The sequence below is a fragment of the Trichosurus vulpecula genome, chromosome 3 (genome assembly GCF_011100635.1).
Source record: "Trichosurus vulpecula isolate mTriVul1 chromosome 3, mTriVul1.pri, whole genome shotgun sequence".
Lineage (NCBI taxonomy): Eukaryota > Metazoa > Chordata > Mammalia > Diprotodontia > Phalangeridae > Trichosurus > Trichosurus vulpecula.
Genome location: NC_050575.1, coordinates 95,509,474 through 95,797,831, shown reverse-complemented (window position 1 = coordinate 95,797,831; position 288,358 = coordinate 95,509,474). Strand labels below are relative to the sequence as shown.

Sequence of the window (288,358 nt, the reverse complement as noted above, 5' to 3'; positions counted from 1 at the left end):
ACCCATACAGCCTTACGCAGAAACATTATGTATTTCAAAGATGTATAGTGGTGTCACAGCTGTGGGGATAGACCACAACATCTCTGCACTTTAGTAAAAGGTTTTTATGAGTTACTGTAGCTGAAAAAATTCCTTGCTGTCTTTTGGGGTTAAGCACCTCTCTGACCTCAACCCTACTGGCTTTTAGATGCTGATAGATAGTCTGTTTCTTGGTCTGTACTTAACAAAGTCTTTTAAGTTTGATAGGTCCTGCCAAGACTTGTGCTGGGCTGGCATCACAGCCTTTAGGGGGACTGCAGGGTCATTTCCAGGCCATGATGAGACAGTGGAATAGGACTTTTGTAGAAAGCCGGGTTTATCAATAACTAATAAACATTTGTTAATCTCCTTCTATGTGTCATGCACTATGCTAAATGCTGGAGATACAAATACAAAAAAAAGGAAGATAGTCTCTGCCCTCAAAGAGCTTACCATCAAATGGGGAAAGACAGCATACCAAAGGAAGCTGAAAAATCAGAGGGAGTGGGGAGGAGGCATCCTACCTAGGGAGTATGGTGAAGTCAATCAAATAAGCCTGAAGGAAGTTCATCCAGGTGGGAGATGAGATGTCTGGCCTGAAGTTTGGAGTTGTCCTACCCTCTAATCAGAGAAGCAAAGGGTAGTGATGAGGTGGATTACTCATGATAAATCAGTGATTAGAATAATGGCTTATAAATCGGTCTTTTGACAGTTTATTTGATTTGAAATTATCCCTAGAGCTTTGAGGAGTTGACACTTTTCCTGAACAGTGTCCTACTCTTTAGAGGAGCTGAAATTCTGGGAATCAATGGTACTAGCCTTCCCAAACTAATCTTGAAATTGTATTCACTCTTCCTAGATCTAGTGCTTTTCTGTCTCTGTGTTTGTAAGAGTTTTTTGAAGTTCCTTCCTTCCAATCTCTGCCTGTTGAAATCCTATCAATAATTCCAGTCAAATGTTTCCTTACCCATAAAGCATTCAATTCAAGAAATGTGTAGGGGATTTCTACTATGTATAAGGCATTGTGCTAGGTCCTGAGAATAAAAAGACAGACACAAGGCAGACTCTACTACAATTCAATAGTGGGGAAATGTCATGTATATAGATAACCATTCCAGCTAAATGATAGGTATTTAATAAATGCTTATTGATTAATGAAGTAAATGCAAAGGAGAGGGAAAAGCAAAGTGCTACAAAAACTTTAATAACGCAGAGATATCATTTTCAAATTGCTTGTGTTGGTTGGGATCAAGGAATACTTTAGGGAAGAAGTAGCTCTTGAATTGGATGTTGAAGAGAAGGACTTCTTTAGACAGATTGGGGAAATTGAGGCAGGGTACAGAGAAACAGCTTTTCTGGAAGGGAATGGAATGGTAAGAGCTAGGTTGGTCTTGGACTTAGGAGAGCAGAGTATAAATTTTATCTCTGTCATTTACTGGCCTTTGGATTCCAGACTAGTTTCCCCATCTGTAAAAAATGATAATAATGCTTTTACTGACTCATAAAGTAGAGAAGTTATTCTTTTGTAAATCTTGAAATGGTATACAAATGCAAGTTCGTTATTCTAATGAAATCGAATGGTAATAGATAGTATGGTGTTAGAGTACACACCATCTGTAAAATTGGGTGAATTGGTTCCATACCCTTGGGTAAAGGACTAATATTATAGTGCATATAGTTTAAAAAGTTGCCCTAATATAGCAAGTATCTTCCTCTTCCTGCACCATGGCCTAGGTTCCTCTAGGCTCAGTCTAGGCTTTAAAATATGTTTTAAGAAGTCATTTGCATGAAACAGTCCATACATTTATCACAAAATTAGTTGGTTATCTTGCTCCCAGCAAGAACTCCGGGGAAATCTCCAAAAATACAGCTATTTTGACCATTTCCCAGTAAGATTCTTATCTCCTCCATTTTGTGTGACCCAAAAGAAAAACACATTCCCATTGTAGTTTAGAATACTTTCACTCTGGGAAATTAAAAAGATTCAACAATGCACTCTAAGGGGCGGGGCACTGCTAAGGAAACATCATCCCTACAAGCCTACCCAGAGTTGCTCCCTGTCCTCCACCTTAGAAGTGTCACAAAATAATTCTGTCTAAGACGTCTGCCCAGTGTGACAATTCCTGACATTCCTTGCATTTTTGGAGTGCTGGTTACTTCCTCTTAACTCTGAGTTTCTGTTTCTCAGAGTATGCAGATTCAGGTGGAAACCAGAGCAATCAGAAGGATAAGGCTCCTGCGCCACCCCCACCCCCCCCACCCCAACCTAGGAACTAAAGTAGGCATAAAGGTTTGGAGATGGGAGAACTGGAAATAGAAAATAGTCCAATTTGGCTGGCAGAGAATCTGAAGGAGAATGTGTAAAATATGATTGTACAGGGACCTTCGTGGAGCCTTGAATGTTAAGATTAAGGGTTTGTATTTTATTAAATTTCACCTGGGCCTTCACCTCTGCATGGTAACCTTTTTTACCCTTCCTTGATTGATTCCCTTTTGCACTCCCCACTGCATCTGTTCTAGACTTTATTTTCTTCTGCCAGATTCACCACTCTTCTCTCTTCCTCTCAGCAGAGGGACTTGCCCCACTATTTGACTGAGAAAATTGAAGCTGAGCTTCTTCTTTTCTCCAAATCTATACCTCAAGCTATCTCAACGTCATCCATCATTCTCTTCCCCTTTTCCCCAGAACGCAAGGAAGAGATGACCATACCAAAACTTCTACTTAATGCTCTTGAATTCTGTCTGCTCTAGGGGCTGTTAAAAGAAGAATCCTTGTTAGGGCCTCATCCTGGTCAATTAACAGCAAGCTCAGGAAATAAGACAAAAGTGTTGGGGTTTGGGGTGCTGGGAACCCCAAAATTCAAGGGTACAGGGGGAGTCTGCCTCAAAAGAATTTGACCACTCAAGCCTTCTTTCAGTCAAGGTGGCAAGGTTTATTGTGACATTAATAGAATCAGGTTAGTTTTTCTAGTAAATCTGCAATATTATAACACCAGTATGGCGGGCAGGATTCCTAGTAAATCTGCTATTGCATTGCCAATAGGAGCAGGCAGCGTACCTAGTGAGTTCAAATTTGATGAAGATGGGACTGATACTTATATACAAAGACAGTGAGAAGATCTGGATGGGGTTAAAGAGTGGTAAATAGCCTGGAGTTGTTGGGGAGGGGGGCATGGCTTATTGGCCTCTTGAGGCATCAAAGCTGTTGGAGTAGGTTTTTTGTTCAGTCATTTTTCAATCCTGTCTGACTCTTTGTGACCCTATTTGGTATTTCCTTGGCAAAGATACTGTAGTGCTTTGCCATTTCCTTCTCTGGCTCGTTTTATAGATGAGGAAAATGAGGCAAATGGGTTCTAAGTAACTTCATTTCTGCCATTCTTTCTGGTACAGTGCTGATTTCCCATTGATGAAACCTAACCCTAACTTAAGGTGATACAGTACATTTCCTAAATCTTCCACTCTGCAAGTTAGGCCATAACTGGACAATAACTATTTGTCTGGTAATCACCAAATAGCACAGGGGTTTAAAGTTCTCCCTCCACCTATAAAAATTCTAAGTCTATTCTGTTGATTCATGCAAATGAGTCGTTGGGGGAAAAAATCTAGAAGCAGTTTACTTCCATTGTTTAAGATGACTGCTTAGTTGCTTTCCTGGCCTTTCCTTAGCTACTAAAAATTTCACATTCTTTGCAGTGTATAAAATGATCCTCACATGTGAATAGGGATCACCCTTTACAAGGTGCACTGCAGTCCGAATAGGATCTACCTTTACTTCTTATAGTCTATAGTTACCCAGGTTCACTACAAGGTATAATATACCTTTTACATGACATTCACTATTTACTGTATTATGTGTCCTACCATTGAAGACCAGATGTATACTATAGCAACAAAGTACATGCACATGTATGACAATAGTATATTTCAAAGACTTGAAAATCAGTAGTATAGGTAAAACATTGCATATAAGCATACATATCAGTACTGCAGTCGTAGTAAGGAAGCAATTCACGTAACAAAATATACTAGTTGCATACAAAACACATATATACTATTATCAGTGAATTTTTTCTGGCCATACAAGTAACCATTTCTCCCATTTTCTTGATATATCATAGTTAAGTCTGGTCACTGATTGAACAGTTCTGACATTTGTGTCTTGACCTCCTTAGCTTGTGGGTGGTTAACTATCATCCACCTGTGGTTCTAATTATCTTTCTCCTGATACTCCCTCACTGACTACTATCTAGTATTAACCCTTTGCAGTATATTTTTATCCTCTGGGAGAAAGGCCTGCTATTCAGTTTCCAAGAACTTTCTGAAGCTTATATATTAGAAGGGATTTTTAGAAGGGTCAAATAACTTAATAAAAATAGGCAAGGTTTTGTCTTTCTCTTCCTATCTCAGTGAATACTTCTCAAAGTATCATTGCATCTTGTAAAATGATCTCAATATCTTTGTGTCTTGAGCCATATGGCATTCCTTCATAAAACTAGGAGTCTTCTATGTTTCTTTTATATTGATTTTTATCCTCTTGTTCTTAACTGATAAATCCAATGACCTTTTGACCTCTCTGTAGGATATGACACATTGACCATGGCATTTCTCCTGGGTATCTTCTCCTCTCTGTGTTTTCATGACATTGCTTCTTCTAGGTCTTCCTCCTTCCTCCTTCTTCTCAGTCTCCATTGCCATACCATCACCCTTATTTATGAGTGTGACCCAGGACTTCATTCTGGGCCTTCTCCTTTTCTTTCTCTATAGTCCCTCTTTTGAGGATCTTATATACTGCCATTGGTTCAGTGAACCCGTTCAATTATTGTTTGTGCGGATGACTTCTGAACTTAGATATCTAGCCTTCATCTCTCTAAGTTCCAGTCATCACCAGTTGCGTGTTGGATAAGTCTACTTTTCAGTAACAATAAATGTTGTTAACTGGATGTCCCATAGCTATCTTAAACTCAAGGTATGATCATGTGGTGTAAAATGGAACTGCTTGTTCTTTCCCTAATTCTCCCCTTCCCCCCCAACTTTGCTAGTTCTGTCTGAGAGTACCATCATGCTTGTGGTCACCAGGTTTACAATCTGTTATCATCTTCAACTCTCCACTCTCCCTCACCCCCACCCCGTTTTCTGTCAGGATGCATCATACCATGTATTAGGATCATGGAATCATAGATGAAGAGCTAGAAGGGACCCTAGAAGTTGTCTGTAGTGCAGCTCTTTCCTTTGATAGTGGAGGAGACTTCTGCTCCCACCACATCTTGTGCATCACTCTCCACTTGCACAGCTACAGCTTTAGTTGAACCCTGGATGGCAGTAGCCTCCTAATTGGTCTCCCTGCCTCTTGTCTCTCACGTCTCTAATTCACTTTCCACAGTGCTGTTAAATTGATATTCCTAAAGTGTAGACCCAGTCTTGTCCATGTCCAGAAACTTCAGTGCTTTCTTATTGTCTGAAGGGTAAAATACAGAGTAAATGTTAGTTATTTAATACCCTTCAAAACCTGGTTACGTTCCAGACCAATTTCTCATTACTTCACCTGTACTTTAATTTCCAGTCAACCTAGCCTGCTTTCTGTTTCCTATACAGGACATCCTCCTTCTCATCTTCTTGCATGTACATGATGTCCTCTGGGCCTGGAATGTTCTCCCTTAAAATCTGTACCTCCCTTCCAGGTTCAGTACAAGAAATGCTTCTCGGACAAGGCCTTCTTTATTTGCCCTGGTTGTTAGGGTGTTGTACAGACTTTGATTCAGAGGCATACAGTAGTGGATAGAAGAGCTGGCCTCAGAACCAGAAAGGCCAAGGTTTACATCTCATGTCTGACTCTTGCTGGTGGTGTGACCCTGGGCAAGTTCCTTCATTTCTCAGTGCATGGGCAACTCTCTCAGATTGTAAATTGCTGAGAAAATGCAGTCCTGCATCAGTAGAGGAATTTTCTTCTATCTGGGTGTTCCCTGGATCAATGAAATCCTAAATCCAGGCCCAATCCCCAGTCTCTCTATTTGTGTATGTGTGGTTTCCCCCCAATAAAATGTAATCTTCCTGAAGGGAAAGATGACAGTCCCTGTTTTGTCATTGTATCTCAAGTACTGTGACTGGCTCATAGGACCATAGATTTAGGGCTGAGAGGGACCTCAGAAGTTACGTAGGCCAACTTCCTACTCTACACACACACACACACACACACACACACACACACGTATATATAAATAGATATGGTTTTCTTGGCTCTGCTTACTTCACTCTGCATCCATTCATAGAGATCTTTCCCTGCTTCTCTGTATTCATCCCTGTCACATATCATTTCTTACAGCATCCGTACATCTCATTCTATTCATGTACATTCGTTTAACCATTCCCCAGTCAATGGGCATTTGCTTTGTTTCTAATCCTTTGCCATCACAAAAAAGTGCTGCTATAAATATTTTTGTATACATGGGGACTTTATTCTTATCAATGGCTTCCTTGGGGTATATCTGTTAACTTCATGGCACTTTGTAACATTTATCCAACAAATGCTAAGTACCCACCGTATGCAGTATGTCCCTGTGCTAGGCTTGTAAACATAGAAAGAATTTGGGTTTTTCTGGCCACCTGGAGTCTAAGTGGGGAGAGGAGATAAGAGAACCGAGAGTAATATCTCTCGTGTACTTTTATTACATTTTGGCTCGTTACGTATAGATTTGCCTAGAAGTTTTAATTCCTCTGAGAGATTGTCGATGTCTGGAAGGCAGACACCTTAACTTGATTAACTCTCGCCCCTGCTGCCTTCCCCTTTCCGCTTTGAGGTGGTGTCTCCCATGGATTCCCCTCCTCCTTTAGAGAGTTGGTTTAGTCCGCCGCTCCTACGCCTGCGCACGGTGTTCCGCCTGGATCCTCCCTCCTGGAGTGTACTGTCTCTAGGATTCAGGCTGTCTGGTGGGTTACTCCCAACCAGTGTAGTGACTGCCTGAGTGTTAGGGCCGCTGGACCCCCATCCGCTTTCAGGTTATCCTGGTGAGGCCGGGGTCACCGGGGGAAGGGCCAGGGTCGCTTCGGGCTTAGGCTGGTAAGTAACAGCCGCCCGGCTTCTCGCATCCGCGAGGGCCGCTTGCTGCTGCCTCCTTTGACGGACTCTGCCCGGGCGCCTTAGCAGCCCAGCCCTCCTGCCCAGCCTCGCCCCCTTTCCCATCTCTCACTTGGATGCCGTAGCCAGGATCTCATTCTCCAGGACCCTTATCTCCTCCCCATAACACCTCCAGCCTCTTACCTTCCCCAGCCCTTCACCACCACTTATTACCCGCGCGGGGGCGGGGAGGGCGTGCTCCTCGCCCCCCATCTCATCCCATTCTTTACCCCCAAGACCCCATTCTTATTTCTCTTTCCCTATTCTTTTACACCCGGTACAGGGTAAGGAATATCTATTTTAAAGTCTGTAGAAGACCTGGGTTTGAATTCTGCCTCTGCTACAGGTTGTGTGACTTTGGGTGAGTCACTTAAGCTCCATAGCCTTGGTTTCCTCAACTGAAAAAGGAGAGAGTGACTTATGAGATCTTTTCCAGCTCTCATCTATGATTTTTTTTTTGACATTTCTTATCTCTAGGACCTTCTTTCCCATTTCTTCATTCTCCCCTCTAAGTTGGTTTGTATATAAGAAGTGATTCTTAGATTCTTCTCCTTTCAGAAAGTGTTCTGAAACTTTATAAGGCATTATTACACCATATCTGTTTTCCCTTTGTTTTCTCTCCTCCAGAGATGGATCATACCTTAACTTCTAGTTCATCTTCTCCCGGTTATATACTCTGTGTCATTCACATTGTTCATATCTTCTCTTCGATTCTACCTGTGCCCTTCTACCATCTTCTCTTTTTTTGGCAGACCTATTGCTTTCTTGCTTCTTAGGTTCACCATGTATATTGGATGCAGATCCTGTTTTATGAGTGACTAAAAATGAAATACAGAATTTTTCCTGGGATTACAGAGGCCTCTGGGTTGGACACCCTAGTATTGTAACTCTTGTTTTCTTTCTGTTAGTATCTCCTTTGGCAGGATGTTAAATCCTCTGTCTTCCCAGGTGAATCCAGCACCTCCTGGATGAGGTAGAGTGAACACCTTAGAAAACAGAGAGGTTTTGCCTTATTACTTAGCACAGTGCCTGGCACATTGGTGCTTAATAAATTATTATTGATTGATTGTAGATTAATTTTTGCTTCCATAGAACGAGAAGATTTAGAACTGGAAGAGACTAACTAAGAGATTAATTTTCTTTTCTTTTTAAAATAGGAAACGGGTTCAGAACGGTCAAGTAACTTGCCCAAACCACTCAGGTAAGTGAGCAGAGCTTGTATTCAAACAAAAGTCCTTTCACTCAAAAGCCAGTGAGTATTCTGGTACTGAGCTAGGCCAGATAAATTGGAAGCTAGTGGAAATTACTTTTGCTGCCTTCAGAGAAATTGATCAAGAAGGGGGTAGGAGGTTGTGGTTGCAAATGGAAGCTTCAGTGGAAATCCAGCCCTAAACTCTCCAAGCTTGAATGGGTGTATGGGGTATGTAAGCTGCCTTCAGAGAGGGAGGTGTGGTGTGTATGTGTCTGTGTGTGTGTTCGAGTGCCATATCTCTGTGTGAGAGCCTCTTGGCATAGCTAGGGAGGCATAGGAACTTCCATTACTCAATTGATATGGGATAATACCCTATCCTAGGCCTCTTTCAGGAACTGGGTTTATAGCCTTCCTTGCCACTTATTGTTATATGTAGAAGCTATGCATCGTCTATGTCACTGAACCATCTGAGAAAATGCTCTTCCATGTCTTACCACTGAATGCTATCATGGGTAGGGTGGAAGAGGAACTTTTTTTGTACCTGCTATCAATCCATAACCATGGAATTTCTAAGTAGGATCGCTGACACATAAGCTCCCTTTTCCCTCCCCTTTCCCCCCAGCATTTACTCCTTTTGGTACCATTAATAGCTTCTAGAGGGTAGAGTTTTAATCCCTCTCTGGAACTAGATTTGCAGGCTTCCCACTACCTTACACTACCTATTCTGCTTTGTTTAACCAAGCCTTCTTAGAAAAGAAATACTTCAACTGTCTGTAACTATCTAATGCTCAGACTATAGACCTTTTGCCTCCAGCACCCAACCAGGACCCGTAATGCTGAATTTCACTTGGAACAAAGTTCACTTTCCATGGGATGAAGGGTATCTGCAAGCTGTCTGAAATGTTGAAATGAGGGGAGGTGCTTTGCTTCATTCACTCTCTGAGAAAACCATGCATTAGGGCTTTGTAAACCTGAATCCCTTTGATCCTGGGAGAAATCTCTCCATTCCACTATCCACTTTCTTGTCAGCTACACCCTTCCCCTTTTCCTTTTTTCTCCCTTTCAATTTTGCCCTTTTGGAGAATCCTTTCTATTGATAACAAAGTTCCTTTCATTTTAGACCTCTTCTCACATCCTTCCTATCTCTTACACTCATGAAAACTCCTGGGCCATGCAGATACCTTCATGCGTTTAGAAAATGTTTAGCAAATAAATTTAATTTGAAAAAAAATTTAATAAAATAGAAATACTATAGAACATAGGTATTGTTAATTTGTGGTTTCCGAGTCAATATGCAAACCGTAAGGGAAGCTACTGAATTGTCCCCCTTCCCTAGGAAGAAGGAAGGATTAAGTATACAGGAGGAAGAAATAAGTATACAGACAGTTCTTGCTTTTTGCAGATTCAACTTTACATAAAGAATTATGAAAGAAATCCGCACTCCAAAAAAAAATTACCTGTTTTAACTTTACATTACTGCGCATTCCCCTGCAAAAAATCCCCAAAGAAAAGAACCCTAAAAAACCCCCTCCGACTGAAAGCAGAATGGAGGTGGAGAAGAGATCCGCTAGATCAGGGACTTGGCTTGAGACCTTGGGACTCTGAGAAAGGAGACCTTTGCCTTGAACCTTACACTCAAACTTGTCTTGTGCCCCATGTTCATGTGTCTAGCCCCAACATCTCTGGTGTACACTGTCGCGTGCTTCTCCCACGCCCCCCTCCCCATTTTCTCTTGTTTTTTTGGTCAGTCCTCTGTGTGACTGGTCCTGGCTCCAGGTGTTCCTTTTCTTGCCCTTCTCTGGTTCTGGTGCCCACATGTCCCTGAACTGTATGCCAGCCCCCTTCCTGCCTCTCTCGCTTCCCCATGTCTGCTGGCAAATTCGAATTTCATAAAAATCACTTTACATAGACGTCTGCACAACTGTCTGCTTATGTAAAGCTAGAACTATCTGTACTTCTTGCTGCCTCTTCCAGAGCCTCATTCTGCCGCTTAGGAACATATCCTTTTTAGGTTCATGAATTTCTGTCACATCAGCTTAGCACAGTGCCCGGAATATAGTAGGTACTTAATAAATGTTTATGACTGACTGACCCTATCTAGATCCTTGTGTATAGTAATCTAGCCATCATGTAGTTTTCCTTTTCTTACAGAGGTCAGTACTTGGTTGACACTCTTTCTCAGTCCTTGTACTCATTTGGGGTCTTAAATATACACTCTGACGTCCCCTCAAAATCCCGTGGGCATTCTTCTCTGCTGTCTCTTGATGATCTTATAAATGCCCATGAGTTAAATTATAACCTCTACAAAGATGGCTCTCAGATAATCTCTTATCTAGCTATGGTTTCTCTCTTAGTTCCAGTCTTAAGACAGAGATCACTGATTTGGCATTTTGAATTAGATGTACAACATGCATCTCAAACTCAACATGTTCAAAACAAAATAATCTTTCACCCCAAATCCATTCTACCTAACTTTCCATTTTTGTTGAAAGTACTATCACCACCATTATCTTCCACAGGCCTTCCACTCACATCTACTGCCCTTGTTCAGGTCCTTATTTACCTCTTTTGTAGACTATTGCAGAAGCCACCTTGAACTGCTTCTTAATCCAATCCATCCTTCATGTAACTGCCGGTGATTTTCATAAAGCTCAGGTCTGACTATATTACTTTTCTGGCGAGACATGCCCCGCCCCCCCAACTCTCAAATTTAAATTCCTCTTTGGCATTTGAATCTATTAATGTCCTTAGTAAATTTTATTCCCACTCTCTATGGTCCAGTCAAGCTGTTCTTTTCATTTTTCCCCTGGAATATTGCACTTCCCATCTCTGTGCCTTAGCAATAACTATCCCTTATGTCTAGAGTGTATTCTATCCTCACCTCTGCCTCTTGGAATCCCTCCTTTCCTTCAAAACCTAGCTCATACTCCACCTTTTACATGAGGCCTTTAAATGACATCACCCTCAGATGCTACTGTCTTTCCCCCCCGAAGTTACCTTTGTAAACCGCTACATGTGTACATGTTTCCCCATTAGGGTGTAAGCTTCTGAAGGTCAAAGGGTATCTTGCTTTTATCTTTTGTGTCTCAGGCACCATGCCCAACCTAGTAGGAGCTTAATAAATGCTCATTGATTGATTGGTCTCCCTGACTCCATTTTCTCCTCTCTCCAAGCTATCTCCTACAATTGCCAAAATGCTATTCATAAAGCACAGAAAATGTCCCTCCTCTACGAATTAAGCTCCACTGGTTCATTCTTGTGTCTAGGATGTATTAGAAACTCTTCCATTGAACATTGAAACTCTACAGTGTGATTACAACTTAACTTTCTACACTTTTTGCATATTTCTTTCTTTCCCACATTCTATAGTCCAGCCAAACTGGCCTAATTGTTGACCCTCACACATGATATTTGAAATCGAAACTTTGAATAGGCTATGCCTCCTGCTTGTAATATGCTCCCTCCTCACCTCAGGTTCTGAGAATCTCTAGCTTCTTTGAAAATTCAGCTTAAGTGCCACCTCCTAAACTAGACCTTTTTTGAGACCTTCCAGCTTATAGTGCTTTTCCCTCCAAATTACCTTTTATTTACTTTGTATGTTGTATCTACTCCTGTATTCTGCTAATAGAATGGAAGCTCCTTGAGAGTAGAGACTGTTTCATCCTTTGTATCTACAGTGCTAAGTACAATACCCAGAACATTGTAGGCACTTAATAAATGCTCATTGATTGATGGAGCTATCCACTGGCACTTTCTTTGATGCCTGTAAAGATAAGACACCTGAATCTTTCCCATTCTTAAAAGTAATTTAATTGACCAACCCTCATGTTGTCATCATCCTATATCTCGCCTCCTTTTTATAGGTAAACTAGAAAAATATGTCTACACAGATTGGTTTGACCTTTTTACCTCACACTTCTTAACCCTTTGCAGTCTGACTTCTCACCCTGCCGCTCACCTTGGTGAAGTTAGCAACATTTGCTTTCTAAAAAAAAAAATAAATTTCCCATTGGCTCACTTTCCCCCTGCCCCCCATTCTCCAGGGCTATCTCTTATAATAATGATTTTTTTAAGTTGGGAAAATCATTCTGCATAACTAACCAACATGATCATGTATTCCCTATGTATGGTCACACTTCTGCAAAGGAAGCTTTTCATATCTCTTTGGGGCCAAACTTTGTCAATATAATTTTGAAGCATTCAGTTTTGATTCTTTTGTTGTTTTTTCCATTGGATGGCGTAGTGTATTTATTGCTGGACTTGTAGTCAGGAAGACTTGAGTTTGAAGGATGACACAGTAAGGTGTGTGAGTTCAGATCCTACCTTTACTAGCTGTGTGACCCCAGACATGTCACTTAGCCTCTGAGCCTGAGTTTCCGGATCTGTAAAATGAAGATGGCAATCGCACCTACTCCAGAGGATGATGAGGATCAAATGCTGAACACTTGGCAAAACTTAAAGTGCTGTCGAAATGTTGGCTGATATTATTGTAGTCATTGTATCTGTTATTTCATAGTTCTGCTTATTTTCATTTGCATGAATTCATGTAAGTCTTTCTATGCCTTTCTGTATTAATCGTGCTCATTGTTTCTTACAGTACAGTAATATTCCACAATATTCATCTTAATTTTATCTCACCTCCCGTAGTTACCCAGTTGATGGGCAGCTACTTTGCTTCCGGTTCTTCACCGCCACAAAAAGTGCTACTAAGTATTTTGGTGTACATGGGCTCTTTCTAGGTGGTGTAATGAATAGAGTGTTGAGCCTGGAGTCATGAAGACCTGATTTCTAATCTAGCATCAGACCACTTACTAGTTGTGTGATCCTGGGCAAATCACTTAACCACTGTTTGCCTCAGTTTCCTCAACTGTAAAATGGGGAAAATAATAGTATATACCTTACAGGGCTGTTGTGAGGATCATATGAGATGATATTTGTAAAAAACTACTTAGTTCAGTGTCTGGCACCTACCTAGTAGATGCCATATAAATGCTTATTTTCTTCCTTTTCCCTCCCTTTTCTTTTTGTCTGATCTTGGGGTATATTCCTAGCAGCGTAATTGCTGGATTAAAGTTTATTTTATTCACTTCATTTGCATAATTCTAGTTTGCTTTCCAGAATGGTAATGCCAGTTCACAGCTCTACCAACAATGTGGCTGTCTTTCTACTATCACTTCAGTACTATTTCTATTTTTTTCTCATCCTTGCCAAGCTGCTGGATGTGAGGTTAAACCTTAAAGTTGTTTTTATTTGTGTTTCTCTTACTAGTGATGCCCACAAATTAATTGCTAGATTTATTGACCTTTCCTCAGTCATTATCCTTTTTATCTCTTGGCATCTTTTGACACTGTTTACCGCTTGTTCTTTCTTGATGCTTTGAATATTCTCTTCCCAGTTCATTTCCTGGTTCTTCTACTGGTTTGACTATGCCTTGTTATTTTCATTTACTGGTTCATCATCTGTATCCCATTCCTTATGCATAGATATGCTCCAGGTCTCTGTGCTGGTCCCTCTTCTCTCCACTTTCTCTTAATGGTCTCATCTCCCATGGGTTCAGTTTACCATCTGTTTTTTTTTGTGAGCTTATCCCTAGTCCTTTGTTGTCATCTGTTGAACATGTCTACCTGCATGTCCCATAAACATCTTAAACTCACAACTTAAAAATAGAACTTATTTTCTTTCCCCTTACCATCTATTGGTACTCCCAACTTAACCTATTTTTATTGAGGGTACCACTGCTAACACTGGAGTTATTTTTGGCTTGTTTCTTCCTCCCCTCCCCCATTTAGTTAGTTTAGCAAGTTTATCAGACTTTACTTCTTTCCTTGTACTTTACGTTCCAGCCAAACTGGCTTTTTACTTCTTCCCCAAATTTGGCATTCCACCTTCTGTCTCAGTGCCTGGACAGTTTGTCCCCATGACCTAGCACAGTACCCTGCTTAGTAGGTATTTAATAAATGCTTAATTCTTCCTTTCATTTTTGCCTCACAGATTTCTAGGCTTAACTCAGTTGCCACTTCCTCAAAGCCTTTCCAGTTCTTTCTCCATCACTGTCCTTTTCTAACACTCTCTCTCAAGTTGATTTTCAATTTCATGTAAGCTCTTTAGGGGCAAGGACTGCTAATTTTTGTTTGTTTTTGCATAACCAGTACCTACCTGATATAGTGCCTTGCACTATCAGGTGCATAATAAGCACTAATTGAATTGAACTCCCACATGTTGCTTCCCATCATCCCTTGCGAATTCCCAGGTGTTTGCATCCTGCTTGGTCTTTGCTCAAATCCTTGAAAAGTACTTAAATAATTATAGCTAATACCAACTAACATTTATATAGAGGCTACTTTGTGCTAGATTGCTCATGTGAGTTTCACACAACCACCTTGGGAGGGAGGTGCTGTTATTATCTCCATTTTACAGATGGGGAAACTGAGGCAAAAGGTGACTAAGTGACTTGCCCAGAGCCATCCAGCTAGTAAGTGTCTGAGGCTGGATCGGAACTTGGGTCTTCTAACTCTAGGCCCTGTGGTCTGTGTATTGTAACCTCCCTCACATTGCAAGCTCCCGGAGCTCCAGTGACTGTTTTAGTTGTCTTTGTGTTTCTCCCACTGTCAAACATATAGTTGGTATTTAATAAATTGTTGTTGATTCATCTGGACTAAAGGTACAGAAGCTGTGGTTAGGAGTAAAATACTGATTGTTTCAGAGTTCGTTCATTTTAAACGAAGAACCTGTAACTATAACTGACTTGCTTAGCGGAGTTTAATTTCTCTAGCTGTTACAGCAGCATTGACAGGTCTAGTACCTAGAATACCAAGATTTTGAATTACCTTGTTAGTGATTGCTCTTTTGATGGATAAATGTAGAGAAAATTATAAATAATATCACAAATTGGGGATTTTCAAGGGCACTATCAAAAATGTTACCTGTAAATAGTGAATCTCTCATCACAGGGTCACCTCTACTATCTGCATTTGTTCAAAGCCATTTTGGTCCTAACTTGTTATGATTAAAAAGTGTCTGCTGGTATCCAGATTTGATATCCCTTTTTCAAATAGTGGTAATTTAGTCTTTAACACCTAGCTCATGTAACTATAAATAAGTTGTCATTTTATCAAGCAGTTCGTATCTATTGTGAAGGATATCGCTTAAAATAAATAATAAATTGCATTTCTGACTTGCTTCCCTGATTAATTTGGATTCTGAATAACCTCTCTGTTTTTCAGATTGGCGATGAAATTGTGGAAACCTTCATGTACTACTAATAATTTAAGAGATTTATATTGGTCTGGTCTCCCCTTAATACTGCTTATATTGATTGCTTATCCTCCTTTGTGCCTGCTGGTGGCTGTGGGTTAAGGAGGAAGGTTTTTATTTATTTATATGCCCTTAAGGTGTGTTTTTAGTCAGTGGTAAATCCATACTGGCCATTAGATTTTTTACTCTTTGGGTTAAGGACCTTGCCAAACAATCGAATTGTATTTATGTTGGAATATACTGCCCTATAATACAAAAAGTGTTATAAAGTGGGAATTTTATTCACATGACAAAAAAGCCAAATTAACATTCAGTAAAAATGGGGGAGTTGGACTAAATAGAAATGTCAAAGACTTGGTGGAGTCCCCAAACACCTCCTAGTGGCTCTGGACTTGATTAAAATGTAATTAGGAGACAGTTAACAAAATAAATAAAAAGATAATTAAAACATAGGTAATATTAATATGTAGTTTTCTAGGTTAATATGCAACCCACAGTGATCTATATATTTTAGTGTCCCCAGTTTCTCTTTTATTTTGATATCCCTGGACTAGACGACATCTTTCAGCTACAAATAAATGATCTATAGCTTTGTTGATCTAGTTGAGCCTGGAAGTTTTTAGGTACACCTAAAATCAAGTAAACTTGCAGAACCTTCAGGGGCCAACTAGTTCATCCTCCTTCCTAAAGCACAAGTAACTGATAAATTGTAATTGAGCTTGTAGTAGAATACATCAAATGAAAGGGACCTTAGTCTCTCCATGTACCCTATTCTACCTTTGGACAATCCTGATTATTAGGAATTTTATTTATTCAAGTCAGCTCTTTGCTGGACAGGCCAAGCAGATAAAATATGGCCCCTTTAAATACTTGAAAATAGCTCTCATGTTCCTCTGTACAGTCTTTTCTAAATTAAACATCTCCATTTCCTTCTATTGTTGCTTATATGGCTTGACCTCCAGCTTTCTCACCATCCTGCTTACCTTCCTCTGGGCATATTCCAGTTTGTCATTGTAAAACAAAAGGCATTACAGGCCTGACCATCCTCATCTTCATCACCTTCAGCCTTCCTTTTCTTTAAGTCGGGCACTGATAGAGGAAAGGGAGGGAGCTTAGAATGAGTTGATAGAACCAAAGGGAACAGTCTTGCCCTTGTGTGATACCCATTTTCAAACCATTTTCTGTTTGGGAGAAAAAAGTCACCATTTCTGGTCCCTTACGGATCCCAAAGTATTTGATTTTGTCATCTTTGTATTGTTGGTTATAGTTTCATCCACTCTGAGGAGCAGTTCTACCTCTTTTTTTGTTTCTCTTTTCCACAATATAGTTTAGCTGAAAAAATTTTTTGTTCTCCTTCATTTTTTCAGTAGTTTCTATATTTTTAAGGGGGAGAAGAATGGGACTTTTGATTTCATTGGTATAAGTAACACCTCAGTAAGGAAACTACCTCTACTAATACTGTGTACAATCTATAGTCTTAGAGATTTACCTAGAGCATCAAGAGATTAAGTGACTTGCTCCGCAGGATCATACAGCAAAAGCTAAAACAGCAAGGTGTCAGACTGTGTTTTCTTATCCTGGTTGCTCACTCAGGTGACTAGAGTTGTAAAGGGAAAAAAATTCTGGCTCTGTGACACCCTCACAAGGAAGCCAATCTAAGCCTTGCCAGAAGGACTGTTATATTTGCATTTGCCTTAATACTTTTAGTTAAAAGAAGATTCTCATTGTTATTTTTTATTTTTACATTATGTAAATTTCTCCATCTTCCTGTGCTTTTCGGTCTTCATATTTTTTTTCCTACAGGACAGTAATATTCCATTATCTTCATGTATCACAACTTGTTTATCCATTCCCAAGTTGATGGTCATCTACATGGTTTCTACTTAACTGCCACTGCAAAAAGTGCTGATAGAAATATTGTGGTGTGTATATAGGGCCTTTTTATAATTGACATTCTTGGAGTATATATCTAACAGTAGGATCTTTTGGTCACAGGGTGTAGACACTTTAGTCACTTTTTTCAGGTAATCCCAGATTGCTTTGCAGAATGCTTGTATCAATTTATAGCTCTACCGGTAGTGTATTAATTAATCTGTCTTTTCCTAATCCTTCCAACAGTAATTATTCCAATCTTGTTTATGATCTTTGGCAGTTTTCTGGGTATAAATTAAGAACCCCAGATTTGTTTTGATTTGAATTTCTCTTATAATTAGTGATTTAGAGCATTCTTTCCTATGTTTATTAGCGGTTTGCAATTCTTTTGAGACATGATCATTTCTTTGAACACTTATCTTTTTGGTATGGTTTTATGTCTTTGATCCATTTCCTGTCTTCCCCATATAGACGCTTCTTTCCTTCCTTACATTTTCAAATTATGGAGGGAAAAGCTTAACAGCTCTTAAGTCAGTGCCCATTGGGAAAAAGAGGATTCAAATTCATCTAGTATTTATCGAGTGTCTGCTATGACGTAGGCATCAGAAATAGAGATAAAAATCAAATAGGCCCTATCTTCATGGAGTTTGCATTCCACTGGAAAAAGAACAGACATGAAGATAAGTATAAAATAAATGCAAAGTAATTTGGGGATGAGGAGAAGAAGAATCAGGAAAGGACTCCTTGTAGAAGGTGTTACTTTAGCTGAGCCTTGAAAGAAGCTAGGGATTTTAAGAACTGATAGAAGGGTGAAAGGTAGAGGCTGTGTGGTGATGGAATGTTGTGTATGGGGAACAGCAAGCCAGATTGGCTGGAATTTAGAGTGGATAAGGGGATTAGAGTGAAATAAGTCTAGAAAGATAGGTTAGAATCAGATCATAAAGGGTTTTAAATGCTTAACAAGAATTTATTTATGGCCCTAGATCCAAGATGGAGCCATTGGAATTTATCGAGCAAGGCAATGATATGGTCAGATATATGTTTTAGAAATAGAAGTTATTTGATAAACTTCAAAGTCTTCCATTAGATTTTGGCCACAGTGATGATTGTAGTTTATTTCTGTAGGAAATAGTGTGGATTTTATTGACTAGTGGTTGATTTTTGATATTCCTGAAAAACTTAATACTGTTTTGAACTTTGGTAGAATAGGACCATCTGCCTTTCATTGACCAAACTGGAAAAACATTTTTGGAATAATCAAATTTTTCCATGCATTTCAGAGTTAAAGATGCCTCGGAGGAAGAAGAAAGTTGCAGAAACTACTGAATCTCAGAGATTGGAGAAGGAGAATCAAATTCTCAAAGTAAAGAAGATGGAAAATTCATTCATTGTCATATCTGATAGTGATGAGGTTAGTATTATGAAAAGTAAAACTCTACTTAAGATCATGTTGTTATAGTGACTGTATTTGGAGTCAGAAAACCTACATTCTGATCCTGTCTCTGTGATTTACCACTTGTATAATACATCACCTAAGGTCTCTGATCCTCATTTTCCTTTATTGATACATAATATAAAGAGGTTGGACTAGATGATGTCTCAAGTTTCTTCCAGATTTTACAGTTATGATTTATAAATTAGCCCTACTTATCCTTGGGTGCAGGTTCTGTTTTTGGGTTTTGATGTCACCTGCTGCCTCTTTATTTTTTTCCTCTAAGTATATTATGGTATGATTGATAGCTTGTGCAGAGCCAAAACAACCAGAGTTCAAGTGTTTCCCTTGGCACATATTGTTTCTACTTCAAGCAACTCTGTATTACTATCTGAGTTGCAGAATAGTTGCCAGTCTTCATGGCTTGAAATTTACGGTCCAAAATATACTTTGTTTTGAGAAACTTTACAAAACCCAACAAAAACCTCTGAAAATATCTTTTCTGAAAACATTTAAGCAAAACCATCTAAAAGTGATTGCTACTGATGGTGCATTCAATTCAACAAGAGTTTGCTACTTTCTACTTTTGTAGTTTATTTTTTAAAAATAAGTTTTTATTGACCTGTTTCTCACATCATTATAATTATTCCCAAGTATCCTTCCCCTTCTTCCTCCCAGATAGTCATCCCAAATGACAAATAGTGTTTGTTAAAGAGAAAAAAAAATCAGCGTAACTAATCAGTACATTAAGAAAATCCAAAAATGTGCAATATGTAACAGCTGTGGACCTCCACCACTGCAAAGAGATGGGTTGGAGGTGTCTTCTTATATATCTTCATTTGAGTCCTCTTTGATCGTAATTTTGTTATATTCACTTTAGAGTTTTTGGTGTGCAGTTCTTCGCATTTACATTGTTGTAATTATTGTGTGTGCTGCTTTCTTAGTTCTGCTTATTTCGCTCGTTTATGTAGGTCTTTGCCATGCTTCTGTGTATTCACCGCGTGTGTCATTTCTTACCACATAGTAGTATTTCGTTACATACATGTACCACAATTTCTTTTAGCTATTCCCAATCGATGGGCATCTACTTTGTTTCCAATTCTTTACTATTACAAAAAGTGCTTCTATAAATATATTGATATATATGGGGAATTTCTTCTTATTAGTGGCTTCCTTGAGATGTAAGCCCCATATTTGAATCTTTGGGTCAAAGATTATAGACCTTTTAGTCACTTTATTTGCATAATTCCAAATTGCTTTACATAATGGTTGTACAAAGCCACAGCTCCACCAACAATCCATCAATTTGCTTATCTTCACACAATCTTTTCAATATTGCCTTTTCCCCCACCTTTTGTCATCTTTGCCAATTTTCAAGATCCCAGGTGAATTTTCAGTGTTTTGATTTGCATTTCTCTTGTTAGTAATGATTTGGAGTGTTCTTTCGTGTAGTTGTGAATACTTTGCCATTCTTTTTTTGAAAATTGTTCAAAACCTCCACTTATAGATAGATTGATTGTTTATCTTGGATACCAAACCCTTATCAAAGGAATTTGATACAAACATTTTTTCCCTTTAGATCACTTCCCTTATCTTACATTAATTTTGTCTGTGCAGAAGCTTTTTAGTTTCACGTAATTAAAGTTATCTATTATTTTTCGTAACTGTCTCTATCCCTAATTTGGCTAAGAATACAGCGCTTATCCATAGCTGTGAGAGGTATATGATCTCTTTCTTTTCTAATTTTTTAAATAAAATGATGTTCAATATTAAGGTCATTTGAAATGTATTGTTCACTATAGTGTAAGGTGGTAGTCTAAGCCTAGTTTCTGCCAAGATGCTTTCTAGCTTTTCCAGCAGTTTTTTTTTTTTTTTCAATCAAATAAGGAGGTTTTTCCTAGGTCATTTGTTTTCCAATTTATCAAACCTTGGTTATTGAATTCTGTTGTTTCTGATTCTTCCTTGTCTAGTCTGTTTCATTGAACTATCTATTTTTAACTAATATCAGATAGTTTTGATGACTGCTGCTTAAGAATATAGTCAGATCTGAAAGTACTATTCCCCCGCCTTGTCCCTAGTTCTTTTAATTATTTCCTTTGATAGTCTAGGTCTTTTGTTTCTTAAAATGAATTTTATTGTTATTTTTTCAAGTTCTGTGATCATTTGGTATAGCATTAGAAGTGTAAGTTAACTCTGGTAGTGTTGTAATTTTTATTATATTGGTATGGCCTAGCTATGAGTATTTAATATTCCTCCAGCTGTTTTAAGTTCTTTATTTCTTTAGGAGTACTTTGTTGTAGGTTACTTTTAGAAAAGATGTGTTGGTATATGGGTCAAAGTTGTTGGACACACTCGTTAGATGTGTACTGCATTTGAATTGAATTTTTTTTTCCTTTTAGTATCGTCTTTGTTGTAATCAATGTGTATCTTTTGCTTCTTCTTTCTTCACTTTTGTATCACTTAATATGTCTTTTCCATTGATAAAACCATGTCTGTTTGTGTTGGATCATTTGACAGTGCCAGGTACTTGGTGGTAAGAGCTTTCTTTAATGGGTCTTTAGTAGCTGTGACTGCTGAGGAGGCAGAGGCGGCATCACCTGCAGAGGTAGTTGATAGATTTCATCTCCATGAGTATTGATCTAATAATTGATGGCTGTGGGCACCGGGCTGGTAACAAAGTTGATGGTCTGAGAAGATATTGCTGTTCTTGGGGGTCTTGGGTTTACCTTCCAGTCTGGAAAATCTTCTCCCCTTCAACACTAAACCCTAAAGATATGTGCCCCTGATTCCCAGAGGACCAAGTAGGAGACTGTGAAAGTATGGACATAATCCATTACCACTGCTGAAAAAACAACTTTGTTAACAGAATATAAAGACATTTCTTAGCTAAAAATGGTTGCTTAATCAGCATGGTAGTCTGAGGGAGGGATAGGAGTTGGCATATGTTAGGCCAAACCATCACATCACCACCTCTCCTCAGTCACTGGTTGAGACAGCCTAGAACCAAGAGCTGGGAATAACAGCACCTCGTCCCTACCCAGGTGATCAGATTTGCTTCCATGCTGCTGTTTGTCACTATTTGTTTCTAAGTGTCTTAATTTAAAATGTAAGATCATAGGATTTAGAAGTGATTGGTACCTTAAGGATCATGTAGTTTAACATTATTTTACAGATGGGGAAAGCAGAGTGGTGAAGTTATCTGCCCAAGGTCGCATAGGTAGTAAATTGCAGAGCTCATTTAAACTGAGATCCTCTGAATCAACATCTTGGGCTCTTTTCACTATCTTATATAAAATATACCTATGCATGTGAATCTTTCTGAAAAGTCTATTCTGTTGTAGAATTACCCCTGTGAAAATTTTGGTAGAGTATCTGTCATACTGCCAGAAGAAATTTGCCCATATGGGTCACTAACCAGTTAGATTCTGTGTGAAAACAGTTCATGTGGCTAGTTGATGAATTGGATTTATCTATCTCTGTCTATTTCAATTTTCACATCCGCTATTTTAAGATTCTCAGCTGTCACTTTGAAGTATTCCTGTTGGATAAAAGCCTTTGCTTTCCTGAGACGTTGAAAAATAGTCTCAGGCTGCCATAGTATTTCTTTTGTCTTTTAGAAAACCGCTTATTGAATGTTGCAGCTTTTGTACATCTTTCTAAAGCATGCACTACAGTTCAGTTATCACTATTTTGTTGAAAATTAAACATTTTTTCCACAGTAGTATTCTTTCTCCTTCTCTCATTTATATTTGTTATCCAAGTTGTAGGTTACTGACAAACTATTGATTTTATGTATATTCTCTTTACTTCTTATCAGTTTCTTTTACAAATTCTTGTTGTTCTTTTCAGTCATGTCTGACTCTTTGTGACTCCGTTTTGAGGTCTTCTTGGCAAAGATCCTGGAGTGGTTTGCCATTTCCTTCTTCATATCATTTTATGGATGAGTAACTGAGCAAACAGGATTAAGTGACTTGCCCAGAGTCACATAGCTAGTTAAGTATGAAGGCCACATTTGAAATCAGGAAGACTCCTCTTCCTGACTCCTCAGGCCTGTAACTTTAGTCACTGCACCAGTTAGCTCCCCTACTCCTGTTCTCTTCTGTATTTAAATAGATATTTTATTGATGCTCTTTTCTTTAATTCTTTTTTTTTTTTGGTATTATTATTATTGCTCCCCTTCAAACCCTCATATATATTTTTTCTTTCACCCTCTCCCAAAAAAAGCCTTTTCTTTTATTAAATTAGTATTATCAAGCAAAACTAATACCCGTTGGGTCTATTTGAGAATGTTATGTTTCATTTTGTACTTTTGGCACATTGCCTCTGACAAGAAAGAGATAGATTGTATGAATCATCTCTAATCGTGATTGACCATTGAATCAATCATATTCTTTTTCATTATAATTGTTCCTTGTCAAAGTTGTACTTGTATAAATTGTTCTAGTTCTGCTCATTTCATTTTATATCAGTTCTTGTAAGTCCCTCCAGATTTCTCTAAATCTGTCCCTTTTGTCATTTATATTTGTCATAGATTGCCCCTTAAGATGCAATAGTATTCCGTTACATAAATTACTTAGGAAAGAACTTCTTATTTGATGATAACTGCTGGAAAAACTGGAAAGTTATCTGGCAGAAATTAGGTATAGGCCAACACCTTATACCATATTCCACAATACATTATAAATGGATATGTGACCTTAATATTAAGAAGAATACTATAAAAAATTAGAAGAGAAGCAGCTTATATGGGTAGGTAGTGTATTCTTAACCAAATGAGGAATTGAGGCAATTACAAAAGATAAGGTAGATAGATAACTGATTCCATGAAATCGAAAAGCTTCTGCAGACAAAATGCACCTAGTATAATATGGGAAGCAATTGAATGGGGAAAGAATCTTTGTATTATATTTCTTGGATATGAGTTTAATAACCAAAATATATAAACAGTTCATTAATAAATTTAAGACCAAAAGCTTTTCCCCAATAGGTACGTGGCCAAAGGATATTAACAAAGTGTTTTCAAAAGAAGAATTGTGAACCAATAACCATATAAAAGAATGGTCTAAATCAGTAATGAGAGAAATGCAAGTCAAAACAACCTTGATGTTTCAGTGCATGCCCTGCAAATCATTGAAGACAATAAAAGATGAGAATAGTAAATGTTGGAAAGGTTGCTGGAAGATAAGTGTGCTGATGCAGCATTGTTGGTAGAGTTGTGAATTTTTACTACCCTTCTGGCAAGCAGTTTGGAATCATGCAGATAAAGTGACAGATCCATACCTTTTGACCTGGAGATGTCATTATGGATCTCATACTCCAAAGAAGCTATTGATAAGAAGAAAGTTCCCACTATACACCAAAATATTTACAGCAGCACTTTTTGTGATAGCAAAGAATTGGAAACAAAATAGATGCCCATTGATTGGAAATGGTTAAAAGAGTTGTGGCATATGAATGTTATAGAATAAGACTGTTACAAGAAAGTGCACAATGAATACATGGGAGTGTGCAGAAATCTACATGAATTGATGCAGAGTGAAGTAGAAAATAGTATACACAGTGCCTACAATGTAAATGGAAAGAGCATCTACAAATTGTGAGTCAGTGTTGCAAAATTATAAAGTGAAAGTTTCAAAATTATAAAGAACAAGCATGACTTGAAAGAAGAAATATGAAAAGACACTCCCATCCTGCTTCTTTGCACAGGTGGGAGCTTTACAAATGTTATACATTGCATGTTTTCAGGCTTTTTCAATTTATTGTTCAGACTGAGTTTTTTCCTTTTTTGTTTTTAAAAAATACTATTTTTAATATGGGATGTTGTTCTCTGTCAGGGAGAGGGGAAGTGAGAATGGGAGAAACTGTGATAATATAAAAAAATCCATCAGTAAAAATTCATTTTAAAAATGTTTCCTCACATTCATATACCTTAATTTTTTAAGCCATTTCCCAGTTGATGTTTTTTCCCCATTTTTTGCTATAATGAAAAGTGCTACTATAAATATTTTTGTGTGTATAATCTTTTCCTTCTTTTTTTGTTCTGTTTGGGTATATGCCTAGTAATGAATGGTATTCAGTGCATCAAACAGTGTTATGCACAATTTAATGACTTTTTTGGGTATATCATCAGATTGCTTGCCAGAATGGTTGAACTGATTCTCAGCTCAATTAGTAGTGCAATATTATACCTGTATATTTTCTCCAACATTTTCTTTTTTTTAGTCATTTTTGCCAACATAATCAATGTGAGGCTGAACTTCAGAATAGTTTTAATTTGTATTTCTGTGGAAACATTTTTTATTTTATTTTAGTTTTTTAATAGTATTTTATTTTTTTCCAATTACATATCCAGACAATTTTTAGCATTCATTGTTATAAGATTTTTATTCCAAATTTTTCTCCCTCCCTCCTTAAAATGGTAGGCAATTTGATATAGGGTATACGTGTGCTATCGTGTAAAACATATTTCCGTATTAGTCATAGTTGTGAAAGAAGAAATAGGTCAAAAGGAAAAAAAAAACCATGAAAAAGAATAAAGTAAGTGAAAAAAGTATGCTTCAATCTGCAGTCCATCAGTTCTTTATCTGGATGTGGATAGCATTTTCCTTTGTGAGTCCTTTGTACTTGTCTTGGATCATTGTGTTGCTCGGAAGAGCCAAGGCATTCATAGTTGATCATCACACAATGCTGCTGAGACTGTGTACAATGTGTTCATGGTTCTGCTCGTTCCACTTTGCATCAGTTCAGTCTTTCCAGGTTTTTCTGACGTCTGCCAGTTCATCATTTCTTATTGCACAAGAGTATTCCATTACATTCATATACCACGGCTTGTTCAGCCATTCCCCGATTGATGGGCATCCCTTCAATTTCCCAATATTTTGTTACCACAAAAAGGGCTGTTATAAATATTTTTGCACATGGTAGGTCCTTTTCTCTTTTTTATGATCTCTTTGAGATACAGATCTGGTAGTGATACTGTTGGATCAAAGGGTATGCACAATTTGGTTGCCCTTTGGGCATAGTTCCAAATTGCTCTCCATAATGGTTGTATCCGTTCACAACTCCACCAGTAGTGCATTAGTGTCCCAATTTTCCCACATCCTCCCCAACATTTATTGTTTTCCTTTTTTGTCATGTTAGTCAATCTGATAGGTGTGAGATGGTACCTGAGAGTTGTTTTAATGTGCATTTTTCTAATCAAAAGTGATTTAGAGCACTTCTTCATATGCCTATGGATAGCTTTGATTTCTTCATCTGAAAACTGCCTGTTCATATCCTTTGACCATTTATCAATTGGGGAATAGCTTATATTCTTTTAAGTCAGACTCAGTTTTCTATATATTTGAGAAATGAGGCCTTCATCAGAGACACTTGCTGTAAAGATTGTTTCCCAGCTTTCTGCTTTCCTTCTAATCTTGGTTTTGTTTGTGCAAAACCTTTTTAATTTAACATAATTAAAATGATCTATTTTATATTTTGTAATGCTCTATTTGTTGTTTGGTCATGAATTCTTCCCTTCTCCATAGATCTGACAGGCCATTTTAATATTGATATTACCTCATTGTCTATAGTACCTTTTAGCAAGATGTATTTTCCTTATCTCTTTTAATTAGCTTTATTTTTGCTTTTTTTGGCCTGAGATCAGGATTGTTACCCCTGCTTTTTTTACTTTAGCTGAAACATAATAGATTCTGCTCCAGTCCCTTGCCTTTACTCCATGTGTGTCTCTCTGCTTCAGGTGTGTTTCTTGTAAACAACATATTGTTAAGATTCTGGTTTTCAATCCACTCTGTTATCCTGGAAACATTTTTATATAGTCGTTGATGGTTTACTGCTCATTCCTATCCTTTGACCATTTATATATGGAGGGATGGCTCTTATTCTTTTCATATATATTCTGTTTATGCAAAAATTTTTCAATTTTACATAATTAAAATTGCCCATTTTGTGTTCTTTGAGTCTATCCTTTCCTTATTTTGTCAGGAATTCTTTACCTATCTAGAGTTGTGAAAAGTATTTTCTTTCCTCCTTCCAGTTAGCTTACAATATGACCTTTTAGATCTAGGTCATGTATCCATTTATATCATTGTGCTATATTTTGTGAGATATTGATTTCTGCAGGATTGCTTTATAGTTTTCAAAGTTATTGTCAAATAGTGATTTCTGGACAATCTAGTATCTTTTTGGGTTTTTGCCTATTGTTCAAAGTCATATCTCACCACTGGAACTGCATGGTCAAGATTTTCTGGGTGTTGCACTCCAGGTCACCATAGTGAATCCCTGAGTCGTAGAACTGGAACCTGTCACAGCTAGCATCGTTACCTACAAAGATGGATCCTACAGTAACCATAATATTCTAGAGGGCTTTCCTGAAGAGACAGTAACAAAATCTGAATCACTGAGAGCAGAGAATATGCCTTGTGCTTGTATTCTTCATCTTCATTGCTACAGAGACAGAAGTCTTTAGAGTCATTGTGTAGGGTACTTGTGCTTTGATCCCAGCCCTAAGACCACATCTCTGACAGTAACCCATGAGCGGGTCCTAGTGAAGGAAACTCTCTCTCCCTGCTACAAGAACAAGCTGACCAATGTAGAATTTCCCTTGCATAAACAGTCTATCTTGTACCAGCAGAACTATTATGTACTGACTCCCTCAGGTACTGTATGCATTCCAGAAGTCAAGATATACGTCTATTCCTGAGGCTATCTTATACAAACAGGACAGCCATGACCATTGATTGACTTACTGATGTAGCAGACCAAAAAACATACCCCTAAGAAGTTCCTTCTCCCTATTTCCAGTATTGAATGACACCTGCGCCCAAGGTACAGAAACTATATTTTCCTGTAAGAGCTGACCACTTCTTGATTCTACCCCTTACCACCTAATTAGCATACTTGGTACACCATTCACTGAACTTTTTCTGTATAAGCTTTAGCATCACCCCCATTAGGTTGCAAGTTCTTTAAGAACTTCACCTGCTTTATTAATGCCACAATATGGGTTGAGTACTCGAATTCTTCCTGGTGGCTCCGCCCTGTATCTTGATAGTTTTGGGGGCCCCTGCATCCCTGAACCACATGAAGCACTCTGTTCTACACATATTGATAACTAAAATAGAGTAAAGCTTCAATTTTTTCCATTGTCCTATGTTTATTTTCAGTCTAGCAGTTTCTGCTCCTTCAGAGATACCAGCTTGCCCACTTGAGGTAGCACTTTAACAGGGGTGACAACCATGTTCTGTACAGTACATTGATTTGGGAACTTCCACAAAGTTTGGTTTCATCATTGTTACACCTCCAGTTTTCTTTCCAGATAAGCTGTAGCCTAGAATCTTTTTTATGAATTTTTCATTGGCTATGTCACTAAAGTGATCCATGGCCAGTCTGTAGGTGTGCTTGCTTGCCCTTGTGCAAGATATCTTGGTGTTTGCAGGCTAGATTTTTAAACCCCAGTCCAAGCCCTACTTGGTCATTGTTTGGACCCTGACTGGCTCAGAGTGAATGTAAATAGCAAACGCTTCTGTTTTGGCCAGAAACCCTGAAGCTCTTCCCCTCCCCAATTTTTTTTTCTGACTAGGTAAAAGAGGCCATTCTCTACCTCATTTCTTATCTAGCCTTAAACACTGATGGAGTGTTGCCTCAGTCAAACTGAGACCTGTTAAAGACCTTAGCTTAAAAAGGCCAAGGGTGTCCCACTGTATCCAGGGCCATCTCCAGTCATCTTGATCTGTATCTTGCCACTGGACCCAGATGGCTCTGGAGGAGAAAGTGAGGCTGGTGATTTTGCACAGTACTCCTTCACTTAAATCCAATTCGCTTGCATGTCATAGCATCACTCCCTGATATCATGGTCTTCTTCAAGAATGATGGACAAACAGCCACAAGTATTCCCTATTGATTTTCCTTTTCTCATAGGGATTTCCTCCAGCTTTTTTCATGCATTACTAGGTGTTCTTATGTCAGGATTTCCATGGATTCCAGTGAGTGTTCAGTATCATGATAATGAGCGACTCCCTCTGGCAGTTAGAGCACAGCCACTAAGAGATAAAACTCTGTTGATATTGTTAAATCATTAATATTGTTTCTTCTTTGCCTATGCTTATTTGCTGAATTTCTTTTTTCTTGTTTTATTGCTATAGCTAGTGTTTTTAGAAAAAAATATCAAAAACTAGTGGTGAGGATAGACATTCTTATTCTATTGCCCTTCCTTTTAGAAAGGCCACAAGAGTTTCTGTGTTACAGATAATCTTAGCTCTTGCTGTTAGTTAGATAATATTTATTATTTTAAGGAAAGATCCATTTATTCCTATACTTTTTAAATGTTTCTTGTGAATGTCATATGAATTGTATTTTTGTTATTAATATGATTTGTTATGTTTATAGTTTTTTTTACTATTTGATTCAACCCTGTTTTCTCTGTAGAAATACAACCTGGTCATAATATATAACCTTTTTGATATGTGATTATATAGCTTCTTTGCTAATACTTTATTGGATGTTTTTGTGTCAATATTCGTTAGATCAGATATTGGTGTAAAACTTTCTTTCTCTGTTTTTATCTCTCTCTAGTTTAGATATTAAGTCTCATCTTGTGTCATAGAGTAAGTTTAATAGGATATTCCCTACCCCACCCCCCAGTTTTGCAAATAATTTATGTAATATTGGAAATAATTGTGCTTTGAATATTTGATAGCATTCATATGTCAGTCTGTCTGGTTCTTGGATTTTTTTCTTTCAGGAACTCCTGTTTTTGCTTATTCAGTTTCTTTTTTCTGGGATTGTGTTATTTAAAATTTCTATTAATTCTGTTAATTAGTTCTGTTAATCCACATCTTTTACATTTTTGTAAATATTTATCCATTTAATCCACATTGTCATTTTTTGGGTATATAATTGGGCAAAATAGTTGTGGATAATTTCCCTTATTTCCTTTTCATTTGTAGTAAGTCCATCTTTTAATTTTTGATATTGGCAGTTTTGTTTGCTCTCTTTTAAATCATCTCAGCTAGTGTTTTTTCTTTCAAACTAGCTCCTAGTTTAAGTGATTAATTCAATGTTATTTTGGTTTTTAATTTTATCTCTTTGATACTCAGAATTTCTATTTTTTTTGTTTAGTTGGTTAAAAACTTTTTTTTTTCTGTCTCCCTTAAAACCCTTGCCTTGGCCCTTTCCCGTTTGTGTTTTCAGTTGGGAGCAGTCTCCTAACCACCTTATTCCCACCCTCCTCTGCAAGTTAGGCTAGTTTTTCCTTAAATGGTTTAAGAAGTGCTTGAATCAAGAAAGTTTTTTTTTTTTTTTTTGAATCAAGAAAGTTTTAAAAGCCCTGGTTTTAGAGGACTAAAGGCGCACACTTTTGATATCACCCTCCATCCCAGTCACCCAAATACAAAGTGGCCACAAGGAAGGAGCTTTATCCTCTCTCGGGTGCTTTGCTGATTGACCATGATATGCAGCCAGGAGTCAGGGAAAGTTTGGTCAGCTGAAGCAACTCAAGAGTGTCCTCAAGCCCACAGCCTTGTTGAATATCCTTCTCCTACTATGATTAAGTAGATCTCCTTTTGTTAACTGTTGAATTATTTGCAGTTGTCTCAGTTTGTTCTAATATGAATATAAACTACCATGGAACTGGCCTAAATCAGGTCCTATCCAGAACACGCTCCCAGTTCTCGGTCTCTTTCCCTTTCTCCTTTTTTTAGATACACATTTGATACTCCGTCCCTCAAGGACTGGTTTGGCTATATCCCAAAAGTTTTTGTTGTGTTGTCTCACTGTTGGCAGATCCTTTGGTGAAGTAATCATTTCTTTCTGTAATTTGTTCTATGACCCACTAATTCTTTAGGATTAAGTTATTTTGGATTGTTTTCATTTATAGTTGAATCTTATTTTCAAGTGTTGTATTAATTATAATTTTTATTGTGTTATGATCAGGAAAGTCTATATTTAATATTCTTGTTATTCTGCATTTAAGAGACTTTTTTTTTTTTTTTTGCTTCATCACAGGTCAGCACAACATATGGCCTACGAAAGGATTTTGGGTGGCTGTCACATGACCACTGTAACCAACCATCCTGGTGACATCATGTGACAGCCACCCAAAATCCTTTGGGCCATATGTTGTGCAGGTCTACTCTAGTACATGATCACTTTTTGTGAAAGTGCTAGATATTTTGCATTGGAATGTTTATATTCCATTTCATTCAATATCTACTTTTTCTAAAAAATTTTCTTGTTTTTTGTTAGATTTGTCTAGTTTTGAAAAGGACATACTGAAAACTCTTGACTAATTTTTTTTCCTATTTTCCCCTATAATTCAGTTAACTTTTTTAAAAGTACTTAGATTATAAAGGAAGGACTTAGATTGCACCATTTGTTGCATATATTTTAAGTATTATTTCATTATCTATGATGCCCTTAAGCATAACATTTTGTAGTTTTCCTTCTTATCTCTCTCTTTTAACCATGTCAGTTTTACAGTTGCCTTGCCTGAGATCATGATTCCTACTCTTGCTTTTTAAAATTCATTTGAAGCAAAATAAATTCTGCTCCAGCCCTCCATTTTAACTGTCTATGAATCTTTGTTTCTAGTGTGTTCCTTACAAATAGAATATTGTCGAATTGGCTTTTTAATCCATTCTGTTACCCATCTTTTTATGAGAATTCATTCTCTTTCATTCATAGTTCTGATAGTTAATTGTATGCTTCTCCCCATCATATTCCTTAATACTTTTCTCTGTATCCTCTCCCTTTGGAAAGTTGGAGGATGTAGAAAAAAGAAATTATTTGCTTAATACTATTGATTTATGATTGAAGTGGTCCCTTCTTTTTCTTTTTCTTCAGTTTTCTTCACCAAGCCCAGACCTTTATCTTTCGAACCAAAGTTAATATTTATTTTGCTTGTAACTGTTCCCTCTCCAGATTTGTCCTCCTTAAATTCTTCACTCTTACCCCATCCCTGCTTGTTTTTCTGTGAGTCTAATGTCTTTCTCATTATATTTCTTGATCATTATTTGTTTTGGTGAGAGTTTCATGGTTTGCTGGAGTAGCAGTGTGAGCGCTGGGGGCTGTACCTTCAGTTCAGGCCAGAAGAACTTGATTATCAGTATTGATATGGTTAAGTTCTTCCATTAGTATAATCTGTATATTTCTTGATCTCACATTTAGTGCAACCACATTCTAAAAACTGTGTAATTCTTATTATTTTTGCCTCATTTTTTATTGCTTTGCCATGTCACTGTAGAAATAGGACATAGGACAAAATAAAGAAAAACATCTGAAGAGCTGTGTGTGAAACTAGCAACAAGGCAGGAAGGAAGGGATCCTATAAGAGGAAGTGTCATTTGAAAAGGAAACAAATCAACTCATAGAACAGTGGTAGGTCATTAACCTGGGCTTTATAAACTTAAAAAAAAATTTTTATTACTATGTTTCAATGTAATTGATTTTCTTTTTAATTTTATGTATTTAATTTTATATATTTTAAAAAACATTGTCCTGAGGGGAGTTAGATAGTTTTCACCTGTGGGTCTAGATGTATTCATAGAAGAAATTAAAGAAAACTGCTGTACATATAAGAGTCTTCAGGAATTCTTCTTTTCCCTACCTCCATAGCTGCTAATCTACTTTCCCCTGACTTCCAGTCCAGGATTCCCACCCCTTGAATTCTCACCGTTTTCCCTACTGGAGTCTTTGTATTCTATGCCTTGAAAGCCACTACTAGTTGTTTGGAACTGGGGTAGTCCTTGTTCTCCCTGGAGATGGGAAAGAAGAGGGAAGAAAGGAAGAGCACCTGAGAAGGAGGGGAGAAAAGAAAGGGATTTGTTTCCTCTTCTTCCAAGTTGGACTCTCAGTTCATTTTTTTCCCCTTTGAGTCTCCTAGTTGGTGCAGTGGTTAGAGTACTGGGCCCAGAATCAAGAAGGCCTGCATTCACACTTTACTAGCTGTGTGATCCTGGGCAAGTCACTTAACCTCTATTTGCCTCATCTCCTCATATGTAAAATAATATCTGTAAAGCATTTAGGAGGTTAGGAGGTGCTATATAAAAGCTCATACCTTTCTCCTGAACTAGTTCTTAGTGACTCATTTTATTTTGACACATTAGTTATTTCCTTATAAAGAAGCCTCCCTGTAGTTTTTTGTTGTTGTTCAGTCATTTCAGTTATGTCCAACTCTTTGTGACCCCATTTGGGGTTTTCTTGGCAAAGATACTGGAGTACTTTGCCATGTCCTTCTCCAGCTCATTTTACAGATGAGGAACTTAGCAAACAGAGTTAAGTGACTTGCTCAGGGTCACACAGCTAGTAAGTATCCAAGGCCACATTTGCACTCATGAAGATGAGTCTTCCTGACTTCAGACCCAGCCCTCTATCTGCTGTGCCACCTAGTTGCACCTCCCTGTGTGAAACTGTACCTTACCACCAAAAAGCAGTTCAGAATAACCATCTAATATAGTGATTACAACTGACAGTACACATTACTTTAAAAAATTTTACTGTTTAAAGAAAAGTTTCATTTTTAAACTTGCATTTAGAAGCAGTACAATCCTATTATATTTGACCTGAGTTTTATCTTTTTGTCTTAATTCATTTTCCAGTAGGATCATTGTTATACATGGTGGTTAGCTTATAGATTGCTGTTTATTTGGCATCGTACTTCAGCTCTCATCATTGTAAGATTGGCCTCCAGATGAAACTTTTTGGCCATAGGAATGCAGCTACCACCTACTAAGGCATGAAGAGGATTATGATCTTTGATTGTTGGACAAAGCTCCCAGACTAGTGAAATCATAGTTTGAAATATCGAAGCAACTCTGTTTCAGGTATATTCTGGGTTAAATAGGCTTTTGTGGGCTAGTGTAGGAATTTATATTCTCTCTGAGAGAAAATGCCTTTCTGACTTTTGATCATCCCAACTAGCAAATGAATTTAAACTATTTTTATTATCTTCTTAGTATCTGTCAATCAACACAAATCTTTAAATAAACTAAGAACAAAGAAACAAATGATTTGAAAATTGTTATAAGTGAAATTATAAACTTCCCTTAGTAAAAAAAGTTTTTTGGAACAAAACCTGTTTATAAATTGGAGACAGCCTGCAGAGTTCTTTTCCTTTTTCCTATTTAAGTAAAACTTGGCTAAATGGGAGTTTAGGGTCACTTAAAAATTCTTAAAGATTGAAGCTGTAGAAAGTGAAATCTGCATGAGGGACCTATAAGGATTAATTTGATTTATATCAGTTACATATAGCATACTTGAGAGAGTGGTTAGGAATAATAGAATAAATAAAAAATCATGGAATATTGGAGGACTCTTTAAAATGTATTTTGAGTAATTCATATTTCTCTTCAACTTATTAAGTAGCTTTGCACTTAAATTTTTTTCCCTCATGAAATTCTTAAATGAAAGATTCCCCCCAATCCTCCTTGCTCCCTGTCCCACCCCACCCCACCCCATGGCATTCCATAAATATCAGTCAACCTAAAAAAGCTTTACTTAAAAAGGTCATACAAGAAGACTTAACTCTAAGATGATCTGTCTGTGAGGCTGTGTTATCATAAAGATAATATTTATATAGCACATTGTGGCTTATGAAATATTGCCTTTTCAGCAGTTCCATGAAGAAATAAGTATTTTTCTTCCATTTTGCTAGTGCATAAAGTCTCAAAAGAGAAGTGATCTGCCCAAGGTCACACAACAAATTGTTGGAGGGAGGACTCGATGTCAGGTGTTTTGATTTCTAAGTCTAGTTCAACTTTGCACTCTCTTATACTTTGCCTATAATTAGCATTGTAATAATAATTTTTCATGGTTAGATTCTGTATGTATTAGAAATTCCAAACCAAGCTCAATTGTTATCAGGCTAAATAGCTTTAAAAACAAACACCAAACATCCTTGTATGGGGATGTCTAGGCCTGCAGACCAGGCAAATTGGTTTACCGTGCTTTTCCAGACCCTTAGGGTGTCCCTTTGAGTGTTGTTTTGGTCCTCTGCTATGAAGATTGCTTCATTCTATCTCCTGCTGTCACTCTTCTTCATAGTTGTAGAGAGTGGAGCAGCCTAACTTGTCCTTGCTCTGCATGTTACTGAGTCCCTTAATTGTTTCTCCAGGTTTTGAATTCTGTGTGCTTTGGAGTGACTAGAATATGAGTAAATGGGCAACTAGTCAAATAAGTGAGCTTTTTTTTTTATGTAATAATTTGACTTCAGGTTTTGATGAAAATTATTTGCCACCAAGGGTTACTGGGATTAAGGTGTATTCTGTAAACTTTGTCATGGTTGGGGGAATAAATCAGAGCTATGAAAGGTAAGCTGAGGGGAAAAAGAAGTAAAGTTCTAGAAAGGCTTCTATGGTCTGGAATGGGAATTACATGATAAAAGACTATTTTTGGCTTCTGAACACTGAGGTTGGAGTACCAGTGAAGGAGTGGACACCCTTCTTTTGTCTCTATAACCATAATTTTTTTATACTTTTATTATTTCTTAGAATCCAGCCTCCTGTAGTACAAACTTAGCTCTCTAGGTTTGAGGGAAGTATGAACTGTTAATTTAAGGGGATAGTCTGTTAGTAAATTAACAAGAACCTGTCTAAGAGCAGGGAGATCTTGACTCAAGAATAAAAACCCATTGAATATTTAAAGAAGAGCAACAAACAAACAGGAAAAAAAACCTAACAGAAAATATGTTTTAATAAACCAATTCTTTAGTCCTTCAAAAGAGCTGTAATTTCACAGCTGTTTGTTGTAGACTGAAACCACTAAATCAGGAGTTTTTGACCTTTTTTTGTGTAGTGTATAATTTTTGTGTAATTGCCCTTTGGCAATATGATGAAAACCTGTGGACCCCTTTTCAGAACAATGTTGTTTTTAAAATTCACAATAGGAGAAAACGCTAAATTTCAGTTATTAGTAGAAATAAAGATGATATGTATATTTTTCCATTCAAGTTTGTGGGTCCCAGATTCAGAACCTTTACTAGAGCAAATCATAAAACTTGTACTCTGTGGGTCCACTTTTGGTAAAAAGAACTTCTTTGAATTTACTTATGCTGGTTATTGGATTATAGAGACATGATCTATGGCCAGGACTGTGTCTAAAACCTTTCCAGCTTACGTTTTACCGGTATAGCCTTTGAACATCTGGAGTCATCGCCACAGTATGACGAGGCTTCAAAGGAGGATGTTATGAGGAAATTTTATTTAAAAATAACACACAGAGAGGGCGGGGCAGAGCCAACATGGCAGTGTGAAAAATAACACACACCCCATGCCCCCCCAATAAAAATCCAGCCTAGCAACTACTGGGGAAAAAAAAAAACAACCTTTTCTGTGTATTTGGGTAAGTTCTGTCTACAAAAGTTCCAGTTTTCTCTGGGTATTATTTTTGTGTTTTTTGATGAGTTGAGATTTAATCTTTTTTTTCCCTATATTAATAGCCATTGTTAGTAATATGTTAGTATAGTTAAAGTGGCATCATGGTATAGTGGATAAAAGAGCTGACCTCAAAGCCGTGAAGATTTGTGCCTCTGACACATACAGATTTTGCAATCCAGGGCAAGTTGGTTATCTTCTCAGTGTTTTAGGCTACTCTAAGTTGCAGAGACAGTGCTTACTTGACACTGATAGACAGTTTTCCTCATTTGAGATCTCCCTATATCATTGAAATTATATGTCCAGTCTCTGTTTCTCTAAGTAATACACTATTGCATGTGTGTCTTTCCATTGCACTTTGGGTTACCTACAGTTGTGATTTTTCAGAGGTAATAATGTTCTATGATTCATAGTCACGTTGTATCACTGGGAAAATTAGTGTTAAACAGGGTGGACTTTGGCAACAGCAGCTTGGGATCATTGAAAATGTACTGCATGGGAAGTGGTTTAAGAGACATCATAAAGGATATATCTGAGGAGGAAAATAAGGTGGGCCAGTTATATAGCAAGAGTCACAATGACATTAATGCAGGCCCTCATCACCCTATACTGAGATTATTTCAGTAACCTGCTGATAGGTCTGTCTGGCTCAAGTCTTTTGCTACTCCAGTCCATTCTCCCCTCAGCCACTAAAGTGATTTTCTTAAAGTGCAGGTCTGATCATGTCTGCTATACACATGTGCCCTGCCTCCCAACTCTAGTGGCTCTTTATTACATAAAGTACAAAATATTCTGCTTAGCAATTAAAGCCCTTCGTAGCGTATTTCTCTCCTACCTTTTTGGTCTTCTTATACTTTACTCCCCTGTCTAGTGCCACTGACCTCCTGGCTCTTCCACAAACAAGACACTCTATTTCTAGGCTCTGGGCATTTCTTGCTATTCTCCCATCCTGGAATGCTTTCCCTTCTCTATTCCAACTATTGAACTTCCCTGGCTTTAAGTCCCAACCCCTTTTAATTCACTCTGTTAATTATATCTATACCTTACAGCTGGGCCCATACGGCTCTGGAGGAGAAAGTGAGGCTAGTGACCTTGCACAGCCCTCCTTCACTTAAATCCAATTCACCTGCATGTCATGGCATCACCTTCTTGATACCATGGTTCTCTTTGAGAATAAAGGACAAGCAACAACATTTATCCGGTACATAGCTTGCTTTGTATATATTTGTTTGCATGTTGTCCTCCCCATTAGATTGTGAGCTCTTTCAAGGCAGGGACTGTCTTTTGCCTCTTATTGTATCCCCAGAGCTTAGCACTGTACCTGGACTGCATTCACTTGGTGGTCAGAAGAAGCGATACAAGGACACTCTCAAGGTCTTTCTCAAGAACTTTGGAATTGATTATGTGACATGGGAGACATTGGTACAGGACTGCTCAGCATGGCGTTCTCACATTAGCAAAGCAGAATTGAAACAGCTCAAAGGAAACGCAGGATGCACAAGTTTGGAGTATCCACCCCAGATGTTCACATGGACTATTTGTGTCTGACCTGTGGTATAGCATTCTGAACTTGTATTGGTCTGATCAGCCACAGTCGGACACATTGAATCTTGACTCTAGCATAGTGATGTTGTTTTGGTTCTCTTCGAGAACGAAGGACAACAACCAACCATCCCCAGAGTTTAGCACTATACCTGGCATAAGAGTTGCTTAGTAAATGTTGATTGATTCCTTAAAGAATGAGATATAACAGATAGATTGCACTAGCATCCGTGAAATAATAAAAGTACCACAGAAATGCTTTCAGTCTGTTGGGTAGATCTTCTGAGACTTTCTAGAATTCAGTGAATATGAATCACAGGATGAAAGAGGGAGTGAATGGGCTGTAGGCTGTACTGAAGGAAGGAGTACTTACACTGATAGACTGATGAGATCATGGAATCTTGAAGTATTACTAGAAGTACAGTGCTGTTAGAATGAAAGGATTTCTGTTATCCTTTCAGGTTTGAAATCACCATTTTCTGAAAAAGGCAACTTCTTCCTCCTAGGTCAGGGACCTGGTACCCTTTATTACAGAGTTTGAGTCCCAGAGAAAGCAAGGGAAAGCACTATTCTTAGGGAGTTTTGTTTTTAAACTGATTGTATTTCTTGCTTTGTAACAGGAACCTGGGGAAGAGAATGGATTGCTGAGGACAAGGACAATGCAGCAGTCGGATAGAGCAAAGTGTGCGGCCAAAAGAAAAATTACACGTATGTTTTCATTTGGGAAGCAGGAGGCCTTTAGTTAAAGTTAGTTTGGATGGTACAGTATTGCTGATTTCTCCTCCAAGAAGAAGAGAAAACTAATTGTGCTGTGGACCATGGTAACCACTTGTATTTCTGTAGTGGTTCAGAGATGACCAAATACTTTGCTTACACCAGTCCTATGATGGAGGAGTTGTAAGAGTTATTACTATCTCCATTTTGCAGAGGAGGAAACTGAGGCTCAGTGAGGTCAAGTAACCTCTTTATAATTAGTAAGAGTTGGAGTTTGAAGTTAAACTCGGGTCTCCTGACTTTGAAGTGTACCACAATAACCTACTATATTTCACAATCGTTGCCTCCACGTAATCATCGAACCATTTTTTCAGTCCAAAAATTGTTTTATAACCTTTCATTGAGTAATTGTCACATGGTATAATTCTATTTGTCATACCACTTGATGGGTAAACAGAGTAGCAATGCATTCACCAGTCACATATGGATACGCATTTATTTCTTGAACCTTGTAAGCCCCAAGCCTAGAATTCTCAGGGTACTTGAGTCGTTGGCATTCAATTTTAACATGTGTTCATGAGTATACCATGCATCCTGATCTTGCACCAAAGACAATTTAGTAATAAATGATTTTTAAGTAGTACCCGCACAAATTTTTTTTAAAAGAGTTTCACATAATGTTCACACCCCACTTTTTTGCAAAAAAATTGGCGTAAAATCTGTGACAGTTATGCAGTGAAATACCGTACGTTCAGGAATAGCTTACATTGGCTATCAGTAGGACTTCTTTTATGTTGTCTCTCTCTTCCAGCCTGTGGAGCCTTAAGGAGTCAGAAGACCTGTGCTTTCATAAAGTATAGTGCTTAAAAATTAACAAAATACTCCAGATATGGACTGACCACAGCAGAACACATTGGGACTATGCTCTCCCTTGGTCAACACCAGGGATTCTTAACAGGGGTCCATAAACTTGTTTTTAAAAATATTTTCATACCTCTATTTCGTTGTAATTTGTTTCCTTTGTAATAGTATGTACTTTATTTTATGCATTTTCAAACACTATTTTTAGAAGGGATGCATAAGCTTTTATCAGATTGTCAAAGGAGTGGAGTCTGTAACAAAAAGTATAAAGACTTTTGTTAATGTAGCCTAAGATTGTTTCAGCTTGTGGCTTCTACTTGACAACATTGATATGTTTTGAGTTTGTACTTCAGTACAACTCTCAGGTCACATGAACTGCTGCTGTTTCATCTAACTTCTCCTTTCCTATACTTGTATAGTTGATTTTTTAATCCAGGCACATAGTTTAATTAATTTATCCTTAATCAGTCTCAACTTGTTAGATTAAACCAATGTTTAATCTGCTGATATTTTGTCACTGCATGAGGGTGTTGAACTACCTTTTTTCGGTTACATTTATAATTTTGTGGCTATTGATTGAGAAATTTTAGTTTTGCTGCAAGGACCTTGCTCATTTTATATAAGTGAACATTTCTTTTTTTCTTTTGGAATTATATTTTTTTTTTTGATAAACAAAAGCCTTCTTTTGTTTCTACCCGGAAGGGAAGCTAGGTGGCCTAATGGATAGAACACTAGGCCTGGACTCAGGAAGACCTGAATTCGAAATTGGCTTCCAACACATAGGAATTTTTTCCTGGACAAATCACTTACCCTTTGTCTCAGCTTTGTCAGCTGTAAAATGGGGTAATAATAGCACCCACCTCACAGGATTGGTGCAAGGATCAAATGCAATAATATTTCTAAAGTGCATAGCACAGAGCTTGGCACATCATAGGTGCTTAATAAATGCTTATTTCCTCCTTCCTACACCTACATTTCCCTACCTATATTAAAAAAAGGAAAACAAAGCCCTTGTAACAAATACGCCTTTAAGCAAAACCCAGATTACCTCTTTGGTCACATCCAAAGAAATCTATGTCTTGATATCTGCTCTGACTCCATCACCTGTCTGTTGGGAGGTGAATGGCATATATCTCTGCAGTTGTGGTTGGTTATTGCTTTGATCAGAGTTCTTAAATCTTTCAAGGTATAGTTTAACATTTCTGTCTAAGTGCTTCTCTCATTTCAACCCTTCGAGGTAGATAGTGCAAGTTTTAAGTTTTCAAATCCAGTGTTTTTTACAAAAGAAAAAACTAAAGCTCAAGGAAGTTAATTAAATGATTTACCTTCACCACTACAATTACCAAGACTTGCACCCAGCTGTTAACCCTAAGTCTAGTGCCCTTTTTAATTTATCTTCCTGCAGACAAATGTATCTTCATTATCAGTTCATGTCTTTTTTATTATGTCTAATACTGACTATATAGAAAACCTGTTCATACTCTCCTGTTTATTGCAGATATTATCTTGACCTCCAAAAGCCCATTTTTCAGTCTTCATAGTAGGGCTGACACTTTGTGTTTCTTGTTTGCCTATGTGAGTTTAATGTTTTCTCATTGACTTTCAGTTGTAGTCAAAGATGTTTCCAAGTCCATGCCATCACTTATTCATTGGAGCTTGTAGGTGAGATGTTTTATTCAGGCAGGATAAAACAGAACACAAAGTCTAAACAAATTTTTCCCTAGTTTTGTTTTAAGTCAATGCTTTAAAATAAAAATATTTATGTAAGTAAAAATGATACAACCTGAATAACTACTGTTAGCATTTTTCTGAAAACAAAGATTCAGAAGTGGCTTATTTTCTTTGAGGGGTTTTAATGTAATCAAAACTAGTTCATTCTTGGATAAGATAGTCATGTTTTTTCATTATGTTAGATCATCATTATGCTGCTGTAATACATCATCACTGAATCTGAGTCTGTTGTATAGGGCATTTATCTTAGCAGAGGACAAAAGACTATTTTTGAAGAAGATGAAGGAAAAAAAGATTTAGGTGGAAGAGAGATTGTCTTGTTTAATTGGATAAATCTATGAAATACAGTAGTAGGAATTAGTATGGCATGGTACAGTGAGTGACAAGAACAATGGATTTTGAGTTAGGAGATCTGGGTTCAAAGATGAATGACCTTGAGCAAGTCATTTAACCTTTTGGGGCCTTATCTATTAAATGGATATACTGATAATTGTACTATTTACCTTTTAGGGCTGTTGTGAGGAAAGCATTATGTAAACTTCAAAGTGTTCTTTAAATTTGAGCTGTCATTATTATTTGATGAAAGGGTATTGTCTCTAGGACGTCCTGATATATGAAGCATCTAGTTTTGTGTTCCAAAGTCTTAGTCTGTTTGCCCACGTGTTAGTGGGAAACTAACAGAACATCTTGAGTCCTTGTTCATCATAAATTATGACTGGTGTCACCAGCCTCTCCTAAGTTATGTACATATACACAGTGCTTTGGAAGGATGAGACAGCCTGCAGAAGTATCAGATACCTTGCAGAGGAGTCAGTTCAGTGGAAGCCTAACCAGTCCTTCTGGTTCCTGAGGGTGAATTCTGTCTGACATTTTCCCTTAGGGTGCATGCTTCCAGGTGGGATTGCTATAACAACTTCTCTGTACTACCTCTTGAGTTCCTGAACACTTGAGAATTAGGGGTAAAATGTGTCTTGATTACTTCCTGTATTGTGATGGCCTAGAGCCTAATCATGCATCACTTTTGATTAAATTGTGTGAAAGATGGGAATGAGTTGCTGAAGGTTTTCTTTTCTTCTCTAGAGGCTACTTATTGTTAGTATGGCCTTGTGAATACCTCATATTTGTATTGCTTTGAAACTGCTTTTCAGGCTGTTAATATGATCCTCCTGTAGCCTGGTGAGGTAGTTAGGATAGATTATTACAGATAAGGAAACTGAGACCCAGAGAGGGTGGGTGAGCATAACTGCTTTCCAAGTACCTCATCTCCTTGCCACATAGTGTTTTGAGAGGGAGCATGGCATAGTAGAAAAGAAACACTGGATTTGAAAACTTAAAACCTGGTTTCAAGTGCACATGCTCTGACTTTGGGCAGCAGTCAATCAACATAATTTATTAAGCATCTACTAAGTTACTTCTCTTCTCAAGGCCTCCATTTCCTTATTTGTAAAATGAGGGATTTGGACTTGATGTCTAATCCCTTCCAGTTTTAACATCCTGTGATTCTAAGTGGCAGAGAGAGTGGAATATGATAAAATTATTAGTATGTAATAGTACCATAAATCTTCATAGAAATAGTCATATTTGTGACTATTTATGAATGAGAGTCAGAGTAGAATAGTGGATAGAGAGCCAGCCTCAGCAGGGAGTTCCAAGATATTTCTGACTTGTATGGATCTGTTTGAAATCACAGGTCCAGTCTCCATCCATTATGAGTAACAAAGGGCTCTGACATTTCTCTGGATTTACTGTATGCATCTCTATATTCTTTTCAGGTTTACAAAGTGTTTTTTTCACAACAGTCCTGTGAGATAAGGTAGTTTTGAGTGTCATCTCCATTTTACAGATAAGGAAACTGAGACTCAGAGGTTTAGTGAGTTGCTGATGGTCACACAGCTAGTGTGTAGCAGAGCTAGGGTTTGAAACCCAGTACTTTTGACTCCAGAGCCACTGCTTTTTCTTCTCTGTTCTTCTGCCTCCATGATTGTTAGTAACGATAAAGAGGGCCCAGATGATGCCTTGGTGCTCTCTAGAACCCTCAGGAAATGATGTTCTGCAGAGCCAAATTGTCTGACAGGTTGAAATTTTGTCCCCTTGACTAGCACAATTTCTTTTTCATTTTAACCATTTTGGACAGAAATCTTTCTTTATTACATACTTTCTTGCTTTTTCAAACTGAGCTGAATGTGTTGAACATCATTTAACCATGTCTTGATCACTTGATCATCGCCGTAAACATTGCTCTGTGCGCTATTAGACATTGACATCCTTCAGTTCCTATCTCCGATGATGGGTTGGAATATGATATTTCCCTTAACTGAGGAATAGAAAGCTGTTAAAAGAAATTCAGCCTCTGCCTGTCCACTGTCTTTAACAGTGAGGATGGATTATATCTTTGCCTAGTACTTAAAAAAAATGAATTTATTGATGGCCTTTGTTTTTATATCATGTTTCATTCCCAAAGAGATCCCTCCCCTGATCCTTCCCAGAGAGCTCTTGTAGGAAAGAATAAAAATGAAGATTAAAAACTGCAGTTTGGTAGAGTTAACCATCATATTATACTAATGACATGGTACATACTGTATTTCACAGTTGTAACACCCCTCCCCCCCCCCCCACTGCAGCAAAGAAAGGGAGAAAAGTATACTTTTTCACATCTTGTTGGGAGAAAACTTGGGTGTCATTCAGTGTTCAGTTTCAGTTCTTGTTGTTGCTCTTCTGAACTCTTGATATTCAGTTTCTTACAGTAAAATTGTAATCCATTACATGAATGTACTACAATTTGTTTGGCCATTTCCCAATTGATGCCTTGATAATTTTCAAAGGAGGTAGTAACTGAAAACTCTGGGATGCCTTGCTACAATACTCTAGTCCAGTGGTGTTAAACTCAAATAGAAACAAGGACCACTAAACTGTCCTATGTGAACTTAGAAAATCATATATTAACATTATATATATCCTGTTATATTTTTATTTTGGTAAATATTTCCCAATTACATTTTAATCTGCTCCTGGCCAATTTGATGCTTACCAGGCATTTGATACCTCTGCTGTAGTTGAAGAACAGGTGGTAGGAAGGAGCAGGATAGCTATGCCAAATATCTGTTGATCCTTTCCAGTGGTTCCCACACAAATTGTCTTCTACTTAGTAATAGTTGAAGAGAAATAAGACTATTTAGTCTGGAGAAGGTTGGAATGAACAGAGCAGCTCTAGGATTTGAAAACTGTCTTGTGAAAGAGGAATTATACTCATTCTCCTTGGCCCCTTAGGGCAGAATGTAGAGCATCATTTAGTCAACAAGCGTTTATAAGTTCTTGTTATATATCAGGCACTGTGCTAAGCTTTCGGTATACCAAGAAAGGCAAAGAATGGGTCCTGCCTTCAAGTTGGTTACATTCTAACATGTGTATGCAAGATAGGTAGAGTAAATAGGAGATTATCTCAGAGGGAAGACACTAGCATTGGGTGGATTAAGAAAGGCTTCTTGCAGAAAATGTGATTTAAGAGTCTAGGCAAGCCAGGAGGCAGAGACAAGGAAGGAGAAAATTCTAGGCATGGTAGACATCTAGCAAAAATGCATGGAATTGTGAGAAAGTATTGCTGGATTGTAGAGTTATTGGAGGGAAAGCAATAAAATTAAGACTTAGAAAGGTAGGGAGAAACCAGGTTGTGAAGGGCTTTAAATGCCAAATGGAGAATGTTATATTTGTTCCTGAAAATAATAGTTTTTCTTTGCCTCCTCGTAGGTTTTCTTTTGTTCTCTGCTGTGCACTTTTTACCTTATTTTTTTTCCTTCCCCTTCCCTCCCCCTCCCCCAAAGAAGGCTACAATTAAGTGTGAATATATACGTGTGTGTGTGTGTGTATACACATATATATATATATATGTATATATGCACACACAGGCACACATGGACAGGCACACACGTATACACTCATACATATCGGTGAAACTGTACTGTGCTTATTTCCACTTGTCATCTGTTTCTGTGAAGGTGGATGGCATCTTCCTTCATAAGTTCAAGTCTTCATGTTTTTTTAAATCAACTACCTCATCATTTCCTATACCACAAAAATATTCCAACCCAATCACATTTTGTCTGAGAGATTGTCGAAGAAAGTTTTTCTCCCAATTTTCTGCATTCCTTCTGTTTTTGACTGCATAGGTGTATTAGCAAGGCAATAATCACAATATAGATGATAATTGTAAATATGCCATATAAGCAAGGCAATAATAACAATGTAGATGATAATTGTCAAAAAACCTATGTGGTTCTGTATTGCAAAATATACGAGACTCTCCACATAGAAGGTAAAAGAAGTAAACCATTTATTCAGACACCAGAGAACCATATTCTGTAAGCCATTTGCCCAATTCATCACAGCAATGAAGAATTTGATACATAATATCATAGTATGGAGTCTCACCATCCCAAAACCTCTCTGCCCGCCTGCTGGGGCCTTCCCCAAAACTCACAGTACAGCTATCACAGGTTGACTCTCTTTCCCTCAACTCTGTCGTAACTGCCGTAACTGTTCTCTCAGCATTTCTTGTGACACAACTTCCTTTTCCTCTCCGCAAGCTCCTCCTACCACATGTGACATAAGCAGGTCACATGGCCTATTAATGGGTGCGAAAGATCTTCGAATCTAAATTGCTGTTACATATGACTATGTAGTTCTGTATCACAAAATATGAGACTCTCCGTGTAGAAGGTAGAAGTAAACCATTTATTCAGACTCCAGAGAACCAGATCCCAAAACCAGTAAGTTCGACCCATCCAAGCACCAAGCAAATTCCAGAACCAGTAAGTCCACTTTATAATAACAGCAAAGAACCTAAAACACAACATCACAGCAGGGAGCCAAGCCATCTCATAACCTTCCCACCCTGTGCTGGGGCCTTGCCACCAATACACACTCAGTACAGCTAGCAGTCTGCTCTGTCCCTCAGCTCTAACTGCTGTGAGCATTTTCTGCCCCACCCTTTCCAGTTCCTCTGATTCAACAAGCTCCTCCCATCACATGTGACTTAGGCTTCCTGTGATGTAAGCAGGTCACATGAGCATATTAATGGGTGAGAAAGATCTCCAAATTTAAATTACCATTATATTCGACCCCAAGATCTTTCTTATCCATTATATAGGTCAATGGGGCAATCAATAGGACTTTTGAGATAACTGGTGTCAACAGAACTTTACAGCAATATAACAGGGATAACACAAAATAAGCATATAAAACAATATCATCATTCCCCCCTTGAACAAATGGGGCTCAAAATCTTGGGGTAAGGTGCAAAGGTCTCGTTCTCCATAGCTTCTTCCTGCTGAAATTGGATGTAGAGCTGTCTCTGCCTCAAGATGTCGAGTCCCATTTGAGAGGTCTTTAGTTGGTATCTGGAGCTTGGTCGATGCCAGGTCCAGGGATGACACATTATGGTCTTCAGGTCCAGGAGTGACATCAGGATGACATCCGGCTTAAGTGATCAGGCACGTGCAGTTGGAGGGTACTAAGCCTGCAGGAAACAAATCTAGCAAACAAATTTAATAGACAAAAAAACAAAAAGAAACAAGGAGATTATAATAGCCTCATTCACGGTAGAATACATGAGTCAAGGGTACAATTTGAAAATCATCTTCTCCCAAATAAACAGCAGTTACAGCATTATCCTCCCCATATGCTGTAATTTTTGCAGCCTTTGGAACATCATCTGGCTTCCATTTTACCCATACTCTAGCTCCCAATTTTGTTCTATCAGTAGAACTAAACCCTTCCATTCCTCTGATAGTTATTTTGGAAGGAGGGTCAGTTTTCACAAGGGGTATTGTTTCACAAAGAATAATCACTTGAACTATTCTATCATTTTTTATAAAACTGTATAGGTTCTTTATCCAAATTCTGAAATGTCACAATAATTTCTCCTTGATAATTCGAATTTATCGTTCCAGCCAATACATGTATTCCTCGAGCTGCTAATCCTGATTTAGGTAATATCCGTCCAAAATGATTCTTAGGGATTCTTATACATATTCCAGTAGAGATCTTTCTTATTTCTTTTCTAAATTTTTTTTAATTTTAATTTTTTGCAGGGGGGAAGGCAGGGCAGTTGGGGTTAAGTGATTTGCCCAAACTCACATAGCTAGTAAGTGTGTTGAGTGTCTGAGGCCAGATTTGAACTCAGGTCTTCCTGACTCCAGGGCCAATGCTATACTCACTGCACCACCTAGCTGCCTCAATTTTTGATTTTTTTTTTAATTTAAATTTTTGGAGGGACTTATTTCTTTTCTATCCAACCAAAAGTCCTCTAAACAATGTAAATTATATCCTGCCCAACCATGTGTTCCTGGACATGGTGGTGGGACATCTTCCCTCGCAGTCCAGTACTCAATATTTGGGATCTGATGTGTTTGTTGTTTTCTAATTGGCAGATTTTGGGTCATCATTCTGGCTAGAGGTGTGCTTTCTCCTATTATTGAAATTACATAAAGCAGTGAACAAATTATCCTTCCAATGTTGATACACATTATTAGAACTTAACTTTCTTAACTGTTCTTTCAATAATCCTTTCAATAATTCTTTCAATTAACCCAGGTGCTTGTGGATAATAAGGAATATGATATATCCACTCTCTATGGTTCAATACATAATATCTCTTCATTTCATTACCTTTGAAACGTGACCCATTGTCACTTTGAACCTGCATTGGGGTTCCATGATATAGACTTAGGATATCTAGAGTTTTACAGGTGTTCTTCTGAGTTGCATTCTTGTAAGGACAAGCCACTAGTACACCTGAATAGGTGTCAACACAAGTACATATAAATTTGCATCCTTTATCTTGGGGTAGTGGTCCAATATAATCTATCTGCCAAATCTGGGATGGAACTTTTCCCCTTGCTATTTCCCCAGTTACTACCCTAGGAACAGTTCGTTCCTTTTCCAGTTGACGTATATAACATTCTCAGCTACTTGTTTTAACAATGAATGAAAGATACTAATACCTTGATCTTGTGCCCACCAGTGTGTGGCCTGGACTCCTAAATGGCCAGCTATTTGGTGGACCCATTTTGCTAGTACTGGATCATTAGCCCTCAGGGTAGGGACAATACGTTCAGTAGCAATCTTTGCTAGTCAGTCAGCATGTTTGTTGTACTCATGTTCTGGCATGGTGAGGGCTACATGACCATCTACATAAAAAACTGACAAATTAGTAACCAAAGACATGTCCCATATATCTTCCCATAATTCTTTGCCCCAAACTTGTTTACCATGAATGTCCCAATTTTGATTTTTCCACATGGGTATCCATGTAGCTAACCCATTAGCTACCACCCTCAAATCAGTGAATATATGACACTGCACTCCTTGTTCTGTTTTGGTAGCTTGATGTACTGCTCTGAGTTCAGCATATTGACTACTTCTACCTATCCCAGTACTTTCCATTCTCATTGAAAAAGAAGTGACTTTTTTTTTTTAGCTCCATTATCTTCCTCTGAATATGAACCCAGATCTTCTTCATCCCTATAGTAGCTATCTATAGTTGGGTTCTTTCTCCTTTGCTTGCTCATTGTTGTTTTTCTGTTTTTTTTATTTTGTTTTTGCAGCTGTTGCTGTGATCAAGTTCTAGTCCCAAGGTGTGGGGAATAACGTCCCAAGGCTCAGGTCCTTCTTACTGTTATTTTCTGAGGTCTGTCTGGAGGCTCAACCACAGCCAGCAGGGTCCCTCCCCCTCTGCTACTGTACTTACCAGGTGTAGAAGCTTCTTCAGTCTTCTCCTACTGAACTGTCAGACCCCCACACTGAGGAATGAAAGTTTCTAAGGCTGAGGCTGCTTCTCTACCCCAGGTATTCCCAGGGCTTGTTGTTTGTTGCTTCCACAGAGTTGACCTGGAGGTGTCTGTACTTCACTCAGGCCAAACCTCTGCCCCTGGAGGTCAGATCTTTTTCCTGGATTCTTCTTAGGTTGTCTTAGGTGAACAACTGCTTTACCCTAACTTTTGTTTATTTCAGCTGTTCTACATTCCCTCTATGGCAGTGTTCTTTTTCTGTGGAGGAAATTTGGAAAGCTGAAAGTTTTCTGACCTACTCTGCCATCTTTCCAAAAACTCCTATCTAATGTATTTTTACTGGCTGTCTCCCATGCTTCCACTGCTTTTCCTTCTTGCCTCTAAATTCTAACTTCTCTGGCTTCCTTCAGTACTTGCTCACATCCTACTTTTGCAGGAGGCTTTTCCTGGCCCCTCCCATCTGCTAGTCCTTTCCTTCTGATATAACTTTCCATTTATACTCTATATATCTTGTATGTAGGTAGGTTTTTTTTAAACATATTATTCCCCATTAGAATGTTAATTCCATGAGAGTAAGAACCATATTTTTGCCTTTCTTTGTGTCCTCCGTAATAGTTAGTGACATAATGCAAATAATACAAACAAGCAAAATAATACCTGTCCCCAAGGAGCTTACATTCTAATGGGAGAAGACAACACATAAAGAGGAACTGGAAAGCGTTGGGGGTGGGGGAGAGATAGAAGTGACAGCATGGTTTGAAAATGGTGGCCAGGAATTGATATGGAGATTCTAGGCAAGATAAGGTTTGCCTGATTACAAGTCTTTCCCCAGTTAATAAAATAAATGGTCAAAGGATATGAACAGGCAGTTTTCAGACAAAGAAATCAAAGCTATCTGTAGTCATATGAAAAAATGCTCTAAATTACTATTGATTAGAGAAATGTAAATTAAAACAACTCTGAGGTAACACTTCATACCTATCAGAGTGACTAATATGACTAAAAAGGAAAATGTAGATTTTGGAGGTGATGTGGGAAAACTGGGACACTAATGCATTGTTGTTGGAGTTGTGAACTGATCCAACCATTCTGGAGAACATTTGGAACTATGCCCAAAGGGCAATCAAACTGTGCATGCCCTTTGATCCAGTGATACCACTACTAGATATGTATCCCAAAGAGATTTTTTTATAAAGGGAAAAGAACCTATTTTTTTGTGTTGTTTATTTTGTAGTTTAGTTTTTATTTCATAATCATAAACTTAATTCTGTTGTCCAGCCAGATTTGTGGAAGGAAAAAGGAAATGAAATCCAAAGAGAATTGCAGCAAGTGAGAGCACAAGGATTACAGGGTATAAGAACAGATAGGGTTTGGGGGTGCTCGCTTCAGCTATAGAGGAATGGTTTGATGGTTAAGACAAAAAACAAAACAAAAAAACTTATGGGAGTTGTCCACAGTCAGCGATAGTGACCTTCTTGCTGGTCTTGCCATCCTGAGAATCGAAACACTCCATGGCTTCCACAGTACTCATGCCTTCTTTAACTTGGCTAAGGACCACATGCTTGCCATCCAACCAATCAGTCTTAGCAGTACAGATGAAAAACTGGGAGCCATTTGTGTTGGGTCCAGCATTTGCCTTGGATAAGATGCCAGGACCAGTATGCTTCAGGATGAAGTTCTCATCAGCAGATGCCATTCTGGCATGTGAAGTCACTACCTTGGCACATGAACCCAGAAATGATTCTGTAGAAGCAAGATCCCTTGTAACTAAATCTCTTCTCTCCAGTGCTCAGACTAAGAGAGTTTTCTGCTGTCTTTGGACCCTTGTCTGCAAAGAGCAATGTTGAAGTACATGTTGGGGTTGGCCATGTCCGCAGAGGCCTTGGCTGGTGTGACAGAGGAAGAGGTGGCAGGGATCAGTGTCTGGCAGACAGAACCAAGCCAAGGACTCCTGTGGTGGTGTCTGCAAAGTGGCCAAAAGAACCTGTTTGTGCAGAAATATTTATAGCAGCTTTTTTTGTGGTGGCTAAGAATTAAAATTAAGAGGATGCCCATCAGTTGGGGAATGGCCAAATGAGTTGTGGTATATGATTATAATGTAATATTACTGTCTATAAGAAATGACGAGTAGGATGTTTTCAGAAAAACCTGGAAAGACTTACATGAACTGATGGTGAGTGCAATGAACAGAACCAGGGGAAAATTGCACATAGTACCAGCAATATCGTATGATGAAGAACTGAGAGTAACTTAGATATTCTTAGCAATACAGTGATCCAAGACAATTCCAAAGGACTCATGATAAAAAATGCTGTCCACTTCCAGAGAAAGAACTGATATCTTCTGAATACAGATGGAGGCATACTGTTTTCCCCCTCCCTCCTTCCCTCCTTTCCCACCTTTCTCCTTTCCTTTCCCACCTTCTCTCCTTTTCTTTCCCACCTTTTCTACCTTTTCTACCTTTTCTCCTTTCCTTTCCCACCTTCTCTCCTTTCCTTTCCTACCTTCTCTCCTTTCCTTTCCTACCTTCTCTCCTTTCCTTTCCTACCTTCTCTCCTTTCCTTTCCTACCTTCTCTCCTTTCCTTTCCTACCTTCTCTCCTTTCCTTTCCTACCTTCTCTCCTTTCCTTTCCTACCTTCTCTCCTTTCCTTTCCCATCTTCTCTCCTTTCCCTTCCTTCTTTTCTTTCTTCCTTCCTTACTTCCTTCCCTCTCTCTCTCTCTTCCTTTTTCAAGTTTTCTTCCACAAAATGACTAATATGGAAATACTTTACATGGCTGCACACGTATAACCTATGTCAGAGTGTTTGTTGTCTCAACGAGGTGGGGGTGGAGGATAGATTTTGAAAACGTCCAACAATAAACCAACGTTAAAATGTCTAGTCTTGATCTTTGTTCCAACAAATGCACAAGTTTGGCCCCAGACCAGAGCTAGGAACATGCATTTCTATCCCTTCTTTAGAGAGGTAGAGAGCTATGGGTATAGAATATTCCACATAAACACAGCTCATCTGTTAGTGGTTTTGCAGAACTGTTCTTTTTCTTTCTTTTTTATTCTGTGTTACAAAGGATATTTTCCTGAATATAGGAGAGGGAGGGATATATTTGGAATTAAAGGTGATGGAAAAGTTAAAAGTTATCAATAAAAATAAAACAAAAGCAGAAAAACTTAAGAAAAAACACAAATCAAGGGTATGATGGTACACAGTCAGCTATTTCAGGAATGAATCCCATATCAGTAACAAGTTGCTAGACTAGACTAGAAATTCTGTTTTTACATGTAATTGGGGGAGAAAGTATCAAAAATGAAAAAAAGATAAGGTTTGCTATCAAAGCTTAGCATCCCAAGGGCAAAGTCCAAGGTTTTTGTGAGGAGGGAATTGAGCACGATGGCCAGAGTGCAGTAAACTTAGTTTAGAAATGGTGGCGATAAGAGCTGATCTTTGTTTTAGGAATTTCATTTTGGTAGTCCTATAGAGGATGGATTAGAGAGGGAAGAAATTGGAAACAGGAAGACCAGTTAGGACTCTATTAAAGTAATGCATATGAGAGCTGATGAGAGCTTGAATTAGACTATAGCCTGTGTGAATAGTGAAAAGGTGTTGTATATGAGAAAAATTGTGGAGGTAGAATTGACAAGGCTTAATATGGGGAGAGGGAGAGAGAGGGAAAAGTTGGTTGGGAACCTGGGTGATATGAAAGGATGATGGTAACCTCAACTGAATTAAGGAGGTTTGGAGGAAGGATGAGTTTTTGGGAAAATATAGTGAGTTGTGTTTTGGAAATATTGACTTTGAGATTCCTGTGGGACATCCAGAGGGGGTTTACCCATTAGGCTGCTGGCAATTTAGAAATGTAGTTCAGGAGAGAGATTAGGGTTGAATACACACACATATGTACATATTTACATGTGTATATTTTCACGTACATATATATGCTATGGTAATAGATAAATGATGTCTGTAAAAATGTCAACTCACTTTAATTATTTTCTTTCTTGTGTAAGTTTATTATCTTGGAATATCATTCTTTTTTCTTCCCAGATTGTCATCTCAGAATATCATTCTTTTTTCTTCCCAAGTTGCCTTTGCCAAACTTAAGTAGTTATCTAAATTCAGCATGTGATTTTATTTTTAAATTGCAACTTAGTGCTTGCTTGTTGTTGTCACCTGCAATTTAGTGTTTATGATAAAATTCTTAAAGGTCCATATCACAAGATAGATGTAGAAAGGGACAGAGTTGATTTTAGATAAATTACTTGAAGGGCCTATGATTTTTTAAGTGTGGGGTCCCCTTTCAATGATGGTGGTCAAAAATCTCTCTGTGCCTTAGTAGATGATTTGCTATGGTTAAAAACTCAACAAGTACATCATTATGGCAAAGAGGTAATCTTGGCTTTCCTTCAGCCATGCCAATGGTGTATAAGCTGGATAAATTCTCTGTGCTCACAAATTTTGACTACAATCCTGGCGAAAAATAGTCTATTTTCTGAGGGCTAGCCCTGTTGATTAATAGGGCTAATAGGTGGGTTACTTCAGAATGAAATCTTTGGCCGTAGTAGCCCATTAAACAAAGATAAATATAAAATAGACCTTAGTCTTATAAGACTTCTGTCTGCCTTTAACAATGTCAGAATATTGGAAGGCTAAGAATCACAATCTTTAAGACTATAAACTAATAACTATTGGAATGTGTGATATTTGTTTAGGTGTGAGAGTGGACTTACTAGAAGGATTGGAACATTCATATTAGTGAGATTATAAGACAAAAAGATGTTGAGTCTATGTGCAGTAATGGCTCCTAGGCTTATTGCTTGCAAAATAGAATAAGATAGAAAAATTCTATGGAGAACTCTCCAAATTAAATCACAGGCTTTTATATTTTGTGACTACAGTCAAAGATGGGTGTAGGTAAATATTGCAAAAAATGTGGTTTGGGGGAAGGAATAAGAGGCCAAAGACTTATAGACTACCCAGAAGTCTTATGACTATCATAAACACCTCTGAGAAAAGAATCATCAGACTCTGGATATGGAAAGAAATACATAAAATTTCCAAAAATGAAATTAATTCTATTTTAATACCTGGGAAGCAACTTGTTACTGATATGGGATTCATTCCTGAAATAGCTGACTGTGTACCATCATACCCTTGATTTGTGTTTTTTTCTTAAGTTTTTCTGCTTTTGTTTTATTTTTATTGATAACTTTTAACTTTTCCATCACCTTTAATTCCAAATATATCCCTCCCTCTCCTATATTCAGGAAAATATCCTTTGTAACACAGAATAAAAAAGAAAGAAAAAGAACAGTTCTGCAAAACCACGAACAGATGAGCTGTGTTTATGTGGAATATTCTATACCCATAGCTCTCTACCTCTCTAAAGAAGGGATAGAAATGCATGTTCCTAGCTCTTGTCTGGGGCCAAACTTGTGGATTTGTTGGAACAAAGATCAAAACTAGATGAAAAGATAAATTTTTGCATAACTTTACACACAAATTGATAGAGCATCTAGGTGGTGCAGTAGATAGAACACTGGGCTTAGAATCAGGAAGACTTATCTTCATGAGTTCAAATCCAGCCTCAGATACTTACTAGCTTGTGACCCTAGGCGAGTCATTTAACCCTGTTTGTCTCAGTTCCTTATCTGTGAAACGAACTGAAGAAGGAAATTGCAATCCATTTTAGTATCTTTGCCAGGAAAACACAAAATGGGATCAGAAGGAGTTGGACGTGACTGAAACGACTGAACAATAACAACATCCAAACTGAAGATGTTCTTGATGAGGGCCCTAGAAAGGAGAGGCGGAGAGTTCCCAAACTATACTCCAAAGTAGATCCCATCTTTACAACAACAAACACAAGATCCTACCCTGCTTTTTCTTCATCGGTTTGATTTGCTTGTTCATTAGTTGGTAGAGTTTAATGCTTCCTTGCTGACAAGATGTCTTCTCGTGCGTATGTCGGAATAATACAAGATACTTTGAAAGTTTAGAACAACAGAGAAAACTACATTCACCAGTGCTCTGAGACAAGGGATAAAAATAGATGTATGCTCACTGGAGGTATTCCTCAGTGTTGTGGTGGATGAGGTAGAATGCCAGTTCAATTCAAATAAAAGCTGTATTCTCTATGAATCATGAATTCTTCCAGGTGTTCCTGTTTGTAGATGACAGTGTGCTGATTTCATGAAGTCCTAGAACATTGCAGAACCTTCTAAATGAAATACATTCATTCAATGAGATAAATAATCATTCAAAAGAGTTTGTCCTAACTAGCCACACGAGAAAAAAAGTGGATGAAAAATAAGTATTTGTGATTATGCAGTTGGAAGATTATGCAACCTATAGAGCTTGTCCAGTACATTTATCTTGGACATTCATTGTAAAGGACAATGATTTGGCTCCAGAATTGAATAGGAGGAGGGTAATAGGTTGGATTGCCTTTAAGAAACTATATAGTTATTTTAATAACCCTAAGCTTTTTCCTAAACAAAATCTTTTTAAAACTGTTTTTCTGGTGATACTGTATGACTTCAAGTCATGAAATACTGTAGTCTGAATTATTAAAGTTGAATATCATTCAAAGGTCATTGTAGAGGGCATGGACAAGCTGCAGTACATTGTAAGTAAGTAATTTTGTAGGACAGGTGGCTGTATAAGATGTCATTAGAGTAGTGTATAACTGGAAAAAAAATGGGCTTATCACACACATAGTGAGAGCAAGAGATAGATAGCCTAAGTGCTTCATTGGTATTCATGAAATATCTAGAGATCTTGAGGAAAGCCTCTAGCACATTGTGCTATAGCAGAAATCCAACACAAAAATTTCCTTTGGCAGATTTTTTTTTAAATCATCAACACAGGATCAGACATTAGTTCACTGTGCACTAGGACCTCCACTAAAATCTTTCTCTGATGCTCCTCCTCCTCCTCATCATCATCATCATAGCTGGCGTATATATGCTGCTTTTAAGATTTTTAAAATGTTTTACTTATGTTGTCTCATTTGATTTTCACAACAACTGTGTGAGGGAGGTACTATTTTTATACGCATTTTGCAGATAAAGAAACTGAGGCTCAAAGGTTTTGTTATTTATACAAGGGTCACATAGCTAGTAATGTCTGAGGCAGGATTTGAACTCCTATCCACCTGTTTCAAGTCTGCAGTACCACCTAGCTATTCATCATCGAATGGAAGTAAGTCTAAGGAAAACCCCTAGGTTTAAAAAATTTTAGGATTATTTTTTTCCTCCACTGCGGTGAATATATAGGATGAATGAAATTCCAGAGTAGGAAAGTATGAATAGGTTGTACTTTACATCATTGGGGGGAAGGAATACACTCATCACTGATGTCTTCCTTTGAAGTATCGTAGTTGAAAAACCTGAAACCTAGTGGCTCAATCCTTTGGTGATGAACCTTTCCAAAATTAGCCAGGCTAGTCTTACAGTGACACACAGGCTCTATCTCCAGAATTTTACTTGAAATGTTTCTGGCTTTGCTTGTGCTTCATGGGCCTAGCTTTTGAGAGCTCAGGGTCAAGTCTGTGCTGTGGTAAGGTAATTATGGAGGACTTAAAAACTAAAGCTATGCAAATGTAGAACATGATGCAGTATAAAGAGCCCAGGCCCGGGAGGGAAGAGCCCAGAATAGAGTTCTAGACTGAGGGAAAATGGCAGTGTTTGCGCCTGGATAGATTAGATGTACCCTGAGGTCTCTTCCAGCTTCTAATAGTCTGTGATTCCATTCTTTGCATTCAAACAAATACATGATTTTTTTTTCCCTTTTAACTTTCAGAGATGACAGAAGATGAACAGTTTGCTTTGGCTCTGAAAATGAGTGAACAGGAAGCACAGCAAGTGAATGACCAGGTGGAAGAAGAAGAGGAGCTCTTAAGGAAGGCCATTGCTGAGAGCCTGAATGTAATTATACCTTTCCTTAAAAAGTTTTAGTGGGGTAGAACAGCTACATTCTTTTATTCCCTCAGTCGCAGACTCGTGACTGGAAAGAGTATAATCTCTACTATTTCCATAAATAACAAGGAGCAGTTTGTAAATCCACATGAGAAAGAACCCATGAGGTACTGGGGGTGAGCATCATTTGAATTGTTAATTTTTGTATGAAAGCATTTATTCTGTAGATTTTTTTAGGCTGTTGTAGAAGAAGAATAATGCTCAATAAAAAATACTTTTCTACTTTGTTATGGTATCATGGAAAAGAAAGATTGAGAAACTTGGAGCTAGACGATCTGGCTTCAAGTGTAAACTCTGGCGCTTATTAGTTGTGAGACTGTAGGCAGGTAATTTAATCTGTCTAAGCCTCATTTTCCTCATCTGTTAAATGGGATAGGAAGTCTGTACTTCAGGGTTGTTATGAGGAAAGTTCTTTGCCAACTATAAAGTTACCAACTCTCAGTACTCTCAGAATGAGGGTATTTGGTATAAAGGACTACAAAGAGCAGGATACAGGGTAGCATCCTTCTGTGGGGAAAGCAGAGAGTAAAAATTGGTTTGGGAGTTAGTGAAGACAGGGAGATGGGATGAAATGTAGAGATTAAAAAATATATTTGGTAGTTTTTCTGAAGATTCAAATTATGTTCATATAAATCTGTACCCACTCTTTAGTAGGTAAACACAAATTAAAAATGAAAAGAGATGGAATGTAGTTGGGGAGATAATAGCATTCCTAAGCTGTCATTTATTGTCTGTCAACGCTGGTTATTGAAAAAAGATTGAGCCTGCAGATGTTGGAGAGGAAGAACTTATTATAGGAGTAGTATTCTCTGCTTTTTTTTATTGCTCCTCATGTGCATCTGGATTAATAATTTTATGGTGGATGGGGTAACTTATTTCAGAGTTGCCAGCCTTTGGATTCTTCTGCCACAAGCTCTGCACCTTTGTCCACTGAAATACCTGCGCAGTACCACCAAGAGAAACCAGTGGTTTCTGAGACTACTGAAAGCTTGTTTCCTTGTCCTGAATCTCCACACTCATCTGTCACATCCCTGTCACAGGGACCTCATTTTGAACTGACAGAAATGCCCAAAAGCCCTCTGGTGATGCTGAAGAGGTTAAGTCAAGAAATTGTTGAAAGCTCATTATTATCAAGCATAATTTTATCTCAAGAAAAGAGCCAGCCTTCGCTTAAATCCAGTGAGGTACCTTCCTCACCCGTGTTAAGTGACTCTAGTGATAATTCATCAAGCCCTCCTGGTAAAAAACAGTTTGTCCTGAGTCCCACCTTTTCTCGAGTACCTGTAGGCACATGGCAACTGGTACCTCGGAAATTGTTTGCAAACTCATGTGTTAGCCAAGAAGAGGAGGTCGAGGGAAGAGAGAAGTGTTTGGATCACAGTGGCAACTTGGAAATGAAGCCAATCACTGGCAGTTCGGGAACTGGGGATAAATCCAGCCAGCCAATGCTTGAAAGTAAGAACTCTAACTTTTTTGACAGTGGAACTAGCCAGTGGGCTGAGGATACAAAGTATAAACAGCCTGAAAAAAAGAGTAGATTGGGGTGTGGTTCCCTTGTGGCTACACAAGGGAAAGAAAAGGCAGCTCAACTCTGCCTCCCTAGCACAATCGATGTCAAGAGCCTGCAGGAGGAAATTGGAGGCACTGTGCACTATTACTGGGGCATCCCATTCTGTCCTGTTGGAGTAGACCCTAACCAGTATACTAAGGTTATTCTGTGTCAGCTTGAGGTTTATCAGAAAAGTCTGAAATTGGCTCAGAGGCAACTTTTTCAGAAAAAAGACTTTGGAGAGCCAATATTACCCAGCTCTTATTCCCTGCTACAAAAGGAGGATCATGATGAAAGAGAGGAACCCCAAGGAGTAAATGAAGCTATCACAAAAGAGATGGGAAATAACACAGAAACAAGGAGAGAATCAAAGTCCTCCACCTTGCGGCAAAAAAGTAAGAATCTCCACAGGAACCCATTGCAGAGTTTGAAAGAAAAGCCTTTGTTGGAGGACGAACCAACAACCAGTCACCATCAGGTAAGGATCAGGAATGTCAGGGACAGGGGTGGTTTACCTGCAGAACGAGCAGGAATATGGGTTAACCATAACCTGTTACTTTGTCCCTTACAAGGAACTAAAAACCTAGCATTGTTAAATTCGCTGGGACTTATCACTGTCTTTACCAGCCTGCTTTATAGAACTCTGAAAAAAGATTCCTGGAAAGGAAGGAAATCTTGTTCTTTCATATCTTGTTCCCAAAGTTCTTTCGATACCATAGAATCAAAGAACTTGAGAGTTGGAAGGGACCTCAGAGGTTGTCTGGTCCAACCTGTACATGAACAAGACTCCCTTTGCATTATGCTCAATAAGTGATCATCCAGCCACTACTAGAAGGTACTTTTTTTTTTTTCCAGAAGGGAAGTTTAGATACAATAAGATGTGTTAGTTGATAGTACTCTGCAACCCAGAGATATCCTTTTAAAGGAATAAATTAACTCCAGAATAGTTAACACTTAATATTTTATTGTCATTCACATCGCTGGCACAAATGCTAGGGGCTTGAGTGCTGAGGAGAGCAGATTAGTTGTAAGTTTTTTAGTCTGAAGGCAAAAATTGGGCAGTAATCTTTGAACAGCTACAAAAGTGTTTGAGGGCCAGTGACTCCTTAGACATCCTCTAGCTGTAAGAGCAGAAAAGTTTCATGGGCTATAGTGTAGTGAAACAGTGTAGAACTTGGAATTGGAAGATCTAGGGTGAAGTCCATTTCCTTCTCTTTGATGAATGACCTTAGTCAAGTCATTTCCCTTTTTGTACTTCAGTTTTCTTATCTTCATAATGTTGGAGTTTGGATTAGATTGATTTCTGAAGCGCCTTCCAGTTTTAACATTCTGTAAAAAGCAGAATTCCATTTTCTCCATTTGTCTTAATTTTTTTTTAACTTGGGGATTGGGATAGAATATTAGAGAAATAGGTAAAATGCATATAACTTTCTATACTTTCTTTGGATCTTTCATTTTTGGACCTGAATGTTCCACAGGGGGAGGAAGGGATTTATGGTGGGCAGCATTGTCAAACACTTAGCATTGAACATGTGGCTTTGATGGGGAGAGGCCACATTTGGTCCTCTTATTGGAAAATTGGTAGAAGAACAAAGCTGTGAAAAGTAAGAAGAGAGTTCTTAGAAAACAAGTGATCTCCAGGTAAATCTGATCTATGCAAATTTTGCAAAGTTTTGGGATGAGAGAAAAATTGGCTGTAAGTGAACATTTTAAGATTTGTTCAGAAATTTAAAAAAATAAGACTTCGAAGTCATGTTTAGCTATTGATTGACATAGACTTTCTGGGAAAGGGCTGGTTGAAATTGAGGGGCAGAATCTGACTTTGGAAAGAAAAAAGTTAATGATGTTGTGGCTCCTGCAGAAGAGTAGCCAGGCTGTTTTACCAGGGTCATCCAGAACTATATTCTTATGGGGGACAGTTGAGTATCCTGACAAACTTCTATGTCATTAGGTTTTTGTATTCTTTCTGCCATAATGCAATGTTAAATAGACACTAGGTGTCAGTGTTGTTTCTCTTTTTCTTTTCCTTTTTGAAGATCTCTGGAGTAGAACATCATTTTGTTATTCCTGAGTTTAAACAAATAGATAGTCGAGTACAGTATTTATTGCTTTCGTATTTTCATCTTTTTCTGTTCTTTTTCAATTCTTACTTTTCCTGATGACTTCATTCCTGGGTCACTGTATAGCTATCTTTCTCAGCGACTGAAGGTTCAACTTTTATTCCTGTTTTTGAGTATATTTAATCATTTACCTGAAGGGTAAAAGGATAAGCTTGTTTGTGTTACTTGTGTTCCTGGTAGGTGATATGGAAAAACCCTAAACTTTCTCTAAACAGCAGAGTTGGAGCAGAGCCCATTGTCAGTAGTGTTCTCTAGTCTTGTTCTTGTGCCTTCTTCCTATCTCCTTGAATTTGCATTCAGTGAATTGATATTAATCCAGTTTTACTTTGATCAAATAAAATGCCATTTTTGCCTTTCTTCTCCTCCATCTTTACTATGTGTCTTAAAAAGTCATGGGAACCCACAGGGTCATCTACTAAAAAGATGAGTTATTTCTATTAATAGTCTAGACAAGTAATCATCTACCTTCTGGTCAAACACTTCAAGTGATGGGGAGCCCGTTAACTCACAATGAGGAAGCTTATTTCATTTTCAGACAGTTAAGAGTTTTAGAAAATTCTTTATTTCGAGAATAAATCTGCCTTTCTCCCCATAACTTCAACCCATTGTTCCTAGTTTTGTCTTCTGGAGCCAACGTCTTCTCATATGATAACCTTTCAGATATTTGAAGGTAGCCGTCATGTTTCATTATTATTTCTCCTTCCCCCAAAATCAAAATCTTTCTCTAGACCAAACATCTCTAGTTCCTTCACCTTTTCATGATGGGCTGGAAACATAGTGGGGAGTGAGAATGCTCAGTTACTGTAGTAAATGGTTATTGTACACATGAATGACCCTCAGACCCTTCACCATCCTGGCAGCTTTCCTTTGGTCAAGCTTTGGTTTTTGTCTCTTTCCCTCTTAAATTGAAGTGCTCAGGACTGAATACAATATTCCAGATGTCTGATTGCATACGCAATCAGACTTCAAAACCATAGTGATAGATTGTGTACTAACTTGCTATATTTTTAGACTCTTATGGATGTTCTTGTGTACAGAATGCTTTAAAAAAATCTAATTTATGAGCAAAATTGTAAGTTAGCTTCTAATTCACTGTTAACTTTGAGTTATACTTTTTTTCCATCTTTGACCACCACATATGGAGAGACAATTGTTTTTCTGGTCATGTATTCGTTTCTGACTTATACAGTAAATATAACTTTCATTTCCTGTTTCCTGGGTGGTAGGGCCAAAAAAATGAAATGAAGGAAAGGAGAAAATCCAGTTTGACTATATATACATATATTTAAGATATTGTCCATTTCATTGCAGAATTCCCAAGTCCTATTTGCTGAGGATACACCTGAAGAGGATGAAGTTATGGGGATTACATCAAGGTGAGATTATTTTCTGACTTGTGTTGTTTTGGGATTGAGTTCTCTACGCTTAGCAGTAGTAGAAAGATATATTGCACAAGTAGGGTAAGGCAAAGAAAATTGCTTTGATGCTTCTGGTATTTTCATTGCAAACTTTATAAGAAATTTAAGTCAGTTCAATGAAACTGACTCAATTGCGTACCATCCACATTTAAGATATTCTACTGGGTTCTTTGGGGCTCGTAAAAATGGGGTTACACACAGTCCCTACCCTCAAGGAATTTATGGTTTAAATGTATGTGTAGGAGTCTGTTTTGAGGAGAGACAGGATCAGTCTAAGACAAATACACAAGTTATAATCAACATACTGACTTTATCAAGCACTTATTATGCACTGGACACTGTGCTAAAGTCCTGGGGATACAAAGAAAAGCAAAAATAGTGCCTACCCTCAAGGTGCTTACATTATAATAGGGGAGCCAGGATGTGAACAACTATATGGAAATAGCCCAGGAATGATTTTTTTGTAGAAGGTAGAATTTTAGCTGAGACTTGAAGAAAGTCACCAGGACACAGAGATGAGGAGAGAGAGAATTTCCTCTGTGAGAAAAAACCAGAGGAAATACATGGAGAGATGGAGGGTCTTGTGACAGGAACAGCAAGAAGGCCAGTGTGATTGGATTATAGATTCTGTGAAGGGGGAATCAAGTGTAAGAAGATGAGACAGGTAGGAAGGACTCAGGTTTTGAAGGATTTTGTAAAACAACTGGGTGGTGCTAATAACTAAACCAGGAAGGGTTAAAACAGAGAAAATTGTAGACTAGTTTCACTAATGAATATTGATGCAAAAATCCTAAATAAATATTACCTAGGAGACTACTGCAATATATCATAAAGATTACATGTTGTGATCAAATGAGATTTAGACCAGTAATTCAGGGTTGGTTCAACATAACAAAAACTACTGACTTAATTGATTACATTAAAATTATATTGATTATAACAAAATCAACAAAAATCATATGATCATTTCAATAGATGCAGAAAAGGCTTTTGACAAAATATGACATTCATTCTAGTTAAAAACACTCGAAAGCATAGCTATAAATTGATTTTTCCTTAAAAATGCATATACCTAAAAGGGGTGGGTGGTTCATTGGGTAGAGCATTGGGCCTGGAGTTAGGAAGACCTGAATTCAAATCCAAACTGTAGACACTTACTAGCTGTGTGACCCTGGCAAATCACTTAACCCTGTTTGTCTCAGTTTCCTCATCTGTAAAAATAAGCTGGAAAAGGAAACAGCAAACCTTTCCGTTATCTTTTCCAAGAAAACCCAAAATGAGGCTATGAAGAGTTGGACACTGAAATGGCTGAACAGCAACAATAACCTATGTAAAATCATCAGCAAGCATCATCTGTAACAGAGATAAGCTAGAAGACTTCCTAATAAGATTAGGAATGAAACAAAAGATACCTATTATCACCAGCAATATTCAGTATTGTACTACAAATGCTAGCAACAGCAGTAAGAGAAGAAAAAGAAATTGAAGGAATCAACATGGGCAATGAGGAAATAAAACTATCTCTTTTTGCAGATGATATGATGCTATACTTGGAAAATCCTAGAGATTCAACTAAAAAATTAGTTGAAACAATAATTTTATCCAAGTAGCAGAATACAAAATAAACCCACATAAGTCATCAGAATCTCTGTATATCTCCAACAAAGCTCTGCAAGAAGAGCTAGAAAGAGATATTTCATTTAAATAACCATAGACAAAATAAAATACCTGGGAGTATGCGTGCCAAGACAAACTCAGGAACTATATGAACGTAATTATAAAACACTTTTTATACAAATCAAGTCAGATTTAAATAATTAGAGAAATATTAATTGTTCATGGGTGGGCGCAGTCAATAATAAATAAAAATGATAGTTCTGCCTAAACTGATCTACTTATTCTGTGCCAATCCCAATCAAACTACCAGAAATTATTTTGAGCTGGAAAAAAAAGTAAAATTCATTTGGAAAAACAAAAAGGTCAAGAATATCAAGGGAATTAGTGAAAAAAAAATGTAAAGAAAGGAGGTCTGGCACTAGAGCTTAAACTGTATTATAAGACATTTTTCAAAACTATCTAGTATTGGCTAAGAAATAGAATGGTGGATCAATGAAATAGAATAGATATACAATATTCAGAAGTAAATGATTATTGTAACGTTGTGTTTGATAAATGTAAAGATCTAAGTTTTTGGGATAAGAACTCACTATTTGGTAAAAATTGCTGGGAAAACTGAAAAGCAGTCTGGCAGAAACTAGGTATAGAATATAGGTTTCCAAAGTAGGTAACACTGCCCCCTGGAGGCACTGAAATGATCCAGAGGAGTGATAGTAGCCTTAAGTGCAATCGAAGGGTTGAATAAAAATAAGGGGGTGGTGGCAGCATACAGAAAGAAGAATAGGTAAGCAAATTTTGAAAAACCATTTGTTAATGTTTCATCTATTGTGTAACAGAGTTAAAGTCGTAGTGATTACATTATTTTCCAAATAAACACAAAAAATGAAAGGTATAACTGATCAGTGCTCAAATCCACTGACAGGTCTTAACAGACAAGTGTTGGCAGGCGAGCATGTGGAGCATTTTTGGGAAATCCAGCATGCATAGGCAGGAATATGTACATGTAATGACTTGTTTACAATAGATACTATACATGACACAATATGGTATTATCAAAATTTCAATGGAGGAAAAACCCCACAAATTTACAATAAATTATTAAGTTTAAGGTTCATAATTTAAAAAAATTTTATATTCTTTTGAAGTGACACAAATTCAAAAAAAAAACCTGCAGGAGTTAAAGTAGATTTCCAGGGAGATGCCGAGTAATTTTTTAAAATTTTTTTTATTAAGATTTTTTAGTTTACAATACTCAGTTCTGCATGATCCTGAATTCCAGATTTTCTTCCCCCCCCACCCCTTCTCCCTCCCCAAGATGGCATGGAATCCATTATATCTTCTACATATAGCTTCACATTGAACTTAGTTACACAATAGTCAAGTTGTAAAGAAGAATTATTACCAATGAAATGAATCATGAGAAAGAAGAAACAAAACCAAATAAAACCAAAAACAAAAGAGAGAAAAAAAAACAAAAGAAAAAAAAAGGAGAGCAAACAGTGCCTCAATCTGTATTCAGTCTCCATAGTTCTTTCTCTGGATGTAGATATCTCTCTCCTTCATGAGTCCTTTGGAGTTGTCTTTGAACCTTGTATTGCTGAGAAGAGCTAGGTCTATCAAGGTTAGTCATCACAGAATCCATATATCTGTGGTTGTGTATAATGTTCTCCTAGTTCTGTTACGCTCACTCAGCATTATGTCATGTAGGGTTTTTCCAGGTTGTTATGAAGTACGTATCTTCCCCATTTCTTATAGCACAATAGTATTCCATTACATTCATATACCACAACTTGTTCAGCCATTCCCCAATTGATGGGCATCCCTTTGATTTCCAGTTCTTTGCTACTGCAAAAAGAGCCGCTATAAATATTTTTGTACATACGGGTCCTTTTCCCACTTGTGATTTTTTTTTTTTTTTTGAAAAGGGGGCAGTAGGCCAAATAACTTTGGGAACCTCTGCTATAGACCAGTATCTTACACCATTTACCAAGTTAAGATCAAAATGGATACGTGACCTAGATATAAAGGGAGCTATTATAAGTAAATTAGAAGAGCACAGAACTTATTACCGTAATATCAGATTTATTGGATAGGAAAAGAATTTGTGAATAAACAAGAGATGGAGAGCATTGGAGGATGTAAAATAAGTAATTTTGATTATATTAAGGTTAAAAAGATTTTGTATAAATAAAACCAATGTAGCCAAGATTAGAAGGAAAGCATAAGATTGAGAAAAAAATTTTATAGACAGTTCCTTGGATAAAGGCTTCCTATCTCAAATATATAGCAAACTGAGTCAAATTTATAATGAGTCATTCCCCAATTGATAGTCAAATAATGTGAACAGGCATTTTTTTTTTGGTAGAAGAAATCAAAGCTGTGTATAGTCATGAAAAAATGCTCTAAATTACCATTGATTGTTATTGTTGAGTCTTTCAATAGTGTCTGACCCTTCTTGACCCATTTAGGGTTTTCTTGGAAAAGATGTTGGAATTGGTTTGCTATTTCTTTCTCCAGCTCATTTTACAAGTGAGGAACTGAGGTAAACAGGATTAAGTGACTTGCCTAGGGTCACACAGCTAGTAAGTGACTGAGGCCGGACTTGAACTCAGGTCTTTCTGACTATTCCAGGCCTGGTACTCTATCCACTATGCCACCTACCTGCCCCCATTGATTAGAGAAATGCAAATTAAAACAACTCTGAGGTATCATCTCACATCTATCAGATTGATTAAAAAGATAGAAGGGGGAAAATGACAAATATTGGAGGGAATGTGGAAAAATTGGGATACTAATGCACTGTTGGTTGAATTGTGAACTGTTAACCATTTTGTAAACAAATTTTGAATTATGCCCAAAGAATTATAAAACTGTGTATATACTCTTGACCTAGCAATTCCACTATTGACGAATGTTTCCCAAGGTGATCAAGGAAAAAGTAAAAGAACTTCTATGTTCTAAAATGTATATATAGCAAATCTCTTTGGTGGAAAGAACTGGAAATTGCCTGTCGATTGGGGAATGGCTGAGTAAGATGTGGTAACATGTAATATGTGATGTAAGAAAGGATGAGCAGGTTGATTTTAGAAGAACATGGGAAGACTTACATGAAATAATGCAGAGTGAAATGAGAACTAAGAGGATGTTGTGTAACAGCAATATTGTTTAAAAAGTAGCTGAATGACTAAGCTATTCTGAGTAATGTGAACATTCAAATCAACTGCAAAGGACTTAGAAAGGAAAATGCTATCTACCTCCAGAGAAAGAATTTTTGTATATATATATATATATATATATATATATATGGAAGTATATATTGTGTAGTTCCACATATATATATATATCTGTATCAAATGTTGGTCTTTTCTAATGTGGGGTTGAGAGGGAGAGACAACTTGGAACTTGATATGCTAACAAATTAAATAAAATTTAAAAAGAAAAACAGGATTTTATATTTGATCTTTGAGGTAATCAAGTACACTGCAGTTGGTTTATGGAATAGGTGAGTAACTCATTGAGACCTATGCTGTAGGAATATGGCTTTGGTAGTAGAGTGGAGAGTGGATTAGGATGGGGTGAAACTTTAGGCAGAGAAACCAACTAGGATATTGGAAGAATGTAGGCAGAAGGTTGTAAGGGCCTTCATATCTAAGAATTTTGATCTGGAAGGAATCTTAGATATCATCTAGCCTAAACTCTTCATTTTACAGATGAAGAAACTGGCTTGGGCAGGGTTGAGGTCACCCTGGTAGTAAGTAGTAGAGTGGGGCTTCTGACCCAGGAATTCCAGTGCCAAATTTTTCTGCTGTTTAAGAATCTTTACTGATTTCTTGCTTACTATGTTATCTAATTTCCTCTGCCAGTTTTCAGCACCCTTCATACTTTGTTCCATCATAACTAGCCAACCTTATTTTCATCTGCTTCTTTATATGTGTCCTTCTACAGTCTGGAATTTTTCTTTTTTTTTTTCCCGCTTCCTCCTGATTTTTATGTTTTCATTTTAAAATCCATTTATTTATTTTACTGCAGTTATATGTAAAAACAGTATTTAACATTTTTTTATAAAACTTTGAGTTCCAAATTTTCTCCCTTTCTCCTTCCCCTGCTTGGAATTTTTCTTCCTGGCCACCGCCCCCCTCCCTGCCCCCCCAATGCATTTCCATAGACAGCAGAGCAAAGAAAAAGGATGCTGTATGAAACTGTGAATGTCATATTTCATGTGACTTGCTTTGAAAAGTATATAATAAATCCTACATGATACTTTCAAAGTTGTCCTGCTTGTCTGGGCTTCTTTCTTAACTTCTGCTGTCTTTTGTGCATAATTAACAATGTTTTATTGGCCTCTCTTTTTTTTCATGACTATATTATTGACCCTGGACCCCTGATATTCTCCCCTAATTAAAAACCTGAAGAAAGAGCAAAAAAACCCCACCCTTTGTATACAAATAAATACAACAAGGAAAATTAATCCACATAGTATCCGAGTCCAGAAATTTATGTCTCTGTACTTGAGTCCTATGCCTTTCTGTCAGGAGGTGGGTAACTTAATCATGTGTTCTCTGGAGAAATGGGAGGTCATTGCATTGATCAGAATTCTTGAATCTTTCAAAATTATTTTTCTTTACGGTGTCATTGTCCTTATATAAATTGGTCCCTGTTGCTGCTCACTTCACTCTGTGTCAGTTGATATTACCCAGGATTCTCTGAGATAATTTCTTTCATCATTTCTTATGATGCAATAATATTAGATCCAGAATACCATGATTTGCTTGGCTATTCCCTAGTTGTCTGAGGATCCCTTTTTGTGGTTGTTTTTTGGCTGTTTCAGACTCTTTGTGACCCCATTTTGGATTTTCTTGGCAAAGATACTGGAGTGGTTTGTTATTTCCTTCTTTAGCTCATTTTACAAATGAGGAGCTGAGGTAAACAGGGTTAAGTTAAGTGACTTACCCAGGGTTACATAGCTAGTAAGTATCCAAGCTCAGATTTGAACTTGGGAAGATAAGTCTTCCTGACTTCAGGCCTGGCACCCTATCCACTGTGCCATTTCTTTACATTTCCTTTTAATTCCATTTTTAGCCCTTTCCTTCCTGGGAAGTTTATTTTGCTTGTAGCTATTCCTTGCCTTCTAATGGCAGAAAGTAAAGAGGAATTGAGAAGCCTCTTGATGACAGTGAAAGAGGAGAGTGTAAAATCTGGCTTGAAGCTTAACATCAAAAAAGCTAAGATCTTGGCAACTGATCCCATCACTTCTTAGAAAATAGGGGGAGAAGAAATGGAAGCTGTGTCAGATTTTATATTCTTGGGCTCAAAGATCACTGCAGATAGTGACTGCAGCTATGAAATTAAAAGATGCTTGTTCTTTGGAAGGAAAACTATGGCAAATCTGGACAGCATACCAAAAAGCAGAGATATCACCTTGCTGATAAAGATCCATAGAGTCAAAGCTATGGTTTTTCCAGTAGCTGTGAGAATTGGACTTTGCAGCTGAGTGCTGCATAATTATGCTTTCAAATTATGGTTCTGGACTTTTGAGAGTCTCTTGAACAGCAAGAAAAACAGATCAGTCAACACTTAAAGGAATTAATTCGGACTATTCACTGGAAGGTTAAATACTGAAGCTGAAGCTTAAATACTTTGGCTACATAATGAGAAGATGCAACTTACTGGAAAAGACCCTGATGTTGGGAAAGATTGAAGGCAAAAAGGAAAGAGGACAGCAGAAGATGAGATGGATAAAAGGTGTTATGGAGAGAATGAACATCAACTTGGACAGACTTTGAGGTGGTTAAGGATCAAAGGATCTGGTGTGCTGTGGTCCATGGGGTAGTGAACAGTTGGACATGAATCTTAGTATTATTAAGGAATTCTTTAAGCTTTTCCCAAATAGTCCCTATCTGTGCTATTGAGGTTTTTTTTGTTTGTTTGATACACCAAAATATGTGTATTTGTTCTTAATCCTCTCTTGTCCATTTCAGATAGGCTTATGTGAGGCTTGCCACCAACTTCTTCTACCATGTTTGTATATTCTTCTTCTCACAAACTCCTAATGGAAATAACAAGTTCTACCTCCTTCTTCATCCTTTCTGCATTAATATATTCTTTTTTTATTTTCCCTTCTCGTTCTCATCTTCAAACCCCCAGGACATAACCTCTAGGGTTTCTGTTTTTATTATTTAATTCATTACTTCACTACTTTTTGAAAAAATTGAGATTTGGAAAGGACATTTGTTTCTCCTCCCTCTTTTAGAATGCTAGCTGTACATCAGCACTACATCTTATTTAGTTCTGGCATTCTCATCAGAAATGCTTGAAAGTCTTCCATTAAAAGTTCATTTCCCCCTCACCCCCCATAAGATGATACTTAGCTTTGTAGGGTAAATTATTTTTGTTCATAAGTCTATGTCCTTTGCCTTTTGGAATATTTTATTCCAAAAATTTCCTCTCATTTATTGCAGAAGCTGCTAGGTTTTGTGTGAGCTCGACTATGGTCCCTTAATAGTTGAAGTACTTCTTTCTGGATTCTTGCAGAACTTTTTCTTTGACATGGAAGATTAGGATTTTGTTTATGATATTTTTGAGACTTCTGGGATTTCTTTCAGGGGATGATTAGTACATTGTTTTCTATTTTTATTTCGCCCTCTGCTTCTCATAGATGTGAGCAGTTTTCATTTATGATTTCGTGACATATAGTGGGTTTTTTTAATCATGGATTTCAGGCAGAACATTGATTCTTAAAATAATTTCTCAACTTGTTTTCTCAATTTTTTAAAATCTCAGTTATCTTCTGTTTTATTTCCCCAGTCTTTTGATTTTGTTTTAATATTTCTTGATATTGCATGTAGTTTGTCATTGGTCTATTCTGGATTTCAGGAGATCCAATTCTTGGGTAAGGGTTACCACTTTCTATTCCAAACAAGCTACATGTCCTCCTTCAAATTCTTTCCATAGGAGCTTTTATTTTATCCCATGTTTTGTGTCTTCTGCTTCATTTCTTCTGTGTATTCATGTAGTCCTAGTGGAAAATCCATTTTTCCTTTGAGTCTGTCCTTGGAGTGACTTATGCCTTTTTGGTGATCTCTAGATTTGCAATAATTTTTTAAACTGGTCAGTGTTGTCTTTGATTTGCTCATCCCTACAACTTTAGTTCCTGAATTGGAACTTTGTGCTTAGGCCTGATTTTACCTGCTGCTAGGCTTTTCAGTGTGGTGGTCCTTTTTTTTCCTCCCAGTTTCATTTTATTTTCAGTTCATAATTGTCTCCCATCCCCTCCCCTCTCTACTGAGAAGGCAGGAAAAACAGAGCCCATCACAAATATATAGCCATACGAAGCCTACCATTTTCTCTGCCTCTGGACACAGTACCTTGGAGACTGTAGGTTCGCCTACTCTGGGTTGGTGCTTGTGTTACTGGCAGGACCCCTTTTTTTTTATAACCTTCAGGCTTCTGGTCCACTTTGTATGTAGTTCTGAGGTGGAATAAATTGCTGTGGCTTCTTATTGTTTTTCTTAATCATTATTTACTCATATGTGAACTCTAGGATTTTAATGATGCACATATGTGGGAGCTGGGTGGTTTGCCTCTTGTTCAGACAACCTTCTCTTGGAAGTCTGTCACCCTTTCTAGCCATTATTTCATATTACTCACCTCCACACATACTGTGCTCTCTGCCTTCCCAAAATGCTGGATTTTCATGTTTCTCTTTGGTTCATACTGTTCCCTATGCTTGAAATTTCCCTCCCCACTGCCCAACCCATGCATTAGGTTGCATTCTTGCCCATCCTTTAAAGCCCAATTCAAGTGTCACTTCCTCTAGGAAGATTGCCCTTATTTTCTCCCCAGCTCATAATGATCTTCTGCTTTGGACTTTGAACAGCAGTTCCCTGTGAATTTTTCTAATGCACTTAGTGATATAGTTTATTATTATCTATCTCGATGTCTTTTCCTTCTTAGACTCGAAGCTTCTTGAGGGCAGGTCTGTCTTGTTCAAATAGCACTTGGCATAGTCTTCAAAGAGGCTTGTTTATTATGTTTACAGGAACATCAGCTCCAGTTTGGTGGTCTTTTCCTGGTTTCTACCCCTCAGTCCTCCATGTGCCCATATGTTAATTTTATATTATGTTAATTCTTCTTTCCTTGTCTCTGTGCTTTCCCCACATGCCTTTCCACTTGGCTAAGTACCAGTCTTCCTCCAAAGCCCAGCTTTAGCTTCATAGCCCCATGAAGCTTTCCTTGATTCTTCCACCTTCTAGTTACAATATTTTGTGGGCTTCTACTGATAATCTCCATTGTACTATTTAACACAGCTATATATAGTCTCGTATTATTTTCCCTGTATTTTTTATTCATGTTTCCCTGATTAAATTGTAAACTCCTTAAAGATAGAGATTATCTTTTCCCCAGGTGTCTCCCATAAATTTTAGTTTGGAATAGTCATTGTGATTCTTTATAACAATGTGATGGAATGTGGTTACTGGCTAGGCGTGATGTCCAGCCATGACTCTGACTGGACACTGCTCTGAGCTGTGGGTATTTTATGAGTTGCTTTTTTGGGTTGAGTGGTTGGTATTCCCTGTTGTGAAGACGGCAAGGCCTAGCTGTTGCACATTCCAGTGGTTAGAACTTATGTGTAGTTTGGGCTTTTAACAAGTTGATAGTGTTATCCCCACCACCTGCCAGATCCATTCTTGCTTTTCTCTTCCGTTGCTCACAGTTTCCTTCTCTTCTCCATCTAGCCAAATCCTACCCAAGGCCCACTTCAAATTATGGTGATGATGAGTCCATATAGGTACTCTGACCAGGGGGAGATCAAAAAGGGTTGGAGGAGTCAGGGAAAGCTCTTTGAAATTTGAGCCAGGACTTCAAAACTAGGTGGGATTGACCAGGTGGAGCAGAGAGGGGTAGCACAGTCTAGAAGAATTTCTTTCAATGCTGGAAAATATGGCTTTGGTTGAATTCTCAGGCTATTCAAACGGTTTTGGAAGTGGTTTTAACTGGAGAGGGCTTTCTGCTTCCTGCGGGCCTCTTTGCTTTGTTGTGGTGAGCTCTGTGCAGAGCAGATGTAGGTTTTAATAAATGATTATACGCTTTGTCACCAGGAGATAGTTGGAGTAGCAGGCAATGCGGTTTGACTTCAAATTGATTAGCCCATTTTATAAATGTCAGCAAATTGTTTTGTGATGGACCCTTTGAATAGAGCCCTGATGTTACACGCAGAGTAAACTGTGCCTGGCTTGGGTTTCTAACAAATGCTTTGAGATGTTTTATTTAGAGAGAGAAATCACTTGTGGTTTCCTATCAGGATTTAGTTATTTATCATGAATCAATGGTGGCTGTTCTCTCTTCTCTGTGGTTCTCGGTTGACATGGGGATTTGTGTTTTTTTTTTTTAAAGTGTTTTCTTGCATACTTGATCAAACTAATCGTAAAGCTCAGTGAAGCGGGAGGGGGCCAGCTCTGAATGCCCACATTGCTAAACCACGTGTTCTTATGTCAGGAAGAGATTGCATTCCGTGAACAGGCAGGGAGAACCAGAAGGTCAGATAGGGAGAAGCCATGCATAGTTAAGCTCCTCACAAAATAGATGCTCAACTTGTGTGGACAGATTTTTGCTGTAGGGCAGCTTGGAGAGTTGTAGCCTATTTTTTGCTGCTTTAGAAAGAAGTCTCTTGAGATAAAAAAGAAAATTAACAGCAAGGTGGGAAGAAGCTAGTGCAATGTCAGGAGGCTCTCCAAGTTCTTTGCTCTGAGTGTACAAATCACTGCAATGTTCGGGCTTACCTGAGATAGGCAATATAAAACAAACCTTTGACATCTTTAGATTGGAGTGGACATTTTTGCCTTCTTTGATGTACACAGGCAGTGCTTACCCTTCAGCCTTCCTTTGTGAGTTCTCTAGAAGGAGTCCTTTTCATGTGATTTCCCTGGGACCGAAGTTGCAAGCATGTTTGTTTTTTCCACATTTTTCTCCTGGTATTTCCACCACCATTTTCCACATTCCCATTGTTTTTTTGTAGGATTGCAGGTGTCTGATATTCTGTTACTCAGTATTATTTTGCTCTTGCTCTCTGATTTATTTTACTTGGAATTTATTTGACTGTTGGTCCTTTTTCAGCCCCACTGCTCTAAGCCTGTTGACCAGTAAGAGAAGCCCGGTCATTGCCAGGGGAAGCTCTGCAGAAGAAATCACTGTCTGCCCAGGTAAGAGCCCTACTAACTTTGCAGATTTTTTAAAATTAATTTATTTTTTTAGTTTACAACACTCAGTTCCCCAAGTTTTTAGAGTTCCCTCTCCTCTCCCCCCCCTCCCCCCGCCCAAAGCGGGATGCAATCTGATATAGGTTCTACACATACCTTCACATTAAACTTATTTTCCCAATAATCAAGTTGTAAAGAAGAATTATAACCAATGAAATGTACCATGAGAAAGATGTAACAAAATCAAAAATAAAAGAAAGAAAAAGAGAGAGCAAATAGTTTCCTTCAATCTGCATTCAGATTCCATAATTCTTTCTCTGGATGTGGATAACCTTTTCCATCATGAGTCTTTTGGAGCTGTCTTAGAACCTTGCATTGTTGAGAAGGGACAAGTCTGTCAAAGTTAGTCATCACAGAAGTAGTGTGTCTGTGGTTGTGTATAATGTTCTCCTGGTTCTGTTCCCTTCACTCATCATCGGATTGTGTAAGACTCTCCAGGTTCTTATGAAGTCCATCTGCTCCTCATTTCTTATAGCACAATAGTATTCCATTACATTCATATACCACAATTTGTTTAGCCATTCCCCAGTTGATGGGCATCCCCTTGATTTCGAATTCTTCGCCACCACAAAAAGAACTACTATAAATATTTTTGTACATATGGGTCCTTTCCGCCCTTGTATGATCTCTTTGGGATATAGCCCTAGAAGTGGTATTGTTGGGTCAAAGGGTATGCACATTTTATAGCCCTTTGGGCATAGTTCCAAATTGCTCTCCAGAATGGTTGGATCAGTTTGCAACTTCACAAACAATGCAATAGTGTTCCAATTTTCCCACATCTTCTCCAGCATTTATCATTTTCCTGTTTTGACATATTAGCCAATCTGACAGGAGAGATGTGGTACCTGAGAGTTGTTTTGATTTGCATTTCTCTAATCAATAGTGATTTAGAGTATTTTTTTTCACATGACTATAGATATCCTTAGTTTCTTCCTCTGAAAATTGCCTTTTCATATCCTTTGACCATTTATCAGTTGGGGAATGACTTGTGTTTTTATAAATTTGACTCAGTTCCCTGTATATTTTAGAGATGAGGCCTTTGTCAGAGATACCGGTTGTAAAAATTCTTTCCCAATTTTCTGCTTCCCTCCTAATCTTGGTTGCATTGGCTTTGTACAAAAACTTATCAATTTAACATAATCAAAATTATCCATTTTGCATTTTGTAATGCTATCTTTTGTTTAGTCATAAATTCTTCCCTTTTCTATAAGTTTGACTGGTAAATTATTCCCTTCTCTCCCAAATTGCTTATAATATCAGCCTTTATATCTAAGTTGTGAACCCATTTTTACTTTATTTTGGTTTATAGAGTAAGATATTGGTATATGCCTAATTTCTGCCGTACTGTTTTCTAGTTTTTCCAGCAATTTTTGTGAAATAGTGAGTTCTTGTCCCAGAAGCTGGACTCTTTGGGTTTATTAAAGAGTAGATTACTATATTCATTGACTACTGTGTCTTGTGTACCTAACCTATTGCAGTGATCCACCACTCTGTTTCTTAGCTAGTACCAAGTAGTTTTGATGATTGCTGCTTTATAATGCAATTTAATATCTGGAATGGCTAGGCCTCCTTCCTTAGCATTTTCATTAATTCCCTTGATATTCTGGATCTTTTGCTCTTCCAGATGAATTTTGTTACTATTTTATCTATATATCTATAAAATATTTTTTGGTAGTTTGATTGGTATGGTACTAAATAAGTAAATTAATTTAGGTAAAATTGTCATTTTTATTATATTAGCTCGACCTAACCACGAGCAACTGATGTTTTCCCATTTATTTAGATCTGACTTTATTTGTGTGAGAAGTGTTTTGTAATTGTGTTCATATAGTTCCTGGGTTTGTCTTGGCAGGTAGACTCCCAAATGTTTTATATTGTCTGTGGTAACTTTAAATGGAATTTCTCTATCTCTTGCTGTTGGGCTTTGTTAGTATTATATAGAAATGCCAAGGATTTATGTGGGTTTGTTTTATATTCTGCAACTTTGCTAAAGTTATTTATTATTTCAAGTAGTTTTTTACTTGATTCGCTAGGATTCTCTAAGTATATCATCATATCATCTGCAAAGAGTGATAACTTAGTTTCTTCTTTGCCTATTCTAATTCCTTCAATTTCTTTTTCTTTTCTCATTGCAAAAGCTAACATTTCTAGTACCAAATTGAATAGTAGGGGTCATAATGGACATCCTTGTTTCACCCCAATCTTTTTGGAAATGCATCTAGCTTATCCCCATTACATATAATACTTGCTGATGGTTTTAGGTAGATGCTACTTATCATTTTCAGGAAGACTCCATTTATTCCTATGCTTTCTAGTGTTTTTAATAGGAATGGGTGTGGTATTTTATCAAAAATTTTTTCTGCATCTATTGAAATAATCATGTGATTTCTGCTAGTTTTGTTGTTGATGTGATCAGTTACGTTAATAGTTTTCCTAATATTGAACCAGCCTTGAATTCTTGGAATAAATCCTATTAACTCTGCAAATTTTTGCATGTTCCTCTGCTTAGTTTTCAAAACCCGCTTCAGTGCACTTTTTAAAAGTTCTTTTGATTTGTTTTAAATCCACAATCCATTTGGTAGACTATCTCTTAACTCTCCAGTTCTTCTCCTGCCCATCTTCTCCTAGGAAATTTTTTGTGTTTTAATTAACATAACTCTTATTTGCTTGTTTGCATACCAACCTCCTCAGAGATGCCAGCCTAGCACCAGGAATAGCACTCGCTTATATAACTGCAGCTTCAAGACACATTGGATCTTGTGTGTTGGTTTTGTGTGTCCTGCAAAGCTGGTATGCTATGTTGTTAAAGAAAAATTATTTACAGTGTTTTTGTTTTTTCTTTTTATGTTGTGGTTCAGTGTAGTATTGTTACATAAGAATTCAGGAGACTGAATTCATGCTACAACTCTCACTGCCTTTTGACTTTTTGTTCATTTCAGATAAGACAGTTAAGTTTGCTGGTTGCTTCCTTGTATCTTTTTCTAAATTATTGAAATAAACTTGTAAGGGAAAACTACATAATAATCAGGATTACCCTAAAGTAGAAGGGGCTTTCTTGGGATATGATGAGTTTCTTATCATTGAGAAAAAGAATAATTATAATAATTATATAATTAATATATAATAAGAAGAATTCCCAGTGATAGAGAAGTCATTACCTCCCAAAGGTAGTCTTTTCTACTTTAGAGTAGTTCTAATTATTATGTATATATTATTATATGTTTATTGTGGTGATGATAATACAGGGTGTTCCAAAGGTATTGGTATAGCTTTAAGCTTTTATAGCTTAACTACATAGAGATTCTTTTGGAAAACTGTGTGTGTGTGTGTTCACGTGCATGCATGAGTGTGTGTGTGCACGCCTGCACATGTGTGTAGTGCTTTAAAGTTTAAGAAGTTCTGTCACCTCATTTGATTCTCACAACAGTTTAGCGAGGTACATGTTATATCCCCATTTTACAGATGAAGAAATTGAGGGTGAGAGAAGTTAAGTTTTCAAGGGTCACACAACAGCAAGTATGTGAGAGAGGATTCAAATGCAGGTTCTTTTCCTAACTCCCCAAGTACATTGCTTTATCTAGTCCACCATCTAACAGGTACTTTCACAATGGAGATTTTCAAGTGGAGTTTGGATGACTACTTTTCTTTTTTGTTTCCCCCCCCCCTTTCTGTACCTAGATGTCATCATTTCTGGCTTTTATAAGGTCCTACTAGGTCTATCAAGGAGACTTTTGTTTTATCTAGTGTTTGTCCTTGGGGACTCAAACATTGACACCATAGCCTGGGATATTATAAAGATCTTAATTTTTAAAATTAAGAAGCTAGGGTTAGAAGTAGGTTTTTCAGGATGTTTTCCCCCCAGTTTGAATAAAACGAGGTTCTCAAAGTCCTGTCTATTAAGGATTGTACTCCCTGCGAGTGTTATCTTTATGAGAAAGAATACTTTAACTCTCTCTGCTGAGTGCCACTGTCTTACTCCAACCCAAGTCACTAACTCCATTATCTAGAATGATAGCATCTGACATCATGGCAAGCTCCAACAGAGAGGAACCTGGAAATAACAATGATCTCAAAAACCACAGTTAATGAGAGGAAAAGGCAAACACTCCAATGACTGAGGTTGGATGGCTTTTATGATCATGACTCACTGTCATTAGCCTGGTAATTAAGTCCAACCGTTAGCTGACATAAACTACTTCTAAGTGAGATTGCAAAGGGTTTCTATACCGTTAATACTCCTTTTGCCTAAAGAGGATAAGGACCCTACCAGAGAAACCAAACTTTTGTTTAATGTGTATGAGATATAGATGAATTGATGATGTATGTTTTGATCCTTTTAGGTGAAATAGATGGAGAGAAGGTTAGTCCATGTTTTCCGCAATCTTGTTGTCTAGGATCTTTGGCACTTCTAATCTTCTAGCACTTCATTAACAGCGTAGTTACTTTGGGGTGTTATTCAGTTAAAACAGCAGTATTATAGCATAAGAGCTATACCATTGTGTATTTTTCTAGCATCATGTATTTATGGGGAGCTACGCCCACTTGAACCATCATTATTATCAAATTTTTCAGTCAGTTTCTTAAAATCAGAAGTGAAGACTTTTTATGATTTCCAGTAGTCCAAGCAGTAATCAGCCCTTGCCTTTGAGGAGACTGTCTTTTCTCATAACACTTCTAAGAAAACCTGACAGAGAAAATGCTGTAGTATATATACAGCAACCTCTATTTTCTGCAGCTTGGTGGGGAAGAGTGCTCAGATATTCTGGCTAATAATGTTTCTGTACAATTACTAATTTCATAATATTAACATAGAGTAAAAGACACTAAATATTAAAACTGTACTGACCACAATTTAATCTTAGTTTGATAGTATAAGTCCTAGGGATACTTTAGGATCTTGCCACATCATCATATTATATATATCAACTATCATTGTACTTGATAAAATTCCATATAACAGAGAGATTATTTACTTTGTGTGTTGACACAGAGCTTTCTGCCATACTTTTTACTCCTTTGCCTAGAGCTGGTAGAATGTAACTTATACATTTGTGTGTATGTATGTCCATGTGTGTGTACACATATATACATATATGTAAATGTTTATATGTGTGTATGTGTGTATTTAAATAAGCATTTATATAGTGCCTATGTACCAGCCATCATGCTAAGTGCTTTACAAATGTTATCTCAATGCTTTTCACATCAACTCTTTGAGGTAAGTGCTATTATTATCCTCATTTTATAGGAGGGAAACTGAGGCAAGTAGAGGTTAAGTGACTTCTCAAGGTCACACAACTAGCTAGTAAGTGTCTGAGGCTGGATTTGAATTCAGATCTTCCTGATTCTAGGCCTAGCATTCTAGCTACTGCACCAACTAGCTCTTACAAGGTAGATGGACAAGTAAGAACCACACAGGGAAGGCACAGTAGCTGTGTTTAGCTTGCCTTTGTTTTGAATTAATGTCTCTATCTCTTTTAAATTTTTTTTAATGAATTTCCACCTTGTTCTTTTAGTAGCTCCCTGCTATACCTTCAACTTCAGTTAAGTAATATGCGTAGCTTCTATTAACTGAATAAATGTATGTGTATAGATAGATACAGTCAAATATCTGTGGTACTATTAATAACTCCTAGAGAATGTATGAATGATTTTTATACATTGTGATAGCACAGCAAAATGAAAACTGAATTATTATCTAATAAAGTTTGTTTGGAGAATAGAAATAATGTGGAAGAATTTGTTCTTGTATTGCAGAGACACAACTAAGTCCATCCGAAGTTCCTGAACTAGAGAGAGAAGAGGAGTGCCTATCTCCTAAAGAAAGCCCTGTTAAGGTAAGAGCAGCGGGGTCAGGTAGGGAGCATGTAGGACTTCTAAAGCTACTCCTCTAAAATTTTCTTTAGTGTTTCCTTTCTCTAAGTCACCCATCTCTGAAGCACCATTACTGTTGACTTCTCAGAGAAGAGATGGTAGGACGTTGTAGCTTTTGGTCCATTCTTGGCATACCACCAAGAAGCAGTGTAGTATAGTGAAAAGAGCTAACTTTTGGACTGTGAATTAGAACTTCACTCTGTTGTTGACTAGCTGTGTGACTTTGGGCAAATGTCATTCACTTCCTGGAGATCATTTTCATTCTCTATAAAATGAGGAGATTGAATTAGATGAATTCTAAGGTCTCTTTCAGCTCTAAGATTCTATATTTGGTAGCTGGGTGGAGAAATTGCCTTTTAGGCAACTCCTCTCACTTGTACATTATTGCTAGTAATGTATTTACTAGGATGAACAATTTCAGAATGAAGTAAGCATCTTTTTTAAAAATTCATTTTATTGCTATCTTTTATTTTTTTAACATCGATACCTTTTTCAATGTATCTCTCCCACATAGGTATTCCTCATATCAAAAAATACAAAAGAGGAAAAAAAAAGTTAAGTAACACTAACCAATGCAATAAAAAAGCCTAACATTTTCTGTCCTATTCTACATCCATGATCTCCCATTTTGCAAGGAAGGGAAATGAAGTGCCTCTAAAGTTACCATGGGATTTTATTTTGAATCTTGGTATCTGGCTGGACAGCCTGAGCTCAATGTAAAGATGAAGACATGGTAAAAATTAGCCTTTTTTTTCATGATTACGTTTCCTGTCTTATGACACTTCTTCAGTAAGAACAATGCAGCTACTGCAATAACGGAATCTAATACAAGTTCCTCCTTCTATTCAAGACTCTCTTTGTATGTTCTTGTGACTCTGACAAAGAAATGTGACCATCAGTAAGTCCTGTCAGTGTGCTTCACACATGTGAGGCTGTGACAAGAGGAAAACATTCGTTTTCATGTGGGTACAGAGATTTGGTTGCATTTGTATGCCTAATTGTTTTGTTCTCTGCTACCTTTGAAGAGTCAAAGAACAGAATTCTCCTTTCCGTTATGCCTTTCCTTAATGTTCCAGATTTCTTAAAGCTATTTTTGCAGCAATGAGTTAGATCTCCTCTCTAGTGTCTGCGTCAGGTAGCCACATGACCACCTCTTTCATTAATCATTCACACAACCTGGTGTGTTGGAACATGATCTATCACTACTGACAGTTGAAAGACTCCTGATTTTGAGGGGTGTTAGATATGAAGATGGCATTTCTTATAACATAGTGCCCATTTACAGATCCTGCTGGGCATTGTAAACATGGCCTCTGGACCTATGTCCCTGTGAGGGACCTGAACTCTGCATTCTGGGATGGGAAGAATAATGTTAAGTCATTCTGTCACATAGAAGTCCTTGTAAGCCTGGAGTTAATCAAAGGTGATTTCCTATGCAACCAGTTGCAAAGGATACTACTTTATATGGGTCAAAGAGCATGAACCCTGTTTAGAATTTACAGTGCATATGTCTGTGACTGTGGTTTGTGTTTACTTCCCTGATTATCTTGGAAGGTTCTAATGAGACAGGCTTAGCTTTTTAATTATTGTGAACCAATTGCTTAATTAATTTTAAGTTATTTACTAGAGCTGTGGAAACTCTTTGAACTTTTCATGTGTCCAGGTAAGGATATTGAAGATCACAAGTGTGTGGTCTCTCATATCTGAGCATGGACCATTTGATCTGAAATGTCTCACTTGATATGTATTCTAGCCATACCACTCTGTAATGCACTGTGACTGTTCAGTGACACCAGATTGCAAATATCAGAAAACTACTTTGACAGCATCTTTGAGGTAGCTAAAAAACTGGCACCCGAATCGAGATCCCTTTCAATTTGTTTTCCCGCAGGAGTCATGTTCATTTCATGAACTTTGAAACTTGTTTTTCAGGTGCTAGATCAATTCCCTCTTCAGTGATTTCAGTGGAAGTTACTCAGTTAGGCTACTAGTTAAGTTGGTAGATGGGGAAAAAGAAAGTTTGTATAGTGACCAGCCTAGATGATAATCCCTTTGCAAGGGGGACTCAAAAACTTACAAAAGGATTTTTAAAATTATTTCTTGTTTTTGAAATTCCCACTGCAGTGAAATTTTGAGGGCCAGAATGTTAAGGGTCACCCCTTTAAGAAGCCTTATCACAGTGACTGATTATCTCTTTTGAGAAGTAGTTCTGTGATATGAAGTAGAGGTATCTCTTGCCAAGGCTGAGTCTTCTGCTACGTGGTCTTAATAAAAGCTGCTTTTGTTGTATTTTTACCTCTTGAGGTTCCTCTGGTTGCAGTTAATATTTAAACAGACCTTTTTAATGGTGCTAGAAAGAAATCTTTTTTTTTAATATAAAAATATTCAGAAATCTTCTGGATTGCCTGTGAACATAGTTGGAAGTGTTCTAGTATTCACAGTAAGGCAATAATAGACAGACTTCTTTCTCTTGAATACATTAATAGTTGAGGGCACATTCTCTGCATTTTACAGAGCTGGTTATGAATGCAAAGAGAATAGTGCTGGGGTGTGTGTTCTAGTGAGATGCATGGCACACAACACAAGTGTGTTTAGTGAACTTTGAATGCTAAGTAACTGTTGGAGATGGCCACCAATTCTGAGGCATTCATAATTACTTGCATATTGTTATGGCATAATTGATTTTGTTACTGAAATAAGGCTTCACATATATGGCACATTTCTGACTGGCATCTCTAAACACAATGAGGAAAAGGACACTCAGTGAGTCAGTGTGGTTGGGAAGAGATTTGAGGTCTTCCCTACTCAGTTAAATTATTCTGTTCTGTTCTTTAAAAATTGGAATATTTCTTAGGGGTTGTAGAAAACAGTTTTATTTAAGAATATTGGACTTGTAGCTAGAAACTACCTTAATTTACCAAGGTTAACCTTCTCAGTTTATAGACAAGGCAGCTGGAATGGGGAGAAAGAGGGTAGGGGGGAGATAAGTATCTTGTGCAGGGTGACACAAGAAGTATTCAGTTGACCTAGGGTTTGAACCCAGGTCTTTTGACTCCAAGTTGGCTAATCTTTTTGAATGTCCTTTTTGCTTCCACCACTGAATTTCAGTTCATAAACAATGCAGCCTGTTTGGAGGTGGCCTGGTTTTACAGCACAAAATTTTACAGCACGATTTGGCTTGTCTGAATTTTCATTCCATCGTAGCTTTGAGCTCAGTTTGTTTCTAGACCAGAGAAAGATTTAATTTTTTTTCCCCTGTGAGGTATTGTAGCAGCGCAGGTGATCCTGGCTCTAAATGGAAACAGTGGCTATCCAGGGCAGCTTCAGTATTGATTGGCTAGGACATGCTGTCCTTGGAAACAAGCGTTAGGTAGTTGTGCTGCAGTGTTCACTCATGCTGCTGAGTTAATAACTGCAGAGCTCCCAGCTCTGACCTGTACAGGTGAGATGTAAGCATTACAAGGGGAATAACAGCTGCATGATGATGATGACAGCAAGAGCTCACATTCTCTAGTGCTGTAAGGTGTAGAAAATGCTTTCTTTGCAAACCCATAAAGTAGGTCGTGTGAGTATTATTATCCCCACTTTATAGAAGGAGAAAGTGAGGCTTAAAGAGGTGAAATGACTTGCACAAAGCCATGAAGCAGAAATTGAACCCAGGTCATCTTATTCCAAGCCCACTCTTTATATCATGCTGTTCTGCGCAGTGAAAAATGTGTCAGAGTGAAAAACAAAGGCAGCTTAATTTTCATACAAATGTCATTCCCTCCCACCGCCCTTCTGGTCCCCCCCATCCCAAAAGGTTGAAAATTCCTTTAGGTAAAGGATCATGTTATTTTTCATTTTTGTGCCCCAAGGACCTAGCACAGTGTGTAGTGTGTAATGACACTCAAATATGTATTGAATTCTCTAAGTGAGCAACACTTAGAATTCCTTGCTTTATAAATTGAAGGTATTGTGATTCCTTTTTGTGATAATTATGTTCTTTGTGTCCTTCAGGCTGCTGTCAATGAAAATATTGAGAAGGAAATGTCTGCCTCCATCTTCTCGGCCCATATCCAGGTGTCCTGCCCAATGTGTGACCAGGGTTTTCCGCCCACAGAAATTGAGCTGCATGCCATGTATTGCAATGGTTTAGTGGGGGAGGAAAGCAGACACTCTCCAGGTTAGCCAAACCCTGATTTCTCCGAGCTTCTACGAGAGAATCTCTTTGTCACCCTTCTCTTCTTGTGCTTAGCTACTGTTATAAACTTCTCTGAGAAACATCAGTAAGTACAGCATTTTATGTGAAAAGAGTGGTTAAAAATGACTTCTGACTGGATTTGTTTTAGCCTTGGTCTGTATGTCACCAGATGTGCAGATGCCAGTACTTAAGCTTTTACTGTAGCATCTTTCTTTCTAGTTGCTTTTGTTGACTAGCTTTGTGCAAGGGCCCTTTTTAGTTATTTGCTCCAAAGTTCAAGTTCTAGGATGTGCGTTCTCCCATCCTTCTTGTGCTTTTATTTCTTAAAGAAGTTTTTTTAGACAGACAAGATCTTCAAAACTGCCTCACAAAATCTCTTGGATCTATTCTAAAATCTCTTTGCTTCAGAATATCTGTATGATTGTTTAGTAATCTAGTGCCATACATATGAAAATCAGTAGGAAGTATAGGCAGAAAATGTTGTTCTATCTGGTAATTTCACCCGTACGTCCCACGTTCTTTTGCACTTTGGCACATGGGAAGCCCCAGCTTAGCTTTTGCCAAAGACAGGCCAATGGCAAATACAGTGGGATGGTTGTGTCTCTTTAGTATCCTTTCAAAGCTTCTTTAGGACCTGAGGGACAGAATTCCAGAGACTCAGACTTTAAAAATTACCCTTTTGGTTGTACTTAATAAGGTTAAAACTAAAGCAGGCTAGCAGGTGAATAAAATTCATGCTCATTACTACTCGTTTCCTCCTTGTATTCTAATCCGAGGAGCCAACGAAGTCACACCTTTTGTATCCTTCCCCTCTCTCTGTTCCCACTAGACCAATTTGTCCAGACTGGGATAAGCCCTCTTGTATCTGCCCATCTGAACTAGCAGAGGAGCCCCTCCCTCCTTCTTTCCAGCCCCACACATCTTGTTTTTGTCTTTCTACCCAAATAGTCCTTCTTCTGTGTACAGATGGCTATGTCACTTGTAGGCTCAAAAATTTCCAGTGGCTACCTGTTTTCTGCCAACAACAAGATGCATCTACTATGTGCCAAGCACTGTGTGGGGCTCTGGGAACACAAAAGTGAAATTTTTCCTGCCTTCAAAAACCCAGTGGCTCCCTATACCTTCATAACCCAACCCCCCAACTTGCCTCTATATCCTTAGTACACATTATTTCCTTTCATTCACACCATGGTTGTCTAGATTAACTGGCTTTCTTATTATTCCTCACACACAGTATTTCCCATCTTGGTACCTCAGCACTGAATGTCCCCCTCACCTGTAATGTACTGTCTCCTCACTTCTTTCCTGAGCCCTTTAGCTCCTGGTGTATCTGCCCTCCCCACCCAAAAAAGGGGTGTGTGTGTGTGTGTGTGTGTGTGTGTGTGTGTGTGTGTGTATACACATACCTTTACCTACATTTACATCTGTCTACCCCAAGGTTTGGCCCAATGACAAAATCTAGCCCTCTACTTTCTTAGCACTAGCTAAGTTTGATTTTCCTATTTTTAAATATAATAAAGCTATTTTAAAAATGTTAAAAACCATATTAACTCCCTGGCAGTGCAAAAGAAGGCTGCAGTTGTAGTTTGTTGACTCCTGTTCTTCCCAGCACTTCCTAAAGCTCCCAGTGCTTTCTGTGCACTCTGCCACTGAACCTTAGAGACCACTGGACCTTGCCATCTGCCCTGAATCTAAAACCTTGATATGTACTGTTTCCCTCATTAGAATGTGAGCTCCTTGAGAGCAGGGACTCTCGAATTTCTAACACTTAGAATAGTGTTGAGAACATAATAAACAATAAATGCTTTTCATTCACATATCTATATCTCAATCTACATATGTATGTGGTCATATGCATACATACATTTCGCATATATATTTTTAATTTGTATTCAATCCTAGAGGTAATAGGGTGCATTGGATTTTATTGACCCTTTGATGTGGTCAGATTTGCTTAAGGAAAATCACATTGACAGCTATGTAGTGGCTAGATTGGAGTAGAGAAAAGCATCTTTTGCTAGTCATTCAAAACCTTCAGTTTGGCACCATCCTACTTTTTAAGTCTTACTTCATTTTATACTTTCAAATGAGTGCCCTAGCCAAACTGCTTTCTTCCTCCAAACACTCCTTATATTCCTCTGCATTAGTGCTTTGAATACTTTTGTTTCTATACCCTTCCCTACTTTGCTTGTTGAATCTCATATACCATTTTGCTTGTACCTCTCAAATGTACTTATATGTTATGGTCCACTGTTTCTTGTTCCTCTGCCACACTCAAGTATCCATGTCGTATCATGAGATAGTATGGTGCAGTGTAAAGAGAACTGGATTGGTATCAACCAACAAACGTTTATTTTAAGTGCCTACTATGTGCTAGGTACTGTGCTAGCCCCTGGAAATACCAAGACAAAAATTAAGCAATTCCTGCCCTTAAGGAACTTACATTCTTTCAGGGGAAAAAGATATATACATATAAGTAGATACAAAATGTATTCAAAATTAGTATAAGTTAATTGGGGGCGGGGAGAGGACATGAGAGAGGGGAAGGTACTGAGATTCTAATCCTAGCTTTACTTCTTATTGTCATTGTGACCTTAGGCAACTTGGTCAAAATGAGAGCATTTACACTAGATGATCTAAAAAAGTTTCTTCCAGCACATCCTGTGATCTAAACTTTGCACCTCACCTCTTCCAGCACCAGTCCAATATTCTGTACGTAATAGGTGTTTAATTGTTTGCTAAGTATTGAATGTTGTGAACTTTGATTATTGACCCTTGAGACACTACTTGCTTTGTTGCTTCCCTTTTGTACTCCCCAAAAGGACATAAGTGCAGCTAGACATGCTGCGTTCTGTCCATACCATAGACTCTTGAGAGTGTTTGCTGCATTTCTCAGTGTACTTGACCACTAATTTACAGGGGCTAACATCTCAAATTGTGTCATTATAAAGCACTTGAAAAGGGTGGGTTAAATTGCCAGGAAGGAAAGGCAGGGTTCTCAGCTTCTGCTGAAGCAATACTGCTTATTCATTAAATAAGGAAGTGCCTTAACATGAGTCTTTTACTCATAATGAAATCTGAGGAACTTAATCAGGACAGACAGGAACTCCTTTGGATAAGACACTTCAGTTTGGACTTAGGTGTAGAACAACCAAAATGAATGGTATTTTGTCTTAATTTTTATATGTTAAAATACAACCTTCATTTAAAGCCCTCCCCAATCTGATGCTGACCTCTCTTTACAAATGTATTTTGCGTTACCCACTCCCTTCACATATATCATGTTCTAACTGGTCTGGACTGGTAGCTGTTAGATGACTTCATTATATCGTATACCATCACCTTGCATTCATGCAGGTTAATCCTCCCCTACCTGGAACACAGTTCCTTTTCATTGCTGCCTCAACTCTTCCTTCAAAACACAGTTCAGGTACCTCCCTCTCCATGAAGCCTTCCCTGATCCACCATGCCTCCCCTTCTCTCCCCCAGCCGCCCCCCCCAGTATCTTCATATTTTCCTAGATCAATTTGTTTGGATCTCCTCTTAGACCTTATTACTTTCTGCCTTGTGTATTATTTTATCTTATTCAAAATATTAGATTACAAATTTTTTTTATATCAGAGACTATCAGTTTCATTTTGGTATCTCCATGTCTTAGTCTAATGCCGTACACATAGTAGGTGATCTATAAATGCTTGTTGCGTTGCAGTGAACAAAAAAGCACTTTTGGGGGGACAACCACAGGAAGATTAGGGTATATACTTTGTGAAGCATGCTCACAAAGGCAAGGTTGTTAATCAGCTTGTTTGGTGATCCTGAGCATACAGGTCCAAGAAATCAATAAATTTCAGGAGTTGCATGGGTTAGTTTTTTCAGATCAGGATTAAGGCTGATTAAGCAAGGGCTAATATTGAAAAACTGCTACCCTTCTACACTGAGCTGCTATCTTGTGGCACAGCATCAAGCTTTATTCTCCATGGCTGTCAGGCACCTTTCACCAGCATGAAATTTGTTCTTAATCTCGTTCTCTCCCACTCAGGATAAAGAAAAACCCAGCAGTTGCATAAACTTGACCTTGAAATTGACTTTGAGCTTGCATCCTTGTTTCAGAATCTTCTTCAACCAAATGTAAATCTTGCTTCCTCTGAACTTTCTGACCTTAGCAGCAGGAATCCAGTGTATTGATAGCATAATACAGAATAGAATCTAAGTGATGTGTTCAGAGTGTCTTCATAATCCATTCAGGGAAAGTGCTTCAGGTTCTCCTTATTCCTCTGGGCCCAGGGTCAGTAACCTAATCTCTGCTTTTTAATTGGATTTACACTCTAGGTCTAAAGGACCATTTAAACCATTATAGACTTAAGTGTTTCCTCTTATAATAGGAATCTTCAGGTCTTTAATTCTGTATCTTCAGTAGCTTTGAACTAAGTCTCTGAGGCTTTCATCTGAAGAAGAAGCCCACTATACCCTATTAACACTAGGAAGTTTGGGTGCATTGGTGGTTTTTTTTTTTAATGATTTCAACTTATGTTTCTTATTTTTTTAATGAACATTTTTGCTGGTAACTTTTGTTGTTTATAACCCCTTCATTTCCTAATACATTTCTCTCTTTCACATCATCTTTTGAGAGAGCCATCCTTTATAACAAACAATAAAAGGGGGGAAAAGTTCAGCAAAACCTACCAATATTCTTTAATCAAGTATAACATTATATGCAGTGTTCCATAACCATAGTCCTCCACCTCTGCAAAGATGATTCATTCTCTTACTTCTTCTCTGGAGAGAGGCTTAGATATTACAGTCTCACAGCATTCAGTTTCAGTTGTTTTGTTATTCTTTCCCTTCGTACATTGTTGTCATCATGCATATTGTCATCTTGGTTCTGTTTACTTCATTTTGTATCAATTCATGTAAGTCTTCCCATGCTTCTCAGCATTCTTTATATTCATTTCTTACAATACAAATTGCATTCATTGTTTGTTTAGGTGTAGTACAAACAAGTTGTTCCCCAGTTGATGGATGTCTACTTTGTTTCTAATTCTTTGGTACAACAAAAAGGGTTATTATGTGTATAGGCTATTTTAATTTTTATCACCAACCTCATAGTATATGCCTAGTAGTGGGATCTGTGGATCAAAGGATATGGGCATTTCAGTCACTTTCTCACATAATTTCAAATAGCTTTCCAGAATGTTGGGTCAGTTCATTTGTATAACAGTGTCCCAATTTTTCCACAACCTCTCCACACTATTCCCATTTTTGTATTCTTTTTTGTCACTTTTGAGGGTTATGACATTTATTTTCGAGTTTTCAGGTTTTCGTTAGTATGTAAAGAATCTTTTTCGAACCTAGGACACCACAGAGTTGCCCATTTCTTTAATACAGCCTTTACAGTTTTCATTAGAATTTGTTTATTTCTTCTACTCATTAAACACACTAGCTTAATTGAATTCAATAAATCACCATTTGCTAAGCCTGAGAACATAAATAACTTGAGGAAGAGCTTCTTGCTTAGAAAGCTAGAAAGCACTTTGACAGAAACTTGGTTTAGACCATCACCTTACACTAATATACCACAATAAGTTCAAATTAGATAGGTGACCTGAATATTTAAAGGTCATATCATTTTTTCTTAAATAAGAGAACCAGATGAGGCATGCATAGCAGGGGAAACATTTTTTTCTTTCATGCTTTTTTTAAAACATTAAACATATTTTCACATTAGTCATGATGTAAGGAAGAATTGGAAACGGGGGAGCCACAATAAAGACGAAATAAAACAACATAAGAAAAAGAGAGCAATTAGTATGCTTCCATCCACATTCAGACTCAGAGTTCTTTCTCTGGATGTGTTTAGCATTTTCCATCATGAGTCTTTTGGAGTCATCTTAGATAATGCATTGCTGAGAAGAGCTAAGTCTATCAAAGTCAGTCATCGCACAATATGACTCTAATCGTGTACAACGTTCTGCTCATTTCACTTAGCATCAGTTCATATAAGTCTTTCCAGGTTTTTCTGCAGTCTGCCTGCTCATTATTTCTTATAGCAAAGTAGTATTCCACTACATTCAAGTACCACAACTTGTTTAACCATTTCTCAATTAATGGACATCCCCTCCATTTCCAATTTTTTGCCACCACAAAAAGAGCTGCTATAAATGTTTTTGTACATGTGGGCACTTTTCACCTTAAGAGGAAGATTTCTTAATTAAATAAGGGACAGAAGCAATCACAAAAGGTACAATAGGTTATTTCTGTTACATGATATGAAAACCCCTGGAACACACAATTAAATGCAGCTGGGATTAGAAGGGAAGCAGTCAATTGGGAAAAAAAGATCTTTGCATCAAGTATTTGTGATAAGGATCTGAAATCCAAGATATATAGGAAATTAGCATAAGTTTTATAAGATCAGGACCATTCTTAAAAGGATAGGTTGTCAAAGGATATCTGCAGATTATTCTCAAAATAATTGTAAACTATTTAGCAACCATTGGAAGCATTGCTTCAAGCCAGTAGTGATAAGAGAAATGCAACTTAATATGATGCTATATGTCACACTCAGCAAATTGCCAGAGATGACAAAGAGAATAACCAATAGGAGTATGCAACGATGGGCACACTAATGCCTTGCTGGGGGAACTGAGAACTGCTCTTACCGTTCTGGAAAACAATTAGAATTGTGCTAAGTAAATGACTAAAATGTCCAAAACAGTAGTTTGCCACTACTAGACATATATGCCCAGAAAATCAGTGATAAAAAGTAAGGTCTTATAGATACCAAAATATTTAAGGGCAGCACTTTTTTTTATACATACAGAGAACTGGTAACAAAGCAGGTCCCCACCATTTAGGGAATGGCTAACCAAATTGTGGTACATAGGATCATGGATTACAGCTGGAAGGGATCTCAATGATTAGTCTCAGCCTCTGATTTTATGGATGAGGAAACCGAGGCCAGAAGACATAAAATGACTTGCCCAGAGCCATAGAGATAATAACTATCACAGCTGGGATTTGAACTCAGATTCTCTTAACTCATTCTCTACTGTATTGAACTTCCTGTAAAGGAATGTTAGTATACTGTAAGAAAAAAATGAATATGATGAATAGAGAAAAGCATGGAAAGATATGTTGAAAATTAAGTAAGTAGAATCAGGAAAACAAAAAATATATCACTACAACAGTGTCGATGGAAAGAACAGTGACAGCAGAGCAGCTGAAAACTGAGTGCTCTTACATTAAAACAACCAGGCTTGGTCCAAAGAAGAGACATGAGAATGCATCTCCTCCCACTTCTTTGCAAAGGAGATAGACTCTAGATATGGAGCACTGCATATAAAACTAAATGTGGTTGGTGGGTTTTGTTGAACTCTTTTTTTTTTTTTTTAGATTGTTCCTTGCTATAAGTGGTTGCTCTCTGGGGGCACAAGGGAGGACTATTTTTATCTTTAATGAGTTGTTGTCTAGATGCTTCATAATGACCTTCACTGAGAGGAAATAATTTCACTGGAGGACATCCCCTTCCACTTTTGAATACCTCTAGTTTTAGCATCCTTTTCCTTGCATTAAACCTAAGTCTACCTCACCGTAGTCTCTACACATTGTAACTACCGATTCCCTCTTGAGCCAAGCCAACCGAGTCTAATCCCTATACTTTCAGATACTTTTTGGTAGCTATCGTGGCCCCTTTAAATCTCATCTCCTTTAAGCTTCAACAAACCTAGTTCTTTCACATCATCCTCAAGTAGAACATTCTCCAATCTTCTTGCCATCCAGGTCACCTTCTATTAAGCATATTCTAGCTCATCTGGGGGGTAGTTTTAGTGCCCACCTCCCAAGATTATTGCGAGGATCACATGAGATTATATTTGTAAAGTGCCTCGGACAGTAACTGACACATAGTAGACCCTGTGTACGTGTTTTTATTGGTTGGTGGGGGTGGTAGTCGTGGTGATATTGGCATTGTTATTGCTGTTACTATTGCCTGTGTCTTTTGTAAACTGGTACTTCTCACTGAATATTCCAGATGTGGCCTGGCCAAGGCAGAATTTAGTGGACGCTACTTCCCTTGTTTTGGACACAACACTTCTTTTTAGTGTAGGATAGTATTGCTTTTATTTTAAATTTTAAGTAAATTTTTAGTGCTATCTGTTGTTTTTACATTATCTACATTTCTAAATTTATTCTCTTTCTCCTCATAGAGAGTAGTCCCTTATAGCAAACAATGAAAAAAGGGGGGAAGCTCAGTTCATCAAAATTAACCAACATATGAAAATAGTTTGGCAATATATGAAGCATTTGACTCTGGGGAAGCGTATGCATGCATTGACATATTTTTAAAATCAACAAAACAATGCATGAAGCCCCAATTTATTGCATTTGTCAGATTCTGAGGTAAAATGCTCACACGGTAAATTTAAAAATCTGTTCTCAAGAGCTGGTTTGAGTTGGCTCTAGCACACCCGTTATAGTTCCTTCTCATTTCTCTCAGGCCAAGTTTTGTCATTATAATTTTACAGAATTAGGTTTTGATTTTTATTTTTTTCATTTTGTTTGCAGTATTGACTTTTGTCCTTGTATTGACACAGCTTTCAGTTTCCCAAAACTCTTGAGATCTTTTGCTTTTTTTTTTTTAGAGACTTTTTTGTTCTTTTTTCCCCCCAATTCCACATTCTCTCCCTCCCCATCACCTATCCATTGAGAGGACAAGAAAAATAAAACCTATTACAAATATGTGTAATTATGCAAAAAAAAAAATTCTGTATGAGCTGCCTCCCCCAGCCCCATGAAAAAGCAAGAAAAAGAAAGAAAGAAAGAAGAAAAATCCTTTGGTCTACACTTTGAGTACTTTGAGTACATCAGCTTTCTATCTAGAATTGGAATAGCATATTTCATCATGAGTCCTTTGGAACTGTGGTGGGTCATTTTATTGAGCAGAGTTACTAAGTCTTTTAGAGGTTACTATATGTATAATGTTGCTGTTATTGTTTAGATTTTTTCTCCAAGTTTTGCTCACTTCATTTTGTATTAGTTCATTTAAGTCTTCTCAGATTTTTCTTGAACTGTCCTCTTCATCATTTATTACAGTACAGTAGTGTTCAGTTACATTGATATACAATAACTTGTTCAGCCATTCCCCAGTTGAGGGACATCCCTTCAGTTTCTAATTCTTTGCTACCATAAAAAGAGCTACTACAAATATTTTTGTACATGTGGGTCCTTTTCCTTTTTCTTGGATCTCTTTGGGGTACTCACTCACTAGCAGTATTGCTGGATCAAAGGGCATGCACAGTTTTATAGACCTTTGGACATAGTTACAGATAGTTCTCCACAGTGGCTAGACTAGTTCAACAGCACATTATTGTACCTATTTTTCCATATCCCCTCCAGCATGCCATTTCTGTCATATTAGCCAAAATGGTGCATGTGAGGTGGTACCTCAGAATTTGTTTTAATTTGTATTTCTCAAATTATTAGTGATTTAGGACATTTTTTATGTGAGTAGTGATAGCTTCAATTTCTTCTGAAAACTGCTTGTTCATTTCCTTTGACAATCAAATGGGAAATTGCTCTTATTTTTATATATTTGCCTCACTTTCCCTGTATATTTGAAAAATGAGACCTTTATCAGAGAAACTCTCTGGAAAAAAATTTCCCCAGTTTCTTGCTTTCCTTCTAATTTTGGTTGTATCAATTTTATTTGTGCAAAAACTCTTAAAATTTCATGTAATCAGAATTCTCTATTTTAACTTCTGTAATCCCTCTGTCACTTGTTTGGTCATGAACTCTTACCTATAGATCTGACAGGTAATTTTTTCCTTGCTGTCCTAGTTTGCTTATATCACTCTTTATGTCTAATACATGTGCCCATTTTGACCTTATCTTGGTATATGGTATGAGATGTTGATCTATGCTTGGTTTCTGCCAGTCTGCTTTCCAGTTTTTTCAGCAGTTTTTGTTGAGTAGTGAATTTTTACCTCAGTAGCATGGGTCTTTGGGTTTATCAAACAGTAGGTTACTGTGGGCATTTACTTCCATATATTGTATACCTAATCTATTTCATTGGTAAAAAAAAAAAATAAAAAAAAAACTATTTCTTATATAGTACTAGGTTGTTTTGATGATTATTGCTTTGTAGTATAATTTGAGATTTGGTACTGCTAAGCTACCCTCCTTTACTTTTTTTTTTTATTGATTCCCTTGTTGTTCTTGACCTTTTATTCCTCCAAATGAATTTTTTTATTATCTTATGTAGAACTATAAAATGATTCTTTGGTGATTGGTATGGCACTGAATTAGTAAATTAACTCGGTTAGTGTTATTTTTATTATATTGGCTCAACCTACCCATGAGCAATTCATATTTCTCCGGTTGTTTAAATCTGTCTTTATTTGTGTGAAAAATATTTTATAATTCTATTTATATAGTTCATGTCCCTGTCTCAGCATGTAGATTTCCAAGCATTTTATGTTGTCTGCGTTTATTTTAAATGGAATTTCTCTTTCTGTATCTTCCTGCTGGGTTGCCTGCTGATGATTTATGTGAGTTTGTTTTGTATTTTCTAACGTTGATAACTTACTCTTTTACCTACCTTGAAGTCCTGTGGCAGGTGATAAAACAGCGGGTATAGTTTTACTGGGAACTCTAGTCACAACCCTGCACACAGGTGGCCCAGTGTATAGGGTCATCTTCTCACTGGACTGAAGAAGCAGTGGGATTCAGCAGCCCCCTGGGTGTCTGATCAGTCTTTTTTAAGGATCTCACTGGTTACCTCTTGGCATGAGGAAGGGGCTAAGAAAAGTACCCTAAAATTGTCTGCTTCACCTAACTTAATCCTGGCCTGCTTACCAGGGCAGCAGGAATTCTAGCCTGTAGTTAAAACACAAAATACAAAAACTTTTGTGAAGATACTTAACGCTCAGCATGGTGTACCTACATTGAAGAAGGTGCTGTGCTCTCTGAGCAAAGCAGTATTGCAGTAGTTCACAAGAAACATGAAATGTGCATATTTAGAACTATCGCCTTTCCAAAGGTTTTGTGGACTATTTGTGTCTGACGGGTGGTGGAGCCTTCTGAACTTGGTCTGATCAGCCATAGTCAGACACACACTGTACATTGACCCCAACATAGTGGTGTCATTTTGGTCCTCTTTGAATACAAAGGACAATAACCAATTTTGTTATGGTGTTGTAATTTCCTTGCTAGTAATTTACTTAAAAGTTTTTCAACAATATTTATTAGGAAAATTAGTCTTTAGTTTTCTTTCTCTGGTTTGTCTCTTTCTGGTTTGGGTATCAACACCATATTTGTGTCATAAAAGGAATTTGGTAGGACCCTATTTTTCAGTTTATGTAGTATTGGAAGCAATTTTTTAAAAAAAAATATTTGGTAGAATTTGCTTGTAAATCTATTTGGTTTTAAAGTATTTTTCTTAAGGAACTCATTTATGGCTTGCTCAGTTTCTTTTTATAAGACAAAATTTTTTACATATTCTATTTCCTGCTCTGTTAATCTAAGCAATTAATTTTTTGTTAATATTCATCCATTTCATTAAGATTTTCAGTTTTATTGGCATTTAGTTGGGTAAAATAACTCCTAACAATTGCTTTTATTTCATTTTGTTGTGAATTCTTTTTTTAAATCATATTAGCCAACAGTTTGTTTAAAAAAAAAACTCCTAATTTTATTAGTGGTTTTTTGCTTTCAGTTTTGTTAATCTCTCCTTTATTTTTCAGAATTTTCAATTTTAGTGTTTAATTGGGAGGGGTTGGTCTTAAGTTTGTTGTTGTTCCTAGTTGCATGTCTGGTTTGTTGATATGTTGTTTCACTCTTTTATTGGTATGTGTTTAATGATATAAAATTTCCCCTAATTACTATTTGGCTACATCACAAATTTTCATATGTTGGCTCATTGTTATCATTACCTTGAATGAAATTATTGTTTCTATGATTTGTTCTTGGCCCCACTTAATTCCTTAGGATTAGGTTATCTAGATTCCAGTTAATTTTTGATCTGTGCTTCAAAAGCCCTTTGTTGAATGTAATTTTTATTACATTATGCTCAGAAAAAGATTTATTTGTTATTTCTGCTTTTCTTTGTGAGGTTTTTATGCCCTCATAACATAGTGAGTTTTTTGAAGATGCCATACACAGCTGAGAAATTGGTATACTTCTTTCTATTCTCGTTCAGTATTCTCCAGAGGCCTATCATATCTAACTTTTCTAAAATTCTATTTATCTCTTTAACTTCTTGTTTTTTTTTTTGTGATTAGATTTATATCGTTTCCCCTCTGTTCTTCGACTCAAAGCCACATAGCTGTTTTTAGTACTTGTTTAGTTAAAGCCTCCTTCACTAGCAACTCCTTTCTGCTCTGGAAGTGGTTAATGACCTGGAAGTGGCTAATGGACAACATTGCTGTCAGCTGGCACCCCTTCCTGTTACTGGTGCTGATTCAAGGGTCCCCTTGAAATCTATCTGCCTCAGTGCTTCCAGCTCTGGTGTTCAATCTTAGCCTCCCCACCATCCCATGACACTTGAATGCTCTCCATCACTGCTTCTGTAGTACTGTATTCCTGGCCAGCTTCCACCTCAGTATTTGCAAACCTCTCTATCTTCCTAAGCTGGCCTGGACAGAATGACTCACTATGACTTTTCCTTAGCTGTCATGATCAGAATTTGGTCTGGTGTATTTTCTGAGTTGTTATGGAGGAGGTTTGTTGGATGAGCTGGTCAAAAATGCTGATTCTTATTCCACCATCTTGACTCTGCCCCGCTCCCAGATCTTTTTCTAAGAAACTTTTTATCTTTGTATCTTAATTAGTATCTAGAACAATACTTTGCAGATATAAAATACTTAAGAAAAATTTGAATTTTTTAGTTTTAATTTTTAATCTAAACACAAATATCTAAAACAAATACCCCAAAAAGCATTTCCATGTACATAGCTGAATAGAAAGAGGAATCTCTAAAATGTAGGTAGTATAAGGAGCAACCAGCTTTACTTGAGTGAAGGATTTATGCCGGAAGCAGTGAGAAAGTTTTGATAAGTAGGATCAAGTTATTGAGAGTCTTGAAAGCCAGATAAATGAGTTTAGTATTCTCTAGTTTCAGGACTCCACAGAACTCTCTAGACATCTCTGTTTGTACCCTTTTTACTTTGGTTGTCATCTCTACTGCCCACCTTCTTCCTCCCCCATCCGCCTTCTCTTTCTGGTTTCCTTATATGTGTTGCATTTCCCCTTTAGAATGTAAGCAATATAAGCTTCTTGAAATTGTTGGGTTTGAGGGAGTTTGCACAATTTTTTCTCAGAGATCTCATGAAGGGATATGCTTTCCAGAAATTCAAAAGGAAGAACATTCTACTATATTCTGCCTTGTCTACCATGTCTAGCATGGTTTTTACCTGTATCCCCAGAATTTAGCACATGGTAAGCACTTAATAAGTGCTATATCTCAAAATTTTGGGCCTCTGGGGCAGTCTGTTTAATAACCTGGTCCAAGAGTCCCCTTTACAACATCCCCAACAAGTGGTCATCTACCTTCTGCTCAGATACTCTGGTGAGGGAGAACTCAATATTCATAAAATAACCATTACTTGTCTTATTATGAATAGTTTAGTGGGGTCCTAAGTCATATTTCCAAATAACTAATACAAATAGGAGTAAGTCTTCACAATGTGGTAAGGGTACAAATGAGAGGGAAATCAAAGAGGGCAATTTCTAGGAATACTGCCTTAATTTTCTTTTTTGATCAAACCAACCAAACCCTTCTCATATAGAATAAAAATTAAATCTCAAAATATTTCCCTAATCCCCACATTCCCTACGATCCCTGCCATTTCTACACTTAAAATTTTCAAACCTCACTTGTCTCATTGATATAAAAAAAGAGTATTATATGCCATGCAGTTGCAGTACAATAGAGAAATGGGTGGTTTCTTGGAAGCTTACATTCTGTTCTCTCAGAGACTTAGTACAGTGCCATGCTTCAGTCAAGGATACTCTCTAGAAATTCAAAATGGAGAGCTAAAAACTTAACTGGATGAATTTCAGTGGTTTCAAACTACCTGTCTCTAATATTCCAGTAACCATTAAATGTCTATGTATGCAAATACTCTGCTTGATGCTGCGGATAAAGAAGTTTATAGTGTAGACCCTTTTTTCAGGCTGAACTCAGCTTTATTGGGGTAGGAGGGAAAGAAAGGCCTGTATCCAGATAACTGTGAGCCAAGGTACATTAGGTAAGAGCAGAGCCGGTGGCCAGTTAAGGTTCTGTGAGAGATGTGAAGGGCTAGAAATCACTTTCTTCTGAAATGGGACTTGAAGGAAAAGCTAGAATTTCAGATAAAGTTTGCTGGGGGAGGCTGGCACTTGATTTAGGCCTTGCAGTGAGGTTGGGGGACCTTACCCTAGAATTGGGGCATGGTGGGGGAGGAGAAGAGTTAATTGTAGGCATGAGGAAGAACATGGATAATCACTGCAACAATAACAATACCTCATGTTTATATGGCACTTTAAGGTTCGCAAAGCACTGTACATATTATCTCATTTGATTCTCATTATAAACTCTTACTTTACAGATGAGGAAATTAAGTCTGAGAGATGTTAAGTGACTTACCCACAATCACACAGTTAGTACTGGAGGCGGGCCTTGACTGCAACTTCAGTACTCTTGACCACTGTACCACGTAGCTCAGAATTAGGAGAGGGCAGGACAAGAATAGGTGATGGAGATTATCATGGGAACATAGGGTAGATGAAGTGTGGTTGAATGAGATATGGTTGGATTTAGGTTTTAGGTTTTAAACTTTACAGGGCTTTAATTGCTAAGATCAATGATTTATTTAGCAAGTAATGGGGATTCATGGAAAAGTTTTAAAAGGAGTGGCACTTTAGAAAGATTCTAAGGTTCCTCTAATAGTCTGCTTCCCAGATTTTGTCTAGAACCCTGGGACAGCAAGCCCCTTATTTTCTCCTAAAGTGGATTAGAGTAGAAACTGACAAAGCCTCCAGTGTTTGAAGCAGAGGTGAAGCTGATGTTGCAAAAAGGCTTAATCACTGTGAATAGTAGTGGCACTGTGTAAGAGAAAGCATATGAAAACTGATGTAGAAAAAAAGAGGGGCAGTGTGTAAGAAGGGCAGTTGCTGTAAGGAGTTGAAAGAAATCTTTGCCAATGATTATGGGAAAGGGCAGCAAAAGATCGGAGAAGACTGTTTCATGGAGAGTGCCAGCAGGAGTCTTTTGCCCCAAGTGGTATGTTAGAGGCATTAGGAAAGAGCTCCAGATTTACAGGGGTTGTTTGTAACAAGGAAAATCAAAGGTCCCAAGCAGCCTATGGGGTGAAATCTCTTAGGGAAAGATTTAGGTTCCAGGGGTGAGGAACCTGCGGCCTTCAGGCCACACGTAGCCCTCTAGGTTCTTGGGTGAGGCCTTTTGACTGAGTCCAAGTTTTACAGAACAAATCCTTTTATTAAGGGGATTTGTTTTGTGAAGTTTGGATTCAGTCAAAGGGCCACACTTGAGGACCTAGAGGGCCACATGTGGCCTCAAGGCCACAGGTTCCCTACCCTTGATCTAGGTGCTCATATCAGTAGGTTTAAGAAGAAATACAGGTTCCACCTCTTCACGTAGGATAGATGATGGCCTTCAGAGGACTTGATGGTGGTTAATAGTAATAATAAGAGCTGACATTTTCATAATATTTAAGATTTACAAAGTGCTTCATAAATATTATCTTCTAGGATAAATCTTTGAGGGGTGGAGCCAAGATGGCAGAGTAAAAGCAAGGACTTGCTTGAGCTCTCCCCAAACCCCTCCAGATACCTGTAAAAAATGACTCTAAACAAATTCTGGAGCAATAGAACCCACAAAATGACAGAGTGAAACAAATTTCCAGCCCAAGACAACCTGGCAGGTTGATAGGAAAGGTCTGTTGCACCAGTCTAAGAGGAGAGCACAGTCCAGTGTGGGCCATGCTGGCACAGATGAGGCTGGAGTAGGCCTCAGGGGACTGAATCACTGGCAGCTGTGGCATTTTCCAGACTCTTCAACCCATAAATGCCAAAGACAATTTAGAAGGTCACTAAGAATAGTCTTTCAGACCTGGGTGAGAGAGGAGCATGGTTCCACCCCAGCCCCAGGGCGGCGGCAGCGGCCAGCAGCTGCTTCCAGAGCTCTTGTCCACAGACAGTGGGGGGATTGAGCATCTGATTTGAGGGGGATTGCAGGGATCTCCTTGCTGGTGCTGGTGCAGGATTCTCTTGCTTTGCACTGCTTGGATCTGGGTTGCAGTCCTGGGTGATGGTCCTGGGTCGAGGAGTGCTGGCCTGGTGGAGCTTGTGGCACCAGTGGAGAGGGAATCCTGCTCACAGTTTGAAGATAGAAAAGAGTGCTTGTAGTCACTCACAAACCAGAGCACAGGCCAGCAGAGGAGTAAACACCTCTCCTTTGATCATACCACCTTGGAAGAACTGAAAATTTACAGGTCCCTAGAAGTATCTTTGAAAACAGCTGCACAAAACCCCTGAAGCTTGGGACAGTACAGCCTCCACACTGGAAGCAAAGTGCTACCTTAATAAAGAGTTCAAAAGTCAAGTAATTAGCTGGGAAAATGAGCAAACAGTGGGGAAAAAATCAGACTATAGAATCTTAGTTTGGTGATAAGGAAGATCAAAACATACAACCAGAAGAAGACAGCAAAGTCAAAGTTCCTACATCCAAAGCCTCCAAGAAAAATATGCATTGGTCTCAGGCCACGGAAGAGCTCAAAAAGGATTTTGCAAATCAAGTAAGAGAAGTAGAGGAAAAATTGGGATGAGAAATGAGAATGATGCAAGAAAATCATGAAAAACAAATCAACAGCTTGCTAAAGGAAACCCCAAAAAGTAGTGAAGAAACCTTAAAAAAATAGACTAACCCAAATGGCAAAAGAGGTCCAAAAAGCCAATGAATAGAAGAATGCCTTCAAAAGCAGAATTGGACAAATGGAAAAGGAGGTTCAGAAGCTCACTGAAGAAAATAATTCCTTAAAAATTAAAATGGAGCAAATGGAAGCTAATGACTTTATGAGAAATCAAGACATTATAAAACAAAATCAAAAGAATGATAAAATAGAAGACAATGTGAAATATCTCATTGAAAAAACAACTGACTTGAAAAATAGATCCAGGAGAAAGAATTTTAAAATTATTGGACTACCTGAAAGCCATGATCAAAAAAAGAACCTAGACATCATCTTTCAAGAAATTATCAAGGAAATCTGCCCTGACATTCTAGAACCAGAGGGGAAAATAGAAATTGAAAGAATCCAGCTATCACCTCCTGAAAGAGATCCCAAAAGGAAAATTCCCAGGAATATTGTAGCAAAATTACAGAGTTCCCAGGTTAAGGAGAAAATATTGCAAGCATCCAGAAAGAAACAATTCGAGTGGAAACACAATCAGGATAACACAGGAGTTAGCAGCTTCTACATTAAGGGATTGGAGGGATTGGAATATGATATTCTGGGGGTCAAAGGAGCTAGGATTAAAACCAAGAATCTCCTACCCAGCAAAACTGAGTATAATCCTTCAGAGAAAAAAATGAATATTCAGTGAAATAGAGGACTTTCAAGCATTCTTGATGAAAAGACCAGAGCTGAATAGAAAAGTTGACTTTCAAATACAAGAATCAAGAGAAACATGAAGAGTTAAATAGGAAGGAGAAATCATAAGAGGTGAGAGAGGATTGTACTGGGAGAAGGAGAAAGAGAGAGGTAGAAAGGGGTAAATTATCTCACGTAAAAGAGGCAAGAAAAAACTTTTACAATGGAGGGTAAGGGTGGGGGAAACGGTGAGAGGGAATGAGTGAACCTTACTCTCATTGGATTTGGCTTAACACATTTGGCTTTACACCCTCAATTGGGTATGAAAATCTATCTTATACCCTACAGGAAAGTAGGGGGAAGGGGATAAGAGATAGAAGGGTAGGCAAAAGGGAGGAGGGGATAATCAGAAGTAAACACTTTTGAGGAGGAGCAGGGTCAAAGGAGAGAATAGAATAAATGGGGGGAGGGATAGGATGAAGGGAAATATAGTTAGTCTTTAATAACAGAACTGTTATGGAAGTGTTTTGCATGACTATGCATGTCATGCCTCTATCGAATTGGTTGCCTTCTCAATGAGGGTGGGTGGGGACGGAGGAAGGGAGACAATGTGGAACTCAGAGTTTTAAAAATGAGTGTTTAAAATTATTTTTACATGCAGCTGGGGTATAGAAATCTATCTACCTGGCCCTACAGGAAAATGAAAGGGGATAAAGGAAGGCGGGGATGGTAGAAGGGAGGGCAGATTGGGGGAAGGGGGTAATCAGAATACATGCCATCTTGGAGTGGAGGGAGGGGAAAGATGGGGACAAAATTTAGAATTCAAAGTCTTGTGGAAATGAATGTTGAAAATTAAAAATAAATTAATTTTAGAATAAACTTTAGAAATTAGTGCCACAGCTAGTATCCCAGAGATGCCTGAGGTTTGAACAGAGGATATTCTTATAGCCACTTTTTTGGTATTTCATGATGAATATCTTTGATAGGTATTGTGGTGCTTAGAAATTCAAAGACCTTTTGCAGCTGGAAGAACTTTCAGAAGTCTTAGAATTAAGGATTAGTACCCTATCCTAGACATGTTATTGCTGAGCTCTGACCTCTTTGCTAATATTTTAGGTGCAATCTTTTTTTCCCTTGTGCTGCTTAGTTTTTTTTCTTACATACTTTACTGTTAGTTACTGAAGCATTTTTTATCATGTAAAATTTACCAAAATGTATTAATAGATTGGTTATATGATATAACTTTTGGAATGGCTTTCTGTTTGACTTATGTCTACTTGAGTCCATCAGAGTCTTAGATTCTGTTGTCTTCTCTTATTATCTTTGACTGTATCATTACTGCTGACACCTCAGCTATGGCCTTTCCATTCTGACTTGCTGCTAAAGATAGCCAATCCTCAAGATTTTTTTTAACAGGTTCCTTCTGCTAGATGTGCTTTGCTCAGCGTTTTCTGGAAAAAATAGATCTGATTAACACTTGAGTTAATACTCAAGCACACTGATATTGGGAGAAATTCTCTCACTGTGCTATCTAATCATCCGTTTTGTTCAGGTGCCTGCAGCATTTTAAGAAATAGGATAGTTCATGGTATTAATTATAGAGCAGTGGTCTCCATCATGATTTTCCTGGAGTTACAACCAGGACTATGAAATAAGCCCATATATAATTGTGTGTATGGTTTGTATATATCAATAATCCATGCACTCTATTCTCAGGCATTTTTTAGTTTTATTATTGTAATCCCTGAGGTCCTTAAAAAAAAAAAAAACAAAGAAACCCAAACTTAGATTATCTCATTCAATCCTCAGGAATAGACCTTTGACTTAGCTACCACCAGCATTATCTAAGGTACCTCATTGTACTGTAGGGGAGTGAACCTTGGAATTCTTAAAGGCTTTGCAAGTCTAGCGAACCTACCAAGCTTAGAGATGCTTAAGTATATAGATCTGGTAACTATCAGTATAGAAGCCACATGATGGAAGGACAATTAGACTAGCAGTCAGGAGATCTAGTTTTGAGTTCTGCCACTAGCTATATAATCTTGGGCAAGTTGAGGCTTAATTTCCTCTGCTATAAACTGAAACAAAGAGGGTGGTTTGGACAAAATGGTTTCCAAGGCCCTTCCCAACTCTTGACAATTTATTAAACTAGAGAGGAAAAAAGGTGTTTATGTGTGTTCAGGTGGCTTTCATATCAGTCTTGGGTCTCTTCTTTTTCCTTATTATAGTGAGTGGGAGGATATTAATTTGTATCTGTATTGAGGCATGATCTAAAATTATGCTGCTTCAGAGCCAACCTAGTTTGTACTAGATTGAAGAAGTGATACTGAAGCTGTGTTTCAGAGCCTCCTTAGAGCTGCCTCCCTCAGTCGTACTGATTGTATTTACACTTGGAAAAGAGGTTCTTAGCACACAGCATTGTACATGTGACAGTAATGGCTTACATGCTGTTTGTCAGCCAAGGACCATCTTAGCTAAATACTCAGAGGCCACTAAGGGATACTTTTTTTTTTTTAACTGAAGCAGCTTATAAAGATCACCTACTGAGGTATGGAGAAATTGTGATCTTTGTTAGTGGAGGGCCTATATCACTGAGTCATGAAGATTGCCACATCAAAAGTAAGGTGATGTAATGGATGAAACATTGACAGAGAAGTCTTCAAGTCTAGCCCCCAACTCCACTCTTAGGTTCTACCATCATCGCATGTTCTGTCCTCCTGTTCTTCAGTTGTTGATGAAAAGGTGGCCATTTTCTCTCTCTCTCTCTCTGTCTCTCCCTCTCTTCCTCTCTCACTCTCTTTCTCTCTCCCCCTCTCCCTCCCTCTTCATTCCTCTCTTTCTGTTCCTTTCTCTTTATCTCTTCCTTCCTTCCTCTCCCTCCCATCTCTCTTTCTTTCTTGGCCTTTCTCTATCTCTCTTACTTCCTTCCTCTCCCTTCCTCCCTCCCTGTTTTTCTCCCTCTCTCCCTTCCTTCCTCCTGAATTTCACAGACCCAAAAAACCCCAACATTCCATATACAAAGTAGAATGGAAGAAGATTATAGGTGAAACCACTGGTTTCTATTACTTACTACTTAATTTTAAAAAAATTATGATAAATTCAGCTTGTTACTTTTGAAGCTGTCCTGCTTGTCTGTGTCTCCTTCTGACCTTCTGTTCTCTTTTGCACTTTAAGAAAATGCTTAAATGACTCTACTTTTTCTTGTGGTCTCCCTCTGTGTGGGGAAAAAATATTAATCAGAATCCTTGTAACAAATAAGCATATAGTCAAAACAAATCTATACACTGGCCATGTCCAGAAATGTGTGTCACTCCCTCTGTCAGGAGGTATAGGTATCATGATTCATCATCAGTTCATTTCTTTTCTCCTGGTTCTGCTCACTTCATTATACATAAGTTCAGACTACTCAGGATTCTCTGAAATCATTCTTTTTACCATTTCTTATGGTACAGTTATATTCCATTCAGTTAATTCCATTACAATTACATGTACAATTACAATGATTACAAATCATTACTGTGATTTGCCTTTTTTATTTCTGTGTTGCTTTTCTGGAGATCTAAGACTAATAGTAGTATTGCTGGGTTAAAGGATATATATAGCTTAGTGACTTTGGGGGCATACTTCCAGAATACTTTTCAGGATGGCTGGGCCAGTTCACAACTCCAGCAACGCACTAGTATGCCCTTCTAATATTTGTCATTTTCCTTCGTCATTTTTGCTAATCTGATGGTGTGAAGTGGAACTTTAGTTGTGTTAATTTGCATTTCTCTGATCCATCCTCCACGTCACTGTCAAAATAATCTTTCTAAAGTTCATATCTGACTCTTCTGTTGGGGGTTGTTTTTCCTCCCAAACTAGTTTCTGTTGCCCCTATGATAAAATATACCCTCCTCAGATCAGGGTTGGAAGCCTATCACAGGCTGAGCTCGGCCTGCGTGGACACCAAACAGTGTTTCCCATCACAGGCTCCCCATCACAGGCAATCCCCATGTCTCCTGTGGCCTTTGCCCAGGCTGTCCCACAGGTGTGGGATGTGCTCCCTCCTCCGAGGCCCCTGGTTGTTTGTACTCACCCTCCTTAAGTCACCAAGGACATGTTGTGAGTGACATGTTGTTCTACCTGGTAGAATATAGGTTCCTGGAAGGAGAGGATGACAAAGGTGATAGGGTGCCTTAGAGTTGGTCCTTTCCCTTCTCTGGGCCTCTGTTTCTCCATTTACAAAAATGAAAGGATCCAACTCAAGAGTTAAGAGAGTTTAATCTCTTAGTAGGCAGGTAGGTGTGAAGTGGGCAAAAGGTGGGACTTTGAGTCACAAAGAATTGAGTTCCACTTCTACTTCAGACACTTACAACTAGCTGTGTAATTGCAGACAAGTTCCTCAGCCTTTCCGTGCTAAGTGACGTACAACTGTTATCTTGTTTTATTCTTACAGTCCTGGAAGGTAGGTGATATTTTCCTCATTTTACAGTTGATAAAAACTGAGGCAGACAAAGATTAAGTGACTTGCCCAGAGTCACACAGCTAGTAATTGTCTGAGGTCAGATTTTAACAGATCCTCCTGACTTTAGGCCCAGCGCTGTATCCACTACACCCCCAGCTGTCTCCAGGGTCCCATTTCCTTCCCGTTCTCACTCTCTCATTACCCTCCCTCTTTCCAAAAAGGTGAAATGGTCAATTATTTTTGATTAATGCTTTTAAAAATGTTCTTAATGCAAGAAGATTCAATGTCTGATTTCTCTAACTTCTCTCATAGAGGAGATAAATCTCCCCAAATTATCATTCGACATTGAATCATAAACCTGTTTCATAAGCCCCATAGACAGTGTAGTGTAGTGAAGAAAAGCACTGGATTTTGAGGCAAAAGACTTAAGTTTGAGTCCTCCACCTTCATCCTCTCTTCCACTCCCTGTAGACAGCTTTGTCAGGGCCAGGCAGTAGCTCAGGCAGCGATGAACTCGTAGATGTTACACAGGCTGCTTCATCTCTCTGACCTTGTTTCTTCCTCTGTAAAGTGGGCAAGAATAGTTCTTGCACTTCCTATATCACAAGATAGTTGTTAGGGAAATAGTTTAAAAGCTGTAGATCACTACATAAATGTGAGTTACATAGATGACTTTTAAATAGGTGGTTGATGCACACACCTGGCTATGTCTTTCAGACCTAAAAAGAATTTCTAGGCTTTCTTTCAAACTGTTTGATTAAACATAAAGATTCACAATTCAGTAATTCCTTAAAGTTGCCTGGGACTTTTAGATTTAGTTGGATTTTTCCCGTACAGACTCTTTCTTCATAGATCTCAAGAGGATCTGTAAGTATTTCTTAATGATCACATTTGTCCTTGCAATAAGAATTGCCAAGCCCTTGCTAAAACTTGTATTAGCAAGACTGACTCCAGGAACACCAGAGATTAAGTTGAAGAGCAGAGTATTCAAGTACACCACTGGAGAAATCTGGTTTATTTCAGAATCCTAAATAATCCCTACAGTTTGGGTGGGTACAAAGGGCCTGGGAACCTTTTTTTGTTCCTATTCAAATCCTCCTAACCCAACCCCCCTCCAAAAGAAAAAAAAAAAAACTTCTGGAATGGTAGCAACCATGAAACCTATATAAACTTTCTCCCAGCAGTGTACCCTTAGTTAAACTCCAGAAAAGGCCTGAGAGAGCACTCTATGTTTTTGTCCTTTAGCTTGCTTACTCTTTCTGGAGTGCTGACAAAAGTATCCTCTTTTTTGTGTTACAAATCCAGATTTCTCTGTCACAATAAGTGATAAAATTTAGTGTACTTAGAACTTTAGGTGGTAGCAAATCAGGAAGGGAGAAAGAACTTCTTTCTGAGACTTTCTGTAGATCAGTCTTTGGAAACTTTTAATTTGAGTTGACAAAATGATTTTTTTAGTTTAAAGCTAGGAAATAACACTTATAGAAACTGAAGAATTAGAAGAATTTCAGAAGTCATCCAGTCTAATCTGTGCTTCTGTAATAGACCACATCTGTGAATTCATTACCTCCTAAAGTAGGATTCGCTTTTCTAGAGCCAAAATCTGCCTTTCTGAACCTTCCACCCATTGCTCTTAGTTTTGTCCTTTGGGACCAAGCAAAACAAGCCTATATCTTTATAGGGTGATACATCTAAAGGTAGAAGAGACTTCAGAGACCATCTCAGGCCAAATCCCTCATTTTACAGAGGAGGAATCCATCCTCCCCATGACAGTTAATCTGCCTCCTAAATTTTATCTTCTCTAGGCTAAACATCCCTAGTTCTTCCAGATGGTCTTATATTTTATGGTTTTAAGTTCTTTCACAATCCTATTCACTCTTCTAGTTGTATTCCAGTTTGTCAGTTTTCTTGCTAAATAAAATGTGACACCTAAGAGTTGGATGGGGTATTGCAGATTTGGTTTGTGCAAGGCAGAGATTGGAACCATTATCACTTTTTACCTTTTGGGTGATGTATTTTGTTAATGCATCTTAAGATTGTGATAAGCTTCTACCCATCCCCATGTCATTTTCACGAGAATTATTGCCTAGTTATGTCTTCCCAATCTATTCCTACTACCCCACTCAACCCCATGCTTCTTCCCTTTAGTGGTTTTACCTGTAAATTTGGAAACAGCTATGACATGCCATCCCCAAATAGTGTAACTTAGAACATCACCATTTAGTTTATCTTCCCTCTTGAAGAGCTATAGCCACATTTCATTAAGAAAAAAGTTCGAATATTGGTTATTCCAAATATTCCTCTATGTAGACAGCATCTGTCAGAGAAAAGAGTATTGGATTGAGAGGCCTAGGACTTGAGTTCAAATCCCAGATGTATCCCTCACAACCTATGTGACCTTGGCAAATAACTTCACATGCTTGGGCCTCAATTTCCTCATCTATAAAATAAAGAGATAATTTGAATTAGGTCACTTTTAAGGTCCCTTCCAGCTCAAAGGCTTATTATCTATTCTATTATATTCTATCCATTCAATTTGAGTAATTGATAATACTCCTAAAGTTGCTATGGTTCTATATCTTTGTTATTCAACCATATACTTCACTTTCTGTTTGCTTGTCTTGGGGTTGGAGGGGTTGGAAGCTAAGCTACTGCTTTGTTTACACTATGAATAGCTCTTCTGGTTGTTTAAGTCACCTGTTTGTCCCTGTGGTCTGTTTAAATATCTGTACTTATAGTTACATGCTAAAACCTGTATTATACCTGTCTGTTAAAATTGATGTACAGCACACATTTAGTATTGAGTGCTAATTTGTGAAGCACCTGTCTTCAAGTCAGGCTAAGTTCTTGGAATAGATTAAGAAGCATTCTAGAGTATCAGGCCACTGGATGAGATTTCTGGGGAAAACTGGGCTGCTAGTGGCAAAACTTTTGAAAGGCAGCGCTTCGAAGGATTGCTTATTCCTATAAAATACAAGTGTCCTTTACAGTAAACTGCTATCCTCCTTTGCCATCCTCTTCTCCCTTTTACTTCACTCTCTTTTGTTGTTGCTGTTTGGTTCTCGAAGAGTTCCATGATGTCAGGAAGGTAATGCCATGACATGCAAATGAATTGGATTTAAGTGAGAGAAGGCTGTGCAAAGTTACAAGCCTCACTATCTTCTGCGGAGCCATCTGGGTCCTGTGACAAGATATAGATCAGGGTGACTGGTGATGGCCTTAGATGCAGTGGGAGACCTTGGCATTTTTAAGCTAAGGTCTTTAACAGGTCTCAGTTTGACTGAGGCAATGCCCATTCAGTGATTAAGGCTAGGTAAGAAATGAGGCATAGAATAGCCTCTTTTACCTAGTCGTGTTGTGTGTTGTGTCCCATTGTCGTCATCAACCCCCCCACCCCCACCCCAATCAAATCAGGAGGGGAAGACATTGAGGGTTTTTGGCCAAACAGAAACATTTGCTATTTACATTCACTCTGAGCCAATCAGGACCCAAACAGTGACCAAGTGGGACTTGTTGGCCAATCAGTGAGAGCCAGAGTGGTTTAAGTTTAAGAAGGCATGGTCCTTAAGAAAAAAATGTAGCCTGTAAATTCCCAGCAATTAAAATTAAATCAATTTGATTAATTAATCCAAATTCCTTTGGGCTGAGCACCCACAGGTAAGGGTATGATACTCTTACATGGATAGAGGGAAGGGAAGGGAAAGAACAAAAAAGAGCTGTGTTACCCAACTGGCCATTTCTAGTAGGGTCCCCAGTGGGGCAGCCCTACTGCTATTCACAGAAGTTGTTGTTTGTCCTTTGTTCTTGAAGAGAACCATGATATCAGGGAGATGATGGCAAGACATATAAATGAATTGGATTTAAGTGAGGAAGGGCTGTGTAAAGTCATCAGTCTCACTTTCTCCTCCAAAGCCATCTGGGTCCACTGACAAGATATAGATCAGGATAACTTGATGAAACTGTGAAATAAGCCAGTAAAAGTTCCAATACTTTGTCCCCTTGGCTCACCCAACTCAGAAAAGGCTGATAAGAGCATGTAGGGATCTTTTTTAGTTGCAAGTCCAGATGTCTCCCCACAAACTGATTCAAAATGCTATGTTAGAGTAGTTGAACAGTCTTTGTCAGCATGCTGCACTATGTAAGTTAGTAAATTAATACTATGAAATTAATACTAAACATTACCAACTAGTAACACCATCATTGTTTCCTATCCATTTTTCTACTGTTTCTTGCACATTTGCTTGCCATATAAGTAAAGACACTCAAGTATTTATTTAGTTCCTTCTATGTTCTACATTTAAGCCCTATAATGGATACAAATGAATATTAGATTTGTGCCATTGTCTCCAAGGTCCCTACAGTACAGGTGAGAAGACATAATTAATAGTTATGAATGAGAAACTAACAAGTGCTAAGTTGAGATAGTAGTTCAGCAAAAGAGAGATCATAGGTTTAAGGATGGAAGGGACCTCGAAGGCCATCTTGTAGGAAATGTTAGAGATGGGATTTGAACTGAGGTCTAATGACTTCAGAGCTATTTTTCTACTTACCATCCTGAGAGCCATATCAATATAAGTTGGAATGGTTGGAGAAAGTTTCATATAGGAGCTATGAAACTTTCACTGGATCTTGAAGGAGGGTAGAATTTTATAGGAAGAGAGTACATTCTAGGTAAGTGGAATATGCTTGTGTATAGGTGTGTATGTATACATAAGTATATACATGTACACACATATGTATATAAACATTCACACTATTTTATGTATATAAAATATAGTATATGGGGGTGTGTACGTGTACAGAAAGAGGTATATATACATAGTGTCTAGAAATACAAGAGAAGAAGGTGTCCTATCCGTTTCAAACTAGAACAAAGTTGCTAGAGACTAGAAAGGAGTAGATTTAGTCTGGAAGCCAAGAAATTTGATCCAAGTGCTTGGAAGTATGTGACTGTTGCCAGGAGTATAGGCTTCCTGGGAAAGAGCTCCTCTGCAAGTAGAAGATTGTAGGTTTGGAGGGGAAGGACGGATGAGGCAGCAGGATTGGCCCGAGAGTAATAATTAGCATCAGTCACTACCATGGTTTTCCTCTGTTTCTGTCTAGGCAGAGCAGGGCTGAAGGTTTGGCATTAGACACCATAATCATAATTGGCATGCTCCAACTCTGATTGATTGTGTCTGTTTCCCCTCTACACCAGAGCCTACATCATGACATTTGGAATGGCTTCTAGAACTAGGAAGACCCTTGTTTCATAGAACGCCACTGTGTTGTTTTTAGCCTCTGCTCCTTACTTGTGATGATATCTTTAAAGGAGAGTAGTGATTAAATTTGGGTTTTATCAGCCAGAACTTTGCTGACTACCTTAATGTCTGGCATTATCCACATGATAGACTTAGTCCAATGGGCAAATATTGAGTTATTCCAAGTCTTCCTGTAGATTGGTTCCTGAATATTTCATTAATGATTCTAGTTGAAGACAGAAATGTTTTTGAATGCTTAGCACCTGAAGAATATACAATCTTAAAGGATTAACTTCAGCTAAACATTTGACAGTCTTATTTTATCCTTGTGGTCAGATGATAAAGTATGGGCCAGATGTCAGTACAGTTTTGATGTATTTGAGCCTCATTGGTGCCCAAAGTAGGTTGATGAATGAATCCATGTCATCCTGAGATAAAATCTCTAATTATATAGACTTTATTTCTGGCATTTTCCTGTTCAAACTTTGTATATATTACTTGGATGAAGACGTAGAAGCCTTCTTCAACAGCTGCTTGACACTTTTTCTTTCTTCTTGAACCCAGATGGCAGAAGTATTGAGGGAGAGTGGGGTATGGAGAGGCAAATATGGGCTTCATATAAATAAAAACACTAAAGGAATTACTGTTGTCCAAAAGTAGAGTGAAATGCCCTAGAAGATGGCGAGCCCCCATTACTGGATATTTTCACAGAGGTTAGAGATTGTCAAGAACTTTGTGAAGGGGATTTCCACTGAGAAATGCATTTGACTAGATGACCTCTGAGTTTCTGTGCTTTTCCTTTTTTCTGAAAGTAAATAATACATGTTAACATTTATTTTCTGCCCACTATGCTCAATTCACTTGAGGCCTTTGTGTTTTTCTTTTAATATTTCATGGATAACCAGTAACATTCAGCGTTGTCCTTCACTCTTGTCATAAGACCACCTTCTTTTTTGGTCATGTGTGTTTTTCATCCTCTGTGACATTTTTCACATGTAAAACATCACTAAGATTATGCTGCAACTATTTTCACCCATTGTTGTGTATTTTTGTTATCCTTTGGATGACACAAACCAGGGAGGGATAGCTAATATTAGTTGACAGAATTAAGAGTTTAAGTTATTTGAAGAGACTGGAATTTGGGGCCCAAACTAATAAATTGAATCTTAACAATGGCAAATACAACATCTTCCATTTAAAAAAAACAATTGGTGCTTGAATGTATTATGGGAAAGACCTAGCTCAATGTGCACTAAAACTATAGTGAAACTACTGTGAACTTAGTATGTATCAGTAGAAGCCTGGTGCCCAAGTCAAGGTCATTATCTAATAGTACTCTGCACTGCTTAGGTCACATCCAGAATATTGTATTTGGTTCTAGGCACCACATTATAAGAACACTGACTAATTGAATTCTTTTCCAAGTAGGGCTACTAGAGTGGTTAAAGATCGCATGAACAGCAAATGAAGGAACTGAACAAGAAAAGATTTAGAGGGCTGTCTTCAGATATCTGAAAAAAAGGAAATAGAATTGTTCTGTATGACTACAGTGGCATTCAACTAGAATCGATTTGTGGGAGTTGTAGAGAAGCAGTTTTCAGCTTGATGTAAAGGTTGAAGTTCCTAATACAACTGTCCAGAAATGGAATGAGCTCCTTCATGAAGTAGTAAGCTCTCCATCACTAGATGTGTCTTGGCATAGGCACTATAGTTCACCCTCTCTCCCCATGCATATAATTTTGGTTTTATCTTTGACTCTTCTTTCTCATATTCAAGTTACCAAGTCCTATCCATTCTACCTTCATGATAGACATTGAATATCTGTCCTCCCCCTCCTCTCTTTCCTTATGCCATCAACCTAGTAAAGGCCTGGAATATTACTCACCTGGACTGTTGTCAGTAACCTCTTAATGTGTTATCTTGCTTTGACTTGTTCCTCCTTTCAGTCAATCAAATCAGTCAATAAGTGAACATTTATTAAGCTACTCCGGCAGGTACTGTGATAGGTGCTGGGGATTAAAAAACATGAGCTGCCTTAGAAGGTGGTAGGTCCTTATTATTTGATATTTTCACTCAGAGGTTGGATGAGCACTTGACATAGTCATGTGACGTTGGTGCAAGAATCTTCAGTGCTTGCTGTTTCCTCTCAAAGTTCAGGTTCCTTTATCCGGGCATTCAAAGTATCATACCGTTTGAAATGCACATCTTCCCCTCTCCCCACCCTTCCAGCCTTATATCACTTGCCACCCTACTCCCTATACCCCAGCCAAACTAGACATCTCTCTTCCCTCAGCACACATCGCACTCCCCTGCTTCTCTGCCTTTATTCATGCTGTTTCCTATCCCTGGAATGTCCTCCCACCCCTTCTTTGCCTCTTGAATTCCCACCTAACTTTGAAAACTCATCTCAAGTACCATATCCTCCATAAAACTTTCCATGACCCTTCTTCCACAGCCTTCTTCCCCTTTGGTTTGACTTCTGTAGTGTAGTCATCACCTAATATTTTGTATTGGGGTTTTCTGTGTTTGTATCATATCCCTTTGTTACTTCATAATAGCAGAGACTAACTTAACCTAAACTTATAGTCTTCCATAGCACCTAGCACAGATCTTTGCAAACTATAGGTAATCTATATCTGTTGGAAGAGTAAATGAATAAAAATGCTAAAATACTATCATCTTGCATTGTAATACCTCAGTGTCATGGGGGAGGGGGCGGGGGAGAGGAGGAGTTAACTTTTAAGTGATTTAAGTTAACACCAGTATTTATTTTTCCTGGATAAATCTGCCTCAGGTAGGTTGTTGCCAAAAAGACCTTTCCTAGAGGGGCTAGAAATATCAGCCTGGCCCCTTGAGTGGATTGGTTTGACTATTCACACCTTCTAAGTTGATGGGAGAAATATTGCTTCATGGAATCCCAGAGCCACCTCTGTGTATATGGTACAGATGTTACACTCCACACAATGGAAACAGTGCCTTTGCATGTGGTATTCTTCCCTAGAGAAATGGAATTTGGATAGGGCCCCATATACAGAATGTCCTTCAGATTCTGTTCTGGGCATCTTGCAAGACATTCAGTGAAACGCCATAGCACTGCAGGAAAAGGAGCAAAACCTCCTGCAATCTTAACAGGTTTCTCTTCTTTTGAAAGTGTTGACTCGGAAACGGAAACGGGCCAAGTGTAAGAGTGACAATGAGAGAGATATCCAGCCATCCCTAGACATTGACAAGTAAGTAGGTATGCTATGTTCTCGTCACTCCTGTTTCCTATAAAATAGCTTGTACTAAATGAGGAGTCCAGTTCCTGTTTCTAACTGTGCTTCTCTAGCATGTCAGTCACTGCATTATTTGGATAGCCTGAGTTTCTTTTCCTCCATCCCAAATTGCATCAATATAGGTTAGCCCCATTGCCTTTCCTCCAAACTCAAGAAAAAAATAAAAAATCGGAATTAGAAAAAAAATAATAAAAGCTGCCAATTGCCTCACCCATACCGCTTTTAGGCTCCCATTTTCTTGGAGTTCATATTCCTATGTGGATCCTTGTGCAGCTTTCAGAAAAGCGTGGGCCATTTTCCCAGTTTGTAGTTGAGAGCTGGGTTGCAGAAGGTTATGCAGTGAAATAGATTGGGCTAAAAGCATCATAAAAAAGAAGGGGCTGTTTGCAAATGCCCTTCCCTGGAAATAGTTGAGATACCACTAATGTTAAATTAGAGTGGCTAATTAATGGCAAAAATATTTAGCATCAAGATACAGATTGTTAGATCGTAAATCTTAGGACCAAAAGGAACTTTGAGAGGTCATCTGGTCCATTCTTTACTTCAGGCAAAACCAAACTTCCTGTTCATTCATTCATTTATTCAACAAACACTTCTTAGGGCCTGCTCTTTCAAGGCACTGTGCATGCAATTATCTGTCCCTTTTAAAATGTGTCCATAGAAGGGAGTCCACAAACTTTCTTAGTAGTATAAATTTCTTTACTCTATCTCAGTCTCTTCTTATCATGGTTATTAAACACAAGTGACCAGAAAGAAAAACTAAAGGTATTATGCCCAAGAGAGGCTTTATTTGGAATTATTTGGCTCCATTATGTTTCATGGCATTGCTGAACATGAACTTTCCCCTTAGCTCCAGAGAAACAAGACCCTCATTCCTTTATCTTTAATATGATGTTTTTGGTATATACTGTCTTCCTCCTTGATGCCCTGCTTAGATTATTTTATGGACTCAGCTTTCTCCTCAATCTCTAGCCCTGACTACTCTGGAAACTGCTGGTGGTTAGGGTAAGACAGAAGGAAACAAATATATGAGAGATGTTAAGATTATGTAGAGCTCTACATCAGAACCAGGAGTTTGGGGGAACTTCTTGGTTTATGATGCAGGTTGTGCAGTGAAGTAAGCACATAGAGTTGATTTACTAATGAGAAGACTACATCCACCCCCCGTAAAATGTCATCTTGATTTAATGTACTTGCTCCTTTTTCTGTCGAAATTTTAACTCTCCTTTGAAAAAAACCATAACACTTAATTTCAGCAGAGTTTGACAGAATGTTTTATATCTGAAGAGCAATCAGCATTGTTTGAGATAGTTAGAGGAGCTGATTTCATTACCATCCCACTGCTGCAGCAGCAGGGTACAGAGGAGCAGCCAGGGAAAACTGCTAATCACTCAGTCCTTTTGATTGGCGTCGGGTTAGTTTTATTGGTGATCCCGCTGAGCAAATCTGCATTGCTAGACATGTCTTCTCTGTGGAATAACTTGGAGAAGTAAAAACACCATTTGAGACATAGCCAAGAGCTCAGAGGCACAACAGAATACTAAAACCGCTTTCCTTTTCTCCTGGTTGGACAGGAGTGAGAAATGTTACCTCTGCAAATCCCTGGTTCCTTTCAAAGAGTATCCAAGTCATGTAGACTTCTGCCTTCAGATTGCAACGGATGACCAAGGAAACAAACTGGAAAGAGATGATGGACAGCCTTCAGATTTTGAGGGAAAAGGTGTGAGGCAGAGGAACACAAGGGTAAGTCCTGGGTTGGGTGAGATGTGATTTACTTTACATTCATTTCACCTGTGTACACTTCTTGGATAAAGGCCACATTGCCTTTTTGTCTTGGAATTATTCGTATTCTTGATCTCTAATTAGAGCTCTGAAACATGCAGAATAGTTGGAGTACCTGAGAACAACAGGGAGATAGCCATTTGGGGGTCCAGTCCTAGGTGCTGGTGCTTCTGACCTACCAGCTCGTTAAGATGGCTGTCTTGACCAGGAATTGGGGAGAGTATGCAGGCAATCTTGATTAAAGATTAGATGATAGAATTTTTCCAAATTCTGGATTCTAATAGAATAGACCATCTTAGAGCAGAGAGCAAAGTGTAGGTATCAGTCTAGTATGTGAGGTAAAAGAAACCCCTTAAGAAAGTTACTGCAGGAAGGTGTGACGTACAGCCGATTATATGTCAAGATCTAAAGGAGAATTTTTATTCCTTGGGACTGGTTAGTTCTTTTGGCTTCAGGGTATACATTTACTACATGGGACTATTTAATATCTTAACCTTCCCAACTCCACTACGGACCTATGATCTTTGAGTTAGTCATGTTGGGCTAATTCTGGACAAACTCTTAACTTGATCATTGATTACGGATATCAGATGGTTGCCAGTCTGAATAGGGTCTCTGTCCTTGGCCAATATTGTTCTTGCCTCAGCTGTACTCTAATTATCCATGGTTGTCTTCTTTTTTCTTATCTTTTTTATTGATAAATTTTGTTTTTAACACAGCTGGAAAATATAAAACAAAGACTCAAACCATAAAGTATACTTCTGGAAAATTGCTAATTAAAACAGCACAAGAGTGTTTACTAGAGTATATGAAATGGCATATATATTTGTTAAAAGGAAAACAATTTATCTTTATTTATATTTATTAGCTTTATCTTTAAGGTAGTACCAGCATTGTCCATGGTATAATTTCTGTGTAATGTCTTAATTTACATAATTGTAGTCAGTTCATAGGTTGATTTTTTGAATCTGTTTTGTTTTTACTTTTTTTTATCTGCTTTCTTCATAATTCATCATTTTCTGTTTCTTTGAATGTTTCATATTTGTCATTGCTTACAACTTATTCTTTGCCCTTCCTATCTGTATGTTCCCATTTGTTAGAAGGCAAAATATTATTTCTGGAAATGTCCTACAGCTTTTTTTTTTTTTTACCAGCAGAGAAAAGTGTGATCTGAGGTAACAGGGTTATATTTTAGGAATTGAATAGCATAGTGATTTATTCTGCAAGAAGGTAAACTGTTCTGTTTCTCTGTTCCAGGAAGGGAGTGGGAATGGAGGCCGACTTCTCAGCTTGTTGGAGCAATCTGAATATAAGTCTGCAGGTAAGCATAGAACCATGAAGCCCAAAGTGTTTTCTTATAAAGACTAATAAGGAAGCCCTAATCATTCTTTGGAGTTATTTAAGTGACACAGTTTGGCTCAGCCATATTTTTTTGGGAGGCAGTTGGGGTTAAGTGACTTACCCAGGGTCATAGCTAGTAAATGCCTGAGGCTGGATTTAAACTCAGGTTGAAAAACCAGTGTCTATTGCACCACCTCGCTGCCCCTTGCTCAGCCATTTAGCCCCTGAGGATTATTCCAAAGTAGTGTAGTGTAAAGAGGATTGGATTCAGAATTCTTGAATATGAATTCTAATTGTGTTCCTTATTCAGTTCCTTCTTCCATGGAAAACCAAGTTTTCTCTTTCCTCTCATCACAGAAACAGATACGAAGACAGAGTCATCAGAAGGAGAAGCTTTCAGGTGAATTCAGGACTGCTTTGGTATTTTGAGAATCTGGGAAATACAGACATGGTTACACTGTTTATTTGATAAGACATCTGTCTTATTATGCAAACTGGAAATACGGAAAGCACCACATAGCTGGATATGTTTCTGTGGCCAAAGTGTGTCTGGTACAAAGTTCATAATCCATTCAAAAGGTGGTCAAAGCCAAAATGTAGCCTTAGACTTCTGACTGGGATTAGCAGTCTGGGAATTTGGGTCAAAAGGAGATGTAGCTTTGAGAGGCTGAGATTCATATAGTAGACCCCTTAAGGTAACATTTATTGAACAAACATTTATTATATAACCTGATCGTATGGAGCGCTGTGCTAGGTACTGGGAGAGATACAAAGCTTAGAGAAGATACATTGATGCATTTGTCACGGAGTTTACATTCTAGGAAGAGAATGAGAGAGAAGCATGTATAACTGTGATATACAGTGTCACATTATAACTACATTAGAGAATTGGAAGCAAAGTGCTCGGGGCGGGGTTAAAACTTTACGGAGAAGGTGGCCTTTGAGTTGTATTTTAAGGATAGGGAGAAATTGATTAGGTGAAGAGACGGGAGTGAGGGCATTTCAGGCAGACAGAACAGTATGAACCATAGGTTCCCAAAAATGGGCAATACTGCCTGCCGGGGGAAGGTGCTGGAATGGTCCAGAGAGGTGGTAGTAGCCTCAAATGCAATTGGGGGGCACTGAATAAAAATAAGAGGGAAAGAAGAGAAGAAAATTTTGAAGAACTTCATACATGTTTCATCTATTGTAAAGTTAAAGTTGTGGTGATTACATTATTTTCCAAATAAACACACAAAATGCAAGTTATAACTGATCAGTGGTCAAGCCCGTTGACAGTTCTTAACAAGCAAGTGTTGGCAGACAAGCATGTTGAGCAGTATCAAGAAGTCCAGCATGCATAGGCAGGAATATGTGCATGTGATGACTTGTATACTATATGTACATGATGCAATATTGCATTATCAAAATTTCAATGCAAGAAGAACACAGATTTATAATAAATTATTAAATTTAAGATGCATCATTTCAAAAAAAATTTTTTTTGAAATGATGCAAATTAAAAAAAAAACATTAAAGAGTTAAAGTAGATTTCCAGGAGGATGCTGAATAATTTTTTTTTTGAAAAGGAGGCAGTAGGCCAAATAAGTTTGGGAGCCTCTGGACCAAGGCAAGACAATGGGCTTCCTAAGTGGGCAGGTACAACATGCTATTTTGCTGTGGCACTAACACACCTATCTTTGGAAGCTTTTTCTTTAGAAAATGGGGAGGATTCAGCTAATTTGTAAATATGTGATTTGGCATTTGGAAATGCTGTGTTTATCCAGAGGCAGACCATGACAGCTTGGACTTCCCTACCTTTTCCTGAATCTCTGAGTAGTCATTACAGAAAGGGAAAGCCAACAGCAATTCCATAAACATAAGTAGATAATAGAGAATGCATTAAAAAAATAATCCTTTTTCATGACCTGAAGATGCCCAGTACTTGTTTCTGAAGAGGATTTTAGGAAACTCTTCGTATGAAGTTATTTTACAAGTTAACTTGAGCTATTTAGTCTTATAAGCGTGTATCATAAGTAAGCCTCAGGGTTAGCACAGAAAAAAGGATGTCTAAAACTTGGTTGACCATAAAATTGGGATGGAGATCAGTTGAGAAAATGTGCTGGTGATTCTTTGGACCCTTTTGAACTTTTATTCATTTTCCCCTTCTCATCAGGTATCTTCCCTCAGAGATGGAGAAGGCAGATGGTAGCAGAGGAGACCAGAGCTCCTTTAACTCGGATGACTCTCCCATCAAGGCTTTTGTTTCTATTTCCGAAGCCAAGGATTGCCTGGTGGACTTTAAAAAGCAACTTTCCGTTCGACCAGGTGGTCGGAAACGGACCAAAGCGAGCAGAGGAAAGAGGAGAAAGTCTTGAGCTTCTTACAATGGAAGGCTGACAGATCCCTGGAAGAAATATGTGGCTGGACTTCTTTCAGCAGGCCCTCTGCTTATTCTGTCTTTACCCATTGGTTAGGGTCAGGCCATACCATTGTCATTATCAGTACAACTACGCAGTCTTTAAAAAAATATTTTCTATGATCTGTATAGGGAAACAGTGTATAGAATTTGTGTTTTCTAATTGATTGTTTGAAATTGCTTATAGTTCAAAGAAAATTTAAATATATTTATGTATGTTTATATGAAACTCTGAAGCAATAAGATGTTCCTTTCTTTCTTTTCTTTTTGGTTCCCAGTGTCAGACATACCAGTTTTGGAGATAAGGAATTACAGATCATGTATTTCAGAATTAAGTGCATCATTGGCTTTAGGTGTGTCCCCAGTGTTCTTCTTGATCTTCGGTCGTTAGTGTGCGTTGTACGTTCCCAGGCAGTCTCTGTGGTCACTCCCTTGAACTTTTCAGTTCTTTTTCTCCCCTGAGCTTCATTCCAAGAAGCTCCATCTTTCTGCAATATTCTTTCATCTACCTGAAGATTCCTGGCCTCGTTCTACAGTCCACATACCAGACACAGTTCTAGGTGGCCAATAAACTCCTGTTAGACAAAGCATTTTCCCTTCACAACGTAGCCAGTGGGAATGTCAGGTGTAACCTCTTGGTTAGAAATTAGTTAGCTCAGCTCTTATTAACGCCAGAGGTAACAGAAGCAGCAGAGAGCATCTCTGATTTCATGGTGAGTTGCACCATTGGGTGCTTCCAGTATAGAGCAGAGATGTGGCCCAAACTTTATCCAATATCCTAGTAGGATTTAGGCTTCTAAAGATGATAAAACATAATGCAATAGGAAAGGAAGATGTGCAAGGTATATGAGAGAGACGAAGCTGGGTATAATGGAGAGAGTACTCGCTGGACTTGGAATCAGGGGGCCTGGTTTTAAATCTTGGCTCTGCTTAATACCTAGGTGACCTTGGGAAAGTCATTAACTTTAGGCCTCAGTTTCCTTACCTTTAGCATGAGGGGTTTGGACTACAATAATCTTTCTTCCAGCACTAAATCCTATGATTCTTCTGTAAGATTCTTTGTGGCAATAAATCCCATGATTCAATTGATAAGAAATATTGACAGAGAGCTAGGTTTGGTCAGAGCCTCTTTGAAAGTACACCAGGAAGGTAAAGGAGGTGGCAGCTGGCTGAGAAGGGACCTTTGACTAGGGAAGCCTCAGCTAAGTTTCCTCTTACTTCTACTTTTGAAGTCCAAAATTTTTGTTTTTGAGAACTGGAGGGTAATGTTTGTTGCTTCTGGGAGGGGTTTGGTCTAGATTTCCAAAGGCGCCTGAGGTAAGAGGTAAAATTCAGGTCTAAGTTCTGGTTGAAACAACCCCATACTGTTTTGTTCAGGGTATGGAGTGCTGCTTCATAGTTTTTACTCTTTTTAAAGAAGATGGGAGATAAGGAAACATGAGCCTGGTCCTTTCTTGGTGAAAGAAGGCAAGACTATGGGGCAACCTAAATGTTTGCTGTCACTCTTGCTCCTTCCAAAATGCTCCTTCACATCCCCAAGGGGGCAGCAGGCTGACATTGGCACCACTTGCTGGGGGTATCATGACCTGTGCCAAACAGTCATTCTATACTCACGAGAGGGAGACCCCTCTACTCTTCAGTGCTGAGAAAAATGTTGTGTTTAGATGCTTTTGCTTCTTTACCTGTTTTCCTTCTAATGAAAAGCAGTTTATCAGTTATGCACCATCAGCTTGACTCATGCTAGTTTTCCCTCTCATTAAATGGCAACTTATTGAAGGTAGATCTCCATAAACAGGGGATATGGTATTTATATCTTTGTCTAAAGATTAAGGAAGCAAAGAGCTGATCCTGGAGCAGGAATTACTTTTCCTTAAGGTTGAGCAGTCACCATGCAAGTTTTGGTCAATTGAAGGAGGATAGAGATTGGAGCCCAGTAATCTCATGAATTCACTAACAGGAAGTCAGGGTGTTTTGTTTTTTACTTTGGAAGGAGGCTTCCTCTTGATATTTATTTTTTAGGGTTAGAGAATAAATCTTTCTCTCCCAGTTTCAGTCTTACTCTAGAATCTCCCCCAGCACCTGGGGCCTTCTTAGCCTGAAACACCTCATTGGTGAGTTCCTCCTGGGGCCTCTGTTTTGGGGATGATCCCAGGCTGGCCAATCTTCATTTCCTTCCTGGCTCTGCTTCTGACTTTCCAGACTTAAACACCACCTGCCTGTGCCAGGTACTTTCACCTCTCTTCCACCTTTGCAGCTTTCTTTTGTATGCTGTCTTCTCCCATTAGATTGTAAGCTCCCTGAGGGCAAGGGCTCTTTTTTGCTTATATTTATTTGTATCCCTAGAGCTTAGCCTAGTGCCTAACACAAAACAAATGCTTAATAAATGATTGTCTCCTTGCTGTGTTTTTGCCTGGTTTACCAGTGATAGAAAAGAAAGCAAACTGCCCCCGTGGGTTTTTCCTGCCTTAGGGACCTCAACACAGGAGGTTCCTGTCAGCTAGGAGATGGGGGAACTACCAATAGAAATGACTACTTTGCAACTTGGTTGACCTTATAAGTACTAAAAGCTGTTTTAATTTGTACTATCACAAAGAGCCTAGAATGTTAGAACTGGAAGGGATCTTTGAAGAGTATGCTTGAACTTGAAGAACCTTAGAACTAAAAAGGACGTCATAGTAGACTACATTTATATGATGATAATAATAGCTAACAATTGGATCCTCACAACAACCCTTGGAGGTAGGTGCTATTATGATCCCAATTTTATGCACGAGGAAACTGAAGCAAACAGAGGTTAAGTGTGCCCAGGTCACATGGCTAGTTAAGTGTCTGAGACCAGTTTCAAACTGGGGTCTTCCTGGCTCCAGGCCAGAGCTCTATCTACTGTGCCACTTAGCTGTCTATATAAAACTTTAGGGTTTACAAAGTATTTTCCTATTTATAACAATCCTGAAGTAGTGCAAAAATTATACACATTTTGCAAACAAGGAGACTGGAACTTAGAAAACTTAAGCAATTTTCCTAAGATCACACAGCTAGTATCAGAACAAGTGTTCTCATTGAATGAAGCCAAAATGCATCTTCTTGTAACAACCTATTATTTGTGGCTTTCTTTGCTTCAACCCTGTGAAGTAGGTAGTGTAAAGATGAAAAGATAGAATACTGGTGCTTGGAAAGATCCATGGAAAGTGGTAGACATCTTTTAGAAGAAGAAACAGTGAAGTGATGGGCCCAAAGTTGACATTTGTGGCAGCTGGGACTTGAACATAGGTCTTCTGTGTTTTTCCCAGTGTCATGCTTCTTCATTCCTCTGGTTCCCAGATTTGAATTAGTTACTTCCCCTGACCTCTTATATTTTCTGAGCTCTTGGAGCAGTTTAAGAATATTGTACTCTACCAGGTGGAGAAGTAGGGAACTAGTAGGGAGAGCCTTGCCTCCAGGTTTCGTTGTTCTTATGTAGTACCAGGAGTGCTGGATTTGGGACCACAGGATCAAAGTTCCAGTCTCACCTCTCTCACTGTTCGAACTTGGGACAACTGCTCTGAGCTTCAGAATGAACTATAGATGTGCATTCTGTGGTCTCTTCTAGCTCCAAATCTGTGATCTCAATTCATTGAGCAGAGGATTTATTGAAAATCCAGTAGGTTTAGGTTACGTTGAGTGCATGTTGGCAGTGGGAAATGCAAGAAGGTATAAAGAATCTTAACTTTGGAGGTGGACTGACTAAGCACACTTATCAGAAAGACACTACCTATAAAATTGCCTGCTTGTTTTTAAAGCCTTCCACCATGTGGTGGAGCTAAGTTCTGCCTATAGGGCAGGTCCAGAGCTAGAAAAAATAGATGTGATGATAGCACTATCACATTTGGCTCCAGATTTGAAAACATTAGCTTTTAGTGTCTTCTTTATGCTTTGTCTTCTTTAACAGCTGGCGTCAGAAGCTAAGAGCATGAGTTTGAACTGTGTCAGGATTTGTTCTTGTTGGTCATTGACCTTTGATGCTGGGAATGAGCCACTGACACCTTGTTTTGTTGCCCTTGGCTCTAAAGGGGGTCTTTGGGACTCCCTCCTCTCATTGTGTTCCCTCAAGAAAGAATAGTAGACTGGAGCCTATCTTTCTCCAGGAGGTATTCTTCCCTCAATTATTCCAAGTCAAACCCCCTAATTTTGTGGATGGAGAAATTTTTATCCATAGAGAAGTAATTTCTTTAAGGAAAGTGGCAAAACCAGAATTTGTACCCAAGTTTTCTGAGTTTAAGACCTGCTTCCCCTATGCCCTACTGCCTCTCCATACTCTCCAGCCTGGGCTATTTCTTTTGATACCCACCTGACTTTAAAGAATTCAGGAAGACCCTGAATCCAAAGCCAGAAACAAAGAGGGATAGTGTGTCTGTGCATACATATCTCAGACAAAGCACAGAGATGTAAACACAGAGTGAATTTGTATTGAACTTGGATCTGTGAAGAAGAGATGGAAAAATCTGGGAGAGGAACAAAGACAATGTCTGGGAATGGGCCCATGCTTGACTGTGTGAAAGGTGAGGCAAGGCTGCTATCTCAGGCCTTTAACCCAATGTTAGTGCCTCCCACTTAGTGCCTCCCACTTGAGGTTCTCCAAAGACTCACTGACCTCTTGACTCAATTTCTCAGTGCACTATTGGAGAGCACATGACTGAACTCATCGATGATTGGCTCTCTGCTATTGTTTTTCCATCCTTCCTTCTCGAAGAGGACCAATGACATCACGAGGGTGATGTTTTGTCTTGTGCCTGAATTGGATTTAAGTGAGGCAGTTGCATAGAGTTGTCAGCCTCACTTGCTTCTCCAGAGTCATCGAAGTCCAGTGGCCAGACAAAAGTCAGGAAGACTGGCCATGGCCCAGGATGGAGTGGTTGAGCGTGGTTTTTCGAAATTAAGGTCTTTACCAGTTTGTCTGAGGCTGTACCCATCCAATGACTAAGGGTTAGTAAGAATTGGGACAAAAGATGGCCTAATTTAGCATCACAAAAATATCTATCCGGGAAGCAAAGACCCTCAGAGTTTCTGCCCGGAACAGAAAACAATTGCTATTTGCACTCTATTCTGAGCAATCAAAATCTAAAGGATGAACCACAGAGGTTTGAGTTGGGGGCTATTATTGGCCATTCAATGAATGCCAGAGTGATTTGGGTTTAAAGGTATAGTCAAGTAGCTCCGTTTAAAATGATGGGCTTTTTAAAAGCCATTTTTTCTTCAGAGCTATATTTCAAGAAATCATAAATGAAAACTGGGCAGGACAAAATAATTTCTCCCAGCATTTTGGAAAAAAAAACATTGCAAGGGGCTTCCTAGAGAAAAAAATGAGTTCTCCATCTTTCAGACTTGACATCCATCCAATGCTGACCCCACTGAGGCGCTCTGAAGCTTGTATATGGCTTCCTATGTAGGTACTTGGCTAGTTCAGGCCACTGCTCACAGAAGGACATTTGTCTCAGAGTTTCCCAAAAGGTAGGAAGCAATAAGAATTATACAGTGCTTTAAGACTTACACAACTCTCTACAAATATCTCATTTGAACATCCATGTGAAGTAGGTTCTCTTATTATCCTAATTTTACAGATGTAGAAACTGAGGCAGACAAGTGACTTGCCCAGAGTCACACAGCTAGTGTCTGAGACTAAATTGGTCTTTTTGACTTCAGGTCTAATGTTCTGTCCACTGTGCCACCTAGGTCTGATGTTTAAAACTAGCTTCCCTCTGCTTGCAAGAGAGGAATGACTACCCATTTGGCCACACTTTATTGTGTGACAAAATACTGTGTGTTCATCTTATTGATAGTTCTTCTGATCCTGCTTTCATATCTGAAGAATGGCTGTCCACTGGTCCCTGTCACCTTCTCCAGAAGAAATTGTGTTTAAAACCGCCTCCCTTCCTTCAGTGGCATTGTGCTTTCCTGCACGTCTTGGTCTAAGCCAATAGTAAATCACCTTGAAAAGGTTTTGAGGTAAGTTGGTAGGGGAAAGGCACAGGACTGAGAGCCAAGAGACCTGCACTCTAGTCCTAGCCCTTCCCCTCGCTACACTGTGTGACTCTGGATAATTTACTTTTCTCTCTGTTGCATCATTTGTGATAACGATTCACAGTTAAAGTTTGCCGACTGCTCTCCTCACCACAAATCCGGGATGCTCACACGAAGGAGTGAAAGCATTATCTCTGTTCTAGAAACAGCCAGAGAAGAGTTACGGTTGGTAAGTGCTGGAACCAGCTTTTCCAGGCTTCCTCCTATTACCCCCACAATGCCTCTCCTAAACAATCTCTTAAATTTCTCTAGCACTTCAAGGTCTGTTTGAGCTGGAAGGAACCTTAGAGTGCCTGGCAGCCAACCCCCTTATTTTACACAAGAGGAAAGAGACACATTACACGATTTGCCTAAGATCACATAACTAGTAAGTGTCTGAGATGGAATTCAAATTCAGGTCTTTTTCAGTCCAAGTCCAGTGCCCTATCTGCTACCCAGTGCTGCCTGGGACCTTATCTAAGCTGTCTTTCCCAGTGCTTAGAATAGTCTTCTCTAAATACCATAGACACTTAATATTGAATGAATAAATGGAAATTATGTCAGAGCTGGGGTCTATCTTGAAATAGGGATTGAAGCGGGGGTGGAGCCAAGATGGTGGTTGGAAAGCAGGGACTCGCTTAAGCTCTCCCCCAAATCCTTCCAAACACCTGTGAAAAATGGCTTTGAACAAATTCTAGAGCAGCAGAACCCACGAAATATCAGAGGGAAGCAGGGCTCCAGCCCAGGACGGCCTGGATGGTCACGGGAAGGGTATATCGAAGGGTGCTGGCAGCGGAGTGGAGTACAGCCCAGCATGGGCCGTGCCAGGACAGACCAGACCTGGAGTCCATTGGAACAGACCTTAGGGCCATGAATCACTGAGCTGTGGCAGTTACCAGACTTCCCAACCCACAAACACCAAAGACTGTGGAACAGGTTAGTGGGTAAACTGCTAGATCAAGTTAGAGAGTGGTCCAGCCACCAGCCCTGGGTGTGGCAGAGGTGGCGCAATGGTGGAGCTCCAGCATTAGCTGCTTCCGGAGTCCCTGGCTCACACAGTCAGAGGAATAAAGTGGCAGACCAGAGCAGGAGTGCAGGGCTTGCTTTGCCCTGCTTGGATCTGGGTCGCAATCCTGGTTGGCAGTTCTTGGGGCTGGAGGAGCGCTGCTAGGGCAGAGCTTGTGGTGACAGTGGAGTAGAGGTAGATCTGAAAACAGCAGCGCAGCCCCTAAAGCTCAGGACAAAGTACACTCTACAAGCAGTGATACCCTAACAAAAAGCTCTAAGGTCAAAGTTGGCTGGGAACATGAACAGGCAGTGAAAATGGACTTGGACTCAGACTCAGACTCTAAAATCTTTTTTTGGTGACAAAGAAGCTCAAAACATACAGCCAGAAAAAGTCAACAAGATCAAAGAGCCTACATCAAAAGCCTCCAAGAAAAACATGAACTGGTCTCAGGCCATGGAAGAGCTCAAAAAGGATTTGGAAAAGCAAGTAAGAGAAGTAGAGGAAAAATTGGGAAGAAAAATGAGAGTGATGCAAGAAAACCATGAAAAACAAGTCAACGACTTGCTAAAGGAGACCCAAAAAATACTGAAGAAAATAACACCTTAAAAGTAGACTAACCCAGATGGCAAAAGAGCTCCAAAAAGCCAATGAGGAGAAGAATGCCTTAAAAGGCAGAATTAGCCAAATGAAAAAGGAGGTCCAAAAGACCACTGAAGAAAATACCACCTTAAAAATTAGATTGGAGCAAGTGGAAGCTAGTGACTTTATGAGAAAGCAAGATATTATAAAACAGAACCAAAGGAATGAAAAATGGAAGACAATGTGAAATATCTCATTGGAAAAACCACTGATCTGGAGAATAGATCCAGGGGAGATAATTTAAAAATTATTGGACTACCTGAAAGCCATGATCAAAAAAAGAGCCTAGATATCATCTTTCAAGAAATTATCAAAGAAAACTACCCTGACATTCTAGAGCCAGAGGGTAAAATAGAAATTGAAAGAATCCACTGATTGCCTCCTCAAAAAGATCCCAAAAAGAAAACTCCTAGGAATATTGTTGCCAAATTCCAGAGTTCCCAGGTCAAGGAGAAAATACCGCAAGCAGCCAGAAAGAAACAATTTGAGTATTGTGGAAACATAATCAGAATAACCCAAGATCTGGCAGCTTTGACATTAAGGGATTGAAGGGCTTGGAATATAATATTCTGGAGGTCAGTGGAGCTAGGATTAAAACCAAGAATCACCTACCCAGCAAAACTGAGTATCATGCTCCAAGGCAAAATATGGATTTTCAATAAAATAGAGGACTTTCAAGCTTTCTCAGTGAAAAGACCAGAGCTGAATAGACAATTTGACTTTCAAACACAAGAATCAAGAAAAGCATGAAAAGGTAAACAAGAAAGAGAAATCATAAGGGACCTAACTAAAGTTGAACTGTTTTGTTTACATTCCTACAGGGAAAGATGATGTGTGTAATTCATGAGACCTTTCTCAGTATTAGGGTAATTGAAGGGAATATACATATACATAGACAGAGGGCACAGGGTGAGTTGAATATGAAGGGGTGATATCTAAAAAAATAAAATCAAATTAAGGGATGAGAGAGGAATATGTTGAGAGAGGGAGAAAGGGAGAGATAGAATGGGGTAAATTATCTCACATAAAAGTGGCAAGAAAAAGCAGTTATGTTGGAAGGGAAGAGGGGGTAGGTTGAGGAGGAATGAGTGAATCTTGCTCTCATCGGATTTGACCTGAGGAGGGAATAACATACATACTCAATCGGGTATCTTATCCCACAAGAAGGTAGGGGGAAGGGGACAAAAAAGGGGTGATGATAGAAGGGAGGGCAGATAGGGGGAGGAGGTAATCAAAAGCAAACACTTTCGAAAAGGGACAGGGTCAAGGGAGAAAATTGAATGCAGAGGGACAGGATAGGATGGAGGGAAATATAGTTAGTCTTTCACAACATGAGTATTGTGGAAGTGTCTTACATAATGATATATGTGTGTCCTATGTTGAATTGCTTGCCTTCTTAGGGAGGGTGGGTGGAAAGGGAAGAGGGGAGAGAATTTGGAACTTAAAGTTTTAAAAACAGATGCTCAAAAAAAAAGTTGTTTTTGCATGCGACTGAGAAATAAGATATATAGGGAATGGGACATAGAAATCTATACTGCCCTACAAGAAAGTAAGGGGAAAGGGGATGGGGGGGAGTGGGGTAACAGAAGGGAGGGCTGACTGGGGAACAGGGCAATCAGAATATATGCCATCTTGGAATGGGGGGAGGGTAGAAATGGGGACAAAATTTGTAACTCAAAATCTTGTGTAAATCAATGTTGAAAACTAAAATATTAAATAATATAATAATTGTTAACAGAAGAAAAAAAAAGAAATAGGGATTGAAGGGATCTTCAAGACCATCTCATTCAACCCTTTATTTTATAGAGTGGGGGAACTAAAGACCAGAAAGGACAAGTAAATAAATGTCCATTGGACCTGGAGTCAGAAAGACCCAAGTTCAAATCTACCCTTCAAACACTTAGTACTGTGACCCTGGATCTTGATTTCCTTACCTATAAGTGGAGCCCACCTTCCAGGGTTTTTGTGAGGATAAAATGATATATTTGTAAAGTGCTTTGTAAGTTTTACAATGCTATATAAATGCTAGCTATTATAAGTTAGAGATAGATATCACATGTTTCTCATATACAGTAGATAGGTTTTATTTTCTTATATATTTTGTTACCCTCTCTGATTTTATTGAATGGTTTAATACATTCAAATTTAAAGTTATGATTGTTAGAATTGTGTTTTTCTCCTTTTATTTCTTTTATATTGATTTTTGTCTTCTTTTAAGTCAGTATTTCATTCCTGTGATTAATTTTATCCCTATTTACACTGTTTTGATGCTGGTCTATTCCTACACTTTCTTCCCCATTCCTAAAGACCTGCCCTTTTCCAAGTTCCTCAAATTTATTTACTTTACTTCATTTACTTTACTTCATAAATTTTTCTTTCTTTTAAAAATTTAACTACTTCCCTCTTTTGACCTGACTCTTTCCAATCAAGTCTACAGGCTTATTTCAAAATCTTCTCTCCCCACTGCCTTTCAGTCTCATTTTAAGTAACATTCATTTGTCACACCCTTTCCCAAGAAGTTTTCCTTTGTTTTGGCCTCTTGATTATTTCCTTTCCATTCTGGTTTCTTCTGAATTCTGTTTGCCAATTCCAAGGCCGTACCCTTTTTCTTCTGTTATTCTCTCTGTGAGAGTATCTGAAATACCAGATTTTAACTTCTTCCTCTATCCCATCATATGTTATTGTGCTTGTAGATCTTATCACCTGCTGTGCTCTGCTCTGCCTCATACTTCGAAACATCAGTTTGTGAAACCAGAGGCAAATGGAAGCAGTTGTGTGGGGGGTGTATTTCTGTAGTTTAATTACTCATCCTTCCCCTTTTTCTTAGTTTGATCACCCAACTCTCCCAGTCTACCTTCTCTGGTCATCCTCTCTCTGGTTCTCTAACCCGCTAAGACTCTGAATGCTGGCTGCCCTTGGGGAGGGGAGGCAGCATGATACAATGGAAAAGAGCTGAAGGTAGGATCTAAGGGTCTGGATTCAAATCCTTACTTTGCCTCTTATTTCCTATGGGATCCTGAACAAGTCACAACTTCTGAGCCTAGCCTCCATTTCATTATGTTTAATATGAGAGGGTTGGAGTGGGTGACCTCCAAGGTCTCTTCCTGTTTCATTTCATGTGAAATTTGAGCTCTTGTGAAATTTCCAAGGCTAATCACCAGGATGTTAACAGTAAAGACAGTTGGGAAACCTGTACCTGCAGAAAGGACCCATACAATGGACAAAATACACCCTCCTAGAAGGGTCTCCTCTCCCTCAAGGACCTTGAAACCCTCCATTCAAAAATATTTATCAATTAAGCCTTCCATGTACAGTAGAAAGAGTGCTAGTCTGGGAAGCTAGAGAGACCTTGGTTTGAATTCCACTTTACAAGGTATGTGACCAAGTAAATCATGTAACCCCTCTCAGACTCAGTTTCCTCACATGTAAAATGGGAACCTGATAAAAATATATCTAGAATGCTTAGCAAACCTTATCACCTTATCAGGGGCAGTTATCAGTAAGTACCCCTTTGAGCTCCAACTTCTGTGTTTGCTTTCTGACCCTTCTAGCTCTGCTTCTTGAACTCCTTTCCTGGAAGGCTGGAGACACAGCCCAAAAGGTCATCAACCTATACAGTTGAGCATGGGCTATGGGGCAAGTGCCTTTGGAGGAAGGAGGCGGGGCTGGAGGCCTTATAATTCAGTGTCTCACAGCTTAGTTTCATTCTTTGGAGCAGAACAGGCTCACTAGAAGGATTCTGAAAGAAATTAAGAGAGAGGTAAGCTTGTGCCCTGGGAAGACTCAAGAGAAGGATTAAAGGAGCATCACAATCCTTATCCCAAGGTAAGACCAGTGAGTAATTAACTCAGCTTCTAAGCCTCCTGTATTCCCTTCCTCATCCTCCCTCTTCCTCCCCAGCCCCACCACATTCCCTCCCATGGCTTCTACTTGGTCCTACTAGAGAGAAAGAGGTTGGAGGCAAGGGGGCCCCAGCCTCTTGATGCTGGCCCTGATGAGTACATCTCTCTACAGCAGAGAGGGAGGAGAGGGGGAAGAGAGACTCTTATCATGTATCGTCCCCATTATCTGATTTAGCAAAGGGAAGGAGGAACTATTGAGATGTGGCAACCTAGGGGTTGGCAGAGGGTGTGGTGGAAAGGGGTAAAGGTGTAGGAGTGGCTCACTCTAGGCCCTCCCCCTTGGACAACTCAGCTGGGGTCTACCTGGACCCCTGAGGTGACAGACATTGGCCTAAAAGCCAGAATGCAATCATATGAAGTACTTATACGGAGGGGAGGAGGAAGATGTGATTACATGCGAGAGTATATTAAGTGTGTGTAATAATCCTGATCTGTTTCAGGGGCTATACTTTGAATTCATGAAATAGTTTATTATTATTACAAAAACAAATGCTATAAGAAAAATAAGCCTATTTTTCCATAGGAGGTAGGATTTTAGTCTTCAAGTAGATGAAATAGTGAACCTGCCACATGCAAAAAAAAATCCAACATAGCAACCCATGGAGAAGGTTCCAGAAGCCAAATGACCCAGGGTGATTTTCTCCCAAACTTTCCCTATGCTGTTTTCTATAAATTGGTCAGTAGTGCCAGGTTCAACTTATTGCCTCTTATGACTAAATTTCATACTAAAATTGAAACAAAATATTAAATTTGAAACTCCCATACATACAAGATGCACTTTCCACCCCTTTCACATACACTCAATGAAAGGCCAATTTCTACTTTGAATAGGAAAACAGGCAACATGACTGTCATCTGAGAACTGGATCTTAACCACCCTTTCCAGTGGCTTCCTAAGAGAGGGATTATACTTTACAAAGCTTTTCAGATCCATTCTTTTATCTTTGATCATCAGAATAACCCCGTGAGATAGACAAGACAAAGGGTAAACCCTTTGTACAGAGAAAAAAAAAACCAAGCCTTTATTTCTGCATGTCTCTAGGGAGGTGGGATCTCTCTTTGTGTGTGTGTGTATTATATATATATATATATATATATATATATATATATATATATATATATATATATATATATATATACACACACACACACACACACACACACATAGACATACACACATATATACATATAAATGTATATATAGTGTATGTATATGTCTTATATATGCTTTGTACATGAGTCTATGCACACACACACACACACACACACACACATATATATAGCATAATGTATGTATGTATGAGTATAGGTACATGTAGACACATAGAAATACAAACACTCACGTGTGGTAAAATGTGGGGCGGGGAAGAGAGAGACATCCATATCTTTCCTGTCTAGAGGCATGTAGTGACAAAGACTTACATACTTTCACTTTCTTTCTCTAGAGACAGCAGGTGGCTCAGTAGATAGACTGCTGGGTCTAGAGTCAGGAAGACCTAAGTTCAAATCTGTCCCCAGACACTACCTATGTGACTTTGAGCAAGTGACTTCACCAGTTTGCCTCAATTTTCTCAACTGCGAAATAGTATGGTTGTTGTTCAGTCATTTTCAGTGTGTCTGACTCTTTGTGATCACATTGGGGTCTTCTTGGCAAGTTACTGGAGGGCTTCACCATTTGCTTGTCTAGCTCATTTTACAGATAAGGAAACTGAGACAGAGCTAAGTGACTTGTCCAAGGTCACACAGCTAGTAAGTGTCTGAGGCCACATTTGAACTCAGGTCTTCAGGCCCTTGTTATATTCACTGCACCTCCTAGCTGCCCCATAATAATAAAGCCCACTCCCACAATGGGATTGTCATGAGGATCATTTGTGAAAATCACTTAGTCCAGTGCTCAATGCATAGTAGGCACTCTATAAATTTTTATTCCACTCCTCATCCTTTCCCTATGATAGAGACGACCTCTGCCTGCTTACCTCACAGAGTTCTGATAATCAAATAAGAACATAGATTTGAAAATGTTTTGTAAAGCATTACCCTTTAAACAGGCTAGAAGGATTGGCCTCTTACAGACTTCACCTTCCCTCTCCTCACACACACACACACACACACACACACACACACAGAGTATCTTCAAAATCTTAGTGCAGTTTTAAGTTTTAAAAAACTATTATAAGTTATTAAAGATTATTAAAACTTAAAGCTGCACTAAGACCTTGAGGATGCCCTGTATACGACTGAGTGTAATATGTATATTGGTCTTTTTTGGTATGTATTGGGAGGAGGAAGGTATATATATATATGTCTGTCTTAGTGGTGTACCCATGCCTGTGTCTCCCTCTATGTCTCTCTTACACATAGGTAAGAGTGTTTATCTGTGAATCTGAGGTGGAAGAATGTATATATTTCCATATATATGTCATTTCCTGTTTGGGGTGGGTATCTGACTTTGTATGTGTATTGCGTTATTTCTCATAAACCTGTCCTACGTTTGCAATGCAAGCTTCAGCCCCCCATCCCTCCCTACTTTCCTGGGCCATCACTCCTGCCCTGGCCTCACTTCACCCTTCGTTGTCCTAGCTGTCTAGTTTATCATTTCAACTATACATTGCCCTCCACCCCTGAATCCCTTGCCCCCTTGCTCCCAGCAATTGGCATAATCTGCTAATCTTTAACAGCTGGTCATGCCCACCATCCACCTTTTGTCCTGTTTTTACGTGGCTGAATGTTCTTAGAGGAAGTCACATAACCTTGTGACTAGGTCCTCTACAAATTCATGTTATCAGTTGGGCTTTCACTGCTGCGTGGCAATCCTTTTATTCTTATCTTATTGACTCTCTCTCAAATTTTCTGTAATGGTTGTTTCAAACCTATTCCTTTCTTTACAGAGCTATGCCACCCTTCCTTCCTCTCTCCTATTGTTGTGAAAAGAATACATCATGAGGGTCCTCATCTCCCCTTCTGGCCCTTCTTGCCAAATCCAACCCTCTACTTAGGCCTTTGATGGTTAAGTAGCATAGTGGATAGGGGCTGGACTTTGAGTCAGGAAGACCTGAGTTCAAATCCTGTCTCAAAGAGGTACTAGCAGAGGGTTCCTAAACTTATTTGGCCTACTGCCCCCTTTTTAAAAAATTACTCAGTGCCAGCCTGAAAATCCACTTTCTTCAACCCTTTAATTTTTTTTTGAAATTTGTTTCATTTTAAAAAATATAAAATAAATTTTTAAATGATGTATCTTAAATTTAAGAATTTATTATAAACTTGTGGGTTTTTTTTCCTGTATGAAATTTTGATGATGCAGTATTGCTTCATGTAACCATATAATATATTGTAAACAAGACATTACAGGCACATATTCCTGCCTATACATGCTGGACTTCCCGACAATATAGGACACTCTTGCCTGCCAACACTTGCTTGTTAAGACCTGTCAGTGGACTTGACCACTAATCAGTTATAACTTGCATGTTGTGTGTTTATTTGGAAAATAATATAATTATTATGATTTTAACTCTGTTACACAACAGATGAAACATGAACAAATGGTTTTTAAAATTTTCTTCTGTTCTTTCCTTATGCTTCCACTGCCCCCTTATTTTTATTCAATACCCCCCAATTATACCTGAGGCTACTACCACCCCCTGGGCCATTCCAGCATCCCCCAGGGGGTGGTATCACCCACTTTGGGAACCTCTGAAACTAGCTATGTTAGCCCAAGTGAGTCAGTTAACTTCTGTCTACCTCAATTTCCTCATCTGTAAAATGAGAATGATAATGCCTACTTCACAGCTTGAAATGAAATAACGTACGTAATGTACGTTGTAAGCAAAGCACTATAAATGTTAGCTGCTGCTGTTATTATAATCATTTTTGTGGTGGTCAAATCTTATTCCTTCCTATTTCCTCTAGGAGCTTTCCCCATCCCATTGCCTTTCACTCATCTTTAGTCTCTCCTCATGTACTCATTCCTTATCAGTCACATATAAATATATAATATACATATATATGTATGTACATATATATCTATACATGTATGTCCATATATATAGATATAGATATCCTGAATTCCAATCCATTGCCAATTACCTGTTGAGTATTTCCACCTAGAAAATGTGATGGTTGAAATTTGAAATAACAGGGAACAAAAGGTTTGAGCTTCCAAGCATATCAATGCGTGCCAATTACATAATAAATCAGGACCAGGCCGCTTCAGCTTGGCACTGGACCCTGAATACAGAGGGAGATAGATTTTTATGCATTAAAAGAAACAAGTATCAGAATATAAACCAGGATATAAGATTAGGCTATCTGATTTCTAATTGGATGAGAGATTAGGGACTTTTCCATTTGGGGGTAGGGAGGATGATTGAGTTTCCAGAATTGGGAGCAGGGAGAGGTGGACTTTTCCTGATGTGAAATAGGATGTTATTCAATTCCCATGATTAGCAAGCAGATGGAATTTAAGGGAACATGAAACTTAAGTATCAATCAAAATGGAGTCAGTTTTACAAGATGAGTCAGTTTGATTCTCACGATTCTCTCAATTCCGTGTCAACATCTCAAATTCAACATCCCCCAAACTGTCCCTCCTTCAAGCTCCACCTTTAGTCAAAGGCACCACTATGATTCTAGTCACCCAGGTTCACAACTGTAAGATCCAGTCTTGACCCTTCACTATGTCACCGCCCCCCCCCGCCATATCCAGTAAATTTCCTAGTCTCCTAGTCTAATTGATTCTACCTCCATACCATTTCTCACCTCCATCCCCTTCTCTACATTTCATATTGCCACCACCCTAGTTTAAGCTTTCATGATCTCAACTACTGCAATACCTTCATCGAAGGTCCCCCTGCCTTTAGTCTTCCCTCTCCATTTAATCCTCCATGTAGCCACCAAAATAAAGCATGAGTCTGATTATATCATTCTACTACTCGAAAAACTTCGGTAACTTCCTCCCATCTCAAAGATAAAGCATACATTTTTTCAGCCTGGTCTTCAAGGCTTTTTGCAATCTTGCTCCAATCTACCTTTACAAATTTATTTCACGTTATTCCCCTCCGTGCACTGTATATTCCTGCTAAACAGACTTCTAGTTGTTCTGGGAACTTGGCATTCCAGCTTCTAATCAATAAGCAAGAATTTGTTGAGCGCTTAGTATGTGCCAGGCATTGCAGATACTCAGACAAAAATGAAGGAGTCCTTGTCCTCAGGAAGCTTACTTTCTATCAGAAGGAGAAATACATAATACATATTTACACATGGTAAATTCACATGCAGTAAATGCAAGGTAATGGGAGGGGGGTTTCCCCTAGCAGCTGGAGGGGATCTAGAAAGTGTGTAGGAGGTGGTACTTCACCTGAGCTTTGAAGAAAACTAGAACTATTAAGATGTAGAGATGAGAAAGTACATTCTCGGTATGAGGCATAGCCTGTGCAAAGGCATGGAACCAGGAGATAAATGCCATGGATGGGGAAAAGTAAGAAGGCCCATTTGGTTGGATCATGAAGGGGACTAATAGGTAATAAGTTGGAGCCAGATTTTATGTATTGAAGGGCTTTGGAAGCCAAATGGAGTAGTTTATATTTGATTCTAGAGTCAATAGGAAGTCTCTGGAATTTATTGAGCAAGGGAGCGACATGGGCAGAATTGTGCTTTAGGAATATCCTTTAGGCAGCTTATATGGATTGTGAATTCAAAAAGAGGAAGAACCAGTTAGGAGGCTATCACAACAGTCCAGGCTTGAATGAAGGCTTGAACCCTAGGGTTGTGATTGTATGAGTAGAGAGAAGGGGATAAACGCAAGAGATATTGTATAGATAGGCTCTATGAGATGGCAACTGTTTGAGTATGAGGGGTGATGGAGAGGTAAGGCTATAGTGGTAACAGGAAGGAATCGTGAAGTTAGAAAGAAGGGCAGGTTTGTGGAGGGCAGGGAAGGGGAGAAGAATGAGTGTTAAAGGACATGTTGAATTTGAGATGCCAATGAGAAGTACAGTTGGGACCTCAGAAGGGGACTGGGGATGGATATATAGACTTGAGAGTCATCTTTCTAGAGATGATAATTAAACCCAGAGGAGCCAATGAAGTCATTGAGAAAGAACATAGAGGGAGAAGAGAGCCCAGGACAGAGCAACAGACCCATAATTAGGGGGCAACGACATGGATGATGACCCAACAAAGGAAGCTGAGAAAGGAGTGATCTGCTAGGAAGGAGTAAAATCTAAATAGAGCAGTGTCACCAAAACCCAGAAGAGCGAATATCCAGGAGGAGATGGCGGTCAACAGTATCAAATGTTACAGAAAATTCTAGAAAGAGGAGGATTTAGAAAAGGGCATCTGATCTAACTAATAAGAAATCAATGGTAACTTTGGAGAGGGCAATTTCAGTTGAATGTTAGGTCAGAGACCAGATTGAAGGGCATGAGAAGAGAATGATAGGAGAGGAAGTAGAGACAGAGATTATAGGCAACTTTTTCTAGTTTGGCTGTGAAAGAGAGGAGAGGTCTAGGATAATGGCTTTGGGCGGTAGTGTCAAACTCAAATAAAAATGAGCAGCTAAACTGTACATAAGGATCCCTGCAAACCACATATTGGCTTAAGGATGAGGGAGAACTGGTTATGTTTGAGAGTTGTAAGAAATGGGCTTGTAGGTTAGAAAAGCTTGAAGATTGGAGGGAGGCTGATGTTTGTCCAGAACATCTGCCAAGGAGATGGAAAATGATAGGATCAAAGGCACAAGCAGAGGGATTGGCCTTGGTAAGGAGAAGGGAATGGGGGAAAAAATAAACATTTTATTCTGCATTTTAGGCACAAGCCTGCCAGAAAACTATTTTATTTAATTTAACATCATTCTAATATCTAAGAATTTCTAGCCTAAAGAGAGAGATATTCAAATTGGCATAGTTCCTATTCTCCCTTCCCCATACCCTCAGACGTGACTCTCTTCCCAAAACAATTTGAGGCAACATTTCACAGGACTCTTGATGAAAGAAAAAATCATACTATGTTAAACTATGGTTTGGGGTAACATTCCAGAAAATTTAGTAACAAAAGTTACCATCCCATTGCTTCCCAGACTACACTCTCTTTAAAGGTATTTCTGAAATTCTTCAGCAATTAATAGCAATATCTAGATGGAAATGAATGTTTTTTCCTTTTGTTTGTTTTTTAGGAGATGAGTAAAGAGACTGCCTTATCACTGAGGGAATGAGAAAGATTATACAATACCATGAAGAATTATTCTTTGTTCATTAATTTAGTTACCACCCATAATCCATTTCTCTAAGAAAGGCATTTTGTTCTACTTAACTTTCCTAAAGGGAAAAGTCTGGCAAGGTCTTTTAAGCTAGAGAAAATATTATTTCTTAATATTTCAATATTAATAATTAACTGACTTAACATTTAATATTTTAAGTTTTAAAGTAAAGAGGAGATTTTTAATATGGATTTTTTGGGGGGACTGAATCTCCCTTTCTTGTCCAGGTTGGAATACAGTGATCACTTGCAGGTTAATCCTACTACTGATTAGCATGGGAGTTTTGGCCTGCTCCTTTTCCAGCCTGGGTTATTTCACTCTTCTTAGGCACTTTGGTGACCTCTTCTCCCTCCCCTGTCCCTGGGGGAGGGGGTTCACCATTTTGGTGAGGAGGATGCCTGATCAGCTCTAGCCCTACCTACTGCACCTCTGAACTCCCGAGTTTGAGTGATCCACCAGCTTCTGCCTCCAAGGTAGCAGGGATTACTGCCACCCTCCATCAGATTCTTTCTCATAAGTTATCTGTCAGGCCTTAATGTACTCCCTCCTCATCTCCACCTCTCAGAATTCTCTTTTTAAGGCTCAGCCCAGGTGCTACCTCCTATGGAGTGCCTTTCCTGATCCCCCAATCATTAGTGTTTTCTCTCTCTTCTCAGATTGCCTCATATTTGCTTATCTGTCTGCATGCTGTAGAATGTAAGCTTCTTGAGGTTACATACTATCTTGTTTTTGTATCTCTGGTATCCACCAGTGTTTTCCTACACAGCTGGTGCTTACTAAATGTTTGCTGAATTGAAAATGTGCTTATATGTCTAGACTGACTGCATCTGTATATGTTTATGATGCACATATTCATTCTTCATGTAACAAAGGAGTGAATGACTCAGTGGGAGAGAGCAGAAGGGGTGGGATAGGCTCACATTTCCCACCTCTCCCCTCCCCTTGATGAGGACCCCAGAAACAGGCGGTGGGGCCGATTCTACCCACAGCTCTTTCCCTGGTTCTGTGCAAACTGGAGAGGCTGAAGGCCATGAGATCACCTGGGCATCCCCTTATCTCTTTCTGTCCTTCCTCCCACAGGTAGCCCCCTACTTGGAACTTCAATGGATTCTGCTCCACCTGAGAAATCAAGGGACATGAATGAGAAGAACCTGGTAAGCTTGGTGACTGACCAGTCCTGAACATGCTTCATGGCTGCCTTCCTCTCCCTCAAACCCACCCAGTCCATCTCCACCAGCAAGCTTTCCCCTATACTTTGATAGCCCTGTGAAAAGTATCATGACATAGGAGAGAGAGCACCAGACCAAGCCAGGAGACCTGGGCTCAAGGCCCTGGTTCCCATGCTTCCCGGCTGTGTTACCCTGGACAAGTCATTTCTCTCAGAGTCTTAGTTTCTTCCTCTGTAAAATAGTCTAATGGCTCTTTGAGTCTCTGCCTCCCTGGGTCATGGAAGAGAAAGTGCTTTGTAAACAGCTTAAGTACTATGGAAATGAGAGCTGCTGTTATTATTCTGTCAATAAAGATGCTCCTTAGCCCTGGGATAGGTTAATACTACCGGGGTACCTCCCCTAGACAGCCTTTTCTGCTCTGCATCACCAAGCTGGCATCATGGCATGGTAGAACAAGCCCAGGATTTTCTCCCACTTACTAGCTAAATGGCCTTGGGCAAGTCACTTAACTTCTCTAGGCCTCCATTTTCTGATGTGTCAATGAGGTGGGTGGAGACATGGTGATTAGCTAAATGGCCTCCGAAGTCTCTTAAGATCTCTACATCTTTGATGACATGACAAGACGGGCTGCCCTTTCCTTCCATCTGAGAGGTGTTCCAGAAGCTAGACAAAGAGAGGGGGTTGAACGGAATGATTTTGGGGAGGGGTCTGGCCTTTCATAATTCTGAAGTTTCATTAAATATGTAAACTCATACAACCTTTAGTAATCATTTAGTCTAACCCTCCTCACTTGACAGAGAAAGAAACTGAGGCCCAGAAGAGGGAAAATAGCTTGAATAATGGTCCAGTGAGAGTCATGGAGGAGCCGGCACCAGATCCTAGGGTCTCCTCTGAGCGCCTTTGTCTATGCTGCCCTCCTGGCCCTCTTTGTGCCACCGAGTCAGAGCTGCATAATAGTTATGTTTCAGTGACATGTGAGGGTTTGCAAAGGCTTTTCCTCACGACAACCCCCAGGGGTAAGTAGTCTAAATGTTATAGCTCCCATATGAAGGGTGAGGAGCCTGAGGAGCCTAAGGAGCCTAAGTTCACTCAGAGGAGTGAACTGCTTTGGCCAAGACCGCACAAGGCTTAGGAAGCAGAGGAATCAGGGTCCAGATCCACATCTCCTGGCTCCCTTTCCTTTGTGCCTCGCTGCCTTTCCCGAGGCTTCCCCAGCCACAGACCTCCAAGAGACATCCTGAGCTAGGTAGTGAATGAAAGACGTACAGGATGAGAGGAAGGTCAGGAGCAGACCGTTAGTGTGTGCTTTGGTTTTGTGGGGAAACAGAGCCTGTGGCCTCCCAAAGGTTTCTCGCCCCACTGTTTTCCTTCACCGCCCCAGTACCCACTAACTCTGTGGCAAAGGCTGGTAAACTGCAATATTAGACATATTATAGAGTAGAAAACTTTGAAGTTTACAAAGCACTTAGTATGTATTATCATATAAACTGAGATTAAATCCACACTAACCCTGTTGGGTGGGTACCATAGGTATCATTCCCATTTTATGGGTGAGGAAACAAAGTACCCATGGTCACACAATGGTTAAGGAATTCGAACCCAGGTTCTCCTGACATCAGGTCCAGCACTTTCCACTGCATCTCACAACCTCTGGTGATTGCCAGCTTCAAGGAATTCATTACAATTCAGTGTCAAGGAGAGAGCCATTGTTGTCATTTAGGCTGTGCAGGAGCTGAGGACTGGGGAAATTTATTGAGACCAGGCCTTTGACAGTGAAGCCCCACATGAGCCTCTCCTGGATCCAATTCTATCTGACGTACCCTTTCATTTGATTGTTCGTGGACCCCGTTCTCTTCCACTTTTCGAGACGTCCCCACACCTATCAGAATCTCTTTTTGCTACAGGTAGTATCTTTCTTGGTGAAAATAGCTGGGCTTGTAAGGACGAGACGACTAGATTTGAGAATGGGTGGGTGTGGGAGAAGTGAAAACAAGGGGAATGAGAGTGAGAAACCATGAGATTAGAAAGGCCCCTTGGTCCTGCTCAATAAGGTGGAGGGGTGGTGTGGTGTGAGACACCCTGCCTGTGGCAGAGTGCATTAATAAACTCATTCTGAAGGAGCCCTTTAGTGGGCATTGAGTGCAACCTTCCTCATTTCATAGATGAGGAGACAGTCTCAGAGAAATGACGTGTCATGGCCAAGATCATATCCCATCTATTGAGTGGCTGCATTTGGTCTAGAAGTTGATGCTTCTTCTGTGCTCAGAGAGGAGTCAGGCATGCTCTAGCCTGGGTCATGTATAAGAACAGGGCAAATTAGACATCATTCCTTGGGGATCCCAAGTGAGAAGAACCAGAACCAGAGCTCTGATGATGGGAATGAGGCCTCCAAGCATCTGCATGAGCTGTGGACACACCTAGACTTGGTTTCCCTCTGGCTTCAGACACCAGCCTAACCAGAAGCTGGTGTTCTTTCTGGGCAATAAAATAACAGATTCTTAGAGATAAAAGGAATTTCATAGATGAACCCAACTTATACCTGAATAATGATCTTACCTACAATGTCCCCAACAAATGGTCATCGAGCATATTTAATTCAACAAACATTTATTAAGGTAGATCGGGGTAGGATTTCAGAGGGAAAAGATAATGAATTCCATTTTCGGACATACTGAGTTTAAGATGTCTACCTCCAGTTCAAGATGTCTGAAAGGCAACCAGAGATGTGAAAATGGAGGCCAGCAGAGAGACTGGGCAGGAGAGGTAGATATGAGACTAGAGATGGTAATTTAAATCTGTGGGAGGTGATGAGATCACCAAGTATGGTAATGTAGAAAGTAGTGATGCTCAGCAGTGGAGCTCTGGGGGTGGGAGTGGGGTGGGGTGGCAGTAGAACTTCAGCCAGGAGTGGATTATCTCTCCAGTTGCCTACCTCACCTGAATTGGCTCTGATCATTGCTACTCATGGAGAGAGTGGTTTCAGTAAAGCGGCCGGACTGAAAGCCAGATTAAAAGTAGTGAGAAAGGAGATGGAGAAGTGGAGGCAATAAGTATAGACAGCTTTTTCTAAGAGTTTGGTTGTGAAAGGGTGGGCACATACAGGATGAGAGCTTGAGGGGTTGGCAGAGTTAAGTGAAGGTTATTTTTAAGCATGGGGAAGACTTGAGCTTGTTTGAAGGCAGGAGGGGAAGGAGCCAGAAATTGAAAGAGATTGAAGATGACACAAAGCCGGGAAGATCAAAGGAGTCCATTTTCAGAGGAGATGGGAAAGTATGGGGTCAGGGACGCGAGACAAAGCATTGGCCTTGGCTAGAAAGAGAGTCCCTTCTTCCTTAGAGACTGGCGCAAAGGAGAGGAGAATGGGAGATGATGTAGAAGAGTTTGGAGATACAGAAAAGGGGAAAAGAGGAAGCTCATGCTGGAGGGTGACTATTTTCTCAGTAGAATAGGAGGTCAGGAAATTTGCTAAGAGGGAGCGCAGCATATGGAGATTGAGGAAAGCAAAGGTTTCCAACAGAAACAGTGAGAGTCAATTAGTGAGGATAAAAGATGTTGTTCTCTGCTTGAAGTCTCTAGTTGGGGGCAGGGGAACAGAAGGAGCCTCTTTCTCTCTCTAGGCCCCAGCCCTGCTGGTTTGTGGCTGTGTATGTGTGTGTGGGAGCCTGGTGTCACATAAAGAACACTGGATTTGGAGGGAGAAATCCACTCAAACCCTGGTTCTGTTAAAGCTGCCTTGCTTTGGGCTAGCCTGTTCCTTCCTCTGGGCTTCAGTGCTTTTATCTGTCAAATGAAAAGGGTTAGATGATGCTTCCAGTCCTTTCCGGCTCTAAATCTCCAGTCCCAGCTATGTGTCCTTGGACAAGTCACTCCACCAAGACTCAGTTTTTCTTTCTATAAGAAAGGAACAGTAATAGCTGCTGTACCTACCTCACAGACTTCTTTGGAAGGAAACAATCATTTATTAAGCACCTACTGTGTGCCAGACACTGGGCTAAGCATTTTCTAAATATTAAATATTAACCCCATTTTACAATTGAGGAAACTGAGGAAAACAGAGGTTAAATGACTTGCCCAGAATCTCACAGCTAAGTAAGTTTCAGAGGCAGGATTGTCCTGAACCCGGTCCCTGCGCTCTAGGCAGAGCACCACCTCTTTTGCAGACTCTAGGCACGAGTTCCAGTAGCAGTTACTTCAAGGCGAGAGGGGAACAGGTACATTCTCTGAGGCTAGAAGTCACTCATCACAGTGCTTTGAGAGAGGCAGCTGACGTGTGAGTGGCGGATGCCAGCCTAAGCCCTGACTTTAGCACGACGACCCCTACTTGCCCATCATCCTCTCCAGGTGCAGCAGTGCCTGAAACAGTTTGACGTGATGGAGAAGCAGTTGCAAGAGATCCAAGCAGGCATCCTTCAGGACATGGAGCAGGCTTTGTGCCGGCAGACGGACCCTACCCCCACTGTGCGGATGCTGCCCACTTATGTTCGATCTACCCCCCAAGGCACTGGTGGGTTTCAGGGCTTTGGTAGATTCAGGCTCCAGAAACAGATGCATCCCAAGAGCGAAGTCACTCCTGACCCCAACTCCTTGAGCCAGGCCCCAGGGCCAGGGTTCAGGACCTCAGGTCCTGCTTACCTCAGAGAAAGGCCAATGGACAGCCTTTCTTTCTTCTCTAGAAACTATGCCCCCAGCTTACTATTCCATCTCCATATTGCAGGAGGTTCAGTGGGCATGGAGGAGAGGGGCTGAAGATAGGGGAGGGCTTATAGGGGAAGGGCTCTCCTGGGGAGGATAGGAGCAGGAAACAACCTTCCTGTCCCTATTCCTCTCTTCCATCCCCAACCCTAGAGCAGGGCAATTTCCTGGTGTTGGAGTTAGGGGCCTCAGGAGCCACTTTACGAGTGCTGTGGGTGACACTCGGAGGCGTTACTGGCCAGAGAACACAACCAATAAGCTGGGAATTCACCATCCCCACAGAAATCATGCTTGGCACTGGTCAACAGGTAAGCTGCTGGGTCTTCAGTGGCCATACATTCAGGGACCAACATGCCCAAGGTGTACCCTAAAGGCCCTGACAAGCCCTGGGGGGAAAACTTGATATCCGGCGTGCCCTGGAGGCATATTATATGTTGGGCATTTCCGGAGGCCTGATCTCTAGCTGTTGGCCCAGGTGGTTTGGGCAGAATGGACGGGGTGTGCACTGTTCATGTTCCTAGAAGCTAGACCTTGTCACATGGCTGAGGATTCTGAGGCATGGGATAACCATCATGGAGGTCAGAGCCTCCCACCACACTGTGGCCTGGCCTTTCCTCTTCCCCACTTGTCCTTGGCTTCCCTGATCTCCCCAGCAGCCTCACTTCCTGCTCCTACAGCTCTTTGACTTTGCTGCTGGCTGCTTGGTGGAATTTCTGGATCAGCTAAAGGTGGGGTCTCAGTCCATTCAGCTGGGCTTCAACTTTTCCTTCCCGTGTCACCAGACAGGCCTGGACCAGGTAAGATGGGGGAGCATTGGGGGCTTTCAGTCTATGGTGAGTAGGAACTGGCTGCTAGCTCCCTTGATGATCATCTCCTAGGGGAAGAGCTTTATGTAGGAGGGAAACAGAGGGATGATAGCAGAGAGGATTAATTAATTGCCCTTTTTTGCTCCCTCCCCAGAGCACCCTTATTTCCTGGACCAAGGGCTTCAGGTGCAGTGGTGTGGAGGGCCAGGATGTGGTACAGCTGCTGAGAGATGCCATCCAGAGGCAGGGGGTGAGTAGAGGGGGAGGGTAGGGGGAATTTGGGTAAAGAAGATACCCTGAAGCTCGGAGTGCCAGGAATTCTACTAGTATCCCCAGCAGGACAGTGGGGATGCATGGAGGGTTCAGTCCTTGTCCTGCTAATCTGCCAATTATGACCTCTGTGAACTTGGGCAAGTGAATCCTGGCTCTGGGTCATGGTTTCTTCCTCTGAAAAATGAGGGAGTTGGACTGAATCACCTGAAGGTCACTTCCCTCTCTAAATGGTGAACTACGAGCATGTAATTAATTAGCCAGAAGAGATATGGTGCAATGGAAAGAATTGTGGGTTTGGAGTCATGATACTTGTGTCTGAGTCACCCACTTAAACACTGTGTGACCTTAAGCTAACTAGTGCCATCTCCGAGCCTTAATTTCCTCTTCTGTAAAATAAGGAAATTGAAATAGATGATGTTTAAGATCTCTGTATAAGGTCAATACTTAAAGAAATTAATTCTCTGGAAGGTCAAATGCTGAAGCTTAAATACTTTGGCCGCATAATGAGAAGACAAAACTCATTAGAAAAAATCCCAATGTCAGGAAAGATTGAAGGCAAAAGGAGGAGGGGATGGCAGAGGATGAGATGGATAGACAGCGTTGTGGAAACAACAAACACGAGCTTGGACAGACTTGGAGAGACAGTAGAGGAGAGAAGGGCTTGATGCGCTTCATAGAGTCATGAAGAGTAGGACATGACTGAGCACAAACAGCAACAAGGTCTCTGTCAGCTCTACTGTTGTATTTATTACTCAAAAGCCTACTATGTGACCAGTTCTCTTGGGGCAGACAGAAATGATAAAGCCCAGCCCTTGAGGAGCTCCCAATACTGGGGAGATAACATGCATACGAAGCTTTCCTAACAGTACCAAGCTGCCTTTGCTACAGGCCAAGGGAGTAATAGTCAGGGCTCTAGAAGTTCAGAAAAGAAAGACATCAGGTTGTGCCGGGCCAGCCAGAACCCTTCAGCCTCCTAGCTCTAAAATTTCCTAGTTGTATGGAACTGAGCCTCAGATGATGAGCAGGGTTTAGATGGGCCCACCAGAGAGGATACCAGTGATGAAGGTACAGGCATTAGTGTGCAGGGGATGTAGGAGAGAGCATGTAGCATCTTTGAGCGGGGAGACCAGCCTGACTCTAGCTTGGGTAGGCACTGGTATGAGATGAAGGTATAAAAGTAAGATGGGGCTGGACTATGCATTGCTTCTAATGTCAGATGGAATAGTTTGGATGTTACTGTGTAGGAGGTGGGGAGCTGTGAAAGGCATATGACAAACATGGCATTTTAGGGAGGCAAACCTGGTTGTATGCCCAGTGGAAGGAGGAGAGACTGGAGATAGGAAGAATGGCTAGGAGGCAATTATAGTAGTCTAGGCAAAAAGCTATGAGAGCTTGGCCTTGGATAGTGACTGGAAATAAGAAAGGTTAGGCAGATGGAAGAGGAAAAACTTTCTAAGACTTGGTGACTGATGAAATGCGTGTTGAGTGGGTGGATGGGGGTGTAAGAAAGCAAAGTCACGAGGGCAGCTAGGTGGCACAGTGAGTAGAGCACCAGTCCTGGAGTCAGGAGGACCTGAGTTCAAATCCAGCCTCAGGCACTTGACACACTTACTAGCTGTGTGACCTTGGGCAAATCACTTAACCCCAATTGCCCTGCCTTCCCCCCACCAAAAAAAAGAAAGCAAAGTCAGAAGTGACACTGGAGATTTTTAAGCCCAAGTGACCAGGAGAATGGTGATGCCATTGGCAGAAATGAGGAAGTTAAGGGGAAGAATAGGTTTTGGGGGAAAGTTAAACTCCATCTTGGATATGTTGAATTTGAGGCGCCAGTGGGAATCCAGGTTGAGATTTCTGTGCTCAGATAAAGGATTGGAGAAAGAGAGAAGGAACTTGGCTGAAGATAAGAAAGAAACCACTGGAGTGGTTGACTTGGCAAGGGATGGGATCAGAAGGGAGAAGGACAATTGACCTTATAGTACCATAAGTTACCATATAGTAGCTATTTACCTGAGGGAGTTAGTTTGATGATTCAAGAAGCTGGAGTGTTTGCAAATAATATAGCTAAAGAAAAGAGGCCTTGAGGAGAGGCCACGGTGAGGGAACCAAGAAGAGTACACAGGTGTGGGAGGAAATCTAGGAGAGAGTAGTAGTATCATGGAAAGCAAGGCTTGATACAGAAAGGTCAAGGAGGATGCAGGCTAAGAAAAGATCAGGAGATCTGATGATCGAGAGGTCACAAGTGAACATGGAGAAAAGGGTTTCTGTGGGATGATGGAGAGTAAAGCCGATAGCTGGTTGTTGAGGCAAGAATGATGCCTTGTGGGAACTTAGGCTCACAAGCTGGGAAAGACCTTAGACTCTAAGGCTTAGAGTGTATTTGAGGAGGTAGAGAGGGTAACCACTCTAGAAAAGTGTGACAGTGAATGAAAGGACAGAAATAGAGTGGTTGCTCAAGGGGGGAGGTAGGGAACCAGTTAGAGAAGATTTCTTTTTTCCAATATAAGCAAGATCTGAAGGTGTTAGAAGGCAAAGATGGTTCTGGTGCATCTCCACACTGGGAGTAGGGACAGTTGGTATGGCTTCTAGGGAGTGTATGAGAGAACATTCATCTGATAATTGATAAAACTGATGTCTGTCTATTAAGATGGCTAGGTAGAGATTTCTACTTAGCTTTCACAGATGTCCTAAAGAGGAACAGTGCTTCTTGGGTGACTCGTAATCTTTTCCACTCTTATCCATCATATCCATTCCATTTAATTCAACAAAAGTTTATTAAGGATCCCCTATAATGTGCAGGTACTGTTAGGCACTGGGATGTAAAGACCCAAATAATAACAAAGACCCCTGCCCTTCAGGGTCTTAAAATCTTCAGGGGGAATAGAATATGTACACAGATAAAGAAATGTTATTTAATTTAAGTAATTTAAGGATCTAGAACAAGACAGATCAAGAAGAGCATACAGCAGAAGGAAGCACCTGAACTGAGCCTTGAAAGAAGGTATGGATTTTAGGGGCAGCTAGGTGGTACAGTGAGCAGAGCACCGGCCCTGGAGTCAGGAGCACCTGAGTTCAAATCTGGCCTCACATGACACATTTACTAGCTGTGTAATCTTGGGCAAGTCACTTAACCCCAATTGCCCTGCCTCCCCCCACCCTTGCAAAAATTAAATTAAATTAAATTTAAAAAGGTATGGATTTGAAGAGATGGACGTGAGGAGGGGGTATGTTCTAGAAATGGGGCCCTGCCTGTGCCAAGATGTGGAGATGGGAAATGGATACTATTGGCAGGATAGTCAGTTGTTTAGTTTGGCTGGAATATAGACCTTATGAAGAAGAATGTTATGAAATAATGCGTGAAAGGTAGGTCTGAATCGGATTCAAAGAACTTTAAATGCCTGACCGAGGTCTCATTTTATCCTTAGAGGCCATAGGGAATCACAGGAAGAGAGTTTTTGAGCAGGTAGTCAGACATGCATCTTAAGAATATTAATTTGGCTGTTATGTGGAGGATGCATGGGAGAGATGAGAAACTGGAAGCAGGGAGACCAATTAGGAATCTATGGAAATAGTCCAGGTGAAAGGGGATAAGGCCCTGAACTAGAGGGGTGCTGTGGGAGAGGGGAATGGATGTGAGAGATGTTGGGGGGGGAAGATGACAAGACTTGATAACTGATTAGTTATGAGTTTGAGGGAAATTGAGTTTTATTCCAGAGTACAGAACTAGAAGCAGTGGACAGGAATTTCAAAGAGATAAAATTTAGGCTAGATGTCAGAAAAAGCATCCTGACAACAAAAGCTATTCCGAAATGGAGTGGGCTGCCTCAGGGGTCCACTATGTCACTCGTCCATTGTGAGTGGAGAGAAGGGGATGAATGTGGGAGATGCAGTGGGGATATGACCCATGGGGAGATGACTGGATATAGGGGGGAAGGGAGATGGAATGCCAGGCTCTGTGCTAAGCAAATATCTCATTTGAGCCTCACCACAACTCAAGAAGGTAGGTGCTGTTTTTATTCCCATAGTTAAGGAAACTGAGGCAGATAGAAGTTAAGTGACTTGCCCAGGGTCACACAGTTGGTAAGTATCTCAGGGAGAGGGAAGGATAGATGCTGAAATTGTGAAACTGGATATCTGGAAGAAGGATGCTGCCCTCATCAGAATTAGGGAGAGTATGGAGAAGGGATGGGTTTTGAGCAAATAATAATGAGTTCAGTTTGGATAGATTGGTGTTGAATCCAGCAAACAGATGGCAATGCCAGACTGGAATTCAGGAGAGATTTCAGGGCTGGATATATAGATTTGAGAGGTATCTGCATAGAGATAATATGAGAATCCATGGGAGCTGATGAGATCACTGAGGGCTTGCGATGGAGCCTTGGGGGACCCACACTTGATCAGCAGGACATGGATGTTAATCCAGCCGGGGAGACTATGTCAGCTAGGTATGGTATGGGCAAGCACCAAGACAAGAGCAGTGTCATGGCGGCCAAGGGATTTATACCCTAGCTCCTGTCAGAACTGGCTTCATGCACCTACTTGTTTAAGGAGCTTAATGCCCCTAATCTCCTCCTATCCAGCCTTCCTACTTCTGCCAGAATAACCTTTGGTTTTTAAATCTATCAATTAGTAAGCATTAATTAAATGCCTACTATTTGCCTGGTGCTGTGAACTAGGTGCTGGGGAGACAAAGAGAAAATTGCCCTCACTCTAGCCTTTCACAATTTGGTGCCAAGCTGTCTATATTTCCAGGTTTATTGCGAATTATACTCCTTCACACACTTGACATTCAATCAAATTAGCTTACTTGCTATTCCCCGAACAGAACATTCATCTCCCATCTCTATCCAGGCCTTTGTACGAGCTGTTGCCCATGCCTGGTTATAATCCTGCCTCACCTTCACCCCCAGGGAATCCCTAACTTCCTTCCAAACTGAGTTCAGATGCTACCTGGAGCCTATCTCAATCCCTCCTGGTGCAAATCCTGCCCCCCCTCATTGTTTTTTGTTTACTTTGTAAATATTCCAGTTACTTTTCTTTGTATTTGTACTTTTCTCTGTTTCACTCCCAATAAAATGAAAGCTCTTTGACATCAGGGGCTGTTTCATTGTTGCTTTTGTATCTCCACACCTACCACAGTGCCTGGCACATGATAGGTCCACAATAAAAGTCAGTGGAATGTTGAATGAATTGATAGGTGTGGGCATGTCATTTACTGGAAGCGACCTTAGAGATCATCTTGTCCATGTCTTTTATTTACAGAGGAGGAAATGGAGAAGTTACTCAAGGTCACATAAGTTGTAGACATCAGAGTCGGGATTTGAAGACAGATTTCAATACAGCGCACTGGCTACCCAGGAATAGGCACACTTCTTTGTCTCTCACTCCAGGCCCTCCACAATCTAGTGCCATTCCATCTTTACAGGCATCTTCTATTTCTCTCCTCCACAAACTGTCTGTTCTGGTCATGTTGGTTAACCATTTGTTCCCCAACTATGTCTCTATGCGTGGAATGTCTTCCCTTTTTTGCTTGTCAAATTACAATCCATTCCTTTTTTCTTTTAAATTTAATATTTTATTTCCCCCCAATTACATGTATAAACAATTTTAACATTCTTTTTCCTCCAAATTTTGAGTTCCAAATTATCTCCCTCCCTCACCTCCCCCTCATTGAGAAGGCAAGCAATTTGACATAGGTTATACGTGTGCACTCATGCAGAACGTTTCCATGTAAGTTATGTTCAGTCCATTCTTTAAAGCCCATCTTAAAAGCTACCTTCTCCAGGAAGCCCTCCTCAATCCTCTGGTCAGGAACAACTTTCTGCCAAAGGGCACTCAGTTCTTCACTTATGAATTTAGATTATACTATCATGTTATCTGGGTTTGTGTCAGGTCCAAAGGCAAAACAAGGAGCGAATGGATAGAAGCTATAGAGACAAGCTTTGGTTTGGTGTCAGGAAAAGCTTCCTAATGATTAGAACTCTCCAAATGTGGAATGGGGTGGCTTGGAAGTGAGTAGATTTCCCATTCTTGGAGGTTTTCAGGCCCCTGCTCAAAGGCAGTATTGTTGAAGGGACACCTGTTCAGGTATGACTTAGATTAGGTAACTAACAGTTTCTTCCAATTCGGACATGGTGCTCTGCAAACAGCAGGTGCCAAATAAATGTTGGATGAATGGTGTATTAAATTTTATTGATTCCAGGAATGTGCATCAAAATTAGATTCCAGTCATTATGTAGCACCAACTACCCAGAAGTGTATTTGATGGGCAGTGGTGATGGCATCACATCTCTTCACTCCCTCTAATCAGGCTCTGACCACCCTCTACTGACCTCTCCTTCCCCAGGCCTACAGCATTGAGGTGGTGGCTGTAGTGAATGACACAGTGGGCACCATGATGAGCTGTGACCCCAGGCCCCAAGCATGTGAGATTGGGCTTGTTGTAGGTGAGGATGCTTCTGCTTGGTGGGCAATATGGGGATGGCTCTACTGCCCATTCACTGGCAGAACCTGTAACCAGTCCCCTCTGGCCACAGACACAGGGACCAATGCCTGTTACATGGAGGAGGCCCGGCATGTAAGGGAGCTGGGAGAAGACAAGGGGCGTATCTGTGTCAATGTTCAGTGGGGTTCCTTTGGAGATAGCGGGGCCCTGGAACCTGTGCAGACACCCTTTGACCTCCAACTGGACCAGGAATCCTTGAATCCTGGGACTCAAAGGTGATGCTGGAGGGGATGCTGAAGTTTGGAGAGGATTGAGATGCTTTGTTTTCTGTGTCCTAATCCATCCACCCCTCCTTAATATCTATGTACCCTTTTGAAGAAGGGGAGAAAATGAATGATAGTGCTAGGTCTCTTTTGGGGTGGGGCCTTGGTCTGTTCCCTCCCACCCTCATTCCCCCTTTACTCTAAGAGCTGAGTCCACTATGCCCATTTTGCTTCCCTGCCTTGGGGACAAGCCTTGTGATGACAGTGGTCCCCTTTCTTCTCTGGTTCCCCAGGTTTGAGAAGATGGTTGGGGGTCTGTACCTGGGAGAACTCGTACGCTTGGTGCTGATCCATTTGGCTGGCCAGAGGGCCCTTTTTGGCGGCGACACCTCCCCTGCTCTGCTAACCCGTGGGTCTGTGCACATAGAGCATGTGATGGAGATAGAACAGTGAGTTGAGGGAACATTGAGAGTCTCTGGTTTGTGAAGGAGAAAGATTTGGATCAACCAGCCTGGGATAGGAGGCCTTTTGGGAGTCCCTGGCCTGGAGGGGAATGTGTATGTCATGGGGGTGGGGAGGGGGAAAGGGAATAAGGGATTAAGGGCAGATGGTCCATGGGGCATCCCTTCTATCTGATACTGACACATGGGCCCCTCATCAGCACCCTAGTTGCAGTTCTATGGTGGTGAGATTTCAGGCCTGGACACCCCCAGTCACAGCTCAGTCCCTTCCCTCTTTAGCCCCTGTCATGGCAGGGCTCGGGCCCAAGCAGTGCTGCAGGGGCTCGGCCTGAACCCTAGCACCCAGGATTGTGAGCAGGTACAGCAGGTGTGTGGGGCTGTGTGTGCCCGGGCTGCCCGCCTCTGTGCTGCTGCCCTCACCGCCATCCTTGTCCGAGTGAAGAGCAACCAGGAGAGATCCCAGCCGGGCATAGCTGTGGCTACAGGGGGCCATGTTTATGAGCAGCATCCCAGGTACCTGGACTGGGGGGTGAGGAATGGGGGAGGCACAAATGCTAGAATCATGGTCCCGAGAGTTAGGGTCCCCTTAGAGGCGATCTGTTCCATCCTCTCATTTTACAGAGGAGAAAATTGAAACTTAAAGAGGGGAAGGGGTTTGTCCAAGTCACATAGCTGATAAGAAGCAGGGCCAGGAGTTGAACCCAGGTCTGCTGTCTGTTCCTTTGTTTCCCCATCCCTGAAGTCTTGAATGAAGCTTTGATTTGGTGGGGGAAGAATAGAAGGATTGCTTTAGGACCCCTCACCCTAGTGGCAAGTGGAGTGTGTAGTTCTAGTTCTGAAGCACGGATAGGGCAGCTAGGTGGTACAGTGGAGAGAGTGCCAAGCCTGGAGTCAGAAAGACTCCTCTTCTGGTTCTAATCCAGTCTCAGATACTTCCAGGCTATATGACCCTGGGTAAGTCACTTCACCCTGTTGGCGTCAGTTTCCTCATCTCCAAAATGAGCTGGAGAAGGATATGGCAAACCACTCCAGTGTGCCTGCCAAGAAAACACCAAATGGGGTCACGAAGAGTGAAACTTAACTACAACAATGGGGGTAGGGGCTTCTATGTGGTAGAGTGTTTCTCTATGTGCTATCTGTCCCTAACCCCTCCGCCCCTGCCATGATCCCCTTCCCCACTGTTTTCCACCTAGTCTCCTTCCCACCCCGGGGTCCCAGGCCAGCCCAGCCATCCTATTGTCTCATCTAGACAGATGAGGAACCAATCAGTTAGCAAGCATTTTTTAAGCACCAACTGTATTCTAGGCTGTGGGGTTACAAAGACAGTCCATGGCCTCAAGGAGCCTGTATTGGATCAGAGGAAACAACATGTTGCAAGCATAAGGAAATATAAAAACTATTTAGTCACTGCACGGTCACTCGGGAGGGGGCAGGGACCCAAGCAAGTCTTGGTGCCGGTGATGGCACCTGAGCTTGGAAGGGAGCTAGGGAGTGCGAGAGGTGGAGGTGGGGGCGGGGGGAGCCATTGCTGAAGGTGGAAAGGAATGGAGACAGGAGAGAGCATGTTGTGTACCAGGAATGGCTAATAGGCCAGTTTGGCTGGAATGAAAAGTGCCCGGAGGGGAGTAATGCATAATAAGCCTGGAAAAGCCAGCCAGAGCCAAATTGTGAAGGGCTTTGAATGACAGAGGAAATTGTCTTTTATTCTAGAGGCAGTTAGAAGCCACTGGAGGTTTGGTGGGGGGCAGGGAGGATTTGTAGCCAGGCCTGTCCTTTAGGAGTATCACTTGGGAAGCTGGGTGGAGGACGGTTTGGAGAGGGAAGAGATTGCAGGCAGTGAGACCAGTGAGGAGATGATAAGGATCTGAATTAGTGTTGGAGCTGGGCGAATGGAGAGTAGGGGCAGATGTGCCAGATGTTGTGGAGATAGGATTAACAACGCTTGGCCACTGACTGGATCCTGCAGTGGGGAAGAGGGAAGGGCGGAAGATGACCCAACTTGGGTTACTAGAATGATGGTGATAAACACGACTAAAATAAAGCAGGTAGGAAGAGGCATAAGTTTTAGGGAAAGTACGAGTTCTTCTTTTTGCTAGGTTAAGTCTGAGGTTTCTCCTAGAACCCTGTGACAGAGGTGTTGGTCTCAAGATGAAGAATGAGACATATATTCTTGTATGTGGCCAATATGAATTTGCTGTGCTTGACTATGTATATGTGTTATAAGGGTGTTTTTTGGTTTCTCCTAGGGAGGTGTGTGTGTGTGTGTGTGTGTGTGTGTGTGTGTGTTTGTGTAGGGAGAGGGGGTAGAAAACAAATGATTGTTAATTGAAAAAATGTTTTTAGAAAGAGGTGCCCTGTGGGAAATGCCAGTAGGTAGTTGGAGATGCTGGATAAGCTCAGGAGAGAGCCTGGAGGGATAGATGTGTCTATCTGGGACTCACTCATTGGCCTAGAGAAGCTCATTAATCCCATGGCAGCTGATGAGGTCACCAGGTGAAAGTGGAGAAGAAGAGGGGTGCAAGGCAGAGCACTGTGGGGATAGTCATAGGGCTTGACATGGATGATGTCATCAAAGGAGACTGAGAAGGAGCAGAGAGTGTATCCAGGAGGAGATGGAGGTCAGCGGTTCCCAATAATGTAGAAAGGTCAAGAAGCATGAGGAACAATGAGGGGCCTTGGGGTGGGTGGGGGGAGGGAAGTAGGAAGGAAGGAAGGATTTACTAAGCACATACTGTGCTAAGTGCTTTATTATGACCTCATTTAATATTCATAATAACCCTAGGAAGTAGGTCCTACTGTTATCCCCATTTTACAGTAGAAGAAACTGAGGCAGACAGAAGTTAAGTGACTTGTCTAGGGTCAAACAGCCCATAATGTTCTGGGGTCAAATTTGAACTCAGGTCTTCCTGACTATACCCCAGCACTCTGACTACTGCACCTAAATGTTTTTTTTTTGAGGGGGGAAGGCAAGGCAATTGGGGTTAAGTGACTTGCCCAAGGTCACACAGCTAGTAAGTGTCAAGTGTCTGAGGCTGGATTTGAACTCAGGTCCTCCTGACTCCAGGGCTGGTACTCTACCCACTGTGCCACATAGCCGCCCCTACAGCACCTAAATACGGAAAGCAGGATCACACTGTGCTGAGGGCACGGCAAATTTGGGCACAGCCAAGGCCCAGTTTTCTCAGTTCTCCTGTGTTCCAGGGAAAGAACACTCCATCCCAAGTGGCTGCCTGATAGAGCTGACACAGCACTGAATGTAGAGACAGGCGACCTGCATTCAGATAGAGGCAGCTGGTAGCATCGGATAGAGCACTGAGAATGGAGTCAGGAAGACCTGGGTTCAAATTCAGCCTTAGACACTAGTTTCATGACCCTGGGCAAAGCATTTAACTGCTCTTTGCCTCAGTTTCCCCCTCTGTAAAATAGGGATAATAATAGCACCTACCACCGAGGGTGATACGATTTGTTAAAAGTGCTTAGCACTATGCCTGGCACATCGTGGGTACCATATAGATGCTTATTCCCTTTCCCTCCCTACTGCTTCCTGACTGTGTGTCCTTGGACAAGTCACTTACTCTGTCTGCATTTCAGCCTCCTCAGCTTTAAAAGGAGCAGTTTGGATTGGCAAGGTCTCTAAGTTCCCTTTCATCTCTAGCTCCTGTGAGGAAGAAGTCCCAGGAGGTGTAGGGGGAGGCAATGCCAAGCTGAGATCTTCCTCCCCTCCCTGGCCAGGTTCAGAACCATCCTGCAGCAGACAGTGAGGCTCTTGGCTCCAGATTCTGACATCACCTTTGTCCCCTCAGAGGATGGTGGAGGCTGGGGGGTGGCTGTGGTGACCGCTGTGGCCTCTCGCCTGGCATTACATCGACGTCAGTTGGAGCAGACCTTGGCACCCTTCCGTCTGGACAGTGAGCAGCTAAAGGCTGTGCAGGCCCAAATGCGGGAGGCCATGGTTCAGGGGCTCCAGGGAGGGGACTCCTCCCTACGCATGCTGCCCACCTATGTCTGTGCTACACCTGATGGCACCGGTGAGTGTGCTCGATTGCACTGGGGGGAGTGCTGGCCCCCAGGACACAGGGGGTGGGGGCCCAGAGAGGAGCAGTGGGGATTTCATGTCTGATCCCTACCTCTGAGGCCCCTGAAATCCTATGCAGATGACAGGAGATTGTGAGGGGTTTTGTTGGGAGGGGGGGTCTGGACTTTTGTTTGGGGGTCCAGAATTTCTTTTAGACTTCCATCCTGTGGTCTAAGGTTCCCCTCCCTGGGCTCCTGAGGCTGTGGCTTCATTTGCTTTGCAGAAAGGGGAGACTTCCTGGCCCTGGACCTTGGGGGCACTAACTTCCGGGTACTCTGGGTGAAAGTGGACAGTAGAAATGAGGGAGGTATCAAGATCATCAACCAGGTCTTCTCCCTTCCTCAGAGTGTGACCCAGGGCACTGGGCAGCAGGTACCAGCTCTGCCCCTAGCCATCCCCTTTAACAATGGTCTGCTTTAGGGCATTCCTTTCCCCAGGCTGGAGGCTGGGGCTGCAGGTGGGGTAATGGAGTGGGGGTGGGGAGGTGGGAAGAGGTGGGGTTGGGAGAAAAGGGCAGGGTGGGGGAGGGGAAGAGAAGAACTCTGTGGCCCAGTCCTCTAAACCTTGCCTCTTACCCTTGAAGCTCTTTGACCACATTGTGGACTGCATAGTGGACTTCCAGAAGCAGCATGATCTGAGTGGGCAGACTCTGCCCCTGGGTTTCACCTTCTCCTTCCCCTGCAAACAGCTTGGCCTGGATCAGGTAAAGTGACTCTGAAATGTGGAGACGTGATTAGGAGAGACGGAAACAGAAGCAACGGGAGCAAAGACAGACTGGGTGGGACAGGACTGGGAGAGAAAATTAAGCTTCTGGGACTGCCTCTGGCACCAGGAGGCTGGGGTTATGGGCCTCCTACTTACTACTTTGTCAATAATGAAACCATTTAAATTTAGCTTCTCTAAATTTTGTCATTTGGATCGATCTAGCACCTGTGTGACTCAGTTTCCTTTTAATGAGATTGGACTTGATGCTCTTTGAGGTTCCTTCCAGCTGTAAATCCTGGGAACTCAGACTTTTCCTTCCCCTTCTCCATTTCCCTCTAATACTTTTGAACTACCTTTGGGGAAAAAAATGCCTGCTAACAGCTCTGTGTTTACCCCGGCTTGTTCCTAATTCACTCATTCTGGACTGCATCATCTGGGCTTGGCTTCTAAAAGGTCCGATGTGTTATCTTTTTAAATATTTTGAAACCTTTCAGCTAATGAAATTTAACCATATTGTGAAGTAGGAGGAGGATGTAAATGTAATTTGGAGGAGAGACGAGGTCTTGGGGTGCTGACACTGACCTTCTGCGGACAGGTTACTCTGCATGGAGAGTCTTGGGACTGTGGAAGGGAGCAGTCTTTAATATATCTGATCTATGATCTGTCCTGAGCCCCTGTGTCATTTGTGTCCTGACTTGCAGGGTATCCTCTTGAACTGGACCAAGGGCTTTAAGGCATCAGACTGTGAGGGCCAGGATATCGTTTCCTTGCTTCGAGCTGCCATCAGCCGCAGAGAGGTAGGGCATCTTTGGGTCGGGGGGACTTGAGTGGGGGCCCAGGAGTCCTCACCTGGGGAAGACGTGGGGGGCTTTTGCTTTGGGGATGCTAAGGGATATTTCATTTAGGGAGAATGGCTAGAGAACCTTTAATGGGAGGTGATTTAGGGTTTCACATGGGATCGCTGAGGAGCAGGTTTTGGGGAGGGGGTATAACCTAGCATTCTGGGAGCCCTTAAGTCCTCTTAGCTGGGACACAGGTTTCACTGAAGGCAAGGGCATTGTTCCCTGCTTCTGGGGAGGGTCCTCTTTGCCAGAAGCTGTGGGTCCAGCATTGGTTGCCATGATGACTGTTGCCTGGCAACCGGTGGCCTTTTGTGCACAGGGAATAGAGCTGAACGTGGTGGCCATTGTCAATGACACAGTGGGGACCATGATGTCCTGTGGGTATGAGGACCCCCACTGTGAGGTCGGCCTCATTGTAGGTAAGTGCATGAGCCTTCATAGGCTCCGTGGTAAGCATCCTTTCCTTACCCCCAGCTGTTCCTGATCTGCAGCCTACTGGTCCTAAGGACTGGAAGGCCACTTGTCAGTCATTTTGTCTGCAAGCTCTTTCTGAACCCCTTCTTGGTACACCGCTGAGGAGTGTAAAACACTGTCCCTGCCCTCAGGGAAACTCACACTTGCTGGGATGGGAAGAAGGAGACAAGACTCTTACACCTGTAAAAATGGTGGAAGAGCTGGCTGGGAAACTTGATGGTACTTGACTGTAATGTTACTGGCAGTGAAAATTCAGAGAAGGGAGAGATCTATGTGGGCTAGACCAGACAGGGAAGGCTTCCTGGAGGAGGGCTCTTCTTGGATAAATCAGAAAAACTTAAGAGTCTGAGTGCTGCAAAGGGAGCCTAGGAGTTAGCTAGCTCAGTCTACCATTCAGTGCAGAAATCTTATGGAGAGACAGAGAGAGAGAGAGAGAGAGAGAAGGAGAGAGAGAGAGAGAGAGAGGAAGAGAGAGAGAGAGAGAGAGAGAGAGAGAGAGAAGGAGAGAGAGAGAGAGAAACAGAGAAGGAGGGAAAAAGAAAGATGGAGAGGAGAAAGAGAGAGAGAGAGAGAGGGAGAGGGAGAGAGAGAGGGAGAGGGAGATTCAGGCCCTGCTCAAGCACTTCCAGTGATAGAAAGCTCACTCTCTTGGAGCAACCCATTCCGTTGTCAGACAGCTCTCATCCTTACAAAGTTCACTTTGTTGCTTTTGTTGTCCCTGCTCGTACCCCTTGCTCCTACCTCCCCTAGCCACACAGAACCAACCTAATCCAGCTTTTTACGTGACAACCTTGGGCTATTTGGAAACATTGTCTCCCTTTGTTTGGCTAAACAGCCCTGAACAGTTAGTTCCTTCAGCCAGTTCTCCTGAGACATGGCTCCTTCTCACTCCCTACCCCTCCGTCCTACTGGCCCTTCTCCACATATGCTCTAGCTTGTCAATCTCTTTCCCAAAATGCGGTTTCCAGAACTGAACAAGACGCTCCGTCTCTCAGCTCTGGGCATTCTGTTCTCCATGCCTGAAACATTCTCCTTCCTCATCTCCACTGACTCCCTGGCTTCCTTCAAGTCCCAGCTAAAATCCTAAATCCTAGCTAAAAAGGAAGCCTTTCCCAATCCCTCTTAATTCTGGTGCCTTCTGTTAAATATTTCCTATTTATCCTGTATATAACTTGTTTGTACAGATGTTTGCTTATGTTGTCTCTCCCATTAGACTATAAGCTCCTTGTGGGCAGAGGGGCTGTCTTTTGCCTTTTTGTATAGCTAGCAGTTGGCACAGTGCTGGGCACACAGCAGGTGCTTAATAAATGCTTACTGACTGACTGACAGAACCGAACCTAGTACTCCAGATGTGGTCTGATATAGGGCAGAGGGCAACAATACTTTTCTTTTTCTTCCATCAGATCTTTCTTAATATATCCTGAAGTCACATTAGCTTTTATTTTGGGGGTGGGGGGCACAGCTTCCATGTCTTCCATGTCCATCTTTCATTTGTGGTCAACTAAATCTCCCAGCTCTTTTTTTACATAAACTTTTATCTAGCCACATCCTATACTTGTGTGGTAGGTTTTTCTGAACTTACATGCAGGCCTTTACATGGTCCCTCATTAAATTTCATTTTTATTAGATTTGTTCCATCATTCCAGATTATGGTTTCAAAAAAATTCTTGATTCTGTCATTAAACATGGCAACTCTTCTTTCCATAGGCAGTTTGGATAAACATGCCATTTTTACCTTCATCCAACTGTTTGAATAAAATAAAAATGTTGATGAAGACGAGGCTAAGGACAGAGAGCCCCACGGCACCATACAAGAGACTTGCCCCATCGGAGGTTGACACCAATCTCCTAATTAACTCCTGGGGCTGGTTGTTCAGCCACCTATGGGTGCACCTGACTGTACCACCATTTAGGCTGTCTCTCCTCATCCATAAAGACAACTTGCCAGAGTCTCTCAGATGCTTTGCCGAAATACAGACTCAATAGATTTGAGGAGACATTCTCCTGATCTATCAAAGGTTAGTGACCATTCAAAAAAAGGAAATGAATTGAATATGGCGTTCTTTGTTTTCAATGAGCCCAACCTGGCTCCTTGTGATGGCTGCTGCTGCCATCTGAGTGCTGGCCTATCATCCATTGACTGACAAATCAATTCTAGAATTCTGTCAGGGCTTGACTTTCAAGGTCAATGGCCTGAAGTTTCTAAAACCCATCTTTTTTTGGGAAATAAAGGTACATTATTTATCCATTTTCGGTCCTGTGGACCCTCCTGTTTTTTCATTATTCCTAAAAGATAACTAGCAGTTACATTTTCAAGCTCCATCAGTACTCTGGGGTGTCATTTTTTCAGTCCAGAAGACAAACCCATTTAGAGTAACTGGGTGTTCCCTTACATTTATTTCACCTCTTAACCATATTTGTGCTATATTTCCCAGTCTGAAGGTCATTCTCCTTGACAGAGAAAACAGATACCAAATGGTAGTTAATTAATTTTACTTTCTGGTTGTTATCTGTTTATCACCTGCCCATCCGCTGGTCCCATCCCATCCCTGTTTCTTCTTGTGCCCAACATAGCTTTTTAAATAACCTTTGTTATCACAAACACTCATTGCAGGCCTCAGTTTGCTCTAGTCCAGGATGCAGCTTTCTGTGTATCACAGACCCCTCTGGCAGTCTGGTGAAGCTGACGTATCTTCTCAGAATGATGTTTTTATAGAATTGAAGGAAATGCTAAACTTTAGTTAGAGCTTAGTGAAAAGAAAGGTGTAATTTTTTTCCTCATCAAAAGACACAGACCTCCTGACATCTAACCACAGAACTCCCCCGGCCCCAGCCTGGTTCATGGTTCTGAGATTAAGAATGCCTTTTTCAGTCTTTTGCCTTTCTGACGCTGTTGCTGCAAGTCCTTGCTGCGCTTCTGTATTTGTCCTTGTTATATGCCCTTGCTTCCTCTTTTTTTTTTATGTATTTGAGCTCATAAGATAACCTTCCCATGTAGTCATAAAGAAGCCTCCAAAGCCTTTTTCGACATTTCCCTCTTTTTTTTCTCTTCTCTTTGGGATAAGAGAAAGTTGTACTGTCAGAATTTGATCCTTGAACCACACGTTCCTCTTGAACTAGCTTCCTTTTAGGATCTAAGGGCAAGGAGTCACATTCCTCCTTTTTTCTGAACTCTTTTAAAATTCATTCCCCTAAAGTCTAAATCAAATATTTAGAGCCAGAAAGTACCTTGGGGATCCCCTATACCAGATGTGTTTTTCCAGTTAAGTGTCTTGCCAGGGTCACATAGCTAGTATCTGAGGCCGAATTTGAACTCAGGTCCTCCTGACTCGAAGGCCGGTGCTCTATCCACTGTGCCATCTGGCTGCCCCCCCCCAGGTGCATTGCAGGGGGCACCACTCCCGAGTGAGGCCCAAACCAGATGAAAATATAATTGGGAAATATTTAACAAAATAAGTACAAATACAATAAAATATAGATGTTAATATGTGGTTTTCTAAGTCCACATGTGGCCCACAGGGATCATTATGTACAGTTTAGTGGCCCCCTTTTCTATTTGAGTTTGACATCATTGATCTAGGGAAACTCTCTCATTTTTGCAGAAGAAGAAACTGAGTCCCAGAGAGGATCTTGCCCAAAGTCACATAGCACACCAATAGCAAGGAGAGTGGTGAAGTGAATAGAATTCTGGACCTTGAGTTAAGATGATACAGGTTCGAATCTCACCTCTGAGACTTATTAACTGTGTGACCCTGTATGCCACTTAATTTAAGACCCGATGTCCTATCGATTCCCTTGCATTAAGATGTTAAATTAGCTTTGCTGTCAGCAGAACTGCCACCCAGGTCTGAGGGTTAAATCCCACCACCACCCGTTTTTGCCAGGTCCAAGCTAAAGCTGGCAGGTTGGACCTGGCCCATGGGTGCGGTTTGCCAGTCCCTGTTCTACGCATTGGCATACAGATGTCTGAGGGCATGAATATTTTTCCTCACCCTTTGCCGAGGTATTTCCTCTGTCTCGATCAGTTTAAAGGTAAGCTGAGGTACAGATTCTGACCAAGATCAGTTTACTAACAGTGATGTTTGTAACTGCTAATAAAGTGGAACAGACAGGTGGCCTCAGGAAAGCCAGTGACCCCCCAGAGAAGGAAAGGACCCTCTTTATTAACACACAGCAAAAAGGGGTCTTGGTAGGCGTGGAGAATATGGAATAGGTTGTAGGGTTGGGGCAGAATGTTGTGACTGGCTGTACTGAGAAAGGTGGGCTGGCATTTGGGTGAGGCTAATCATGCCACCCTCTAACAATTAAGGAATGCTAATTGTTTTATAGGACCCATGTGTATCTGCCAGTCTTTGCTAGGGGATCAGGACTAACAGACTTGCTCTCTCCTTGGAATAAATAAAACCTTCCTTAACTACACAAAGACAGGAAAGGGCAGATGACATAGCTTTTGGGGATGGTAATTTTATAGGGCTAAACAAACATATCCGTGAAGTATCCTAGGGGATACCAGCATGAGAGATAATAACCTTTCTTTTAAACTAACGTTAAGGTAACTCAGAGGGGGAGAGCTGAATTCCTCAGCTCAGATCAAGGATATAGCAATGTGGCTTGGGCAGTCATTTAAAATAGGGCGGCAATACAGAAGAGGATTGATTACAGTGTAGAATCAGTTACCAAATCAGTTTAATAGTTTCACCTCTAGGGAACTGTTGGACGCCTCCTCCACCGTTGCGTATCTTCCCAAGTCATTGCTGATTTTCTTCAGTTTCTAACTTAATGGGACAGGACTTAGCAGATAGATGGTATGGCGGATAAAGTATTGGACTTGAAATCAGGAAGACCCAAGTTCAAATCTTGCTTCAGATACTTAGTAGCTACGTGGCCTGGGCAAGTCACTTGGCCGTTCTCTGCCTGTTTCTTCATCTGTAAAATGGGGGTAATCATCGTACGTCCTTCCCAGGATCATTGCAAGGATCAAATGAGACAATATTTGTAAAGTGCTTCACAAACCTTAAAGAGCTATATAATCATTACTTTTATTAATTATTATTATCATGGATGTGCAAAAGAGGACAGAAGGGGCATATAGAAGGAAATTGCAAACCACTGCAGTTTTTTGTTTGTTTTTTTTTACAGAAAAGTAGTCTGCCGAGTCAGTTGGGACAGGTTAGTAGAGCCAGCCATAGAGTTTATCATCATGTTTGGCCACTAGATGGTGCCATAGTACACAGACACTTTCTTTCCTGAGTTCAAATCTAGCCTCAGACACTTATTAGTTGTGTGACCTTGGGCAAGTCACTTAACCCTGTTTGCCTCAGTCTATCCTATATAAAAATAAGCTGGAGAAGAAAATGGCAAACCACTCCAGTATCTTTGCCAAGAAAACCTCAAATGGGGTCATGGAGACTCGGACAGAACTGAAATGAGTGAACGATAATAATGACACAGCTTGTGGGATAGATGGACTCCAGGGGTGTGAGTGGGTTGGAAGGCAGTATGGAAGTAGTAGTAGTTGGAAGAAAGTTTGTAGCGGTATGGGGTAGGACCGACTTGTAGAGAGCCTTGAATGCCAGGCTGAAGAGTTTAGGTTTGATCATGTAGGAGTTTGGTAGCCACTGGAGGTTTGCGAGGAGGGAGGACACGATCACACTTACACGTTAGGCCTCACCTGTATCTCAGGAAGATGATTTGGTCAATGTATGTAGGAGGGATGGGAGAGAGGAGAGACTAGAGGTAGGCAGTATCTTATGCTGGTTCAGACGAGGACAGGTACAGACCTGGATTAAGCTGGGGCTATAAGGGATGGCAGAAGGAACAAGTCGGGTAGACGTCAAAAATGGGATGAGTCTTCTTAAACCCTTGACCTTGAAGTTGATTTTCCTCCTCTTCTAGTCTCGTCTCCCACTATTCTTCTATGCAGATCTAGCCTCTAGAGCCAAATCAGAAACTCTTCATTGTTCATACTAGCTGGTCTCCCGTTTCCGTGGAATGGATTGGAAAAGCATTTATTAAGTACTTGTTGTACATAAAGCATTCTGTGACACTCTGGGAGTACAAAACAGAAAAGTGAGATAAACCCTGCTCTCAGAGACCTCCCGTTATAATTAGGGAAGTTAATACATGTAAGAGAATTCAAAAGCAGAGTAGACGGAAAGCTCTGGCTCTTCTTAGGGTACAGTAGCAGGGTAGATGGTAAGGTCCAGCACTGGGGTAAGGTCTTACTGGGAAGACTGTGGTTGGCTAGAGCCAGCTCAAACTGGCTCATGAGAACTGACTGTTAAATTTTTGGTGTGAACATTTTACATCTTGGAAATCTGTAAATACTACAAATCAGGACTTTATTGTTTTGCTACTTGTCTAGACTTAAGAAAGTGATGGAGAAAACATTAATAATGTAGGTTAAATTTAAAAGCATGTCTGGTATACATCCCCTCCCCCAATAGAGCTGGTTATTAAACATTTACCAGCACGCTCCTGTGTGTAACCATGTTTGTCCTGCAGTCAATGTCATGGGCAGAGGTGGGAAACCTGGGGCCTCAAGGCTACATGTGTCTCTCTAGGTCCTCAAGTGCTGCCCCATTTGGTCAAAAGACCACACTTGAGGACCTAGAGGGCCACATGTTGCCCACGGGTTCCCCAATCCCTGGCTTGGGCCTGCAATCATTGGGAAGAGGGGGAGACCTTGGTGGGAGTTAAGCAGAAGGCAAGCTGGGGTCTTGAAGGAAGGGCTCCCTGCCAGTCCTGGTTGGCTCCCTCTTTTATTACCTTAATGGGATGGCAGGATCTCCATGCCTTTGATATGCTGTTTTCTTTATCTGGATAACCCTGACACCTCCACAGAATCACAAAATCAGTGAATGTCAGAATTGAAAGGGACCTCAGAGTCCATCTAGTGTGGTAATCCACACCTGGCCAAGATCTGCTTTCACACCAACAAGTGACTTTGCGTGACTACCTTCCAGGAAGTCCATTACAACCAGGAGCAGCTCTGATCACTAAGGAACTTTCCTGCTATCTAGCCTCCAAATGCCTCTCTGCAGCTTCTGACCCTTGCTCCTAGTTTGGTCTCCTAGGCCAAGAGGAGAAAGTCTGATCTCTCTTCCACATTAAGAAATCATGTCCCCCCAAGTCTTCTCTTTTCTAGATTAAACATCCATAATGACTTAAACTGATCTACAAGGATGATCTCAAGACCCTTCACCACCCTGGCTGCCATCCTCTGGATATTTACCAGGTTGTCAATTTTCTTCCGAAAATGTGGTGTCCAGAGCTAAAGACTGTGCTAGGTGTGGTCTAACCAAAGCAGAGTATCTGAAAATGACCTGAGGTTTCAATAGATTATAAACACAATCAAAGTTAACATGGCAGCCAAGAAAGCTAATATGATCATGGCAGTTAGGTGGCACAGTGGATAGAGTGCTGGACCTGGAGGCAGTCAGATCTGAGTTTGAATCCAGCCTCAGACACTTAACCTCCATCTGACTCAGTTTTCTCAACTACCAAATGGGGATAAGAATAGCATCTGCCTCCTAGGGTTGCTGTGAGGATAGAAAAGAAATAAGACATTTAAAGTGCTTTGCAAACCTTAATGTACTGTATAAACGCTAGCCATTATGGCTTAGCCAGCATTAAGAGGCAGGTACGGTGGCCCAATCCCATTGCATTTTAGGAAGGACACTGATAAGCTGGAGAGTGTCCAGAGGAGGGCAGCCAGGCTGGTGAAGGATGCTAAAGGTCACATCATGGGAGGAGAATAGATAAAAGGAACTGGGGATATTCCACATGGAGAAGAAAAGGCTTGGGGAGAACATAGTAGCTGCTTCACTTACTAGAAAGGCTACCTGTGAAAGAGACGTTACATCTGTTCTGCTTGGCTCGGAAGGACAGAACTAGGAACAATCGATGCTCCTAGGCTGGAAGCCGTAGGGAGGCAAATTTAGGCTGGAGCTAAGGAAAAACTTCCTTAGCAAGGAAGAGTTTTATGGTCAAAAGAGAACAGGCTGCCTATGAAGGGTGGGGTTCTCCTTCACTGGATGTCTTCAAGCAAAAGCGCATCCCATCTGCTGATGGGATTCCTGTTGAGATTTTCTAGCCTGGGAGGTTCCTTCTAACACAGAGATTTTTATGACTCTGAGTACAGTGGGACTATAACCTCCCCAGTCCTAGACTCTATTACTCTCTTAACATAAGGCTAAAATCACATTGGCTTTTTGGGTTACTATATCTTAATATTGTCTCCTGTTTAGCTTGTGCCCACTAAAACTCCTGGATGATTTTCCCACAAACTGCTATCATAGTCATACCATCTCCAACTTGTCCTTGTGAAATTGAATTTTTTCCCACTTAATAGTATTTTATTTTTTCCAATTACATGTAAAGATTGTTTTGAACATTCGCTTTTACAAGATTTTGAGTTCCAAATTTTTCTCCCTCCCTCCTCTCCTCACTCCCCAAGACAGCAAACAATCTGATATAGGTTACATATTAATTATATTTCCACATTAGTCATGTTGTAAAAGATGAATCAGAACAAAAGGGAAAAAAAACAAGAAAGAAAAAACAAACAACCAAAGTGAAAACAGTCTGCTCTGATCTGCATTCAGACTCCAGAGTTCTTTCCCTGGCTGCGGACAGCACTTTTCATCATGAGTCCCTTGGAATTATCTTGGATCATTATATTACTGAGAAAGCGCTAAATCTATCTTAGTTGATCATTGTTATTATCTACAATGTTCTCCTGGTTCTACTCATTTCATTCAGCATCAGTTCATGTAAGTCTTTCTAGGTTTTTCTGATGTCTGCCTGCTCATAATTTTTTATAGCACAATAGTATTCCATTATATTCATATACCATGGCTTGTTCAGCCATTCCCCAATTGATGGCCATCCCCTCAATTTCCAATTCTTGACCATCACAAAAAGAGTTGCTATAAATATTTTTGTACATGTGGGTCCTTTTCTCTTTTTTGTGGTCTCTTTGGGATACAGATCTAGTAGTGCTATTGCTGATCAAAGGGTATGCAGTTTTATAGTCCTTTGGGCATAGTTCCAAATTGCTCTCCAGAATGGTTGGATCAGTTCACAACTCTACCAACAATGTATTAGTGTTCTAATTTCCATGTCCTCTCCAATGAAATTGAATTTTTGAACCCAAGTGAAACACTTTACATTTAGTCCTATTAAATTTCATCTGATTAGATATGGCTTAATGTTCTAGCCTGTTGAAATTTTTTTTTATATCCTGAATCTACCATCCAAAGTCATATCTACCTCTCCCAGCTTTGTGTCAGCTGCAAATTTGATAAGCATGCCATCTCTGCCTCTATTCGAGTCAATATATTATAAAGCACAGGTCCTTAGGCATATTTCTGTGGCACTCCATTAGAGAATTCCCTCTACGTTGACATCAAGCTATCAATGGTAGCTCTTTGGGTCTATCCCAGATCACCTAACTGTTCTCTACTTCTTGTCTAGCCTGTGCTCTTCCACCTCCACCATAATGATCGCATCATACTGGGTGGTTGGCTGAATTATCCACCAGCCTAATAATGGCATAAGGAAGGGAAATAAAGTGAATGTGGTTCTCAATGAAGCCATTTTGCCTCTTTGTGATCACCATCTCTTTTTTTAGGTGGTTTACTAGCTATTTAACTTTTTTTTTTTTTTTTGCCAGAATCTAACACAAGCATGGGCAGCTAGGTGGTGCAGTGGATGGAGCGCTGGGCCTGGAATCACTAGGACTCATCTTCTTGAGTTCAAATCTGGCCTCAGACACCTCCTAGCAATGTGACCCTGGGCAAGTCACTTGCCTCAGTTTCCTTATCTGTAAAATAAACTGGAGAAGGAAATAGCAAACCACTCCAGTATCTTTGCCAGGAAAACCCCAAATGGGGTCATGAAGAGTCAGACACGACTGAAATGACTGAACAAAAAAACAAGACAAGAAAGCCTATACTTTGCAGATTCTATTATCTTCCCTATTTTGAAAACTGGGTTAACTTTTGCCCTTCTCAGGTGTAATGGCACCTTTTCCATTGTCTATCACTTTTCCAAAGTTCATTGATGGCGACTCATTAATCACATCTGCCAGTTCTTTTAGCATCCTGGGATGTAGCTCATTTGGGCTGGTTGGAGCGGACTACTCATGAGCAGCTAAAGTCTTTCTTCTTAACCCCATCTGTTTCTTGGTTTGCAGTTACCTATTAGCTATTTTTGTTCTCTCATCTCCAGTTCAAAGATCATTGTTCTTGGTAACAAAACAAAGGCAGAATAGTTCTGTCCTCTGTTGTTCCATCCACCCCCAAGCAAGGACTCTCCTAACAACAACCATAAAACCCTCTCTTTGTTGTGTTTAGAGTTCCCCACCAATCTCTCTTCTTTCTGGTTTTATCTGGGTTATTTTATTTTTATTTTGGGTTACCACTCTGGATACTAATCTTCAAGGATCAACACTTTTTTCATATTGTTCTTCTAATACCATCTTTGTATTACTTTCCTCATTTAAACACATCTTTGAAAAAATCTAATTTCATCGATGAGTTCCCTGTGCATCCATATTGGCTTATTTGAACAAGTTCCTTTCTTTCTCCTCATCAGAATTGTTACTGTTTCTCTCTCTAGGATGTCATTTAAAAATGGTTTATGGATGCCTTTTGTCTTTAGATCATAGTCATTTCTGAAAAAAAAAAGACTTCATCTTCCCTCCAACTGAACCCTCCCTTGTAACAAAGTAAAAATATTTGATATAGTGACCACATCTGACATTCAGCCTTGATAGCCCTCTGCCTCTCTGATGAGAGTTAGGGAATAAGTTTCATTATCTGTTTTCTAAGACCATCACTGGTTTTTCAGTTACTCAGAGTTTGGCTTCCTTTTAGTGTTCTTTTCACTTGAATTGCTAAAATCTTTTAGTTCTACTTATTTTGCATCAATTCATACAAATCTTTTTATGTTTATCTGAATTCCTTGTATTCATAGTTTCTTGCTCCAAATACTCAATACTCAAATGGATCTGTAATACTCATCAATTTGGAAGTTCCCTCCAACGACACAGATTGCAATCCATCCATGCCTACCTATCCTATATGATTCTTATTGTCTATGAACTCCCATAAGTTCCTCACGACCACCTTACATGCTAGAACTTTCCTTTTCCATCCTAAATTTGACAAACTTCCAAACCCCACGAATGACTATCATTTCCACATACAAATAACACAAGAGGATTGTGCAGCTTCTCTTCCTCCCCCTTTCCCTCCCCTTTCTCTTCCTCCTCCTCCTTTCTTTCTTCTTCAATTTTGTCTTCAAGATCATGAAGTTTGTTTGCTTTTACTTGAGACTATTCCCTCCCAGGTATTATCCTCTCTTTTGACACTGCTTCCCATCCCTATCTGTTTGCCAGTTAAATTGGATGAATTTCTGTTTGTGTATGTTGAATCCTCCTTTGTTTATAAAAAGAATGAGGTTCTTCTGATGCCCACTCCCTCCAACCTCTTCCTCCATGTATGTATATATATGTATGTATATATGCTCTTCTCATATATCACAATTATGAGAAACAGTAAGTTCCACCTCCTTATTCCTTCTTACGTTAGTGTATTCCTCCCTTAACCTTCCCTTTTCTTTCCCCCCTTCAAACCCTCAAAATAGAACCAATCCGTCTCCAGAATTTTTGTCTTTCTTTTTTCTTAACGGTCTCACTACCTGTTGAAGACATTAAGGTCCTGGAGGAACACTTGTTTCTCCTTCCTTTACTAGGATGTTAGCCCTTCATCATCATATGACACCTCAAATTGCTCAAATACATTTACCTTTCTATGTTTCTCCTAAGTCTTGTGTTTGTATTTCAAAATTCCTAATCTGCTCTGGTCTTTTCATCAGGAATGCTTGAAGGCTCTCTAGGTTCACCCTGCCCCCAGATTAAATTCACCTTTGTAGGGTAAGGTATTCTTGGTTGTAAGCCATTATCTTTTGTCTTTTGGAATACTGTATCCTAAGATCTCTTATTTATCATAGAATTTGCTAGGTCTTGTGGGATCTTTGCTGTGATCCCTTGGTATTTTAACTCTTTCCTTCTGGACAATTTTAATATTTTTCCTTTGATGTGCAAGGTCTGGATTTTGACTATATTTCTGGAACTTTTCTTTTTAAGGTGTCTTTCAGGAGGTGACTGGCAGATTCTTAGATTCTTTGTATTTTCACTTTGCCCTCACGATTTAATAGATCCTGGGTAGTTTTCATTTATGATTTCTTAAAATACAGTATCCGGGTTTTAAAAAACTATGGTTTTCAAGGAGTCTGTTTTCATCCTTCATGATTCTTAAATCATTTCTCCTTGACTTGTTTTCCAGATCAGTTGTTTCCAATCATAGATAACTAACATTTTCTTCTATTTTTTCAGTTTTTTGATTTTGTTCCATTTCTTGCTGTTTTGAGGAGTCACTGATTTCTGTTTGATATATTATAATTTTCAGGGATTCCATTACTTGGGCAAAGGTTTTCATTTTCTTCAATTTCTTCTCCTCCCAATTCTTTCCACCAGAACTTTTATTTTTTATCTCTTGCTTCATTTCTTTCAGATATTCATGTAATTCTTGGGGAATATCCTTTTTTCTCTTTTGAGTCTTTGCTTGCAGTTTTTATGTGGTTTCTCTCTCTTTCTAGATTGGATTTTTGGTAATCTCTGGATTTATTACAATTCTTTATAATGGTCTGTACTTCATGTGTTTACTCATCTCTCCAGCCATAGTTCCTGAATTTGTACTTTGTGCCAGGCTCAGTCTCTGCCTTCTGTGGCACTTTGAGGTAGGGTGGTTGACCTTTCTGGTCTTTACTTGGGGTCACTTGGATTTCTTCACTGACTTCAACCTCCCAGGGTTAGGCCTTCCTGGATCTTTGATATTCTGAGTTCTGGAGCTTTAAGGCCCTCTATGGCTCCCCAGGGCAGAGTGCAGGGGACCTTGGAAGTCCTGGTCTGAGCACTCCCATGCCTAGGCTGCTGGATAATGCTCCCGATAACTTCCAAGGTGTCCCCACTGTTGGTTTCTACCCACTCTGGTTTTTTTTCCCCAGGGAGCTTTTGTTTGTGCTGCCTTGCAGACTCTAGGTATCTCTGGTGACACTGGGTGGCTGGGCTTGCTTGCCTAAACAGAGGGGCTAGCTTTCATGGTAGGTGCCCTTTCCTATTTCCCCATGGACTTCTGGCTGACTTTTTGCGCAGTTCATGGGTGGAAGAAATTACTTACTCTAGTTTCTCATTGGATTTCTTGATTATTCAGTCTGGTATGACTGAGGTTTTTGCTGGAGGAGATGCAGAACTAGGTTGTCAATCTCTGCTCAGCCATTTTGGCCAGAGCCCTCCTCCTTCCCCCTTCTTCCTGATATCATGAGGATAGCTCTCTAGAGGACTCTGCTTGTCCACTTGTCATCCCATTACATCCACATGCCAGAGTTTTTTCAGCTAGTTCCCAAATGAAGAGCACTTGCTTTATTTTCAGTTCTTTTAAACACAAAGGCTGCTATGAGTATTTTGGTGTCTACTGAACCTTTGTTTCTGTCTTTCAGAGCACAGGACTTCCCATCTTTCCTAGGGCAGATTTCCCCTACAGATTTTTAGGTCACTGGATGCTACCAATCCTTTCTCTAGAACTCTTTAAATCTGCTTTCCCCAAATCTAGGGTACATGCCACACCGTGACCTGCCTTCCTCTCCTCTAAAATGAATTCCACAATGGGTCACTTTGCCTTGAGATTCCCACCATTTTTACTTCAGTAACCAGTTCTTCCTTGTTGGTCAACATAAGGTTCAGAGAAGCACTTCTTGTCACTTCCTCCTCCCTTGGAAGGATGAGATTATTAAAAAAAAATTATTAGGTGCACAGCTCTTGAGAGACAGAGACAGAAAACCACAGAGAGACAGAGAGACAGAGACAGAGACTGAGAGAAAAAGAAATAGAGACAGAAAAAAGAGGAGATCCAGAATGTGCCTGGAGCCTGCCTCTGATGCTTACTGCTGTGTAACTGTTGGCACATCCCCTCCCCTCCCAGTTGCAGAATTAGGGGACTGGATTGGATGGTGTTTGAGCCCTCCTCGAGCTCTAGACCCAGCAGATCTATCATATATCTCCCCCGCCCATATTGCTTCTGTTTCTTTTCTTCTCTTCATTTATCCTTACCCAAATGCTCTCACCCGTGTCCCCCACCTCCACACCCAAATCAAGTTCCTTGATTTTCTCACATGAGTATCTCCTTAATACAAAATGCTCCTCTGTCCCCCCTTTAACTGTTTGTTCTGTTCTTTTTGTTCCTAATAAGGTATATCCTTCTAGAACCGTATTCTATGTGGATCCTGTTCCATTCAAGCCTCAGTGACACCAATGAGATAAAAATGCTTTTTTTGTCTCAAGATCTCAAATCTTTCTTGCATGTTACCCACACTTTGCCTGTTCACCTTTCTACAGACTACAAGAGGATGCAGCGTATAGAGTGCTGGGTCTAGTGTCAGGAAGACCTGAGTTCAAATTCAGCCTCACATATGACTATGGCCAAGTCACTTAACCTGCCTTAGTTTCCTCGACTGAAAAATGGGGATACTAGCACTGGCCTTCCAGAGTTGTGAGGACCAGAATGAGATAATGAGCCTAGCACAGTGCCTCCTGGCACATAGCAGGCACCCAATAAATTCTTCATCCCTCCCTCCCTCTCTCCTTTTCTTCCTTCTTTCCCACTTTCTCATGTGTTAGGTATAGACGTGGAATTTATTTCTGGCTGTTTTTATGAATTTCTCTGCTGTGTCTCTACTGTTTTTCTTCTTCCTACACCGGCACTATTCTCCACGTGTTTTTGCCAGCCCTTACGAAGTGTACTCCATCCCTAGCCAAGAGCCCATCATCTCTGTATGTTAAGCTATTGTTAAGAAATCCAAATTCGGTTCTTCAAGGCTGATTCAAGTATTACCAGCCATTTCTCTTCCCCTCTTCCCTTGCCACTTCCTGGACAATCGCTCTCCCGACATCTGTAGATGCAGGTAATCATTCCTGCTTCCTCTGAGGCTCAAGCTTCCTACCATAGGGGAAGGATCTTGTATCATTATTTATTTCCAAGTGTTCAATGCTCTTTCTGCTTTTCTTTCCCTTCTAGTCATGTTCTCTCTCCATCCTTCCCTGCTCCCTAACCTCCTGACCCCAGGTCAAGGTCAAGATTATCTCCTGACTCTTTTGATCCTCTTCCTTTTTTTCCCCTCTTGAAGCCTTTCTTTCATATTTTCTTTTTAGAAGCATATTCTCCCAGAAGACCTGGAGAGCGGAGAGTCATTCTTGGAGCCCTTCTCTGTTCTCTTGCATGAAGGAGACCAGCCTATGCTTTGAGCCAGCTATTACTTGGTTTGCCAGAAAAGCAAACATTATGCATTCTATGCAGGTCAATGGGATATTCTCTGTGCCTTTTACACTAGCTACGAGTGACAGCCTTAGTCCTTGGTCCTTATCGGTACCTCTTTTAGTGAACTCCTGTTCTTCACCCATGGAAATGTTCCCCATCTTTCAAGGCTCCATTTGAGCGCTGCATCTTGAACCGGATGACTTGTAGATATATCAAACTCAACACAACCAAACTCATTCTCTAACCCCCGCCTCAAACCTTTCCCTTTTCCCAACTTCTCATTTCTGTCAAACCACCTCCTAGTCCTCGTGGCTTGAAACCTAGGAGTCAACATCAATTCCTCACTCTCCCACCCTCCATACCCAATCTGTTGCCAAGGCCTTGGTAGAATCTCTCAGATATGTCCCCTTCCTTCCTCTGACACTGCCACCACTCTGAAGCAGGCCCTCAACACCTCACATCTGGACTATTGCAATAGCCTGCTGGGGTCTCCCTGCCTCTGGTCTCTCCCTGTTCCAGTCCATCGCCCACCCAGATTCCAAAGCGATCTCCCTAAAATGCAAGACTGACCACATTCCCTCCCATCCTGCTCACTACCCCACAGGAGCTTCCTGTTACTTCCAGGATCAAATGTAAAATCCTCTATTTGGTTTTTAAAACCCTTCACAACCTGGTCCCTTCCCATCTTTCCAGCCTCCTTACACTCTGCTCCCCTCCCATACTATATGCTGTGGCAACACTGGCCTCTTGGCTGTTCCCATGCAGGGAATGCTCTCCCTCCTCATCTCAGCCTCCTGGCTTCCTTCAAGGCTCAGTTCAAACCTTCCCTTTTGCAGGAAGTCTTTCCTGGTCCCCTTTCCCTTTTCCTCTGAGATTAACTCAAATTTATCCTGTATCTTATATGTACACAGTCGTTTGCATGTTGTCTCCCTCATTAGAATGTGAGCTCTTTCAAAGCAAAGACTGTTTCTTTATACTTCCAGTATTTAACGCAGTTAGTCTGTAAACATGAAGTACCTACTATGTGCCAGGCACTCTGCTAAGCACTGGCGATTCAAATTAAGGAAAAAACCAGTACTTGTCCTCAAGGAGTTTACATTCTAATAGAGCAGACAACATGTGTATATATCTTAGTGCATACAAGATATATACAGTTATGTTAACCTGAGTGTGAAAGGCATTAACAGCTGGGGGATGGGAAAAGGTCTCCTACAGGTGGCAGAATTTGAGCTTGGTTTTGAAGGAAGCCAGGGAAGCTAAGAGGTGGTGGTGTGTGTATGTGGGGGTGGCGCATGTGTGCGTAAGTGTGTGTGTGTGTGTGTGTGTGTGTGTGGGCAGGGCACTCCAGGGATGGAGAACAGACGCCACAAAGGTGTAGATATAGGAGCAGTGCTGTGATGAAGTAATAACAAATAGGCCATTTTAGCTGGATTACTGAGTACCTGGAGAGGTACTGAGGTACCTGGAGAGGCTAGAAAGGGAGGGAGGGGTCCAGGTTGCCAAGAGCTTTGAATGCCAAACAGAGAAGTTTATATTTGTTCCTGGAGGGAGGGAGGTAAGAGGGAACCGCTGGAGCTCGTTAAGAGGTGAGGGGTGATGTGGTCAGACCTATGCTGTAGAAGAATCACATCGGCAGCAGAGTTGAGGCTGGATTGGAGTGGGGTGGGGGGAGACCTTTGAGATTGTCCAGTCCAACCCTCTGCTTTTACAGGTGAGGAAGCTAATGCCCAGAGAAGTTAAGTCACCTGTCCACGTAATTAGAAGGTCACATAGCTAGTAAACTGCAGAGCGCATTAAAACCCAAGACCTCTGACTCCAGATGTCATGATCTCTGCATTTCATGGGATGCCCTCAGAGGGGCATCAGGGCCTTGCACATGGTAGTGATCCAGAAATGTTTTCTTAATTGAATTAAAAGAAAGGCCAAAACGTGGTGACTGGTTTCCAGCCTGGGTGGAGAGGGAGAGGCCTGGAGGGATAGGGATCTTGGTAGTGGCTGTGTGGTGGCCTATCCCTGCCTCTCCTAGGGACTGGGACCAATGCTTGTTACATGGAGGAGCTGTGCAATGTGTCTGCTGTGCCTGGAGACCAAGGCCGCATGTGTATCAACATGGAGTGGGGTGCCTTTGGGGATGATGGCTTGCTCAAAGAATTCTGTACACCTTTTGACATTAATGTGGACAAATGCTCCATCAACCCCGGCAAACAGAGGTGCAGTGACCATTGAGGTGGGGAGGGCAGGAGGCAGGGGTGGGGGAGGAGGTGGAGCCAGGAGGCTAGGCCTGAGGGATCTCTGGGTTGTGGGCTGGGGTGGGAGTGGGGGTTTATGAGAACAGAGGGCCAAGGCTTTGTGGCTAACATCTCTTCAATGACCCTTCAATTCCATGCTAACATGAGTTAGGTTTGAAAAGCTGATAAGCGGCATGTATCTGGGTGAGATAGTCCGTCAGATCCTCTTGCTCCTGAGCCGCCTTGGGGTCCTGTTCGGTGGCCAGGTGTTCCAGTGTCTTAAGACCAAGGATATTTTCAAGACCAAGTTCCTATCTGAGATTGAAAGGTGCCTGAATTCCCCCTCCCCAGCCCTGTTCATCTTGTGGGCACAGTGATGGTTCTAGAGATGATGCCGAATATTTCCTTGGGTGAACTGGGGGAAAGGAGGGAAGACAGCTTGCTGAAACAGGACCCCTTCTCCTAGAGACAACCTAGAGAGGTGGCAGGTCCAGGCCATCCTAGAAAAGCTGGGTCTCACAGTAAGCTGCGACGATGCCCTGATGGTCCGGGAGGTGTGTCAGGCAGTGTCCCAGCGGGCAGCTAAGCTCTGTGGGGCTGGAGTGGCCGCCATAGTGGAGAAGATCCGGGAGAACCGCGGACTGGAGGAGCTGAGTGTGACTGTGGGTGTGGATGGCACCCTCTACAAACTACACCCCCAGTAAGTGTGGGTCTGAGGGAAGGGGGAGGGTGGGAGATGCCTGGCCTCTACTGGAGATCACCCCTACCACCCCTCATTCTCCCAGCTTCTCGAATCAGGTGAAAGACACTGTGCAACACCTAGCCCCACGATGCTCTGTCAGATTCCTGCAGTCAGAGGATGGGTCCGGTAAGGGGGCCGCCCTTGTCACTGCAGTCGCCTGCCGTCTAGCCAAATCCACTCAGGCTTGAGAAGACTGCCCTCTGTGGCCCCACTCCAGCTGTTCAGGGTGGGATCAGGACCAAAACATTCTATCTGGGTCACACAGCCTCTGCCCCACATACTCCTCCTCCCCGCTGTCCTAAGGACCACTGGCAGGTGGCCTGATGATGGATGGAGCTCCTGGTTGCTTCCTTCTTGCTCCCCATCCCTCCCCACAGTCACTGGGCCATCTCTGCTGGACCCCAACAGAATAAAGACCATTTAGCAATATATATCATTTATTTACATTATTCACGTCCGCTAAAATCCCTACGTGCCCGGCCGGGCAAGGCTGTATGTACATAAGGCCAAGTGTAAGTACTTGAATGCACTTTGAATACAGAATTAGAAAAAGGAACGGTCTTTACACAACACGCCCTGTGTGTGGGACACGGGGACAGGGTAGGGCTGGGCCTGCCCCGGCTCCAGGGACCAGGGACGGACACACTACAGCACAGACACTCGCCAATGTACAACGCATGACTCCCTTTGCATATACACCCGCCCCGCAGGGCCTGAGGAGAGGGCAGGGGAATGGGGGGAAGGGGCTGGGCTGGGGGCCTAAAGCAGCCCTCAGCTAGGCTGGACCTGGCCCTCCCTAGTGCTTGGGGGGGACAGGGGTGGGGAGGGATTGGCTGGGGAGGATGGGGAGGGGAGGAGAGGAGCAAGCCTGTGTCCCTGTGGGGATGGGAGTAGCAGCACCGCTGCCTGTGTGTGAGAGGCACGTGTGTGGCACGTGTGTGACATGTGACACGATGCAAGTATGTGAGAGATGGGGAAGGTGTCTGGCGAGAGGAGTGAGCTACGTGTATACTGTGAGTGGGGTGAGTGTACATGAGACATGGATCTATGGTGTGTGACAGGTGGGGGAGTGATTAATGCGTGGGAGAGCACAGACAGAAACCAGGTGTAAGCCACTGGGTGTGGCTGGGTGTCTAGTCCCGAGCTGCCACAACATGGGCTGTGGCTCCTGGAGCTGACAGTGATGACCCCGGTTGGGGGAAGAGGGTCCCCCCAGATCTGCTCTCCCACCCCCACAGGCACAGAAATGTTTGCATAAGGCCCAGCTCTGGGTGGGCGAGGTGACCCCATTCCCTGACCCCCTGTGTTTGTGTCCATGTGTATGTGTAACCCCAAGGGAGGGGTGGAGGGAGAGGTAGCATGACACACACACACGCAGACACACGTACCATCTGCCTCCGGACCTGCCGAGATCCCTCTCCTGGCCCTCCCTTCCTTCCTGCTGGACTCAGCCTCCCCTGCTCTGGGGGATGCTGTATCAATGACTGGTACCCATCCCCAGCACGCTCAAGGCCCAACCCGGGGGCAGCAGGATGGCCAGGGAAGGAGCCCTTTGAGAAGGGCAGAGGGGAGTTAACTTGGCCCAGTCATGGCTGTGAGAAGGGGCTCCCTGGGCACAAAGCAAGAAAGGAGAGACACCAGAGGTGGGCATCATTCTGGGGGTGCCACCCCCTTTCCCCACCTTGCCTCCGGCCCATGCCCAAGTCGTATCCACCGATGCTGGTGCACGTGCAGGGAGCCAGTCCTGGCCTTGGGCTCAGCACTCGGCCTCAGACACCATGAAGAGGGCGGTGTCCTGTTTGCCCAAGTCGGCCACAGCAGCGGCCAGCTGGCTGAGGTTGCCGTGGGGGAAGTGCCGGGCCTCCCATAGGTTGAGGATCATGGCGGTGGGGCTGGCCTTGGAGGCGAAGAAGCCGAGATGGCTGCAGAGGGAGAAGAGGGTCCATCAGAAAGCCCAGCCTTGGTCTTTCCCATCCTTAATTCCTGAGGGGCCCAACCCCACTCTGCAGTGGAGGGGATCCCTCGCCATTGAATCCTTTCCTACCTGCCCTCTCCCAGATCACCCTGAGAAAGGAGGAAGAGAGAGAAATATTACGGTCCTTCACTGCCTAAAATGAGTGGAAGAAATGGGAAAGGAACCCAGGCAGACCCAACGGTGGCCCCCAGTCTAAGAAGGTCCTTGATACTGTCAACTAGTACTACAGGCTTGCTGACCTCCCAGCTCTGCCTACCTGTCCAGGTGTAGCTTCTGGGCCAGAGTTCGCCAGTCAGCTCCCCGGCCACAGGGGGGGTCGAGGCTGCTGATGATCTTCTGGCGTATGAGGAAGGGTATCTTAAAGGCACTGGGGCCCACCAGGGCTGGGACCCCCCCTTCATTGTCTGGAGCCAACAACTCGGCAAATCTCGTGTCCTATGACAGGGAGGAATCTCCTGTGAGCTCCAGTGATCCCCTGAGAACCAGCCGAGTGCTCTCGAGGCGTTCACCATCTAGCTGAGGGACTATCTGTGTGGTCCTGAGAGGGCTGGAGGATGTCAGAGGTGGGAGAGTTTGTTGGGGGATGGTGTGGTCGTGGAGGGCTTCCTGGGGGGAGGAGTTGTCCAATATGGGCTTTAAAGGATTATCTTGCACCCCAACAAATGAGAAGGCTGGATTAGAAGGATCTCCCTCCAGCTCTCAACCTGGTACTAGATAAGGGGGAGGGATGGGAGCTGTTTGGGGGTAGGGATAACAATGAGGGGTCCTCGCCCTCCTTCCCTCTCCCACCTTGTTGATGTTGAAGTTGACATTGAAGCTCTGCCCATCACCCTCCACCTGCCAGATCCAGATCTTACAGGCTAGGTCGGTGGTGCTGGGGCTGAAGCGCTCCAGGGTGAAGGTACAGTGAAGGAACTGCTGGGCACCACCATTCCAGATGTGGTAGAACGGAATCTCCTGGGGGGGAGGGGAGGAGAAGGAGAACGTTTAGGACCAGAGAGCCTGGGGGTCCAGGGCTAGAGCCACCGGTGGCCCCAGGAGAATGCAGGGTCGGGGTACTGATCACTGCACCAGGCCAATGACTTCATTCACACTAAAGGGATGGTGAGTCTGGTGCTGGCACTTTTCAGGGTGGACTCCAAGCCTAGAGAGGGCATAGAGTCACAGCACCTGTTTCTGGATCACTTTAAAGTCAACAACCCTGTGAAGTGTGTGGTGAATGTCTCATTGTTTTCATTTCAAAGAGGAGGAACCTGAAGAAACAGAGGGGCAGGGTGACTCCAGCTTGTAATTCGGAAGTTTTGTTTTTGTTTTTGTTTTTTTACCTATTTACCCCTATGAAATTTCATCACTTTGGTTTCAGCCCTGTGTTCTGGCCTGCGGGATCTCTTTGAGACAGCTATAATGCTGGCTTTCCCAGACTCCAAGGCATCTCTGCCTTTATCCAAGTAATAAGCGTAAACAGCACAAGACCAACAACAGATCCTTAAGGCGCTCTGCTGGAGACCTCTTGCCAGGCTTCCATCTTGTCATTAACGATCACCCTGAGTCACAGAGACAGATGTGGTTGTGTAGGGAGCTCCTCGACTAGCTGAGATTTGTAAAAGACATGTTTAAAAGATCAAAGCAAGAGGGACACAGCCAACAAGAGTAAGAAGGAGCTGAATGAAGCTGGGGACGAATGCCAAGGACAAAAGGGGTGCAGCTGTTCTCAAGTCTAGATGACTGAGCTATGGAATACTATAGCTTCTGAGGATGTAGAGTGGAGGATTACTCAATGGGCAATGGAAAGGTATACTGTGGGTGTTGGTATGTTGTGACATATCACAAATAAGAGATTGCAAAAGAAATGGGTAAGGGATATCATTGGAGAAGCTTATGACTGGGAAAAAATGGTGAGCTGGCCAGGAGAAGGATAATGAATGGGCAGCTTGTGCGCTGGACAGTTAATCACTTAACGTCAGCAGCATAAGAGGAAAGAACGAAAAAAGCATTTATTAAGTGCTTACTATACACCAAGCACTGTACTAGGGATACAAATACAAAAGTGAGACAGTCCCTGTCTTCAAGGAGCTTATATTCTAACAAGAGGAGACAACACACGTGAGAGGGGAGGAAGACTCCCAAATCACTGCGTGAACCACTCGTGTTGGATTTGTGGCAAGACACGGACAAAAGTTGCATGGGAGGGAGAGGCAAAGATGGGTTGCAATCTGAATCATGAAAGGGAGACCCAAATCAATGAGATCAGATTCCTTGGAGCAGGGGTGGGGAACCTGTGGCTTTGAGGCCACATGTGGCCCTCTAGGTCCTCAAGTGTGGCCCTCCATATTGGGAGCAAGAGGAAGACCAAAGAAGGAAGAGAACCACTGCTGGTGGTGGATAGCCTACTGGTAACGGATTGTAGAAGGCAGGACCGCCAAGTTCTTACGTTTTAGTCTCTCCTAAGGAATGTGATTTTCAGACGGAGAAGGATTTAACAAAAATTGTTGATAGGAAATTAACACTGAAGTCAATGCAGGAAAAAATAGCTGGAGCGCAACAAAAAAGCTGTAGTGAGTTCAAGAAACCAGTGCCTCAGTCACTTGAAGAAGGGGTTGATGAAGGTTGTTAGTGACTTCTGAAAGACCAGGGAGATTTAAGAGTATGCTAAATGACTGGAGAAGGGCAATTGTCTTGATTTTCAAAAAAAAAAAAAAAAAAGGAAGAGGGTAGAGTTTAATTATGAGCTGGTAAAATGGACTTCTATTCCTGGAAAAAATTCTAGAACAGGTTATGTTAAAAAGTATGGTTTATGAGCTTTTAGAAAATGAGGCAGTGGCCATTTTTTGTAGTTATCGAAGAACTAGAAACAAAGCAGATGCCCGCTGATTAGAGTGGTAAAACAAGGTGTAGGTATATGAAAGTAATGGACCATCACTGGGCCATAAGAAACAAAGAATGGGAAGAATTCTGAAAAGCACAAGAAGACATATAAACTGATGCAAAGTGAAGTAGGCAGAACCAAGAAAACAATACACTACAACAAAGAACAGGAGCAGCGAGGTAACCAGGCCTGGAGTCAGAAAGACTCATCTTCCTGAGTTCAAATCTGGCCTCAGATATCTCCTAGCTATGTGACCCTGGTCAAGTCACTTATCCTCTTTACCTCAGTTTCCTTAACTGTAAAATAAGCTGGAGAAGGAAATGGGAAACCACTCTAATATCTCTGCCAAGAAAACCCCAAATGGGGTCACGAAGAGTCGGACATGACTGAAAAACTACCGAACAACAAAGAATGAAAACAAATCAATCAAGAGAGACAGCTACAAAATGATAATAACCAAGACTGTCCCCAAAGAAGAGCTATGAGACGTCACCTCCTGTACCTTCGCAGGGGGGAGGAATATGAGTGTTGAACAACGCAGATGATATCTTACTTTTTTTAAATCATTTTTTTTGGCAGGGCAATTGGGATTAAGTGACTTGCCCAAGGTCACACAACTAGTACATGTGTCAAGTGTCTGAGGCCGCATTTGAACTCAGGTCCTCCTGACTCCAGGGCTGGTGCTCTACTCACTGTGCCACCTAGATGCCCCGATATCTTACCTTTTAATTCTTTATAATAAGGGATTGCTTTCTGGAGGGGGATACAATGGAAAAAGGAGTTGATGTAAAAACAAAAGATTAGGAATTTTTTTTAAAAGAAGGCAATGATCACTAATCCTCTGGAAAAGGAAAAGGCAAATTATTCCATTATCTTTGCCAAGAAAACCCCATGGACACAGGTCACAAAGAGTTGGGCACGAACAATAAATGATCTCTAAAACTCAGCATGCGTTCATTAAAACAGGTCAAATGAGACAGAAAAACTGGACCTATAGGCCAGGGTAATATTGTGGACAGAGAGAACCTGGATCTCAGCATAGCATTTCACAGCGTATCATGCTATCTTTGTAGATGAGATGGAGACATGTTGGTTAGACGATAGTACAACGAGGCAAATTCCAAACTGGACGAAGGACCAGGCCCAAAGACTAGTCATTGAAAAGCTAATAACCCAGAACAATGGAAGAATAGTTCCAGTGTCCCCTAGGTCCCAGTCAGACCACATCTGGAACACAATATTTGGTCCTGGGAATCACACTAGACATCGACAAGTTAAAGCCTATAAGGAGCAGGGTAACCAGGATGGAAGGAGAATACTGAAGACCAATCCTTTTGAGATGTGTGGAAGGACTAATGGTGTTTAACCTGAAGAAGGGAAGACTTAGGGATTATAGGGGCCTTCCAGTAGCTGAAGAGCTGTCACACACAAGAAAAATTAATCAGCTGTATTCTGCTTGGCCCAGGGGACAAACATGAAACACAATGGGTGAAGGCTGCGAAGGGCACATTTTAGTTCAGTCTGCCTTCCTCCCACCAATCAGAAGTGTCCAAAGTGGGGCAGGCTGCTTTGGAAAGGGAGTGGTTTCTCCATCATTGAATGTCTTCAAGTAGAAAGAGAGGAGAGGGTAATAAATAAATATTTATTAAGCATCTACTTTGTGCTAGGCACTGTCCTAAGCACTTTACAAACAGTTCACTGGATCATCACAACAGCCCTCGATGACCGCTGGTCAGGCATGTTGCCAAGGTATTTCCGCCCAGATGTTGGCTGGACTGAATGACTCCTCGGGTCACTTCTGAGCTAGCTGGACTTTCACTAATGGGAAGGAGTTCAACGGGCAAAGAAGGGTAAGGAAGAGTCTTCTGGGAAGATGGAAGAGCAGGCACAATGTCATGGATGGAGAGCATGGTTTGGTTGGGTCAGGTGCAGGGAGTGGTTCAGTTGGACTGGGGCCCAGAAGGTATAGACAGCAATAACAGGAGAAAACAAGAAATGTGGCTGGTGCTAGATTGTGGATGGCCTTCAAAAAGTCTCACTTGAATTCAATAGGTAATAGGGAGCCATGGAAAACTATTGAGGAGAGGAGTAACTTGACTATGTATAAGGAAGATTATTTTGGTAATGGCATGAAGGACAAGATTAACAGGGGGAGAGGGGAAGCAGAGACACCTGTTCAGACTACTGCAATAATCTAGGTCAGAGGTGTCAAACATGTGGCTGGAATCAGATTAAAATGTAACTGGGAAATATCTAACAAAATAAAAATACAGCAGAATACAGACAATGTTAACAGGTGGTTTTCTAAGTGTGTATGTGGCCTGCAGGGTCCCTTATGTATGGGACTCAAACTCTATTTGAGTTTGATATCACTGGTCTAGGTAAATGATAATGCCTTGTACTAGGGGGCTGCAAATGGAGAAAGCAGCTATGATGCCTTTGACCCTGGATCCTGCTCCAACACCAGGTTCCTCCCTTCTCTTTGAATACCTCCTGCACCCCTGAGTGGCCCCCTGTTGAGGCTAGCAGCAGAGAATTTGGTTATTTGACTCATCTGCACCATGGTCTAGGTTGGGAAATGCTGGTGTAGATAAAACCAGGGAAAGGCCATCAACTGGGTGTGCTTCTGGGATAGCAAGATGGTTGGCCAGGTGTCTATGCCAGGCTCAGATGCATGGGAATGGGGACAGAGCTGGCTGGTTCCACAAGTGAGGCTACTGTCTACTGGGAAATCAAGGGGTCTTTATGATAAGATTTTACTTGTGAGCTTTGATCTCACATTTCTGGTGGATTTCACCTTTATTTTGCCTACAATGTTAGTGAAGAAAGCCCTTCTGAATGACCTGTTCTCTTTCTGAAAGAAAGGGGTGATGCCCTGGGAAGGCTTTGGGACACACATGAGCTCAGGACCTCTGTTGGCTGGAGTCAGGGAGAAGTGAGGTCTTTCGGGGGGAGCCATAGAGGATTCCAGTACAGAAACAATGAAGATTGGAAGAAAATTCCTAGTGGGAATAGAGACCATCTAGTCCAGGGATGGGGAACCTTTGACCTTGAGGCCACATTGACCTTCCAGGGTCTTTAGTCTGGCCTTTTGACTGAGTCCAAGTTTCACGGTTTTATTAAGGGGATTTGTTCTGTGAAGTTTGGATTCAGTCAAAGGGCTGCACTTGAGAACTTAGAGGGCCACATGTGGCCTCGAGGCCGCAAGTTCCCCACCCCGATCTAGTCAGTCCAATCTCTTCTCCACACTCCTATGAAGATCTCACCCTATGACACGTGTCGGTGATCATCTAACTTGTGATTGACGACCTCCTGTGAGAGGGAGCTTACTAGCTCTCAAGGCAGCCCCTTCTCCTTTGGAATTTCTCCATTTGTTATATCAAGTCTAAATCTGCCCCTCTAACTTCTGCTCAGCCTTACAGCCCAGTAGCTGAGCCAGGGAAGAGCCTAAGATCTAGAACAGATGTTCTCTCCTGAAGGAAATACTAGCTGGGCAGTATTGGGGTAGGATTTCTTGGGACTTGAATGGGAGGATAGAGGACTAAATGGAGAGCCCACTTCCTGCAAGTCCCCCAAGAAATTTCCCTAGGGGGCAATGTCACAGGGCAAGGCCCCAGCTGCTTCCCCGTTAGAGGTGGGCATCCCTTGGTCTTGGGGGGATGCCTCCCGGATGCGCCATCACCCTGTCTTTGGCAGACTAATACTCAGATGCCCCAGGGAGGTGGGCCCCAGGTGAGGTTCAGGTGTCCCCAGCTGCTTCCCCATTAGAGGTGGGCATCCTTTGGTCTTGGGGGGATGCCTCCCGGATGCGCCATCACCCTGTCTTTGGCAGACTAATACTCAGATGCCCCAGGGAGGTGGGCCCCAGGTGAGGTTCAGGTGTCCCCAGTTGGGCCACATCCCCATCCCTCACCTGGTAGCTGACAAGCAGTTTGCTCTTCCACAGAGAGCTGGGCACGTCATGTATAGACAGGCGCAGGTTGTGGTAACTGTCCTTGAAGTGGAGGACCCGGGGCTCCTCGATCAGCTGCCCACCCATCTGCTTCTCCAGCTGGATCACCTCCTGCCCCACAGACAAGCCAGGCCAGTTGTCATGCTCCAGGGCACAAACACCTGAGGGCTGAAAGGGTCCTCAGAGGCCCCACCTCAGTCATGGATCTTCTCCCTCCATACCCCCAACTCCCACCTGCACAGGGGAGCCCCCCCGGTACTCATGCTGCCACAGACAGGAGAGATGCCTGATTGTCCCTGGGGGTGGGAGTAGCAGGGTGCCCTTGGGCAAGGAAAGGGGGGAGGTGTTGATGGGGCCGGGCCAGGCACCTTCAGTGCGTCGTGTGTGTCATGGAGGCAGTAGACACGGATGGTGTATTCCAAGGAGGTGCAGGCCGTTGGGGCAAAGAGCAGAAGTTTGAGGCGCTTAGCAGCGGCTGAGCTAAGGGCCTCCCCAACTAGGGCAAAGCGACCCAGCTGCTCTGTGAAGACGTGGCAGGCTCGGGCCTCCAGCTGGCAGTAGTACAGGTGGGCAGGTGACTCCTCACCCAGGTGCAGCACATCCTGGGGGGAGGGAAAGGTAAGCAGAACAGGTGCTAACTCAGGTACCACCCTGGGGAAAGGGGGTTCTACAGGGTTGTTGCTTGGGCTGTAGGGCTTTCATGTCAGGGTTATTAGAATCGAGACTCCCCTCCCAGGCCTTCCTTTCTCCCCTCCCACACTCAGATGACCTCTGCCCCTCTTCCACCCTCCTGTTGTCTTTCTTTCTGGTCACTCTTGAAGGGGCCTATATCTCAGAGGCACTCACACCGCCCCCTACCCGCCCAGCCTCTCACCTCCCAGGTGCCCTCACAAGATTGTTTCTTGAGCCGCAGACTCCAGTTCTCAGGGCTGGGCTCCCCACAGTGGTCCATGGAGAGGATGACTGGCCGGGTGAGGAGGACTCCAGGAGGCCCACAGCTAATGATGGGGCTCAGCAGGGTCTGGCAGCCAGCTAGGGGCAGCCTCAAGTAGGAAAATATGGGACAGGGGAGGGGAGGAAAGGCATCAGTGGAAGAAGGGCAAAGGGCTGAGTAGCAATGATGTTATTCCAGTGGGATGACGGACAAGGTGCCCCAGGATGAGTGCTGCCCCTCCCACAGCAACCTGGGCAGGTTACGAGCCCTTGGCAGATGGGGTAGGCCAGGCCCGTGAGAAAGGAACTCCTGCCCACCGAGTCATGCTAGGCTTGGAGTTGGGCAGGGGTTGAGGAGGACTTGGATACAGCGAGGTGGGATGGGGGACCAAGCTAAAGCCTCCCTCTCCCTTGATGGCTGCAGGGCTGGGGACAAACCTCCCTTCTTCCCTCTCCCCAGCAGGGACCAGGTCATGTCCACACCTCACGTCTTCCTGCTTGTGCAGTGTGAGGTAGATCTCATAGATCTTTCCCCGGGGAATGGCATCTGGAGGGATCAGGAGGCTGATTCCTGGAAGGAATGAAGTTGGGAAGGTAGCTTGGTCTCTGTAGTTCCCTCCTGAGTGTAGACACTCTACCCCATCCTCCTTGTGTCCTCTCCCTTCCCCTGTCCCCTTAAAACATCTCTGTGTCATAATCCACAAGGAAATATTTTCTCTTCTTATGGGTGGAAATCGTGTTATTTCTACTGCACAAAGTCCATTTCTCCCACAGACTGATGAAAGTGATGGATTTACAGTCACAGTGTTATGGATTCAGAGGTAGACCTTGGAGGTCATTGTGTCCAACCCCTTCCTTTATAGATGAGGAAACTGAGGCACAGCGAGGTTAAGTGACTTGCCCAGGGTCAGAGCTAGAAAGCGTCTGAAGCAGGATCCTGACTATCTATCACACTTGTGCTGCCTCTCCGAGGACCTCACTTCAAATACCAGCTCTGCTACTTCCTACCTATGCGGCCTTGGGACAAATCACTTCCCCTTTCCGAACCTGTTATTTTCTCTGTAAAATGAAGGGGTTGGACTATCTGACCTCTTATGTTCTCTTCTCACTTTAATGCCACTAACCTATGCTTCTGAGAGGTCACAAACTTGAGGGGGTGAAGGGCAAGGAGGGAGAAGAGAGAACCCGGGCAAGCGGTTGAAACATCTGCCAGCCTCCACTCAAGCTACCGGCAGTTCCATCTTTCCTCCCTTTCACTGCCAAACTCCTTGAAAGAGCCATGTCCACTCCCGGCCTCTACTTCTTCACCGCCCACTGGCTGCCTGACTTCTGACCCCACCACTCAGATGAAGCTGCTCTCTTGGTCCCTTCACTGCTAACTCCGATGGCCCTTCCTTGGTCCTTGACTTCTGGAGTCCATGACTTTCTAACTCCTTAATTTTGCTGTACTGATCTTTCCCCCTCCTCCTGGACATACTCTCCATGCCCTTGGACTCTGTGACAATTGTTTCTTCGACAATTCTCAGCAACCTGTCGGGCCATTCCTTCTCAATCTCCTTTGCTGGGTCACATCCATCTCCTGTCTCCCAAGGTTTGACCCTGAATCTCTCTCCTTTCTATACATTAAGGTTTCTTTCTCAGCCTGCTGATCTCATCAGCTTGTCTGTTTGTTGAACTTTGGTCTCACATCACCAGCCCCCTACAGGACATGTCCAGCTAGATTTCCCACTGGCCTTTCAAACTCAACATGACCAACTCACCACCTCCCCAACTGCCATCTTTCCCTTTTCTATGGAAGACACTACCATCCTTCTAGTCACCCACACCGGTAATCTCAGAGCTATCCCTCACCCCGCCTCTCCTTTGCTGCTTCCCTACCTGGTCAGCTGCCGAGTCCCAATGGTTCTCCCTCTACATTCTCTTTTGTGCCCATCCCTTCTTTCAACTCACACAGACACCCCTCATTCAGCCTCTCACCTTTCACTCAGACCATTGGACTCCCTGTCTCCAATCTCTCTTTCCTTCCAATCCATCCTTCAAACATCACCAATAATCTTTCTAAGGCACATGTCAGACCATGTTATTCTCCTTCTTAAAAACCTTCAGGGACTCTGTATTGCCTTTAGAATATACAATGGCTTTATGGACCTTCCATAATCTGACACCAATCTACCATTCGACCCTCATTTCATATTTACTTGTTCAGTCACATCCAATGCTTTGTGACCCCATTTGGGGATTTCTTGGCAAAGATGATGGATCGGTTTGCCATTTCCTTCTCCAGCTCATTTTACAGATAAGAAAACTGGGGCAAATAGGGTGAAGTGACTCGCCCAGAGTCACACATGTAGTGTCTGAGACCAGATCTGAACTGAGCTCTTGTGATTCCAGGCCTGGAATTGTATCCGCTGCACCACCTGGCTGCCCTGATGAATATGCTTCAGAAGACTGATAAATCCAGAGGGGAAGACACAGCATGGCAGAGTAGACAGAGCCATGGATTTGGAGTCAGAGGTTGTGGATTCCAATCCTGGCTCAGCCATTTCCTATCTGTATGGCCTAGGGCAAGTCAACCTTTCTAAGCCTGTTTCCTCAATGGTACAAATAAGGAGGGCGAGTTAAACAATCTCCAAGTTTCTTCCCAAATCTAAAATTCTGTTATTTCCATGAGTTTGGAAAGACTCCCAGGGACTGTTCCACGGAGAATGACTGGAAAGAAGCGTTCAGGGCAGGACTGTCTCAAGCGCTCCTGAAGGGCCTTGGGGCTCAGCTACGGAAGCACCTTCCTTCTCCAGCGGACCAGGAGCTAAAGACAAGGGTCAGGCAACAGGTGCCTGGAGCATCGAGGCTATCAGATGACACAGTAAGCTATGTAAAGTGGCTTGTCAATCTCACTGCACTGCGTGAATAGCACATGGAGGAGAACAATCATCTGGGACCAGAGATGATGACCCAGAGGCTCCATGTGTGCAGAGGAAATTGGTAACTCCAGTTCTTGGGAGATGAGGAAAAATGGAGGACCCCGTAAGATCCATCAGTGCTGAAATCTTGGTCTAGCACAGACCAGAACAGTAAGTGGCTAAAGTAGGATTCGAACCTAGGTCAGCTAAGTGCAAATCCGGTGATCCCACGTGATCTGGGCCTACTGCAACCAGGTGGTGCAGTGGTTAGAGTGCTAGGTCTGGAGTCCAGCTTTAGACACTTACTAGCTTGTGACCCTGGGCAAGTCTACCTCCATCTGCCTTCATTGCCTCACCTGTAAAATGGGGCCAATAACAGACCTACCTCATAGGGTCATTGTGTGGATCAAAGGAGGCAATGATTGTGAAGCACTTAGCAGCGCCTGCACCGGGCAAGCATTAGCCGGTATGACTATATTAATGAGCAGGGCCCCAAACACGGCGCAAGCCTCGCTGAAGCCTTTCTCACAAGGCGCTGACTTTCCAAGACACATACACACGGGACGGTGAGTCCCATTCCTATCTAGAACATTCACAAAATACCTTCCTCATCACAGCCCCGTGAGTACGGAGTGCGAGGGGTATTATCTTCAGCTTAGAGACGAGGAGCCTCAGAGAAGAGACCTGCCCAATGCATGGACGGGATAAATCACCCTGAAAGTGCCTAAGGCAACATTTGAACCCAGGACTCTGGACTCCAGTCACTCTATCATGCCGAGAACAGAACGATGGGACAGTGATACAGTGATCTCCTGCAGCAGAGCTGGAGGCTCCTAAGAGCTCTTACAATCTAGTGCCTTGGCACTCTGGTTAACATTTCAAACTCGAGTGTGAAAAGCCTTATGAAAACAGAAGGAAAGGCTGCATGGGCTTGTCTCAGAGACGGCGTGGAGGCCTCCCTGATGCACAGGGAGAAGAGAAACCCTGGTGGGGGGGGTGGCTGCATGGGGTGGGAAGATCCTAGGTTCTTCATCTGTAAAAAAGGCAACATGTTCTACCTCCCAGGGTGGACGTGAGGGTCAAAGGAAATATCGTCCGGAAAGGACTCTGAGAACACAACAGGGCTATGAAGACGTCAGCTACACGACAGAAGGAGGCATGGTGCAGCACCATTAGACCACACGGAGCTTGCATCCCACCAAGACCCCCAGCTTCTTTTCACATGGACTAGTGTCTAGACACATCTCCACTACCATTCTGTATTTGGGGAATGGATTACTTGAACTCAGGTGGAATACTTTATGTGGTTCCTGTTAAATCTAGCCCATATTCAAATATTTCCTTAGCTTTTTGGATCCAGATTCTGTCATCCATGGGTTAGTTACTCCAGCTCCCTACCACCTGCATATTTGATAAGAATGTCATGTATGCCTCTAGAGGCCACTAGGTGGCGCAGTGGATAGAGCCTTGTGCTTGGAGACCTCATTTGAAGTCTGTTCTTAGACACTAGATCTGGGTCTTTGGGCAAGCCAATTAACCTCTGTATGTCTCGGTTTCCTCAACTGTAAGTTGTTGTGAGAATTAAAGGTCAAATGCTTAGCGCAGTACCTGGCACACAGTAATAATTCCTTCCTTCCTTCCATCCCACCTGCCTTCCTCCTTCCCCTTTTTTTCTTGCATCCTTCTTTCCTTCTATCCTGTCTGCCCTCCTCCCTCCTCTCTTTTTTTCTTGCATCCTTCCTCCTTTCCTCCATTCTTCCCTCCCTCCCTAATCCTTCTTTCCTCCTTTCCTTCCATCTTTCCCTCCTTCCAACCTTTTCTCCCTTCCTCTCCTCCTGTTCCTCACAAAAATGTCGAACAGGAGAAAGCCCTGCTTATCACGGACCTCCCTCCAGATTGACATTCATCAAAGAAACAAGTATGGCATGACATTCTTAGCGAATCCATGCTAGCTCTCAGTGATCACTGCTTCACCTTCTGAATGCTCAGAAGTGCTTTTGTGGCCCCAGCAATGAGCAGAGTTACTCAGGTGCAGCCTCAGGAACTGATGGCAGGATCTGGGTTGCATCAAGGCCAGGAGAGGCAGCCAATCATGTGGCATGCTGGGCAGTGGCTATGAGTTCCCTCTCTCCTGCAGGATCCCTCAGTGCCATCACCCTCAGCCTCCCCCAAGAGGCTCCAGCATCTAGCTCGGCCTCACGAAACCACAACCTTCTGCCTCAAATTGCTGTGTTTAATTCCAGACTCACTCTGCCCCATCCCGGCTGTCCCCAGTCTTTCTGCTACACTTGTGAGATGTAAGATGAGTGAGGGGGCCTTAAAGACCATCATCAATTGCTTGCTGATGCACCTCAAATTCAAATGCTTTCATAATAGAGATGCAATCCGTAGTGGCCCTCTGTCTCCCCTGAGGCCCGTCACCCCAAGCCCATTCAGACCCATGTACCTAGGTAACTCTGATAGTAATAACTCACCTATAGCACTTTATGGTTTATAAAGCGTTTTCCACACAACAGCTCTGTGAGGGATTCAGGGCAAGCAACATCATTCCCATTTTAGAGATGAGTGAACTGAGGCTCAGAAAGGGAGGGGACTTGAACAGGGTTACGTAGATAGCAAAGCTGAGGCTGCTATTTGAGCTCAGATCTTCTGACTCCTCTTACTCTCCCACATCTATTCCCTTCCTGCAAGATGCTGGCCATGGCCTGATGAGAGCATCTCCCCATCACGCAACACGCCCTACCTGTATTGGGAATCATTAGCCGTCCCCCCAGGAAGTTAAAGGTCCCATAAGCCATGTTGCTGGCGCCCCGGGGCAGGGAACGGAAGTAGTTCTGGGTGGAGAGACGGGCGACAAAGTCCTCGGCCTCAGAGGCGGGTGAGCTGTGGTGCAAGGTGTGCCGGCCGCTGCCCAGGGGGCTAAGGAGATGCCCGTTGGTGAGCTGGAACTTGGGGCCAGAACTTTCCTGCCGAGGGCACAGGGTTCCCTGGTACGTAGTGGTTGTGGTGCTGAGGTCTGGCTGGATGGTCAGCAGGTGGGAGTTGTCTATTAAGGAGAGAAAAGGGGGGAAGAATTACAGAATGAGAGTGAGAAGGTACCTTACAGGTCTTCTGGTTCAGCAGAGATCCCCTCTGCCATATCTCTAATACGAGGCCAGCCAGCTTTCTCTTGAAGACCTCCAGGGATGGGGAGCTCACTACCTCCCAAGGCAGCCCATTTTACTCTTGACTCTGCCTGTCAGGAAGTTTTTTCCTTCTATTGAGCTGAGGTCTGCTTCTCTGCAAGCCCCCACTGCCCTCAGTGCTTTCTTCTGGGCACTGAGTGGAACAAACTGGACCCCTTCCCCCCAACACCCTGTGGTGGCTCTTCACACGCCTGGATGCAGTTGTCAAATTCCCCCCTTTTCTGAAGAACGGTCTTCTTTCCTTCAGAGAAATATTTCCACTGCCTTCTGTACAACAGGGGTTCCAGTATTCTCCCCATTCTGGTTGCCACTCTTGAGTCAAACTCCAGCTTACCAGTCAGTCAGTCTACACACATTTAAGCCCTTATTATGTGTTCATAGCACTGGGCTAACCCCTGGGATACCAAGAACTGACCCCTCCCCGACCAAAACCACCCTCCTGGAGCTCACGCTTTCCTGGAGAAGACAACCTCCATCCCCAAAGTGCACCCAAGACACGGAGAGAGGAGGGACGTTAGCAAAACGTGGTTCCCCCAAACACAAGGCAGCATTCTAAAGGAGGCCTGACAGGGACAGAGGCAGGAGAGCAGCACGATCCCTTCTCTTATTGCTTCCTAAGACACAATTAACTCTTGGGTGCCATGCCACATTACTTACTCAAACGAAGCTCCTGGATGGGGAAACCCAGCTGTCCTACTTGCTCCAGTGCCCCACTGACAATCCCCATTCTGCCCTTCAAGCCAGCAACTAGAATGAAGATTGTTCCCTGCGCTCTGCTAACTGGCACACAGAGAAATGAATGCTGCTGGGGAATTCCATTTACTAGGAAACTAACTGAGGATGGCAGGGACAGTTGAGACGGCGCAGAGGAGAAAGCGCCCGGCCTGGAGTCAGGAAGACTCATCTTTCTGAGTTCAAATTCAGCCTTGGACACTTACTAGCTATGTGACCTTGGGCAAGTCACTTAACCCCGGGGGCCTCAGTTTCCTCATCTGTAAAATGGGCGAAAGAAGGAAATGCCCAGACACTTCGGTATCTCTGCCAAGAAAACTCCAAATGGGGTCAGAGAGTCAGACACGACTGAAACGACCCAACAACAACAAACCGAAGCTTAGCCCTTTTGGGAAGATGGGAGGGGCACAACAGATTGTAGAAAGAGCATCAGACTGGGGAGAAAGGCGGTGGAGGCTCTAGCATTAATTTATCAAGCACTTTAAAGTTTCTATGATGATTTCCTCACAAGACCACAGGGAGTCAGGTGGTGGGAGCTACTATCATCCCTGTTCTACAGACAACCAAATCATGGCCCAGAGAAATTAAATGATTTGCCCAGGTTCACAAACCCACTGAAGTGGCAGGTGACTTGACTCCAGGTGTGGTTCTCTTTTCCAAAGTCACCTGTCCAGGAAAGCCATCAGGAGACCCCCAACTCCCAATTTCAGGCCAAGGTCACCGACACGTGGGCCCCTTTGTCAGGCCCATCTCGTTAGTAGAGACTGGGCAGTTCAGCAGCAGCCCAGGGCTCTGGAGAAGCGTTGGCCTGGGTGTGCCCGGCAGGTCTGGTCAGAGGAGGGTAACCTCACCTGCCTTGGTGGGTTTGATGCTGACGGGCTGGAAGCCTGAAGTCAGGATGGATGAGTCGGCTACGTCCGAGTCCAATCCCTCTTTTTTCCGGCAATAAACCAGGATGAGGACGAGCAGGAGAAGGACCAGGCACACAGCCACAGCGATGAGCCCCACGTACAAGGCCACATCCTCCGGGCCTGAGGCAGCTGTGAGAGGGAGCATGGTTAAAGGTGAAGAGGCATCCAGCAGCCCAGCTCCCACGGAGCAAGCATCTGAAGAGTTCACATTCTACAGGGCATCCAGACTGGATGTGGGGGGCAGGGTGTCTATGTAAGCTGCAGGGAGTCAGTCTGCACTCACCAGGGGGTGCTGACTCTGGCTGAGAATAGCAACACTGTAGATGGGAGTTTGAAGCCTTGGGTCCTAGTCTCAGATCAGTTACTAATTTGCATGACCTTGGAAAGTCACTTTTCCACCCTAGGTATCTAAGCTGGGTTAGAGAATTTCTATGATTCCTCCCAGTTCTACGTTCCAGAGTCCTTTGAGCTCTGACATTCTACACTCTCTGAAGATGCTTTCCAGCTCTAAGTGTGACTCCAGGATTTGGAAGAGTCCCTATAGTCAAGGAGAGGATAGAGGGAGGCAAACCCACATTTTCCCCAGGCCCAGCACTTGCCTCTGAAGACCAGTTTACTGTGGCCTGCGGCAGAGTTCTATGGAAGCCTGTACTTCTCATGAGGGGCCTGACACCCGTGTGGGGGCCCCCTCTGGAGGGCTTAGAGGGCACAGCCTCTGCTCTTTCCTCCCGATTCTTACATTTTCTTTCTCCCAGGTACACAATTGGCCATCCTTCCTTGATCCCAGGGCTGCTGGGTATGTGTGGAAAAAGCCCACAGAACGTGTGAAGCCTAAATGGGATTTAGGTTGGGGGTGGGGGTAGGAGAGAGAGGAATAGAAAGGACGCAGGGCCCTGGTGGGGAGTGGTAGGATTAGCTGTCTGGAGGAATCAATATTGATTTTAGTGGGAATCTGCATAATGGAAGGAAGGTCCATCAGGAAGGAATTGACACAGATAATTAGGTTTTTAATTGAAAGCGAAGGTGGGGGTGGGGGAGGAGGTTGTTTCGGGGAAACATCACATTAGACCCTTTGTGTTAGTGACATTGGCCCAGAGTTTCCATCCTTTACTTTCTCTCTCCCTCCCAACTGCTCTGACATGACAGGAGGCTGTGTTGGGGAGGGAAGGTCTCCCAGATCATAGAATTTGATCTAGAAAGGACATTAGGAGTCATTTAGTCCAAACCCATCAATCTCCAGGTGAGGAAACTGAGGTCCATAAAGGTTATGTGAGCTTCCTAAGGTCACACAGTAAAAGCCAGGATTCAAACCCAGGTTCTCTGACTCTGAATCCAGCCGTCTTTCCATCATACCACTTAGGGCAGGGGCAGGGCTGCTACAGAGCAGATATTGCCATCATCTAGTTCATGGGCAAGGGACTGAGAAATGAGGGTGCCCCAGACTCCTAAACCCAGGGACTCCCCACCGAGCAGTGCGATGGAGGAGGGGCTTTAAGAACACAGACTAGGGCCAGGGCAGTGAGACCTGGGAGCTGTCCAAGAGGAGCTGGGCCGGGTGACTACAGAAATGTGGAAACCCCTCTCAGGTTGCCAGGAGAGTTGAGGTGGGGCTGGGGTAGGGGGAAGGAGACTAGGTAGGACTCAAGGCAAGGTTGGGGTGGAGGGAGGGATTAATCACCAAGGGAGAGAAGTGGTCGATGTGTGTGTGGGATTTACAGTAGAGGGAGGAACGAGGGGAGAAGTCTCTGTAGGGGGAAATTTCATGGTACGGGAGTCAAGGAAGAAGTTCTCATTGCAGTGGAATGTTTGTAGTTCAGGAAAGCCTCATTATCTGGGGTGAGTGGACATTATGGGGACTACTTACTGTGGATGCAGAGGTCACTGGTGCAGTTGCGGGTGTCCAGGTCCGCTCCTTGGCATTCTTCCCCCCCATTACGGGGTGGGGGCTCGGAGCATTCCCGGCTCCTCCAGCGGGTACAGTCCAGCGCGCAGGCCGACCATTTGCTCCACTCAGTCCACCCTCCGTCTACTGCACATGTGAGACGGGGACACCAGACAGAGGCAAAGAAGAAACAGTCAATCCCTCACCCACGGGGGCAGGACAGACTCCCTTCCCCCTGTTCCACCTCTTGTCCCAGGTGAAAAAACAAAGGATGTCTCGGAGAGTAGGCCTCCGAGGGGCTGGAAACATCAGGCCTGTGCTCGTCCATCTGAATCATGGAGAGTGGAGTGGGGGAAGGTGGTCGGCGGACATGATGGCGGCGGCGACGAGTGATGGCGGCGGCTGCAGGTGAGGACTAATGAAGTGGGAGGTGGTATGATGCCAGGGCTGGTGGGCAGAGCCTGGGCTAAGTATGGTGCTAAGGCGGAGAGTCAGCAATGAAGGCAATGGGATGCCAAGGAACATCCACTGGATGAAGAGGCAGGGCCTAGCTGGGCACCCTGCTGTCTAGGGCCAGTAGTTAGGACGCAGAACCAATGAGCCCGACATCCTGTACTTAATCCTCATTCAGGTCTGTGAGTTCCTCTGTATTCCAAGGCAGCAGCCAGACTCTGACCCTGCACTAATCCCTGATCCTAGAATCATGAATTAAGCGCCGAGCTCTAAGCCCTGCCCCAGAAGGACCCTGGGAGGAGATATTCTCCCCTTGGCCGAAATCTCCTGATTTTCCAGTCTAAGACTACAACACCCGAGCCTTCACGTGGTTAGCGCTTCCTTGTCTTAGCTACCCTTTATCAAATGATGCAACAGTGGCTATCTGTTTTTATAAGGTCAGCAATGAACACTGATTCCCACAGGAAGAGTTCTGTCCTTGGCCTTCTCCTCTTTCCCTTAACAACCTCCTCAGCTCCTTTGGCTTTAATTATCACCTCAATGTGGATAAAGCCCAAGTCCAGTCTCCAACTTTAACCTTTCCCCCAAGGTTCAGTCTTGGATTTCCTAATGGACAGTAAACATCTCCAAGTATTATTAGCCATATCGTAGAAGAGGAAACGGAGGCGGAGAAGTCTGCTTAGCATCACAGATCTAGCAAGTGTCTGAGCTGCCTAATTAGAACCTGAGTCTTTCTGGCTGCAAGTCTGACAGTGTCCATTATATCATGCTGCCCCTCAAATGATAAAGCACCTAAAACTGAAGTCGCTTCTCCCCAGAAGCTACCCCTTTCCCTGTAACGACTCTTTCTGTGGATGGTGCCACCATGATTCCAGTCACTGAAGCTTGAAGCCACCCAATCACTGACTCTTCCTTCTCCTTCACCCACTGCCCCTCAATCCCCCTCCCCCCATCCAATATGTTGCCAAGTCAGGTCAATTCTCTCTCTGCAATATCTCCTGCGTTTGTCTTCTTTCAGACCTCACTGCAGGTGCTCCCAGTTCTTCAGGCCCTCATCTCTCCTTTCCTAGCCAAGAGGATGAGATACAAATTCCTTAGTCTGGCCTCTGAGGCCAGCTCCAGCCTACCTGCCCAGCCCTCTCTTATGCCTGCTTCTGGGGCAATCTCCAGCCTCCGTACCCATTTCCTGACACCACGTGGAAGGTGGGGGCACCTTACCACCTCTGAACACCACCAGGTATGCATTCATGGGACCACAGATTTAGGGCTGGTGGGGACCTCAGAGGCATATACCGTTTCTGCCAGATTGGACTGGTCTGGGGCCTTGTTCTGGCCAGCCCTTCTGTCTTGGGCTCACACTGTCCTTATCCTTGGAGCTGACCTACCGGCCTTTCTTCCACCTCTAGGCCTAGCTCAGGTGCGTATCTTCTTCCCTCACCCCACCTTACTGACTCTCTCCAAGGTTCATGGTGCAGAGCTCTGCACTGCCTTTATTCAAATCTCTGCTATTCCATCATTGTTCTGGAACCTCCTGGCCTTCCCTCCCCCATTAGATGGAAGCACCTGATTCTGTGGCCTGCTTCATTATCATCTTTAAACCTGGTGCCCAATACAGGGACTTAAACACATAATAAGAGTTTGCTGTGCTGAACTGTAACCCGCCTGCCCGGGCCCTGGGGCAGCTGTGGCTGGGAAAGGAGAAGCCGGAGGTCCCTGCTTGATGGAAATGACAGCCCCCAATTCTACAGCACTCTATGGGCTACCAAGTACTACAACCAGGAGGTCAGTGTTGCATTTTACTCATGAGGAAACTGAGGCTCGTAGAAAGCATGTTGGCTTATCCAAGTCCCTTGAGAGTGGGAGTTGTCTCACCCTTGCTACCTGTATATCCAGCACCTAGCTTGGTGTACAGCACACAGCAAATGTCTGAGAGATGCTTGTTGATGGATTTGAACCCAAGCTTTACATCCTGGAGCCACACCTTTTCCTGCACTCTTTCTACCTCTGGGAACAAAGTTTATGGCAATACAGAGTGTCTCCAGCAGCGTCATGGTTTCCTGCCACTCCAGGGATCAGGGACAAAGTTCATGTCACACTGTCCCCAAGTACCCTGTGAGCTCTCTACGGGCAGGCACTGTGTTTCACCTTTGTCTTTCCCCAGTGCCCCGTCAGAGACGCCTCCCCTGGGTGTCCCTTAATCAACATATGCTACATTGGGGAGATACTTCTTGATCCACTCCGTACAGCTGCTCTAGGTCAGACCTAGGTCTGCCCACGTTTCCCCCTTAATCAACTCTTATGGTTCCCTATTACCTCTGGAGTAAATCTACATTCTTTCATTTGGCACATAGTGCCTTATACCACTTGGCCCCAAACCTGTCTTTCCAGCCTTCTTATACCCTATTCCCTTTCATATATCTACGGCCCAGCCCAACTGGCCTTCCTACTCTTCCTCACCCAAAACATCATTTTCTGTCCCATACTTTCTTTATTCTGGCTCCTCCCCATGGGAAGAATGCACTCCCTCCTCCCTCCCCTCCAATAATCTTTTATTTCCTTCAAAACTCAGTTAAAGTGCCACCTTCTACAAAAAAAAGCCTTTCCTGGTCCCCCCCCACCCTGCCCCCTGTGGCCTTGTATTTAGTGTATAGACTGTATGCCCCTTGACGGCAGGGGCTGGTTCATTTTCTGTCCTTGTATTCACAGTTTATCCCAGGATAGACACTGAATAAACCGGGGCGGGGGGGAACCTGTGGCCTTGAGGGTGGCCCGCTAGGTCCTCAAGTGCAGCCTTTTGAGTGAATCCAAACTTCATAGAACAAATCACCTTAATGAAAGGATTTGTTCTGTAAAACTTGGACTCAGTCAAAAGGCTGCACCCAAGGACCTAGAAGGCCACACATGGCCTTGAAGTCACAGGTTCCCCACCCCCGAAATGCTTGTTGACTGACTGAATGTGCTGAGAGCTAAGGAAGAGATTGTGGATGGCTCAGTAGAGCCCTCCCTGTAATCAGCTGATGATTATAGTCTGTGCCCAGCTGTGCTCCAGGACACCGTCTGGGGTTAAGAAACAACCTCCCTCTGCTGGCAGTGTCAGCCTCAACCTTGTGCAGACACATCTAGCTGCTGGTCTCACACTGACTACATGCAGCCTGGCCCTACAGCAACCCCAGTGTGCCAGCACGAGGGACGCGTCTCCACACCTGCCCATTGTGGGCATCTCTTCCTTCCTTTCCCTTATCATTCTCCCCTGACCTCCCGGTTCCTTACACAACCACACAGCAACTCCCCAACTTGTGGCAGCCCACCAAAGAGCTGGACAGGTTGAGCTGAGGCCCCAGGGACATGGAGGGCATGTGCCAACGGGCTTTGGGATCGATGTTCCAGGCAGAGAAATCAATTCACAAAAGACAGGCCAGAGCCCAAGGGCACTGGGCCCAGAGCCCAGCTCTGGTGCTCAAACACTTGTCTACTTACGGCATCAAAGAACACAGAATGTCATAGATGGAAGGAAGCCCAGAACATAGACTGTTAAATAATGAAAGGGCCTTAGAACACAGAATGTCAAGGGTGGGAGGGACCTTAGAACACTGAAGGTCAAAGCTGACAGAATGTCAGAGTCATAAAGGATCTCAAAACAAGTAATGTCAGAGCTGGAAAAGAATCTTAGAACGTAGAATGTCAGAGCTGGGAGGGACCTTAGAACACAGAAGGTCAGAGTCGTAAAGGATCTTAAAGAATCTTAGAACACAGGATGTCAGAGCTGGGAGGGACCATAGAACTTAGAACACACAGAATACTAGAGAAGACCAACCCATCATTTTACAGGTGAGGAGAAGCAGGCCTACCAGAAAGCTGGTGGTGCAGTCAAGACGAGACCCCAAGTTTCTAGCACTTTCTCCACTGACTTCCTAGCATAACACCTCATGGACTGATCTTCCATCTGCTATTTCCCCCACCTTCTATTTCTTCTCTCTGAAGGTACAACTTCTCTGGTCTTGGTGCCAAGGAACCCTCCAAAGGACATGCCTCTGGAGCCAGTCCTTCACGTGGAGGTTCAAAGACAAGAGAGGACTCAGAGCCCGGCTTGGGAGAAACAGATGCGGCACAGAGGGCTAGTAGCCAAGTCTCCTTCTCAGCACACAGAGACCACCATGCAGATCTGAAAACCTGGTCTGCCTGTACCCAGTCTTGCTCCTGGGGACAAGCCAACTCAGACATTCATCCATACCTGGTGCTATGGAGGGAGGAGAGGTCCTTCCTGCAGGGGAAGTGGCTGAGGGAGAGTCAAAGTGGAACCCAGGGGAAAGAAGCACTAATGGGGGGATTTTAGACACTCTAACAAGACCTGACTCCATCTAGTCCAGCAAATGTTTAGCCTCTGCTCAAACGCTTCCAGTGACAGGAAATTCTTTACTTATTAAGGCAGAGTCCATTCCAACTCCTGAACACCACTGAGGGCTAAGGCATTTTTCCTTATGTTCAGCCTAAATCTATTTCTTCACTTTTCCTTACGGTTTCAGAACAAACACAAACCCTCTTCTCTAAGACAGCTCTTCAGACTCTTACTAATGGCTGTTGCACAGTGCTTTGAGGCTTGTGAAATACTTTACAAATGTGACTTCATTTGATCATCACAGAAACCCTGGGAAGTAGGTGCCACAATTACTCTCATTTTACAAATAAGATAACTGAGGCAATGAGAGGTAGTGAGTTGCCCAGGGTCTTTTCGACTCCAGGGCCAGTGTTCTATTTACTGCACCATTCAGCTGCCTTGAAGGCAAGTATCATGTACCCCACAACCCCCGAGTCTTCTATTTTCCAAGCTAAGTATGCCCAGCTCCTTCAGCAGCTCTCCAGTACCCTCACTAACCTGCTTGTCCACCTTTGGATATGCTCCAATTTGCCAATATCCTTTTAAAAAGAACAGTGTCCAGAACTGGACACACTCCTTCCCGGCGGGGACTTGACCAAGGTAAAGGACGGCAGCCCTGTCGCCCCAAGCTAAAATGGCCTCTGGCCCACCTGCCTGGCCTGAATGGTGGGACTAGTGCGATGGAGGCGGCTGAGTGACCGATGCAGGGTGGCCATGGTGGTGGAGGCAAGGGGCCAGTACCTGGGCACAGGGTGGCACAGGCGGTTTTCTGGCCGCTCTGGCCCTCACAGAAGGAGCCCCCGTTGAGAGGTGCCGGGTTGGTACAGCTCCGGCTGCGTTTCTGCCAGCCTCGCCCACAGGTGGCACTGCAGGCTGACCACTCCGTCCAGGTCGACCACCCACCGTTCACTGGTGTGGGACAGAGAAGGGACCGAGATCAGCAAGGCCCGAGGCTTGGCATGGAGCACCTCCCCAGGGTGGGCTTGGGGGTGCAAGTGTTGGGGCCAGGGACTCTGTAGAAGCAATGTCCTTAGCTGTGACCAGACCCTGTGCATTCCTGGCTGCAAGTGGAGGTACCCCAAGGCAGAGAAGAAGGAGGAGGTGAGGGCAGTGGGGTGGGGGAGATCCAGACTCTGGCCAACTCCCACACGGGATCCTATCTCCTACGTTATCCTCTCCTGGCAGCCACTTGCAACGACACCCAAACAGAGGAAGTACTACACTCCATCCCAGAGATCAGCCCAGATCCGGGGTCCTCTCACCCCAGCCTGTGCTAGGAGAAACACTGCCCCCCACCTCATGCGGTCTGCCAAGGAATAAGCACCCCCTGACCCCATCCTGCACCCATACTTCCTTGGAACATCCTTCTGCAGACCTCTTTTGTCCCACATTCATGCCCCTGCCTGCCATCCATCTCCTGTTGCACCACCAGGCAATGTGCCCCCCAATCCCATGGCTCCCCCTTAGATCACAGCATCTATGGTCATGCGTCTCTCTCAGACCAGAGCACCTATGGCCCTTCTCCAATCACACAGTTTCACATACCCTCCCTCCCGTCATGGCCAAGGCCACTGAGAGACCACGGGGGAAGGGGAGGGTGGTGGCTCACCATAGACAGTGACCGCAGCAGAGGAGCTGCGGCGACGGGCCACGATGTTCTTGGCCACACAGGTGTAGTTGGCCGTGTCGGCCAGGCGGGCCTGGCGCACCACCAGGCTGTGCTCCCGGGTCACGTAGACATTGGGATCCAGGGAGGGGTCAACTAGGTCCTCGTTTCGGAGCCACTCCACCTGGGAGGACAGGGAGATACTAGCATATTTGTCTACACAGGCTCTGCCCAGAAGGGCTCTACCAGGGAAGGTGATGGCTTTGGGGAATGCCTGGTGTCTATGTTATTCCTCATCTATGTGGTTCCCTCCTAGGGGGGTACTGTCTGCATGAGCCCTGAAGAGGGATGGGGGGTGTAAGCTCTGCCTACATGGGTTCTGCCCAAAGAAGACTGTGACGCACGGCAGGCAGAGTAGCCAACGTGGGGTGCCTTCTGAGCTCTTAGATTTGATGTGCAGCAAATGTGTTCTGGAACAAGCATTCTGGAACAAGCACCCTGGGCCCCCAGGCACGAGACGACGGGGGGTGGGGGGGGGGGGGGGGGTGGGGTGGGGGTGGGACTAGAGATTAGTATGATGATGCCCTGTGGGCCCAGGTCAAGGCTGACCTTGTCTCAGCCCCGGGTATACAGAGCAGACTGTTCTTTGTAGAGTCTGAACATCAGAGCCGGCAGACACGTCAGCGCTCAACCAAGTACAGTCAGCAAACTGAGATCAAGAGAGGTTAACTCTCTGGCGGCTTGCCCAGGGTCACAAAAACGGTAAACAGTAGAGCCAGAATTTGAACCCGCATCCTTTTATTACAAACGTAAGGCTCTTTCTACTACACCTCACTGCTGTGAGCACTGCGTAGGTGCTGTCTATGGGACATGGGATACTGAACCCCCACAAAAAGCCAACCAATCAAAAATAGCCCCAGTCTGTCGAGAGGGAGTAAGCCCATGCTGAACGGGCCTGAGCTGACCTTCCCTAGAGACCCCCTTACCACATGGGCCAACAGCTTGAGACTATAGTGCCCCCCACCCACAGGCAGAAAGGCTGGGCTAGACCGCTTTCACTATCGTTCAAGGCCTTACTTATTTGGATTATAGGCTCAGAGGGACTTGGAGGGGCCTCAGAGACCATCAAGTGACTAGATTCTATTTGTGCAGGAAAGGAGGCCCAGAGAACAGAAGTGCCTTGCTTGCCCAGAGTTATACCCTGAGCTGACTAAACACCCTGGTGCTCTGAGGGATCCAGCTGGTGTGTGGGGCTGGGGTTGGGGGGTGTCCAGAGGAATAGGAAAGAGGCTGAACATGCTAACTCCACAGGTTCCAAAGTGGGCTGTGAGCTGGGCCCTCTCGCCCCTATGCTGCCCCACAGACCCAGGCCTGCCACTTACCTCAGCAGGAGGGATGCCCTCAGGCGGGCGGCAGGGCAGGACGATGCCCTGCTCCAAGGATACTTCTTTGGCCAGAGGCTCCTGTTCAAAGTTCTTGCGCAAATCTAGGAGGAGAAATGAGAGGGTTAAGGGCTTCCTGGACCTGGCACAGACCCTGCCAGGCACTGAGGAGGACTTTTTCTTGGGCACTGGAGCAGAATTGGGTACCTGTGGACTCTGCAAGGTGGCTAGCCCTCTGGAGTAGTGGGGGGAACAGGGTCTGGGCTTTGAGGGAAGCAGGCAAGAGAGATTCTACAAACAAGGAAAGAGGCTTGTTCCAGAGCCTGGAAATGTGGAGTCAGCCAGTGGTCTTTTCTTTGGCTAAACTCAGGGCTGGAAAGGGACTCAAACCTTGACTGTCCCAGAGGCATTCTCTATCTTGGGGTTGGAGGAGGGAGGGAAGTCTGAACTGGACCTACTGTCCAACCCCCTCAAAGTTCAGGCCAGGACTGAGGCCCAGCATGGGGAGGCCCCTGAGCCCCTGTCCCTAGAAGACTCACTTGACTCTGCCTCCACATCCAGAGAAGTCTATTCTGGCCCTATTTCCATCCAGGGAAAGACTCTCCAGTCCTACCCCACCTCTTGGCTCAAGGAAGGTCCCATAATCCTCCTTCTCTGTTTAGGACAGTTCATGGTCCCACTTCCCAGTCACCCCCATGGTGCTCACAGGCAATGCGGACATAGGCCTTCTGGCTCTTGGTGGTGCCTGAAGAACTCCAGGCCACACACTGGCACCAATACTCCTCCAGACCAAAGACTTTTTCCACCTGTTGCCTGGAGATGTTGATGCGGACCTCCATCATTGGCAGCCCTGGATGTGGAGGAAAAAGACCATGAAGGGTATGGGATGGGGCTAATGTTATCCAGAGGACTGCTAGGGGATCTCACTGACTTGGGGGGAGGTACATGGATCTCAGTTCTGGGGAGCCACCAGAATGTGGGCTGCCTGAGTGGGGAACCCACAAATTCAAATCTGGCCAAGAGGTTTGTGGTGGAGGGGAGGGCCATCATTTTAGGCTGTAATGAAGCTGGGGTGATGTTAAAGTTGGAACAGACTTAAGAACACAGAACATCACGGCTCAAAGAGACCTTAGAACACCAGAGAGATTTTCAGAGCTGGAAGGGGTTTTGGAGATCATGTAGTCCAACATTCCTATCTCCACCCTGTTCTATTTTACAGATCTAGAAACTGAGGCTCAGAAAGGTTAAATGCCAAGGCCCAAAATATGTGCATGTGCTGGGGACAGGGTCAAGTGTGTCTGGCAGGTACTGTGGGGACCTGGAGGGCCAAACCAGAACATTATGTGCAGAAGACATCATGTGCAGAAGGTAGAAGGGATGTGTGTGTGTGTGTGTGACTTCTTCATCTGCTGGAGGGCTAGAGGCATGAGGTCCACTGAGGTCAGAGGCAGCACCAGCTCAGTCACAGGTTTAATTCCACTGCATGTGTGAAGGATTAGAGATACTAGTGACAAGCAGCAGTGAGCCCAGTGGTTCGGATGCCAAGGCTTCATCTCTGATCTCCAAGCAATCATCTCCCTCCCCACAGGGGGGACAAGCTTTTCCAACTTCACTTCCCAGTCATCCATCTGTACCTCTGGCCACCAGAGAGACAGGGAAAAATCAGGATGACACGTGAGGTTCTGGGTGGGGATGTTTTTATGACAAGACATCAGGGAAGGCTTCCTGGAGGAAGCTGGACTTCAAAGGACATGCAGACTTCAGGCAGGGAGTATCTCTGCCAGCCATGGGTCTGCCCCTCTGGCCATCTCTCCATCTCACTCAATGGCTATTATTCTGTTCCTTTGGCTGCTTCAATGTCCCTCCAGTCCCGTCCTCTCCCGTTTCTCCTCCCATCTGTCTGTCCCTCCCAACACCTGTGTGTCTGGTCACCAAAAGCATGGTGCCCAGGAGAGCAAAAACTGTTTGTTTCCAATTTCTCCTCCTCCTGACCCCAATTTCCCTCGGGTCACTGGCTTATCAGAAAGAGAGAGCAAGGCAGGGATGGGAATGTGTTTCTATTGTTAACAGAGAAATTCAATTAGGGCTGCAGTGCAGGGAGTCAGGTCTGAGCCTGGCAGAAGGAGCCAAACTTAGCTCAGCTGGTTTAGATCGGGGTGGGTGGAGGTGTGTGGGGGCCGTCCTTTTAATTTGCTAACCTGACCTTCCAATGCCACCTGTCTTTGTTTCTTGCCCCCTCCCCAAAGAACAAACGGTTAGCCCCTCTCTACCCCTGGTCTTGGATCTCATTTTTACAATTAGTGTGGCACGGTAAAATCAACCCCAGGCTAGGAGTCAGGAGGCCAGGTTTGAGTCCTGGGTGCGAGTCCCTGGATTCCTACTCTGATACTCCTTAGCTGTGTGACTTTGGACAAGTAAGTCATTTTACCTCTCTGATGCTCCATTATAAGATGAGGGGGTTGGATTAGGGCCCCTCAGCTCTGATATTCCATGTTCTCAGGTCCCTTCTACATCGGGCATTCTAGGCATCTGGGTCAGCGGACTTCTCTGGGCCCCAGCTGTCTCATCAGTCACACGAGGATAATCACACCTGCCCGACTGGACCCTTTCGAGGTCCCTTCTAGGCTGAAACACGGATCCTGTGCTAAATCCTGGCTAAATTTTTGTTTTTCACTGGTATAGGGAAGAAACTCTTTTCTACCCATGTCCAGTCTTGCAGCATTTCCTGGGGGCATTGAAAGGCTGCCCAAGGTCATTCCACTAGTATGGGTCAAGAGACCTAAAGGCCACCTCTCTGCTGGCCTTGCCAAGTTAGCTCTGCTAAGGTGTTGGCTGATAATAAAGGCATGGACCCTCCCAGGGCCACTTATACCTCTACTGCCTAATTTACTCTTCTTTCTAACCTCCTGTTTCTGTTTATGCAACATCTTTATTATGTCTCCCTTTCTGATATTTCCACGGCCTCTCAAAAAGTTTTCACACCTTCACTCCCTATAATTCTTCCTTCATACCACCAACAGAATAATCTTCCCCAGATTCAGATTTGATTATGTCACTCCTCTGCTCAAAAGTCCTCAATGACTCCCTGTTACTTAATGAGATGAAGTCAACCCCCTAATTGGCATTCGGGGCCCACCACCATTTGGCACTGCCTCACTTTTCCTGTCTTATCTTGTATTCTTCTCTTCTATAAAGTCTGTATTTCAGCCAAACCTATCCTGTGTTCTCCTTGGCTTCCAATGCTTTTTCTCACACTGTTCCCAATGCCTGGAACTGTCCACCCCCTTTTGCCCACTGCTGTAATTCCTACATGTCATTTAAAGATTAGCTCAAATACCACTTCTTCCAGGAAGCCCTCCCTGATGTCTTGTCATAAAGACTTTCCCCACCCAGAACTTTGCTGTTTTGCTCCTTTCTAAAAACAGTAGTCACGTAACACTGCTTATTACCTGTTCTGATGTCTTATCCTCCTACTAGACAGGACCATGCCCTAAGCTTTGAACTGAACCAAACAGGCAGTGACCATGTGGAACCTCTACTCAGCTTCAACCCAGCAGCCCTAACCCTGGCTTTAGCTGCGGCCTAACCTTGGTCCCCCTTAATCTCAACCTCTCTTCTTGGTGAGCTTGAAAAGGGAAGCACAGACTGTGATCTGCCCAAGTAGTGGGAAATGACCCCCCTCTCTGTTTTCTCCCGCTCTGCTCCTCTCTTCTCTTCTCCTCTTCTCCCTCTCCCTTTCCTCACTTCCTTTCTTCTCTTCCTGCATTTTCCTTTCTCTCTCCTCCCTTTTTCCTTTCTTCACTTCCCCTCTTCTCCCTTACCCTATCTTTTCTTCCTTCTCCTCTCCTCCCCTCTCTTCTCCTCTTGAGCTCTGGTCTCAGTGTGGCCTGGTTATCTTTGCTCAGTTCTCCAGCCCCAGACAGGCTCTTCACCCAGTACAAGTATGTGCCCTTAATAAAAAGCCTGGGCAAAGAAAGCAGTGTGGGTGGTTTGGGGGCAGATCAGACCTGGACTGCCCTAAAATCATTGTTCAGGGCTAGGCTTAGCTCTGCTGACAGCACCAGGCCCCCTCCCCTTTCCTGCACTTTCTTTTCCTCTTCAAAGCCTGGGTTCTGTCCCTCCATATTCCAAAGGCCCATTGCAGAAATCAGAGACAAGTGGGGGCAGTGGCAGCTGCAGAGGACAGGTGTGTGTATGTGAGCAGATGTAACCTTGGCTGGCCCAGGCCCTTTCTGGGGATGCAGCAATTAAGATGTTCTCTCTCTCCCTCCCTCCGTGTGTGTGTGTGTGTGTGTGTGTGTGTGTGTGTGTGTGTGTGTGTGTGTGTGTGACAAAGACAGAGACAGAGAGACAGAAACAGAGAGGAAGGGAGAGAGGGGAGGGAAGGGGAAAAGGAGAGTAGAGAGGGAGAAAGGAAGAAGGAGAAAGAGACAGAGGCGAGTAGAGAGATGGATAAAGAGAGAGGGGAGCAAAGGGGAAGGAAGAAGAAAGGGAGGGAGGAAGAGAGAGGGGCCTGAGAGCATGGGCCTATGTAGAGATCAGTACAAGTAGGTTTGTGTTTGTTGACTAAAGTCCCTAGGATGACCTTACTGCTATATTTTCACCCTCTCATAAATCTGGTTCTAATAACCAATCAGTTTGTTTAACAAACAATAAATTACACTTTTCAAGACCGTGCTTAAATGCTTAGGTCAGCAAATATGGGTCTTTTATGGAGTCAGAGTTTCTGCTCTAATGTTTATTACATTTATCCCCTCCTTTTTTTTCTCAGACCTGGTAAAGCCATTGCACCAACCCTGCCCCCACTCCCAGTCCTGGGGTAGGAGGAGAAGGGTGAGAGCAAAAGTAGCCCTTTGCCACCTTATGCTTACCAAGGGCTGGCTGCTGCTGGTGGTAGTGGTAGGGCCCTTGCTCCCAAGCAAACATCCCTCCCATCTCCCCAAACAAGCTCTCTAGTGGGCCCTGGCCCCTTTACTGTGTGGGTCTATGGAGAGGCAGGATGATGTCATCCCTGGCCTGCCACTACCCCGTGACCTTCCTGGAGGAAGCTATTTGCCCTTTCTGGACTCTAGTTTAGCCATCCATAAGATGGGGGTGAGCCCAGCGCTGGCTGCCTCACTGGGCTACTGCAAGGAAAGCATCATGTAAACGTTGTGCACTACAGCAAGAGTGATTATATTATTATAATTAAATATATAACAAGAACATAAATACATATTATTATTAATAAGCAAAGGCTGCTCTGTCTCTCCAGCTCCACCGCCCCTCAAATTAAATTCTGGTGAGCTTTGAGAGCACAGAACAAGATCTAAGAACTAGAGGGGCCAGGACCCTTAGGGGTCGTTGGGTCCAAACCGAGGCTTCCTTTTTTGTCTTTATATGTTCAGCACCCAGCACAGTGCCTGGCACCATGGCCGCTGCTCATGAAAGGGCCCGTTACAACAAATGGTGAGAGAGAGAGAGAGAGAGAGAGAGAGACAGACAGACAGACAGAGACAGAGAGAGAGGAGATAGAGAGAAGTGAGAGACAGAGAGAAGAGAGACAGAGGAAAGGAAAGAGATGGAGAGAAGAAAGGAAAGATAGAGAAAAGAGAGACAGAAGTGGGGGGGGGGAAGGAGAGTAAGAGGGGAAAAGGGACAGAGGGAGAGAGAGGGGTAGAGAGGGAGACAGAGACGCAGAGACAGAGAGATATAGTGGGTGTGCAGGCTGTTTCCAAGGCCAGGCTAGAATAAATAGAGTGGTTTTAGGGCCAACAATTCCCAGGTCTTGCCATGGTCCCAACAGTGCAAAACACGATGCAGGACAGGCTTCCTGTTGGGGACAGAGTCACAGCACTTTGGGGCTGACAGTGCATAGGACACTGCACACAAGAGCTGGTTTCGAGCCTACAGAACACAACATTGACACCACCTATTTGATCGGGAAGGGAGCTTAGAACTTAGGACATGGAATGTCAAGGCTACGAGGGACCTGGAAGATTACCTGGTCCAGCTCCCTCGTTTTACAGGAGACTTGAAGTGCGGGTGGGGAGAGGGAGTGACTCTGTGAGTTAGCTAAAAGTTCCTGATGAGGACCAGAAGAATTAGGGGCTGTTCCAAAAGAACATTCTCTAACAGAAAAGGCTGGGCCAGGAATGGGGGTGGGGCAGAGAGGAGGGTTGGGGTCTGTGGTGACTGGGCCCATCTTTCCCCTTGAAGGTCATCCTTTCTGTCAGTGTTACTGATGGGAGCAGGTAAATGATGCATAAGGTCCTTAATGAGGGAGGGGACTATTGTACTAACCCCACTCTTCCCCAGCTTCCTGAGGTCTATGAGAGGCTCCGTCTGGAACTCATAATAGCCTGGATTTAAACTTGGAATAGAACTCAGGTCATCTAGGCCAACCCTCTCAATTTACAGATGAGGAAACTGAGACCCAAGGAGGATAAGGGTTTGACCCAAGGTCACCAACTATTAAGTGTCAGAGGCAGGATTTGAAACCAGGACTTCTGACCACAGAGCCAATGCCGTTTCTGTACCATTGTTCTCAATGGTTTCTGGTCCCACTGTGTGCCCAGCTCCCTGTGCAGTTGGGCCATCTGAGAGGCTCCTTCCAGTTCTGGATCTACAATCCTACGTTCCTTGTCCATTCAAGTTCCTCAGCTCTTCACTCCAGTTCCCCATTCCCTGGGCCAGTTGGCTCACTATGGGAAGATATAGCAGGCTACCAGCCCCTGGGAGGCCTGGGGCTGGGTTTGCCATTTCCTTCTTCAGCTCATGTTACAGGAAACTGAGGCAAACAGGGTTAAGTGACTTGTCCAAGGTCACACAGCTATTAAGTGTCTGAGGCTGGATTTGAACTCAGGTCTGTCCAACTCCAGGCCTCGTGCTCTATCTGTTGTCTGGCACATAGTTGGTATTTAATAAATGCTCAGTGACTGATGGACAGATGGGAGTGGTAGCCAGCCTCCTGACTTTGGCTTGTCTTCACACTCAAATCTGCCCACAACCAGAGCATTTTGTGTGCTTCTCTCTAACATACTTGTTGGAGATTATGGTGTATGGCAGTTATTCATGTGGTTGTCTTACCCCCTAAGGAGATTATGTGAGCTCCCTGGGGTGGGGGCAAGTCCTTGTCTGAGTTTTCTCAGAAGCAGAGGGCTCTACAAGGAGGGGCCCCTTCAGGAAGGGCCCATGGGCTTGGAGGGTCCTGGCCCTCCCAGTACCACAGCAGGAAGCCGTGCATAGGACCTGGCCTGAGAGCTGGATGGCCTGGAGCTAAATCCTGTCTCTACAGTTTCCTAAAGGGGTGGCAGTGGGCAAGGCCCTTATTATCTCCAGGCCTCAGTTTCTTAAACTGTAAAATGAGGGGAATGAACCAGATGACCTGAGATGGTCCAGGTCAGAAGGGTAGAAAGAAGGAAGCATAGACCAGTAGTCAAGGGGACCTCGATTCAATTCTTGGCTCTAACGGCTAATGTCCTGGGTTGTCTGGGACAAGCCAAGTCCCTGCTGTGGGCCTCGATTTCCGTACCAGTAAATAGAGTCAGACTAGATAGGCTCTCAAGCCTCTTCCAGCTGGGACATTGGATGTTTCTGTGATTGCTTTTATATTGAGCCCAAATCTGACTCTGAGTAATTTCTACCTACTGGTTACCAGTTCAGTCTTTAGAAAAAGCTGCCTTGACCCCAGAAGCCCATTCTGCTCTGAACACCACCAGAGCCCAGTGTCCCTATTTCCTCAGCCCTTCCCATCCTTGTTCTCCACCCATCCCTGCCCCCTTCCTCTCCCCTTACCCCTGCCCCTTTCCCCTCCCCCCATTTCTGCCCCCTCCCCCCATCCTTGGCCCAGCCTCACCACTGCCCTTCTCGGTGCTGTGCTCTGTTATGTGGTCCCCCTGGTGAACCCATTCCCCATTGCACTTGAAGTAGATCTGGGTGGCAGGGCTGGCCTTGCACGTGAGTGTCACTGGTTTGTTCTTGACAATGTAGACGTCCTCAGGCTCCACCAGGAAATGGGGTAACAGGTCAGGGTTGGCGCCAGGCACTGGGTTGGCCACAGTGGCACTCTGCTGGGCACCTGGGATGGCAAAGGGAAGGGATGAGAGCAGAGACACAACACAGCATCTTGGGCCTTTGGAGGAGACCCCAGAGACCTGTCCTAGGGTCTGCCCCTCAGACAGACCCCACCCTGGTCAGAGTTATGGTTATAAGATTTAGAGCTGTCAGAGACCAAATGGGGAAACTAAAGTCTGGAGGAAAATGACTTGCCCTAGGTTACAGAACAAGCAAGTGACTGAGATGGGAGACCAGGTTAAAAATAAAACTTTACTACGAGTGACCATATCAAGGAGAAAAGTCACAAGAGCGAGTACTAAGAGTGGTGCAGTCAAGATCACAAAGGCTGTTCTCTTGCTTAACCCTTGGCTTGCTGGTGGGCCCAAACATGGAACCCCCCACCCTCACCCTGCCTCCCTTTAATATCTATACATCTTCACTGGCCCCTCCCACACAAAAGGTAAATCACAGCCTTAAGTTGCATGGAGCCTTTGTGGTCATTTGGTCTCATCTGTATAACATCCCAAAGAAATGGCCACCCAGCTTCTGCTGGAATCCTTGGTGATAGCGGCTGCTGGTCCCCAACCCATCACCTACCAGGGCAGACCACTCTACTTTCTGCCAGTTCTGATCTGGAAAGAATTCCTAGTTCTGTTATGGAATTGTTTCTTATATTGAGCTGAAATCGGCTTCCTGCCCCCCCATACACACTGCTGCCCCCAGCTCTGTCCTCTGAGGCCAAGCAGAACAAATTGAATCCCTCTTCCGCTTGAGGCATTTATCATGTCCTCCCTACGTCTTCTCTTGTCCGGGCAACAGATTTCTTATTCTTTCAAATGATCCTCATGCGTCCCAGGCCCGGTTACCCTTCTCTCAATGCACTCTGGCTTGTGAGTGGCCCCTCTAAAATGTGTGGCCCACAACCATCTTCTCCAGTGCAAGCCAGATCAGGGCAGAGGGACTGCTATCAGTGGGGGCAGGGGAACCCCTCCTTACCTCTGTCCTAGCACCAGGCTCCACCTGGTAAGCCTGAAGGACAAAAGGGCAGAAGGAGAACACAAGAGAAAGTTGGGCCCTGACCCTCACTCAGGGCTCTAGGCTGGCCCTTTTGCTTTCCCTAAAAACTCAAGCTGAAAATGCCTTCAAATACTGGTGAGTATGCATTGTAACTGGGAGGCAGTGAGGTGTAATGGGAAGCGCGCTGAATCTAGAATCTGAGGTGGTGGTTGTTTAGTTGATTAATTGTGTCCGACTCTCTGCAACTTCATTTGGGGTTTTCCTGGCAGAGATACTGGTGTGGTTTGCCATTTCCTTCTCTAGCTCATTTACAGATAAGGAAACTGAGACAAACAGGGTTAAGTGACTTGTCCAGGGTCACACAGCTAGTAAGTGTCTGAGGCCAGATCTGAATTCAGGTCCTCCTGACTCTAGGGCTAAACTCAATGCACTGTACCACCTACCTGTCCCTTGGAGTCAGAGGACCTGGGTTCCAACCTGGCCTCTGCCAATTACTTCTTATGTGAGCTTGGGTGTGTGAAGCTCTACGAGCTTCGGTTCCTTCATCTGTAAAATGATGGGGTTGGACTGAATGGCCTCTAAAATCCCTTCTGGTTCAAAATCTCTGATCCTGGGAACTCTTGAAGCCTCAGTGCCCTTATCTGTAAAATTCACTATCTACCTCTTAGAGCTGCTGTGAGGAAAAAGAATTTGCCAAAGTGCTGTAGAGTTGAGAATAACCTTGTCTCTGGAAAGCACTGGGGAAGGAGGGGTACTGGTGGTGGTTACTCTATGGGGTTTATAGTCAGCTTTAAGCCAGGGTCAGAGCGACTTAAAATTCAGGACTAAGAGTGGGCTGGAAAGGAGGGGCTCAGGCCATCCCAGCTCCCCTTTTGGGTAACATTTAAGGCTTACAAAGTACTTTGCTCACAAGAGGTACAAGTACTGTTGACTCTGAGACTTGGAGCCTAGCATGACACCACCAGGAAGTCTCTGGGCTGGGGCTCAAACCTAGGCTCACTGACTTTTAAGACTAGTCATTTCTCCCTACATCGTAGTATGGCTGAAAGGGACCTTAAAGGGTATTTTGCATGACCTCTCTTCCTCCTCCCGTCCCCTTTACAGACTCCCTGAAAGGCAGGCACCCAGCTCTCTCTTAGATACTGCCAATGACCCAGAGACTCACTCTCCTCCACAATGACCTCCACAAGGTCACTCCTGGCTGACATCTGTGACATCATCACTTTTCCTTTCCAGTGATACCACCCCCTTCTTTCCTTTCTGGTCTCTCTCCTCTTTTCACTGAGTTTGAGGGAGGAGGAGGAGGAGGAAGAGGAAAGCAGGGTTCAGCTGCTGGGTATCTCTCCCAGAACTCTCCATGAGCAATCCCAGAAACCTTTACACATGTCCCTCCCAGGAGTCCCTGTTCCAAAATACTTAGTGGACGCTGGGATAGCTGTACATGGCAGGGCAGGGCTAGGCTAAAATGAGAATTGGGTGGGACCTCCTAAGGCATCTTGCTCAATCTGTAGCTGAAGGTGAGCCCTTTCTAATGTCATTCCTGACAGGGAGTTATCCGGCTTCTACTTGTTGAGAGGGAAGCTGTAACCTCTGGGGCCAAGCAGGGTAGATCTAATTTCTTGTCTGTATGACGGCCCTTTGAATACTTTTCTTCTCTTCATGCCAAACAACTTCTCCCTCATCTCTTTCCTCTTGTCTCTCTCTCTTCTCTGGGTCTCTCTCCCCTTCATTTGACCTCCCTTTGGCAGTTGGGATCATTCATGCAAATTCCTGAGCATACGGACAGCCAGAGACTGGGGAAAAGGCAGCAACTCTGCCTCTTAACCAGGCTTGACACCAGGACAAATCTAAACAGAGGCATTTTTAACCCTGACTCAAGCCTGTCCTCTAATCTTGACCCAATTTCAGCTCTGATCGATCCACTCAATCTACTCTCCCACCCCATCTCACCCAATTCTAGTTCTGAAACTACCCTCCAAATCCAACCCCAACTAACCTTCCACCTGCCTTCTAATTCCAATCTAATGTCTTCCCATCCTCCAATTCCAACCCAACCTCCAGTCCTCACCTGCCTGCTGACCTGTCCAACCCACCCTCCACCTTTCAACCCCCGCCCAATTTTGTGCTGAATTTCAGTATCATTTGTGCCCCCAATTCTGCTCACTTCTCCTTGGTCCTGACCATATCCCTATCTAGTCCACTGCTTCTGGATTTAGAAAGACTGGGGTCTTGGGGAGTGGGGAGGGGAGGAAAAAAGAGAAAGCAAAAAGATTTGAAGGAAGCATCAGGTACTGGTGAGCCCTGGGGACTGGGACTTAGGAGGCCTGAATTCTAGCCCTGCCTGACTCTGGGCACATCCCCACACCTCTCTTGGTCTCAGTCTTCTTGTCTGTAAAATGAGTGAGTGGGATTTCATGATTTCTATAGGTCTCTCCAACCCTGGAAGCCTGTGATTCTAAAGCAGCAGAGAAGCAGAGGGACTTTGGAAAGGTCCTGATGGCCTGGGGGAAAAAACCTTTCGACCTAGAATCTGGAGCATATTTCTGCCTCGGACCCATCCACGGGTTTCTCTCTCACTTCTTGGCTCTCTCTTCAGTGGCCAAGGGATGGGAGTAGAGGAAAATGCTCAGCTTTCATTTCTTCTTTCCCCTGTTTTCCCCAACCAGGCAGCTCTGCTTTGGCGGGTGGATGCTTTAGGGGCCAGCTCAGCTTGGCTCAGCCCCTTTCCCTGATTCCTGAGTCTCCCTCTCAGGGACTCCTTGACTTTCTACCCTGTAGCGCCAATGCTTTGTATACCCCAGGATCCTCAGGAACCTATTTCCTAGGCACAAACTGAGACCCAGACTTTCTGCTCACATCTCCTTGCTTGGGAGCGGGGAGGCTTCTAGCCAGAAGTTCTAATACCCCAAGCTAGTCAAACACATTCCGGGAGGGAGGAGAAAAGGCTCTAAGGGGCTCCCTGTGCCTGCTCTGAGCCCAGCTGCTCCAGCGCTGTCCACCAGGCACCACGGAGAGGGGGGTGGGGTACGTACAAGGGCTTCCTAAGCCTTCCTCCCCGGCATCCCTGTCGGCCCATCCATTACGCACCAAGCACTGCTAGCGTCAGGCGCCCGCTGAACCCGCCACAATCCCTCATGTCTGCATTTAACTGCTAATGAAAAATAAATGTTCCGTGACCAATGAGGGGCACAGCTCACTTCTCTGGGGGCTGCATCACGCCAAGCCACGCCATGCTCTCACCCGCCTCCTCCTCCAACTGCTCTAGCTGGGAGACCCAGGGGACGTCTGTACTCTCCCTCCTGGGCAGCCCACACTGCCAAGGGCACCCAGAGAAGTCCTATGGCCAGGGTCAGGGCAACTGCCCCTGGCGACAGGCATGAGTGCCCCCTTTAGGCTCACTGCTCTAATCTGTAAAATGGGGCCAATATCCCCCTTTCCCTTCCCTCCCCGGTCTGGTCTGAGGATCAATATCTGAATAATCTTGTTCACACACAGATATAGTCAGCTCAGAAATATTTAGTGATTCCTTGTACTCAACCGAGAAAAATCCAGACTTTTCCGTTTGGCATTCAAGGCCCTTCGTAGTCTGATGCCCCCACCTTTCCATCTCTAGTTCATATTATTCCCATGCATTCTGTACTCCAATTGGAATGGACAGTTCTTTGAGCTCTGAACATGCCCTGGGATTTCTTGCCTTTTCTCCTTCTGTCCCCCTCTACATGGCATGTCCTTCCTTCCTCCTCCCCTCTGCCTGGTGAATTCATAACCATCTGTTAAAAGCCCAGCTCAGATGTTGCTTCTTCCAGGGAACCTTCTCCCCTCAGATCTCCGGGGTGTATGTGCCTAGCAGTGGGCTGTCTGGATCAAAGGATGTGGACATTTTAGTCACTCAGGAGAATTCCAAACTTTTTCCCAGAATGGTTGGACCAATTCACAGCTCCACCAACAGAGTCTCTGTCTTTCTACAACACCGACTACTCCGATTTTTTGGTCATCTTTGCCAATTTTCTGGGTGTGAAGTGAAACCTCTGAGTTGTTTGGATTTGAATTTTTCTTTCTTTTTTTTTCAAAAAATAACATTTTATTGATGTCTTTTTTTTTACATCATCAGAATTTCTGCCAGTATCTCTTCTTTCCCCTCTCTAGAAAACCAATTCTTATAACAGAATTTCTCTTGTTATTAGAGATTTGAATGAAAAAAACATTAAGCACTTATTTAATAAATGTTATTAAGTACTCATTTATTAAGTACTTACCATGTGCCAGGTATTATGTTAAGTGCTGGGGGTACAAATGCAAACAAGTAAGAATCCCTGCTCTGGAGGGAGCTTCTATGCTAATGGAGAGGGACAGAACAAGGGGGGTGGCTAGAAAGTGGGGGATGAGGTACATAAGAAATCCCTTGTGGGGATGTGGTTTAGAAATGTCTGGGAAGTAACACAGAGGCCTACCATCAGAGCCAGGATCCTAGGGATAACGTCCAGGCTCTGGAGGGAGGAGGATAAAGGATACTGCTGAAGAGTAGTCAGGATGGTTTGGAAACAAGTTCCAGAAGGTGGGAGATGAGGAAGAGGGTCAGACCAGGTACCATGGTCTGGAAATGGGGAATGACAAGGAGCCTGGTTCTGGGCCAGATAAGGCAAAATGTCATCTACTTCGGCCCAGATTTGGGGCAGTCTTTGCTTCAATTTGACACACTATTTCATATGCACTTGTCAGGCATTACTGTGTTTGGGTCTCATCCTCCTACTTGGTTGTGAGCTCCAAGAGGGACAGGATTGCTTCTTACCCAACCTCTAATACACAGAACAGCCCTCTCTCTGAATATAGTATTCCATTCAAATCAATAAGCTTTTTAAAAGTAGCGTCTGTGCATAAAGGAGAAGCTAGGTGGCGCCACAGTGCACAGAGCGCTGGACCAGGCCTCCCAAGACTCATCTTTCTGAGTTCAAATCTGGCCTCAGACATTTACTAGCTATGGGACCCTGAGCAAGTCACTTGACCCTGTCTGCCTCAGTTTCCTTATCTGTAAAATGATCTGGAGAAGAAGATGATAAAGCACTCCAATATCTTTCCCAAGAAAACCCCAAAGAAGGTCATGAAGTCATTTACAACTGAAAAATAAAACAAGTATGCAAAGAAGTACAAAGACAAAAACAAAAGCCCTCTCTGCCCTCGGGGAACTTATATTCTATCAGGACCGACAAGAAAACGCCAAATAATTTGAGGAAGAAATGTGGGAGATCAGGGAAGTCTTCCTGTAGGAGGTGGAATCTTAGAAGTAGGTGCTTAATAAATGTTTAATTAAGAAAAGGATGTGAAAGTGCTACTGACACTTGGGGAATTGGAAACAGCATTGTTAACCAATCCGTACACACGGATTCATGCTACACTTAAATGTTTCTCTTATTAGGTCTAAAATGCAATTCATTTCAATAAATATAAAGCCACTATTGTATACAAGACCCTACTCAAGGTGCTAGGGACATAGACACTGCTGTGAATGTCAAATCTCCAAGGCATTCAAATGGGGTGGAAGACACATGCACAAATCACTGATACAAGGGAGAGCCAGGGGAGAGTGAAGGAGAGGACCAGGCAATGAGAGATCTGAGCAGGAAGCGAAGGGGTGGGGAAGCCAGAAGCACAGGGAAGGCTTCATGGAGGAGGTGGCACATGAATTGGGCTTTGAAAGGAGGGACTTCATCATTGGAGAAGCATTCCCCCCCTCTGCTGAGGAGGGGTCCAGGCTTCTCCAGATTGCCAATGAGGTCCATGACACTTAAAAAAGGGTAAGAACCCCTGGCCTAGGCCAATCTCCTTATTTTACAGAGAAAACTAGTGCCCAGAGAAGACAAAAAAGCTGCCTACGGTCATACGGCAATTAGGGTTAGGTCAGGATTCAAAACCAGGCGATAGGATGATAGATTTAGAAGGTACTGAATGCAACCCCATTTTAAAGGTGAGAAAACAGAGGACCAGGGGGTTAAATGACTTGGCCAAGGTCACAAGGCAGTAAATGGCAAAGCCAGAATGTGAACTCAAGTCCCTTGACTCCAAATCCATCACCAATGAGACCTCCCAAACATAGGCCTAGAGATCAGAGAGAGGTCAAGGCTGGACATGTGATATAGACTTGGGAGTTCTCTGAAAGGTAAACTTTGGAGTCACACAAGTGGATGAGATCTCTGTGAATGGGATAAAATGTAGAGAGGGAAGAGAGTCAAAGGGTAAGCTCCCTGCCTAGAGCAAGTCAAATCTACCCACAAGGGAGGAGGGGCGGGGACTCTTCTCCTCGAGCTCCTCACCTGCGCACTGGACACAGGTCCATGAAACCAGCGGACCTGTAGGCAGCAGGGCCTCACCTACTCTTCCATGGACAGGTGAACGGCTGCAGTTTTAGTTATGTGGAAACAAAAGCCTGGGGTGTGAGCCCTCGGCTTCACGCTCTTTCTCCTGCCTCAACTGTGCACAAAGGAGCTAGTTATTAGGGCTACTGCGGAGAACTGGGGAATGAGGGTGGATGACTCAGTGTGACTCCCCACTCCCAACCGCAGGGGACCGTGTGAGGCACCCTGAAATAGCACCATGTGATTTCTGTTATTGTTCTGGCCCTGTGATTTCATCAGCATAAAGAACTATCAGCCAGCAAACATTCTCTACGAATGCACATCTACAAGTGTTATAAAGCATGTCATCATAGAGAGTTGCCTGGGGGCGCTGAGAGATAGATGGACTTGCCCAAAGTCACCTGGCCAGTATGTTTTGGAGGCAGAACTCAAACACAGAACTTAGCATACCAGCATTCTCATCGTGCAGTTTAGGAATCATCTTCCGTTTCTGTCATTCATTCACTCATTTACTTATCGACTGATTGGAGGCAACTGGGGTTAAGTGACTTGCCCAGAGTCACACAGTTAGTATCTGAATCTGGATTTGAACTCAAGTCCTCCCGACTCCAGGGCTGGTGCTCTATCCACTGCACCACCTGGATGCCCCTAGGAATCTTTCAAAACCATGACCGGCTTCCTCATAAAGTAACTTGAGTTATAAGGGATTCATTAAGTGAGGCACAAGGGACACAAGGGCTCAAAGGAGGTGGATGACAGCTGGAGTGTTCAGAGAAGGCTTCCTGGAGGAGGCAGAGCATGAACTGGTCTTTGAAGGATGGGTAGGATTTAGATGCAGGAGGAGGTCAGCCTCCCTCTAGGCTGTGATCTCCACGAAGGCAGAGATTGTTTCTTGCTTATCTATATGTCCCTCAGTAGTGAGTAAAGTTCTGTGCATGCAGTATATACTTAATAAATGTTTGCTGGAAACTGCACAGGAGAGGGTTCCTACCTAACCAAGTCAAGCAGGGGAGGCCAGGATGGCTGGGACATATAAGGCAGGTCCTAGCAGAGGACCACCAAAGTGAGCAGGGGAATCCTGGGGGAGGCTGGGCCACTGAGTTGGACTTGTGGCATTGGGGATGAAGCTGGGCCAAGGAAGGAGGGATCAAGTGATTCAGGGGAGGCCCAGGGAGGAAGCTGCAGTTTCTGAAAGCCAGACTTACATCCCAAATCAAGTCAAGCTCGAGTCAGTCACGTAACTACCCCGTCAGCCTTGGGGATCTTCATATGTTTTAGGAAAACACTCTGCGGAACAATCTGTAACTATTCTAAACAAGTCCTTAAACTGTATAGATGACCTTTGACGCAGTCATAACACTGCTAGTCATCCACCCCAAGGAGGTCAGAGGCAAAAGGAAAGACTTCATCAATGCAAAAATATTTATAGCAGTACTTTCTGTAGCCAGAAAGTGGGTGACCACTGATAAGGAATGGCTGAAAAGAGAGACAGAAAGCGAACTAGAATGTATAGAGGGGATAAGATTTGCGAAGCTGTTTACATGTATTATCTCATGTGGTCCTCAAAACAGCCTTGGGGGATAGGTACCATTACCATCCCCATTTTGCTGCTGCACAAACTGAGGCTGAGAGGTGAAGTGACCATCTCAGGGTTTCACAGTTGCTAAGTGTCTGAAGCAGGTGAAATGGGTTTTCCTGACTCCAATCCAGAACTCAAAACAATAATGGCTGATCCACAGCAAAGAAAGCAACCAGGAGAACAGTTCATGCTGGGGATTCTTAACCTTTTGCTGTATCTTGGACCCGCTTTGCAGTCTGAAACCTAAGCACCCCCTTCTCAGAGTAATGTTTTTAAATAGGGTTTAAATACAAAAATACATAGGATTACAAAGGAAACCTATTACATTGAAATATAGTTATCAAAATGTTGAAAAAAAAAAACCCAGAACAAAATAAGTTCATGGACCCCAGATTAAGAAATCCTGATTTACACAATGGTCACAGTGGTGTCAAGGGAAAAAATGTTAAATATTATTTCAGGACTCTGATGAGAAGAGCCGCCTATCATGACTATAGGACCCCTAGCAAAGTATGTCTCCCTTCTTGACAGAGAGGTGGTGGACTACTGGCAAGGAGTGTGGCATACATTTTCAGGCATCGTCAATGTGCTTACATCATTATATGGGGAAGGGGGAAGCACTGGGAAGAGTTGGTGATGCTAAAAAAAAAAACCAACTCCAAAACACAGGCCATAGGGGAGAGGACACTGGACTTGGAGTCAAGAAGATCTGGGTTCACATCTTGCTTTCAGATGCTTATTGGCTGTTATATGGGCAGGTCACTTAGCTCCTCCGTGGCTGTTTCGTCATCTGTAAAATGAAGAGGTCAGGTTCAGTGATCTCTCTGGCCTCTTCTACCTCAGGGATTCAATGATCCTGCAATCCATACAATCTTTCTAGTGAACTGAGAAAGAATCACGTTCCCGACTGCGTGGATGAGGGATGGAGGGAAAGGAGGTCCCTTTTGCACCTAAAGCTCTCTGGTTTCTTCCTGACTGTGGGGGTGTCCGAGAGGAGCCCTCTGTCATGGAGGAGAGAAGGCCTGGCTCTGGGCCTGCTTTCTCCTGGATCCCTCTTTCCCTGGTGCCCTCCAGCCTGCAGCCCATTTGCTTAGGCTCCTAGAGTTGTGTCCACCCCCTTCCTCAACCGCTTGGTTTCCATGGTTACTTGCCTGTGACAGTGTCACAGGACCCAGCAACATCTCCAAGAGCAGGGGAAAGTCATTCTCTCTCCTGGAGTGTGACTGTCTCTGTGCTTACCCTGACAAGCCACCGGATGATGGTGATGCGCGTGCGCGTGCACACACACACACACACAGAGGCTCCCATCCATACCCACACCTACCTGAACTGACACATGCTTTCCAACTTTCTCAACACACTCACACACAATAGTACCGACCCACGCCCTCACAGTCATGACTAATGCATACATGCAGATAATACATATATGGTTATCTACAATCCGATTTACTCAGAGTGACACTCGTATACATTCATAACCAGCCCCCATATGGGCACCAACATATCCATGTATAGACATGTATACAGATGAACACACAAGCACATGGGTAATAATTAAAGTTCAAAAGGCCGTGGGTACCTGGCACCCTCTGGGTCAGAGATGGAAACCCCAACCTATACAGAGGAGCCTGACACACAGACAGGTGAAGTGGTACATGCCCAGATCTGTGGACCTGGCAACAAAGAGAGGTGGGGTGCCCTGTCCCACAGTCCTTCCTTACTAGGACAGGTGCCTGCCACCTTTCCTCCAGCAGGGAGAGATCACCAGACTCAGGGCAAGGGAGAGGGGCAGACACTGGGCGGAGGTCCGGGCAGTGGGGGAAGGAAGGACCCTAGCCCCCCAGAGGCCAGAGAAACAGTTAATAAAGCGAAGCCCTAAATAAGCATTTGATTAGCAAACGATAAAATAGCTATTGTGTCCGTGGATTAAGCTGTAATTGTTGCTGATAATTGGCTGGTTAGAATTTAATAAGCTGCAATTAAGTGGAATGGAATCCGGAGTAATTATGGTTCCTCACAACCCACAGTGAGCAGGGGAGAAGGGCCTCCTTCCTGTTCTGGCGTCTTGGTTTGCTAAACACCCTGTTTCCCTGCTCTTCAGACTGGATGGGGAGCCTGGCTGGGAGCGGGGAGGACTCAGTGCGTGTACAGTTCCCAATGGCTCCTGGGAGCCCACAAGGACCCAGCTCCAAGTCCAACTCTGGGAGGCTGAGGGACCCCAGTTGGATACCCCCCTGGGTCAGTGCCAAGCTCCAGATCCGCAGGACGTGATGCCCTGCACCAGAATGAAGGAGATAGAGAAGGCTGACTCCACGTGGTTTCCCCTGGAGCACCCTGGCAGCAGGAGACAAAGGGGGGAGCATTCAGGAAGACTGGGAGGGTTCTGTAGCCAAAGGCTGATACCATGAGGCTCAAGGAGTGTTAGCTGTAATTGGGAGGGAAGAATAGCTGAACCAGGAGGAGGAGGAGGAAGAAGAGGCAGCAGCTGAGACTCCAAGGGACCAGTCCACATACTTACACACATGCTCAGACACATGCAAATTATACACCCAAACATACAGGACAGATTTGGGTCTGGAGGAAAAACGCAGGGCAGCCTGAGGGGAATTCTTGAAGACCTCAACATCCTCGTGCTAGGAACAGGGGCCCCCCTCGGTGGCCAGTGTCTGGCCCAACCTCACACTTCATACTTTCTCCCTGACAGCTCTGCAGACCCCCATCCTCTGTACCCTGGTCACGTCCTAGCCCACCGGCCTCAGGTGCTGCCGCAGCCTCTGACAGGGGATAATAAACGGCCTCCAGGACGCTTCGTTTATAGTCCCATCAGCATTTTTACAACGTAGCTGGCAATTAATTTAATTAAAAGCCCTGTCCTGGACATAGAGACATTTCATATCCCACTGGCTGAACAACAGGCCCCCTGTCACAGTTGCTGGGGACCCATACCTGCACTCCCTACACAGCCTAGCTCTTCCAGAGGGCTGGAACCTCGGGAGCTGTCCGGCAGAGGTCCTAGGGCTTGGGAGGAGGAGCCAGGGAGGGGGCAAGTACAAGCCACAAAAACTGAACCTGTCACCTCCCAGGCACTCCCCCAAAACAAGAGATCAGAGGCACACAGGATTTATAGCTGGAAGAAACAGACCTCCCAGGCATGAAGTCTTAAAGCACTTTCACATTCACCATCTCATTTGAGCTCCAAAGGGGAAGGGTGGAGGTCACAGGGTAAGGCTAATTGTCCCCATTTTACAGAGGAGAAAACTGAGTTGTGATATAATGGACAAGTGAGAGTTTTAGAGAGAATAAATCACTTTAAAGACATGAGTTGATGATGTTCCTCGGTAATAAAACTTCCTAATGATTAGAGGTGTTCAGAAAGTGGACGGCTGAGCTGCCTTGGGAATGGGGCCTTCCAGGAGAGTCTGGATGACCACTTGTCAGGGATACTGTAAAAAGGCTCCTTGTTCAGGTTTGGGCCCTCTGAGGTCTCTTCTGATGTTGAGACACTCTGATTTTACAGAGGGAGAAACTGAGGCCTGGGGGTGGGAGCTTGTACAAGGTAACAGCAGCAAGTCAGCACTGGAGCCAAGATGATAAACTAATCTGTCCACACTGTGAGTTTGGTGTATACACACGCATGCCTCCTGCCCCCCCCCACCCACGTATTCCTCACCACTCACATGGAAACCTTGTCTCTGTGGCTAACACCCAAGCTATGTGTGTGACCTTGCTCAGCAAATATCATTGATCCCTGCAGGGAATATGAGTCCCTGAAATGCCCAGGCTCACAAAAACCGAGAAACACACACATACACACCCCACCTTATATCACACGTGAACACTGGGTCACACCCACAGACACCGACACAGCCACATTCATTCACAGATCATCATACTTCCACATGATCCTCACATAGTCATTGTCACACATACACAAGAACACACATAGCCACATACACACACTGAGCTATAAACTGTCGCACACAGACATAGAAACAGACATGCAGTGCCCTATTAAGTCACACAGAGGCATGTTGCCATGTATGCAATCAAAGACAAACACATGTGGTGATACTGTCCCACCTAGGCAGGAACAGACACGCATGTGGACGTGTTGTTATCACAGGCACAAATAAGATATGAGCTCACACACACGCATCATTCATTCAATATGCATTATATACGCCGGCGATATGAAGACAATACTGAAACTGGCCCTGCCCTCAAGGAGCTTATATCATATTAAGGTAAAGCGATACACACAGAAGTAAGTCAATACAACCAAAGTCATCACAAACTAACAGGAGGAAGAGCAGGAGGGCCCCAGGGACTCCGGAGGTCATAAAGGCCTCCTCTAGGAGGTGATACTTGAGCTGAGCCTCTAAGGGAGCCAGGGATTACTGTCACACACAGACACAAATGGTCATGGTCACGCACGCTACCCCCAGACACAGACATCCCCATACGGGTAAACGCACAAAGTTACAGCCAAGCCATCCACAAGCCGGGGCCTGAGCTAGGTGCTGGGGACACACAGACAAAAATGAAAGTAACCCTGCCCTCAAGAACCTTCTATTCTACCCACTCTAGTGTGCACATCTGCAGAGGGGCTCTCCCTGTTCTACTGGCTCAGGGTGAGGGTTCGAGAACAGGGTGCTCTGTCCATGATGAATGTCCCCACTCTACCTCCAGCCCCCGAGGGAGAAAATGCCCTCCTAGCCTACACCTTTCTAGAGCTGAGAACGCACTTAGGAACTATGGCTTCCACGGTTTGGTGCAGGGATCCCTCCTTTCCAGGAGCCCTCTTCCCGGTTCTCTTTGTCAGACGATTCTTTTGGGAGAATCTCCTGTCCCAGCTGGGAATATAGGGGGTGGGCCTTTTTCTCCTGATTCTACTACAAGGCCCAGGACGGGAGGGCTCAAAGAGGGTCTGTGACCAACAGGGAAGCACAGCGGCCTGCTGTGTTGGAGTGCACCCTGGGCAGGGAGCATGCAACATCAGACAAATCACTTCCCACTGCTGGAACTATTTCCTGATTTGTAAAGAAAGAGGAGTGAAGAAAAAGGAGGGAGAAAGATGAAGGTGTCACTGTGTGATTTGGAGCAAAGCACTCTGGGCTTCAGTCTGCCTCCCCTGTAAAATAGGGAGGGCGACTGTGCAAGGTGATCTCTTAGGGCTTTCCCAGGTTTAAATCAATTAACTCTAATTTGACAAAGAGTAATTAAGCAATTATTACGTTGAAGGCACCATTTGAGGTGATGGGGACACACAGACAATCCCTGCCTTCTCGGAGTTTACATTCTAATGGCAGGGGGAAGCATATTATATATACAAATAAGTTTAGTACAAGAAAAATGTTGGAGGTAAGGGCATTTAGTAACTGGTGTCGATGGAGAAGATGAAGGAAGGTTTCCTGGAGGAGATGGTTCCTGTGCTGGGCCGTGAGGGCTTGAGGAGGATTCTGAGCCAGAGAGACAAGAAAGGAAGGAACTCCAGGAATGAGGTATGGCTTGTTTCAATGGATGGAGATGGGAGAAAACGTGCTAGATTATTACTAGTTATGACTGAACACTAAGTGTACGGAAAGGGAGTGAAATATGGCTGAAAAGGTAGGTGGGAGCCAAACTGTGAAGGGCCTAAAATGCCAGCCTATGAAGCCTATATTCTACCCTATTGGTGATGGGGAGGGAAGAGCCATGGAAGACTATTCTGGCAGTAGCACGGTGCATAGAGTGGAGAGGGAGGAGAATGGAAGCAGGGAGACTGATTAAGAGGCTTGCACAGGTAAGATGTGATGAGGGCCTGAACTAGGTGGTGACCCAGTGAATGGAAAGGAGATGGACTCAAAAGTGGGAAGAAGAGTCGACTAGACTTGGCAACTGACTGGCTATTGATAAGGGAGCTCCGAGATGACTGGGTGGGATGGTAGCATCCTGAACTGGAGGAAGAAGGGAAACTGGAAGGCTGACAGGTTTAGGGGAGAGTAATATTTGGCACTTTAAGGCTTACAAAGCACTTTACATAGATTATCTCACCTGATCCTCACAACAGCTCTGTGAGGCGGGGGCTATTACGGCATCTGTTTTACAGCTATGGAAACTGAGGTGGGAAGAGATTAAGAATCTCTCTTAAGATATCAAGACATTCAAGTCTTCCTGGCTTCAAGTCCAACATCTCTATCCACTGAGTCACTAGCTGCGAGTTCTACTTTTTGTTGCTGTTTTGGGTCAGAGCTGCTTTGCAGGATATGCTGGAAGAGACATCCAGTAGGCAGCGGATGGCCCATTCGGTGTTCAGGAGAGAGATTAGGGCTGGATGAATAGAAAGATGGGGGGTGGGGGTGGGAAGTGCATATAGGAAGCCCTGGGTTCTTATCTCAGTCTAGTGATGTTAAGACAAGTCAATTCCACACCCTGGAGAGGTGACTTCTCATCGAGTAATTAGAAGGTTGAGTCTATGAGTTAGCTGAATCCTTGGACCTCCCTGCTCCGCCCTCCAAAGTCCTCCCTGTTCTTTAAGACCCTGCTCAGATGCTACCGCCTTCAGGAACCACGCCTGATATTGTGATGTTGCCCAGGAGTAGGGTTGATGGAGAATGGGATGTGCATGTGGGGAGAACTGCTCCCCCACCATCTAACCTGGGCCATTCTAAAGGGAGAGAAGCTCTTTTCCTTACACCTGAGGAGGTAGAGAACAGGGCTGGATGTGTCTCCTGGTCACAGACCACGGGCACTTTTCCTCTCTGTAGTCAGACACATAGAGAGCTCAGTGGTGAGAGCCCTGGATTTGGATTTAAAGGCTTGGGTCCAAATTCTGGATCTGCCATTTACTAACTGGGGATATTCGTGCAAGTCACTCTTACCTCACTAAGGCTCAGTTTTCTTATCTTTTAAATAGTCATAAAAAAGTCATAAAAGACTTGAAAAAGCAATCTATACTGGGTGCCCCCGCTTCCTCCCTTCCCATTCTCTTCCGTAGTCTGATTCCCGATCTCATCATTCAACTGAAACTGCCCTCCCAAAGTTATCAATGATCTCTTGTCAAATCTAATGACTTTTTCCTCAATCCTCATCCTTCTTAACCTCTCTGCAGCACGTGACGCTGTTAATCACCTTCTTCTACTGGATATTGTCGCCTCTCTGGGTTTTCGTGACACTCCTCTTTCTTGGTTCTCCTACCTGCCTGACCACTCCTCAGTGTCATCTGCTAGAGTTTCATCCTTTGTCACATCTTCTGTGGGTATGCCCTGAGGCTCAAGAAGACCCGAGTTCAAATCCTACCTTTGACACTTACTAGCTGTATGACTTGGGACAAACCACTTAACCTCTGGTTCCCTACCTGTAAAATGAGAATATTTACAGAAACTTTCTCACAGGTTGTTGTGAAGATTATATGTTTCTTTGTTAATCTTGAAGCAATCCTACCTACTTCTTGCCTTCTCACTGGGTGAGGGAGGGAATTTGAAACTCAATATTTTAAAAAAATGAATGTTAAAAATAAATCTGATAAAAATTTGAAAGTACTATACAAATTCTAGCTATTATTAGCTATGTAATTATCAGACACATACACACACACACACACACACACACACACACACACCACGCTCATCCCTAGTCTCCCACCACCTCCAACTACCTATTGGTCATGTTGAACTGATTTCCCATAGGCACCCCAAACTCAACCCATTTAAAACAGAATTCATTAGTCTGCCCCACCCCACCAACCAAAACTTTCCATTATTGTTGAAGGTACCGTCATTCTCCCAATTTCCCAAATGTCTTCAACTCCTCACTCTTCATTTCACTTATTCAATCAGTTGTCAAATCTTGTCATTTCTACCTTCATAACATCTCTCACTTCTGATCTCTCCTCTCCACCCACACAGTCACCACCCTAATTCGAGCCTCATTCCCTCTTTCCTGGTTTATTGCAACAGACTCCAAATTGGTTTTCTGGCCTCAAGACTCTGCCCACACCCATCCATTCCCTACAGAGCATCGTTCTGACCGCATCTTGTCCTTCCCCACCCCAACTCTCCTCTTTACTCAATAAACTCCAATGGCTCCCCACTACTTCCAATATAAAGTAAAAACTCCTCTGAAAATGTTATCCACATCCAAAAAAAGAACTTATGGAGTCTGAATGCAGAGCAAAGCATACTATTTTCTCTTTTTTTTCTTTCTTGTGGTTTTCCCCTTTTGTTCTGTTTCTTCTTTCACAACGTGACTAATGTGGAAATATATTTAGCATGACCATACATGTAGAGCCTATATCAGATTGTATGATGTCTTGGGGAGAGGGAGGAGGAATGGAGAAAAAAATTTGGAACTCAAAATCTTATAGAAAGGAATGTTGAAAACTATCTTTACATGTAATTGGAAAAAATAAAATACTATTAAGTGGGAAAAACTCTTCTGTTGAGCAATTAAGGGTCTTTGCAACCTGGACCCTTCCTATCTTTCTAGTCTTCCCCTGATTTACTCCCTTCCACACAACCTACAGCTCCATGATACCAGTCTTTTTTTTGCTGTTCTTCCTATGTAACTCTCTCCATCTCTCGCCTCTCAGCCTGGAATGCTCTTTTTTCTTATCTATGCCTCTTGACATCACTGGCTTCTTTCAACCCTCAGCTCAAATGGTACCTGCAGGAGGCCTTCCCCAACCTCTACTCACTTGGGCTTACTCCCCTGTAAGGTCACTTTCTACTCTGTATGTATATTGCCTCTATTTATTTACCTGTAATTTCCTCATTAGTACTAAGCTCCTGGAGGACAAGAACTACTTAGGGTTTTTTTTTCCTTTCTTTCTACCCATGGTGCTTAGCACATCATCTGCCACAAAGAAAGTGTTTAATGAATACTCATCTGAGGAAATGCTCTATAAATCTTAAAGCATTTGAGCTATCACTACTATTCTTGGACTCATGACAGCCTGATAGGAAAGGCAGGTAGGAATCAGGATGTCCATTTTGTAGATGGGGAAGCTGAGGCCTAATAGGTAAAGCAGGCCCAGGCTGATGTGGGTAGGCAGAATGGTGTAATGAAACAGGCACCGGTCAGAAGATCCAATTCTCAGTGCCAGTTCTGATACTTTCAGGTTGTGAGACCTTGGTGAAATCACTTAACCTGAGGCTTTGTTTCCTGAGACTCAGTTTCCTCACCTGTTAAACGAAGATGGTAATGTCTGCGCTCCCTTCCCCTCGCCCTTGTAGTGAGTGAGGTGTTTCATGAATCTTAAAGCGTACAAAAATGTGAATGATTACCACTGGGACTCTGCCAAAGTCTTTTTCTGAGCCTCAGTTTCCTCCTCTGTAAACTAGGAGCCATAATGCTTAAACCACCGACCTTGAAAGGGTGGTTGTGAGGGTCATAGGAGATAATGGACAGAAAGGGCTTAGGGGCTTAGTCAACCTCAAAGGTGACAGAAAGGCCAGGGTTGGTGGCTAAGCCTCCCGACCTCAAGGCTTTCCATTGGCCCTTCCCCCTTGCTGATGCACCCCTCCCTTCATTTCCAGAGCTCCCGAAACAAACTGTCTGGAGGTTCAAGGGGACCCTGTGTTCTGCTAAGTGGCTGTAATTAAATTGCCAGCCCAGAGTCCCCGTCCCTGGGTGTCATTAACGCCTCTTCTCATCATTACTCCCTACGAGTTGCTGCTTCTGAATTAGGGGGCAGATGGATCCCTATAGGGAGAGGGGAGGGCTGGGATGCGTATGCATATGTGTATGTCCGCATATGGAGAAGATAAGCCCTCTTTATCACACCTGCAAGGGGAATCTATACCTATTTTCTTTGATAACCTTCTGTCCACACTGGCACCAGGAGAGAGCCCTTTAAGTGAAGTATCCATGGGAGATGACTGCCAGGTATCAGCACTGGACAGCCCTGGTGGTCAGCTACGAGGCATCGGGTAGCGAGAGACTCATCTCTGTCCCATCCCGATATGTGCTCTCCCATCTGGGCAGGGGATTGGCTTACTCGCAACCAGCAGCCCCTCAACTATGGCTGCAGCTCTGAAGCTTCTCTCATGGCCCAGCCCCTGACGAGGCAGTAATTAGCCCTCACCCCATTTTAATTACCTGCTGTCCAAATAATTACCAGCTTGTTTATTTCCCTCAATGGCAGGGGCACTTTTTCGCTGGTATTGATTTCATGTTTTCTTGGTTTGTTCATTATCTCTCCTGCCCCTGTTTAATGGGCCCCAAGGTGGAGGGGGTGGGGAGAGGGAGGAAAGAAGGAAGGAGGAGTTGGAGAAGGTAGGACAGAAAAAAAGGAGGAGGAAGAAAGGGAAATGAATGAAGGGGAAGAAGGAAGGACTCACCATGTGCCTCATTTACTGTGTAACTTGGCCAAATCACCTCCCCTCTCTTTGCACAATTAGGAAAGGGTTGGGTTAGGATCTCTAAGGTCCCTTCCAGCTTCTATACTCTAAGGTCTAAAGCTCCTTCTGACTCTAACATTCTATATTCTGGGTTCACCTCCATTCTGTGAGTCTAAGACAATTCATCTCTTTTGCCTCAGTTTCCTCCTCTGTAAAATAAGAGAGTCTCTAAGGTTCCTCCTTCCAATTCTGATGTATTTATATATGAAAGACGAGAGAAGGCAAGATGGTATGTGTGTGAACTGAGGTGTCTGTAGCCAGACGTCCTACAAGGGGGAGGCCTGCTTGGATTCTCCTCCCCTGGTCACAGACGCTGGGATCCCCCAGGCCTTTGGGCTGGGGGCAAGGAATATGCTGAGGAGGGGTGGTAGGAAGCACAATGTCCACAGAAAAGGCCCCAGGAATATGCTATGTATGTATGTATGCATGCATGTACGTATATATCTATTTCTGTATACGGGTAGAAATGTATGTGAACGTGTGTGTGTGTGTGTGTGTGTGTGTGTGTGTGTGTGTGTCTGTAGGGTACATATGGAGGGGTCTCCTCCCTCCCAACCTGAGGGGTCCATAGAATCCCTCCTCAGCCTGACCTCCCATCTTGGTCCCTTTGGCCTCCTTCTCACCTGCCTCCAGGTCGTCATGGAGACGCCTCTGTTGCCAGCTACAGAAGGCTGGCAACAGAACTCAGCAACTCACCCCTGCTGTGTGTGGGGAAGGGGAGGGAGAGAGGGAAGAAAAAAGTGGGGGAGGGCTCTTGGTGAAAGGTAGATAGGCTGGAGAGGGCTGGGGCATCTTTGGGGGAAGATTTAGGGCCCCTGGAAGGGGTCATTAGTGTCTAATAAATCATTAATAATTGCATGAATATTTAAATCTTTAAAAAAAAAACCTTCACTGGGCACGGAGAGTTCCCCAGTATCGGTATTTATTGCTATCGAGCGGGAAGATATAAAAGTTGGTATCGGGCTGATTGAACTGGCTGTTATCTCGGCCGCTAAATGGGTAATTGGGAGCGAGAGACGCTATCAGCAGATATAAATTACCTACAGTAAACCCAGGGCATTAACCAAGGGTTTATTATCAATTATCCCCTAGCTCGTTCTCCTTAAAACGAACTTTAAGTATATTAATGAGGAAATTTACAGGTCTTAATGAATTGAAGAAGAAAGGATGCTGGGGCCTCCCCGCCCCCCAATTGCTGCTTGGTAGGCCAAGAGCTTGGGCTCTTAGGCCAGGACTGCAGCTGCTTCTCACCTGGGGCTTCCCCCACAAAGAAGACTCACCTCATGGGGACAAGACCAAAGTCCCAAGGTGAGGCCAAGGATGAAAAGCTGTCTTTGTGTGAACGACGGCGCCACCCCAGCCCCAACCCTTTACTATGTCTTGTGAAACCTATATTCTGACAGCAACCTCACCTTCATCAGGACCAAGAGATCCATATTCCCAAGGCAAACTCATCCTCATTAGTATCTGGAAGACTGAAATTGCACAGCAAACCCAGAGGGAAGGCCTAGGTCCAGTGCAGGTTACAGACAGCTGCGGGGCAGCAGAAAGAGCTCTTCATTTGGATTCAAGAGACCCCCATTGGAATTCTCACTCTGATGCTTGACTACATGAGTAAATTTGGGCAAGTCATTTGAGCTCTACGTGCCTCAGTTCCTTCATATGTTAATTAGGCGTAACATACTACCTGCCTTGAAAAACTGTTATACAGATGAAATGAATTCTATATTCTGGGTTCTGAGGTCCACTTCAGCTCCATTCTATGATTCTAAGACAGTTCATCTCTCTGTGCCTCAGTTTTCCCATCTGTAAAATAAGAGAGTCTCTAAGGTTCCTCCTTCCAACTTTGATGAATTTATATAAGAAAGAAGAGAGAAAGCAAGAGGGTATGTGTTTGTGAGCTGAGGTTTCTGTAGCCAGAAGTCTTAGAGAAATGTAAGCCATGGCCTGAAGCAAACCTACCCAAGCCCAGCCTAGCTCCACTGGCTGGGCCTGGAAGCCCACAGGCGCAGAGGCCAACCTGCCCAGGCCCCAAAGACTCGTCCTGCCTTCTTATCAGAACCGGGGCTCCTGGGTCCAGTTCACCTTTTCTCTCCCAGGCACCTTCATCCTAGAGGAGCTTCAGGTCCTTCCCTTCTAATTCCCCTGGGATGCTGGGATTGATCGCTGGAAGGGACCACAGAGTTCATCTAACTCAACTCTCTCATTGTACAGAGGACGAAAGATCCGCCCAAAGAGAGGAAAGGACTTGCCCACAGTCACACAGCAGAGCCAAGAGTTGAATCAGGCGATACGGTAATGGAGTCAGGGTGGGGAATCCAACACCCCCATTTCATAGACAAGGAAACCGAGGCCCAAAAAGATTCTCCTGTGGCAGCTAGGAGGCACAGCATCTGATGGAGCTCTGCGCCTGGAGTCTGGAAGTTTGTTTTTGTTGTTCAGTTGTGTCGGACTCTCCATCACCTCATGGGCCATAGCACCCCGGGCCCTTTTAAACTCCATCATCTCTCGAAGTCTGTCAAGGTTTATGTTTGTTGTTTCCATGACAACATGTCTCTATCGTCCTCTGTCATCCCCTTTTCCTTTGGCCTTCAATCTTTCCCAACATCAGGGCCTTTTCCAATGATCCCCATCTTCTCATTATGTAGCCAAAGTATTTAAACCTCTGCTTCAGGGACCTGAGTACAAATTCGGCCTCAGACACTTACCAGGTAAGTGACCCTGGACCAGTCACTTCACTGTTGCCTGCCTTTGTGTCCTCAACTATAAAATGCGCACGATAACAGCCCCTCCCTTCTTGGGTTGCTGTGAGGAGCAAGTGAGAACATTTGTAAAGTACTGAGCACTGCGAGCTGAGTATATGCCGACGTGCTTAACCCTTAACAAAGGCCTGTTCCCTCTCCTTATGTGAGTCGCCCAATGTCACAAAAGCAACAGTGATGGCATGTGAACCCACATCCTCTGACTCAAAATCCTGTGTTTTTTCCTTTCTGTCACGTTGTCTTTCACACATCTGGCTTGTTGTAGGGGGCCCTGACACAAAAAGAGGATTAAAAACCCCAAACTTCTCTGTCAAGGGCAAGAAGAGGTTCCAGGAAGAGACAGGACCGCTGTTCAGGGTAGACGGGACGATGGCAAAAGATGCTAGAAATAAATAAGTAAATACAATGGCAGCTACTTCTAGATCACTTGTATGTTTGCGAAGCGCTGTGTACACATTCTCTCATTTGATTCTCATGATTCTGGGAGGGAAGTGCTAACATTATCCCTTGTTTACAGATATGGACACTGAGGCTCAGAGAAGTTGGGATAAGAAAACAGAACGACTCGGCTCTCATTCTGCTTCTCTTTCCTCTGCCGATGAAAAGGTTCTTCTGACTGGGAAGGACAGAACAAAAATGATTAATCAGGAACTGAAATCCCAGAGAAGTCAGGAAAGGGCAAGAGAGCACCCAGCTGCCTTTAATGAGTTCATGTCACCGAGCCGGGACAAACTGTATCTCAGGGTACTGGAAACGACTGGCAGAGCAGACTGACTGAGTCACTATCAGTGGTCTTCAGATAATCATGGACAATGGGAGCAACAGAGAAGGCTCAATACTTGTCCTAGTTTTCAGAAAGAGCAGAGGGCATAAAGTCTCTTAACTATACGCCAGTGAGCTTGAGATGTATTATTGGCAAAATCCTGGAGCATATTAAAGGGACGGTTTGTGAGCATGCAGAAAGGGAAGTGGTGAGTGCTAAGGGTTTCCTCAAGAAAGGGTCAGACCAGGCTAAGCTCATTTTCTTTCTGGTGGTTTCTACACTGGTAGAGCAGGGGAAAGCTGATGCATACCTAGATACCAGCAGTGCATTGGACACAGGCTCTCATGTTCTTCTTGCAGATATCATGGTGGGCTATGTGGGAGTACAATTAGGTGGAGGTGGTACAGAGTGAGTGATCAGACCCAAAGTGTGGTTGTTGGTGGAGGGAGTCAACTCTCTAGTGACTAGCACTGGGGAGCCATCTGTCTTTGTACTCCTGTGCTGTTTAAGAGTTTTATCAATGACTTGAGTGAGGACACTGATGGCATGCTAATTAAATTAATGCACATAACACAACACTGGGAGGGATGGCTAACATGCTGGATGACAGATTCAGGGCCCAAGAACATCCTGAAAGGCTAGAACAATCGAACAGGATGAAATGGAATAGGGCCTCCATTTGGGTTTAAAAAACCAACTTCTCAGGTACCTGGCTGGACAAGAGTTTGCATGAAAAAGATCTGGGGATTGTAAGTGTTCACATGAATCATCAGCATGATAGACCAGCTAGAAAACATTTATTTTATCTTAAGGCGGCCTGAAGATAAGATTATTCCTGGTGGGTCACCAAGTGTCCAGAAGGAGGGCTATGGGTTAGACCACCATTCATGTGGGGGTGCCGCATCTGAGGAAAGATACTGACAAGCTGGAATATCCCTAGCTAAAAGCAACGAGGATCTTGGTGATATTATGTCACTTAAGAATCGGATAATTGGCCTGAAGAAAACAAGGCTTGGAGGGCAGAAAGAGAGCTATTCCCAGGCAGAAAAAGAGCTCTCTGTGAGTACTTGAAGGTTTATTGTGTGGAATAAGGACTGGATGTGTTTTGCTCGGCCCCAGAGGGAAGAAAGAGGAGGAATGGATAGAAGTTACAGAGGCTGGTTTGGAGGATACAAAAAAAGGTTCCTAATAATTTGAGTTTCTCTGATGTGGCATGGTGGGTTTCCTCGTCACTTGGAGGTCTTCAAGTCGAGGCTAGATAACCCCTTGCTGGGGATTTTGTAGAGATTCCTGTTAGGTATGGGATGGATAAAAGACCTCTGAGGTCCCTTCCAGCTCTGAGATTCTAAGATTTATTTAGGTCAATTTTTTTAACAGGTATTTGGAGGAGTTCTGGGGAGAACTCAAGCGAGTCCTAGCTTTTACTGTTATCTTGGCCCCGCCCCCCGATTCTGAGATTTATAAATAGCCTGCTCAAGAATGTCCCCAAATACATTTAACTTCTCCTAATAGTTAACTGAAGATTACTCTTCCCTTCCAGGAATTAAGTTAAAGGGGTCTTGAATCTATATGTTCAGTGGTTATTGCTTCTTAGGATAATGAGTTCTACGAATTTACTCCATGATGTACAATGGAGAACTCCCTATCATTTGTCCTAAATCTAAGCAACTCCACGGAGCAGTGGACGGGGCACAGCAAGACTTGAGTTTGAATCCAGCCTTAGACACTTACTAGCTGTGTGACACCGGGCAAGTCAGTTAACTTCTATTTGTCTCAATTTTGTCATCTGCAGAATGGGGATAATAATAGCACCTAACCTCCCAGGATCGTTGTGATGATCAAGCGAGATGCTGGTAAAGTGCTTTGCCAACCTATAAATTACTGTTATTATTTTTATTGTTATTGTGGTTCTCTACTACCTGGATTCAAAGAGGCCCAATCTTAGTGTCTGGAGTTTGATGAACAAAGCCACAGAATCATGAATATCCTAGTAGTTTGTGGGGAACTTCCTGGGATGTGGATATCTCAGCTTGATAAGGGGAAGAATTTCCTAACAATTAAATCTGTTCAAAACTCCACCCGTGTGACCATGGGCAAGTCACTTAGCTTCTCAGGGCTTCAGCATCTTTAGTCTCTCGCTCCCACTCCAAGGACTCCCTCACCTTGGCCCACAAGCGTATTCACTCAGGTCTTCCCAATCTTGAAAAATCCTTCCCTAATTCCATGAGTTAATTCATAGGGCATTAGAATGGGAAGGAGCCCTTAGAGATCATGTGGTTCAGCCCCCTCAATTTATAGATGGGGAAACTGAGGCCCAAAGAAAGGAAGGGAATCATACTATACCACTGTTATGGTAATCAGAGTGGGACTTTTTTTTACTGTTTTCTCTTTTGGAATGCTGAGGTAATCAAGTACCTTTGATGAGTTTTACTTTTCAAGTGTAACGGCAAACAAAGCGGACTTTTTGCTGTTCTTGTTTTGGAGTACTTCTCAGCATTAAGGAATCTTTGATTGAATCAGGAGTCTTTGATGACCTGCTTACATCAAGGGAAGGTCTAGTCACGTGGGTTTGACTCACATGGTTGTGACTCCCTTTGACCCTGAAGAAGTGTATATAAACTCAGAGGTTAGCGTTTTGCCTTTGGGGGCACACTCATTGAAAGAGTGTTGGTGAAGAGACTCTGGGTAGCCTCTGAAAAACCCAGATGTTGGTGCTTCTCTGGGTAACTATGTATTGAGATGTTGGACAGACAGCTAGAAGCCTGTCTGCTGGTTTGTGTTAGGGCTCTGTTTATATAATTTCTGCTTGTAGTTTCTATTTGTGTTCTCTCTGAAGTTCAGGGTGCTGGCTTTCCCCGCTGAACTAAGTGAATGATATGTGCATGTTTAATTGAAGTGAGATTGTTAACCCCTTAAAGTTGCTTTCCTCAGAAAAGCAGATCAAAGGACTTGTGCTGGCAGCCCTCCTGTGTGCTGGTGTTGTTGGTCTTTCAACTCCACAGCAGCTGCTAGCAACATGGTTGTTACAAGCATGGCTGGAATGGATTGTAAACCACAATACACAGAATGTCAAAACTGGAAGCATCTAGTCCAACTCCACCCTATTATAGATGGAGAAACCAAGGCTCAGAAATGGGAAGTGACTGGTTTGAAGTCACCCAGTGAATCAATGACGTGTCTTTCCTCTTTTTCATCACCATCTTTCACCAAAGAGTCGCCTCTTGGCTCACCACACAGCCCAGCGCATGGCCTTCTCCACAGCCTTGCCATCCATTCCTCACTCCTCTCTAGTCTGGCTTCGGCCCTCACCATTCTCCTGAAACAGCTCCCTCCATAATCCCCAACTCCTGGTTCTCAGTCTCTTGCTACTGACTCCTCATCTCTCTACAGAGCTTGACACTACTGCTTATCCTCTCCTCCCCCCAAATCAATAACCGTAATGATTTGTTTCTATGATGCTTTAAGGATTACAAAATGCTTTCCTTCCAACATCCCTGTGAGGGGCTGTTCTACACAAAGGTGAATTGGCTTAGAGGCCACCACCTACAGGAAGGCTTCCTGGCCCTCCTGGTGGCTAGTGCTCTCTCCCTCTTCAAATTGGCATGTACATATTCTTGTCTGTTCATATGTTGTATCTGCCCAGTAGAAGATAAGCTCTTTGAGGGCAGGAGCTCTTTCTTGTTTTATCTTTGTAGCCCCAGGGCCTAGCAGGTGGACTTGCTCACAGTAGGCATTTAATAAATGTGTGTTATACTGGATTGGACAGCATCGCTGGACCCTGGCCAATACTATCCTCCCAGAATACCTAAACTATCCACCTCACTATTTAGCCCTTCTTTGGCTTCCACAATCCTTCTGCCATTGTGTTATCCTCCTACCTCTCTGCCCCTTTTCTACTTCACGGTTTCTTTCCTCTAGTTCCCAGAGGTTCAGTTGTCAGGCCTCTGTGAATTGAGGGTTAGGGTATTACTCCATGATCTCACACAGTCTCAACAGTCTTGACTGGCACATTAGTTGACTCTCAAATCTACCTATCCAGCCCTGATCTCTCTTCTGATCTCTAGACCCACATCTCCAGGAAGCCTGCTGGACATCTCTACCTGATGTCCTACCAGAACTTTCAACTCTGTGTGTCCAGAACAGGCCTCCTCCTCCTCCTCCCCAAACCCATTCCTTCCCCCAATGGCACTCTCTCTCAAAGACATGCAAGCATGTCTGCTAAAGTGGGGAAAGCACTCACTTCAGAGACCTGGAACAAGATTCTCTGTGTGACAAGGTCACCAACTTTCATGAGGCCTTGGTTTCCCTACCCTTTAACTGAAGGGGGCTGGACTAGATGGCCTCCAAGGCTACCTCTATAACCTCACTAGCAGCTCCTCTGGCTGGAAAGTGAAGAATAGGCTTCCTTCTTCATTCCTGAGAAATAATCTGTGACCAGGCCCTGCCAGTTCTCCCTCTGCACTGGTACCTAGGCTCGCTCTTCTGCCACGGCTACCACCCCAGCCCAGGCCCTCCTTACTTCTCCACTGAATTATTTCAAAAGCCTCTTAACAGGCTTCTCTACTGCACTTTCCAGTCTATCCTTCCATCTCACTGCTCCTGGTTTTTGTCCTGCCCGCTGAAGCCAAGAAGAACAAGCTGAAACCTTCCAGTATTTTAATCCTCTAAATATTTGAAGCCTCCTTCTTCTCTTCCCCACCCTATCCTGAGTCTTCTCTTCTCCACGCTAAACATTTCAGTTCCTCCAGTTTATCCTCATATGATGTGGTCTCTATACAAGGGGTAACTAGGAAGTTTTGCACCTATGCCAAGGGGCAGGAGAGGACCCGTCCATGGGCAGTTGGGGGAGGGGAGAAGGAAGGGAGGTAAGTGAGACAGAGCTCCTGCGCCACTGGCTCAAAGGCCGAGCTCACCCCTGTGGTTCATCTGGTAATTCCAATCCAAAAAAACATTTATTAAATGCCTGCTATGTAAAGGGCACTGTGCTCTAGGTGTCTGGAACACAAAGAAAATAATGAAAAAAACAGTCCCGGTCCTCAAGGAGCTTACATGCTATTGAGGAGATGCCGCTGGATAAAGAATTAAGTACATTTATACATATATGTGTGGGTATGTGCACATATGTACATATAAAATCAGCTGAGGAGGGAAAGTCCTGTAAGCAAAGACTTCTCATAGTATAGTGGTATGTGACCCGAGCACAGAAGCGAGCTAGAGAATTCAAGATACAGAGAAAAGTGAAAGTATCCCAGGGATGGAGGAGAGCCTGGGCAAACTCAGGGCAGCAGGAGATGGGATGCCGACTTGGTTAGAGTGGAGAGCGCACCAAGGGGAATCATGGGAAGTGAGCTTTGAAGGGGAGGTTCAAGATAGACTCTGACAGTTTAAATGCCAAACAAACTCAAGAATTTGTGCTTTCTCCCAGAGGCAATAGGGAGCCACTGAGGGATTCTGAAAAGTGATGTGATCTGGTTAGACTTGTGCTTTAGGAAGATAATGGGTAACCATGCGGGCAGTGGCTGGAAGGGAGGGGAGGTCAGAAGTCAGCAGTCTCAGCTAGGAGGCCATTACAGTAACGGAGGCAAGGAGTCATGAGGGCCTCACCCGGCACAGTGGCTGTGTGAGTGGAGAAGGGGCCGGATGCAGGTGGTGGCGGATGGGAGCCAGTGGGTCAGGGGGAGAGGAGATGACCAGTTCCACTTTGGACAAGCTGAGTGACCACAGGACATCTGGTTGGAAATGTTCAATCAGCAGTCAGTGACAAGGACTGAAATTCAGAATATTAGCAGGAAAGCTGATGAGCTCACCAAGGAAGGAAACAAGTACTAATTAAGCACCTACTATGTGCCAAGCACTTTGCTAAGTGCTTTACAAATACTTTGTTTTATCTTCACAACAACCCTTTCCAGGGTAGGTATTATTGCCTCCATTTTACAACTGAAGAAACCGAGGCAGACAGGTTAAGTGATTTGTCCAGGGTCATACAAGCTGCTAAGTATCCGAAGCTGAATTTGAACTCAGGTCTTTCTTACTCCAGGTCCAAGGCACTATCCACTTAGCCACTCGGCTGCCTCTAAAGGAGAGGGCATACCGAGAACAGACGAAAAGTATGGCACGGTTCCTGCTTCATTTCCTCTAACAGAAGGTAAGACCCTCGAGAACAGCGGCTGTTTCACTTTATGTCTTTGTAATTCTAGCAGAGAAGAGGGCCCAGGATGGAGTCTTAGGTGACATCTGTGGTCTGAGGGAGGGATGGACATGTATGCTGATCCAGCAAAGGAGGCTGAGAAATCAGGAGAACCAGGAGACAGCATCACCAGGAAAGCTCTGGGAGGAGATTACCCAGGAGGAGCATCTAAAGCTGCAGAAGCCAAGAAGGAGAAGAACGGAGAAAAGGCTGAGATTTAGTAATTAAGAAATCCTCAGCAGCCCTGAAGAGAACCGTTTCAGCTGAGTGGTGGGGTCAGAAGCCAGAAAGAAAGGGCTCAGGAAGTGACTTGGGGAAGAGAAAGTAGAGGCAGACTTTTGTCTAGGAGCCTGGGGGTGAGAGGGAGAAGAGCTGGAACATGGTCCCTTCCTGTTTTAACTATCCTTGTTAACTAGGCGCAAGGTGGGTCCTGCACTTCATGCACTGGATGGGGGTGGGGTTGTTCTAATGCCCTTTTCCATCTGTCCACTTCTCTCCTCACTCATCATCCCTCTGGCCATGCATCACTCTGTCTGGCGGCTGCTGGTAGGTGGGGCCTGGAGCCTTTCACTCAGCAGTCTGAGGGGAAGCTTACCCACTGACCCTAATGGGGCTGAACAGATGTATGTCTGAGTGGTTTCAACCTCTGTGTATGTGTGTGCATGGAGACACACATCTATGTGTATGACATGTATCTATGCATGCATACACATGACAGAAATTAATCACCTAGGACCACCAGCAGCCCCCCAGTGCTGATGTATGACTATGGGCACCTGTTTTCTCTTCTTGTTCTTGGGGAGGCCTGGACAAAGGGGGAAGGAGCCTTTACTGTCTCCAGCTGGGATGGGATGGGGTTTGAAGGCAATGCCCACAGGATAAAAGGACACATTTCTCACACAATCACAGCTTCCCATAGGGTTCAGGGGCAAGGGCCTAGACTGGTAAGTTGAGGTACAGCTGAAACCCCATTCTTGCTCATCCTGGAAGCCCCATGCTTCCACCCCTACCCTACTTTGCTGTACGTAGATATCCAGTGTACCCCCAATCCCTGAGGTTTAAAACTTGAGGTCAGCCACCTCATCGCCACCATACTTCCCTTCAGGCCTTGGCCTGCCAGGAACATAGCCAAAGTGTTGGAAGGTGGCCTGGTTGTGAATTCCCTAGGTGAACGAACATAGTTCAGCTGGAGGAGCCTGGAGTATCGGTAGTGCTCCTCCTTTCTCATCCTTGAATGTGGGAATTTATAGCTCCTCTGATCTCTGGGGAGCCAATTTTCCACCCTCTAAATTCAGCCGTTGTGGGGACAATGTTCCTTTTGCCCTACCCTTGTTGCAGATGTGGGCTTCACTCCACTTCCCACCTGGGTTGCCTTCCTCTTGATGTGTTCCAGTTTGTACATTTCCCTTCTACAACAAAGCCTCCAAAAAGAAACCCCAGATTCCAGATGTGGACTGACCAGGGCAGGGCAAAGTGGCACTGTCCCCTCCCTGGTTCTGGGAAGTTCATTTCTATTCATAACACCACCTTTCACAAAACGTTAGAGCTGGAAAGGACCTCAATGGTCATCTATTTGACACCCTAATTTGTCAAAAGAAGAAATAGACACTTAGCGGAAAAATGACTTTTACAAGGTCACAAAAGCTGCCACAAAAAGTGGCAGAATCAGAATTTGAACTCAGGGCTTCTGATTTCAAATTCGGTCTCTGTTCTGCCACATGATTTAATGGCTATTATTTTAATTGATCCTCTGTATGGGAGGCAGGCCAAGGTTGATGATCTTCCATTTTACAGGAAGGAGAAGCGATGGGAGTGCAGGTCATCCAACTCCTAGACTGGCGTGGTCTGCCTCTCAAGTGACGGGGTAACCAGGCACGAACCTGGGGAAACTTTGTTCTGCAACTCTCAAAGCACCGGCCCTCGGAGACAGCTACAAAGCGGAAGGATCCAGGCGGGAGATGGGGAGGGCAGGGATGCTGACATCTGGCTGTCTTCCCAAACTTCCCAAGCAGCAAGCGTCTGCACCACATGCCACTGCAGTACTACAAGAACCTAGATCCTGCCTCCTCGCCTGCCCCAAGGCCTCATGGGCAAGTTTGTCTTTCTAAGACAGGGAGGAGAACTCTGCTCTTCTCAGGGGGTCAGAGGCCACAGGCTTGGAGCTGGGAAGGCCCTCGAGGCTCCCCGGTCCACCCTCCTCATTCTGTACATGAGAAGAAGGAGCCTCTGTAGCCAAGCGGCCTATCCAAGGTCAGGTGAATGGCACGGCTGGTGTCGATAGGAGCACAGCAGGCCACCGAGGATAGAGAGCTGGGCCTGGAATCAGGAAGACCTGGATTCGACTCTGGCCTCAAACACTTACTAGCAGTGGAACTCGGCCTCTTAATCTCATCTGCCTCAGTTTCCTCAACTGTAAAATAGAGATAATGATATTGAAACAGCTGGGCCCAGAATCAGGAAGACAAGTTCAAATCTGACCTCAGACACTTACTGACTGCATGACCCTGGACAAGTCACTTACTGTCTGCCTCAATTTCCCCAACCGTAAAATGGAGATAATAATATTGAGGCAGCTGGTGGGTTGGGTGTTAGACCCGGAATCAGGAAAGCCTGAGTTCAAATCTAGGCTCATAAATTCAGAACGGCAAGGGAATTTATGGGCCATCTGATCCAATATGCCCTTATAAGGCTCAGAGAGGGTGACTTGCCCAAAGTCACACAGCTAGTAATCGTCATAGGTAGGATTTGAACCCAAGCCTTCCTGGCTCCAAGTCCAGCCCTTTAACCATTGCACCCCACTAACCCTCTTGTGACTTCCAGCTCAATTTTCTTCCCTTTGCATCAGGCTACCTTTTAATTTGTATTCAGGGTAAATGATTGGGATACTTGCTGATTATGACCCAGACCACATAGTTTTTCTCAGGTTGTCACAAGCTTTAATTTCCAAGGCACTTCTCTCCCCACCCCCATCACTACAGAGGGACCACGGCGCAAGAGCGGGAGTGGAGAAAGATGGCGGGCCTGGGGTCAGCCATCCAGGAATGGGATCAGGAAGGCTTCCTGGGAGCTCTCTCCCACATCAGGCAGACCCTCCCCCCTTCTCTCCCCTCCCCCCCCCCCGTTTTTGCTCCATCCTGCTGCCTCTTCCTTGATGAATAATCCTTTCTTTGGTGGCTATAATTAGCCCCAAGCAGAATAATTCATAACCGACTTTATTTCTTGTGGCATCTTTCTTGCTAACGTGTCACGGCTGCCTAAGAGGGATTGGCGGGAGGGGAGCAGTTGAGGACTGCTCTCTCCCAGCCCCACCAAGGCCACAGTCAGAGGCCAGGGCTAGTAAGCAGAGAGAGAGGACTCTAAACCTAAAGGTGCAAAAAGGTGGAGGCCAGAACCCGGACCCATCCTTGTGAGCAAGGCTTCACCAGGCGCCTACTCCCAGGAGCTCAGCCCTGTACTCGGCATAGCAGTGGTGATGGGGCGGGAACAGAAGAAAAGTATGGCATGGTTCCTGCTTCATTTCCTCTAACAGAAGGTAAGACCCTCGAGAACAGCGGCTGTTTCACTTTATGTCTTTGTAACTCTAGCATCACGCTTGTTTTCTGATATACAGTAGATACCCAATAAATGTTTATCGATTGGTTGATTTAGGGAACTTGCAGTCTAATTAAGTGCTACCTCCCCCTGCCCCCGCCAAAGAATCAGTGAGTATCAGAGCTGGGCAGGATGTCAGAGATCATATAATCCAACCCCCTTCCTTTTATAGATAAGGAAAAAGAAGCCTACAGACAAATGACTTGCCCAACATCATACGGCTAGTAACTCAAACCTAATTCTTCTGATGCTTGAGTTCTGAGAAAGTCCAGCCTTTGCACAGAGCTCCCTGGTTTCAAAAAGCTTTCCTCACCAACCGCTCCTTTGAATGGCCTCCTGGAAGAGACAGGTCAGGGACTTTTATTTCCATTTACAAATGGAGAAACTAAGGTTCAGGAAAGGGAAGTGATTTATTACCTTCCTGCACAGTCAGGGATGAGACCAAAGAGTAGAAGGTGTGCTGCAGCCAACAGCCACTAGAAGGCGTGGGAGAAAGCGGTGATTACAGCTGCCTCCCTGAGAAGACTCCCCAAAGGCTCATCTTTCCCACAGCCCTCAGACCTCAGAGTAGGGAGAGAATCTCCTTCTCTCGCTCCCTACCCCAAATATACACATTAGGTTCCACCAAAAAGAGGCTCTGTCCTACGGTGGGAAGGGCACCAGAGTTAAAATCAGAGGACCCGGGTTCTCAACCCAGCTCTACATGCTGTGTGCGTGACACCGGGTCTCAGGGAGCTCCCTGGGCAGCTAAGTGGCAGGAAGACCCGAGTTCAAATCCCTCCTCAGATGGTCACTGGGCTGTGTGACCCTGTGTGACCTCAGTCTGCCTGTGTCCTCATCTGTAAAACGGGGCTGATGGTAGCATCTACCTCCCAGAGTTACTGAGAGGCTCACCCGAGGTAATAATTAATGGTAAGGTGCTTAGCACTGTGCCTGACATACAGTAAATGCTACATGTTCATTATTATTATTATTTCATAGCGCTTAGCACGGTCACCTACACAGTAAGCACTATATAAAGTGAGCATTATAATGTTAAATGTTACCATGAGCAGTTCCTTCACCAGTAAAATCAGGAGGTCAGATTAGACAGTCTTGGAGATCTCTTCCAGCCCTAAATTAATGATCTCCTGATATCTTCCATATCAGGATAGGGACCAGACTGATTTTATTTGCATAAGGAGCTCCCAGATGAGAATATTCTCTCTAACAATGCAGGCAGCCACCTCCCTTGTAATTTACAGTCTAAGCAGGTTGCCTGCACCACTGAAATTGGTTAAGTGACTGAATGTCCAAGGTCACAGCCAGTATGGGTCAGAGGCCACACTTAAATCTTGGTCTTCCTGAGACTGAGGCTAGCTAGGTGTACCATACTGCCTCTCCAAAGTCCTTCCATGGGGAGTGGGTGGGACAGAGGGGCCTATCTGTCCAGACAGTCTAGGTCCTTTGTGAAGGGCCTGGCCCAGCCTGGGACAGCCCACATCGACAAATCCTTTTGGTGAGTATGGCAGAGTATTACAGAAAAAAAGGCACTGAATTTGGATTCAAATCTTGGCTTCAATCAAGTCACTTAACCAATTTGGATCTAAATTTCCCCTTCTGAACCACGAGGGGAATGGATTAGGTGACTGCTGACAGTCTTTTCAGTTCCAACCCTATAATTCTATATACCGAGGAGGTAAACCAGGCAGTGATGGGTAGGTTGGGTGGAGAGTCTCAGTGCCCCCCTCCCTGGCATTACTTGCTGGCTTACCGTGGGGACTGACATCAGCCCTTTTCTGCCAAGATGGCCATAGCACTAACTCCCTCCACCCTGCTAGCCTCAGCCTCCCTGCCCTGCCTGGCTTGCCAACGGCAGCAGGATTATTCTTGGCTCCTGCGATGTGTGTCTCTGATAGAGAGAGATAAATAGATGTAGATATGTCCTTGCTGGTCCTGAGCTGGTTATTAAAATGAGCATGTGGGAGAAAAAATGCTGATCAGTGGTTACTTCACTCAGGGAAACACGAAGGTGGCGATAGGAATGAGAAATGGCCTGGCCGGCCTCTTTTCTTACCGCCTACCAGGCCCAGCCCTCCCACTTCCCTCCTCATAGGCCTAGTACCTCCCACCCCCTATCCTGGACCTAGCACCACTGCCAATCTCGATCCTACACCCAGATTCCTACCCCTCTACTCCCATCCCAAAACTCAGCTCCCTTTTTTCCCCTCTCCCATGACTCCAGTCTACCTCCCTATAGGCCCAGGCAGTTATCCAAACCTCGGCTTCTTTCCACCTAACCCCCAACAAGCCCCTGGAGGAAAACTGCAGAATCTACTCACCCAACCCCTTAAGCTAGAGTCTGGCTCCTTGGCCTTGGGTGTTCCTACCGGACCGGGATAACAACCACCACAACAACAATAATGATTGACATTTATATAACGCCTACTATGTGCCAGGGGCTGTGCGAAGCAATTTACAATAATCATCTCATTTGGTCCTCCTACCGTATCCCCATTTTACAGTTGAGGAAACCGAGGCAAACTGAGGTGAAGTGACTTGCTCAGGGTCATACAGCTAGTAAGCATCTGAGGAGGGATTTGAATTCAGGTCTTCCTGACTCCAGGCCAGGCAATCTGTCCAACGCATGACCTAAACTTTGGAAGACAACGTGCTTTCCCATTTCCAGGAAGGAAATGGGGGTGAAGGGCAAGGGATCGACGAAGCCAAGTCAGATCTCCTAAGGTGGCAGTGGTGCTGGGGAGAGAAGGTGCAGACAGGAACAGAGCCCAGGTGCCCCCAGGCTTCTGGGGTCTGCTTAGGGCACATCATCTCCTTTGCCTCTTGGTGCTCAGAGGGTTACAGGATTCCGAACTAGAAGAGGCCTTACCGGTTAACTATTTCAAGCCCCACATTTCAAAAAAAGAGGATACAAAGGCCAGAAAGAGAGAAGAATCTGTGGTGCCGTCGTCATCATCACCATCATCATTAACATAGTGCTTTATGATTATTATCTTACTTTAACTTCACAACAATCATGGGAGGGAGGTAGCTGTTATTAGCCATTTTACAGATGAGGAAACTGAGGCAGAGAGAAGTTACATGATTTATCCAGGGACGACACCTTAGTAAGCTAGTCACAGAGTCATAGCTACTAAGCGTCTGAGGCAGGATTTGAATTCGGGTCTTCCTGACCTGCTGGTCTGGCACTCTATCCACTGCATCACCCAACTGCCCCATGGTCACGGTAGGTAAACAGAGCTGGAATTCGAACTCAATTTTTTAAAATTACACCATGGAGGAATGTGGGTGGTAGGAGATAAGAGAAAACAGATAAAGAAATCGGGTCAAGGCAGAGAGGTTCTGTTTGTCATAGGACTGAGATGGGGGGGGCAACATAGGCAGAAGAGAAGAGGCAGCCTCTCTTGCCCGTAGGACTAAGACTGGCCCCAGTGACATGGTTATCCCACCCAGCTGAGCTGCTATGACAAAGGCCATTCATCATGACTGCTCCAGTGTCTGAGTTCCCCATCACACACTGTTCCCTCTTGCTGCCCATGGGGCCTGGCTGAATTTCTGCCAAATTCTCCATCCTGTTGGCTTTTGCTCCTCCCCTACTGAGTCCTTACGTAGCTCAGGTTAAGGCGAGCTCCCTCCCCTTTCTTGGGGGGGACCTTCAGGCCTCGCTTCACTATCTAGTTTTCCTTTCCCACAACTGCAGACCCTGGGCAGTGGTATCTCCCCCAAACCAAGCCCTGACCTGTTGAAGAAGTAGACATCAGGTAGGGAGCCAGATTCCAGGGAGCAAAATTGTGGTGACTATCTTTTTTTTCTGGTCCTGGGGAAACAGGGCTGAGGGGAGCTGAGAAGAAAAAACCATAGAGGCTCCTTGAGTTTCCTGGTAGCAGTACAACATTCCATTCTCACATTTATCAAGTGCTTCCTACTACATTCAAGAAGGACAGCTAGATGGGTGCCGGGGATGAAGCAGAGAGCTGGGCCTGGAGTCAGGAAGACCTGAGTTCAAATCTGGCCTCAGACATTTACTAGCTGTATGACCTTGAGCAAGTCACTTAACACTGTTTGCCTCAGTTTCTTCATTTGCAAAATGAGCTGGAAAAGGAAATGGCAAACCACTCCAGTATCTTTGCCAAGAAAACCCCAAATGGGGTCACAAAGAGTAAAATAACCGAACAACAAACAAGGCAGTCCTGTGCTTGGGACTGGGAATATAAAATTAATAAAACATAGACCCTAATAGGAAGCATAGACTATAGAGCTTGAAAGCTTATCTGATACTATTATCTCATTCAATAGATGAGAAAGTTATGGTCCAGAGATGTTAGGAAACCCCACTCCTCTCAAGAAGCTCAGTACTGTATGGAGGATGAGACATGGGCACTTTGGTATAATGAAAAGAGCCTGAAGTCAGAAGACATGGGATGTGAGTGCGGGTTCTGACAGTTAGTAGCAGTGTGACCTTGAGGAGGTCATTCAACCTTTGAGCCTCGATTTCTTCACCTATAAAACAGGAATAATTCTCCTTGTACTACCTTCCTCTCCATGTGACTTTAAGCTAGTCACTTAAGCACTTTGGGTGTCTCGTTTTCCTGACATATAAAATGAGGGGATTGGACTGGATTATGTTGGGAAGGTGTCATTATGATCCAAGTGGGACTGTGTGCAAAAGACTGATAGAAACAAATTTCTAGGAAGTATTGTGAAAAGGGAGATTACTGAGCAATCAGGCCCAAGTCTGAAGATGCAGATGTCTAATCTAATCCACCAATCCCTTCTTCCTCTGCTGCTACTAGTGCCCATTGCCTCAATGAGAGGCAATTAAGAGGGACATAGCTTCCAGGAAAAAGAAGGTGAGAGTCCCACTGTCCTCTGCCCTCACCACGTTTTCATCCAGATTACTATGCTCAGTTGTGGGTGCCGTGGTATAAGAATGACATAGGTAAGCTCAAGAGTTTCTGCAGGAGGGCAAACAGGATAGTGAAGGGCTGTGCAGCCGTGACATATGAGGACCAGCTGAAGGATCTGAGCACGTTTAGCCTGGAGAAGGAAGGTCTCAAGGGGCACATGAGAGCCGTCCTTAAGCATCTGAAGGGCTGTCATGTAGAGGAGGAACTCCATTTGTTGTGTTTGGCTATGGAGGGCAGGACCAGGAGTCATGGGGGGAAGCTGGCAAAGAGGAAAATTTAGGCTCGTTGTTAGGAAAATTGCCTAATAATTAGAGCTATCCCAAAGTGAAAGGGCTGCCTAAAAAGGTGGTGGGTTCCCCCTCTTGGAGGTCTTCAAAGAAATGCTGGCTGACCATGCGTCAGTTTTGTTACAGTGGGGATTCCTCCTTTGTAGATGCCTACTAAAGTCTCTTATAACTCTTACGTTCTGTGATTCTGTAATGTGAAGTCCACTAGATACCAGAGAACATGGAAGGAAGGGAATAAACATCTATATCATGCCTGTTATGTGCCACGCACTATCCTAAACACTTTTTACAAATGTTACCTAATGTGATTGGGAACTTGAATCACAGGATGTCGTGATTTTAAGGAACTTTAGAGACTGAGTTGAACGTGCCTATTTTACAGATGGGTAAATTGAAGCCCAGAGAGAAAAAGAAACTCGCCCAAGGTTACATACATAGTAAAGCTGAGAGCCAGGACATGTCCATCACAGCAGGCTGTCTCTCCTAATCATTTGAGATAGGGTAGGACCCCATTCCCTTGTATCACACTGGCTAAGACCAGTAGAATGAGATTGGTTACTGAGACAAATATGGTGCCATAGAGGTCAGGGTGACGGGGCATAGGGTAGGTGGTATCAATATCATCTCATACTCAGGAATGTAGGTGAAATGGTGATGGGAGACAGCAATCGAATATGGAGAGATGAATAAATGGCTCTTGGGTTGGCAGAGGGAATTATCTATTTGCCTGCTGGAGCAAAATATAGCTTGTGAATGCTGGAGAACTATCCGTGGTGCTAGACACAGAACTGGGTGCTGTCCATGGTGGGGAAGAATGTCATACACTATTGGGGCCTAGTTAGAATGGTGCTCCCAGGGAGCTGTCCAAGTTGTTAAGGCAAGGGCCCAAGGAGGAAGAAGGAGCAAAGCGAGGATTCAGACAAAGTCCTCTGCCTCCAAATCCAGGGCTCCTGACACTATACCAGACTCTTCGGGACCCCTTCATTCTCTCCCCAGTCCCACAAGGCACATAATCCAGTAAAGACCCAGGGCCTCTACACTTTGTTCGTGAATGCTTATCCATCTCCTGCCAGCAAAACTCCTATCAATCAGCTCCAGACAGTTTCTCTTGGGTCCCACTCAGGTCATGGTCTCCAAAGGCCTTAAACCTCAGCATTAGGTCCTTCCAGCAGCCTGAGCTGGGGGCCTGAGGGAGCCATCGAGGTAGAGCTGGGCCTGGGCAGGCAGCCGCTAGGGCACAATGCCAGCAGCATTAACTGGAGGGCTTGGCACAAGATTCCATTCCTCCCTGGGCCCTGCCAGGCAGGCTGCCCATTGTTGGCAGACGGCACATGGTAGGGGGTGGCAGACACTTTGTGCTGATGGGCCTGGTGAGGTCACGGGGGCAGAGTAGGGAGGGAAGACTTTGTCTTCAGAAATAAGAGGAGGTGGGGGTTGTGAAGAAGAAAGGGCAGGGGAATCCAGTGAGAATCAAGACTGAAGAGAGAGGAATGAGCAGTTTTCATCACTAGGCTGGCAGGGGTGGAGGGAGGGAGGACACCTCTGGCCTGCAGGGATAACGTCGTCTCCCTATACACATGCCCTCATGCAGTTACGCATGCTCACTCACAAGGTCAGTCCATAGTCCCTCTATAGTCTAGTAGTAAAGCTCTGATGGGGCTTCCTCTTTGATAGCCCAAAATATCCCTCCCTCTGTTCAGTATCATCCATAAACTCCTCCTGACCTTGTTTGAAGCTGTTTTTGTTGCTTGCCTGGACCTCCTCTCAAGGTGACAAGCTCCATAAATTTAACCCTTGTGGGGTGACGCAGAACTTCCTCTTATTTGTTCTAAACCTGGATTTCAACTAACTAGAGGTGGAGAGGAGGTTTCTGTTATACTGTTAGAAGCAGTTAGGTAAGTGATGGGGATAGAGTGCTAGGCTGGGAATCAGAGAGATCTGATCCTTCACCAATGTGTGCCTCAGTGTGGCCTCATCAGTAAGATGGGGAATAACATTGGTACCTAGCTTCCAGGGCTTTTGTGAAGATAGCACTTTGTAAATCTTGAAGCACTACACAAATCTGAGCTAGCAGTACTACTAAAACTGGGATTTAGAGAACTGGTCCTCCTACTTCTCCCTTTTTGGCCTTCTCCACCTTTGTCTCTCCAGAATCAAAGGTCCATCTCAATCTCGTCTCCATCCCAGTGGTCAAAACAATAATTACACGTGTATAGGGCTCTCTGGTAACAAAGCACGTTCCCATTCATTGGACCCTCACATGAATCCTGCGGACTTCAGATATTTTTAGAGAAGAGGCAATCAAGGTCTAGAGAGGGGCACTGACTTGCCCAACATGACACAGTCATGGGCAAGGGATGGCTCCAAGCCTAGGCCTCCTGATTCCCAAATCCAGTGCTATTTGCATTTTGCTAAGCTGCCTCTTATTCTGGCTGCTATCCTCTGGACCCTTTTCAGATCTGCCTGTCTAGACTCTGTCCCCAAGGCCGGTGGCCAGAGCTGCACATGGGATTCCAGGTGAGGCTGGATCGCATGTCTGGACCATGCTCTGGGTTGCTTCCAGTACCCTTCTGGAGGATGCCCAGAATCCTGGGGTCATCCTCAAGCACCGATCTGCAGTAGCTCCCAGCTTTCTTGTTCCATACCTTCCACCTGCTCACATTGAAATTCAGCTGCTACTTTTCTGCTGGATTTGTTTGTTGTCCCTCTGAAAGACTGTGAGCGCTATGAGGGCAGAGTCTCTAGCTTTTTGCATCGCCAGCACTTAGCACAATGCCTGGAACACAGAAGGCACTTAATAAGTGCTCACTGACTGCTCATATGTATACAAGATCTTCCTGAAGTTTGCTCCACGACCCCCCCCCCCGGCCTTTCTCTTCCCAGAACAACTCTGTAGTCTAATTTCAGTCTATGTTTCCTTTTCTAAATCATGAACAGAAATGTTAGCTCAGACCAGCCCCTCATCCTACACAACCTTGCTTTCTACCCTCCCCCATTCAGAGAACAGCATGTTGAGCCATGCCCGCTAGACTTTCTCTTCCCCTTCGTTCAGTTCTCAGTTAACCATGATGACTCAATTTTTAAAAATACACATTCACATTCTGCCCAGGAAACACATGAAAACACAGGCCTTCCCCCTTTTCTCTCCAAAGCACAAACCTAGACCACCCCACCCTCACTCTCATACACACACACACACTCACACACACCCTCTTACATTCAACCTCTTTCTCTCTCACACACCCCGTCTTCCCACCACATTCATTCTCTTTCCCTTACACACACACCATCACATACAACCTCTCTCTCCCCTGACACACTCCCTCTCACATGCAGCAATCTTCTCTCTCTCTCTCTCTCTCTCTCTCTCTCTCTCTCTCTCTCTCTCTCTCTCTCTCTCCCACACACACACACACACACACACACACACACTATCAAACACAACCCCACTCCCTCACAGAGACATACTGTCCCTCACAAACACAGCTTCTCACACTCATACAAGCCTCTCCCTGCCATAATGTGTCACACACAGTCTATTTCACATGCAGAAACACAAGCCTTTCCCTCTCTCACGCAGTTTTTCTCCCTGACACACATATACAGCTCTACTTCATGCACAGAGACCAAATGTCTCTCTCACAGACACTCCTAGCACCCTTTCTCTCTCCCATGCAGCCGAAGCCTCTCTATTTCAACACTGCCCCCCTTTTCGCTATCTCATAACAAAGCCTGCCCCCTCTCCTTGTTTCTCTTTCTGTCTCTCTTCCTATCTCTCTGCTTGTCTGTCTATGCCTCTCTCTCCCCAATCTTTCTCTCACACTGACACAGCCTCTATACACACACACACACTGCACCCCCTCACGCTCAAGCACATGTGTCTGCACAGCCTCATACTCATGACACCATACATGTGCGCATGTTCCTGACACTATTTATGTCCACAGGAGAACATTTTGCTCCTCCCTGGAAATGCCCAAGTCCCTCAGTTTTTCTCCAGCACACTCTCTGCTTCCCCTGACCAGAGCAGCCTGGGAGTTCACACGTGAAGGGCAGTGCTGGGCAGGAGTGGGCTTCTGGAACTTCACAAAGCTTTGACTTGGAAGCAGCTGTCACTCCAGATCAGAAGGGGTCCCTGACAATGGGCCAGCGGAGCTGCTTCAAAGCACTGAACTAGGCCCCGGGTGGCTCCTGCTCATGTGGCAGTCATTTACATCTGCCTGCCTGCTTTACCTCTCCCAAACCCACTCCTGACTCCTGCTGTCCATGTGGCATGAGCCTGATCTGACCCTGTGACCTCTCACACTGGGCTGAGCCCCTGCTCCCTCTCCTTCTGGGCAACCCTAAGAAACCACATGGCTCTTAAGGAGACTCAGCATGAAGCACAGCAGGGAGGACAGATAAGGTAAGAAAGGCAGGATGTCAGAGCTGCAAAGGCCCTTAGAACACAGAATCTTATAAAATTCATGTTTCTATTGGGCTTTAATTTTCCTCACTATACTCCTGCAAGATAGACAGTGAAAGTATTATTTTTCCATTTCACCGAAGAGGAAACTGAGGCTTACAGAACAGCAGAACAAGGCAGGTGCATTAGAACATTGGACATCAGAGCTGGAAGGACCTTATCCACCATCTAGTCCCAACATTATCATTTTATACAGAAAAGGAAAGTGCTGCCCATCAAGGTGAAATGACTCATTCAAGGTCATAAGCCAACAAGTGACAGTCAGAATATGAATTCAAGTCTTCTGACTCCAAATCTTTCTATTACACTCTTCCTATTATACCCCATTGCATTAAATTGAATTGCAATTAGGGACGTCGTCTCATCAGCCACGCGGCTCCACTCTGGGAGAGCAGGGGAGGCCGCCAGAGCAAGCCTGAGTCTCCTGCTGTGCTTGGGCAGAGAGATAGATAAACAGAACAGAGAGAGACAGAGAGAGAAAGAGGAAGTGGGAGCACTTATGTGGCTGGATAAATATGTCTCTCAGCAAACAGGGCCCCATTTCCTTCTGCATCTGTCCTGCTGGTTGGGATTTCTGAAATCTGATCTCTCTTGCTCTCTTTTTCGCTCTCTCCCCACATTTTTCTTCCCGTTAGGGTCCTCGGAGGGGAAGGCTTCACGGAAACGGTTTTTAAATGAATTGCCCCTCCTGGGCCCCGGGGAATATATTAGTGTTCTGAAGTGTCAGCCAAATGGGGAAAGGGATGCCGAGCAGACAGGGGGACGGATCGAGCAGGCTGGGCCCGTAATTCTAACCATATATCTCGAGCCAGACAGGGAGCCCACAAGGAATCATCAGTGGGGATGGAGGGAGGGTAGGCAGAAGGTAGTCAGGGTGGCAAGTAAGGACAGTTAAAGATACCCAGGGCGGACACATACCTCTCTGGCCCTAAACACCTTAATCTGGGGGAGCTGTGCAATCGTGGGGAAGAGTCTAGGCTCCCAGAATTACTTCCAGTCTGGAGATGTGGAAACATAGTCATGACTGGAACGGTAAAGTAACCTGATGTGACGGGAAGAGCCCTTGACTTTTAGATAGGGGTCACAGAGTCTTATTTTAACCTGCTGTGTAACTGCAGGCAACCTACTTCATTTCACTGAGCCTATTTCCTCATCTGGGGCTGCTAGGTGGCGCCACAGTGTACAGAATGCTGGGCCTGGAGTCTGGAAGACTCCTCTGAGTTCAAATCTGGCCTCAGACACTCACTAGCTGCGTGACCCTGGGCAAGTCACTTAACCTTGTTTGCCTCAGTTGCCTCATCTGTAAAATAAGCTGGAGAAGGAAATGGCGAATCACTCCAGTATCTCTGCCTTTTCCTCATCTACCAAATGGAAGTAAGAACACTGAAATTTTCTGTTTCACAACAGAGTAGTTGTGAGGAGAGTTTTCTATTATGAAAGAAGTATGCTTGCCCTACAACAACATTGTGGGGCGGGTTGTGCAAGGGTTTGTATCCTCATCTTACAGGTGAGGAAACAGAGTCATTAAGGAGCTAAGAAGCGTCAGGGCCATAACCTGGACCCAGCTCTACTGACAAGGTCTGACTTCCGACTCAGTGGGGGATCTCGGGTCAGCAGCTTCCCTTCTCTAGGCCTCTGTCTGCCTTGCTGTAACACTATGGGCCTAGATCAAGGCCCCTTACTGCTCTACTATTCATTACTGTGGCTCCCAAGTCCACGGAGGGCCAGCTTCTTGTCTCTCCCACTTGCTCTGTAAAGTACCAACCTCACTGATCACTCCCTCACTATGTGCCAGGGTGAGGAGGGTTAAGCAATAAAACTCCCATAAGTCACACTTCTTGTCCTTGAGAAACTCACAATCTTATGTTTTTTGGAAGGGGGAGGGCAGTGCAATTGGGGTTAAGCGACTCGCCCAAAGTCACACAGCTAGTAAGTGTGTCAAGTGTCTGAGGCCAGAAACTCACTATCTTACTGTGGAGACTAGACACATGAGCATAAAATGGCAACCAACAATATAACAGCTAAATTAGGTGGTAAAGCCAAGGAGTCTTGTGTGACATCAAGTAAGTCATTTCCCTTTTCTGGGCCTCAGTTTCCCCACCTGTACAGTGGCTACAGGGGTCAGCCTAAATGATGGCTAAGGATCCTTACAGCGCTAACATCTTATATCTTGAAGTCAAAGAAAAGGAGAGCTTTGTCAGGAAAGAACAGGGACATGGTGTGGTAGAGTACAAAGAATCTAGGATCTGGAATCAGAAAAAGAGAATTCGACCCCCAGTTCCACCATTTACTACCTGTGTGACACAGGGTTAAGACACTTGGCTCCTATGGAGCACATCTATAAAACTGGCCATAATACAGGGGACAAAACAAGGAGGTCCGAATAAATGCACTCTATTTAGAACTTCCAGCTCTGAGTCGATGGCTTTGAAATTGGTAGTAATCCTTCTGGAGGGAGGAGGATTTCAGTGGAGCCTTGAAGAATGGGGGTGGGAGGATCCGGAGAAGGAGGTAGCTGGGAGCAGGGGGAAGGGAGGAGAAGGCATGGAACTAGCAGTGGGCCTGATATGTCTGTGAGATCATAAAGACCATCTGGCTAGAGTGAAGGGTGTGGGGAGGGTTGGAGAATAGAGATTAGGCAAGACGGGGAGCCCATGAATGCCAGGCTCAAGACTTTGGGACCCTATCCCCTAGGAAATGGAGAATCACTGATGGTTCCTGAGCAAGGGAAGGATTTAATTAGAGCTCTGCAACAGGAAGATGAGGCAGGACTAAATGATTCTTAATGCACCTTCCAACTCTAGATCCTGTGATGGTGAGAAGGATGGACTGGAGAGGAGAAGACTAAAGGAGGGGAAGCCAGTCCAAGGAAGAGGGCATGAGGACTTGAACTAAGTTAGGGTTTGTGGGGATGGAGAAAAGGAGGCAGATTCATCAATTCTGGCAACTAATTGGCTTTGGGGGGGAAGTAAAGGATAGGGAGGAGCCAGAGAGAGCTTTGAGGTTTGCTACTGAGTGACTGTAAGGGGGTGGTGCTATGAACAGACACAAGGAAGTTGGAAGGAAGGGGCAGGGAAGTGATGATAATTTCAGTTTGCTATTTACTGAGTAAAAATTTGAACAGAGGGGTTAATGGTAGACATGGATATTGGGGGATGAATATCGGGGATGAGTGGTTGGGGCTAGACAATGAGGGTCAGATAGAGGACTGGATGACAAGGAAGGATAGATGGGAATAGATGGTGAGGATGGAGAGAGAGGAGAAAAAGTAGGTGGATGACAGGGAAGGGCAGAAGGACCTAGGGGATGGAGAGAAGGGACAGAGAGGACTGGAGGTAAAGATGGACACAAGGGATGGTTAGAGGAGAGGAGAGGAGACTGCCAGGGAACCTAGCCTTGTCCACAAAGGAGACCTTCAGAGAGGGATGGCTGGAGGAGACTAGATGGTGGCACATGGGCAGAGGTGAGTGGTGATGGTGGTGGGGGACCAGTGTTGTTTTGGTACTAGTTGAATGAAGTCACCAGCTGCAGTCCCATAAATTGCTGCCCGGCTGGGTTGGCAGTCCATTAACATGAAAGATTTTATCGCACTTTACAACCTCCCTGTCTTGTACGGCGACAGCAGGTAATTAAAACAATAATTGTTTTCTGATGTCGTTTTGCTGAACGATAAAAACTTTCAGTTATTTTCCTTTCACTAGGTGGAGGATGGGGCCTGGGGTAGGTCGGTGTCCCAGGGGGATTCAATAAGAAGGCCAGAAGGATCTATCCATTCACAGCCACACAAGGGAAGAGATTCCAGAAAGATCCAAGGATGTAGAGCTGAAAGAGACCTGAGACACCATTCAGTCCAACCACAGAATTTTAGAGAGGAACAAAATGAGGTCCAGACAAGGGCAGAGACAGCTGATCAAGGTCACACAAGTAACAAAGCCAGGACTTGAACTCAGGACTTCAAATCCTAACTCCAAATCCTGACACCTTGCTCTGACTTCCCCTCCTCTCATTATACAGGGGGACACGCACATACATGAATATGTGCAGGTATGAGCAAACCTCACATACAAGAAGTAAGGGAGGCCGTCTGTGTATCCAGGAGTGGACCCATCCCTTGGTACCACACATTGCCTGTGCTGAACTTGGCACAAAGCCCCAGGGACCTACCCAGCTAGGGGAGAAGGGCTTAGTTTCCCCAAAGGATCCATGGAGGCTGGAGGGATTCTGGGCTGCTGAGAGGAAGGTAAGCTTTTCGGAGGGTAGGTAGTGTTTTAATTTGTATTTCCAGCACCTAGCACAAAGTGAGACCTTAAAAAAAAAGACTCACTGAATGAACGCGTGAGGGCTTGTCTCCTTCTTCTATACACCTATGTAAGGTCAAGGCCATCACTGGGTACCTCATGGAGCTGAGCAGGAAGCCAACGGCTCACAACCAAGGAGATGGGTTTGCATGCATTGCAGCGGGAGTTGGGGGGGAAGGGTGATCCAATGCCTCCTCCGGGTGTGAGTGTGTGTGGAAGCGGCATTTCCATTTCAGCTTTCAATCTCACTGGCTACATGACCCTGGGCAAGTCAATTAACCTCTTCAAGCCTCAGTTTCCTCATGTGTAAAACAGGGACATTAACCTTTGCTAGTCCTTAGCTAACAGGGCTATTATAATGGAAGCACAGAGTCTTCTCAGAGCCTTGGTTCTCCCTTTTATAACAAGGGACAACAATTTTTGCACTCTTTACCTTATGTAGCTGCTGTGACGGCATGGCTTTTTTGAGTGTTTTCTTATTCTTAGCCTATGCTTCACTCCTAACTGCTTCCATGATCTGGGGTGAAGTCTGAGTGGCATTCGAGTACAGAGGCCTCCCTCTCAACTTTTGCAGGTCCCCCCCAGTCTCCGTTGTAAATTACCATCCTGCTCCCAACACTTTAAAACAAATACTTCTTAATCACTAAAAATTGAAATGATTTCATGTGAAAATGTTAATGCATTCAGAATCACAGCCGCCCCGGCTGCGTCTGACAAATTAGCGCCCAGCCCGGTGCATTGTTTGTAGCTACATTTATCCTGGTGACGAGACAAGAAAACCAGCCAGGATCAGCCACAGGCAGGCACAGGGGGGAGGGAAAGGGCCCAGGCTCCAAGGAAGAGGGTGGTGGAAGAGGGAAAGGGTGGCAAGGGCAGAGATGGGGAAAAGGGAGGGGAGGGGCCTGAGGAAAAGGAGATGAAGGGCTCCTGAGGAGGGGAGAGAGATCAATGTCTGTCTGCCTCATGCCCAGGTTTCACCCTCTCCCACCTCCTCACAGGGAGTCAACAGAGCTGGATCTGAGTCACTGAAACTCTGGGCAAGTAATTTCTCTCTGAGCTTTGTTTTCCTTAAGAAAGAAAAGAAGGGGAATGAGGGAAGAGCAAAAAGGACGAAAAAAGAAAGTGGGTAGAAGGTTCTCAAACTTATCTGCTGTGTGACAGACCCTGGGTCACTGACCTTGGGAACATCTCCTGACCCTCTTTGGGACTCTGTCTTCCATCTATAAAATAGTAGAGTTAGGTGCCAGGCTTGAGATTTCATTATAGGGAACTCCCAGATGAGGCAGCTCCTACAACGCAGGTCAGAACCTCCTCTGCAATTTCTATCGTTTTAGAGAGTGCCTTAGAGCACAGAAAGGTTGGGTAATTTGTCTAGAGTCACAAAGCCGACACAAGTCAGGTGGGACTTGAACCCAGGTCCTTGTGACTCCTGACAAGGTCAGCTCTCTATTCACCGGGCCATTCTGCCTCTCAGTATCAGTAACTAATATCTTCAGACTGTTTTAGATTCATTAAGTGCTTTACAAATGTTATTTCACATGCGGTAATACAGGGGTTCTTAATCTCTTAGTGTCACGAACCCTTTCGGCAATCTGGTAAAGTCTATGGACCCTTTCTCAGAATCATGTTTTTAAATGCATGAAATAACATACACGGAATTATGAAGGAAACCAATTATGTTGAAATAAAGGTGAAATATTTTCCTCTCCAAGTTCATGGGCCTCTTGAAGTCTATCCACGGCCCCCCAGAACTCCTGCCCTAGGGAATCTGAGCATCTTTCCAGCTCTAAAGTTTATAATTATGGCTTCCTTAAATCCCACCGCCACTTCACAGATGGTGACTGCATGACTTGCCCCTTCTCCCTCTCAGTGTGGCAGGGCAGAAAGACGCTAGATTTGAGGCAGGGCCACATGGCTTAAAATCCTAATTCTGGGCCTCAGTTTCTTCATCGGTAAAACGAAGGCGTTGGCCTGCTCTCTAAAGCCCCTTCTAGCTCTAACCTTTTAGGATGTCATAGCACGAACTGTGAGCTCAGCAAAATGGAAACTCCTTGAAGGCAGGGGCTATTCTTTTGTTTGTCCTGTCTTTGTAGCAACTATTTTCTTGTTTAGTCAATTAGTCATGTTTGACTCTTTGTGACCCATTTAGGGTTTTCAGGGCAAAGATACTGAAGTGGTTTGTCATTTCCTTCTCCAGCTCATTTTACAGATGAGGAAACGGAGGCAAACAGGGCTAAGTGATTACCCAGGGTCACCCAGCTAAGTAAGTATCTGAGGCTGGATTTGAATTCAGGTCCTCATGACTCCAGGGCTGGCACTCTATCCAATGTACCACCTAGCTGCCCCTTGTACCTAGCACTTAATAAATAGCAATCATTTAAGAAATGACTGGAGTGAAACTGGACTTCAATACCCATGATGACTGCAGGCTAGGGGCCTCAGCCTCACGCATCCGCATTCTCCATGGCTCCACAGCCTTCCATGTCCAGAGCTTGTCCCAGAGGCACAACCCCAAGGAGCTGGCTCTGAGGCATCTTGGTAGCCAGGCAGGAGGCCCCAAGTTCAAATCCAGCTTTATATGCTTGCTAGCTGTGACCGAGGGGCAAGTCACTTAGTCTCTGCCAGTCTCAGTTTCCTTAGCAGTAAAATGAAGAGAATAGTACCAGCTGCCTCACAGAGTTGTTGTGAAGAGACAACATCTGTAAAGTGCTTTGCAAACCTTAGAACACTATATAAATGCTAACTATTAGCTATTATTAGCTCCACGCACAGCCTCCCTTCTGTTCCCATCAAATCAGATTTCCACTGACTGAGAAGCCTCACTCACTGGGCCTGTCAGTCAGTCTTCCTGGCCCTGAACTAGGCCTGACTAGTCTCCAACATCAGTTAGAGCAAATGCTGCCCTCCCTGACTCCTTAGCACTCACTCCTCCTCCACCTCACAGGCCCTCCTAGTCCACTCCCCAGCCCTGAGTGCCCTCTACCCTGTACTACTCATTCTTTGCTCTCATACGGAATACAAAGCAGGTTCCACTCAACTTTGGCCTGGCTCAGTATGGGAAATGGATAGGGGGCAATGGATGAAGGGGATGGATGGAAGGGAAAGATGGTGGAGATAGAGACAGAGATGGTAGAAGGGATGTTGCCCTCCCTCCAAAACTACCTTTTGTTTATTCCGCCAATATCAGAGGATGTAAACACCTTGGGGGCAGAGACTGTTTTGTTGTGGTCTTTGTATTGACAGGGCTGAGCATAGGTGCTTGATAAATGTTTGTTGGGATTGCTGATTGACAGACAGAAGGACTAGATGATGGGGACGGAGGGAGGAAGAAGAGTAGCAAGGGTGAAGACAAGGGAATTCTTTTGTTTTCTCCCTGCCACACTCTGCACGTTCCCTTTCCAGAGAAAGCCAATTCCATGGCCGGTGCCCCTCGGCAGACAAGCGTGCTCCTCTCCCTTTCCGACTCTTCCATTGTTCCTCTGCCCTGGCTCCTTCCTCTCTAACCTTTTCTTTTCCTGGCTCCTCAAAGGAAACACAATGTCCCCTTGCTTATTGGCAAAGAAGCCTTCCTTTGACCCTTTAAGTCTTTCGGGTTACCTCTTCTTCCTTACTCTTTGAATGAATTACCTACACCCACTACCTTCAATTTCATTCAACGAGCACTTCAAATGTGCCTACTAGACATCAGGCATCACGTCTGAGCTGATCCACTAAGGATTACAAAGACAGGAGTGAAGAATCATCGGTGCCCTCAAGAAGCCAACATTCTACTGGGGATACAAAGAGAAATATAAGATAATTTGAGGAAGGGGAAAGTGCTAATCACTCAGAAGATCAGGAGAGGCTTCCTGTAGGAGGTGATCCTTAAAGAAAATTGGGAAATCTCAGAAAGGAATGCATTCCAACCTATCCAAAAGCACGGAGACGGAAGATGGATGCCAAATTTGGAAAATGGCAATTAGACTAGTTTAGCTAGAGTTCATGAAGGGGAATTGTGTGGAATAAATCTAGAAAGGCAGGCTGGAGTTACATTGGGAAGGGTTTTTAAAAAATTTTTGTCTGGAGGAAGACAGGGCAATTGGGGTTAAGTGACTCGCCCAAGGTCACATAGCTAGTGTGTCAAGTGTCTGAGGCCACATTTGAACTCAGGTCCTCCTGACTCCAAGGCCAGTACTCTACCCACTGCACCACCTAGCTATCCCAGGAAGGGTTTTAAATTCCGACCTGAGAAGTCTGTATTTTATCTTAGAGGCAACAGGGAACTGCTGAAAATTTTTTGAGGAGGGAAGTAATAAGGTGAGTCCTGTACCTAAGGAAGAATATTTTGGTGGTGCTATGAGAGATGGATTGAAGAGGTTTGGAGAGAGAGGGGACAACAAGCCAGGAGTGCAATGAGGAGGCTACTGCAATTGTCCAGAGACAACGAGGGCTTGAACTAGTGTGGTGCTATCTGAATGGAGAAGAGTCATATGCTACGTGAGTCTGACAGAAGTGGACAAATGGGACAGGTACTGTAAAGGAAGGATAGACAAAATGTGTCAGTTCACTAGATGTGAATTCACTAGGGGTGAAAGAAGGTAGAGCCAAAGATGACTTCCAGGTGCATAACGTGGACGGTGCTGATGCTCTCAGCAGTCACTCAGTAAGCATTTATTAAGCATTTACTATATGCCAGGTACTAAGGTACGTGCTAGGGATGCAAAGAAAGACAGAAACAGCTCCTCTTCTCCAGAAGCTCACATCTGGAAAAGGGGGATAACATCAAAATAACGAGACACAAGATATACACAGTGTAGGTAGAAAGCAAATGCCTCCTGAAGATGGCAGGATTTAAGCTGAGTCTTGAAGGAAGTCAGAGGTTCTAAGAATTGGCGGTGAAGAGGGAAAGCATTCCAGGCAAGGGATTTGTTATTGTTCAGTTGTGTTCGACTCTTTGGGATCCCATTTGGGGTTTTCTGAGCCATTTTCTTTTCCAGCTCATTTTACAGATGAGGAAACCGAGGCAAGCAGGGTTAAGTGACTTGCTCAGGGTCATACAACAAGGGGAAGCATTCCAGGCATGAGAGACTGCTGTGTAAAGCCACAGTTGGATTTCAGAGTCTGTTGAGGGAGTAAGTAAAGTAGCCTGGAAAGGCAAGAAACAGCCAGAGAGCAAAGAGCTTTAAATGCCAATTGGAAGACTTTATATTTCATCCTAAAGACAGTAGAAGTCAATGAAGATAAGTATGGAGGAAAAGCTAGTTTATGGGGGAAGAAAATGAGTTCTCTTTTGGACATACTGAGCTTGAGATGTCCTTGCATTCATTCAGCAAATATTTTTTAAGTGCTTATTGTATGCAGATCATCATGTCCTGGGCTCTGGGTGAGCTACAAAGATGTTAGGTGACATATGGTTCCTGCTTACACACAGCTCACGATCTAAGAAGATGCCAACATCACTAACTGTAATATACACTACATAAGTGCATCATAGAGGTACATATGTGATATCTGAGGCAGAAACCTATTGTTGACCCTGGAAAACAGGGAATTCTTCCTGAATGAGGTGGAGCTTGAGCTCAGCTTTCAAAGGATAGGTGGGAATTAAGCAAGTGAAGAGAAAGAGAAGACCTTCCAGACACAGGGAATATGTACAAAGGCATAGCGGATTAGACGGTAGTACAATATTTGATAAGGCTCAAAAGGTAAGGTAGTGCCAGATAATGGAGGACCTTGAATGTTAGACAAAGGAGCATAAACTTCACTCTGTAGGCAACAGGGAGCCACTGAGGATTTCTGAGCAGAGCAGCAACATGATTCAATCATTCATTCAATGAGCATTTATCAAGCACCTACTGTGTCTTTGTATTCCCAGTGCTTAGCAGCGTTTGGAACACAGTAAATAATGTTTTTATTTTATTTTTCTCAATTACATGCAAATTTTTAAACATTTTTTGAAAATTGTGAGTTCCAAATTTTCTCCCTTCCTCCTCCTCTCCATCCCTCGAGAAGGCAAGCAATTGGATATAGGGGATACATGTGAAACATACTAAACACAGACAAAAAACCCCCAAGGAAAATAAACAGAGTAAAATAAAATAAAATAAAATAAAATCTGCATTCAGACTCCATCAGTTGTTTCTTTGGAGGTGGAGAACATTTTTCATCATAAGTCCTCAGAAATTGTCTTGACTCACTATATTGCTGAGAATGGCTAAGTTATTCACAATTGATAATATATATCACTGTTGTCCTGGTTCTGCTCACTTCAGCTTTGCATCAGTTTGTAAGTCTTCCCAGGGTTTTCTCAAAACATCCTGCTTGTCATTTCTTATAGAATAATAGCGTTCTATCATAATCATATACCACAACTTGTTCAGCTATTCCCCAATTGATGGGCATCCCCTCATTTCCAATTCTTTGCTACCACAAAAAGAGCTGCTATAAATATTTTTGCACATATGGGCTCTTTTCCTTTGATCTCTCTGGGATATAGACCCAGTGGCAGGCTTAAGAAATTTTTATGGACTAAATATACCGAACACTGTGCTAGCTGGGAATACAAAGAAAAAAATGATTGGTTCCTGTCCTCAAGGAGCTTATATTCCATAGAACACAAGTGTGTGTGTGTGTGTGTGTGTGTGTGTACACACATACAGAGAGAGATAGACAGATAAAAAATAAAAACAAGTTAATGGTGGGGAGTGGGGGTGGGTGGGTTATGGAATAATAGAAGCGAAGTGTTCAAGCAGAGGTCTGAAGGAAATTAGAGATTGCAAAAAGCAGATGTAAGGAGAGAAGGCATTCTAGCCATGGGGAGAGCAGCTGGTGCAAAGGAATGGAGTGAGGAGGGAATGTCACGTGTGACGAACGATAAGGCCATTTGGGCTGAACCACAGAGTACCTAAAAGGTAACTTGAACCAGATTGTTATGAGTTTTAAATTCCAAACAAGTTTGCATTTGATCCTAGAGGTTACAGAGAATCAGTGGAGTTCATAAGTACTGATAAAGGTAAACTACTCAGGGCTAAACTGAGGGATACCTAAGCTCAGCTTTTGGCACACAGTAGGTCCTTAATAAATGCTTGATTCATTTCTAATTTAATTTTTAATTAAAGTTCACCAGCTACTGTTTCCTGCCTCAAGTCCTAGGAAAACCCTTTGCTATTTCTCTGATTCCTGCGGGTAGCTTCCTTGCCCCAATTTAAGAAGTTGTCTGCCTGGATGTAGGGGATTATTTGCTTGTTCTACAATCCCTGGCTTGGTGCCAGCTGATCAGGAAGCTCCTGGTGGCACAGCAGGCTTGTTATTCTCATTCCTAACACTGAAATCACTGAACATCTCTCTGCCCCACCAAGAACCAGCCAGGAAAATACAAGCAAGTCTCCATCACCTTAAAAATCAGAATAATTTGGCCTGACACCCAGATCATCTCCAGAGTTTATGACACAGCCCCTTTCCTCACACTGGCCTGCTGCCATCCTTCTCAGCATCCTGCTCTAGAGTTAACCAAGATTTTGCCTGCAAGCACCCTCCTACCCTACTCCCCAAAACTGACTCCAGTGTCATGCAGAATAGATTGGGGAGAAGGGGGGAATGGAGGTAGCCAAACCATTTTAGGAGACTTAGAATAGTCTAGGGGACAGGTGGTAAGGAACTGAGAGTGATAACCTTGGGGATGGATGACTGGGGTAGGGGTCATTTTGAGACACTTTCAAAGGAAGACTCAACCAATTTACGGTTGGTTAGATCTAGGCATAGTCCAGAGGGAGACACCTTTGTTTGTCTGGTGAAGCCTATGTACCCCTTCTCAGGATAATATTTTTAAATAATTGGGAGGAAATATTAAATTTCAGTTAGAGGTTAGTGAAAATAAAGATAGAATTCTTTTTTTCCTATCCAGGTTCATGGAGCCTGAAATCGATCCACAGATCCCAGCTTCAGAAACCTTAAAACTTTTGAGGAAGGTCAGAGTGGGAAATATATTCTCACGAAGAGTTGAGAGTTGAAGCTTTGGGGGTGGATGAGGCTGATAAGTGAGTGTAGGAAAGATGAGACAACAGCTGAGCCTTTGAGGTCAACTCTATTTAGTGGATAGAAGAAGAAAGAGAACCCAGTGCAGTAGAGAGAGAGGAGACCAACATGAGTTTGGTCTCTGAATCCAAGAAGGGAGAGAGTATCCTGAATAGAGGACTATGTGCAGTTAGCAGTGGCAAACCCCACAGAAAGGTCTCTTGATCACTACTTCTAATGGCCTCATTATAAAGCCGACATTTTTAACGTGGGGTCTGAACTAATTTTTTTTTAAAAATTTTGATACCTGTGTTTCAAGATAATTTGTTTCCTTTTTAATCCTGTGTATTTTATATTTTCCATTTAAAAACATTATTCTGAGAAGGGGTCCATTAACTTCACCATACTGCCAAAGAATTCCACGTCACAAAAAAGCTTAAGAAAGAAACTCTGTCCTAGTGTGTTACGTTGGAATTTGCCAATCCAATCTAATAAGCATTTACTAAGTGTTTGCTATGTGCAAGGCACTGTGATAGGCCCTGAAGAGACAAAAAAAAATGCTAAATCTTGTTCTGCAATGTTGGGGAGAAAATGGACTGAGGGCTGGAATTGGGCAAAAATACATGTCAGCAGAAGAGAGACAGGGAATTGGAGATTAGATCAGGTTTAGAAAGGAATGAAACATGAAAGCCCTAGGGGCTAAATGCAAATGCTCCCTGGATCAGCTCCAAGCAGCAGCATCCCTAGGAACCTGTCCCTGGTCCCCTGGGCTCCTCTATCCTCCCTATACCTGACCTACTGTTTCAACAACCCAGCTAGCAGCTTCTGTGGCACCAGAAAGCTGCCAACATGCTGCAAAAGCACAGGTTCTTTTGATCTACTTAACTAAGGAAAGCTACGTGAAGGGGTTGACAAGCTTACTTTAATTCAGCATACAGACAGCGTTCACTTAGTTCAGGGGGAAAAGCCAGCACACTGAACTTCAGATCAAATTACAAACAAATTACAAACATCAACAGGCTGTTTTCTCCCCAACATTGCAGAACAAAATTTAGCATTTTTCTTTGTCTCTTCAGGGCCTATCACAGTGCCTTGCACATAGCAAACACTTAATAAATGCTTATTAGATTGGATTGGCAAATTCCAACGTAACACACTAGGACAGAGTTTCTTTCTTAAGCTTTTTTGTGACGTGGAATTCTTTGGCAGTATGGTGAAGTTAATGGACCCCTTCTCAGAATAATGTTTTTAAATGGAAAATATAAAATACACAGGATTAAAAAGGAAACAAATTATCTTGAAACACAGGTATCAAACATTCGATGTCACAGCCCTATCTGTTGATAGACCCAATACAATTCATAGTTACCAACACCTAGGTTCAGCCCAGGAGCTCAGAATAATGACTGGCCCAGAGTCACGCGCCACCACTGCTGTGGGAAAGAGCTCCAAAGAAGAGAAAGCCAACCCCTGGTTTTATATCTTTTTCAACGTCGGGGGTGAGTCACACATGCGACTCACCCATATGACCTAAAATTGTCACAAAGAGGCGACTTAAACCCACGTGGTCTAAGAGGCTCTGATGTCCCAAACCTATCACTCAAACTCATGTGTAAAACTAGGCCCTCCCCTGAGTTAGCCCCACCTTGGGCCCTACCTTAGTTACCAATCCACACCCACATAGGTTTTACACCTAATGGGGTTTGGGCCTGGGGCTTAGCACCTAGTAGGGCTCAATGAAGTACACTGAATTACTCAAAGGAAACAAACCAAACTTTTCAAGAGCACTTGTTGAACTAAGTGCTAAGACCCCATTTTGCTTACTAACACACCTACTACCAGAGAGGCTGTGGCTGGACCAATCAGTGGGACCAGCTGACTTTACTCCCATCTGACCCCCCCCCCCCCCCCCCGCCCCTTCTCCTTCAACCCCCACCTCCTCTTAGCCAACTACTTTCCAAGAGAAAACATGGAGTGATAGCTCAGTACTTCTCAAAAATTCTGTCTTACAGGTAATTATCATTTACCCACTAAGCTGTCTCTTTTCCAGGTAAAGGAGCTGACAATGCTTAAACAAATTTCTGGGTGACATGGTCTCCAATTTGGGTGGCCCTCCCCTAGAACCATCAATGCACTATATCCATCCACCTCCTCCTCTGCGTCCCCTACCCAAGGCTTTCTAAACCATGGCCAGGAGCCCTCCTGACAATGACCAAGGCTGACTCCTCTTTCCACATTCCTCTGACCTAGAGACACTGTGCCATAATGGATTGAGTGTTGGACTTGGGAGTGTGGAAGAGCTGGGTTCAAATCCCTCTTCAGACACTAAATGTGTGATCCCGAGCAAGTTACTCACTCTTGGTCTCAGTTCCTCAGCTATAAAATGATGTGGTTGGCTTCGATGGCCTCAAAGGTCACTTCTAGCTTTAAATCTGTAACTCCGGTATCTTAGGATGGCTCTAAGAAAGGGACCAATGATGCCCAGGAACTGCCCTGTATACCAGGACAGGCCTAGACAGTCCACATCAGCCCCTAGCTCAGTCCCTCCTTCTGCTCCCTCAGCCCTCACTGAGCTTATCCTACAGAAGCACTGGGGCCTCACACCCAAATGAGCTAGCATGGGAAACAAGACTGCACTCACATCTTTCAGGAAGGAGGAGCCAGAGGGTGGAGGGGGATAGAACTCAGTGACCGAATCAGAATCAAATAAACAAGTGCCTATTATAATAATAGCTCCAAATTGCATGCAGAGAGTGTGTGTGGGGGTGGTAGTGTTTTCTGGTTTCAAAGCTTCTCCACCCATTCTCTCAGCCCTCACTCAGAACAACCCAGGAAGGAAGGCTCGCCAGGCATCATCATCCCCATTCGATGTCACAGCCCTAGAACTCTGGATGCTCAATCCAGCACTTCTCCCACTGTGTGCTAGGCCCTAGGCTCCAAGCCATACGGAGCACAGAGTTGAAAGAAACTGGGTTTCTCCTGCCCTTGAGGTGCTCATTGTCTAGTTGGGAAGACATGAAATACAGCAATGAAAACTCAGATGGCAGGTCCAGGAAACCTACCTTCCAAAGCCCAGAGCTAGGGTTTCTTGGAGGCAAAAATGCCCCCTTATGGGGACTTAGAATCTTAGGTATAGAGCCGGAAGGGCCTTCAGCCATCTGTTCATTAGACTGCAAGTTCTCTGAGGGCAGGAATGGTTGGGGTTTTTTGGCCTTTCTTTATATCCCCAGTGCTTAGCATGATGCCTGGCACACAGTAGGAACTTAATAGATGCTTATCAATGGACTGATCTAGTCTAACTCTCTCATTTTAATCATCAGAAAACTGAGAACTAGGTTAAATCACTAGCCCAAAGTCGTACATGGAAAGATCCCCGGGTGAGTTCTTTGTTTGGGGAGGGGAGGCATGGATAAGATAAGAGAGTCTTCCCATTCTGGGAAAGAGGAAAACCAAAAGAAGGGAGAGTGGGGAGGGGAGTGAATGGCTGCCAAATAACTTCACAGATTTCTGACGGAGAACAGTGATATAGGTTCTAGGGTACCTGCCCTTATTTGGGAGCCCAGGCCTAGAGGGAGGGTTCCTTATCTCACAGTATCTCACCTTACCCCCAGCAGGTATTAATATCTTTTTCCAGAGTTTAAGAAAGGGGGAAGGGAGGGGAGCTCTTCCCTAGGGACTCCTCTCAGGCTAAGGGGGGAAAAAGTCAGGGAGAAGTTGAAGCTGTTAATTGCTAATCCCTGTGGACTCTGGGCTGGGGCCTTGGCAAACCTGCTCACGTGCCTACTGATTAAAACCAGATGGTTTCGATCTGCCAAGTGTCCCTAGGGTTCTTCGATTGCCTCCCTTGTCCCTAAACTAAGAAGTCCCACCCCAGCCCTTCTGGGCCTCCTTCTGGCTCAGAGATTGTCCCAGTCCTGATGGTGGTAGAAGCAGGGATGGGAGGCCTGTGCTAGGGCTTGAACCCCAAGGAGATGGGAATAGAAAGAGAGATGGCAAGTGGCCTCTACCCATCCTCCTTCAGAGAATGCCTGGGGGGCCCTCATCAGGTCCCTGAGGGTCAGAGTCTGAAACAATGAGCTGAGGCTAAGAGAAGGAAGGAAAGTGCAGTTGGGATCTCTGGGGACTGAAGAAAGAACGTGGATGTTCCCCTACTTAGCAACAGTTAGATTCATATAGAAAAGAACAGCAGGCACACAGAGCCCTCTGGCTACAGAGGTGAGGGATTTCTATTGTGCTGGAAGCGGCAGAGGTCTGGGTGATCTGTGAGAGTCAGCTTCTGAGGCCCCTACGGCTGGGCTTCAAGTAGGAAGGCACCAGGTGGGTGAGCCCAAGCCATTCCCTTCCCTTGAAACAAGGAAAGGGGACCAGGGCCCTAGACACCCTCCTCCCAGTCCCATCCTGTCTGTCTCTCTCCACCCTCCCTGGCCCTGCCCAGTGCTGAAAAGTATCTCGGAGCAGAAGACTAACTCCCCTTCCCCTTAATATCAGCTGGGAGCTTCAAGGTGACCCTGACCGAGGGGCCTTCCAGATGCTGAGCTGGGAAAAGGGCTGGGTAGAAGAAGCAAAAGCTTTAAGCTGCAGGAGAGGTTGTACCTTTCCTACCTGCTCTATGCTGCTAATGACCACTCCCTCCCCTCCTGCCTGCAGTCTGCATCACCCACTGGGAACCCAGGCCCCTACCTGATCTGGACCCCAGATCTGGATTTAGGGTGGGGGCTGGCAAGACTCCTAAGAGCAAGGAGCCTTACTGGGAAGGGAGGGCAAAGATTGGGAGAGACCTCTCTTTCTTTTTCCACCTGGCTCCTGGGCACTGAGACCGAAAGGAATGGGATAGGGGAGGAGCTCCCTGCCCCACGCAAACACACATCTCACCTACAGGAAAAGACAAAGGCAGCCAGGGCTCCTGCTCCCCCTCCCCAATCCTGCTCTCTTCTAATCCCATGGGAGGAAATCCAAACAAAGACACTCTATACCTCTTTCCTTTCTCTTTCTCCAACACACACACACTCCCCACAAATGTAAAAACAGAACTAGATTTAGAGATGGTGGTCCTGGGTTTGAATTTTGGCTTTTATACTTAGTACCTGAGTGACCCTCTTTAAGTGTCAGTTCCCTCCTCGGATAAATGAGGCATTTGTCCTAGGTGAGTGCTAAGTCTTCCCCACACTCTTTTACCAGTGTCCCTTTCCCAATCATTCTCCCTTGGGCAGGGCTGGGAGCTGGGGGCAGAGAGGGCTCTGTGTGACCCTAAACAGCCTTATATCAGAGCCAGAATAGCTCATACCCAGAGTTTAGAAACAAAAGCATCAGGGATGGCATGTCTTCCTTTCTGTACGCATGGGTCAGGTCTCATATGTGCCTGGCTGATCCTCAGGGAGGGCCTGTTTTTTTTTTTCCTTGGGTTTGCAGAAGGATGAAACAAAAACATTCTGATCTAGGCACAGGCTTACCTGGCCCGTCCCTCAGCAAACTGAGTGATGCCTGGAACCACCATGATCCCTGCTCCCACATCAGCAACCACCTTCACCAGCAGGTGCGGAGTCCCGCTGTGGGTGGAGCAGGTGGCAGGCAGATGTGTGCAAGACCGTTGGGAACACCTGCCACCCAGAGCAAAGGTGGTCTAGAAAAGGTCGTCAGTGTCTCAAGTCCCCACCCACCCACCTGGAAGTATGCACATGCAAGCAGCAGATCCTCACTATTCCTGTTCTTACAGTCACACCCCACCTCACAAAGCTCCTTATCTGTCCCTATAGACCCACCCTTCCTTCTGACCTCCCTATTTCTGTCGCAGTTCTGTTTTCCAGGTTAACCAGTTCTGAAAAGCAGGAGTCAGCCTCAACTCTTCATTCCTACTCTCTGTATCCAATTTGTTGCCAAGTTTTGTGGATTCAACTCCTCACAACCCCTCTGGAAACATCTCCTTCTCCCTATCCACACACCACAACCACCCTCAGGACCTCGTTGCTTCTCACCTGTGCTATCATTACAGAAGGCACCTCACTGGAACCTCTGCATCTCGTCTCTTTCCTCTCCAATAAATTCCTCACCCAGTTGCCAAATTGGTTATTTCTGAAACTCAGGTCTGACTGTGTCATTCCCTTGTTCAAGAAACCTCAAGTTCTTTATTGTCTTTAAGGACAAAATACAAACTCCTCTGTCTGGCACTGAAAGCCTTTCACGATCTGTTAAAATCGAAAGCCCTCTCTCTGGCATTCACAATCTTTCTCCCACCTCTCTTTCAGGCTGATTACCCATGACTCCCATGTATTCTACAATCCAGCCAAAGGAGCCCTCTTAGTCTTACTACTTCCTATCCACATTCCATCTCCTATCTCTGGGCCTTTTTGTTTTGGTTTGGTTTTTTTGTATCAGCTGTTTGTCCCCTAGGCCTGGAATGCCCTCCCTCCTCATTTCTGCCTCTTGGAACCCCTCCCTCCCTTCAAAGCCCAGCTCAAGTGACACCTCCTTCAAGGGACTTTTCCTGATTCCCTGAAGTAATTAGTGTTACCCCTTCACTAATTATTTTGTCGTAATAAATACAACTGCTTTGTATTTAGTTTTTGGAGACCTATCTGTGTACAAGTAGTTTATTCCCAGTAGAATATAAAATCCTTGAGAGTAGAGACTTTCATTTTTGTCTTTATATTCCCAGAATGTAGCAAAGGGCCTGGCACAGAGAAAGCACTTAATAAATTCTTCATAAAGTGAATTGAGTTGGATTGAGGCAAGGTGAGTTCCAACCCCTCAGATAAGGTCAGGATTTGTTCTAGCTGAGGACACCAAGATGATTGACCCCCAGGGACTGTGTCAACTCAATTCTGTTTAACTTTCATTAAGCCCTTACTGTATACAGTATTCCTGGTTGGTATTAAAAAAACCCCACAGGAGCTTGGACTGTAACAAGATGTAGAAACGTGAACAAATAACTATGAAATGAGGTAGAGGCAGATGAAATCTGATGGAAAGGGTTTTGTGGAGGAGCCAGCTGGCAGCAGGATCTGTCCTGGAAGGAGGAGAATGCTTTTAATAGATGGGGCATCCAGGCCTATGGGATGGTCATAGCAGAGAGCAAAGATGCAGAATGTTGTACTGGACAAAATACTAGATGGAGAGATGGGAAAGCTGGGCTTGGATCCCAGCTCCGCTGCTCCCTAGCTGTGTGCCTGTGAGCAAGGCCTTTCCCCTCTCTGAGTCTCAGTTTCCCCATCTGTAAAATGAGAAAATTGGACTAGGTGACCCTGCTCTATGCTGCTAATGACCACTCCCTCCCCTCCTGCCTGCAGTCTCCATCACCCACTGGGAACCCAGGCCCCTACCTGATCTGGAGCCCAGATCTGTATTTAGGGTGGGGGCTGGCAAGATTCCTAAGAGCAAAGAGCCTTACTGGGAAGGGAGGGCAAAGAGTGGGAGAAACCCTTCTAACCCTAAACCACAAGAATGAAAACAGTCCAATCAAGATAAGGCTGGAAAGGCAGTGGCACCCTCTGCCCAGGGCCTCAGGGACAAATCTCAAGGGACAACCTGAGACCTCTGTTCCAGTTCCGAAGGTCCAGAAAGAGGGGGAGCCAGGAATGAAGGGATTCATGACTCTCTCCTCTGCTCCCCTGGGGATATGTTCTTGGTTCTCTTTCCTCTACTGTAAATTTAAAAAATTTTATTTTTATCTAAACTTAACAAACACCGCATTTCCATATACATTGTAGAACAGAAGGAGGAGGACGTACAAGAAACTGCAAATCTCCATTCTGTACAGCTTGCTTTTATTTTTAACTGTATAATACATTTAACATGTAACTCTCAAAGCTGTCCTGCTTGTCTGTGATTCCTTCTCACCTTTCTATTTCCTTCTTTTTGGGGGGGGGGGCAGGTAGGAGGGGAAGAGCAGAGACCCTATCCTTATCTCTTCTTCTCTTTCCCAAATTGAAGAAAAGAAAGAAGAAAAACAAAACCCCTGTAACACATTCGTAATCAAACAGATGCCCCCATTGGCCATCTCCAAAAATGTATGTCTTATTCTGCCTCCAGAATCCATCACCTCTCTGTCAGGAGGTTTGTGACCCCAGTGGCCAGTCAACTAGTATTTATCAAGTGCCTACTATGTGCTACGCACTGTGTTAAGTGGTGGGGATACAAAGAAAAGCAAAAAAAAAATAGTCCCTGTTCTCAAGGAGCCCACAGTCTAACGAGTGAAAGGCTGATGGTTAGTAAGGCTACAAAGACGCCTCCCTGAAGAAGATGTCTAAGCTGGCTTGTCCTGCAGTCATCCGGGGTTGTGACTTCAGACTCCCCTTGTGGTCTGAATGGTGAGAGAAGATCAATCTCCAGGCAGTGATGGGGGACAGGGATTCCTGAACCCCTCCTCTGACCTGTGAGATCTGTGCAATAAGCTGGTGGCCAAGTGGCCACGATCCAAGCATCCAAGGTGTAGTTATTAAACAACTCATATACAATGTACTGAACCACGAGCAGATAACAGTAAGAGCTGATGTTTACTTTAGGGTGCACTGTGGCAAAGCAGATAGAGAGCCAGACTAAAGGTCAGGAAGACCTGGCATTCAATCGCCTCTGACACATGCTGGCTGTGTGGCCTTGGGCGAGTCACTTTAATGTCTCAGTGCTCCCAGGCAATTCTCGAAAACCCTAAAATTGCTGAAGAGTCGCCCTTGGTATGGGGAGTTTCCTAACTATCCCCTATGGTGATCTCCACATGCTAATGAATTCATTATAAAACATTATATTATAGAATATGACATGCTATGATGTTTTATAACATATATGATATTATGGTCCAGATTTTTTTTAAAAAGGGTTTCCAAAGGGATTTCCCTGCATTGTCTCATTAAGAGGCAGCTCTCTTAAGACTGTAAATCATGGAGATGTGCTGATTTGCAAATGGAAGAGGAATGTCCTCACTGGTAAGATCATACAACGGGTTTTTTTTTAATTTGGTACATAAATATTATTGTTGCTCGTTGTAAATTTCATTATTCCCATTTTACAGATATGGAAACTATTATGAAAAAATACAAAATAAGTTTTTTAAAAAGATATGGAAACTAGATTCTGAGTGGTAAAATGACACCAAGCCCGTGGTCACATACTCTTCTTAAGCTTCCAGGGTGGGATCTAAGTCTGGATCCCTGCTGACTTCCAGTTAAGTAAACACTGGCCTCTGGTCTATACCATGTCATCTTACAAATCAAGCTGGTTTTTTTCTTAATTCAACTGAACAAACATTTATTAAGCTCCTCCTTTGTATAAACCACTAGAAAAACCAACACAACCAAGACAACTGATCGAAGGACTCTGAGCAAAAACAAGCCTCCAAATTTTCTCCAACCATGGAATGGGAGCCCAAAGTCTATCCCTGAGTCATCCCCGGCTTCTTGTTGTTGGTCTGCCTGAGTTGGGAGGGAGTCTGTAAGAATGGCAGGGTCAGCAGAAGACAGTGCCAAGGGCCAGGCATGTGATCGTAGGCAAGTCACTTTAACCTCAGTTTCTCTATCTGCAAAGAGGGAAGATCCCAGAGATGCCAGATGAAGAGTCATGAGACCCAAATGGGAAAATAAGTGTTTCCTTTTAAAGAAAAGTTGACCCCCTCCCTCCTCCTCCTCCTCCTCCCTAGTTTTCTCACTTCGTCTCTGCCTCCTCACTGTAAAATGAAGGGGGAAGGGTGAGACTGGAGTAGAAAATCTCTGAGGACCTTTCTGGCTCCAACATTTTGTGAGTCTGAGTTATCAAGTCTTCCTGAGGGGCAGGATGAGAGTGTTTTGGGAAAAGGGAAAGGAATCAGCATTAATATAGTGCCCATCATGTACCAGGCAGTGTGCTAAACGCTTTCCAAGTATCTCAATTGGTCCTCACAACTTCCCTGAGAGAGAGGCAGGTGCTATCATCACCCCCTTTTACAGCTGAGGAAACTGAGGCAGACGGCGGTTGCCCAGGGTCACATAGCTAGTAAGTGACTGAGGCCAGATTCAAACTCAGGTCTTCCTGACTCCAGGCTGGGGCCTCTATCCACTGGGCCACCTAGCTAGGGACTGTGCAGGTGGAATTCCAGCGACTCGTAGAAAAGAAACAGCAGCATATCCGTGAACACCTGGGGGCAGAATACCTGAGCGAGCAACACATACATGCAGATGTATGCGGGTACATACCCTTGCATCACAAATATGGCTCTCTTTAAACCTCAAAGAACCAGATAAATGACAAAGGCCTATGAGTCAGTCCCCTGCTGTGGCTCTTTATGACTTACTGCTAGAACCAAATGCAAATTCCTTTACTTGGCATTTAAAGTCCTTCAGAGCCAGGTACAACCCACCTCTCCAGCCTTATGACACATGACTCCCCTTCATGCATGCTAAGGTCCGGCCACACACAAAGAAGGAGGGAAACAAGCATTTATTAAATGCCTACTACGTGCCAGGCACTGTGCTATATCATCTCATTGGATCCCCACAGTAACCCTGGCTATTATCACACCCATTTTATGGTGAAGATACTAAGGCAGACAGAAGTTAAGTGCTTTGCCCTGAGTTACACAGCTAGGAAGTGTTTGAAGTTGGATTTGAACTCAGTACCTTCTCCACCGAATCATTTAGTTGGCTCTGTACTCCATCATTCACCTCCTGACTCCATGCCCTTGCACACGTTGTATTCCTGGCCTAGGAAAGAACTCCCATCCGCTCTAGGATCCCTAGCTTGCTTTGAGACTCAGCTCAAGAGCCACCCTCTCCATAAAGACTTTCCCTGCCTCTGCCTCTGCCTCCTGGTTCCTCCTCCCTAGTGTCACCTTAGGTTCATTTTGTGTCTGCTGACTTATGTACGGATATGTTATTATTTACTTATCTATGTTGGCTCCTCCATTAGAATGTAAGCTCCTTGAGGTCAGGGACGGTTTAATTTTTCTCTTGATGTTCCCAGGGCCTAACAGCACTGTGCTTAATAAATGTTGCTTGAATGATATAAACCACATCCTGGTACCTGAGTAAGGGTGTGTGTGTAGCCAGCTCCCTTCCCCTCTCCAGGATACACATTCAGTCTAAGGGCCCCTCCCCAATGCCCTGAAGAGCAGAAGCAACAGGTTTCCTCAAACCATTCCTGATGTTCTAGGACACACCTGCTAGCTGGTGATCCCTTCCTGTCCTGTTCTCTGGCCAGAGCAGCTGCCTACGCTCCCTGCTATAGGTGGGGAAAGAGAACCAACCTTCCTTCTCATAAGATCCACTTCCATGTGGGTGCCAACACATTTCCTGGGACCATACATGAATTCATGGGAAACCATCAATGCTAGTTTGCGTCACTGGAGTCTGGAAGACTCATCTTCCTGAATTCAAATCTGGCTTCGGACACTTACTAGCTGTACAGCCCTGGGCACGTCACTTAACCCTGTTGGACTCAGTTTTCTCATCTGTAAAATGAGCTGGAGAAGGAAATGGCAAACTACTCCAGTATCTTTGCCAAGAAAACCCCAAAGGGGGTCACGAAGAGTTGGACACCACTGAAAAACGACTGAACAACAGGTGTAGAGAGGAGGAGATGGCAGTGGGGAGACTGTAGCAGTGCATCATGGTCCAGTGGAAAGAGAACTGACTGAAGAGTCAGAGGACCTGGGTTAAGAAATTTAATCTCCCTGAGTCTCAGTTTCTTTATCTGAAAGGGAAGAGGGTTGGATTGGGTGGCCTCTGAGGTCCTTTCCAGGCTAGATCTCTAAGCCAGAGGTGAAGGATTTAGAAACCAAAATGTCAGGACTGGATGGGACCTCAGGCATCATCTAATCCAACCCTCTCGTTATGCAAACATCAAAACTGAGAGGGGGAGGTGGGGTGGTGGTGGTGAGAAGTGCTTTTCTTGAGGCCATATAACCATTCAGTGACCGAGGTGTGCCTCACGCCCAAGCTCTCCCTACTTCTTGTTCAGGAAAACAGATAAGGGTGTAGGTGGGCAGAGAGGAAGGGAAAGGCCATTCTAGGGGAAGGGAGCAAAAGAGCAAAGGGAAAGCAGGCAGGACTGGGACTGAGGGTTTGTATTAGGTAGTAGTGGGAAATGAGGCTGGAAAGTTAAACTGGGGCCAAATGGTACAGAGCCTTGAATGACACACAAGTTGGGATTTGATCATAATGGCTATGATAATAATAAAAAAAAACCCAGCCATGATTCACATTTATGGTGCACTTTAAAATTCGAAGAGTATCTTTCTCACAATAGCACCACTAGCTATGCAGGCCACATACCGTCCTCACTTAGCAGAGGAGGAAACTAAGGCCAGAGAGGTTAAGTAACTTGCTCACAGTCACATAGCCAATTAAAGAACAGAGCTGGGATTCAAATCCAGGTCTTCTGACTCCAAGTCTAGCACTCTTTCCACTTTATTGAATTAATTATAATCATTCATTCAGACCATTTATAAGGTACCCATGTGCCAAGCACAGTCCTAGACACTTGGGATACAAAGACCAAAAAAAAAAAGAAACAATCTCTACCTTCAAGTATCTTACATCCTGCATTTTTTGAAGGGGGGTGGGGAGAGGAAGAATACAATATATATATACTGATATGCAAATGCAAAGTATATACATTCAGAGTAAATACAAAATAATTTGGGGGGAAGCATCAATCAATGGGGGGAATCCAGAAAGGCTTCAAATAGGAACTGAGCTTTGAAGGTATCTGAGCAACAGAGTGCCTTTCAGAAAATGTGTACAAAAGGGATTTGGAAGGGCAGAGCCTCCTGGCACTGGGTGAGGAAGATACAGGGTGCTGGTTGGGAGGCTGGGCCAGTGGTGATGGGGGACTGGATGTGGGGGGAGGAGAGGGGCTGAAGAGGAAGATATGACTCCAAGGTATATTTCGGAAGGAAAAAAAATGACAGGACTTGGCAACTGATTGGATGTGAAGCGTGAAGGAGAGAAAAGAGGCAAAGAGGACACAGATCTGAGGCTGAGAGGATGGTGGTGCTTTTGTGAGAAATGTCAGAGCCAGGGAAAGCACACAGGAAACCTTAGAGCATCAGGGCGGAGAGGTACATCCACAGAACTACATCTACACATAAAGTCATCGAGCCATGCCCACAGACACAGCCCTGGACATATTACTCACCGCCCCCACCCCCTAGTTTGCACTGGCCGGGCTTGATGCCTTAATGCTTAGAGTTGATGGGGGCCAAGTGGGGGAGACCCTCTTGTTCTTTGGGCCAGTATACAGAGAGGGGCCCTCTTTCCCCTCCATGGGAAGAGTGATACGTGTAGGGGTGTGTGTGTGTGTGTGTGTGTGTAAGAGAGAGAGGGGAAGAAGAAAAGGAGAGAGAGAAAAAGAGAGAGGGAATGAGAGAGAGGAAGAGAGACAGAAAGAGAGAGAGGGAGAGAAGAAAGAGAGAGGGGAAAAGAGAGAGCAAGAGGGAGGAAAAGAGGTAGAAGAGAGGGAAAGAGAGAGGAGGAAAAGAGACAGGAGCAGAGAGAAAGAGAGAGAGGGAGAGAGAGGGAGAGAAGAAAGAGAGAGGGGAAAAAAGAGAGCAAGAAGGAGGGAAAGAAGTGGAAGAGAGGGAAAGAGAGAGGAAAACAGAGAGAGGAGGAGAGAGAAAGAGAGGGAGGGAGAGGGAGAGAAGAAAGAGAGGAAAAAGAGAGAGTGGGAAAGAGAGAGGAAGAGAGAGAGAAAGGGAGAGAGAGGAAGAGAGAGAGGAAGAGAGAGGAAAAGAGAGAGAGGGAAAAGAGGGAGAGAGGAAAAGAGAGAGGAAGAGAAAGAGAGAGAGGGAGAGAAGAAAGAGAGAGAGAGGAAAAGAGAGAGAGAGGAAAAGGGGGGGGTGTCTGTGTGTAAAAGGCCTACATGGAAGAAGAAAACAGAAATGAAAATGTGCTTGATAGAGAAGGATGCATGTATAAAGAAAGAAAAACAGATAAGAACAGGGGTATATGTGTAAGAGATGGGTGTATGTGAGGGAGAACTAGACAAACAGGAGGGTGTATGTGTAAAAAAGGATAGGGAGAAAGAAAGAGAAACAGATATGAGGGTGTGTGAGAGAGGGATGGATGTGTATAAGTGGGAGATGGGTGTGAGTATTTGAGATAGAAGGTTATAGGAGAGGGGTGTGGGTGAAAGAAATTGGTATGTGAGAGGAGGAGGACTGGGGTCAGGGCTGGGTCAGGCCTGGGGAGGTTGGGGGTGGAGCTATGGTCTCAAATGAAGTGGCATCAAACACTGAGCTGGGGCACCCAGCTCCCCCTGCCGACACAGATACCCACACAGACCTGCATCCTTCACTGAGAACACAGCTGAGACGCTAGGGCTAGGGGTCACTCCTGGGCCACCCAGGCTCTTCCTACCTATGCTACCCACGCACAACAGACCACCCTGAGTGTTTGGAGAAAGGCCTTTAGAGCGCCCACCTTGGCTCCTTTCTCCTCCTCTCCCCTCCCTTCCCCTCCCCTCGGACTGAGAGGCAGACAGGGGTGGGGCCAGGGCTACCCCCAGACACACACATACACATGCTGGGCAACCCTGGCCACTGCCCAACAGGTGCCTGCTCTGATACCCTGCTCTCCCCTACTGCCTCTCAGTTTATCCCCTTACAAAGCTCAATTCTCTCTCCACACCCCCCAGGAATCTGCCAGTGACTGGTACCAACCCTCCGCAAGGCTGTGCCGTCCTGACTCACTGGCAGCCCCCACCACGTTCATCTGTGCAACACACAAACATATAACCCTCATACACGTGGTACAAATTGCAAATACACGGAGCCATCTGGGCAACATGCAAACACCCCCCAGTTGATCCATACAACATATAAACACATGTGTACCCTCACCCAGATGTTCAACATCACATACAAACACATCCATCTGTGCAACATACCAACACATGATCACCTGTCACACAGGACCACTCATGCAATATGCATCCAGAACACACATGACCATCCACACAACATTCTCCATCACATACATGACCATCCATGCAACACACAAACACATCCATCCATCACGCAAATGACCATCTATGCAACAGGGAAACAGTCAATTCCTCAACTCGTTCACATAACATGCATACATGTGTATCACCACAATGCCATCTATGTAACCTGCAAACACCCCTCAATACATGTTCATTTGTGTAACATGTGACGACATAACACAAAGATGGGGGAGTGAGGGAAATCCTAGGACAGAAGGGCTAACTTAAGTGTAAAGGACAGAGAAGGGTGGGAATGAAGCAGAAGGGGTCTTAGGGATGCTGAGGGGCAGGATGGAGTAGGGAGGAGGCAATAGGAGGCTGGTTGAAAAGGGGCAGGGGAATAGGAGGGGTAGAGGTGGGGTAGAAGAAAGGCTGGAAGGAACATGAAAGGAGACAGAAGGGAGTGGGGGGTGATGGAGAAGTGGGAAATTGAGGTAGGGGACTGGAGTAGTACTTAGAGAAAGGAAGGGACAATAGAAGGATTGGAAAGACTGGGAGAAAGGCCCAGCGGGAGGCATTGCTCCCTAGAGAGACCATTTAAGGAAATGGGCATCAGCATCAATCAGGCAGCACTTCCCCCCAAGGAGCTCTAACCAGCAGACTCTCCCAATAAATCCTGCAGCACAAGGCCTCTGGCCCCTTGAGTTACCCCTGCGCCTGTGAATACTGTGAATGACCGCTATGACCAAGACCACCTCTGGCAACAGCTTCCTTCAATCAAACATTGACTAGCTGTCCCTCCAGTGCCCCAAGCCAGGCTCTGTGAAGCCCTGTCCTCTACCTGGAACAAGGGACCCTAGGAGAAAAGGGAACGGAGCCTGAGGGAGCTTAGAGCAGCTTCCCTGGAGACTGAAGGTGCCCTGGGCTGGTAGCTGTCCCATCTCCTGGGGCTCAAACCAGTCACTTACTGCCCCTAAGGGCAGAGGAAGAAAGAACCAGGATGGGCAGGGCAGAGAAAAGATAGGGGCTCTGATCAAGAAGGACGAAAGATGGAGAGAGGGAAGGGGGGCAAGGATGGAGAGGAGACAAGAGGGAGGCAGGGGCTCCACTCAACTCATAGCTAATGAAGGAAAAAAGAATGTTTTCCTGTGAGATCCCTGGAGGGCACTGCTACTGTGTCCATATGGAAGCCTATCTTAGGTATGCATGGGGCATGTTCGACCTGCACTGGAGGTGGGCAGGCAGTCAGGCTGGCCAGCCAGATGTGTGCAGATCCCTGTGTGCCTGCTAAGCCCATCACAGAGCAGGCTGGTGAGTGGAGCATCTTTGTGGAGAGGGGGCCGAGGGGTGGAACAGATGGGATTCGGGCAGGAGAGGGGATGCTATAGTTTCAGTAGGGGACACACACTAGCGACAGGTCTATCGACTTCCCTGGGTTTTCTACTACTGAGATCAGAACCAGGACACAGAGTCCTCCTTTCTGTCCTTCTCCGCGGCCCCCCCCCCCCCACTCCCACCCCCACAGTGGCCTTCGGGTCCCAGCACACCAGCTTGCAAAGTTCATTCGCCCAGGGCTCCACCAAGAACGCCCGCTCTAGGGCATCTATCTTACCCCCCCCCCCCGCCCCCGCCCAGGTGCTCCGGACGGCTTCGCAGAACCCAGAATTAGGCAGTGGGGAGGGAGGGAGGGGGTCCGGGGAGCGGAGGAGGCGGTGGTGGGGATGGGAGAGGGAGCAGGAGGTAGTGGCGGAGGCGCCAGTGGGGAAGAAGAAGGGGCCCGGGGAGGTGGGCGCAGGGCAGCGGGGAGCCGCATCTCGGCCCGCAAAGTTTGGCCTCGGGGGCCCCGGGCCATGAGGAGCGGGCTCTCCCGGCGGGGCGCGCGCCTGGACCCCCGCACCCCCAACCCCGGACCCACGGAGCCCGGGCCGCGCACGCGCCGCGTGACTCACCCGAGGCGCGGAGTCGGACGGTGAGGACGAGGGCCAGAAGCGCGGGCCACAGGCCCCGCGGAGAGCAGCCCATGGCCAGGAGCGCGGGAGAAGGATGCGGGCAGGAGGGTGCGGGCAAGAGGGTGCGGGCGCCCCGAGCCCAGAGCCCCGCGCCGCTCAGCGCCTCAGCCCCGTGCCCCGGCCCGGGCCGGCCCCGGTGTCCATGCCCCGGGGGCCGCTGCCCTCCCCGGGGCGGGCCGGCTGCATAGACGCCACTCCCCGGCCGCGCCGGCCCGCGCGTGGCTTCCCTGGGCGCCGGGTCCGCGGCAATGCAGGCGGAGCGCAGCGAGCGGAGCCGCGCGGAGCCGCAGCCAGGGAGCGGAGCTGGGGGGGCGGGGGCGGGGGGGGCGCCGCAAAACCCGGACTGGAGCCCGCGGACCGGAGCGGCGACGGCGCCCGCGCCCGAGCAGGCGGGTAGGAGGGGCCGCGCTGCGCTGCTGAGAGCCCTGGCCGCCCCCAGCTCTGGGGATCCCTCCCGAGGCGGGGAAGGGAGGCCCTCCTCCTCCTCCTCCTCCTCCTCCTCCTCGTAGATGCCCCCGGGGGAGGGGGCAGAAACCTGGGCTGGATCCCACACCCCTGGAATGACGGTAGAATCATAGCACTGTAGTGCTGGCAAGTGACCTAGGAATCATCTGGTCCTCCCTAGTTTTACAGATGGGGAAACTGAGGCGCGGAATCACGGAATGTCCGAGTTCGGTGGGCACTCACAGGTCATTTAGTCCAGTCCCATACATAGGTGGAGATGGGGCGGGGGGGCGGAGGGAAGGAGAAGAACAATTTGTCCAAGGTCGCACAATTAAAAAGTATCAGAAGCCCTGCGTGAACCCAGCTGGTGTTCTGAGTCCTGAACGCCGACAGGTATTTGAGGGGACAGGGACTAGGCTATATACACGCAATGGCCCCACAGGCTCCTGTGTTCGAGGGAACATGCCGCCACACCCATTCACGCACATACAACAAAGGGGTCTCTCCCCGACCGTCCCTCCCCTTCACACCACTGGGATATGGCTTCTTGGAGGTCCCCTCCACACTTTCCCCGCTCTCCATTACAGATGAAGTCAGTTGATCTTTCTAGGGAAGCACTCACAAAAAGGTAGAGTGAGGGGAAGATGTGAAAGATGGAGGGGCATCCTTGCCACTGAGTCTTGCTGAAAAAGAGTGGTGGTCATCTGGAGGTGAGCCCTTTCCCAACCGCCAGAATTGGGAGATTTCCCTTCCCACCCTACTCCCCAACCTGGTCGCTGTGCTTTCCATGACCCATTTGTAGACAGATGGGGGTCTTTGGAGTAAAAGAATAAATCATAAGATTTTAGAGCCAAAAGGGACCTTAGATTATGTAATCCAACCTATTTACTTTTGCAGAGAACGAATCTGAGGACCAGAGAGGTCCAGTGATTTGCTCAAATTCACAGAGCTTTATATTGCAAAGCCAGGATTTAAGCCTAGGTTTTCTGACCCCAAATCCAGAAAAGATTGAGAAAGCCTTTCTACAACTGGCAGAACAAAGGAGAGGGAAGGTTTAGTCTCTAGCATGCCCTGTCTTCAATTCAATTTTTAAAATCTGTATTGACCACCTTCTGTGTGCAAAGCACTGGGTCTGGTACTAGGAGAGATGCAAAGGAGAAATAAAGCATAAATCTTGCCTTTACAGGGCAAAAAAAAAAAATTACTAAATTACTAACAGAAGGGGGATAAGGCGTATACACAGATAATTGTAATGCAAGTTATGATAGGTACAGAGAAGTCCTAATAGAACATATAAAAGATTGGGGGTGGGGGGGGAGAGAGAGAGAGAGAGAGAGAGAGAGAGAGAGAGAGAGAGAGAGAGAGAGAGAGAGAGAGAGATCTTTAATAGCTACAGAATCAAGGAAGGCTTCATGGAGGAGGTGCCACTTGAGCTCTGAAGGTATAGAAGTTGGAGATGTGTGGAATGTCATTCCAATCCAGAACAGGGAGGATTCCAAATCAGACAGTCCATATGAGGAAGTGTGAATGTGATGAAGGAGATTGAAGTTAGCTGAGGAAAGGCCAGGATGAGCAATTACATAGCAGTGAGCCACTGAAGGTTTCTAATCTAGGGAATGACTGGTCAGAACTGAGTGTTAGGAAGATGAATCTGATAGCCCGAGTGGGATAGATTGGAGGACTCAGAAAACATGAGGTTGAAAGGTACCTTTGATATCGTCTGTTCCAAATCCTTCATTTTATAGATGGGGAAACTGAGGCCCAGAGAGGCTTAATCATTTAATGACTTGCCCACATCTTTAGACCTCAAATCCAGTGCTCTTTCCACCGCAGAACAGAGAGAAATTGGAAGCAAGGAGATCAAATAGCCTCGAGGATATAGTAGGCTAGCCAAAAGGTGATGGTGACCCTGAACAGGTGGGGGAGATACTGCAAAAATGGAATGAATAGAACTAGAACTAGTCGGATGTTGGGGAGAAGGGGAGGCAGTGAGAAGATGACCCTGAGAGCCGCTTTCCTTCCTCTGCTAGTCTGGGTCCATTCCATGCCCCCTCCACTCTTCTGACTGCCCGGGTTTCTGGAAGGCCTTGGAGGAAAGAGGACTGAGCTCTAGGTAAGGCTATTGCCAGTTTTAGGAGGAAGGAGCCAGGAGAAAGCTTGAGGAAGAGAGGAACAGGGAGATAATATCTCATTTCACACCTGATCCCAGTCCTAAGTACAGGCTCCCTCAAGCAGATGTCCTCATACTGGGACCCAAGACAGGATGATGGATGAGGACGAGAGTAATTGTAAGAATAATCGTAACAATGAAAACTTCACATTTCTACAATACCTTAAAATTTACAAAGCACTTTCCTCATAATAACCCATGAAGTAAATAGTATAAACACTACCGTGCCTATTTACAGATAAGGAAGCTGAGTCTTGGGGAGGGAAAATTACTTGGCCAAGGTCACTCAGCTACTAAGTGGCAGAGTTAGGGCTTTTCTGAACAAGTCAGGTGGTCTTACTACAACTTTGAAAAGACTGAAGAGAGATCTTGGTGAGTGGGTCCTCCAGAGGGCACTGTCAGTCCCCTGCTGCATGCGTGGAGAAAGGCTAACCATATTATCCATCTCTCATGCAGTCCTCCTCCTGCTCAGCCTCCCAATGTTTAATCAGGGATGACGGCATCTTGGGCCTCCATTCTTCATTCATTCTGCAGTCTTTATTGAGGACATACTGTGGGCACATACCCCTTTGCCAGGCAGAAAGGATCAAGAGCTGGCCCCTGCCCTTAGGAGCTCATTCTAGTGAACCAGAATAGAAACCCATGATGGTACAGGGCAGAGGGGTGAAGGGGCCATAAGAAAGGACACAGACATAGTTCTGTGGGCATTCACAGAAGGGAGAGATCACTTCTAGTTTAGAGGAACCAGAATAGTTTCTTGGAGAAAGAGGCATGTGAACTGGGTCTTGAAGCATGGATAGGGTTTCTATACAGGGAAGTAAGGGGATGCTGTTCTGGGCTGAGTGGATAGTGGGGAAAAAAGAGTTTACTCCCAGAGCAGACAGAGGCCTCCCTCATCATCCTCTGACATTCGTTCATAAATCAAAGAACTAGAAGGAACTCCAAGGATCATTCCCTGTATCCCAGCCCATAAACACACACATGTAAGCTCACCCACATCCGTGATCCTAGCTCTTCTATGTACTAGCTGTGTGACCTTGGGCAAATTATTTAACCTCTCAGGACCTCAGTTCGAGGGGTTGACCTCCATGGTCCTTTCTAGCTCTAAATCCTGTGATTTTATGTTCCCTCCACATCTCTCCCCTTCAACATAGTACCATACCACACATTGGCTCACACACCGACATATGTCTTGTGCTTCATGTCCCACAACAGACGGGCCCAGACAGCCAGGGCCTCTCAGATTCTCCTGCCTGTGGTTTCCATGGTCTGTCCCAGGCTCCAGAATTCTCACATGATAGCAACAACAGTAAAACATTTTTTATATCACCTACTATGTGTCAGGCACCATGCTAAGTACTTTACAGATATTACTGCATTTGATCCTACAGCACTCTGAGAGATAGATGTTATTACGACCCCCATTTTATAGTTGAAGAAAACAGAGGTTAAGTGACTTGCCCAAGGTCACATTGCTAGTAAGTGTCTGAGGTGGAATTTGAACCCAGATCTTCCTGGCTCCAGGTCCAGTGGTCCATCCACTTGAAGGTTATAGGATTTAGAATGGGAAGCTACCTTAGAACACAGAATGTTCTAACAGAATGGTAGAGCTAGAAAGGACTTCAGAGATAATCCAGTCCATTCACCATTCCAGAGCAGTTAAGAGATATGCCCAAGGTGACACAACTAGTTAAACAACAGAGTGGGCTTCCGATTCAGATCTCCTCGCTTTGAATCTAGTGCTCTTTGCAGCAAAG

The 288,358-nt window shown here is 43.4% G+C and overlaps 3 protein-coding genes across 4 annotated transcripts; 2 read left to right on the top strand and 1 right to left on the bottom strand.

Moving 5' to 3' along the window:
- Nucleotides 1-6,873: 6,873 nt before the first annotated feature.
- Nucleotides 6,874-122,329, top strand: UIMC1 (ubiquitin interaction motif containing 1). Its single transcript, XM_036751979.1, has 15 exons — nt 6,874-7,072; nt 8,287-8,330; nt 18,728-18,858; nt 38,408-38,495; nt 56,676-56,800; nt 57,733-58,878; nt 61,832-61,896; nt 73,669-73,754; nt 79,569-79,648; nt 83,685-83,850; nt 114,286-114,364; nt 115,984-116,152; nt 117,449-117,512; nt 117,890-117,932; nt 119,688-122,329. The coding sequence occupies exons 3-15, from the start codon at nt 18,736-18,738 to the stop codon at nt 119,887-119,889; spliced, it is 2,436 nt and encodes an 811-aa protein (XP_036607874.1). The 5' UTR covers nt 6,874-7,072; nt 8,287-8,330; nt 18,728-18,735; the 3' UTR covers nt 119,890-122,329.
- Nucleotides 122,330-139,863: 17,534 nt separating this feature from the next.
- Nucleotides 139,864-177,717, top strand: HK3 (hexokinase 3). 2 transcript variants are annotated; one of them, XM_036751712.1, is made up of 19 exons: nt 139,875-139,925; nt 142,401-142,406; nt 144,282-144,444; nt 144,786-144,940; nt 145,310-145,429; nt 145,593-145,688; nt 152,055-152,154; nt 152,245-152,428; nt 152,710-152,865; nt 153,157-153,390; nt 156,610-156,905; nt 157,176-157,324; nt 157,536-157,655; nt 158,359-158,454; nt 158,819-158,918; nt 176,380-176,563; nt 176,754-176,909; nt 177,048-177,281; nt 177,367-177,717. In XM_036751712.1, exons 1-19 carry the CDS (start codon nt 139,875-139,877, stop codon nt 177,509-177,511), a joined length of 2,745 nt encoding a protein of 914 aa, XP_036607607.1. In that variant the 3' UTR covers nt 177,512-177,717. The 2 variants fall into 2 exon arrangements, with proteins under 2 accessions (XP_036607606.1, XP_036607607.1); XM_036751711.1 differs by lacking the exon at nt 142,401-142,406 and having other exon boundaries at nt 139,864-139,925.
- Nucleotides 177,718-177,766: 49 nt separating this feature from the next.
- Nucleotides 177,767-283,949, bottom strand: UNC5A (unc-5 netrin receptor A). Its single transcript, XM_036751713.1, has 15 exons — nt 283,928-283,949; nt 212,313-212,534; nt 205,182-205,325; nt 204,476-204,579; nt 203,097-203,277; nt 196,642-196,806; nt 194,718-194,906; nt 192,693-192,995; nt 187,533-187,620; nt 186,991-187,159; nt 186,485-186,718; nt 186,078-186,227; nt 180,088-180,255; nt 179,555-179,733; nt 177,767-179,245 (listed from the first exon to the last, which is right to left on the bottom strand). Exons 3-15 carry the CDS (start codon nt 205,315-205,317, stop codon nt 179,080-179,082), a joined length of 2,232 nt encoding a protein of 743 aa, XP_036607608.1. The 5' UTR covers nt 205,318-205,325; nt 212,313-212,534; nt 283,928-283,949; the 3' UTR covers nt 177,767-179,079.
- Between the last annotated feature and the right edge of the window lie 4,409 nt (nt 283,950-288,358).

Bases quoted from the DNA above. Each gene is read 5' to 3' on its own strand.
- UIMC1 (XM_036751979.1), top strand. From the start codon at position 18,736: ATGCCTCGGAGGAAGAAGAAAGTTGCAGAAACTACTGAATCTCAGAGA. The intron at 56,801-57,732 runs GTAATTATACCT...AACTTATTTCAG, and splicing joins CCATTGCTGAGAGCCTGAAT to AGTTGCCAGCCTTTGGATTC. The intron at 114,365-115,983 runs GTAAGTAGGTAT...CTGGTTGGACAG, and splicing joins CCATCCCTAGACATTGACAA to GAGTGAGAAATGTTACCTCT.
- HK3 (XM_036751712.1), top strand. From the start codon at position 139,875: ATGGATTCTGCTCCACCTGAGAAATCAAGGGACATGAATGAGAAGAAC. The intron at 144,941-145,309 runs GTAAGCTGCTGG...CTGCTCCTACAG, and splicing joins TGCTTGGCACTGGTCAACAG to CTCTTTGACTTTGCTGCTGG. The intron at 152,429-152,709 runs GTGATGCTGGAG...CTGGTTCCCCAG, and splicing joins TTGAATCCTGGGACTCAAAG to GTTTGAGAAGATGGTTGGGG.
- UNC5A (XM_036751713.1), bottom strand. From the start codon at position 205,317: ATGATGGAGGTCCGCATCAACATCTCCAGGCAACAGGTGGAAAAAGTC. The intron at 194,907-196,641 runs GTAAGTAGTCCC...TCCCTCTCACAG, and splicing joins CAGTGACCTCTGCATCCACA to CTGCCTCAGGCCCGGAGGAT. The intron at 186,228-186,484 runs GTGCCTGGCCCG...TCTGTGGGGCAG, and splicing joins ACACACACGACGCACTGAAG to GAGGTGATCCAGCTGGAGAA.